At 43.0% G+C, this 244884-nt stretch overlaps 11 protein-coding genes, 3 long non-coding RNA genes and 7 other non-coding genes across 38 annotated transcripts; 8 read left to right on the top strand and 13 right to left on the bottom strand.

Moving 5' to 3' along the window:
• Positions 1–10347: 10347 nt before the first annotated feature.
• zc3h4 (zinc finger CCCH-type containing 4) lies at positions 10348–24543 on the bottom strand. Of its 3 annotated transcripts, none has more exons than XM_037120467.1 (14): positions 24208–24543; positions 19118–19421; positions 18867–18974; positions 18517–18718; positions 18201–18352; positions 17844–17940; positions 17585–17721; positions 17251–17367; positions 16495–16606; positions 16187–16296; positions 15482–15957; positions 15009–15328; positions 14638–14886; positions 10348–14259 (listed from the first exon to the last, which is right to left on the bottom strand). In XM_037120467.1, exons 1-14 carry the CDS (start codon positions 24285–24287, stop codon positions 12563–12565), a joined length of 4161 nt encoding a protein of 1386 aa, XP_036976362.1. In that variant the 5' UTR covers positions 24288–24543; the 3' UTR covers positions 10348–12562. The 3 variants fall into 3 exon arrangements, with proteins under 3 accessions (XP_036976362.1, XP_036976382.1, XP_036976371.1); XM_037120487.1 differs by having other exon boundaries at positions 18619–18718; XM_037120476.1 differs by lacking the exon at positions 24208–24543 and adding an exon at positions 22921–24175.
• A 1137-nt stretch (positions 24544–25680) lies between these two features.
• sae1 (SUMO1 activating enzyme subunit 1) lies at positions 25681–40240 on the top strand. The gene is made up of 9 exons (XM_037120499.1): positions 25681–25896; positions 26362–26473; positions 27069–27242; positions 32052–32197; positions 32515–32614; positions 32852–32957; positions 36891–37035; positions 37859–37928; positions 39959–40240. The coding sequence occupies exons 1-9, from the start codon at positions 25796–25798 to the stop codon at positions 40049–40051; spliced, it is 1047 nt and encodes a 348-aa protein (XP_036976394.1). The 5' UTR covers positions 25681–25795; the 3' UTR covers positions 40052–40240.
• Positions 40241–46136: 5896 nt separating this feature from the next.
• LOC119030811 lies at positions 46137–58390 on the bottom strand. Its single transcript, XM_037118696.1, has 4 exons — positions 58035–58390; positions 56130–56517; positions 52080–52285; positions 46137–49380 (listed from the first exon to the last, which is right to left on the bottom strand). Exons 2-4 carry the CDS (start codon positions 56503–56505, stop codon positions 49285–49287), a joined length of 678 nt encoding a protein of 225 aa, XP_036974591.1. The 5' UTR covers positions 56506–56517; positions 58035–58390; the 3' UTR covers positions 46137–49284.
• Positions 58391–60858: 2468 nt separating this feature from the next.
• Positions 60859–71142, bottom strand: LOC119030825. Its single transcript, XR_005078427.1, has 3 exons — positions 71003–71142; positions 63616–63705; positions 60859–61374 (listed from the first exon to the last, which is right to left on the bottom strand). It is a non-coding gene; the product is annotated as an uncharacterized LOC119030825 (long non-coding RNA).
• A 192-nt stretch (positions 71143–71334) lies between these two features.
• ccdc9 (coiled-coil domain containing 9) lies at positions 71335–92337 on the top strand. 3 transcript variants are annotated; one of them, XM_037118675.1, is made up of 16 exons: positions 71335–71424; positions 72376–72427; positions 72669–72773; positions 73241–73390; positions 75760–76173; positions 76768–76851; positions 77193–77357; positions 77498–77679; positions 78188–78249; positions 79688–79732; positions 82746–82893; positions 83045–83177; positions 83552–84185; positions 84405–84548; positions 84938–85078; positions 89555–92337. In XM_037118675.1, exons 2-16 carry the CDS (start codon positions 72425–72427, stop codon positions 89557–89559), a joined length of 2415 nt encoding a protein of 804 aa, XP_036974570.1. In that variant the 5' UTR covers positions 71335–71424; positions 72376–72424; the 3' UTR covers positions 89560–92337. The 3 variants fall into 3 exon arrangements, with proteins under 3 accessions (XP_036974570.1, XP_036974561.1, XP_036974579.1); XM_037118666.1 differs by having other exon boundaries at positions 84381–84548; XM_037118684.1 differs by lacking the exon at positions 79688–79732 and having other exon boundaries at positions 84381–84548.
• Positions 92338–101343: 9006 nt separating this feature from the next.
• On the top strand, positions 101344–107758 carry LOC119030818. The gene is made up of 3 exons (XR_005078426.1): positions 101344–102011; positions 103313–103404; positions 104905–107758. It is a non-coding gene; the product is annotated as an uncharacterized LOC119030818 (long non-coding RNA).
• Positions 107759–110336: 2578 nt separating this feature from the next.
• LOC119006363 lies at positions 110337–112427 on the top strand. Its single transcript, XR_005070757.1, has 3 exons — positions 110337–110529; positions 111533–111577; positions 111777–112427. It is a non-coding gene; the product is annotated as an uncharacterized LOC119006363 (long non-coding RNA).
• Positions 112428–114734: 2307 nt separating this feature from the next.
• Positions 114735–145996, top strand: pak4 (p21 protein (Cdc42/Rac)-activated kinase 4). Of its 2 annotated transcripts, none has more exons than XM_037072809.1 (11): positions 114735–114959; positions 131389–131625; positions 131953–132155; positions 132246–132450; positions 132716–132949; positions 133378–133836; positions 134163–134296; positions 134660–134786; positions 138550–138675; positions 138777–138911; positions 140268–145996. In XM_037072809.1, exons 2-11 carry the CDS (start codon positions 131425–131427, stop codon positions 140421–140423), a joined length of 1980 nt encoding a protein of 659 aa, XP_036928704.1. In that variant the 5' UTR covers positions 114735–114959; positions 131389–131424; the 3' UTR covers positions 140424–145996. The 2 variants fall into 2 exon arrangements, with proteins under 2 accessions (XP_036928704.1, XP_036928710.1); XM_037072815.1 differs by lacking the exon at positions 114735–114959 and adding an exon at positions 122159–122456.
• A 2994-nt stretch (positions 145997–148990) lies between these two features.
• zgc:152863 (uncharacterized protein LOC562658 homolog) lies at positions 148991–161523 on the top strand. 3 transcript variants are annotated; one of them, XM_037084249.1, is made up of 5 exons: positions 148991–149215; positions 155290–155396; positions 157128–157331; positions 159074–159212; positions 159359–161523. In XM_037084249.1, the coding sequence occupies exons 2-5, from the start codon at positions 155303–155305 to the stop codon at positions 159690–159692; spliced, it is 771 nt and encodes a 256-aa protein (XP_036940144.1). In that variant the 5' UTR covers positions 148991–149215; positions 155290–155302; the 3' UTR covers positions 159693–161523. The 3 variants fall into 3 exon arrangements, with proteins under 3 accessions (XP_036940144.1, XP_036940163.1, XP_036940151.1); XM_037084268.1 differs by having other exon boundaries at positions 149004–149215; positions 159362–161523; XM_037084256.1 differs by lacking the exon at positions 148991–149215 and adding an exon at positions 153080–153422.
• A 2760-nt stretch (positions 161524–164283) lies between these two features.
• hif1al (hypoxia inducible factor 1 subunit alpha, like) lies at positions 164284–177587 on the bottom strand. Of its 4 annotated transcripts, none has more exons than XM_037073002.1 (15): positions 177446–177587; positions 171671–171855; positions 170898–171049; positions 170211–170295; positions 169738–169853; positions 168678–168862; positions 168380–168486; positions 167854–168001; positions 167587–167762; positions 167308–167474; positions 167116–167208; positions 166809–166972; positions 166082–166193; positions 165730–165853; positions 164284–165569 (listed from the first exon to the last, which is right to left on the bottom strand). In XM_037073002.1, the coding sequence occupies exons 1-15, from the start codon at positions 177475–177477 to the stop codon at positions 165502–165504; spliced, it is 1914 nt and encodes a 637-aa protein (XP_036928897.1). In that variant the 5' UTR covers positions 177478–177587; the 3' UTR covers positions 164284–165501. The 4 variants fall into 4 exon arrangements, with proteins under 4 accessions (XP_036928897.1, XP_036928923.1, XP_036928914.1 ...); XM_037073028.1 differs by lacking the exon at positions 177446–177587 and adding an exon at positions 172053–172076; XM_037073019.1 differs by lacking the exon at positions 177446–177587 and adding an exon at positions 172004–172027.
• Positions 177588–182790: 5203 nt separating this feature from the next.
• zmp:0000000529 (WD repeat-containing protein 20) lies at positions 182791–193908 on the bottom strand. Of its 3 annotated transcripts, XR_005070249.1 has the most exons (5): positions 191887–193908; positions 187532–187714; positions 185366–186775; positions 184727–184905; positions 182791–183778 (listed from the first exon to the last, which is right to left on the bottom strand). XR_005070249.1 is itself a non-coding variant. In XM_037071602.1 (4 exons), the coding sequence occupies exons 1-4, from the start codon at positions 192298–192300 to the stop codon at positions 184858–184860; spliced, it is 2055 nt and encodes a 684-aa protein (XP_036927497.1). In that variant the 5' UTR covers positions 192301–193908; the 3' UTR covers positions 182791–184857. The 3 variants fall into 3 exon arrangements, 2 of the variants coding, with proteins under 2 accessions (XP_036927497.1, XP_036927507.1); XM_037071602.1 differs by having other exon boundaries at positions 182791–184905; XM_037071612.1 differs by having other exon boundaries at positions 182791–184905; positions 185369–186775.
• A 155-nt stretch (positions 193909–194063) lies between these two features.
• On the bottom strand, positions 194064–218391 carry LOC119004546 (mitogen-activated protein kinase kinase kinase kinase 5-like). 5 transcript variants are annotated; one of them, XM_037071552.1, is made up of 32 exons: positions 218109–218391; positions 206129–206186; positions 204969–205059; positions 204812–204876; positions 203945–204000; positions 203652–203699; positions 203411–203453; positions 202893–202965; positions 202325–202456; positions 201886–201948; positions 201599–201680; positions 201309–201425; positions 201124–201205; positions 200439–200491; positions 199970–200016; positions 199844–199885; positions 199667–199687; positions 199520–199565; positions 199142–199295; positions 198641–198741; positions 198477–198518; positions 197421–197499; positions 197248–197324; positions 196939–196999; positions 196742–196844; positions 196568–196626; positions 196225–196328; positions 195264–195441; positions 195103–195171; positions 194937–195023; positions 194726–194852; positions 194064–194631 (listed from the first exon to the last, which is right to left on the bottom strand). In XM_037071552.1, the coding sequence occupies exons 1-32, from the start codon at positions 218214–218216 to the stop codon at positions 194535–194537; spliced, it is 2565 nt and encodes an 854-aa protein (XP_036927447.1). In that variant the 5' UTR covers positions 218217–218391; the 3' UTR covers positions 194064–194534. The 5 variants fall into 5 exon arrangements, with proteins under 5 accessions (XP_036927447.1, XP_036927475.1, XP_036927466.1 ...); XM_037071580.1 differs by having other exon boundaries at positions 195270–195441; XM_037071571.1 differs by having other exon boundaries at positions 196225–196325.
• A 4036-nt stretch (positions 218392–222427) lies between these two features.
• eif3k (eukaryotic translation initiation factor 3, subunit K) lies at positions 222428–226605 on the top strand. Of its 2 annotated transcripts, none has more exons than XM_037082589.1 (8): positions 222428–222626; positions 223506–223604; positions 223865–223985; positions 224156–224230; positions 224671–224737; positions 224902–224979; positions 225203–225328; positions 226447–226605. In XM_037082589.1, exons 1-8 carry the CDS (start codon positions 222565–222567, stop codon positions 226476–226478), a joined length of 660 nt encoding a protein of 219 aa, XP_036938484.1. In that variant the 5' UTR covers positions 222428–222564; the 3' UTR covers positions 226479–226605. The 2 variants fall into 2 exon arrangements, with proteins under 2 accessions (XP_036938484.1, XP_036938475.1); XM_037082580.1 differs by having other exon boundaries at positions 224153–224230.
• A 1062-nt stretch (positions 226606–227667) lies between these two features.
• Positions 227668–243174, top strand: zgc:85932 (uncharacterized protein LOC405875 homolog). Its single transcript, XM_037082568.1, has 20 exons — positions 227668–227916; positions 230700–230769; positions 230929–231047; positions 231191–231324; positions 231995–232166; positions 232333–232404; positions 232809–232900; positions 232988–233062; positions 233239–233399; positions 234474–234625; positions 234710–234918; positions 235232–235277; positions 236581–236655; positions 236845–236905; positions 237642–237706; positions 240921–240989; positions 241069–241147; positions 241912–242028; positions 242326–242384; positions 242574–243174. Exons 1-20 carry the CDS (start codon positions 227668–227670, stop codon positions 242598–242600), a joined length of 2103 nt encoding a protein of 700 aa, XP_036938463.1. The 3' UTR covers positions 242601–243174.
• trnak-uuu lies at positions 235592–235664 on the bottom strand. The gene has a single exon. It is a non-coding gene; the product is annotated as a tRNA-Lys (tRNA).
• trnak-uuu lies at positions 236268–236340 on the bottom strand. The gene has a single exon. It is a non-coding gene; the product is annotated as a tRNA-Lys (tRNA).
• trnak-uuu lies at positions 237901–237973 on the bottom strand. Its single transcript has one exon. It is a non-coding gene; the product is annotated as a tRNA-Lys (tRNA).
• trnak-uuu lies at positions 238849–238921 on the bottom strand. Its single transcript has one exon. It is a non-coding gene; the product is annotated as a tRNA-Lys (tRNA).
• On the bottom strand, positions 239236–239308 carry trnak-uuu. The gene has a single exon. It is a non-coding gene; the product is annotated as a tRNA-Lys (tRNA).
• trnak-uuu lies at positions 240052–240124 on the bottom strand. The gene has a single exon. It is a non-coding gene; the product is annotated as a tRNA-Lys (tRNA).
• Positions 240383–240455, bottom strand: trnak-uuu. Its single transcript has one exon. It is a non-coding gene; the product is annotated as a tRNA-Lys (tRNA).
• Positions 243175–244884: the final 1710 nt, after the last annotated feature.

The following is a 244884-nucleotide window of genomic DNA, read 5'->3' as shown; positions in this document are numbered from 1 at the left end:
AGTTTGGGAATGTTATTCAACCCTCGCAAAAAGTTCTGTTCATGGAGCAGAATCTCTAGTTGCATTTTGCTCATTTTGCCTTGACAGAAATGGACCGTGTGGTTATGTGCAAGAATGATGTATAAAAATAGCTTTAACTTTTAAATATGTCAGCAGACTAATCTGCTTAATCTTCGTGGGTCTTTAGACCGCGGTGGAAACAGACAATATGGCTGAGGGAAACTTTCAGCTAAGTGAAAAGTGGTTTGTAGGAACAAATGTCCCAGGTACTCTGGTTTGAAAACACTGCCGTGTGCTAATACTGCAGTATGTGTGAACAAAAGGTTTGAAAAGCTTCAGCAGATAATAAAGAAATAACACCCCAAAAAAACTGATGTAGCTTTATATTTACTGCACAAGCATGAGAGTGGTCTCCTCTCATCTAAATCTTAGAGAGAAAGCAAATAAGTGTCTAAAAATGTGAAACTGTTCCTGGTAGACTTGGTTCAAGGGTTAAGGTCAGTGAGAGTCAGAGTTAGTGGCTGTGTGGAGGGTCGGGGAGCTTAAACTACAAACATATATGTTTATGTGTGCGTGTGACTGACAGACAGAACAGACCTGGGAACTTAAATGGCTAAACTGCAAGACAAACTAACATCCGACTCGAGCCTTGTTGTTACTGGAAAGCTTCCAACAGGGTTAAGGTGCAATTTGTGTGTGTGTGTGTGCTTGTGTGTGTGTGTGTGTGAGAGAGAGAGAGAGAGAGAGAGTTTGTGTGTATGTGTGTGCAAAAGCGACAAGATTTGAGGCAACAGTGGGAAACTTGGCAGATGGAAGACTTAAAACTCTGACGGATGTTTATCTCAGTAAAACATCAGGACTGAGGAGTGGGCGGTGTGTGTGTGTGTGTGTGTGTGTGTGTGTGTGTGTGTGTGTGTGTGTGTGTGTGTGTGTGAGACAGTGAGAATAAGAAGTGTGTATCTCCATTCTTATACAACACCCAAGAGATGTGAGTCCGAAACCCAGTGCCAGTGTTGGCTGCAGTGTGTTTTGGAACAAACCAGCCGTGTCCACTTTTAAATCTGCCCTGTGGATTGGTTCAGTCCGCTCCACAACAGGAAGTTGAGATGTTGATGTTGGAGTCTCTGGGAACAGAGGATGACGAGGCGCGACACACCCCCCCACAAGTCAAACCGACGTCATTCGAAATTGTTCCCGTGAGTTTAACAAAAATGATTGCTCCTGCGGGTGAACTCAGCCTCAGCTGGACACGGCTGGAAGCGCTCAAGTTCGGCTTAGAAGATTCAAGATTCAAGATTCAAGAAAACTTTATTTATCCCGAGGGAAATTGTCATGCAACAGTAGTAAAACAAAGTGAGAATGGAATACAAAAGTAATAAATAATGGTAAAGTAATAAATAAACAAGTTACTAAGTACACAGAATGCAATCCAACAGGGATGAGACGGCTCACATCTCATCGGAGTTTCCCACTAGGTTTGTTTGTTTTTTTTAAATTTTTAACAGCTCCCATTGCTTCAAGAACAGCAAAGGTTTCAATAAACTGGTGGCAAAATAATCCCCTCCAAGATAACTGACATGACTGACAGTCTGCAGCCGAGCGAGCAGCTCTGTGAGACGCTGATGTCGCCTCGTCTACATGACGTCAGCGATAGTTTTCTAAAGAGCCATTGTGAAGCTCAGCGTGGTGGCTCCAGCCGTCGACATCCTGATGGTGCCTGACTCCAATTAACTGCCAAGCTAATCTACAAACGAACAAAGAGATGAGGCGTGGGTGGAGCTAAAGTGGGTGGAGCTAAAGTGGGTGGAGCCTAACTGGGTGGAGTCTAAGTGACAGTTAGCTTGAAAGCTAAGCTAGCTGTTGCTCAAAGCAGCCACGCCCTTATCCATACATTCATCTTTAAGACTTGAAGGTTTGTTGTGGAGGATTCAGGAGGATATATTGGCAGAGATTTTTATTATTATGTTTTAGGTTGTCTCAAATGAAGAATTATACATTTATTGCTTTAGAATGAGTCTTTTACTGTTTATCTACAGATGAGAGTTGATGTTCCCACACTCGCCCACAATGAACAAACCAAACACTGGATCCAGATTCCTCTTTATAAAGATTCGCAGCCACCGTCTCACCGGGTGAGATGAGGGATGATCAGTGTTTCATAATCAGGGAAATTTACCACTGACACCAAAACCAGCTTATGCACCAGGCTGTAAACATGTTTATTTCTATTTCACGTTGTCTCCAGCATGACTTGGAGTGATTTGAGGAACTGTTTTTGTCACTTTCACGTTAGCTTCATTTCTCAGCCAGAGAGTTGTCACTTGACCTGACTGGAAAGGGGGAGTTCATGTTTTCAGGTTGACAGATTTCACTAAAAACAAATAATTTCAACCTCACAGTGACACCAGAGTAAAAGTCATGGAATCACCAGCGAGCTGTGGATTCTCAAACAAACCTTTAGAGACATGTGACACAGCTGATTTGGATTTTAACTCTATTTAGCTCAGATTCCTGTTAAATCATGATCTTAAAAAGCCTTAGAAAGAAATATAAATCAATAAAAATCAAAGTTACTGCATAGTATATATGTAACCACCATCTTTGACTCTCAACATCTTCACAGTTTTTATAGATTAGAGGTTAAATTTGGTGAATAATGTTCTCTAGAATTAGTTAATAGCATGTGGGATTACTGAAACATGTCTCAGGACATCAGCGTTGCACTGAGCATGCTTCACGGCTGCTGCTGTGCAAATAAACGTTAACAAAACAGCATGGACACCAGCGCGGCGGCCTGATATACCCTCTCAGATTACTCTCACCAGATGTTTAATAAACTGACTTCATGCAGCCAAAGAGCAACATCAGAATAAAAACAAGTTATGTAAGTTTGATTATTATTGGACCATCAAATCCAAGCGGTGCACCAGCAGAAGCAGAACTAGAGAGAGAATGTGACATGCAGATTTTTACAAGATCTGTGAAAGCATATCTCATGATTTGTGCAGGTGTTCCTGGTTCACGGCGCCGAGAAACTCTCAGACGACTTTAACTTTCAATTCAAGGATGATAATAAAAAGGAAAACGTTGGAGGGACAGTGTTGCTCAGCGGACAGACAGACGGTCTGTCTGGCCGGAGCCTGTCATGAGGATGTAATGTTCCTTTTGCTTTTGACAGGAAGGCACAACAATGTTTAGTTTGTCAGAGAAGTGATCCATCATGGAGGAGAGAAGGGCTCGTCCCACTCCGACCAATATGGAGCGCGAAGAGGAAAACAGGAGGAGATATGGAAAGAATTTGTTTTGATGAGAGCGAGAACACTGACCATCAAACCGCCAGTGGAACGTATGCACACGGACCTGACCTGCAGTAAACTCAGCACTGACGGAGGGAAAGGAAAGGAAACGAGGCGATAGGACAAGGAAAGGACAGGAGAGGAAACTAAAGAAAGGAAAAGAGGAGTGTTCCCAGGATGAGAGCAGTGACGGCTGGAATTCTTTCAACAGGGACAGGAAGCAGGGTGTGTGTGTGTGTGTGTGTGTGTGTGTGTGTGTGTGTGTGTGTGTGTGTGTGTCAAGGCCACATGGGAACTGCAGACTTGACAATCCCAGACTCTGATATGATATAACACACGCACACACACACACACAAACATAGGGACATAACTGGCCACTTAGCATTCCCGAGCACTCGTCCGTCGCCATGTCCCTGCTAATCCAGATAACATGTTCCTGTCCTCCACGCCTAAATCCAGACATCCCCTGGATGTTGATTCATAGCACACTTCACATCACCCAGTCGTCTAACTGCCTAGCTGACATTTTTGGCTGCCTCCAAGACTGCAGACTGAAATATCAAGCACGTTCATAATGATCAGGATGTCCCAGACGAGATCAGGGGCATAAAAGAGCAACTACATGGGTGCTGACTGATAGCAGGAGAGTGACGAGGCGAACACGCTCTAATATTTGCACATTATCTTCCTCTGAGTTGATATGGTGAGCACTTCTCTATTTACTTATCTCATGGACACGGAGCAGCAACATAACTGATCTTTAGTTGTAAATGCGTTGTTCGCTCTCCTGTTAGCTCTGATTTTGTCTCCACCGTCTCTTGCAGGACATTTTTAGTGCTGAGCTTGTAGCTTATGTGGATTTAGAGGAGTTTTGTTTCTGGAAACATCTGTCTGCTGCAGGTGAAAAATGATGCAGTAATATAAACAGACAATGTAAAAAGTGACATATGGAAGATAAAAAATAAGCAGAAACAGAATGAGACCGTGCAGCTACAGTTCAGCGTGAGATATAAAAGAAGAGTCACTCTCCTCAGACTCCACACTGATATCATGAGTCTGTGAACGTGCACGCTCACCAAAGCAAAAGCGGTGATTTCAGCGTGAAATTGCATGATTGGAAACGACCGATCAGAGACGCACATTTACAAGAAATGAGATGAGGGCGAGGAGCGTCACAAACACCCACACATGCAGTCAGACATCCAGACACAAGCACTGAATTGTGCGAGGACTCGGCACAGCAGGACTACACTCATGCACTCTCACACAGGCACCACAAACATGTGGCTACCACAAAGGCCCCTGTCACATGTTGAGCAGATACATACCAACACAGTGATGTCAGTTTGTTCATCTCAACCTCAGGCTGCTGATCTATTCATCAGAAACTCTGCAGCTGAAGGACAAAGTGAACTCAGTCCAGTCTTTTTTTTTTTTCGTGGTCGATAAACTCAGATTTCACTCCAACAGCCAGAACTCATTTGTTCTCTGGATCCTCTGATGAAATGTGTGAAAGTGCAGCAACGGCAAACACTGCTGGGTGGTTCCAAAGTATTCTTGCATGATTTATCTAACATTGTTTATACACTAACAAATGAGAGAACAAGAAGGAGACAGTTGAATCCTGTCATTTGCACAAATAAACTGTGTTTTACAAAGTCTGTCTGAGCTCATGTAGTAATGTAAAGACTTTCACAAAGTGTTGAACCTCGAACACGTCCTGAACCTGTCGATGATGCTCCGTCATACCGCGTCATGAGTGGTTACATCACCTGTTTCCAATAAAGATGTTTACCTGAGGAATTTTCTAAACAGGTTTTTTTTTTTTTTTGCAGCATTCCACAACTTTCACACTCTTAAGGTGCTCCTGTCCCAACTTGTTTAAACGAGCTGCTGGTACCAGATTCAAGAGTTGAAGTTGATGACGTGAAGCACTGAATATATTGTTTTTGTACTGTTTTGAATTCAAGCACATGTCAGAAAAATCCTTGGCAAATTATGTTTTACACAGTGTGCCGAGTTTCTGGCGTCGGGGTTGTAAGAATCTTATCTTTATCAGACAATGTCAGCTCAGTAACAGCTGAAGTGTTTGTGCAGACCATTCTGTGGTCATATCTACACTGCTATCATACAGGCACATGGACTGAAAAATAAAAATAAATCAAGCTGGAAACAGTTTGCTAATGCATTTGCCATAAACCACCAAGGAAGTTTGCTGAAACACCTTCAATTTTTCATATCGTATCGTATCATATTGTTGACCTTCTCCAATGCTCAGTCCATATTTCTCATGACACAAAAATTAGTGCTTGGTTGAAATATAAAGTATAACAGAAAAAAATCTGCGTTATAGATGGAAAGACTTTGTATATTTCTCAGCTTCACTTCACTGAACGTATAACTCAGCATGTAACTCTTGATATGGCTTGTTTCTGTCAACTCAAACCATAAATCATGTCCTGTCTGATAGAAATTTAACCACGGTGGGTCCCATGGTTGGTGAAGATTGGAGTAATTGATTCATCAGATTCCTTCACACAGTTTTGTCCCCAGTTTTTTGCCTCACCAGCCTGGTGTTTTCTTTTCAGACGGGATAAAGGTTTTCTGTAATGTCATTTAAGAGTCTAATCTGGTTAGATGACACAGCACACAGACGACATTTTTGAGGTCATCCTCAGTGACAACATGTCCTCCTGATATAACACAATGCTGGAGTATGCGGTATTTTATCAGCTGGGATGTTAACTCCAGAACATACAGTTCCTTCTGGTCCGGTAAACAGCATCATGAAGCAGTTCAAAGAAACAATTCACCCAAAGATGGAAACTCATTCAGTATCTGCTCAACTCCACGCTGATGGAAAGCTTCATAGTCCACAAAACGTTTCTTTATCCACCGTGATCCTTGTTTGTGGAAGCCCTGAGACGCCGGCTGGATCTGAGAAGTCACTATTACTTCAGATGAGGTGTGCACTAACGCTACTGTGACGATTTCAGGTGGAATAACAACATAAACGATATCTTATTAGATCAATTTGGGGTCTCAGAGATGTTGATTATGCTGGAGGAGCTGCATCGAGTCATTTTATGTTTGTTTCAGTTGTTTCTTTACATTTTAAACCAAATCTGCAGCTACTTCAGTCGCTGCACCGTCGTTTTGCTGTTGCTGCAGTTTCACAGACATTTGGAAAACAAGTCTGGAGGGAGTTTTCAAGTGAATTCACAGATTTTCAACTTGATTCTCTCCAAATATAATGAGACAAAGACAGAGAGAGAATCAGTGGCGGGAATGTTCATTCTTATCTGGAGCAGTTTATAACAAGCAGCTCAGACAGACAGAGAGACTCCCAGACTGGACAGCGTGGGCGTCAAACTATCACAGGAAAACAACGGCTTCACTCTTTTTTTTTTTACTGTTTGACGCAGATAATGACTCGAGCTAAGCTGTTATTAAATGCTGTAAAATTGTTGTTGGGAAAAGAAGGTCTTTAATTCTAATTGTCTGTCCTCTGTGTGGAATAAATATCCATTATTCCTTTTAACCTCAGTGTCCTGCTTTCTGTTAAGTACTTTTTGCAGTATTTTAACAACAATGACACAGTGATTCAAGGGATAACGAGACAGACACAAACAAGCAGAGCGAGACACAACACATCTTTCGAATGGAGCCCGAAGGTTCACACACGACGCCCCCACAACTGCAGGAGCAGCGCTGCAGCTGACAGGCCGTCAAGCTCCAAATCCCAGCCCAAGTCATCCTGTAAGAGGATCAGATCTTCTATATATACACTCACCGCAGGTAGCTTCCCTGAACAGGGAGCTAAGCAGATTAACGATAAAAGATACAGTGAACTCACGACTCATCGGTGTCTCAGGGATCTCTGGGAAAACACAAGTGAACATAGTGAAGGAAAATACAAAGAATGAGTTGAGTGACGTTTGTAAATCAGTGCAGCCTGTTGGCATCATTTTAGAAATATGATGTTTGCTGTTTGGTGATTGTATTACTTTATTAGACAGACGACATGAGGGAGGAGACAGATGGACTGAGAGGAGAAAGGACAAGCAAAGAATTTCACAATCGCTCTGTTTTAATGATGCGAATTGTCTTACAGGCCTGATTCTAAGAAGCTGTGCTCCTTTTTGACCTGTTGCAATACCTTACAAAGACAGAAAGTTTTGCTAGGTGCTATTTGTATGAAAAGTTGATTTAAGTCTCATTTATAACAAAAAACTGACGCGTGGTTGTACTTTTGTTTACTTGCTTAGCTTCATTTGATTGATGGATGTCTCTGGAATAATGATAATCTAATTTGAGATCAGATTCATGTGTTTCCCAGATTCATTCTATGTGATTTCTTTTGAATATCTGCCGTAATGTGTTTGCACTTCCAGTCACTGAGACTCCCCTGATGCTGTGGATTCTCCGATTCTACTCCGGCAAACATCTGCTGTATGGTTCTGGTTTTGAAAAGCGCATCATAGATTTTAGTTTTACTGACTTTATATACTATCAAGTAAATTTGTCCTGATGATCTTACGAGGACTCTTAACAGAATAATTGGGTTAAAAAGAGCTCCAAACAAACCAACACATTATAATCTGAAGACGAATCCACCAAGTCACAGACCAAACGTCTTCGCAACTTCTTCATTCCCTACAGTTACAATGTCTGCTTGCATAATTTACACATGACAAAACCTTCAGGCATTGTTACACAGCGACTGTCTACAGTGATGCTGTGCTGTCAAAATTTCCCAGTCAAATCATAACTTTTTCTCATGTGAATCACTTCCTCGGAGCTGATTGTTACAAAGAACAGGAATCCACCCGGCGGGATCATGAATGTCTGCAGGATTTTTTATCTGTAGTAGTGTATGTGTGTGTGTGTGTCAGGGAACAAGTGGGAGCGACGATGAATCACTCAGCAGGTACAGTGTGTCATAAGACCCGCCCACTCCGCTGTGACCTCAGCTTGCATCACATTGTGTTCCGCTTGTAGGTGAGTTTTCAGGTATAACTTTGAGCAAATTCTATGAATACCACAAGTCGTAATGTACGTCACATTACTGTGGTATCCAGAGCAGCAGCTCCAGCAGCAGTTCAGGTTCAGTCGAGGTTTGAAACAGGCGCGATGTGTGATATTTGTACTGTGTGTGGTATCATTAAAGGTCGGTACGCTGTGTGTGAGCTGCTTTGAGCATCTCCAACGTCTTTAGCTGTTTATCTTATATAATAAAACACATGACGATTCCTCATGTCTCAAGGCGCATTTCATCACAGAAGACTCTCAGGATTGTGTCACCGAGCTGACTTCTCATCAACAGTCTGCAGTCTCCAAGTTTTAACCCCATTAAGAACCTTTGATTTGGAAACGACTGCTCAGTTTGTAGCAACACAATAACAACCAACAGTTTGTATATTCATGATGAACAACAGCTGCTCGTCAGATCAAAAGAAGTGCAACAAGCTGCTAGATAGCTGTAAAAAAAAGCTGCAGCTCAGTGTGTGTGTGTGTGTGTGTGTGTGTGTGTGTGTGTGTGTGTGTGATAGGAAGCCTTTGAGGTACTTGATGAATAGTGAGTCTTCCTGGTGCCAGTGTGTTGCAGGATGGGAGGGGAGCAGGAAGTGAGTCAGTAGAGGATCGTAGCTAACCAGGAAACAGGCTGCGTGCTGCTGGGGTGCTGATCCAAATCCACAGCGTCCGAGTCAAGAGACGCACAGCTTGAATCACTGGAAACCTAAAGATAGCAGCGACGCGCCTGCTTGTTTTAAATGAACAGATTAACTGGGAGGATCACTTCTCCTGCCTTACTCACCAGATGCCTAATTTTATTTGAATGAAAGAAATGAAATAAAACGGCTCCAAACAGCTCGTCCAGCATAATAAATAATAATAATAATAAAGGTCCCTCAAAACTAGGAGATCACAAACTGATTTTAAAAAGATGTTATTTGCAATGCTGCAACACCGTTTTGCTGTGAAGCTCCAGAAATGTTTAGTGCACTATGAAAGTCCACTTGACTTGGAGGTGAGGAGATAATGACTGATTTTTCACACGTTGCCAGAAAAATAACTTTCAAACATCACCACCTTTTAGTCACTCAACACCTCATACAGTATTGTACAACTTGTCAAAAACCCTGATGAACAATATCAGAAAATAAGAAAATGAGGGGACTTTCTTCTTCTTCTGGGTCAAACGTCATTTCCACATAAATCATGATTTTACTGGAGACAGACAGGATGACAGATTAACAACAGAACAAGGGAAAGAAAGTTTAAATAGTCACAGGAAACAAAGGTCAGCTCAGTGACCACAGTCTCACCCCGCCTGAAACGTCCTGATCTACCAAAACTCCACCCGTCTGGTTCTCTGAGTGGCTTAAAATAAGTATAAGAGTTTCCTTGCTAGATGTGTTTTCAGAAAACAAAGAAAAATACACAGAATCCTGCTATGATGACAGTTTCACATCCCTGGTTGCCTCCCCTGCCAACAGACTGAAACAACATTACCAGATTATGAGTTTACAGCCACACTACCGCCATCGTCAGGCCGAGACACTCATCACACACCACAAAAGAATAATGACAATATTCTATATTTAAAGAGCACTTTCCATGTTACAAAGTGCTTCATAAAGGCAGAAAATTAAAATGGATAAGTCATAAAAGGAGTAGGTTTAAAACTGTTAAAAGAAAACCTTAAATATCAAGAAGACAGTTAATGAAAACAAACAAGGGAAGTCAAGTAAAATCAGGAAAGGCTCTCTTGGAAAACTTTGTTCTGGAGAAATCACTGAATCAGTCGAGCTGATTTGGGGTTGATTGTTTTCTGAGCGAAGAGAAAAGAAAACTGTTGAAAGGTTAAAAGATGGACTCGTCGTTCTAACTGCAAGTAGGTCAAAAATGAGATGTTTGGTCTGAGATGACGCCAGAGGATCGGTCGTGTTTATTGTGATTCAGCTTATAAAAACATCCTCACAACAGCGGCTGATGGGAAACTGTTCGAGCGAATCAACTGCGGTGATAAAAAAAATACAGGACACAGTTTTAACTGGTTGATCATGTATCAACTTTATTTAAATACTTTGACAACCTCACCTACAGTGTACAGTTAGAAAACTCCTCCAAAGACAGGATACTGGTCAAATTTACAGAGCAAGAAAAAAAAAACTAACTTATAAAACAACAAAGCCATGAAGGAAAGAACAAATCAACAATAAGTTTCACACTTCCTATAAGCTGGAACTCGGCCTCCTAACAGGCTTTCTCACAACCTGGCAGGAGCGAGTTAAGGTGATTTTTTTTTTGTTAGTTTGAATCTTTATACACAAAACCAAATAAAAATACGTCTTTCTCCTCTTTTCACACTGTCACAGGCTGCCAATGTCCCGCTAATCTTGTAGCAAGTGAGCGATAATCACATATTCCTGGCATATAAAATGATTCAGTTCAAAAAATGTAAAGTGAGGAAGTATATTTACCCAAGTATAAAAAAATAAATTAAAATGATCAACATTTATACACAAGACGGTCAACAATCCTGACAGCTGTTGTACAATCTTAACCTTCCGGAAGTGAAAAACTCATATATGCTCCTCTGCAGTGACCCCACGTTCAAAGATTTTCAAACAAGCCGAGCAGTGACATCACTTGCTTATCCTCACCCTGATTCAGACGCCGTACAAAACTCTGACTTCAACTGTTTAATCTGAGGGGAAGAAACTAAGAAGGGAGGTCATGAAGACAATATTTAAACATCTGACACAACTGTTAATCCATCCTCCTTTTCCACCATGAAGTGTGCACTTCTTAAATTTGAATCTGTGCAGTGGAGTGAACCCCTCTAATGCACAGAACAATGCAAGATTCATGCATTAACTGAATTTTAGGTCCAAGTCTAGTTTATGATTGTCACACTGTCACCAGCCACTGGAGTCAAAAGCTGATACGTTTACACTGTAAGGCTGCAAAACATGTCGTTCTATCTGCAGTGATGTCCTGTCGGTTCTCTTCTGATTCTGAACTAACACACTTAATAAAACAACCAAACTAAAAGCTCAATGCATGATGAACTCTTAACTCAGTGTGTCCCCATCTGATCGAGGTGAAATCAACTTTTCAGCAGATGCTATGGCTAACCACCATCCAGCTAAAATCTGCCCGTTGAGAGGGACGTCGGGGTGTGTTCTGTCAACCAGCGAGGTCTGTTTTACATCTCTTCTACCTTAAAGAAGCTGTCATTTATGAATCAACAACTCTCCATTTTCACAAACCGATTACACAAAGTGTTCAGGTGAAAGTTGACAAATGGGGTGTATAGTGGATTAGTGGTTAGAGAGGCAGTACAAAGAGGTCACAGGTCATAAAGTTACCTGCTGTGGGTAAGAGCTCAACACATGAAATGAAACAGTATATGAACAGGTGGAGGAGCTACAGACATTAAAAACATTAATACAGCCCTCAGAGGACAAACTGACAGTGCAAAGAAGTAGAAAAATAAATACTAAAAAAAACAGAATATAGATTTATGTTCAGGTATTTGTTTCTGCAGACATGGTGACTCATAATGACAAAAATGAATGCTATGGTTTGACAAAAATAAACAGTTTGTTAAAGCAGGTTATAGAGGACAGTGTCACAAAGGCAGTGATAAAGAGGGTGATTTGTTTCTGATGGGCAACAGTGTTGAAGGAGTTTCCTCATTTGATTACAAAAACACCACAAATAAGCAATATCTGGAGATGTGTCCCATCTTTTCATGTGTTGCCAAGAGAGTTGCCCAAAAAAACAAACACGTCAAACGGTTTACAGATGAGGAGAAACTGTAGAGAAAAAAAATGGGCAGAGGAGCTGAAATGGAAAAAGATGAAGCTAAAATGTTCATAGAAATGTGTTCTTGCTGCTGTCTGAATAACTGTTTTCATTAAGCATTGAGATGAAGAGAATACATTTATTTATACATCAATACATCTGTTTAAAATAGAGCTTTAGAGATTTAACTTTAAACCCTTCCCATAACCCAAGAGTCTTTTATAGAATATTAATCTGCAACAATGCGGTAAAGTGTGTGTTTGTGTGTGTGAGTGTGAGAAACATGTCCTGTGACAGTTTGTTCACAAAAGTTTGTCTTCTTCACCAGTCTTGCAAGCAGTTGCCTCAGTGCGCTTCACTTTCTCCTCACTGATCTGCTCAGCGTCCAAAAATGCTATAACAAGCCAACGGCTGACCACATGATGAGCTTTTGGTTCATGTTCGGGGGGTCACTGGCAGAAGGGGGAGGCTGTGGGGTCAAAGCCTTTGAAAACCTCCTTCAGCGAGGCGTTGTCCTGCTCTGTGGTCGTCTGCTCGGACTGCACCGGGCTGTTGCCTCCAAAAGGGCTACCTGTCCCACCTGGTTTGCCCGCCTGCTTCACAACGCCAAACAGGGAGGAAACTGGTAGGTTGTGGACTCCAGCGGGCCCCTGATCCCCAACAGCTCCAGGAGCACCCTGACCTCCAGCTGCGGCGGCCCCGGCTGCAGCGGGCCCTCCCTGAGCTGTTGAGTTAGGCGAGGGTGCGGGCTTGGGCCTGGGCCTGTTATAGCTGTTGTACCGATCAGTCCCTTGCTCTGAACTTTTCTCTGGCTCTGGTTGGTCCAACGCAGACTTCCGAACAAACAGGGGCTCTTTTGACTTGGGTTTAGTCGTTGTGGGCTCACTGGGCTTGGACTCTGTGCTGGCTGAGTTGGGGGAGTTGTTAGAACCACTGCTGGTACCAGGGCTGCCTGGTTTGTTAGTCCGAGGGTCATACAGACTAATGCTGCTTAGGACGCTGGCTCCCCCTGGTGCCCCAGCTCCCACACCACGCCCTGCCCCACCTGAGGAGAGCAGCCTGGGGTCGTAGGGTGCAATTGTAGGAGGAGAGGAGCTGGATGTTGTTGCTGGAGAGGTAGAGGAGGCAGGAGGAGGAGTGGGATCGGATGGTTGCTTCAATGCAGACTTCTGAGGCTGGAGACGGGGGTCTGTGGGGACTTTACGGGCAACACGGGGGTCTACTGGCTTTTCTGCCGGTGCAGGAGGCACTGGGGGAGGTGCGCTCAGTAGAGCCACAGGGGCAGAAGGGGTGGGTACGAGAGGAGGGGAGGGCGTCTGGGACGGACTGGAGTTGACAGTCTTCAAGATACGAGACAGCAGCTCAAAGTCTGGGAGGGAGGACGTGGATGATGAGGGAGCAGGGGGGTCCGAGGAGGGAGGAGGCTGTACAGGGGGAGGCTGTGAGTGAGAAAGTGATGTGTGGTGCTGCTGCTGAGCACGAGACAGACGGGGGTCTATGGAGGAGACAGATGGGATGCCCGGTGGGAGTGGAAGGAGGTCCTGTTTGGGGATAGGAAGGGGAAGGAGATCTTCAGGTGACCAGGTGATGGCTTTAGAGAAGGCCGGCATGTGAAGTAGGATGTCTTTCTTGATGTGGCTGAACTGCTGCAGCTGTGAGCGAGGGTCTCTCAGAGCCATACCCATGAGCGGGTCCAGAGGAATCGGCACCGGCTTGTCACGCAGAACTCGCTCTGTCTCCTCCTCCTCCGCTGCTGGAGCTGTGAGGGGCGGGGGCTTGTAGACCAGAGGAGGCTCTGGTTTAGCAGCAGGGGGTGAGAGGGACGTCGATCCAGCTGATGCAGCAGCTGTTAGCCGGGCTAACCTGGGGTCTGCAGGCGGTCCAGAGGAAGATAAAGCAGGCATAGAGTGGGTGGAGTCGGAGAGTTGAGAGTCTGTAGCACGCGCCAGGCGCGGGTCCCGGGCCAGGCGGGGGTCTGCTGGCCGAGCCAGAGCACTGGCCGGTGAGGCTTTCTGGAGGCGAGGGTCACTTGGAGGGCCGTCAGATTTTTGAGGCACCTGGGTCTGTTGACGGAGGGTCTTCAAGATGGAGGTCACACTACCACCGCCATCTTCATCCTCACTGGAGTACCAGTTCCCTGAGTCACCTATGAAAGAACAACAGTCATGATTGGGTGTTAACTCCAGAATTCCTATTTTGTTGATCACTTTTACACTAGATATTTATTTGATTAACCTTGAATTATTTTTTTAGGAGTCGTGTGCTTTATATGAATGTGTACAAATAACCATCACGTCCGTTTATGTGAAAGTTGCATACAGTCTTTATTTTTCGTTGCATCTTTATTGTTATTTTGAGGTCTTGCTTTATGTCGTTTCTTCTTTATCTTTCACTCTTTTTTCCCCCTCTGCTTGTGACTATTGAACTCTGGTAACAATTACATTAAATCAGTGAGGGATCAATTAAGCCTTGTCTTATTACCAAAGAATTTCTGTTTAGACGCAAACTGTTGCAGATGCTTTACCTTCAGTGTCTCTACTCTTCTCTGCTCCTCCCTCGGCCATCCTGCGAGCTCTTTCTTCTTCTTCCTGCTGCTTCTGTTGGATCCTCATGAACAGGACACGCTGTGCTGGAGGCAGAAAGTCAGGCACAGAAATCCCTCCCTGATTGGCTGATGCTCCATTAGCAGAGCCATCTTGGCCACCTGACTGGTTACCAAAATTCCCTGCTCCTCCTCTCTCATCCATGCCAGAAAATCCCTGGTAGTTGTCACCTGAGAGGGAACAGCAAGTGTACTCAGTACAGAAACTCTAACTTTGCAACAATCACCTACGACCCACAGCTCATTCTTTCACTTCTTAATTATTCTGATAAATCATTTAATCTCACGCTCACCTTCTTGCACCACTCCCTCCATCGCCATACCGTCCTGCTGATTGAAGAAGTTGTTGAAGAAGTTTCCTCCACCCTGAGGACATGGAGGCATAGCACCCCCATGTGGAGGGCCATCACCTGGTGAAAATCCTCCCATCATGGGCGGTCCACCAGGGCCCATGTTGGGGGGCCCCTGGTTCATCCCAAGGTTGGGGCCCATGTTCTGCATGTCAGGGGGCATCATGCCTGGCGGGGCAGGGAACCGGGTGGGAGGGGCACCAGGGGCCCCTGGGGGTCCAGGAGATGAAGCCCCACCCGGGGTAGCACTGGGAGTCTGGCTCCTGATAGAAGAAGAAGAGCAGGAGTTAACATTTTGTGGATCTTAAAAGGTTGAAATCAGGAAGCGATGAAAAGTAACTTAGGAGTAACTATTATTTGAGTTCCTAATTTTCTACAGATGTGAATACGAAACGATTCTTTTATCCTTCTCTTACCTGACGGCCAGTTTCTGAGCGAGCTGTCCTGTCGGCTGAACTTTAATCTCAAACAATGAGGGGATCTTCTTCCCTGCGCCACCTCCCCCTCCACCACAAGGGGGTGGGGGGCCCATATGGGGAGGAGGAGGGAGGTTGGGATTTGGGGGCCCACCTTGGAAGGGAATTCCTTCAGGGCCCAGCACAGGGGGACCAGCACAGGGGTTGGGCACAGGAACAGGCCCTGGTCCTGGTCCTGGGGGACCTTTGCTGGGCATTGGCCCCTGGTTAGGTCCAGGAAGTCCCCCAAAGTCACCCGGTGGAGGTCCACCAAAATCCCCAGCCCCCGTGTTTGCATCTATAGGAACAGGTCGAGGAGGGGTGGGGAGGAGGCCAACTCCAGGAGGAGGTTTCGGGAGCGGATTGATGCCCTGCTTCTTCAGCTCCTCAACCTCCTTCTCATCCTCCGCTCCAGCTTCTGCATCCTCTGCCAGCATCTAAAACACATATCACAAAAATGTCCACTGTAAGTTCATCTGAAACATTTTCTCAAGACATTTCCATAATCAAACATCAAAAATCTGTCTGATAACTAACAATTTAAACAACAAGATATGTAATTTAAAAAGCACTTCACTGTATATTAGATATTTAAAACCCTGAATGTATATACAACACTTCTAAAAAACTATTTTCAGAACTGATTACAGTGTTTGAGAACCCTACCTTGTTGAGCAGCTCCTGCGTGTCATCATTGAGTGCTTCATGGGAGAACATGCACTCATCGTTATTGACACAGTTCCCTGTGGTGTGGAACAGCTTACAGGGGAATTCGCGTAGGATGGGAGTCAAGGAGAAACACTCACAAAGACGCTGGACAGAAAAATCCTCATTTGAAGATTAATACAAACTCATCACATTTTCAGTTAGGTGCAATAGCATAACTGAATTTGAAAAGACACAGGAAGAGGTGCACATCACTAAACGCTTGTACTTATAAAGAGTCTCTTTGTGTGCTCACTAGTGAAGGATATCATGCATGTAGGGACAGTGGTCGGCTCGGGCACAAAATCCAGTGATGTAGAACTTGCACAGCTCCTTCTTCTTGGGCAGCTCAATGTCATGGCTGAAGTTACAGTGGTCACCCTGGAGGGGAACAAGGTCATAATGAAATGTCTCATCCTGACAGCTCATGACTGACAAATGTGAGAGAGCTGCCTAAAAGAAGTGATACATCAGATCAACATAATATCACATACTTTCCTTTTGAGTTTGTTTTTGTATTCTGTTGCCTATTACTACATGTAGAATGGTGCGTTCAGGATTTTTTTGGCAGCTTAGACACACAATTTTTCCATCTTGTTCCAGTTCACTAGGGCCAAAATGTCTTCAAAGTTTACTCTGAGTCATGTCTGTCCAGTTTAACCACATATTAGGCCACAGTGGTCCCTGAGGTCACTGGACCTTGCAGCTGTTGTAGGATGCCGACCCAAACTGGTTTGCAAACAACTTCAAATCCCAGGCTTTTTAGGGGAATCTGTCTCGCATTTGAGTTTCCAAAAACATTTCAAATCATTGAAATGTTGCCCAACTTTTGCAACAAAACTATACAAATCTAAAATTACAGTGAATTTTTAATGAGCATGGACAGCTCAGAAAAGCAACTGAACTGTTTATAGGAAAAAAGATCGTTTCAAACATGAAGCATTTAAAGATCTTGTGACACAGTAGAAATACTCTGTCAACATAAAAACTTAAAGCCAAAGTAATGAACATTACTGCCATCTTACCCAGGTGCACCTCCCCTCGATATAGTACTTGCAGATGGCCTTCCCTTTTTTATCCTGGTGCTTTTCATTAAGATTCCTTCTACCGAGTCCTCCTCCATCGCCTCCTCCACCTCCATCCTTAAATATATACACACAAACAAACACACAAACAAAAGGAGAGAGGAGAGTGTCAAGCAAAAAAAATAACGAGAGGATTCATATAATTTCATTCCTCAAATCTAACGCATATAAAGTAATTTGTCCACCTGACTGAGTGAAGCAGTCTTTTCCTATTTGCATTGATTATTTGCATGAATATACGTTGGATTATCAGACTGTTTCACATTAGCCTTACCCCGTTGTCCATGTCGCCGTTGTTGTCGTCATCCATCCCCATGTCACCTCTTCCTCTGCCGCGGTTTCGGCCTCGTCCTCCTCTTATCATACCACGGCCACCTTTACCCCTCCCTCGCCCGCGGCCACCTTTACCTCCTGGTGCAGATACAGAAAATGAAGACAGGGTGACATGGAGTTGAATTTGGAGCAACAAAGAGTCAATACTGCCAGATACTGTTATCAAAGTAAATGTTAAGTAGTACAAAGTCCAAACTCACCTCTGCCTCTATCTTTGCACTTCTTGTACTGGTTGAGTTCTTTTGAGTAGTCATCGTAGTCATCTTCCCCCATGTTGTCGTAGTCATCTTCTCCATACTGTAATGACAGATTCAGTGAGCGTCACTGACTTGAGGATTCACAAGTACTGTGTCATGACAGATATTCCATGTTTCTCTAACCCAGAATAAACACAGAAAAATGAGGAAATGACAGCTCAGAGACTTTTTGGTTCACTGATTTTTTTCCATCTGAAACATGTTCGAAAAACTGTGAAAATACAGAAAATAGAGCAGGAGAATAACAACTTGTTTCATGTACTTTGACCAGTCAATGGGCAGTGAATTCTAAACCCTCACCTCCATCTCTTCTCCATAGCCGTCTCCATCGTCGTTGTCTCCTCCCATCTTTCCTCCTCCCCGACCTCCTCTTCCTCTGCTTCCCCCTCTTCCTCTCCTCCCTCCCCTCATTCCTCCTCGACCTCTCTGGTTCTTCATACGACCTTTACCGCCTGCAGGGACACAAAGATCAAGTTGGTTATTCTATCTGTGGAATTTGGATTGATAAGAAACATTTGCAAATGTCCACAACTATGCAAACTATTCAGTAAAACAGCAAGATTAAGGTAACCAGTCTATTTTTCTACTTCAACAGCTTCAGCCTGACTGTACCCACCTCTTCCCCGGCCACCTCCTCCCTCCTTAGCCTTGCGATACTGGTTGAGCTCCTTAGTGAAGTCGTCATATTCTTCATCCCCCATCTCCTCTTCTTCCTCACCTTCGTAATTGTCCTCTTCATAGTCATCATAGCCTCCATAGCTCTGCTTTTCCATCTTCATATAGCTGCCTTTCTTCGAGCCGCCGTAACCCCCATGAGACTAGAGACAGGTAAACATATAATGTGATTTTACTTTCCACAAAAATGAACAATAAAATGTTGTTTAAATTCAACCTGATGTGTCAGGAATGATGATATATAGCACTTGAAATAATCTAATTAAGATGTCAAGATTCTTGCAGGCTTACCGGAGGGGGGTACTGTGGACTGTACTCTCTATACTTCCTCTTCTCACTGGGACTGTAGTCAGAGTCATCACTGAAGTCCGAGTGGTCGTCATCAGAGGATGCATGACGCTGAGGGAGCGCAAGACAGAGAGATATATTCAGAAAAGAGTTGGTAGAGAAAGACTGACACACGGTCAATTTATAGATTAAGACAGATGGCTGCACATAACTAGATACATCTAAGTCTGTTGCAGAGTTGTCAATGTTCTTACTTTATGTTTGGATTTGCGTTTCTTCTTGGACCTCCTCTTCTCCCGCTCTCGCTCCTTCTCTTTCTTCCTCTTCCTCTTGCGACGGTGGGCTCTCTCATCGTCCGAATTGCTGCTGGCGTGGGCCTCCCTGCTTCGCCGTCGCCGATCCTCGGCTCCTTCCCCTGCTGCTTCACCTCCTCCGCCTGCTTCATCGCCCCCGTCTCCACCTCCTAAAACTGCGGAAATACCTCCACCTGTTTCTCCCTGCTCCACATCTCCCCCATCATCTTCCAACTCTCCCTCCTCCAGCTCTCCATCCTCTGGCCTGTATATGTAAAGAAAGCACATGTAGAGAAGTTACATATCTCTTCTTTTCATGGGCTGTGGGTCTGACAACCGCAAGTTTTAGGATACAGATCTATAAATGATGAGTATATAATAATTAAAAAAAAAAAAAAAAAAACTTTTGGTGGGTTTTTTTCAGCTGTCGCAAATGAATCTCATGGAAAACAAGTACAGAGTCTTTGTAAAACTGATTTAAATCTAACATCACACATCACTGTAAACAACACGCTATTTGCATTTGTGAGTCAAAGTGTTTACGAATGTAATATACTAAAAAAGATTCAACAAATATTTTGCCAAATCTATCAAATCAATAAACACAATAGATGTGGTCTGATGGTGTTGTGAGGTAGCATGGGACCGTGGGAGTTGTTGTCTTCAGTGTAGAACAACCACCCCTGCTGATGAAAATCTGTTTGCTGTGACCTGATCAGAAATGTTCAAGGACGAGGTAATGTAAGAAAGTTTAGCCACATTTGTAGATTTCCCTGCCTACTCTTTGACACTGCACCCATTTCCCTAATCATTAAACTGACAGACAACCTTTATCTTGAATAAAATTATGGATTTCTCTGTTTGTTGGAAACATTTGCAATAGACACTCAACAAAATATATAGCAAAGGTCAAGTCAGTTTGAGAAATAATGATGCAGACATGTTACATATTTTATCTTTAACAGAACTGAGCCATAACTTGGGCTAAATATTAGAATACTGTACGAGCTGATGTGAGAAAATAGCTTTGAACTTTTATTGCTAAGAGAGAAAATCAAAGTAGGTAAAAATGTGTGGCCTTGGGCCCACTGACAATGCTTCGATTGTTAGCCCCTATTAATTTCTGCCATGAAGATTTCTGACACTAAACAGCAGTATCAGGCAGTGTATTTCATGTTTAAAGAGAACACTGGTTTAATTAACAAAAACACTGTAATACAGTGATAATCAGGGGACATAACAAACACATTTGTGTTTTTTTAATATGTGCCTGTGACTCTGCCAGGTGTATTCACAGAGCTCCTCTTTCTCACAGATGTTAGCCTGTTTAATCTATTGGTGAATACGTTTGGACAAATGCCTCTACTTCACAGATGAATCATCTTCAAAAAGTGAACATGAAAATTAAACATGGAATCACTTCGAACTGACCACTTAAGACAATAAGCAACTCTGCAAATGTCATCAGGAAAATAAGTCAACATATCTAATGGAGAGTACTACACAGCAAGCACACGTCACGCACATAGTAAACTAATCAAGACACATCATTATAAAACGCCTTTCTAGCCAGATTTAACCAAACCATGTGGAACTCTGCAAAAGTGTATATGGATTGTATTTTTTTTTTGTGCTCCAATTTTAATGGTGAGAAGCAAAACTCCTCTGGCACAAAAAGTCCTATCTTGGTTTTAGAGTGCAAACCTCTGAATTCCCTAAAATGCCCATGACTTGGGGGGGGAAGACAGAATTATTCATGTGCTGTTCCTGTTGTAAAACTGCCAGGGAGGACCCTCACATGAGCCAACATGAGCAAAACCATGAGATCCTAATTGACATGGATCACATGAAGGCCTCCTCCTGCAGCGACTAATAGCTGTGGGGAGGGTCAGAGTGCAGGCAACACACAGTGAGGACAAGTGGAAAGGAGGACATGGTTTTGAAAAGCTCAACAGCAATGGAGAGAAAGGTAACACATCCTCTCCAGGGAAATCTTTTAAGCTGCCATTAATCTAAATTTCAAAAACACTGATGGATTTGACACAAGTGATAATATTAGCATGTCATCTGTTTTCCTTCCTTAACCGACACCAGTCTCAGAACTCCAGTTTTATCCAAGCACAAGATCCCAACCAACCATCTATTGACCATACACATTCCTGACATAGTTTGACTGGTCATTGTTTGTCTGCCATTTCCACTGGCAAGTATGTGATATGACTTAAGGAAAGGGCAAGAAGGAGCGTGAAACTGTAGTCAAGAAATGTATCTGAAGAGATGCAATATTTAACACTTCCTATTTGAATAATTGGATCCTGGCTCTCCCACAAAGGCCCAAACCCAAAGTAGGCTGACAAGTACCGTCTGCAGGATCCTGGGAGTGAGGCCAGAGGCCACTCCACTTTTCCACTGCCTTACAATATTTGATTACTCAAAGGCTGGTTTTGTCCTACGAAGCACGTACAGTATGAACTGAGACATGGCAGGTGGGGAGTTTAGTCGACCTGCTGTGAAGCAAAATGTCAGCTGTGCTCTGTGTGCACCCAAACCCGACCACATCCCCAGCATGTCAGCCTCATGTGGGGAGAGCAGATAACCGGCCTTGATAATCTGAGCTGTGTCACGAACAAAATGTTCCTCAGATTGAGAAACTAGATTCCATCAAAACAAAGCTACCAGTGAATTCTAGAACCACACAACTTTGTCAAAAACATTATTTCTGAACATAGTATCACAACTTGTGAGGTTAAAGTCACTACAGAGAAAGAATCTTTATCATTATCAGCATAATTCTTTTACCATTTGTCCTCAATCAGCAGCCTCAAAATATATTAATATATACAGATTATGCACTGTTTGGCAAATATTGGCTTGATGCAAAGGTTCAGTATTAGATGCCAACAACTCTTGTCTTTTTCACACAAAAACAGCCTCGAATACTTCACTAACCTCTAACAGGTCCTTGTTCCTGCACCAGCTACTGGCTTTCATACAACACCACAAACAGGGGTATCATCTCAGCAGCCAAGTCACTCCTCTACCTCACTACTGGCATGTGCTATGAAGCTGGCCCATTGGGCACACAGGCCCACAACAAGGAAGACTCCCCTAACAGTGCAGGGCTCTATCATCGTACAGGGATTTGGCTGTATTATGGAGGCAGGTTGCTGTGGAAAGGGAGTGGCGGGGATTCACCATGAGCAGAAGCTGATGGCCTCTCTGGCCTGTCCATGTTATACAAACATCACCTGCTGCCAACAATGTGCCAGTTAGGAAAACAACTTTCAGTACAAACTTCTCTCTGCTCAGCTTAGAAAACAACAGGTCTGGTCAGAGTTAACTCAAGAGGTAATGTATTTCAAGTCAACCAAAACAAACATATGTTTACTTATCTGTGAAGAGGACAGACAGTCACAAACTTAAAAAGTTACTGATTAAACTCTACCAAAGTATCAATTTACTGCTGACAACTAAAACAGTAAAATCCTGGTCTGTGGACCATCTGTCATCCATGTCAACTATGCCAATCAATTTTCCACAAATTTCCATGAAGACTTTTCTCAGCTGATGCTCAAATCTGTCAACACACCTACTTTAGCAAACAACTGTAAAAAGTTCAACAGAGAACAAAATTATTCTGGTCTATTAAAGATGGCTGAATTAAAGGATTTACCATGCATTATGGTACATTATTAGCTCAGCTGAGTCCAAAACTTCACTAATTCTATAAGCAAAGGGCCATGATTAAAATGGGGAATACTTACTGTGACAGGTTTTCTTCACATTTTGCACTCAAAACCATTGAAAAAGGTTTGTCGCTAACCTTTTAGGGACACTAGTGGGGTCTGTGAGTTTTGGAATTGGGGCCAACTGAGTAACATACAGCAATTTTGCCAACTGGGGACTGTGGATAAAGGGAGCTTTGTGTTTGACTTTAAACACTTCTGGGATGCTTTGCAGACGTTTTGCACATTTTTGGGGGGACTTCTGTGGATGTTTGGGACGAGTCAGTGTGGGCACGACTGTGAATAATAAGTGATATGTTAGACACAAATATTCATGATCGACAAGCAGCATAAATGCGTTTAAAACGCTAGCAAATGTAACGGGCTACAACACGGATTAGTCGCAAAGTTTCAAAAAACAACATTTTGAACACAGTTATCATTAAGGAAATTTGTGGAAGAAAATGTAATAATTTAAGGATGTTCGGGGGTCAAAATAAACTTTCTTCCCAGTGCTATTTAGATAGAAAGACGATGACTTGAGTAAAACCGAAAAGTGCGTAGAGCACAAATTGCTTCACGTTGGCAACACGATTAGCGTTAGCTACACTGGATTAAACGGATGATAAAATTATTTAAAAGCCCATAATGATCAAATAGCATTCATCAATCTGGTCTGACGGTGTTAGTTAACGCTACATATAATTCGATAATGTAGCGATGGTGATTGATAAAGAATAGCAAATTACCATCAACAAAACCATTAGCCATTAGCCTAGCCTTCCTCTTGCCAACTGTGCTAGTTAATCACATTAGCCAACAAGCTAACACTGCTAAATTAGCCTGAAGGTAGGCCCATCGTTAGCAAAAGACAATTGCTTGAACTTTTCGCATCAGCTGCATTGCAATAATTATCACACCCACACAATTAATTGAATTAACGTAAATTAGTAAACTGCTCTTCACAATGGGAAAATAATTATCCGAGGCTTTATAACCGTTGAATTTGCTAGAATGGCGGTGAAAGTATGATTGATCAGCTGTTTCGACCTCGTCTTTTCTTCAGACAAAGTTGGCTTGAGTCGATTGATCGTTGATTGTGATAACGTAACAAAAATTGAGGGAATAACGTTATCCCAGGTGATATTTGGCCTCCCAGTTGGCGTTGTCGTGTCAACATGGCGTTCTTTACCTCTGTACTCGTTTTCCAGAAAAGGCGAGTTTAATCCCACTGACAGAAAAAGAAAAAGAAACCCCGGGCTTTTTGTGTAAAAGCACAGGACAAATAAATAATTTCATTTAAATATGACTGTAGAATTACTCGACCTTTCGTCAGTCAGGAGACTGTTGTGTTCGTGGTTGGTAGTTGGGGAGTTTGGATGGACAGTCATGCTTTCCACAGCCATTTCCTCTAGCTAACGTTACGTTACATTGAGGTGCAAAAAAGTACAACTCGACACTGGAATCTACTGGCTTATGCGTCACTTCACTAGGATCTACTTGTTTTGATATTAGGAAGAGTTTCTGTTCATAGTAGGCAATTCTCCACTACAGTTGTAAGAGAAATATGATGAAAGTGAGTCCTGACGTTCTCCGTCCTACTGTAGCGATGTGAAATGACGACTGGTGAACTTAAAATGGCGGACAGTCTTCTCCTAGGAGAAAAGGGGCGGGTTTCTCCGAGAATGACGTCATGACGAATAACGTTCTTGTACGCTTCTCACGGAAATTACCGAATGAGGAGACCTACGGGTGAAATGAGCCCCTGAGTTTGACTCGCAGGTGCACCTGCACACCAACTAATGATAACAGAGTATTCGAATAATTACTGCTTAATAAAATGATTATTGTGTAAAATAAGTTATTTTAATGTGAGACGCACTTGCAGAGCATTTTATCCACCACAAATGAGATCGCAATAAAATGTGGTTATTGCTTGTGTGGTATTTGCAATCAAAATAGGTAGATTGGGTAATTTAAACCGGACTCGCAAATGTCAGGATCCCAGGCCAAATATTGTAGAAGGCTATGAAGAAATACAATGTGTAAAGATTATTTGTCTGCAGAATAATTGTTATCTAAACCCAAAGTTCTTTTGGAATATGCACGGTATGTGTGCAAATGTAATTGAAAACATTTAATATCTAAGTGCTAGATGTTTACACAAGCCCCCTCAACAAAACACACCCCCAAAATGCAAAACATGACTCTCGAGATGTTCTTTTCAGTCCACTTCCATTATTCATTCAGCTAACCAATTAATCATTTTGCATTCACTCTAATTTGCACAAACTCAGTTTAGGGCATTCATTTTTTCCCTAATGCATAAATTGCTCGTTCGGTTGTCCAGACTGGATGCATCATCTGAAGGCACACAACAAGCGGAGTTTTTTTTAAATGGCAGTGAAAATTGGTCATAAAAGACCAAACTCAGGGATAAATTAACCCACGTCTCTAACTGGACCCTTGTTGATGCCCAAAGCTACGTGATAAAGAAAACACTTACTAACAAAAGCTATGGGTTTACAGCTGGATTTTAACATTGTATTGAAGGGCTTAGTGCCCGATGCATCAATTATAATACAAAATAGCCACACATTATTTGGGCTTCTATCGTTAATATTTAAATGAACACTGCAAACAATTAGCTAAATTTAAAAAATAACACGTTGATTAATACATGTATGATTTAAAAACTTCAATAAACAAATACGGAAATAAAAACGAAAGCATCCCAAAAGACACAAAAAAGATTAAATAAAATTGCGTGAAAAGACGTCCATTGTTTCTTTATCTGACGTCATCACCCTGCGCCCATTCAGCGGGACCGTCGCGGCATTTGAAACATTTTACATCTGTAGCACCCTAAAAAAAACACTTTACGCCGCTTATACCGCCTGTACAGTGATCTGAAATGATCGATATGATTGAGAAAGAGGACCCGATCATCAGTGAGGAGGAGGCGGCACAGTATGACCGCCAGATCCGATTGTGGGGGCTGGATGCCCAAAAGAGGTCAGTTAGCTTAGTTAGCCTGGCAGGCTAATCGGTGCAGCGGAAGAAATGAGTTGTCGCACTCTTGCTGCACCGGTTTGACCAAACTGTTTCATTTAACACGGTTTTTTAAGATTTGCGAACAGTTGGGATTTGGTTTTTATAAGAGTATGTCATGTGGGGAGTTTTCACTTAGAATACTGAGATTCATACTTGTGTAGGTCGACATCTTTTCATTATCTACACTTGTGAAATACACAAATCCTCTAATTGGACTTTCATTTCAGTCAAAGTCTGTTTAATCTTACAATTCAGACCTTATTGTTGCATGACGTCGTGTATTATTTTGGTTTACCTGTATATTGTTGCTGATCACATTTCAGTGTTTACCCTGTATAAGTATCTCTACAGCAAAGTCTTTTTTCATTGAGGTCTGTAGTTCAAACAAAGGCTAATAAGATAATTAGTCTGCATTTTGTTTTACAGGTTGCGAGGGTCCCGTGTGCTCCTGGCAGGTTTAGGGGGTCTTGGGGCAGAGGTGGCCAAGAACCTCATCCTGGCTGGAGTTAAAGGACTCACTTTGCTGGATCATGAACAGGTACACACACTAAAACTGTGCACACAACCATGATCAGAGCCTCCAGTTCCTCTCCTCATCAGTGCACACTGTCACCTACAGAGTGAGCTTTGGCTTCAGTTGAAGTCTAAAAGTCTTTGTTCTTAGTTACCAACTGAACATCTGCTTGATTCATTCATAACCTATCTATATATTGGTATATGGTTGATAGCTTCATGAGGCAACTTCAGTCTTTGCAGTACTGTGTATGTCCACTAGATGGTACCTTTGGCAAAGTAATAGTCTTCAATGTTTTTTACTACATGTCAATCGTGAGGAAACAAACCAGCTGTTTTGTATTGATGTGCATCATGATAGCATTACAGCAGTGTGTTTCTCATTTAATTATCAAGTGAAATGTTGATGTTTTGCCTTCTGTGGCTTTGTGTGATTGCATAATTGATATCGGAACACATAATTTGGGGAGAAAAGTCCCCTGGATACACTGTGTGAATTATGTTTGGTTTTATCTGCATGTTCTGTGTAAGGAACTCTGAAAAAAACCCTAAAGAAAACCTTGTTACATGTGAAGCTCAATCCTCCCCCTGCTTTACATTCCCTCTCTGTCTCGTGCCAGGTGTCAGAGGAGTCATGTCGAGCTCAGTTCCTGGTTCCGGTGACAGCTCAGGGTCAGAATCGAGCCCAGGCGTCTCTGGAGCGAGCGCAGAACCTCAACCCAATGGTGGAGGTCCACGCTGACTCAACGAGAGTCGAAGACAAACCAGATGACTTCTTCCTGCAATTTGATGCGGTGAGTGATTTAAAAGTTTATTCAAGACAAACTTATTCAAACACAGCATGAATAAATAAGCATTTTGAGAGGGAAGCTGAATGATTTGACCTGAATGTACAGCAAATGTAGCTGTTATTGCAGTCAGATGTTGAAACTTATTTAAGGAAGTGAAAATGTTTGGCAGTGATGTACTTTCTCACGTTCCTGCATTCATGTTTGACACTGTTGGGATGTTTTTAAAATTCTTGTTGACTGCTGTCCAAATGTAGGTCACGTGATGTCATTTGGAGGTTTAATCTGGTTACTTTACAGTGTTTCCTTTCTGAGTGAAACAAGATTGAGCGCTGACATTACCAGTCTGACCACTAGATGTCGCTTGTAACCTGTATCATGAATCCAAAGTTCTTGTTTTATCTCTGTGGGGACCAAAGCACCTGCTTTAAGTTGAAGTCCTGCAGTGATGGTATGAGCTTAGATTTAAAGTTCAGTCAGTAGTAAGGGATGTTTTTTTTTTTCATGTCTCTTCTGACTGGTTTTGTGATGTGACTTTCCTGTTAATTCTATAACAAGGACATGTCTGTTTTTGCCTCATATGGTTGTGTATGGTTCTCAGCAGTGTGGAGCGGGTGGAGGATGGTACTGTTTGTACATTCATTTGACCATGTTCTTGTTCCAGCTTCTTAGATGTGAGGATTTGCTGCTTTTCTTTGTCATCTATGACAGTAAATGAATAGTTCTTGGGTTTGGGTCTGTTGGTTGGATGAAAGAAGCTTTTGGAAGATGTCACTTTGGACTCTGGGAAAATATGATACACATGGTTTGGCGTTCTTTAAGATTTTATAGACTAAATAATTGATTGATTGATTAGGCATGAGAATAAGGGTCAGAGCAATTAATGATGAAAATGATTGTTGTGGTCCTCCTACAAAGATTAGCATTTAGACATTGATTTGTTTTCTTGTGCTCTTCTGTATTTTAGGACATTAACTCTGACACTGATTAAGGAAGGTTAAAGTGACGTCTTTCATCTTTGATTAATTATAAACTGACATCTAGGGCCGGGCTATTTGACCTAAAAATTATATATCTCAGTATTTTGAGATCTCCTGTATAGCACTAAATGCATGGACTGGGTGACAAAATCAAATATGACAATATTTTCGACCAATATTCTAGGGAGACTGTTACTACTCTGTCAAGATATTAACAAATGAGACTTTTGTTAATCATAGGTAATGTGGATATAATGACTATGGGGGTATTAGAACAAGTACAACGGTCTGGTTTATATCACTTTACAGCCACATCATGATATAACGATGTCCATCATCTAAGACTATATATAGTGATGTATAATGATAAATATTTAATGGAAATGTATTTCCCAGCCCTCCTTATATCTATACTGGCTGAACATTGGGATATATAGCAGTTACATTGTCCTCCTGCACTGTTCAAAAACTGAGGGATCGTACAGACGAAAGACTGTGTTCTCTACACTGTTCACCCTTAAACACTGTTAAAGTTAAAGATTAACTTTAAGGGTGTCATTATTGTATTTCAAATTCAGTGTGCTTCAGTATCCCGTGCTGTGTAAATGAGATTTTATTGCATCATAACTCAGACTCTGGTTGCAAGACCTTCATGGATTTTCTGATTGTTTGACCTGATCCAGGTGAAATTTCAAGTTCACAAAGTTATTTTCCTCACATATTAGATAGTTTAAAGAAAAGATGAGAGTTTTGACTTCCTGTTGTGGAGGGTAAATCCCTGTGGCAATGTCAGCAAGTGAAATTCTATTCATATAGAGGCTTTAACAGTCTGAATGACATTACAGGAAAAAAGTTGAAGACACCTCACACACACAGGATTTGTGCCTACATTTTAAAGTTCGAATGGTGTTCCTAGGTCAATGTATGCCAGAGCAGGAGATGTTTGAAAAACGTTGAAGATAGTCTGTACTTAATTAGTACAATACACTATAACAAATATTCTGATTGTGTTTTTGTTTTAAAGACAGTAGATATGGTTACTGTAGTTTAAGCATTAAAAGGATGATCATTTAATTTCTTTTAGGAAAGATGATGTAAGTTCCTTCAGCATGTAGTGTTAATTTCCGCAGGCAGCTATACACACGGGCTGAAACTCATTTCTGCTCACTGCTGAAGGCAGGAATGTATTTGAACGCCATCACAGGAAAAACAGATTTCTTTTCCTCCCGTTGTGTCTGAATATACGGCAGTCTTCCTCCCTCTGGGGGAGCCAAGTGAGGGTCAGGAGGAGGGAGAGTGACATGGGAGGAAGACGGAGGAGGATGGAAGTAGGACAGAGTGAAGTGAGGACGGGATGAGCTAGATGTTAGTAGGACAGAGGGAGGGAGGGTGAGAGGCGGGACAATTTAAAAAGCCTGAGATAAATTTGAAAAAAAAAAATGGGAAAACAGAAGGGGGTCTCTTTATCTTCTCACTGTGTCTGCTGTAAACCACTCGTCGCTTTCATCTGCTTCCACCAACGTATGTGTGTGTGGCTCAGCGGGAAGATGGAGGGTGATTAAAGTGGAGCGGCTACAGCGTGGTCACAGTTTTCATATGAAAGGCCTAATTACTGAGAGCTGGATACAATAGAAAAACACAGACTGTCCATCTGGGTGCCTGCAGAGTACAGCTAACTGGCTACTGATACTCTCACTCACTCTCTTTGTATAACACAGTAGTTTTTCTTTTTTTTCTGCAATAGTTAATTTTAGATTCATGCAAGAAGGAAGAAAAAAACCCCACATAGTAATAACATCATGACCAGCCAGCAAATGTGCAACTTTGTCTGTTTCTCACAGAGTCAAAGCTCCTGAAAACTTCTCCTCTGTCCTTAGTATTCCTCCATGGTGTTTGTTTTTTGTGACTGCATTTGCAACTTTAAATCTGAGTCAAAACACTATCTTTATCATCATATTTATTACTGTCTTTAGATTGAGAAACTATGACTGGAAGATTGGTATACGCCTGCACGGTATGAGGAGGGTGGTGATGAAACTGACGATATCACTTACGGTAAATAAACAAATATTTAGGTGCCCATATCAGCTCCTCTCTCTCATGCAAGCTAACCTTGCAGTCAGCACCAAACTGATATCAATTAATCTGATGGCAGCTGCAGCTGACATTCAGCTGCAGCTTCATCTGATTATCCACCTGTTGTGAATACATGACCTGTGTATCCAGGGCTCCATCTGATAGGTCAGGCGTTCGCATGCAGTGTGTAAATACAAGTAAAATTAGTTATTTTCCTTCACACATTTCATCATCACACACTGATGACAGATGACCAGCGTTGTTCTTTTTTTAAATATATGTTTATATGTTTCTGATACTCTAATTACTCTGTGGGTCAGTTAATGCTTGTTAATCGTTGCCAGGAAGGAAAAAGATGAAGGTTTTGGACTGATGTCTCCACCAGCCTGTAAAAGTAGCTCCCTGTTGGTACATTTTTTTTAGGTTGTTGCACTTTGTGTAAGATATAAAATAAGAATATTTTGTTATAGTTCCACATGTGGAGGTCCAACGCTGCAGCCTGTTGTAGGTCCATACATGTATCCTCTCTGGTATGACTGGTCCTTGTCTCTGGTCCGTGTGCTGCTGTGTGGGACTGTGATGCCTGAGATGCAGCGTCGGTCTTATCAGTGAGCTGAGGGTGTTTTGGGTGTGCTGGACTGGGTCAGCAGGATAAGGTGGACCCAGCCCACAGCACAGTTGTTTACAGTCAGGCATCAGTCCACCCTGGTTTGATCATGGTACACTGTGTACAAACTCATGGTACAGAGTGGTTCTCTGTCGCTGTGTCGGCTGTATCCATGTTTGGTCTTTTACTCAGGGAGGTGAACTTTCCCCAGTTGCTGCTGTGTTTTTGCTGCTACAGTAGGTGTGTCTCAGTCTGTTTGGCAGATGACCAGATACTGATCACAGCTTCTTTGTTGTTCTTAGCATTGAGAGGGTGGAAACTCACTGATGATTTTCTTTTGCAAGGGATTGAAGCCAGTTTTCAGAAGTGAGCTATGTCTGTCTGTCCCTTAGGGAGTTAACATAAGTGAACAGCAATATCATTTGTTATTTTCTGTTACTGTGAGCAGTTTTAGGGTTATGCTAATAGAAATGGAAATGAGCAAATAAATAACCACACAACAACAAAATGTCATGTGTATTAGAGGATGTGAAGGTGATCAACAGAGAAACACAGTGGGAGTTCAGTTTCATACATTTAGATTTCAGAGATAAACGGTGCTGAGAAGTGGAGAAAATGCTCTTGCAGTGAAGAAGCAACAGGACACGTTAACAGGAAGTTACTCATCTCTTCACAAACCCTGATGCCGCTGTAAAATATTTGCAGAAACAAACACGACAAGATTTTCGCCAAACACGATGTCCTTCCCTTTTCTAAAACAAATGCGGCGCTTGAGTCGTTCTGTTGGAGCTGTTTGACTCACAACTGTTAAGTTTTGAACTTATATTAAATCCAAACGTTTTTAGCAATACATAGATGATATGTGGACAGAGAAACGTAAATGTTTAAACTGCAAATACTTACATGTGTGATGGAGTAAATGCTACGTTTACTTCCGAAACAGGCAGCAAATTTGGAAGGAATGTTTACCCTCTTGAGTCTGATTAAATGTAACAACATGGTCAATAAGCACTGATGAATAATTTCTTTGTCGTCATTAACTGCTGTTAACTTTTCGCCCCTAACGTCCAGGCTCTAGTCCTTGAAGCGTTGGCGGCTGATCAGGACGACGCTCTGACCAGCCTCTCACTGGGCGTGTTTCTTCTCCCTCAGGTGTGTCTGACCGGCTGCTCCAGAGACCTGATGGTGCGGGTGGACCAGCTCTGTTCTCAGCGCAACATCAAAGTCTTCTGCGGGGATATCTACGGTTACTATGGTTACATGTTCTCCAACCTCGGGAAGGAGCACAACTACGTTGAGTGAGTGTGGGCAGAAGTTTGAAGTGTGTGTGTTTGTGTGTGTGTGAAGCTTCAACGTTTTTGACTTTCACAATAAAATGTCAGATATCACAGTTATGTTTTCAGAAAATGTAAGTATCAGTTCTCATTTTCTGCAGTATTGACACGTCGGTGTGATATTTAATGCTTCATCTTTCATTTCTAGTAGGCAGTTAATGTACAGTATGTTCTGTACACAGCAGCACAAAACTTTTGTTTGTGAGCTTGATTTCTAATGTAATATTGACTGCTCAGTTTCCTGATGATGTAGGAAATCTTTCTCTTCACTCTCATTTCAGGGAGAAACCTAAACTGGTTAAACCAACTGAAAATTCTACTGACGGTCCTGAAGCGAAGAAAGCCAAAGTGGACCCCAACGAGACCACCATGGTGAAGAAGGTACGTGGATTCTGCTGGTCAACCTGACGTGAAGAACCGTCACATAAGAGCCACATAGATGAAAATTAACAGTTTGAATGGTGAATAACATTTTCTAAAAGGTACCTCCAGTCTAAGTTTTAAGTCCAAAGGAGTGGATCATTTTAAGAAGATTATACAAAACAGAAAAACACTTTAAATCATCTTTGATTTCGACGGTTCACCACTTGTTGACATTAGTGTGTCTTTTTTAATCAGACGGCCAGTTTCTGCACTCTGAAGGAGGCTCTGGAGGTCGACTGGACGACTGAGAAGGCAAAAGCCGCAATGAAGCGAACTCCAGTGGACTACTTCCTGCTTCACGGTACTTCAGAGTCGTTTCACTGCACATTGTTTCTAAAGTAGAAAAGCTTTCCGGGCATCAGGTTCAAGATGTGAAATTAGTTTTTTTCTTCTGTGTTTTATGTCACTGCAAATTTAAAACCTGTGGTGTTTTTTTGTTTGCATTTTCAGCACCGGCAACTGCTGATAGGCAGGGTCCTATTTGCATTTTAACCAATACATTGATTATGTGAAAATAATAGATAATGATGATGATGAGAAGATTTCAACAGCTGTAGCCACAGAATGTTGATTTTCTAGATTGTTAATTGTTTAAAATTGTTTGGGTCTTTAGGGTTGATATTATTGCACTTGAGGTGAAATTGTCTTAAATCTGACCATTATATGCATTTATTAGTAAAACTGATTTTGCTTTTCAAACGACGATCCGTTAAACAGCTGGCAGAGTGTGCGAGGGCTCTTCTGACATTTCTGTGTGGGAGGCGAGACAGACACAAAATTTTCCGTTCGATCAAATACGACAAAGAATCCTGAAAGGTCTAAAAACGTTTAGAAATTTGAAACTGAAAATGCGTAGGATCGCTGCAGCGAGACTGAAACATTTGCCATGAACATGCAAAGTCACCGCTTCTGATTTAGCTGGTGAAATATCACTGCACGTGCACGGAAAATAATTTCCTTGAAGTTCGTTAAAATTAATTGCAGAGCAGTTGTTTCATCCGCTTGTGAATGGATGACGGCGGGATCTGAAAAGAAGAGAAACTACAAAAACAAATCAAATTTAGCTTCTTCTCAGTTCAGCCTGCACTTTGATTAAAAAACATTGTTACACTGAGTTGCACCTGAGTAATCTCAAATGACCTGTGACCTGCTGAGGAACCAGCAACCCAAAGGAACTTTTTGAGCTTTTGGTTAAATGTGAAATACGCCTTCCTGTTTTTCTAGGTTATTTACAGTGTCTGATGACCCCCCTTGAAGAGTTGTTATTGTCCCTCCTGTCACCTGCCCTGCACCACACTGCATGCTAGTTTCCATCACAGGCTGTCCATGGCCAGTCATGTGCACTGAGCGTAGAATAGAGAACAGCCCGACACCTACTCTGCATGACAACAAGCATAAGAACAGGAAATCACCACAAAACAGTTGCACACTGTTTTCTGTATGTAAATTTAATAATAATGAAAATTACATTTCGCAGGATGCAAAGGTCATAAACAGGAAACAATGCAGTTCTACCGGATTATATCACATTTAAAAGTGGATCTAACAAAAACAACAGTACTTGACTACACCTTGTTAGAAGTTACGAGGATCTTCCCATGAAATTAGAGTAAACACACTACAAGTAGATGTTTTTAAGCTCCGAGGCAGTTTACTGTACATCCAAAAACAGACATGAGAGCAGATTGAAAAGTCATATTTTGCAGCTTTATTCATCCCGTCTGAGGTCTTGGGAGGCATGTTGCAAGCTGCAGGCTTTAACTCTCCGCTGACCCTCCCTGCCAATAGAGAAGCCATTATATTTTACAAATTTAGAGATGGCTAGTCAGGAAATCATGCGTATTTTCTGTCAAATATACGGACAATCGCAACCAGACCTTCATCAACCGTGTTCGTTCATCATGTGGTAAACAGTTTGTTATTGAGTCGAGGAGGGAGATCACAAACCTGGTTGTTGTTGATGACGGTGTTTAATGTTTGAAGAGCTTTAAAATAGATTTATTTTTAGAGAAAAGGTCAATGGCCAAAAAAAACCAAAGAACAGAGGTGTCAGAAACTGAGCTGATGTCTGGCAGGTCACCCACACATCCAGGTGTTGTCATGTGACATAAATTTGTTTACTAAACAGCAAACCTGCGTCTTGTCGCTCATCATATGAACATTTCGGAACATCTCGTTTATTTTATTTTAGGTTCATGGTTCACACCCTCTGTGACCTTTAGTCTAATATCCCTCCACTCTGAAACCCACGAGTCCTCTGCAGCCTCGCCCTGTTTGCTGCATTTCAGCCCATTTCTGTGTGGAAACACCGCCTAGTTGTTTTTTTGATATAATACATTTGAGACAGGAGGCAGTGTTATTATCCTGCGTTGTTTCTATAATTGGAGCCAGCGGTTGTTGTTTTGGGCGACCGATGAGGAAGTGGCTCTTCCTCTGTTACGACTGCTTCCTGTCTCACTAGGAACAGTCAGCTAATCTGAACCGCATGTGGATGTTTTTGTCATTGTTTAGATTATTTTCTTTATTCTGTTGGCAGACTGACAAGATGATCAGCAAAAGAAAATATGACCATGTGCGTAAATATTTGGACAAAGCAGAAACTGAGGACAGTTCTTGTGAATCACAGAATATAGTAAGAATAACATTATCTGAAGAGGAAGCACTACAAGTGAAAACACGTCTCTGTGGAAAGAAAACATCATTCATTTTAAACATTTAACTCTAATATGTCAACATGTCATCAAAATATATGTGTCTTTTTTTTTAGATGAGATAATAGGCCATATTTAAACATACATTTTATGAAAACATGCTTTACAGAAAATAATCTCTTGACGTAATAATCAATTTAAGAAGTTTCGTGTGCTGTAATTCAGCCTACAACCCTCCATCACTCCGCCGGCTGAGGAAAAACAATTCGTAGCCAGCTGCTCTCATTGAATCAAACTCAAACACTGGTTGACTGTATACTGCTGCTAGCTGGCAAACATCAGCTAGCTGCGAGCTAACATAAAGAGTGACCTGTAGTCATGTTATACTGCGTTTGTGTTTCATTGCATTAAAGAAATATCCTGCGCCTGAACTTCTCACAAGACGTCAGACACAAACGATGCAGGGTTTCACAATTTAGATTTAAATCGAAAATCGATCCAGCTTCGACACTTGAAATCAGATCCAGTATGGAGGATTTACACTCTCAGAGGGACGTCACGGTCTGTCCACCAGGAGATTTACATCTACGCTTTGCTGTGAAATAAAACAGTGAAATATTCTCCTGCCAGCTCTGCCAGATGAACTCTAACTGTGCAGATGTTGCATTAATATATGGAAAACAAAATGTCTGTTGACCTTCACACGCAGGTTTTGACTTAAAGGGCCATCTGAACTATTTCCCCTCCACTTTAATCTATTACGCATCACTACTAAATGTGTAGGTTGAGAGATGCTATCATTGTTCCATCCATGAGCACATTATTATATTCTGTTATGTAATTTCTGTTTCAGTTTTCCTGCCGTGCTGGTGCAGCGTGATGCCATTTCTCTTTAACTTTGTTTTAACAGAAGTTTGGCTGATAAAGGGCAGAGCTGAGGTGTGAGAATGATTCATCGGCTCGACGTACGAGTGTGTGTTTGCTGTGCCACGCTGGTGGAAATGGCCGTGGGAGGATTTGACTTCCTCATGTGGTTTTAAGTTAATGGACGAACAGGAAACACGGGGGCGACGTGTTGATGTGTGCGTCTGTGTAGTTGTCAGTTGCTGTCAGAGATATCGCTCATGACCAAATAAAGAGCGATCTTCAGATTTCTAATCCTCAGTGAGTCCTCGAGCCAACTCGTAGACACAGGAAGGAGGTTTTTTTTTTTCTCACTCTAATGTTTCCTCACTGAACATGTGCAGATGTTTGTGAGAGTCTTTGCATGCATGAGTCTGTGTGTGCACGCTGTTAATTTGATGTGGGGAAGCGTAGGCCAAATCGGATGAAATGGTGCAACCACATACCGACTTCATCCTGTTTCAAAGGCGCGGCAGTCAAACTGAGATGTTGTCTTTCCATGAGATGATAACTCGCCGTGGAAGTCTCTAGAAAGCGTGATGAAATTATAAATGGCAATAGTGCAATAGATTATACGGAAAAACTTGTTCCAGCTTTATAACCGCCATTCATTTCCTTCCCTTTATGTCTCTCCTGCTCTCCTTCCTTCTCTCTTCTCTGCCTTCCCTCCGTCTCCACAGTTCTGTTGAAGTTTCGTACAGACAAAGGCCGTGACCCCGACCCACAATCCTTTGCTGAAGACAGTCAGCTCCTGAAACAGATCCGTGATGACGTCCTGGATGCCTTGGCAGTGAGCAGTGACCTCCTGAGCGATGACTTCACGAGGTATAAAGCATCTTCACCTGTCAGGGGACTTTAATCTATACACATTAGATATTTAATGGACACTTCACTCAATTAAAACTTTACTGAGATGTGTTGGTAGCAAGACGCCCACGACCGACCCACACATATAGTTCTGATGATGGAGATGTAGACGACTCTAGCAGCTGCAGTGATGCTGCCTGCTGACAGCAGCATGTGTAGTTGGATTGATGAGGTTGGTCAGTGGTCCCCAGTACTGTGAATGGATGGAGATCTGAACATTATTCTTATTTTGCATCAGGCATTGGTTACAACAATAACAGAACAGATGATGGAGAAATGGATCCAAAAAAAAACCTATTGTGTAGTTCAGCTGCTGCAACAATAAACATCATTCGAGTTCCAGATGAAAAGCTTGCCTGCAGATCTTGTTGTCTGTCTGCTTGCCACTTTTTTCCTGATCTAAATGCAAATTTTCCATTCTCATATTTTAGATTGTTATGAAATTATGAACCTTATTCTCTCCCCCTAAAACAGCCTGAATTCACATCCGCACTGTGCAGCTCGAACAGCAAGAAACAGAGAAAGAATGGTGGTAATGAAGTCTGTGGAAGGGGGCGATGTGACTTTAATTAACCCAAACATCTGTGAATCCACCGTCAGTGAAAAGTTCAAGTCTGCCGCGGCAGAAACGGCGGCGTCACCCGACAGCACAACACATAAATCAGCTGGCAAACTAACAAAGCGCCAGACGGACATTTTTTGCTTTAGTGACTCTGGACTGTCACTTTCTCAGTTTCTCAGTTACTTCACATCACACTTTCCTTGTACTGTTTGTCCTCAGCTACTGCTTCTCTGAGATGTCTCCGGTGTGCGCCGTCGTGGGAGGCGTTCTGGGACAGGAAGTCGTCAAGGTGAGCATGTACACAAAACGGAGAAAGAAAGCATTTTAGACAACAAACTGTAAATGTAAACACTAAAATATGAACATCATTACTTGAGATACATCAGCTGTGATGTACGTTACAGTGTTCACTGAGCTGTAGTAAACGATGAAGACGGGAGGGAGTCAGTCAGCTGACAGGTGGCGGCTCAGCTGGTTTCTGGGTCGGCGTCAGAAACACGGCAGCGTCTTCTCTGTGCAGAAGTGATTTTCACTGTGACCACAGAGAAAGTCAGTGTGACGCTCTGGCAGCAAAAGGAGAAATGATTCATGGTCCTCCGGCTCAACAACATAATAAACTCATTGATATTACAACATAAAAGAACATAATGGGACCATTGGAGGGAAATCCAACGGAAGACATATGACTGAAACCGTTCCACTGACACACACAGTGTTCCCACAGATTCATGTCGAGTCTGACGGAGGCTGGATTTTTGGTGATATTGGAGAATTACAGTGGCAGATAATCCGTTCGTACACTTCGTCAAGTTTTGTCAATGATCCAAGAATAATTAATGTGACAGGATGTTTTACGGTTGAGCAATAAACGTTGCTGTCAAACATCGAGGGCTGAAAAATGTAATTCACATTTTCTCAAAGAGCAAGATGACGTCATCAATGTCTTGTTCTGTCCACAAATCCAGAAAAATTCAGTTCACTGTCATGGAGGAAGAAAGAAACCAGAAAATATTCACATTTAACAAGCTGGAATCAGAAAATCAGAGTTTGACACAGCCACGTTTTTCTGTAACTGAGCCGGACCGGAGGCGTTCTGTGTTGGGTCCGATCCCGACACAGTTAATGTGAAGCTGAAGCTGCGAGTTTGTGTTACCCTGTCCTGTCTTTGTTACCATGGTTACAGCCTGCCTGTTTACCCTGATGACAGACGTGTTGCGTAGTGTAGATATCTGTTAAAAAAAGGCCACTGACTGAAGAAATCGATTTAATTGTTGCAACCTTACAGAGATCAAAGTTGAGTTAGATAAATTGGTAAGTAAATTCAGAAATATGAACATCAGATAAGCTAAGTATGAATAATTAGCAAGTAATTGGATGCATCTCTCTTTAAAGTTTGGTGAAAATCAGGTCACTCAGAGACAGAACAACCACCCGTAACAGTTTTATTTTTAGTTTCATGCCTTTTGTTTTTTGTCAATTTCAGCAAAAAGACTTTATGATTATTTTGAAATATAAGTACTGAAGTCTTTCAGTTCAGTTTTGATGTCAAGCTCGATGTTTTATTTCCTCTGATAGGATTCACAGACGCAGTGCGTTATCTATGGTCCATTAAGACTCATCTCACATATAAAAACAGTCTCATTTTTTTAATGCAGACTGTCTCACACACACACACACACACACACACACACACACACACGCAATGTTTTCGCACTGCTGACCTGAATAAGACTTCAGTTACATCACTGAGCAGATCTGAGCTGTGTGACCTCAGGCTGAGGGAAACAAGAGTTCACATCGGGATAGGTTTGTGTCTGCGAGGGAGTGTGTGTGTCTGTTAGTGTGTGTGTCTGTTAGTGTGTGTGTGTGTGTGTGTGTGTGTGTGTGTGTGTGTGTGTGTATAGAGAGGGGTCTGACAGTTCAGGATCAGTCTGCATTATATTGGAACAAGGCCAACCTGCTGTCTCCATGAAGATGATGAAACCTTCTGCAACTGGCCGACTGAAGCCTCTCCGGGTGAATCTGACTGATTTCACTCACCTGATGGACAGAACCACTCAGAACTTTGGAGTGTGACAGAAGAGGCTGAATGAGTGTTTGTGTGGGTCTGTGTGTTGGATGTAAAATACAAAACTGGAGTTGAAATAGTTCATTCAGGTCATCCTGGTTGATTCTTTGAAACTTGGTCCTTTACAATTTTACCTTTCTAGAATGTTTTCGTGGTGTTAAATGATTTTCCTTGTTGACAGGTTACGTGAACATTTTCATTTTGTCGCATTATATTTTGTAGATTAACTTTCCTCTTGTGTTTCCCTTCAGGCTCTCTCCCAAAGAGACCCTCCACATCGGAACTTCTTCTTCTTCGATGGTCGTAAAGGCAACGGCGTGGTCGACTACTTTGGACCAAACTAAACACGACAGTTTTACACACAAAACAAGTCCAACAAACTTCTGTCTCTCTGTGAGTTTGTGTGATTATTTATATCAGTGTTTGCGTCACAATTCATAAAATTAATCTGTTGTTCCACTTCTGACCTGATCTCAAGAACATTGTCTGGGGTTTTTTTTACATTTCCTAATAAAACATTGTTTGATAAAAGATTCTGCTTCAGGTTTTGATTTATGTCGTCTGAAGTTTGTGTATCCGATGTCATCCAATCACATCCTAAACTTTCAAACTCTTAACAACAAACATGAGTCAAAATCATAACAATCAAATGCTTTAATTCAGTCAAGATGTTTAGCAGACACTTTGGACAACAAGGAAGTCTGTAAACATGAAAAGAAGTTCTGGGGAGTGCTGCACTTTTTCAAGAGCAACAGTGAAGTGTTGAAGTAAACAAGCAGATATCGCTCAAGGTCAGAGCCAACATGTCTCACTGTTCCTCTGATGTGAAGATGCTGAGAGGATCCTGGATTCAATGGGTTTGTTATTCACGTATTTTATTTATTTATTATTCATTCCTTCTTTTGTACCATGTAAACAAAGACACCATTATAAAAAAATACCTGAACTGTCATAAAAGTCAATCATTAATTCATCACACAGCTGTGAACACACACACTCAGTCACACACGTTTATGAAACAACAGTTTTTACAACCTTCGTTCACATGAAAAAGCATCTTTCTTTTTCTTATAGTAACTTTCAAAAGCTTCTTTGAACCTGCAACACAACCACCTTCTCAATCATGAGAATTTCAGAGAACAAACTGATGGCAGGGACTCCACGAGCCAGCAGCCGATCGATGTGCCAAAATAAAAATGAATGTGTACCACAGATAAACTCCGGCCGCTGCTGCTGCTGAATATAATCTTATTTGCCAAGAGCAGATGATAAGGAGAGTATAACTTAAAAGTTAATCAACAGGTGCCTCCCTAAAATTATGTAATGTAGAAAAATCTTCTGGAGGGGAACTTTAAAAGCCTTACTGGGAATATTTATGTTAAGATTCATTCTCAGCTGTGAACAACAAATCAGTGTTGTGTTATTTCCGTACAGTCAGAGTTTAAAGGAGGGAAAGGCAGCAGATCATGGTGCTCAGCACAGTGTTTGAATGCATTGTGACTGTATTTGGTAACAACTTCTCTCAGCCTGGCAGTGACTCATCAAACCAAACATGGCTGTAGGGTGTGAATGACACCGCCGGCAGAATAATAAGGGCGGGGACGCACATTCAAATTAAACCTCGGGACAAACTCAAAGCGTTTCCTATCTTCTCCATCCCAAATAAGGCAACAACAACAACAACAACAAAGCATCAGAGTCTCGTGGCTGACCTCAGCCCCTGCTGCGGTGGCTGGGTGAACCTGTTTTCAACCTGTCAGACCTGAGAAACCTGAGCAGCAGAGACGTTTCTGACTGTGGATGGAAAAAATGACACTCATTTTGGTTCAGTTTAACGTCTGCAAGGTGCCTAAAGCTGGCTGTCGCCTGCTGCAGAAGGAGATACTGAGAAATCATCCTGCTGCTCACCAGAAAGTTCAATTCACATCAAAATACACTGACTCGCCTTACTTTTTGTTTAGTTTTACCATCTAAGTAATCAGTTATTCAGTTACACTTAAAAATAAGCACATTTTACCTTTTGTTGCTGCTAATTGCTTGTTTATGATAAATGTTGAACCATGATGGACTGTCGGTTTAACGAGCTGGTGTTTAATTGTTTTAATTGACTGAACTGTTTGTATGAGGAAAATACTCAGATTACATTTATATGTGAGTTTATTCTGTGGACTACTATCTAAAGGTATCAGTTGACACAAAGGGGCATTTTGTAGTTTTGGAGAAGAAAACTGAAACTCAGAATATCATTATTTACAGTGTTAATGATGTAATAATACAAACTCAGAAATATTATTTTTTTTCCACGAGTGAATAAACAAGCTGGTCTCCAGAACACTGTTTAAAGCTAGAAGGGTGGCAGGGTCCGCCACATGTAAACAAAGTAGAACAGTATGACATTGTGTTGTTCATTAAGGTCACTTTGTTTATTCAGTTCAGAAAACGAAGACAGTTTGATTATTTTGTTTGATTGGGCAGAAGAAAAGGAAGTCAGCGAAGATCTTTACCTGCACCTTTAAACACTTCTCCCAGCTGTATTTATAATCGCTAAGGTGTCACTAATCATTTTCAGTAACACAACAGTAATTAAACAAGTTGCTCTGTAAGAATTGTCTCTAAGGATGCTTTTACACCTCCCTCATTTGGTCCTGACATTCAGACATTTCAGTTTGTGGTCTCTGTCCGGATCAAACTGAATCATGGTGCGGTGATCTATATATGATGTTAAGATAAGTAAAGATAATCCTTTATGAGTCCAAACAACTGGGAAATCTACAGTATTACAGCAGCAGCTACATGAATCTGTTCTATTTATTAATGGAAGCTGAAGGTTCAACGTTAACACGCTGTCATACATCGACAAACCAACTGATGTGAGGCAGCACAGGCAGGAGACGACGACAGAACGTATGTTTGTCATGTAAAGATGTGTAACTACAGCGTGAAACCAAAACTAACCAGACAACTAGAGACATGATACTTGGTTTTCGGCTTTCAAGAGAGAAAGCACTCAAGTTTCACTGGAATCAAACATGTCAGTATGATGATAACCTTCATTTCACCACGACAGCCTTCAAAATCCTCCCAGCACTGGCTGTATTATAAGAGTCTTCACTGATATGGATGTAAACTGGAGCTCGACTGGTGCAATGATGCATTCAACCACCAGGCAGTGATTCTAGTTTGAATTAATGAAGGATTGCGTCGATTCGCTCACTGGGTTCATTGTAAGTTCAACACAGAGAGCGATGGGGAAAAAGAAAGAGTTTATAAAAGAATGAGTGACATGTCTGGTTGGAAATTAATACCCATAACCGCGTACAGTATGAAGTAACAGGGTGAGTGTTTGTTGTGTGTGTGTTTGTTGTGTTTGTTGTGAGTGTTTGTTGTGTTTACTGCCGAGCACCAAAACAAGTCCTGAAATGAAACTGGAGGAGTGATTAGGCAGCGCAGGGTGCCACTGCTCTTTTCCCGGGATTAAGAAAAGAGATTAATTATGGAACGTCCCTTTAAGCTCATTCTGCCCCTTTAATTAAACCTCAACTCTTATCTGCCGACACACACACACACACACACACACACACACACACACACACACACACTCTACATGCTGACTCTGCTGTACTTCATTTCTGTCTCTCCATCTTCTCTGTCCTCCCTCGTTTTTCTCTCTTTCTTTCATGCTCTCATCGTATACTCAAATTCTCTCTCTCTCACACACACACACACACACACACACACACACACACACACACACATGCACACACACACACACAGTTAAATCCCAGCCCGCTGCCCCTGCTGTGTGGTCACTCTCTCTTGTTCGCCTCCACTTAGCAGCAAAGACCAAGTGCCTGCTGTTGCAGCCAATCAGATCGCTGATTTTACTCTGCATGCTGCATGATTGGCTCATCCTGCAGAGGAGTTTAAGTGAGGATATTTGGTGCCAATGCTGCCTGTTGACTCAGTAACAGACAAGTGTGTGTGTGTGTGTGTGTGTGTGTGTGTGTGTGTGTGTGTGTGTGTGTGGGCTCGACAGGAGGTCCTTCTCATTCCTGATAAAGTAATGAAATTGTTTATTATGTAAAGATTAGTCCGACTGTAACTAACAATATTTATTATCAGTTAATCTGCCAGTTTTCCTCGATTCATTCGTTTATCATTTTGTCTTTAACATGGACCAAAATAGTGAAACATGTGTGCAGTCATTCTCCATAGTAAAATGTAGCATCCTTAATTAGCTGGTTTAGTTGATTGACAGTGTGAAAACACAAAGATATCCAGTTTATTGTGTCTTAAGTTTCTGGAATTTTGTCTTAAGACAGACTGAAGCGATTAATCAACCATCAAAAATGTATTTTATATCAATCGTGTAATCGATTGGTTGGCTAAATGTTTGATTAACAGCTCTAAAGATTAAAAGGTGCAATAATGATTCATGGTAGTTTTCCAGAGAGATAACAGCTCATAATAACTACTTGTGATCAGAAGCAGAAATCTTGACTTAACGGAGGTTTCAGTGGTCGTTATCTCGTCACCCTCATGCTGGTGGACGGTCAGTCGAACTTCCTTAGTCCACAAAACATTTCTGGAGCTTCACAGCAAAACAGCATTACACCAAAACACTCTCGTAAACAACTGAAGTAGCTTGAGACTTTTAAAATGTGAAAAAATAACCAAAAAGATTTTTTTTTTAAATGGGTCCATACAGCTCGTCCAGCATAATTCAAGTCTGGAGAAACTCTGAGGTGCCAAATTAATTTGAAAAGATGTTATTTACACATCAGCACATTTTGCTGAGCAGCAACAGTGAAGATTTCTACTTTTAAAAGTGTTGGAATAACATATTTTCCAATCAATTTGGGATCTCTGGGCTTCCAGAGACTCTATTGAGTCATTCTGTGTTTTGTATTTAACAGGTTTTGTTTTATTTTTTACATTGTATATTAAGTTTTCTTCTTCTTCAGTTCTTCTTCAAGAGGAGCTGCACAGTGTTTTACTGTGAAGCTCCACAAATGTTTATATGGACAATAAAAAGTCTGATTTTCCATCAGATAATGACTGAATATTCATTTTGGGGTGAACTGTTCCTTTAAGGTTTCTGACACTCATTTTTGGTTTTAGTTCTGTTTTCCATTTGAAGCATTTGTCTTCTGTTTCACTACATTTCACAAGAACTGGCTCTTTTTAGGCACTTTGAATGTTAACTGTAAGACTACTGGTCTCTTGACACATTCCTGCTGATTCACCCTCATGAGAACAACATGATGTGTGTCAGATTTTTAAAAAAATTACTGTGTTTTAATCTGTTGTCAAGAATGTCATGATGATATAAGGAGACTGTATCCACGGTGCAGCTCAGGGTTATTCAAGGCATCTTTAAAGCATCAAAACATGCTCTGCTGTATTTTGCTGCGGGTCTTGAAGCAGATTGTCATGTTGACCATCATCGTAAACACTTGCGGTTTGTGTGTGTGTGTGTGTGTGTGCGTGTGTGTGTGTGTGTGTGTGTGTGTGTGCGTGTGTGTGTGTGTGTGTGTGTGTGTGTGTGTGTGTGTGTGTGTGTGTTTGAGCAGCGAGGGTCTTGACCTTGTGTCTGTGTGTCTGTTAATCCGTGTGGCGTTCTCCAGATGTGATAGAGACCACAGCGTTGTCTGTCCGTCCACTGTCACGCCAGAGGGCTGCTGCTCCACCACCCCCACCTCCATCCCCCACTGAGCCAACAACATCTGTAAACATCTGCTGCAACACATTCCCATAGAAGTCTGCTGTCTTCACCCGTCCTGCCACGGTAACGTCATCCCAAAATGACATTTCCACGGTGTGAAGTGGTGGCGGAAAACACACAAGCTCATAACTCAGTGGTGGAGTGAAATACCTGTTCCTTCATGCAGCTGCAGCCATGTGGCTTGTAAAACACGATGTTGAGTCACATTGATGGAGGAAGTATTTATATTTCTTACCTAAGAATTGTAAATTTAAATTCACACATTCAATCACTGAGAGGAGGCTGCCATGCAGGGTGCTGATCGTCAGAAGAGATACAGCGCTGAATATGTTTGTTTTGTTTTAGGGGATTAGAGTCGGGTTAGGATTGGGGTTAATGAGAGGTTTGACTTTGGTTGATTGGCAGGATTACAACAAGCAAATGTTTTATTTGATCTGTTTTATCCTGAGATTTCAAAGACACATTGAACAAGTGTCCGTGTGAACCTCTCAGCCCCTGAAGTTTACATCTCTCCATTTGACAAAGACATGTGAGCAAAATACAAACCGGACAATCAATCTACCGGTGACTTGTAAACAGACAACAAAGTACTGATTAAACTAAAATAAGATATTTGTTCTTGTTATAATATTATTTATCTAGTTTTACACTCATACAGTACACACAGTATCTCCTGTTGGACATGAAACACCAGACAAAGTGAGTATAGTTCTCCTTATCTTTATTGTATAAAAAAGAAAAAAAGTACAAAAATTCATGTAGAAAGTTAACAATTGAAAAAAGTTGAAAAAACAGCAAATACACACTGCATGTGAGGACACTGGGCGAGGAGGGAGGTGAGCCCTGAACCAGGAAGTGCACTCTCACAAGAAAGAACAACCAGGAAGTGAGTGAGTGCACGCGCCTCGAGGCGATCACCTGCAGGCTGAACGACTGACGTACTTTAACCTGTTGGCAATCCTATGTGATGACAGCAAACATGGCTAACAGCACTGCCAGCAAACAGATCTAAATATAGTAATGTACAAGCAGTAAACGAGTTCTAGCGCAGTTTGCTCTCTGCTTAGCGTCACGTCAGCTGAACATCTGCAGGCTCTGGTATCAACGTGACTTTTATACATCAAGGCTTCAAAATGTTAAAAACGAAGGTCCTACGCTAAGAAACATAGAAAACAGTGAAGCTAAGGCCAACTGAGAGTGGTTCAAAGTGTATGGCCAAACAAAACCGCCACAGCCAATCACTTCCCTCCTGATACCTTTGAGTCATTTTAATGTGAGACAGATCAATAAGGGCCATGTGTCAGTCAATGCTTCCTGACGTCAAAGTTGAAAGATTTTCAAATAGGCCGACACAGTTTGGGAGTTAGATCAGAAAAACCACCAGCTGATTTTCAGTTCAGTCAGTCTGAGCCGTACTGCTAACAGTTTGAGATGCTTGATTTCATCTTTTTTGTGCTTTAAAGGGTGTAAAAGGGAGAATTTTGGTACTTTTCATTTCATCTTATATACACACTGAAAACTAATAGACCACTTTGAGTTTCTGGAGACATTTGGACATCCTGTAATCCACAATTAAGTCTTTTTGTTTGATGAACAAAAGACACGTAATGCCATGTGTGTTGACGATCATAATTAAACAATCATCTTAAAGTATTGTACCGTTTCAAATGATCCATCAAGATTTGAAGGTTCCTAAAGCTGATAACATCTGAACTGAAGTGATGTATCGTCCTTCAGTGTGTATACTGACAGCTTCATATCATCTGTTTTAACAGTTACAACTCAAGAACAACTTAATTCATAGATTTGATCAGGAATGTGAAAAAAAATAAATAATACATTACATAAAAAAAAAAACTGAAACCAAAGAACAAGCTACAGACAGGCTACATTTCAAAATAAATTATACTCTTAATATGACAAATTAACAGTTTCTCCCAAACTACAAAGAAAATAATATTTGCACAACCAATGGGGTTTTTTCTTCTTTTTTTTCTCTCTCTTTTTTTAACAAAAATGTTCAAATACTTTTCAATCAAAAGATCCAAATCATATATTTTTTCTTTAACTCAAATCCACTGGATTTAAATTCAAACTCCGCTCAGAAATACACAAACAATCTCCCAAACACAGTGAACCTTCCTCGCTTTGATAAGTACTTCTTTAAAGTCCATCAAACTGTCTCATATTAGTTAAATTCATCTTCGGAAATATATTTACAATTAATCAAGTAACTATAAACACTGTCGACACAGGCGGGTGAGACCCTCCAGCTCCCAACACTTCTGTATGGAGGAATGTACAGTGGCTGAGTGTGTGTGTGCTTGTCGAGGATTAAGCTGTTTGTGTCCTTAAATGACCTTAAACCACAGCTGAAGCTGAACCATTTGAATGTGATGCAAATGATACTTGAGTTTAGAGACTGCAAACAAAGCACTTAAAGAGCATGGGTGTGTATCTCTGAATGTGTGTGTGTAGCTGATTGTCCTGATGTCAAAGATTAGGCCTCAACAGAGCGCCGAGCAGAAAGGCACATATATCGTCTGATGAACTGAAGCAGATTGGGAGAGAGGTTCACTCTAGTGGAATAACACCTGACTTTTCCCTGCCATGCAAATACAACGTCCAGTTTCACAGTTTATAATCAAGAATAGGGGGCGTGGGAAGCAAAATAAAGAGACAACAGTAAGACGCACACATCAGACGAGGGTCAAATCGTGTCTGTTATGATTCTCTGAATTAGTTTTAAAGGCCCTGACACACCAGGACGATGGTCGGACAAAACTAAGGTCTGAGCCCTTGTTTTCAGCCGACTGTACCTGTTATCGCTGGCGGAACTGTGGGTGAGAGAAATCTCCCTGACTGGCGTCTCAGCTAAGCCAATCAGCGCCTACATTCCCTTTAGCCTGTTGCTGTATAATCCATTATTTCACCCATTTAGCACAGTTCCTATCTTTCTTTTGTCTCTTGGCCAGAAAACGCAGCTTGTGCATAACAACAGTTTGTAAATCTTCCTCAGTTTCCCCTTTTTTAATGACGCTTGCAGACTACTGCCACCTGGTGGTAAGGTTGGTTGTTTCCTTTCATGCAGGCGCGCAATGCACAAGCTAGTTAGCCGTCGGCGGTAGTCTTTTGCGGTGTGTTTAAGTGCAGCTTTTTGGCTGAGACACAGGTGATGTGAGGCGACACAACAGTCTGTTTGGTGTGTCTGGGCCGTTAGCAACTCAGAGGGTGTCAGAAATGTAGGAAAAAAAAGATATGATAACCAGATAATCTCCTATAATAGAAGGGAAGATCTGATGAGATGTCATCCATTTTGAGAAAAGACACATTTTAAAGTGAAATGAATGGCATGAAAGCCTTGTGCCCCCCCAAAACAATTAACAAAAATGTTTTTGCAATGAGATCAGTAAACACAACCTGTCGGTTTGACCCCGGTCTGCCATGTGCACACAGACACACTGACTCACACACACGTGAGTCACCTCTGCTACATCGAGCCCCCGAGATGTTGACAAAGACAGAGAATGAAAGTGGATTTTACAAAATATACAGGTAGGAAAGTGACCATCAGCCCATCAGCTGCAGTCTGTACCAGCAGACTGACAGACAGACAGGCCGTCAGGCAGACAGACAGACAGGCAGGTCCCGGTTTCCACAGGTGACACCACCCTGATCCAGCCCACAGGTGGCGCCACCACCTCCAGCTGCTGGTCTCATAAACTCTTTGTTCAAGCAAACGTTTGATTTCTGGCCACATTAATCCATCAGTGCATCAACCAGTCGCTGTGCTTTCTGTTTGCTCAGTGGCCAAGTCCTGAAGTCGCCATGGTAACCAGGTGCGACGGCACTCTACGTGAGCCGGTACAGAGTGCTGAGAGTCTGGGTGATGAAGTTCAGGAGTCCTCGGCAGGCGTCTCTCCAGTCCTGCCAGTGGGGGGCGCCGTGCTGTGAGACAGAGAGAGAGAGGTACTTTTACTCCACTACATTTACTATGTACATTTATTGCCAGAAAATGACTGTTGATACTAAAGTAAATACATTTAATATCAGATACTTGAAGACTTTTACTCAAGTTCTATTTGTGTGGGTGACTTACACTTCTCCCAGAGTAATATTTTAACACTTTATCTTGACTTTTACTCAAGTATGACTTTGGAGTACATTTTGCAACACTGATGTTAATCTATAAAACACAGACACACTGGATTATTCAACATCTGACCTTTTTAGACGAGCCTAGATGCTAAATAATGCGCATTTATTGACGGGGTGACCTACAAACAGCTTGTACGAAATAACAGACTTAATCTGTAACTTCATGCAAGTCAATGCTGTTCACCATTGTTCCTGTTTAGTTCTAAAAATGCACTGAAGTGAACCTAGATATCTGATATCAAATCTCGTAAATGTGTGATTGTTTGGGCTGCTGCAGCGCCTCTGAACAAAAATCAAAATGTGCCAAATATTTTAAAAAGACCACCAGATAACTAAATAATAAAAACCTGAAGCTGATCATTCAGAGTCTCTTAAAGACAGACGATTCATCGAGCAAGAAATAAAATGTAGTATGATGTCACATTTGGGGAGAGAAAGAGAGACTACATGACAGAATGGAATTATGAAGGACAATCAGCACAACTCATACAAGAGGATAAACGTGTGTGTGTGTGTGTGTGTGTGTGTGTGTGTGTGTGTGTGTGTGTGTTCAGGATGCTGCTCTGAACTGCCTGAACCTCACGTGCCTGCGGTTAACCCTCCCTCCGTCCTTCCTTTACAATCTCCATCCCTCCTTCCCTCCTTTCCCTGTTCCTTTTGTTCCAAACTGCCCGCTTAGAAAAAGTCCGACTGTGCTTTTGGGTCGTAAACAACGCACACACACACACACACATACACACACACCATTCACACACACAATTTCCTCAATTTCCCCTGGAGAATAAAGTATCTGTCTGTTTTTCTGTGCACACACACACACACACAGCAGACAGACAGTTCAATGAGGGCAGCAACCCCAGAAACCTGCTGCACATGTCTACAGAGGGGATGTTACACCCTCAGAAAGAGTGTGTGTGCGTGTGTGTGTGTGAGTGTGTGTGTGCAATCCACGTCTGAGTCAGAGCTATGGGTGGGTGACGTCATCTTTGTTTGTGTGCAAGAGAGAGAGAGAGAAAGAGAAGCAGGGAGGTGTGTGTGTGTGTGTGTGTGTGTGTGTGTGGAGCTGCTGCCAACTCCTCACGCGATCTAGAGTGCAGAGGGAGGGAGGGGAGGGAGATAAAGAAATAACAATACAGTGAAACAGACTGACAGCAGTGGAGAAAAATATGTCTGTGTGTGTTTAAAACCAACCGGACACTGTTTGTGTCTGAACACGGCCGTCCTAATAAAGTTTATTGAATCTAATTTATATAAAGATCAACAATAAAAAGAAAGAGAAATGTAAAAAGAAGAAGAAAAAGTGAAATGAGAGGAGGAGAGGAAGGGGAAGAGAAAATCTGGCTCACACAGCTGAGATCGATTCACTCTCTCCAAAACACACACACACACAAGTATTGATCTGCCTCCACACACACACACACACACGCACACACACACACGTGCAATAACACTTGCATGCAAACTCACATGCTCATTCATGTGCGAACACAGTGGACTGATAGGAATCAATGTGACTCTGCTGTATTCAAGGACACAGAAACCACAGAACACACACAACTTCGGCTCGACTCAGGTGGACAGAACAAATGTCTCCACAACAACACCATCGTTCGCCCACATCTGTCCCGTCAGCAGTTTGTTGTTTTTAATCAGCTTTCTGACAGTCAACATCTCATTCACAACTGTCTTAACTGATAAATATTTAAAATATCATTTAGACTAGAGAGGCAATGATGTAGTATGATGTCATATTTGGGGAGAGAGTTCCAGCTTCTTCCATGTGAGGATGTGCTGCTTTTGCTTTTCTTTGTCATTAATGAATAAATAATCAGTCTGTGGGTTTTGAAGATGTGACTTTGGGCTCTGGGAGCATTTTTCACTTATTTACTAAACATTTTAAAGACTGATCAATCAATGTATCATAAAGATAAACATCGGTGCCGGATCTTTCACTCGTGCCTGTTTGTAAATGAGGAAGCAGAGATAACATCTAATGTTGTGACGAGGTGTAAAGATTGTAGCTGTGGCGAATCTGTCTGCTTCTGCTCACGCAAACTAAACGCGGCTCACAGCCACTGGCGAAAACAACACATTCAAAGTGCAACAAAGCTAAACATGCTGCAGATGACCGAAACGAAATATGCTGATATTATCTGCTATTATCTGCTATCTTCTTAAATTTGAATATTTTCTGGTTTCTTTGCTCTGTGACAGTAAACTGAATATCTTTGTGTTGAGGACAAAACAAGACATTTGAGGACGTCACCTTCAGTTTTGGGAAATGCTGAATTACATTTTCTGACATTTTATAAACCAAACAGCAAAACAAACAACTTGAAAATAATCAGCAGATAGTCGCAGCTCAAATCAACATCATTCTCTCTCATTCTCTCTTCTCCCTTTGAAACTTAAACACTTCGAACTAACTAACTTAAGCCATTTTTAAACAAATCAACAACTATACATCTAAGCCCCGCCCCTCATCTTACCACTCTGTGGAGAACTGTGGCGTTGAAGTCATCTCCGATGGCCCTCAGCTGGTTGGCCACTCTCCTGACCTCCAGCTCCTGCACCACCGCTTCCCTGGCGGCTCTGTGATGTGGTGAAGCCCAGGATGGGTGCTCATTCTGGGGCAGCAGGTCAGGCAGAGGTCCCTGCCGGCTGCAGGCGTCCTGGAGGTCCTCTCTGTCAGAGTCTGCAGCAGGAAAAACAAAATAAATTCAACAATTAGGATATTAAAGGAAAAATGTATTTCTACTTCTCTATCATCTAATTTTCACCTTTCCTCATCCTCATGTCTCTGTGTTTCTCGTGAGAACAAACATCCATGTATGAAGAGACAGAAGCGAGGAGCCTCTGGTTATGATTAATTGATTCTTAACGAGCAGCGTACATTAATATCCTTGTTACACACTCTGTAGAGGGTTCAAGTCAGGGGAGTCTCATACGCACACATACTAACACATGGACAGGCTGTACAGGCCCAGCTGCCAAGCAACAGAGACCAGTGAGCAAACACACCAGAACACACACGACATCACACACAGACCCCCAAGAAATCCCCCGTGAGACGTCACTGACTGTCAGTGTGACGTTACAGGTATTTTGCAGTAATATATAGATCATTATATCCACGAAGGTTCAATATTTTTCTTTCATATGTGTGTAAATGCGTGTTTTTACCTGCATAAAGTGGAAGAAAATCACGCAGAAAGGAGGTAAAGAGATGAAGTGAGTTTTCTTGAGATACAACATTTTGTATTTATGTTCAAACTTCTGTCTTCACCGTTGACCTTAAAAATACATTAAAAATATATTTACTGCACTTCCCAATGGGCTTGTTCAGTCCCAAGGCTTAACTCACAAAACAAATATTTCTTAAGGAGCCTGACGGTCTGACTTATTTTCCTCTTCATGGAACTTGGGAGAATAATCTCTTAATCTGCTTAATAAGTCTGGTATGGAGAGGTGCTGTATGTGTGTGTATGTGTGTGTGTGTGTGTTTGTGTTTACAGGCTTTGTGTTTGTTGTTTCACACAGACAGATACCTGCGACGTCTGTCTGGTCTCATTAATGTGACAAACAGACCCAAACTTCTAGAGATTATGATTTTTTGGAAGCTCTGATTCTACTGATGGAGCGTTTTATGTCTGTGTTTGTTTGTTAATTGTTTATTTATGCTTTCTAACTTGCTTATTAAGTTATTTTTCATGTTTGAATTTGTTTCATCGATGCAATAAATCGTATTTAACAATGTAGAAGAGTCATAACTGCATGAAATCCTGACACAAATTGAAAAGTACAACCAAAATCTAATTGACTGGCACAGAGATCGTGTTATTTCTCTTGTTTGTTTATCCTAAATTACACTGTATTAAATCTCAATTCCTGTCTCCCATCACATAGAAACAAGCGCCCCTGGCAACCACAGCATCCGCTTTGCTCAGAGGATTACAACTGATCCTTTTAAAGATGCAGGTGACCAGACAGAGACGGAGAGAGAGAGAGAGAGAGAGAGAGAGAGACGGAGAAAGAAAGAAAGAAAGAAAAGGAGAGAGCGCAAGAAAAAAAACAAGTGGAAAACCCTGGCTTGTTGCCAAGGTAACTCTATGGCAGCGCTCCTGGAGAGGTTTAAGTGTGATTGGCTGACAGAGTGCGGGGCTGAGCTGTGATAGGGTGGACGGGAGGGAGGGGGGCGGGGCCGGGGATGAACCTGTCTGTGTGATACGCTGGCAGCCTGACAAGGTGACAGAGAGATGCACTGACCAGTCACATGAGGGAGGCAGGAGAGACGGTAAAGATCACAACAGACTAAAGCAAATGCACGAACACGATGGGACTGAAATCCCCCAAACTTCTGTCGTTCCTCCGCCAACAGCACAACAGACAGACTGTGCACTGTGAAGTGCCTTAGACAGGATTTCACAACTCTGAGCGGTAAATCAGGTGCTGGGATGTAGCTTTAAATACAGCCTGATATTATCTTACGGCCCTCATTACAACTGACTGCGTGAGATGCCAGCAGGTTAAAAGATAATCTCGATTAAGTGACAACTTTACACCCGTTACCCACAACTTGTGACTCACTAACAAACTAAATGGCAAATTACAGTATCTCACTGACTGTTTATTCTTCCACCTGAGCTTCCACAAAGTGTTTGCTCGACCTTAGGCTTCAACTAAAGGTTATTTTTAGTGTTGATGAATCTGCCATTTGTTTTTTTGACTAATCAATTAGTTGTTTGATCAATGAAATGTCAGAAAATGGTGCAAAATGTTGATCAATGTTTTCCTAACCCCAAGATGACGCCCTCAAATGTATTGTTTTGTCCAGATATTCAGTTGAGGAGAGCAAAGAAACCTTAAAATATCCATATTTAAGAAGCATTATTTTAATCACTCAAACCAATTTATCGATCGTCAAAATATTTGGTGTATTTGTTAGTGTGATTGACTTTTTGTTGCACACTTTAGTTTCACTCTCTTTAATGTTCCTGTGGCCAGAACAGTGAAACTGTTTCTCAGCCTAACTGGTTAATTGACTTGTGGATTAGTGTCTGACTAATTGATTAACCAGGCTGCTGAGTAGATAACTGAATAATTAACCCTTACTGATTAGAAAACAAAGAGACCGATAAGCCTGATTAAAAAACTTTCAGTCGAACAAACTGGCTTTACCCGATCTGACCATTTAACTAACAAACTTAACGACCTGATAAATAAACGGCTTAAAATGAGATTTCTGAATGGACACAGTTGTGTCCAGTTGTTGTGACAAACTGAGGAGGACTTCTGACTGGCTGACTTGACTTTGTGCTGCCTGTCTGAGCCGCTCAGAGCTGCAGGAAATGCTGCACACTGTTTCTTATTGCAGCCAGCAGGCAGAGGACAAGTCTGAACATGTCTGATGCACAGCTGACCTACAGCTGAGCTGAGAGGAGGAGGAGGAGGAGGAGGAGGAGGGGAACTTATCTGTTTACATTGCTTCAAATCTGTCACAACACATTGGATCAGTGCCAGCATTTAAACCTTCCTTTCCTGGAGCCCGCTGGGCTGCTGCTGCCACCTGAATTTCCCTTTCCATCCCTCCAGGATACTGAATGTTTAGACTGACTCAACATGGTCCATCCCAGGATAATAGACGATGCACTCAATGCTCTCCTGTTTTGACTAAACACCAGAGCCCAAATAAAACAAGCTGTGAAATCACTGACTCACTGATAGTGGACTGCTTGACACAAAAATCAACAATTTATAGACATTTTTACTAACCAGATAGACGGCTTATTTCCCTCAAGATACAAACATAAATAGTACCTGTTATTTTCAAGGTTTCTACTTTGAAGTCCATGAACATTTGCCCAAATTTGATAAATAACAAGCAGAGAGTTTGTTTTCCTGTAGTAATATCTATGATTGCTACCTCGTGAACAAACAGACATTATACTTCGTCTGGAGAGCAAAACCGGTTTGGCCTGTTTTACTGTCTGAGTCTAGTGCAGCTTCCTGATACACCAGCTGGATACAAGGCCAGTCTGCAGCAGGAGAGTCTGGTGTTATTATCCCTGTGACAGCTGTAACACATCTCCTCCTCCTCCTCATCTCCTCATACTGTACTCCCCCCTTCAACTGCCCTCCATCAACACCGCCCAAACAGTCTCCTGTCATGGAGATACAGCCGCGGGGGCACGCAACTCTCCTGCTAACTGATAACTTTCGATGTTTATTTAAGGGTGGAGGTCCGAAAGACAAACTGAGCTGACATTTAGCACTGTTTTGTCAGAAGCTGCACCCACCGCTGCTCGTCTGTTATATCTACAGCTGGTGAACGTGCCAGCATCGGCCATAAATCAACGCTGGCCCTGTTGCTGCTCGTTCTGGCAGAGTAAATGATTACTGACATGCACTGATGCAGATCTGAGTGTTACATTTGCCCTTTCCCTGTCAGTCATAACAAAGGAAGACGTAACCCTCCATGCTTGTTTTTAGGCTTCTTCAGCACAGTTTTTTTAAGCTATAAGTGAACACCATTATCTTACCTGTGTGCTCTCCTGAGTAGCCTCCACCTCTGTCTTCCCTCTGATTGCAGGGTGGCGAAGACGGAGGCGTCGGTGATGGCGATAACGCAGGTAACTGCTGGTGAGACTGGGGCTCATCTTGGCCCTCTGGGTGGGGGTAAGGCAGCGGGTATGACAGATAGATGGCCTGCAGAGGGTGCAGATGGTGGTGATTATGCTGGAGGTTCATAGGACCAGTGCCAGTCCCAGAGCCGGTGGTGATGGTGGTGGTGAGCAGGCCCGGCCAGCTGTGGAAGGACCGAGGCAGCTCCATGCGGCAGGTGTTGTGGCGAGGAAGAGGGCCGTTTCCTCCTCCTCCGGTCTCCCCGGCGCTCTCGATGGTCTCTGCACGGGCCATCTCAGTAGAAGTCTGAATCACATAAGGTAAACAAATAATCGATTTATCGTCAAGTATTACGTTAATTACCCACAAATTTCATAATTGAGTAATCAGCTTCTTCCATGTCCATATGTTCTGTTTTTTTCCCTCCTCTATGAACATAAACTGAATATATTTGGGATGTTGATTAAAACAACCCAATTCAGGATGTCATCTTGGGCTTACAGAAGACATGAATCGCCATTTTTTGGACCAAATAACTTGTTGATAACCAATAAAATACTGGACAGATTAATTGAACAATGAAAATAACCCCTGGCTGCAGTCCTGGAGCACATGCATGCACAAATACACATATACACCCATGAATGAGTGATAGACAGCCATTAAGTGCACGTTTAAACAGGTGGACATCTGGGAAATACGTTCAACTTCATTCAAATCAACACATGATATGACAGCAATACAAATCAAAAATGCTGATTTAAAGATATGAAACAATTTAATTAAATCCAAAAATAATTATGCACAATTGTAATTTTATTCGCAAAACTTCACACAGAATGATTTTACTTCTGAGACAAATGTACATAAAACGAGTATTTTTCGGTGTAAAACATAAATCCAGTTCTAATTTTAGCACCATTGTTGTTTTTTTCTCTCCGCCCTGCTCGTCACCACTTTGACCCACCAACCTAAATCTCCTGCCGGCCGCTAGGGGGCAGCCCGCCGGCCTCCCTCTGACAGCACGAGACTCGTGTTTGTAAACAAATCCGTGCCGCCCGAGCACGAGGAAACGCACTCGCGCGCGCATACACACACACACACACACACACACACACACGCGCTGGTCTCGAGCGCATCGGCGAGTTGTAACGACTTTTAACGGCCGTTGAAGGAGACAAGAGGCGAAATATTAACGTTTCGTGTTTTATAAAGAGGAATGCAGTTCGAACAAACACATAACGTGAAGATGAGCTGCTACAGATGGTCAAAAACACGTAAAATCGCGCGTTTATGAGGAAAAGATCGAGTTTTACGTTTCAGAATGACGTAAAACATAGAAAACGAGCAACGAAATAAAATAATTTCCTTTATTAGGAGCAATGGCGGTAATTTAGTGTGAAAAAAATAAGAAATTAATGTTAATAACTACTTTATGACCATATATAACCGCGAAACAAGATTTTAATTAGCCATATTTCTAAAATGTAGACAAGTTTTTAACTCTGTTATGAGTTTTTCTCTGTTTATGAGCTCGTCGTTCATCTTTCTGTATCTTTCTGACCGGTCGGAGAAGTAAAATAAACCCAAAAACAGTCGAAGGCAGATCAGCTCACTGGTTCATAACAACATAAAACCTAAAAGTTAAGTTTAATAACTTCCTGTAAATGTGTTATAATTGTAAACTAGCGGTTTACAGAGCCGGAGACACTCAGCGTGCTTTTTCCTGACAGCTGGGCAGATGATGCAACGTCGAGCTGTCAGATCCGACCCGAACTCTGCAGCAACAAAACGGCCCAATTCAATAACTTCACGGCACTTACTGGGTTTATGTGACGATCCGTGGTTGAGGCTGTCTGCAGGTAGGAGCCAGCCGGTAACAGGTGGACATCAGAGGGGATAAAAATGAGCCCGAACCAGCAGCTGATGCGAAGATCACAAGACGAGGTTCAAGAAAAAGTCCACTCGGGGAAATGTGTCATTCCATTTCAAGTTTTCTGGATCCGATTGTCTCGATTTGTGCTCAGCTAGTGTGTCCGTCGCAGATTAACCCATCAAGACAGAAATATCGACGACATGAGACGAATAACGGAGCAGCTTCGTGGTGGTGATGTTCTCTGTCGGAGCTTCTTTTACGGTCTGAGCGGTTTTCTCCGTTTTTAGCGCTGATGTATTTATCAACGGAGAAGAAGAAGTGGAGGTGGCATCCGGTGGGGTTTTTCAAAAATAAAACTTACATCAGCTTCATCGTGTTTGTTTTGCAGCACAACAGAGATATAAACACCATCTTAACACGATTGTGGTTCCTGCATGACAAATCACGTGTACACACGAATTCAAAGGATAATAATGGTCATCCAACATCATCTTAATATTATTATGTCCATATGGTATTTGTTTTGTTGAGTGAAAATGCACTGCACAATCAAAACAGAGATAATCGACTCATTAAGCCAACTAGAAAATAATTAATACATTTACCAGCTGTCTTTTTTATACCAGTTTAATCTTCATTTAAATTTCTGGCAGTCCACTTAAGGAGTATGCTTCTTTTCAACTCTGCATGACATGCTCTTATTTTGACAACAGTGTTGTTTGGTTAATTCTACTTCCGTCACCACGCCCCTCTCCTCCTCAACAAGTGCTGACATGCTCCCCGACATGACAGGATGCTGCTGTTTCCCTTTCTACCCCCCACTCACCTCTCACACACACACACACACACACACACACACACACACACACACACACACACACACACACACTTCATTTCTCTCTTATTTTTTATTGTATCAAACCTAAGACTTCCTGCAGCACTAAAAAACATTGTTTTTATCAACTGTGTGTCTGTACATTAGCAGATGAACTCCTCACATCCTGTACTTCCCCTCCTCTCACACTCTAAAATCTTATCTCCCATCTCAGGACAAACAACACTTCCTCATCAACATCACACCCCCCCATCCACCTCTGGCGGCTTCCCCCCCAGTTTCCTTCTCAGCTTGACACATGTGCAGCAGCTGTAAACAAACACAATGTGCTCCTGTGTGGAGAGTAGCTGAGTCAGCCTTTAGTGTGAGGCATTTCTGTTTATTGTGACACACTAGTGTAAGTGAACTGAGGGTGTCGAAACTATTAGAACCTGAAATCAACTCTGACAGTTGTGATTCAGAGAGATAAACCTCTGATGGGTCAGCGGTCATCTGTGTGACGTCAGGGCGTAAACAACCCTGTGGAGGTTTAGGATTCCTGGGATTTCCATGAAGAAGAGTGGCTAATGTCCTCTGGTGCTTAACTTCAGTCCAGTGGTTTATTTATTATGTCTTGAAGATTAGATGTTGAAGTATATAGATTTATAAAATGACAGATTTTTAACCTTTTCATCCCTTTAGATTATTCGGTAAATCCAAAGGTTTCCAGTTGATGCATGAAGAAGCTATAAGATGGCTATAAGTGACATGTAACTACGACTCTGGATCGTAGCCTTGTACAAACACTACTTACTCTTGGCCATGGGTGCGAAAACCTTTTCCTTTGGAGGAATAACACTCAGAGTTAACACCAGTTAACACTGGTCAAATGTTTATTGTATTGTTAAGATGCAAGAACATCTGAATCTGAACTTTATCGAGGGTCAACTTTGGCGATTCGATGGTGATTAGATTAAACATTTTATGTGTTTTACATGGGCTGCAAATAGTGATGAACATAATTATCATTTTGAGTCACTGTTTTTCATTGTGGTTCTCTGTCATTGTTACAGTCGCTTGTGTTGGCTGCTAGTCTGTTTTATTGTTTTTGTTTATGTCGTATTATTTCATTGAACTGACACAAAAAATAAATGAAGGATGCTGATTTGCCTGTTGTGTATTTTGATCGTGAGTAGATCATATTCAGTGATTTACATCATTTCTAAAGGAGGTTAATGTATACATTAAGGAGTTAAAATTCATCATTAAGGTGTTCACAAATATGATGCTTTAAAATAAGTCTATAAACACATCAAATTTTAATCTAGTCCAGTGAAGACGTGTTGTAGCTGCACAGATGTTGGAGCTGTCCAACAGATTGTCTTGCATTATTAAGTAGTTGGAAAAAAAAACAAACAATTTTAATGAGAAAGCTTCTGACATCAGATTTACAATGAATATTCAACATTCTCTTACCTCCCTTTTATATACGCGTGCATCAGTTATAAAGATTCCAACTTTGCAGATATTAATGAGAACATATGGCTCAATCTGCCCTTCAAAATAAAATGTTTCTGTCATATTTTTCATTGCTTTTGATCTTGTTACCTGGTGAATATTGTGTTGAAGGTTTTTTTCTCCGTAGATGTCATCATGTCATCAAAAAAAAAAACGATTAGCATTGCAGATTTGATTCCACTTTCAGAGAAAAACCAAACAGATCGGTGTGTTTATCAGCTTCCCTCTGAAGTGACGGCATCAGCAGCACGAGCAGAGATCCTTTGAAATGCAAACTGACTCTCTGAATTTGCAGATTCAATAGAAATCCTTTTGATGGCATTCAGGATTAATTTCCTAAACCAAAACATTAGAGACTATAATCTGGGATTAGTGAATGTTTTGTTAACACTGGAATCCATTTATGATAAATCGTTTAATCCCAATATGAGGACAGTCGTCAAACACATATGGATTTATTGGGTAGTTCACAGGCACATTTTAAAAGACATCTGTTTGTGCTTGTGTGCGTCTCTTTTTACTCATATTTGCCTTCAATCTCACCTCACTTGTAGGCTGCAACATTCACACTTATTACAGTGATTATTCATGAGAGAAACCTGCAGTAAAGTCACAACAGCAGCCTAATTGTTCAGGCTTTTACACCCTATAGCGTGGAAACCCTGCATATCATTAGCATCCCAAATGACTTCAGACACCCCCGCCATCTCGACCCCTGACCCTCAGATCATTGTCTCCTGAACAGACCCCTCAGCTGCAGGGCATGAGACTGTGGAGGCTGAGCCGAGCTGCAGGGTCGGAGGCTGTTCAATCGGCTGGAAATGGCAGCTTGTCTCAGGACCCCCTCCTCCCAACCTCCTCCCCCTGCAGCAGATTGGTGCACACCCCTTTGTTTGGGCAGGACGGGGGCGGGTCTCCTCTCAGGTACATGCCCGGGCGAACATCCTCTGCCAGCCTTCAAACAGACAGACAGACTCTGCATGACATTTGGTCAACAGTTTTCTTATATTGATGAGATTATGACGGCTAATGAAGGTTCAAATCTAGTCAGAGTGCTTTTGTTCTCCCGTTGCAGCTGTTTTATTGTGAAACCAATGCACGTTACTTTTAGATGACTAGCTGTCAAAAGGTTCGGAGAACTTTTTACTCCATTCAAGAGGCAAAACCTGCACACAAGTCAAAACAAAACCTCCATTTCAAAAATCAACCTTCAGCTTTGGTTGAAAATTCTGATGATCGCTGCAGAAATATATTCTTCCAGAATATAATCGTGATGTAATATTTTTTGTTTTCTTCTCAATATCATCAAATAATTTTTGCAAATCCCAGTTTAACCACCTGTCTCTTCATTCAGCATGCATCTTCAGCATGTATTTTCCAGTTTTCTACGAATATAACTACTGTGAAGTTTTATTATCACCTTCTAGTGATAATAATAAATATTAAAGACAAATGTATTAGAGAATTAATAAGTTGCCATTATCTCCTCCTCCCTTGTTGATGGAAACTTGGATTAACTTTGCAGTGTAATTTTTTTAACGCTGTCGACAGGCGGTCAAGCTCAGCACTCTCTTCAGACGGGGTTAGTTTTAAACTGCCAAACTGAATATCATTATTACAGCAGGCAAACTCTTCGCAGCCTTGTGTTCTCGTGTTTATCTGAACACATGAACTGTTCTGGATCTCTGATTGTTCTTACTATGCAGATTCATGCAGCAGGAGAACAAGTGTCGTCTAAACGGTCAGACACACATCAGCATAACACTCAAAACACCTGCTGATGCCACGACTGATGCCACCTGTGCTGATGTCACCTGCCAGGTTTTCAGTTCCATCAACATTGTTTTCTGCCTGTCCTGCAGAGTGTTTGTGTGTGTGTGTGTGTGTGTGTGTGTGTGTGTGTGTGTGTGTGTGTGTGTGTGTTGGAGGAGTTACACACACTGTAACATGAGTTCAGCCATGCAACTAGAGAGACATGACGGCACCAGATAAGGTGAACACACAGCTCTGAGCCTGTTTCACCTGCATCTCTCACACAAACAGACAAACACACACACACACACACACACACACACACACACACACACACACACACACACACACACACACACACACACACACACACACACACACTCCATGCTTCGACAGGTCACAGCTGTGAATGTAAATGAGATCTGCTGCCTTGTGTCTCATTTACTCTTAACCAGGTCGCTCCTCTCGTCTCTCTGCCCTTCAGTCAAGTTCATAATTCCCTCCAGTGTATGAAATATTCAAATTTAGAATATCCATCATCAAATGTCTCCCAAAGCCCCTCTTCATGTTCTGTGTTAAAGCACCTTTCGAACCACCTGGACGATCACTGACCTGGTTTATTGTCACTGTTTTGTACACAAAGCTGACCTCTGACCTCTGACCTCTGACCTGACACCGACTCTACGTGTCCCATGGTTTAACCGATCATACATGTGTCTATGAACTCTCTTCACACTCTGCTCATGTGATTTTAACAGAAGAACCACAAGAGTTGTGTAATTAAAATCCAGAGTTGTGAGGAAATGACTTACACACTGAAGCTTTCTCACTGCTAAATGTGTAATGTTTGTTATGATTGAGAGATTCTGATCATATGTCGTACTTTCGTTTTTATTGTCATTGCATCAAAACTTAAAGTATGTCAGAGCTTGGATGTGTTTGATTTTATGATCTTGTTTTAAACAAACTGTATTTCCTGGCGAACATGTTGTGGCTGCTCTCTGTTACTTAATCCTTCTAGTTTTCGGATCATGCCTGCACCTCCATCACTCTCACATGAAAGCCTTGTGACCGGTGTCCGACTTTAAATGCAGAGTTGTATAACCTCCTCTGTGGTTTGTGGAAAAACTTTTAAAAAAAACCTTCAGGCTGCTGGAACCTTCTCAAAACTAATAAAAGAAACTGAAACATGTGTGGTTGTTAGATTTAAAACTGGGTCAATTTGTTTTTCTTAGTTCCTTAAAAGTTGACATTTCAGGGATGAGACCTTCTCGCCCACTGACGGTGGAAATCAGAGGGTGGTGCTTGCTGACATGGATCCTCACACACATTTCAGTCATGTGACAGCAGCTCCTACAGGTGCACAGCACATGGATGTGATCAGTGTGGTGTGTTTTTAATCCCAGCAGTGTATTTATTCTACCGTATATTAGCGTAACTATACCTCTCGCCCGATCTTCTTCTTCAGATCTCCCAGACTTCAGCCTCACACTCGGCCTCTTTCCTTTTCTTTCCTCTCTCACCACAGTTGGATCTGGTAGCAGGTGGAAGACATGGACATGATGAGAACCTCTGACAGGGAGGAGAAATCCCCGTCAAGCGTGTGTGTGTGTGTGTTATTTGTCCTGTCGTAACCACAACAGAAGGCCTCAGCGTGTGTCCCCACAACTGAAAGGCGAGCCAGTGTTTGGGTCGTTACGATGACATCATTCGGTTCACCTTCACCTCCTCCACACACCGACCCTCTGCCTCCACCCGGGGGGTTGGAGACCTCTGAGCAGACGGGTCAGACGGGAGCAAAATTCAACTCAAAGTACAACCGCATTGTTTTAAGTCCTCTAAGGTCTATTTTCAGTTGTTTTTACATCCGATTTTAGTCATTTTGTGTGAGCTGTTATTAATTTAAATTCCTGTCAGTAGCTTCAAACCTATTTTTAGTTATTCTGCATCTCACTATTCGTTAAATTCTCTTCGTAGTCGTTTCATCTCTTCTAACTTCTTATTGCAGCCATCTCACATTTCTTTTAAACCGTTTTGCGTCTCTTCTTGTGAGTTTCCTCTTGTCCTCTTTGTTTGTTGGCAGGTTTGTTGGTTGTTTGGTTTGACAGCAGGAGTACACAAAAACTAATGAAAGGATTTTTATGGCAGCTTGGATTGAAGATGGGTCTCTGCCCAGAATAGAAAAGATAACTTTTGGTGTGGGTCCAGATAAAGTGTATCTCTTTCTCCAATGTTGTGAGACAGGATGTTATTTCACCACTTTCGTTATTTTCTCAGGGAGTAATGCAGGATCCTGACGACATTTAGATGGCTGGTACATACGAGGAAGAACACTTTGATCCAGATCCTGGTAAAAAATCCTGGTGTAGTGGATTTAATTATGTTGTATTTAAAATTGAATAGGCTTGATTGAATTATGTGAGTGTCATTCTGTGTTTGACATCTTTTTATGTGTTCTCTGTCTTGTTTTTAGTCAGTTAACTGCTCATTTTGGGATTGTTTGTTGTCAGTATTACTTTGCTGCTCTGAGAGCTGTGAGAGTGAATCAGATCTAATCTAAACCGTGAGCTGAAACTCACCTCAAAGCTCTGCAAAGTTGAGCAGATTCAGTCCATAATTCTCTGCAGGTTTATTGTTACGACTATGAGCAACAACGTATTTCAATACATTGATATGACAATATAAGTAGCAGCCATTTTAAAGAACAAGAGATCAATTAACAGGTTGCATTGCATGTGCAGGTGGCTTCATTTCTGGTTGCATTTCCTGCATCTGTACTTGTGGCTCTATGAGGCTTCACTCTGGAACAGTGATGCTCTGGACAAGTGAAAGATGGATCTGATGATTGTGTGGGATGAAAAGTCAGAGGATCACCACAGATACTGACTGATTTATTGACTTTAATCTCAGCTTTAGTCACCCATCCGTCTTTCCTTCCTATTAACTTTGAACACTAATCTTAATACACACTCAGCTGCCTGTTTGGTTCCATTATATTTCTTCTATCTTATTGTTTAATTCTTTGTGTTTTAAATTATTTCAACTCTGCCTTAATCTTCCATTTCTCTGGTGTCCTCATTTGTTTATCATCCTCTCCTCTCTTTTCTCACCTGCATTTCATGAAGCAGCTCCCGCTGCTGTTGTGATAATTATCTGCTAAAGAGACGCCACGTGAAGCAGGAGAGGTGGAGGGCGAACCTGTCTCTGTCTTCAGGTGACCTGGCAGCAGGCATGAAGCTACCTGTTGTCAAGTAAAGGTAAAGCAATCTGAGCCTGAAGCTCACTGCTGCCTTATCAGATGTACGCTGAAATGTTAGCAGGGTGCTGATGGGACGATAAAGATGCTTTGTGTCGGGTGTTAGCAACTAGAGATAAAACAGCCAACAGCAAACAACTCTACACTTTATCTCGTCTTAAGGTCAATCCGCATGATCGGAAAAAAAAAGAAAAGACTTATTTATGGGTCATTAACATTGTGGCTGCTAAGCTTTAAAGATGTGTTGTTAAAATTTGTGCAGGAACATTTTTAAATTAGGTTACATAAAGTCTGAGGGATGAATATGCACATGTACTGTCTTTGTGAGCGCAGGCTACGAATCACAAGCAGGAATTTCAACCCTGTTTTATGCCTGAGTTGACGAGCCAATCAACACGTTGCCATATTGCTCACGGACAAACTAATCATGAAAGAAGAGGATGTTGAGATGAAAAAGATATTAATTCAGAAAATAAACCCACTGTTGTGATGAAGAAATGTTAGCTGTCCGTGAGGAGGGAGAGAAGATTCTGAGGAGTAACACCATTACCTCATCCATTTCAGCTCAAACAGAGTTGGACAGATGGACCTGGTGTGTGTGTGTGTGTGTGTGTGTGTGTGTGTGTGTGCCCTGCTCCATCTCTGACAGCCCACCAAATCCCTGTTATGATAAGTCGAGTCAACACAGTGTGGAGGAATGTGCATCTGCAGCACATCATGTCTGTTCAGAGAGACGGTGTGAACATTTCAGTCGTTTCGATGGAGATCACAGGTATCTGCTTCTGTTCTACTGATGTGATATCAGTAAAATCAGTACTCTTGGGAGCTGTATATGATATTTGAGTGGTCTGAATTCAGCACGGACCAGACGGTGAGCTCATATTAAAGAAAAGTTGGCCGCACAATAAGCTGCCATGATTTTATTTTAATCTACTTCCTGTACCAGGTCAGGAAGTTCCATCTGCTTCAGCAGCTGCTCATGCAGTTCTACTCTGTTCTCCGTTCATCCGTCTCTGTCGGGTTTGGATTGGTCACCAATTAGGACAGAAACAGACCGCACAACTCCACATTGAATGTTAGATAAGTAGGTTTCTGCAAAAACCACAGATGAGTTAAAACTGAACATTTCGTTGTTTCTTTACGTTTGTTTAAATTGGATTTTCTATTTCTCTTGTCTACATGTGGCTTTATAAAAACAGAAATGCTAACACTATAACCTGCTGATTGGGCTGGACTCCATCAAACAGTAATTTTATTATCATAACTTTAAGTATTTTAATCTCTCTCGCTAGTTCTATTAGTTTGTCCATTAAAAACTAGCTTACAAATTCATTACTTTTATGTACTTTTAACAAACAAATATTTCTTAACAAAATATTCATTGACCTAAAGTCACAGAACAAATTGCATTGAAATATGAAACCTTACACTGAACTTATGTGATACAATTAGATGGAAAATCTATGTGATTAAAATACTTTTAACTTTTTATTTAAGGCAAATAATTTTTGTTGCATGCAGTCAGGACCCCAGAGAAAATCACTGGTGCTAACCTGCCCTCCATTCAGGACAGGAAACATCCCATCACACCCTGAACACAACCTGTTCCAGCCTCTCCCCTCCAGGAGGCGCTGCAGAGCTCTGTGAGTTCAACAACCAGGCAAAAGAACAATTAATCGTCACAGGCGTCACTTACATGTTTTTGTTCGCCGCTGTCTTTCATGGAAGCAATTTAGATTTTTTGTCTTGTCTCTAAAATTTGATTTTAGCTTATTTTCCTGTGTCTTAACTTTCTTTAAAGTTTTGTTACATGCTGATCTTTGTACTTGTTTTTAATGTCTTTAAATATAATTCTATGCACCTGTTAAGCACTAAGAGTTGCCTTGTGTCTGAATCGTGCTTTGCAAATAAACTTGCCTTGCTTGCATCACATACTTTTTGCATCCTGGTGTTGTTTAATAAAGAAATTAACTTTTTAACCTTGTAATTATTTATTTGCACTATTTCTATTTTAATTTGAAAACACAAGTTAACTATGAAAGTGTAAAACATCTCTAAATGTCTTGTTTTCATCTTCTTCTGTGTTCCTGTAAAGCTCCCATGATGCTCCTGCTTGAGATTTTAAAGAATTCTTATGTCATCTTTGGATCCTTGTTTTTAGGAAATGGTCACAACAATGATTTTCCTTTGTCTGTTGAGCAGTTATGTATGACACATAAGTGCTTCATACATTTACAAAGGCAGAATAATGACTTGATGGAATAAAATCTGTTTTTTCCCATTATTTCTCAGAGGAAAGTTAGAAAGTTGCCCCTGAATAAGTTCAGCTGTAAACTCTGCCCAGAGACACTCCGTGCAGTCACTGCTGTGTAAACCCCCGAGTGCTGGTTGTTGATATCAACAAGAGAAACCGTCGTCACTTTCCTCTGTCCGTGATCAGAGCCTCAGGGGGTTCTCATGTTATCCCCGGGGAGGCTGCTGTTGTTTGGCTTTCACAACAATGAGCTCATCGCCGAGTTCCCCTCTGTATCAGATCAGGCTCCAGCTGAAAGGGGATCCACAACCCTGCAGCGGGCTGCCATTTCAAACCAGTGTGTAGAGCTCCGAGATAATTACACTATGATTAATCCAGTGTAGGTAGGTTCTGCTGACCTGAATCACAGGCTGACATAATGAATCAATTAATAAATCAGGAGCTCAACAGCATGAATGCTTTAGTCAAAGAGTTTAGAAGGAGCTGATCGGATTAACTGAGACACTCATTTGAAATTTGGCCTCTGGAGAACGTGTGAGCGTGTTGATATAATTTGATATGAATTTAATTGATGAAATATACAGGAATGATTGAGTTATTACATGTTATTGATTGTGGTGGTCTATTCTCCAGACGTTCTGCTTTGGTGAGTCACATAAGCATATCATGAATGTCCTGTTTTCTCACATATTATTCTGTGCAGATATAACATCATAATGTGATGTAACCTGCGACGGCTAGACCTCATGTGACCTTACATGGCAGTAGGTATATCATGCAATACACTATGCAGTGTCATGTGGGATCACACAATGCAATGTCATGTGAGGTCACATAACCCACTGTGATATAACATGTTGTGCTGTAACTAATGACAGGAGCTGGTATGATGCAACATGACATGTCCCTGACCCTGAACCATCACACAGCCTGGTCAGAGGAAGTCAGTTAATTAATGCAACTTTGGATCTTAATATCATTTTTGTGTAATAACAAAACAATAAACAGGAGTTTGCTTTTGGCCCTTGAGAGTAAAAAGTCTGAGCACTCCTTGTCTTGTGTGCAGGACGCAGTGACATCCAGCGGTGTGATTGCAGATACCAACCAGTGAAATACTCCTGATCTCACCCTCAACTACAGTGGCAGATAAAACGGTAAGAAACAGGAGAGTCCCTCTCAAGAGCCCGTGTTTGTTTTGTCCATTCTGGGCTCCTGTAGAAACAAGGCTGACTCTGTGTGCTCCCGCTGTAGATATAAAAGCTCATTCTAAGACAACACAAAGATTCTTCAGCATCTAATTTGACCATACACTCATGAATATCATATTAATGTCCATATCCGCCAAGTGATCCTGCACACGGGACCTTTATAAAGTTCAAATCACTGATTTTAAAATAACTGCAGGTGGTTCTTTCACCACACGTGTTAAATAGGACAATCCCGTGTGACCCAAATGAGCAGAAAAATAAGTCAGGAGACACGTCTGATGTGAACACGAGCACTTCGGCTTCTGTGGTTGTTTTTGCAGCAGCTTGGTGTTGGTTGCATTCTGGGTAATGTTATATAAGTTATGTACAATTGTGGTGTGTTGAATTTCATGATGATTAAATGTATGATCAGAGGAACCCTGAGTCTCCACCACCTTCACTCTGGCAGCAGGTCCGTTCTGTCTGTCTGCCTGTGATATGACGGCACGGCCTCCCGGCTCACGTTGCACGATCCTATCAAGTGATTAACAAATCCTGCGTGGTCATTGCTCAGTGTGTGCTGCCTGACAACAGTGGAGCTGTTTGTTTTGACTGTGTCCACTGAAACTGGACCACAGGATAGTCTGTCATGTGTGTGTGTGTGTGTGTGTGTGTGTGTGTGTGTGTGTGTGTGTGTGTGTGTGTGTGTGTGTGTGTGTGTGTTTGTGTGATAGAGAGAGTTAAAAGGAAAGGTAGGTAGTGTTTTAAAACTACAGTTGCTTCAAATTCAATGCATTTTATTCTGTTCCCTTCAGCTCTGATCAATATTTTACCGCCCACATGACATCATCTTTACTCAAGATCCTGCAAAAAACAAAAGAAAAAAGAAAAAAGAAAAGACCAGCTGATCATAATTAACCGTCTCAGTTGTGTCTGTTGCTACTGTGTGACAATCAGCTTTATGGCACCTCAGTGTTATTCTGTCCAGGCTAATTAAATTCACCTTTGCAAAACAGGTGTGTCATCCGACTGAAAGGTGAGAGAGGTTACTGAAATAGTGACGTGGCTGAGCCCATTATCTTGTGTGTTATAATCCAGTCTCTGTGTCTGTGTGTATTGAAAGGAAGTTACAGCATGTGGAAAAAGGAAATGTCCTGATTTCAAAATTAAGCGATGTATTCAGCTATCATGTGAAGAATAATCAGCAAAATATTTAATAATATCTTTCATATAAGATCAAACTGTTCCCTCAACTTTCAGATACCAAATAGAAAACATGAAAAGCTGCAGCTCACTATATTTAAAACCAATACCAAACATTGAAATTAAAATGCTATGTTCACTTATTGCTCACCTGCCAAGGGAAGTGCAGATCTAACTCTGGTACAATGAATTAAATCCATACACCTTTTTAACAAGGGATATGTTGACCTTTCCAAGTAGCAATAGCTCAGGTGTAATCAATAACATTAACGATGGGAGTCATACATTTTTTTTATTTACAACTATTCTTTTGAAGGTATTTTTGAGGAGTTGGGAAAGAGAATCTAAACTTTCTTACGAAACAGGACCTTAAGTACATTCTTATATCAAAATGTCTTCTGTGAAAACGACCTATTGTAAGAGGTTCCTTACAATAAACCAATTAAATCAAATTCATATGATGTTTTTAAAGTTCCCCTTAGCCTATGTAATTTATGTTTTGCATGTTAAATCTTACTTTACCAAAGTAATTAGTAATAGTAGTGTGAAACAAGTATTCAGACCCGTTACCTTAGCAAATACAGTACTATTACAAAGTGTAAATAATCATGAACAAGTAAAAAGTTGAAGCAAACTCCTACATAACTAGTACCAGAGAGCTAAAGGCACCTTTTCATTTGTAGTCGCTAACAGTACAATTACTCATTACACTGAATTAGCCATATCAAAGTCAATCATATATATCATAAAACTAGATTATAATAACTGATGCATCTATATAATCAGTTTATAAACATTGGTTAACTTTACTGCTGGGGAGGTTAACCTATAATAAAACAGGGAATGATTCCAGCTGAATGTGACTGTGTGATTATGTGTATTTATATAGTTTTTGTGGTAAATTGTACATTTTGTTTAGCGCTGTGTTTACCTTTAAGAGTTTGGGCGGCAGGATTTGGCCTCATCACAGCTCCGTTATCAGGTCACATTCGTTCGCTATCCGCTGGCGCCCTCTCGCGGATGTCTCCGGGACTATTTTTTCTTTTAAAATTTAACTTTAACCTCATTTGGTTTCGATTATCAACGTCGCTTTTTTTTAACCAAATCTTTTAAAATAATAACTACAGATCAACTTTGAGTTAGTAAAATGGCGGCCACACGAAACGTTACCGTTTCGGTTAAAGACGGGACGCTGTCTCTTTAAGAGAACCGAGAGGAGGTCTTTATTTGGCAGGAAGTTAGCCGCAGCTAACAGGAAGCCGAATAAGGAGGGCGCACTGAGGAGCAGGAATTGGCAAAGAACTCCCGAGTCTCAACATTGCTGTTCAGCCGTTACGAGCCCCCCTGAAACAGGTATCAAAACACAAACTGTGAGTTAAACGCGTGTAAATGTTTAACTCGCTGTTTTAGTTGTACGTGGTCCGTGTGTGTGCGGTGTGTTTCCACCGTTAAGGTTTCGGCGCCTTGTGTCAGACATGGCTCAGTGTGCTTACATTACTGTGTCCAGCACACCAGAGTACAACAAACGGATCAATGTGGCTGCTAACTGTGAGACTACAGTGGTGTTAATGCATTAAATGTGGTCAGATTCACCTCCACAGTGTTGTGTAGTGTTATATATCGTGTGTGTTGTGGCTCAGGTAATTTATATGTACTCCTGACTGCAGTTCTAAGACGCTTACAGAAGCTTTGGAAACACATGAAGGATTTATTCATTTGGGTTCTTGTGTTCCACATACTCACACCTGGCTGTAACCTCACCTGTGATTAGCTGTGACCTTGATCAGGACACGTCTGACCCTCAGACAGCAGCATCAATCATTGATCAGCTGAATTATTGTCATCATAATTGGTCAGCAATAGAAAATGGAGGAAAGCCGTTTTTCTTATGATGTGCCCTCCAAATAAGAGGTAATAACTAGAATTAATAATGAGATTTAAAGGTTATCTCCAGACATGATTTAAGACATATAAGAGATTCAAGAAATGTCAAAATGCCCTGATTCCAGCTCTGATTTCTGTCCTCCTCTGTGACAGTAAACTAAATATTTGGGATCAAAAAGCCAAGAAAATAATCAGTATAATATCAGTGTCAACCTTTCCTGCTTCAGCAGGTTAATGTAAAAAATAGCTGTCTACTCTGCACATACAAGTTTGCACAGTGGAGCTGAAGTGAAACAGCAATAAGAAAAACATTTTTTTTGACTGGAGGGGGATGTAAAAAAAAAAAAAAAAATACACTTGTTAATCAACTATAAAGCCACAAACAAACTAATCTTTGAGTCTTCATCTTTCTCACTAAAGGAGGAAGAAACAGTCGACCACCGGTGTATGAAGACAGTCAGAGGCAACTATGGTGAGTAAGAATGAGAGAAATGATGATTCTTCAGTACATATACTGACAAGTCTGCACCAAAAACAAACAATTTCCAAAGATTGTTGTCCATCTGACCAGTGAAGTCATTAAACACAGCAAGCAAAGAGTATTATCTATATTTTCACACCACTCCATGTGGTCCGGTGTTCTCTTTAAGTCATTTAGGACAGACTCACTTTCTCCTCATCACTCTCCTAACCCTCCTCCTTCTCTGTACCAGTCTTCAGCGGTGGATCTCAAGACCAAGGAGGAGAAGGATGCAGAGCTGGACAAACGAATCGAAGCTCTGAGGAAGAAAAATGAAGCTCTTGTCAAGAGATACCAGGTACGGACTGCTACATTTAACACACAAACACACACACACACACTCAAAATGTCTGTTTGTATGTGCCCTTCAACTTAAGTCATCAGTAGCATTTCCTTCCATACTTATTTGATACCTTTAGTTACTTATTGTGAACCAGATATTAAAAACAAAATGCTGATTTGGATGATCAGAAAAATGCTGAATATATGATTTGATTGGTCGACCCATAGTGTATATAGTATATACGTACATGTAAATATATGTATAATCTACCTTAACTTGTACTTTTACTCTCAGATTTATTGCCAGAAAATTACTCTTTATACAATCAATATCAGACCCCTTAAGCATTTTACGCAAGTATTATTTGTATGGGTGGGTTTCAGTTTAACCAATATTGAAACATGATATCAACAATATACATATATTTGGTGACACCGCTGCGTTAGTGTCAACACGCTCAGTCAGTCTCTCAATCCCAACAGGAAATAGAAGAAGACAAGAAGAAGGCCGAGCAGGAAGGCATTGCTGTGACAACGCCTAGGAAGCCCCGCCCCCACGAGCCGGAGACGGACAGAAGGAAGACGGAGAAGGAAAACTTCACCGTCACAGTCGACCTTTCTAAACCGATGGGGGTAAGACATGATGTGGATCCTAAACCTTTTTAAAATCAAGACGGCTCACTACAATCTCACGGTTTGATCCCCATAAATCATCTGTTTGTTGTTGATCTGTTGGCTGTCGAAAACTTAACCTCGTTATCTGTTTGATGATGATGCTGCTGATCGATGATGCAGCTTATGAACTCTGACAGATTCTCATTACTGTGATCAGTTTACCAATCACACACCTGCCAGTCTTCCCATCATGCCCTGCATCACTTCTCTGCATCCTCTCTGGTGTCACATGTGTAGGCTGGCAGTTGCATGCGGGATAATCTGTAATTTATTTAATCAACAGTTTATGTTTTAAATCCTTCACGTCACACATTTTTTTTTTAAAAAGTCATTAACGTCAGGGTGCTTCGTCATGTTCATGTAAAATAAGACCTGTAAATTCAGATTTGCTATCAGGCAGTCCTGCTGGATAATTAAAATCACAACACCTTTTTCTATACTGTAGTTGGAAGACATACCTTTTGAAAAGACGGCATTAAAAACAATCAAGATTTAGCTTTAAATCCAAACATAATAAAGTTAGAATATGAGTTTAGGGGACGAAGTTCTCATCTGTTTTTCTCTTTAGTGTTTGTTCCTGTATGAGTTGGCTGTGTGCATACTGTGCCTCTGCTTCTGCTTTGCAATGATTTAATTTGGCAAACATTTCTGGCAGATGTCTTAAAACAGAGCTGAGATGATTGTACCTGTTATAGAAACAGACCCGGGCACAGAGTGAACAGTACAGTACAGACCTACTAAAACGTCCTGGAAATCGAGCTTCGGCAATCTGTTTATCCAACTCTTTATGTTCAGTGTACAATTCAGTTTGTTACATCTGTTATTGTGTACTGCAGAGTGCAGAACAGTGCGGTCTACCAGCGCCATGAGAACACATGCTGAACAAACAGGTCATTTTGTGAGCTGCATGTTGTCGGTTTTCTCTAAAGCTGGAGTGTTTTTGATGTTTGCTTACTGAGCTTCAAGCTTCATTGCACAGAGAAACTTTGTCAAAAATCCATGCAGATTTAACAAAGTATAAGAAAACCAATCAGCAACAGTACTCATGCAATTTACATAACTGAAATAGTAAATTAAAGGTGATGGACTATATGTTTGTATTCATAGGTTTCTGTATGGTAGCTTTTTTTTTTTTCAGTTCATGTGATGAACTTGTTGGCACAGTTGCCTTTTTACACATCAAGCGGTTCTGGAGCAACATTATAATTTATAATCGACTTGTCTTTTTCCCCACCGGATGAATACAAGTTTGATATTCTCTCTTTTTAGCTTTGATTTTTGTCTCTGACATCCTCTGAGGGAAATGCTTCACTGTTCACCAGCTAGTCTCTAACTGTGTCTGTCTGCTGTTGAGCCGGGAGTGTTCAGTGGGACTTTGGAGTTTAAAACAGTTACATGCCTGAACCAAAAACTACACTTAGAGAGCAGTGAGGATGAATCAAACAGTAAAGTGTAAGTAGAGATAATTTGAAATCCGTAGTATGTTTCTAATCAGCCTCCTGTGGACTGCAGCAGGTCGGCTGACGTTGGTGTTAATCAGGTCCAAGAGACGGCAGTCGTCTCCTGCTGAGGTCCAGATTGCCTCAGAATGACCACTGATGAGTTCAGACCCCTGATGTTCAACCTGGTGGCTTCTACTCCACATGTGTACCTGTCTGTCTGAATTGATATTGATTCAAATCAAAAGGTCAAATTTGGTTAATTAGTCTGTTAAACCTTCTCTGAAGCTTAACAGCAGACATCTGGTCCCTGTGCTTAAAGAGCTCCTTGAGAACCTGGAGAACAGTCGCTGCCTCTCTGTTCTGTTCACCTCGCAGCCTCTCAGAGTTCATCAGGTTGTAGTTTTGCATAATCCACAGCCCAGATTAGTCTTTTGTACTTTTTATATGGCATCAATTCTGCAGATTCAAGAGATTGAGCCCGTTTTAAATGAAAAGTACAGGAGTTAAATTCAAGACAGGAAGTTAATTTTCCCCCACTGACCAACCCACAACTTTTTTTTATTACCAAGCAGGTATTAGAATATGATAGTAGATGTGTGCAAATCCATAAAAAGACATTGTGATAGGTGCTGGATATTCATAGTACTCCTTTGTAATTGTAGAAGAGAACATGAAAGGATGATAAAAAGGTTTAATTTAATGTAATTTTTTGAGAGCGTTTCCTGATCATCTTCTGTCCATGTGATTATTTAATGACCCCTGAAGTTCCTGACCCTCATGTTGAGACCCTCTCCTATGTCAGCTGAATGAAAGAAAACACAGTGCTCAGTAACTGTGATTTAAATGTTCTGATCAGTCTCTAACTACTGTTTGTGTTTCCTGCAGGAGAAGAGAGTCGTGAACGACTGGAAACCCAACACGCCTCGAGGCCGGAAGACCTCAGAGGAGAGCGACGGCCACGGAGGGCCGAGCGACAGCCACAGCCCCCCCAGGAGGACGGGGTCTGGACGGGTGGGCCGGGGAGGTCAGAGAGGAGGAGGAGCAGGAGGAGGCGGCCGTCCAGAGAGGAGAGAATGGGAACCCAGGACACCCAGAGATGGAGAACACGGGGAGTCAGGAGGTCCTGGACGTAGAGGAGGAAGGAGGAGAAGAGGAGGAGGAGGAGGAGGAGGAGGAGGTGGTGAAGGAGAAGGTGGAGGAGGCGGGAGAGGAGAAGGTAGAGGAGGCGGAGGAGAAGGTGGAGGAGGCAGAGGTGGCGGAGGAGACGGGACGCCAGGTGGCACAGACAGGAAATCAAAGGTGAGTACGGATGAATTTCTGTAGTAAGCTACTAAAGATTTATTTCCGAATATTCAGATTGTTTTGCAAAAGTGTCAAATATTTTCTAGTTCTAGCTTCTAAAACCTTCAATGTTTTCATCTCGTCTTTGTCATTTATGACCGTAAATAAAGAGTCTTTGGGCTTTTGAAGTGTTGGTTTGACGAGAGAAACAACTTGAAGACGTCACAACGGAAATTGTGATGAGGATTTTTCCCAATTTTCCGACATTTTATAGAAAAAAAACAGTGACTCAGATACTGGTGCAGATAATCTACAGATCAGTTGCGGCTCTAAAAGAAATGATTGAACGTGGAAGATGAAGAAAATAAAAGGCAGTCAAAGTGAGAAATGCAACAGATGAGCAGCCGATGGAGGAATCAAGGAAGGTCAGGAAGGGGGAGTTGCAAAGGCGTTAGTTGCGGCTGTAAAGAAATATTCCCCGCCGTGAGCTCCTGAGGTGTTAAATCCTGTGAGGCTGTTTGCAGTCTGAATGCCAATGTTACCGTCCGGTATGTGTAAAGTAATAAATTGTAATATGTCACCATGTTTTTTTTGTTGTTTTTTTTGGGACAGGAGTGGGAGGAGAAGAGGCGACAGAACATTGAGAAGATGAATGAAGAAATGGAGAGAATAGCAGAGTATGAGAGAGGACAGCGGGTAAGAGAGTCTCTGTTTTCATGGATTATTTTTATCAAGTTTCCTCAGACGCTCATGTTTGTTGATCCGTTCATCACTTGTCTGATATTATTGACTGAACACCGCAACTCAGTTCTCCCTTCATTTGTCAGCTTGTAATTATATCTGTCCCAGTTTTGGTTCTGCTGCCCATCTATGCCCTCTTTTCTTCAACAAAAGTACATATTATCAATGTTGTAAATTGTGATTTGAGGAGAAACTAACCACACTTAAATCAAGCATCAACACTTTAATCGAAGTATACTTTGGGCCAAATGAGAGTGGAGGATACTTGCTGTTACATGACGATCTGTTCTCTGTAGACGGATGGAGACAAACCGATCCGTAACTTCCTGGACGACCCGAGACGTTCAGGGCCGGCACCAGACATAGACCGCAAAGAGGGCAGCAGGAGACATGTGCGAAACTGGGGAGGGCTGGACTTCGACAACGTGAAGACGGGCCCAGAACTGGAGAGAGAGTGGACTGTGAGTAATATCTTTTAAATAGGCTTGTCAGTGCTTTTAACAAGCTAATCATTCTTGGCTCATTTTCATCCTTCCTACTGTGGAATTAATAATGTCCCTCACACTGGATTTGACACTGTGACCCCTTCTTGTCCCTGCAGAGTCGAAGGCCTGGTCCTAAAGGCTCTGTGGACATGACCATGTCCATGACCGGCCGGGAGAGAGCAGAGTACCTGCGCTGGAAGAAGGAGCGCGAGCAGATTGATGAGGAGAGACTAGCACGCCATCGCAATGCTACGGGCCAGTGGAGACGAGAGTGGGACGCACAGAAGACGGAGAACATGTGAGAGAACATTTATTTTTCAGGAGACGCTGAACCCTGTTGACTAGATTTCTGCGATGCTGCCGGAGGAACGGTGCCAAGCTTGAACTGTGTCACAACCCAGAGTAGCTGCTGTTTGTGCACACATTCATGATCAGCATCTTAAATTCTCTTCACATTTGAGAAACATTCACCAGCAAATGTTTGGACTAAAATCATTCAAAATAACTCCTGATTAATTTTCTGTCAGTCGACTCAGCGTGGCAGCGTCGCTTTGATCGCATTGAAAATAAAAATCCGTGTACGAATCTCAAAGGGAGATCTAGCACACCGAGGATAGCAAACAGCATAGCAAGCACATGAAGTCTCCTCCGAGGTCTTCATCAAAGACGTGAAGACAGGAAGAGTTTGTCGTCATCTTTATTCAAACTGACAGGTGCTCAGAGTTTCGTGACAAGAAGGACACACTGATGCTTGGTGTGTGTCGGCGTGTGTGCGTGTTTGTCTGACCCTACGGCTTATTTCTCAGGTTCAAGGAGGACCCATATGTGGCTGCAGAGGGCAACACACCCGAGCAAGGCAGCAGGAGAGGCAAGTACACACACACACACACACACACACACACACACACACACACACACACACACACACACACACACACCCCAGTACTGTGCTGTTGCCCTGGTTACACAGCAGCTGGCAGGACTAGGACAGCAGCAGATCGTTGATCCTCCTCCATCCCATGTCACTCCGACATGTCGTCACACACACACATCATAGGACACAACACCGTCTCTCTCTCCTCCAGCTAATTAAGTTGATTAAGCTCGTTATGTAAATGCTCGCTGTATTTCCCCGGAGTCTAAATCAACCTCTTAAGCAGCGGTCGTTCTGATGTAAGAGGAGCTTTCAGACGGACCCCAGCGTTTGTTTCTGGGCGCTAACTGATTCTCCTTCAGTCGAGTTGAAAACAAGTAGATAAACAGCGCTGAGCACCAAAAACAGCCACCTGGAGCCAAAACTCAACCGAAGAATGAGTCATTCTTAACATTTTAGCAAAACATATTATACAATTTGTTGTTGTTTTCGTTCTCTGTGCGTTTTACTTGAGATATTTGTGCATGTGCTCAGTCGGATATACTATTTTAAATTGTTCTCCTGGGGGTAAATTAAGTTATTAATTTGAATGCTCCAACTAAAAAGATTTAGTGTTTTCACTTTGAAAATTGAGTTGATCAAGTATAATTCAAGTATAGTCTTTCTATGTAAAATCAACATTTAACCCTGACAGCCAGAGACTGACTGAGTTTAACGTCTCCTCACAGTGTCAGCAGAGGAGCTTTATGGCTTGATTTTGTGCATGTATGTTGTTTTTAGTTTCAGGCAGTCATCCGGATAATAAAATGATTTACTGTGGGACGGTGGTGATCCCAGGACATGGCTGTTGACTAAATCCTCAACATCAGTCACACAGAGCAGCAAACCAAGTGTAACTCATTTAAGTGGCTTTGCATCTTTAATGCTGCTCCTTTTTCTAATTGGTTTGCTTGGTGTTTTTTTTTGTTTGTTTGTTTTAGTTCAAATTTAAGGAGCCCAACTACATATTTTAATTAAACACCAGTCGTCAGTCTTCTGCACACCTTAGGCTCGACAGGTGCGCAGGTGAAGACTGACACACTGTCCACTTCACCTGCAATTACGTTCGTACCTTTTAGACCTTTCTCAGGTTATCTGTAAGTGAAGTGTGCTAGTTTTGATTCAAATCCAGAAGATTATAACAAAGGCACTGCTGCGACTACGTGCTAAAATAAGGTTATTTCGAAATAGGAACAACACCACACAACACAGTTACCTCTCTAGTGATAATACGTTTCATTTTAGTAGCTAGATTATTAATGTTTGCATTGTTTTTTGATGCCTTTGATTTGTTTGTCTTATGGACGAGGTCTGTGTGTGTGTGTGTGTGTGTGTGTGTGTGTTTGTTTGTGCTAGACGTGCTGTAATGTGTTTGTGTGTGTCCTCTCTGCAGCCCGGGGCCGTGACTCTCGTGCAGAGCCTCGGGGCAGAGCCTCAGGTTAGACCACAGCATGGGACTGAGACTGAACTGTGTGTTTTTGTTCCACTTGTGTTTGTCTGAAACACAACAGCCCAAAACCAAACTCAGCCCTGACGCACAAAGCTGGACTCCACCTGTTGCCTCAGCTTAGTCCACAGTTAAACATAGGCGTTAATTGTAGGTAGCACTGATAACTTGCCTCCAGTGATGTCACTCAGTGGCCAAGTTGCATTGTGGGTAATGCTGACAGGTCTTTGAAGGGAAGTTGTGGAATAAAACAGCTGATTTCTGGTTTAATTGTATCTTTTTAAAATGATGAGTCCAACAGTGTTTTTGGGGTGTAGTACTAGACCAGTGGACTGCATCTCAAAACCTGTTGCCTGCATTACCCACAATGCAGTGAGTCGTGACATCACAAGAGGCAATTTATCCGATTACATGCAGCTTCCTCTGGAGCCACAGAAGACTTGCCCTTTAACCTACACAGTTCTTGTCTTAATAGAATGTAATTTATATCAATAAAATCAGCCGTACTGATGCACACACAGTAAAAGTGGAGGTCAAACGGAGTCCAGTCGTTCTCAGGGATTTCTTTGGAATTGGGTGAGCATCTGTAAGGATTTGCTAATCTTTCCCCGAGGCTGGCAGCACATTAAAAGCTTCTGCCTGCGCACACCAATCTGTCCGACAGTGTTTGTAAATAGTTCCCAGTGATTGTGTCGCCTTCTCTAAGTACCGTGTGGGTGATCTGTGCCGTCTTTGTGGCCGGAGATCTACTGAACAGTCATCAGAATTGTTCTGTGAGAAGGTTCCAACACAAGCTGAGAATAATTTCCAACTGCTGGTTTTATCTTTTCTTTGTGTCTGACTGTAACCGCAGAGTATATTACAGATCATGGCATTACACCTGCCCCACATTAAAGCCTGCACTCACTGTGTGTGTGTGTGTGTGTGTGTGTGTGTGTGTGTGTGTGTGTGTGTGATCTCTGGAATGACTCGAGTGTCCTCCTCACAGCCCCGAGCTGCTCTGTTCAATCTCTTCGTTATCACCCTCTCCTCACTGATCCCTTCATTTCTTTTGTACTTGTATCTTTTTCTTTCTGACCTTTTTTATCACATCCTCTCTTCCTCTCTCCCACTTCATGCTCTTATCCCCCCGTCTGCTTTTAGTCTCTGACCTTCTCTCTCTCTCTCTTTACTTCCTTCATCCTCCACTCTCCCTCCCCTCCCTTCAGTACTTTCATCATCTGACTGTTCTCATATCTCCAGCCCTCAATACTTTACTCTTACATATATAATATAAATACTCTGTCCATCTTTCTGGCTCTCCATCATCCCTCCATCATCTGCTCGTCTGTTCTACGTCTGTCTCTGCCTTTTATTTTCCTCACCTTCCACTCTGACACATTTCCTTAAGTACCGTAGCTACTGATAATTTTCATCATGGATTCATCTCTCTGTTATTTTGGCCGTTCATCTTTTTCATCTGTAAAATGTCAGAAAAATGTGAAAAATGTGAAAAATGCTCATCGCAATCTCACAGAGGCAAAAATCACGTCTTCAGAGTGCTGCTTTGGTTAAGAAAAAAAAAAAAAAACACTCCGAAACTCAAAGACTCTTCATTTTCTGTCATAAATGACAAAGAAAAGCAGCAAATCCTCACATTTGGGAAGCTGGAACCAACCGGCGTTTGACATTTTTGTCTGAAACAAAATTATTAATCGACTGCTTTGTGTCACGTCTCCTCCACACGACCATCATTTCTTTCCTCCAATATTGTTCCCATTATTTCTGTCTCCTTTCATCCGCTCTCTTTTTTTTTTTTTGATAAATTAGGACTGGGAGTGAGTGGCCCACAGCTTGTAACTGAAATAGAAAATCATGAATTATATTCATTACTTAAAGGTTTGTTAGAATATAAAACCCACGAAGTGTTTTCACAGCTTCTTTAGAGGAAATGTTCCTGCCCAAGGGTTGCCCGATGTTTTTTTCTAATTAATTCCTAATCGTGATGTTTCTATTAAACACAATTATTCACCTTGTCTGAAAAGGAACAAGGTCGTCAGTGAACGTCTCTGACTCTAGCTGGTGCGGTGTTTCCCTCGCTGTTGGCACTGGACAGACTTTGTCGGTGGCTTTTTGGTCAATGACGTGTAAAATCGTCTCGTCAGTGAGAGAAATCACTCCTGATTGTCTGTTCGGGATTATTTCCCTTCACCTCTTGCTGCCATCTGCAACTTTTTATCAGACCTTTTCTTGATAAATAGCAGCTATATTAGTGAGAGTGATATCAAATGACGCTGCTTAATCATGGCAACGGTTTCTGTATCGGCGGAGAGGTTTTTCCTTTCACACAGGCGCAGAACATACAAGCTTGTTGGCCCTCGGCTGTTAACTTTGCGGTGCGTTCAAGAGCCACGTTTGAGCTGAGAATCGGGAGACGTAAGGCAACACAACAGCCGACCTTTGACACGGCTAGTTCTTGGATGCCAGGGTCTGTAAACCGCTTGAACTCTGTTGAACCAAGTTGTCGAAATGACAGCCTTGTACGGTTTGCTGCTATCGGACAGCACAGTTTCAGCATTTCTACAAAGGCAGGGATCTTTAGCAGGGTTTTCTCACTGTTGCGCACAGTATTTACAGCCAGTCCATAGCTCAGTTTATCCTCTTTAAGATGTGTGAGACGTCCTTTCCTTCCCTCCCACTCGGAGTCATCCATCACCAAGCTAATAGACGTTTGACCTTGTCCCAGAGTACAGATGGACTCTGCAGCAGTTTGACTCTGCAGGACTGCCACTGTCACTCGAGTCTCGACTCTGATGTTACAGTGTTTTTACTAAATACTCATTTAACTGTCTTATCTAGAGGACTCCACTCTTACATTATTACAGAATGGGGTTTGTACGACATTGAACATCCATCATCTCTTTTGTCATCTGTCAGTCCCTCCCCTGTCTGATTCACTCCACCTCTTTTAGATGTAATATTTCAAAACGACTTGATTTACTTTCACCGTTAATTTTTCCTCCAGATGACAGCAAGCGGCCTCCTAGAGCTCCCACATTTGGCGACTTCCTGTCTCAGGGCAGGACTCAGGGGCCCCGAGGGGACCGAGGTGATCGAGGGGACCGGGGGGACCGGGGCAGAGGACGGGGCCGGGGACAGAAACCAAGCTACAGGTGAATCTGAGCGTCACAACTTCTCCTTCGTCTGTGTGTTTGTGAGGAGACTATAATACGTTTCTTGAGGGTTATTTGGGACTCTGGTGTTTTGCTGCTGCTAATTGTTGATGTGCTCTTATTTCTGACACATCTGGATTATTTTTAACAGCATGCATGACAACCGCTGGGAAGGAGAGAAGGAAGAGGAGGACAAGGAAAAAGAGGACAAGACAAAGAGAGAGGAGAAGCCTAAAAAGAAGGAGAAACGGGAGGAGAAGTCCAAACCTGCTGCACCACAGAAGGTAGAGCGCCGTCATCTGGATTAACAACACAGACGACGACAAATCTTTTTAGGATAGAAAGACAAATTTATAATCAATAAGTTTATGTTAACAATTGGTCTCTAGTAGTGACAGCGTTCATCTTTCAAAATCTGCCTGATCAGAGACAAAGTCAGTGACTGGAAGATGAACACTGCCGACCATCGGGTCACTACAGAGACAGATTTATCTCTCACGAGTTTGTAGAGACCAAATCGTAAAACTTTCGACGGTCATTTTTCTGGAAACCGAATGTACAGGATGTGTATATGGGTCACTCCAGTCACTGCAGGTTTTTAAGTGCAAACTCTTTTCAGTTACTTAACCAGTAATCCTCTTTTACCATCTTTTCTCAGGCGGAGGAGAAAAATGGAGACGAGGAGGAGGATGAGGACGAATGGGAGGATGCCAGTGATTTTGAAGACGAGGCCGTGGAGGAAGGGAGCGACTCAGAGCACGACTCCAGGGGCGACGAGAAGAAAGACAAGGGGAGCGAGAAACCATCCAAGAGCAAAGACAGCTCCTCTGTATCTCCCGCTCATCGATCCCGATCGGCAGGAAGCCCCAAAGAGCAGCGGACTCCCAGGCCAAAGGTCCACATCCCGCCGCCGGCAGCCGTTCAGGAGTCCCCCGAGGGAGGGAAGCCCCTCAGCCCGTTCTCCCCGCTGGACAGCCACCAGCCTGTCACGGACTGGGGAGAGGAGATGGAGATGCAGTCTCCACGGAGCAGCATGGGGGAGAGCCCGCTGAAACCTCCCAGCGTGGAGGCCAGCCCGCCCCAGAAGAAGGAGCAGGAGCAGCAACAGGAGCAGGAACAGGAGCAGGAACAGGACCAGGAGGAGGAGCAGGACCAGGAGCAGGAGCAGGAGGAGGAGCAGGAACAGGAGCAGGAGCAGGAGGAGGAACAGGAGCAGGAGACGGAGCAGGAGACGGAGAGCCAAGCTGCCAGCTCAAGTGAACCAGCTGAACCACAGAAACAAGAGGATACAGGTACAGAAATCCAGCTCTCTTCTTCTTCTGTCTCTTTGATTTTGTTTCTCATTTTCTCTGCTCGACTTTCCTCGTGTCTTGTTTCATCTCTGTTTTCTTCTTTTCTCTCCCTCCTCTCGCTCTCGTCTTTTCTCTTTTCCTCCCTGAATCCTCACCTCCTCTCTCTTTCCCCGTCTCTTTGCCTCCTATACTCAGCCATAGATGTTTCCTCTCCTTCAGAGAAGACTAAACCCCAGCAGACTGTGATCGTGTCAGAACCAGAGTCGGACCCCCCGGCTGCGCCGCCCTCTGACCCCGCCCCCTCTGAGGTCAGTGAGGCTGCTGTTACGACGGACCAGGAAACACCTGCTGCTCCGTCACAAGGTAAAGAAAATCTCAGAAAGCTGTTTCTCTTAGGAGACCAAGATCACCATATTAATGTAAATGTGATGACGCTGCCCCCATCGTGACCTTCTCTTGGTACTTCTCACAACCTGCCGTTACCATGCTGGTACTCTATTCTGCCCTCTTTGTATGAGCGAATCATAATGGGCATTAAAAAAACATGTTCCTGTGACGCACTCTAAGTAGAGAGACTGTGTCCGTGATCAGTCCGGACAGTCCTGACGGCAGCTCCGTGGGTCACTTGTACCGCTGTGAACACCTCCGGCCCAAAACTCCCTTTGAACATTTTTTTTTTAGTCAAACGTGTTCTTGGATGGTGATACATACTGAACAGATCAGTCACTCTGCTTTTTTTCCCCTCTGACTAGACAAACCGGACTCTCCTCCCCCTCCGGCCACTCTGGAGGCCGACCAGAGCTCCTCTGAACCAGCAGGAGGGGAAGATGAAGACACGGCGCCCGCTGAGACCGACACTGCTCCGGCAGCAGAGACGGAGCCGACGTCCTCAGGTGCGGTCCATATCACTGACTTTGAGACTGTGGCTTACTGTAAGAAACCCTCAGCGCTCGCCTAACGCCCACTCACGCTTCACTCTTCTTTTAATTTCTGTGCTTGTGTCTGTTTGATTTCCTCATCTTTGTTTTTCCTTGTTGTGGTTCTCCCGCTCACCCTCCCCCCTCCCTCCCTCCCTCCCATGTCTAAATAAATGATGGGAGGAGATGTTTGATGGCGAATTCAAAGAGATATTTATACTCTCACACACAAGCACAGCGTTTCGCCTGTTTCTTGGATCTGTCACGACCCTGTCGCAGCATCACTTCCTCCTCCAACCAATCAGGACCCCACTTCCTGTTTTGATTCCTCTCCTGGCTGTTTTCCTGCTCCTCCTGTAATGGACTGAATGTACTGACTTTACCTCCTGTAATGGTGTTCTGTATTTACTCCCTGTGTGGTGCACACTGCCCCCGTCCTCCCTCCTCCTGTGTGCATCTCCTGTGCCATGTGAATTATTTTCTCCTTTTTGTTTTTTACCCTTTTCTGGCTGTGATGAAAATGCTCACACATCATTGCATGGCATGCTACCTGCTGTTACCAAACTGTGGCGTATCACTTCCTTTTCTCGCTCTGTCAGTTGTCCTGGTGTTAATGCCAGTTCTTAAATCCAATATTTTTTTATCTACCACTGCAGAGCGAGAAGAAGTAGGAATGGAAAGTAAACTGTGAGCCTTTGCAGTGTGTCATCTGTTTTCTCTGCCTTCACGGCATCTTGGGAACCTTGTTTTTATCAGTCAGACGTGCTCTCCTGCATCGTTGCCTATCAAAAGTATTACGCTCGTAAATCACTCTATGTAACAACGATCCCGGCAGATAAACCTGTTGTGTTCAGCGCTCAAAGAATGTGTTCGCTGGCATAATAATCTCTGAATGTCCTGAACGAATCTGGATTTAAGATGGTGCACAGATTGAGAGGGCGATGCGTCAGCCAACAGGGATGACAACATGCATCTGAGCAGAGCCAAATAAGAGCTCGGGGATCGACTCGTATAATCAGGGCCTGTATTCATGAAGCACCTCAGAGTAGAAATCAGTCCAAACAGTCAACGATTGTGGTCCAACTTTTAGCTGGAAAGTAAAATGATAACTTCACTTTTAGTGCCTCGACACGGGAACGTTTCTGAACACGACTGTGTTTTATCTCCTCTGATGAAATAATGGATGTGAAGTTGTGTTTATTGATGCCAAGCCATAAAAAAAAAGCTTTTATTTTTCATTTATTGCGCTTCCTGAACATTATATACCACATGACATTTCCACTCAGCGAACACTTGTAACCAAAGCACTTCATGGTACCATGATTCATTAGGGTGTTCGATTTCAGGGTGGGAACCACCATCGGGAATCAGTGTTTTCTCCTCGTTGAGCTCCACATGATGCGTATATTTGTGTTTTTGCACATAGTGGTTCAAAAATGAGACTAAACCACAGTCCGGTCCAGTCATTAGTCGCTCCCTCACAAACACTTAGCTGTGGTTGTGGTATGATGACTTTGGAGAATGGATACGTTTTGAAAATGGCCTCAGTGATCTTCCACGGTTTTCTGAAACATTGAAGTCTAGAATTGGAGACTTTCAGCCACATGTCTTCTTTAAGTCATTTAAAAATACTAAACTACTGCGACCACACAGGATGCAGATAAAAGAAGGATGTGCACGATTAGACGACAAGTCTATGAAATGTTTCTGCTCGTGTGCAGCAGAAACACCTGTCAGATTAATTTATCTTACTTTATTAAGATAATCATTACTCATGTTAACAACACTGTTCCTTGTAGCCTCTTTCTTTAACCTTTAAAAAATAATCTGTGCTCAGTTTTCACTGTTCAGAGTTTTATTACTTTTAGACTTCTCAACTAGTCTTGAGTTGAAACGAAAAGAGAAATTCATCAGTAGGAACATCTTCCATTTAAAAAAAAAAAGGTCAACGGATGTCATTAGTCAATTAATCGATTAGTTAAGTGACAGGATTTTATAATTTTAAGATCATCTGATGATTGATTTATTGATTTGGTCCCTTGTCGTGTATAAAATTGGGGCTACATCTTACAGTTATTCTCATTAATGACTAATCTGCTCGTTTAAGGAACTGGAACCAGCAAATATTTGACATTTTTGCCTGAAAATTGACTGAGTTTGATTAATTTATATTTTCAGTGAGTGAAAAAAACACTTAATCTTTGCTGCTCTATACAAATAGTAAACTGAATACATTTGACGTTTGGAGACAAAATAACATACCTGCGGTCTCTGGGAAACGATGGTCGGCCATTTTAACTCTTCTCAGTTCATTGATTTAATCAGGAAAATGTGGCCACACCATTAATGTTATCAGAATCACAGTACGGCCCATTTTTTGTAAAAAAAAAAAAAAAAAAAGTAAAATATGTGACAAACATCATTGTAGTAAAGAGCTGCAGAGATGAACTGCTCCTCAACTACAGGCGAAAAAACACGTTTGTCCAATAAATTAATAGTTAATTGAATAGTTTTTAAGTGAAATTGAAAATTGTGATGCAAAACTGATCATTCCCACTAAACGTGAATCATATGACATCATAATATTTACCAGAATAATTTCAAAATGTCTGTTTTATTAAACCACGTCATGCTGCGCTTCAAGCAAAAGATGGTTAATGAAAATCTCTCTGTTGTTTAATGAAGACCTGCGGCAGAAACGTCTTCAATTCTTCTCTTGTAATTAATTTTTAAAGTTCAACAGAACTTGACGAAAACGCCAGATGAAAAAAATGTTCACTGTTAAGAGAAGATTTCCGCCGTCGTCTTCTGTTCTGTGGTGTAAATGACACACTGATTGCTTTTACACTTCGCCTGGTGACTCATTTGTGATAAACAGCAGATGAGCTCATGTGGGCATTGTGTGTGTGTGTGTGTGTGTGTGTGTGTGTGTGTGTGTGTGTGTGTGTGTGTGTGTGTACTAGCAGGCACGCACACACATCTATTGATGTAAGTGTGCGGCAGTATTAGTGTGTGTGTGTGTGTGATGGTGTCAGGGTGGAGATCAGGAAACCAGGGAAATTAGAGGCACAATTAGGTTTTTTAAAAGGCTTTTGAGAGGAAATGAGCGTCAGCCTGCCGGACAGATGATGGCGCAGACAGAACGGAGACCTTTTGAAGTCTGATCCAATTAAATCTTGTGAGACTCCACAGTCGAGTATCTGACCCTGGATGGAGATGAATGACGTGGATCACTCGAGTGCCGGCGTACACCCCTGTTCAGATGACACTAACACAGTTCTGGTGATCCTGCAGTCAGTTTGTTTTTCAAGAGAAACAAACAACTTTAACTTGATCCACAAGCGTAAAATGTTGTAAATGTAAAATGTTGATCAGTGTCTGAGATGACGTCCTCAAATTGTTTTGTCCACAACCCAAAGATATTCAGTTTTCTGTCATGGCGGAGGAAAGAAACGAGAAGATTTTCATATAAAGCAAGCTGGAATCAGAGAAGCTTGACTTACCCAAAGCAGTTAATGATTATTATGATATTTGGTGATAAATCTAATGTGCTGTAATGGTGGCAGCTCTGATAAACGGCCTATAAAGACTTTAAAAGGATAATTAGCATCACCCGGAAACATTTCTGACAACATGACAGGCTGATAAGACGGAACTTGAATTATGCATCGCAGATCTTTGACCAAGTACTTTTCTTATTTTGTCCACTGAGCAACGTTGTATGTCTGCGTCTGGCCTTCACTATAATAATCTGTTAATTTCAGTAGTGTCATACAAATGTCATATAGACTATATTCGTTATTGATCTAGTGATAAGTGCTTTATTGCTTAACCTTTATTTTATCCGTGTGAAATAAACATTCACTTTCTTGTAACGTCTTGGATGAGATGATGGATGTTAACATGACAAATATGTAGCTACAGCTAGCAGGCAGCTCAATTAGCTTAGCATAAAAAAACTGTAAACACAAATTAACAGGTTACATAACTTAAATCACCTGTTCAGACACCAAATGTATTATTAACAATCTGAAAACGTTTTGGCCCCAAGAGAATAATATTTAAAAGACGTCACATTTTGAATTTGATCCTCACCAACTTAAACATGTTCTGTTGTGAGGATGTAAAGTAAAAGTGCTGGTTGTGACGTACAGACGTGTGCGTACTCGTGTGGAACAGCTGATTATTAGAGGCTCCGCATGTGATGATTTGTCCCATTCAGCAGCCGACGAGCCGAATGTGCAGAGTGACGGAAATAATGCTGCTATAGTCGCAGTCAGGATCCTTCCCCCGGGGCGGCTCGCTCTGTGATTGTACACGCTTATGGTACCGTGATGTGCTTTGGATAAAAGCATTGAGCAAAATGACACACACTCAAACACACACACACTCAAACACGTACATGTTCTTGGCCGCTGCACCACCACTTCCTCCCTTTGTTTGTATCAACAGGCTGAACCTGCTGGGAAGAAACAGACCCACCTCTCAGGATGGAAACATGAGAGGGATGAAGAGCATCACACTACTCATCACTGCAGTGACGTCACACATCGAAACAAAAAGAAGAAAAGACTTAAACCATCATGAGGAGGAGGAGGAGGAGGAGGAGGAGGAGGAGGAGGAGGACTGAGCACTGCCACCATGGACCAGCCTCTCCTCGGCTCTCTGAGCTGTTCTAAAGTCTCTTGGATCACCTGTGAGCCCGGTTCTGTCTCACTCTGTTCAGTGTAAAGCTATGAAAATAATTCAGTCACTGGTTTTTAATATGGGGAAGCTTTAATCTGTCGTTCTCACGAGGGGGGGAGATGAACTGAGCCTGATCCAATTTGTCCGAAAAGGCCACATCTGTAGAAATGTCATTTAGCTAAATATCTCTGGCTCCACACCTGGCCGGCCTCATTTACCTGTCACCACCTGTAGTGGACGTGTCTTTGTCATTACGTTAGCGGTGGCGTTTCTACTCTTCTGTAAAGAAAAGTATTTCATTGCGTTGAACCATACAGGACACGTCAGACAAGACTGTTATTGTAAACTAGAATTGGAATAATTTTCCTGCAGAGCAAAATTAGATTAACCTTCTCACACCTTCACTACGGACTCATCACGGCTCAAGTCTTGAAACTTCAAACATCTGATGTGAGCGACTGTGGCGGCTGATCATCACCTCCATCAGTCTCCAGCCTGTCCTGCTCTTTGCTTTTATTTTGTGGTTTTTAATTACTTTGTTAGATTTTACAGGGAAATATTGTCGTGTTCATATCAGAGCCCACTGAGCGAGAATACGTCTACAGACACGTGAACGGAGAGTTCTTCAGCTTGTTTACAGGAGCGTCACTGCAGGTAGAGCGAGACGTTTTTAATGTCATTGACTTTATGTTTTACATCACAGCCAGCTGGGCAGGCCTGGTGTGTGTGTGTGTGTGTGTGTGTGTGTGTTACAGAATGATCATGTGGGTCAGATGTGAGCGTCTGGCTGTGAGCAACGTGCCGTCGTTCGGCTGACGCTCTCACCCAGATTAACTTTAGGATCAGGTGTCTTGCTCAAAGGCACTTTGACAGAACACAATGTGACTTCTTCTCATCTCCTCCTCGGCTCAAAAATCTATCAGTCGGTCCGTTTTTGCTTTTTATCAAATTATGTAATTCTGCTTCATAATCAGAAAAAAGGTTTTTTATTCTCAGTGATTCAGACGGAGCTGTCGTGATCCTGACAGGCTGTGAATCATCGCTTCTTAAGAGAAAACTGTCATATCCGTCTGATACGAGTGCTCCTCTCCCCTTAGATGGAAACAATTATTAAAATTATGTGTCAAAAAGGCTTAAAGGAACAGATCAAGCAAAGATTAAATTTCAGTCAGCGTCTCCTCATCGCTATGCTGATTGAAAAGTTTCGTAGCCCACTAAACATTTCTGGAGCTTCACGGCAAAACAGCGCTGCAGCGTTTTTCACTGGAGACTCAACATAAAAATAAAAATGTTTCCTCTCAGCTCGTTCAGCGTAAACAAAGTCTCCAGAAGCCCTGAGATCCCAGATTTATTTGAATAGATATTATTTACTCCCTTTGTTTAAGTATGAACCAATATCTGACTTTCCGTTGAAATGGGGATGAGTCGTTACTGACTGTGGCCGTGTTAACGTGACAACAGGTTTGCTAAAAAACGTTAGAAATTTCCTTTGAGTTTCAAAGAAGTTCTGCGTTTATATGAAATCACTGTGATCCACAAAACTATGAAAACGCTGTTGTGAGTTCCAGGCTAGTTGTTGTAGAAGTTAAACAACAATGAAGTAAATTCAGACAAAAAAAGATGCTCAGAAGTTTGACGTTTGTGGGCAAAAACCATCACCGTGTAAGCAGCGGGTTAATTGAATTTAAATTCTTTGGGTGAAATGTTCCTTTTTAAATGAAGAAAACAGTCATTCAACATGACCGTTTACAGCCAGGAATTGAAGATATAATTGTCTAATATCACGAGATACTGAAACATGACTCGCTCCTGCAGTAATGAACCTTTTTATTGTGTTTGAACGGACAGTTTGTTTCGGAGTGAAACCGTCACTCGTACCTCAGCAGACCAAAGGGCTTCAGTTTGGTTTGTTTTCGAGTTTTGTTCTCTGCAAACGGCTCTTTGAATCATGTTAGTTGTAGCCTCGCTGACTCACCTGTGGTCGTTTGGTGACAAGCAGATAAATGAGATGCTTTATTGTTTTTGTGTTCTGCATCAGAGGAATAAAAATGATGCATTTGGGTTGAAAGGAACCGCAATATGTACAGTTTTTAAATGGAGAAGAACATTCCAGAGTCGGGGTTTGTGCAGAATGTAGCCTGTGGGCTATGGAAACAATATTTTGTTTTATGTTTTCCTCTTTTTGCATTTGGATGTTTTTTGTTTTTCTGAGCTTCGATGACTGATTGTATTTAAGGCAGTTAGATGTTTCACTGTACATCTGTTTCTACAATGTCTTCCTGTTTGATACATGAACTCGCTCTGAGAACTAACAAGGTTTGCCTTTCTGGATTGGTGTGTGCAGCTGTTTTCATAAAGTTATCAGGACTAGCATGAATCCAAAATTGTAGCTTTTTAATGTCATCAAAGCCATGAATGAAATCAATATTCCCATCAGAGAGAGGAGCCCTGATGTTTGTACAGCTTTCCAAAACGTGTTCCCACATGAGATGTAAAGCACACGTCGGTTTTTTGTTTCTCTCATTTAGCCAATAAATGTATTCCTCTGAGGTCTGTTTCATTTCTCCTCTGTGCTGAAGTCTCGTTACAAGTGTTGTTTTACACCTAATAAAGCTCTTGTATGTCGTTATAAGATGCTAAGTAGCAGTAATACGACTATATCAATGTTAATAACAGCATAATTCACACTACCCCACACTGCATGACATCATCCATAGGGGGAAAAAAATACAGTGAATATTATCATCTAGGACGGAAAAAGAAAAAGCTAGCACCTTTATGAAAAAAGTAACGATATTCATGCAAAAAAAGGGCAAAGCACTCCAAGATACTGAGGCGGCAGCATAACCGCTTACTGCTACTCATCATGACGCAACTACCTGCTGTTAGCAATTAGCTCGGTTAGCAATGGAGCTAAGTGGCCCTGTTAGCGGACGCGAGTCTGGGCTGGCAATGGAACCAACAACCAACCTCCCAGTGACCATGGGACTGGGACTGAACGCAGCCCCTGACACCGACGGTGGTCAGTTTGAAGATGGAGGATTCAGTACAGAGGCGATTTACAGCGGCTGGGGCTAGCTGGTTAGCACGTTAGCTGCAGTAGAGAATACGCAGACATCATTAACATTCTGGCCAAATCTTACATATTGATCCTTTAAATGTCTCATAATCTTACAATAAACATTTATTATTCTTCTGTTAACGCTCACATAGTGTCATTATTAAACATCATTACAAGAAACTTCTTATATAAATTTTCTTCTGGAGGTTTGAGACAGAAAATAACAATAATGTTCAGAGGCAGGTCGCTGGTTTTTCTGCATCCATGTTGGATTAAACCCGTCTGTCCTGTAATATGTTGGTGCTAACACACACACACATGCATGTAGGTCCTGCTCAGGTGTCAGTCTGAGCCGGTTCTGCCAGGTGAACACTGTGAGGTTCCTGTGGTTCTGTTGGACTCTCGTCTTGTGACCTTCAGCTGCAGGACAGGAAGAAGAATGTCCTGCAGCTCTTCTGTTCAGCCTGTTACAGTGAGGCTCAGAAATCCCTCCTCAACGCACAGCCTGGTTTCATGGCTGCAGCCTGTGAGTCATCTGGAGGTAAAGCTTATTTATTTATTTATTTCTAATGGTTGCGATGTGTCTTTAATGTGAGACCAGCCGCGGTGCGGATTTTCTCAGGCTGGAGGAGAAAAACCCGCGGCGGTGATAATTTGTGGGTGAAGCCGCATCTCGTCTTCTGCTGCGGGACGTTTCTCTCAAACTATGACCCAATCGTTGGGTGTTGCGTACTTTCAGCCCCTCCTCGTCCGGAGCTGCGTCAAGGCGGACGGAGACACGAGGAGCGGCGCCGGAAACGCGGAGGAATTTATTTCAAAATAAGAGAGTAGACTTTTGTTTTCTTTCCCTTCTCAAAATAATGGTCAAGCCAGTGTTTTCATCCAAGTGGTAGATAAAAAAAATGCCCCTATATAAATATAAACTCTTTCAATCCACGGGTCATTATTACAATTTACATAAGCTTTGCTAGGTGGAGACAGACTCCTTATAATTTAGGAAATCTATTAGTTTATTTCGCAGACTGCTGTCACAGTATTTGGCATCAGTGCGCTTTGCTGATGAATCCATTAACTTCTGCTTTGTCTCTAGCACAGCATTAAAAATGACGACAATCGTTACAATCCAGAGTTGGGAAAACGCCCAGAAGTAAACACACCTGAGTTGTGATAAAATATTAATTTTGTAAATGTGAAAGTCACATCTGAATAAAATGGTGCATGAATTGACAGTCAAGTATCAAATATAAATAACATTATACATGTATGAATTTACTGACTACTTCCAGGAAAATGATTCAGTTTTAATCGAGCTAAAGACAAACGGTTAAATGTTTCCATCTTTACCTTTAACGACACTGTTTGTGTTCAGATACTCTGCAGTTGTTTGCCGGGTGATATTTGCACATTTTGAATGTGCACAAACATGAATTCCTACAATATTCTGTGGAATTTTAAATCTGTAAAACACGCCGTTGATGTCTTAAGTCAAACACATCTTTGTGTCAAAACAAGAATTGAATAGAAAATAAATTGATTATTTTATATTGCAGAGAACATCGAGAATCCTGACGGTGCATCTCATAAACAAATCAACCAAAGATAGAAGATAAGTCTTGAGTCTCGCAGTGATTTAACACTGACAAAGATCTTCTTTGTTTAAAATAATAAGTCTGATTTACCTCAAACATGTTTTCACATTTCCAGGTTTACGGGACAATATCAGAGATGGTCAGTGTGGTTTCTATATACCTGCATCCAGATTAATACAGATGTATATCTGATTTGTGTCAGCCAATATGATATTAATATGACAGCATGATGGCAGCTAATGTTCAGTACTAATTGATACTGTACTGCAATATATAATATACAAAAAGTGAAGGTACAACAACTAAAACTAGACCACTGATAAAACTATAACTTCTCATTTGTGCTGCAGTTGAAGTCAGTTTTATTTTGAAAAGTCTCACCGGAAGCGCGGTGTTTCACCGTGGCCAGCCTGACAGCGGTCCCATCCAGCTGATGCCAGGCTCAGCCTCCCTGAGTTCAGTTTGCCCGGTGCGCACCGCGGACTCACAGGGGTCACGGAGCTCCAGCGTCCCGCGGACTCGGCACCGGAGGAGGCGGCGGGACCCGAGCAGCTGCCCTGCGGCTCAGACTGCAGCCTTCACCCGCACCTGAGCAGAGAGGAGCCGCGGAGGGCAGGAGGTGGGGGGGGACAGCTGGTTCTGCTGTCCGGACTCAGATGAACACACAACACTCAGCGGAGGAGAAATCTCTGGATACGGTTTTGGCGCTGATCCCGAGATGAAAGCGGCCGGGAGGCAAGTGACTGTGACCGGGGAGAAGCTGAACGGGGACATGAAGCGGAGGCCGAGCTACCCCGGAGAGCTGCGGGCCAAACACGCCAACATGTCAACTAAGATTTGGGTGAAAGTCGCGATGGCGATCGTGTATTTCCTGTGCGTGTCCGTGGCCGCGTTCATCCTGGTCATCTACTATGTGTTTTTCTGGACACCCGACCAGCCGCACAACATCACCAGCACCGAGGCGCCCAACCGCACCGAGTGCGCACCGATGTTGGGATGACTATATAGCACGCACGCACGCACGCACGCACGCACGCACACATCTACACACATTATGTAGGTGACTGCACACACCTGACATGCGGCTGCAGCGGGGACGGATGGATGCGAGAGACATGACCGCATCCAGAGTTTGGGATGCTGACTGAGGACGGAGAGGGCACGTGCTGCCGGGATGCATCAGTGTTCCGCATGCAGGATGATGCAGGTGGAGGTGGGTGGGTGGGGGGGGGGGCTTCACCCAAACACCCTGTCCTGAGGGGGGTCATAGGTTCTAGCGTTTTATCTCACAGACCAGCAGGACCTGGATGATTGATTGTCTTTGTGGTTGATTTAGTGTTATGTGGAGGATGAGATGGTGGTTCTACTGGAAGTCACACACACACACACACACACACACACACACACACACACACACACACACACACACACACACACACACCCTGTAACTCATGGATGGATGATGAGGGGGGCAGGAGGCCTTCAGGGGGGCTGCAGGTGAACCAGGACTCTCTAACTGCTGCTGGACTTCAGCTCAGGGCTCCTGCCACACAGATCCATCTACTGAACACTGCAGGACGACATACAGAATAACACCTCCCACAGAGGCTTTCTTAAATCTGTTCTATGTTCCTGCAGCAGTCGATTATTTTCTCCATTAATCATTTTGCCGTGTCGGTCTATGAAATGTCAGGAAATGGTGAAAACGTGTGGATCAGTGTGTTTCTCCAGAACCAAAACTGACGTCTTCAAATGTCTAGTTCAGTCAACAACTCAAAGAGGAAGGAAAGAAACCAGAAGATGTTCACGTTAAAGCAGCCAGAATCAGAGAATCTTAATTTGTTTCTTTAAAAGATTTACACTGATTGTTTAATTAATCAGCAGCTACTTTGGTAATCGAACAAAGTGATTAATCTTTGCAGCGCTGAGATCGATAACAACGACTCATCTGGATACGTAACTTTGGGTTCCGGAGACACATTTTTCATGATTGTCTGACGTGTTTTTTGTGAAGCGAGTTGAATAAATAAATTGCTTCTAATTAATCGATAAAGACAGTAATCGTCAGCTGCAGCCCTGAGCTTCTGTCTGTGGTGGAGCTGTAACATCAGCTAAACAAATATTATTGGATTTGTTTGTTAGATTCTTATTATTAACATATTTAACGCGGCCCTTCGATTACATCCTCACGTCAGACAGTTTTTTTTTTAAAAAAAGCCAAACTCCAGATTTATAGTCTTTTTATTGCACAGAGAGATTCATGTGAGGTATGGTAGTAGTGGCTGAACCCCTTGAATAGAAATTACTTATATAAATGAGTAAAAGTCCTGTTCTGGTCCTGTTCTGGTCCTGTTCTGGTCCTGTGCCCAGTTGTCCTGCTCAGTAATCCATCCATGCGTTCACTCTTTACTCTGTGGGGATTTTAAAGGAGACGTATTCTGCTCATTTTCAGTTTCATCAGTTCATTTTGTTTTAATGCTAAAAACAACACATCAGTTTGTTCAGACTCTGCAGCAGCTCTGTCAGAAACGCTCTGATTTAGCTCCTGTCTCTTTAAGACCCCGCCCCCTCCTGAACACCCAGTCTGCTCTGATTGGTCAGCTGACACAGGCCTGAGCCAGCACCACTCACCGTGACTGTTGCTGGCCCTGTCGTGTTTTCAGCTTCCAGTGAGCGTCACTTTAAGCATGAATGTAGGTGTAAATTATGCAAATGTGTGACGTGGTGACGTGGTGTGATGTCACAAAGTCGCAAAATTAAAGGCGGGACTACCGATGAGGTGTTCAGGAGCAGTGTTGTCTGTGGGAGAGAGGAGCTTCCGTTGGCGTGGACTTTTAATGACCTTCTACATGCACAAGAAACCTGTTTAACACACTGAAGGAAAGGAAACACTGAAAAAGCAAAGTAGGTCTCCTTTAAAACATCATTTCTGCCTCGTCTAGAACCTTTTTAAACCCACAACAGACCCCTTGGAACTCTTTAGACCCCCCTCCAGGACACTGAGACCCCCTGATGACGACCCAAAGTTTCCCTGGAACCCCCTTAAATACATTAGAGAACCATTAAGAACACCACCATGCAACCACTCGAGAACTCTTGAGCCCCTGAATGCACCATGTAAAGAACCTCTTTGAACCCCAAAGATTCTGCACCTCCCTCTGTAGACCCCCTTCAAGAACTGCTGATCTCACCTGAAGAAGCTCGGAGACCCTCCCGGACGTCACTGAGATCCACCGCTCTGCACTAACGGAGACTTCTTTTTTCAGATATGCCTAAAGAGGATTCATGGACTCTCTTTTTCTTTCTTTTTCTTTCTTTCTTTCTTTCTTTCTCTCCACAGCAGGATGCTGTTTGTATTCAGGTATCTAGAGGAACTTAAAGCGATACTGTACTGTAGCAGAAGTAGCCTAAATTGTGATCTCCGGTAGATCGTAGCTGTATGAAACGCGAGGCGATCACTCTATACTCTCAGTAGTTGCAGCAATTTTACCTTTTTAGAGCAACTTTTTTGTCTTGCGTCACCTCACAGAATGAGCTTAGATATTAAACGTACCTCTTCTCGATGACACGGTTTGTTCACCTCACTTCCTGTTCATAATTTAGGCTACGATCCTTAAATCTACTAGACTGTTTTATTTACGATGTAGCCTTGAGAAGTTATTGTTATGATATGATAAACTATGCATTTATTCCAGTGTGGGTGTCGTCTGGTTTCATTCTGCGCTCGGATAACAGAAGGACGTTTCACTGCAAAGGCCAAGCTGACGTCAGCTGAAGAGCTATTTTCATTTTTACGGCTGAAACATTTCAGCTTTTATAACAAAACCCTCCGTGACATTTCCAACATCCACTTCCTGTTCAGATCTGCGCAGCTGAGTTCAGAGATTGCAGCAGGAAGTATTGCTTGTGTGTAATAAAATATAATACTTGTGTAAAAGTACGCTCAGCCTCTTCAGCAGGACAGACGCTTGGCCTTCTCCTCGCTGACCTTTATCGTGTTTATCTAATTATCGTGCTTTAGTAACTCGGAGAGTGTTTGTCAAGTCTCCTCTGATGGTGAGGAAACATCCTCAGGCCGAGGCTGCACTTAAATCCTGGATACAGTCTTCTGGGCTCCAGAGCTTTGGTAGTAATCAACAACGAATATTTAAAAAAATGATCCAGTAATTTAATGATTCTTAATTTTTGCTTCTCCTTCAGCTCTTTTTGGCACCTCTGGTCTCTTTGTTGCACAGTTTGCCTTCACTGATTTGTTTATTCAATAACAAAAACAAATATCCAACTCCCAAAATGATCCACCCAACAAATGAATAGTTTAATATTTGCCTCCTCAGTTCCACGTTCAATAATTCAGTATCATCATTTATTGATGACGACATCAGATTTTAACAACATGATTTTTTTGTGGCCAAACAAACGTGTGATAGTGATTTTATCTGGATATCTACACACACTTGAAAAAGAGAGTGAGCAAATCTATCTTGAACTTTATTTACTGTGCATTTTTTTTCTCATGTTTTTTCAGAATAAATCACCCTTAATAGACGAGTGTACAGAGGTGAGAACAGTTTCACTCATAAACACCAGATACACAAGGATCAAATATCAGTATTACATGTTTTAATATCACTGCTATTGTGAATATGCGGATATTGTTACACCTCTAAATAAAATATTTTGATGCACTGCTCACGTCCCCTCCGGTGGATCAACATGGGATCTCACTCCAGGAAAACATGTTTGGTAATCAATCGTACGAGACAAATATGTTTTCAATATTGTTTGAATTGTGCCATGAGTCACACATATGATGTTTATGATTTTAAAAGATACGTTTTCAATCAAAGAAAGTTGCAGTTTGTCATTAAACGAATTAAATATAAGACCGTGAATACAGATTATTAGACAAACTTCACACCCGACAGTCCACCAGACAAGTGACGGTGTTTCGTTTAAAGGGGCACTGAATAAACAAGCTGCACTCAGAGGCTCACAACACTGTTTGAAACTAGAAAGGTGGCAGGGTCCGCCACATATAAACAAGGTAAAACCGTATGTGTTGTTCTTTAAGGTCTGTTTGTTTGTTCACTAATATTAGCTCGCTCACTAATCCTCCGTTTACTGTGCCGAGGTGACGGCCATGTTGGCGTTGGTGACGTATACTGAGATGTGTTTAATGTACATCTTAAAATATTTGAACTCTAAAAGAATTTCCACTCTGAAACTTTATTTCAGTGTTTATGAATGTATTTATGAATTGTTGGTGATTGGGTTGGATACCTACAGTTCTCGCTCTGTGCAAAAAATAGGTAAAAAGACGAACTCAAGGAGATTTAAGAAAGTAATTAGTAGCTAAGTTCATTTCTGCAGAACCACTGATAAGTATTCTTCAATTTTCTGTTTCTCTCTTGTGATGATGTTGTGTTAATGCTTTGTTTAGGTTCAGGCACAAAAAACTCTTAGTTAGGATTATAAAAACATCATGCTTTGGTGTAAAATACATATTCCAGTTGCCACAATCACGGATGTCGATGGTCCAACTTCCTGTGAAAATTAGCCGGTATTTGGTCCGCAGGAAAAACACTGGAAATGTTCCCAGGTGATGTGATTCCACCTGTGGTCGGCTGATTGGCAGTGATAACGCCGGCACCATCCAAAGTGTCGACCCTGGACGTATCTGTGGTTTGTAACAACATTAACTGCTAACATTGTGTCCTGGTCACTGGGCTGAACTTCACTGTTAGAAATACAATGAATTAAACAAATGCAGCAGCAGTGATTTATTATTTCATCTTAAATTAATCGGCAAGTATCACCTGGTTTCTTTCCTCCTCTATGACAATAAAAGAGGGAACATCTTCGGGTCGTGGATAAAAACAAGAAGCTTGAGGACGTCATCTGAGACTCCATCAATAATCAGAAAATTATCAGAAAATACGACAGGTAAAACTGTGATGGACAAAATGTTGCTGCACACACACACACCTCCTCTGTGTGCTCAGGGGAGTTGACCATGTATTATTTGTAATAACACAGACAGTGTATGTTTGTGTCTGAGACAGAGAGTCACTGTGCCTCCTTCAATCAATTATTAAGTTAGCAGCTGAAGTTGTCGGCAGTCGCTCTTCCTCGCAGGCTGCACGTATGACTCAGCAGAGCTCGCCGTCCAGTCCGGACCGCAGCAACAACAAACAGCAACACTCTGCTGCAGTTTGTTAACACGTCTGTCAGTCGCTCACAGCTTCCTCCTCTCCTCTTCCTCTCTCCTCTCTCTCAGGCCAGAGGGAAATCTGAAGTGGAAATTCTCATCATTATTCATTTATGAAACCTAGGAGCAGTGTTCTGCATGATATTCTGTGGACTCATCTGAGAGCGTCGGGAGGTGAATCAACACAAACTGTCATGTGACAGGACTGTGATTCAGGTGCAGGAACAGGTAACAGCCCATTACCAGGACCTGACAGGTGAAGACAGAGGCTGGATTAATTTGGATAATTTGGGGGCCCTCTGGAGTCCCCTGGCCACACCCACACCCAAATATATAATATCTAATATTTTGAATATTTTGATAATTCCGGTATCTCTCCCTCTTGTTCTGCAGCGGACTCTTCCATGGTGGTGAGACTGCAGTTTGTTTTGGGAACGACAGAAATAACGAGGTCGCTGTGAGAAAATGTGACATCATGAAGGACTGTCCCTTCAAAACACACATCCAATGAGATATATTCAGATCCTTTATTTAAGTATTGCATTTCAGCTCTGTGTATTCAAAGTATGAAAAGCAAAAGTGCTCATTGATCACTTAAGACAATTATGTAAGACTGAAATCTGAGCTTTGGATAAATCCAGGTTCAAAATCTTCATTTCATTTGTTGACATATTACAGTCAAAGTTTCTGTGCAGGTTCACTCAAAAACTGACATTTCTCAGGTGTCATCCCAGCTCACAGTCACTCAGGTGCCGTAAAGAGACATCACCCCATTAAGTCATCATTCACATTTAATTTCATTAATGTTTAGCTAAAAGCACAGAACAGAAATCAATAACACTTGAGCTGAGGTGTCCAGATTACCTGAATTCACCCAATTACTATATCAAAATTCCATTAGTTTTAGATTGATAACAATATATAAAGAGAATAAAAAAGCAACCTTTGCTAATACTATCAACATTGTTTTTTTCTGTATTTGTTCTTTAACAAGAGATATTTGTTTGATCACTTTTGACAAGACTGAGAAATCCCAGGAAAGAGGAATCAGTAAAGAAGCCCAGGCTGAGACTCAAACCCAAGACACAGGTGAACCACCTGTTGACGGGACACCTGCTCCACCTACTGAGCTAAACAGCTTTCAACAGTTCTGTATTTCTCTGGTTGGATCCAAGTAAACAAAGCAAAATAAGTCCCGCCCACAGATGTTCTGACGAATGCAGGTGGTGCGTGCCAAAAGGGGCGGTCCGCTCATTTTCCCGCGTGAAATTACTGCATTTCCCTCCAAAACTAAAGATGCCTATAATAATGGCTGCGGGAGCTTCACTCTGGTCGGAGCGGCTCTTCTCTGAGGACACGAACACGGTCAGTAAACTGTTCTGTACTAATCTGCTTAATGTGTCCAGCTACCTGCTCAGTACAGGTGTATTCATGTCTGTGTGGGAGTTGTACAGATCAGTTATTGCTTACAGATCTCAGGTAATAAGCCCAGGTGATGTTCCTTCATATATCAGTGAGCTCTGCATAGTAACTACCTTCATGTTGTATAAGTCCAGTCAGTTCAGCTGTGGGTTAAAATGGAGCCAGCCTCCCTCTCATGTCTGTGAGATTTGTTTTAGCCTCAGATGTTTCTGAAATAACTGAACAGAAGCTGAAGACTTCTCATTTAACTGTTCAGTGTTGAGGTAAATTGGGCTGGAACATAATCCTTTAACTACATCCAATTAAATCCGCGATGGACGTTATGTTTTGCTCTGTGCACCAAAGTCCATTGTGATTCTGGTCGTTTTATCTCTGCCGTGTTTATGACATGAATAATGCGCAGTTAATTAAATGTAGGTCATTTTGTCAAAACAAGTCGGTAGTTTCGGTAAAATCGGCATGAAGTTTTTTAAAAAAAAATGTATTTATTATTTTGAACAGCATGAGAGCAGGTTAGCTAATGTTAGCTGGTCAGTTTAAGTGAGTGCTATGTTAGCTAGCTTGCTTTAAGGTTGTTGCAGATGCACTGCACGGTTTGGAAACACGTTAGCAGCGGCTCAGCTGCCTTTATTAACGGGTAAGGACACATTAATGAGCTCATAAAGACGACTGAGTCATTTCATCGTGTTTTACAGACAGGTTTGTATGTTAGCTAACATGTGTGTCTGTTGGAGAGTGTTAGCATGACGCCATTATCGTGCTGTGTAATGTTAACTTGTTAATACTCACATTGTTACAGCTGAATATCTGAGTACAGCACAGTTAGCTAACAGGCTCCATGTGTTAATAATGTCTCAGTATGTCAACATCTAGCTACACAACATGCAGCCTCATTGTAATCTGCACAGAATGTGGTCAGTGTGTTTGTCTCAGTTCTGGTTTAGTGTGTTATTAAAATCACTGCACTGACTCCCTCTGTGCCAAAAGATAGATTTTAAAATCATATTATTCATCAATAAAGCTCAAAATGTTCTCAGGACTTAGTACATTTGGTTTACTTTTTGGTTTACCTCCTGTAAGAAATCCCCTTTTTGCAGAATGTGTCTGTGATCTGATTACATCTTCTTTTTTCCTGTTACAATCCGAATATATGTGTGTGTGTGTGTGTGTGTGTGTATATTAATTCACACACATGCATGCATGTAGTCATCAAGTTATACTAAAGTACTTCCTCCTCTCTCCAGGTGAACAGTGGACTTGTCTTCAGCTTCAGGTGGAACAGCTCTGACCTGTATGGTGATCAGACCCGGAGAGGAGAGACACCTGGTCCAACAAGGTCAGTGCAATATAGGTGCAAAAATTAAAGGCAGAAAGTGTGAGATTTGTCAGTTGCCGTTCATTAATACTCTGGGATCAGTAAATGATTCTACAGGATAGTCGAGTCTCATTCACAGGTTGCTGAGTACCGACAGTTTGGGTTGGCAGAAGCCACGACAGTGTCACTGTCAGGACACGAGTCTCTCTCCCTCTTTTTCTTTTGTCTTTTAAAAAAACTAATTAAAAAGGCACACAAATTTGGAAACAAGCGATGTACAAGTAATTTCAGTGGGAAATGAAAGAAGGAGATAGTAGTATTTTAAATGGGTTCACTAAGTGCTATATTGTAGGCAACTGAACTTGTTTCAGTTCAACATGTTAAATGGGTTTTGTTTGCTCAGCGGAAATATAAACAGTATGTATGTTTAGAAATCCTGCATTTATTCAATCTCATTTATAACATAAATGATTTAATTCTATTTTATTTGACATGTATATCTTCACTGTTCCGCCACAATATTAAAACAAATGACAAGTGAAGTGAGCATTGATCATCTTGTTACAATCAAATGTTCTGCTGGGAAACTTTGACTTCTGTCATTTCTGTTGATTCTCTTTGACAAACACCAGCCACCCAAACACCGTTCAGACCAACTGCACCCCCTCATGGCAAAGAACCCAAGGTGTCAAACTGGCCTCCTCATTCTGCAGATCCCAATCCAGTTGAGCATCTGCTGGATGCATCAGAACCAACTCCTATCCATGTTGGGGCCCCCATGGATGGTTCTTGGCTCTGACTGCATCCAGTGGAAGCTCAGTTGGATTGAGATCTGGGGAATCTGGAGGTCAGGTTGACACCTTGAGCTCTTTCCCACGTTCCTCGGGTCGTTCCTGAGCAGTTTTTGCAGCGTTGCAGGCGCGTTGTCCTGCAGGGGGCGCACTGCCACCGAGGAGTGCTGCTGCCATGAGGGGGTGTACTTGGTCTGCAGCTGTGTTTGGGTGACTGGTGTCTGTCAAAGAGACATCCACATGAATGCCAGGACTCATGGCTTCACAACCGAACATGACATTGGAACACAATGATCCATGTTACTTATTTCACCTCTCACTGGTTCTAATGTTGTGGCTCTCAGTGTGTACACATGTTTAATGCGTTTTACAGATACACTAGGAACCTCCCACAAAGACTAAAAATCTTCACAATGACACACAAAATAACCACAAATTCACAAACAATTTCTACAAATATACACAAAACGTCCACAGACTGAAAACCTCCACAATGACACAAAAAATTCCTGCAACCCTCTACAAATTCACTAAAAACTTCCACAAATACGCAAAAACATCCTCAGTGACAAACAAAACCTCCACAAAGACACTCAAAACCTCAACAAATACACACAAAATCTCTGCAGAGACTCAAAACCTCAATAACGACACACAAATTCACTAAAAACTTCAACAAATTCACACAAAATATCTGCAGAGTGCTGATGGTCACTGTTGGTTTCTCCAGAACGAGAGCAGCCAGGAGCAGAAAGTGTGGGCAGAGGAACAGGCTGCTGAGGACGAGCTGGACGACAGTTTCCTGAACTGAATCCTGATTTCCTGTAATCAAGTTTTGTGGACTGACGTGTTGTCTGGTTGGTGCTCGGCCCAGGACAGGAAGGCTCTGCAGCAGGTGATCCATCCATCCACAGAGCATCAGTGACGGAGGAGAAGTGAGCTGCCTGAGTTGACAAAGTTGACGCTCTCCTCAATGTCTTTTCTAAACAAGTCTGACAGGTTTTTAGAGCAGAAAAAATGACCATAACATCATCAAAATTCTGAGTAACAAAGTCCAAAGTCCATGTACCACTCCTGCACTTGAAGCTCTGCATGGCCCTTAAGAAAGTCCAACATTTCTTTAGATGCGGATGTTTTGATGTCAGCCAGCATAATCCTCGTGGTCTCATCGGGGGATCCAGACTTCCACATTTTCCACCTTCCTGCCTTCATCCTTTGAAGAAAGCCTTCAACCTGTTTTTTCGAACAGCATCGTTGGTAAACGGCTTCTGTGTCTGAGTTGCGTCCTGTGTTTTTGTTGCAGCCACGGTGACCGTTGCTGTATTCCGATCGATCATCATGTTGTCTTCTGTGAATTCCTTGGCAAAGTTTCCACGTACTGAGATGAGTTTTAACACTTGCAGCAATCAATTCCTCAACTGGATGGATGTGTGTTTATGTTGGCTCCAGGCACTTATACACTGACTGCACAATGGAACAGTCATACATCAAAACCATAAAAAACTTTGGTCGGATATCAAAGACTTTCTGTTTACGCTCTGTCCCAGCGACAGTACATTGGAATTTTTGATTGATTATTAAACATTTTACACATAAAAGTATTAAAGAAAATGAGTTTCCCCCTAAACTGGCAATTATTAATTATGTAATGACGTTAAAATGAGTGTTTATGGGTGGAACTTCAACATGTTGGCGTGCGTGTTGTGGCTGGTGTGATCCCATCAGACTACAGTTAATTATTCTCATAATATCAGAACTAGAGTCATTATTTAGTGGTGTAAGAGGGGATTTGATGGATGCTGCTGCTGCTGCTGCTGCTGCGTCCCCTACAGGCAGGTTGGTTCAGAGCCAAAAACTCAGTCACCTTCAGGCACAAAGCTGCAGAATGACAGATTTTCTATGTAAACACACATTTTATCAGCAAAAGGTTACAGGAGTGACATGAATTTCATCAGCTAAAAATGAGATGCTGCAGAATCACTCTGGATTCAGTGAAGGACTACCAGATCTGAAGCAGGATCAATGCCTTATTATTTATTAGATGAATAAATCCTTTATGCACAAATTAAAAGATAACTATGCTTTTGTGGTGAGAACTGTTAATGAGTAATAAGTCCTTTAAAATATCTTATTATCTAACAATAAACATGTTGAATACTCTATTATTGAAGCTTGTATAGTCTGATAAATGTTGATGAGCATCTCATAAGGTCTTACATGACATCTTATTTAAAGAGTAAGTACTGTTTGGGGACTTTTAAAGGAGGATAATACAAATTGGGGAAGTTTCTGAACTTACAGCCTCCAAATACACGTGACTGCTTCACCTTTGACCTTTAATATGACTTTATTCCTCCAGGCAGGCCACAGCCAGACAGTTTCACATTCACTATAACAGTCATGGAAATAGAGAAACTATGTTCAGCCACACAAATACAACTTTGTCCATTATGAATAAACAAGAAACCAAACAGGAAGTCGGTAAGTGAAAAGGACAGACATGGTTTACAGGTCAAAAGGGCATCAAAGAGTAAATATATAAATATATACAGGAAACGCGCTGGATGCAGCAAAGTAAACACGACAGGAGAGGAAAGCTGGAAAAGAGCAAGTGTGCTCAGCAGAACATCTCCCAGGATAAATAAAGACTGGAAATAAACCTGGAGAATGTACACAAGGAAACAGCCACTTCAGCACATTCACAGAATATTGATCTGAGTTTGCAGCGTGACGAGAAAAGGACGCTGATACAAAGAGAGTCTACAGATTTGCTTCAACAGCAGGATGAAATGAGACCGCTCACACACACACACACACACACAGAAACATTTTCATCACGACGTCTTCATTCAAAGAGCCCAATATCAATGTGTTTTGTATCATTTTGAAGAAATGCTTGATTTGTGGGGAAAAAAACACATTTTTGTCCTCTTAAAGTTGAACTGATTTAACAATATATGCCAAAGGGCAGCAGACATAATATAGGTGTATCTTCAAACTTATTTCTCTATTATAAACTTTGATCGCTATTAATTTTGATTAACCTGTTGTTATATATCAGTAAAGACACTGATCCACTCTAAGTATTTTGGAGCTGTTATCAGTTTTTTATCCTCGAATCTTTAGCAGCTCATTACGTTCTTTGTTTTCTGAATACTTACTATCCACATATATAAAATGTGGTTAAATTCTGCCAATGAGGAGAGAAAAACTCAGAAGCACATGTGGATGTAGAAGAATTCAAATACCATGAAAATTTGTAAGAAATCTGTGCAGAATGTCAGATTTAGTTTTTACCCTTTGCCATTTCTTGAATTCTAAAGCCCGGTACAGGAGGACTAAAATAACCTCTGTCATGTGGATTACAGCTGATTTATTCTTGAGCAGGATCAGAACTGTGTGTGTGACATTAACTGGACCATTAATGTAGATCTTTATATTTCAGTTATGTTTGTTATTGGTATATTAATTGTGTATTTATGTAATGCTGTGCTGTGTATGGTGTGAACATGTAATTATTCCATTTCTGTTGTTTGATCTCCTTTTGATATAAAATAAATGCTGGTGTTAGTTTTATGCTGTTAGATGCTGGTTGTTGTTAATTAATGTGTCCAGGACTCACCACACACACACAAACACTGAGCTTCTGGATGATTGTCTGCATGTCAGGAAACTGACGCAGTAACACTGAGCAGTGTGAGTGTTTGTTCACTAGAGGCCAGTGTTGCACAGATTGAACCGTGCATGCTGCCATTACAGTGATGAGGATATTTTATTAAACACATCAGGTCACATGACCCAGCAGCAGCAGGAAGGTAGAGACTCATAATGTGTTACATTAGATTCATCTTCTCAAATATCTCACAAATTAACCAAAACACTGGTTACAAACTGATGTGTTTTATGTTAAATTGTGTTCCTTCAAGAATTAAAAGTCATTATCTTCTTGCTGCCATGCTGATGAGAAAGTCAGGTTAAGTTTCTTAGTCTACAAAACATTTCTGGAGCTTCACAGAAAAACAGCGAAGCGGCGTTCTCCTTAACAACTGAAGAGGTTTGATTTAAATAGAGAAAAAAAACAACTGGAGGAAAAATATATAAGGCAGCGTTATTTAACACTGACCATCACTGTATTGATTCAGTTAACCAGGAAACAGTCAATAATACGACAGCTGTCCTGCTGACCTACAAAGGCAAACAAAGCACAGAAGGGGGGCGACATCGAGTTGTTTTTAACTATTAACATGAGATCTCCCATGTGGTGTTAACAACAATACTCACCTGATAAATTATGGCTTCTTTCAAAGATTCCTAGATTCTATTCCTTTGAATTTGTTCTTTCTACAGACTTTATAAAACAGTCACTCCAGTTTCCTCATCACACTGATGCTCAGTCTGCGTCATCATCGTCAACTTCATCCTCAGGCAGCAGCTCCTCCGTGTCAGAGTCTGATTCCTCCCTGAAGTCCAGTCTCAGCTCAGGAGAGGTGTAACGATGAAACACTCTGAACATCGTACCGGAGCCCGCTGCCCTGACTCGCTTATGTTCAACAGGGCTTCGTCCGGTCTCTAAGAACAGTCCCCCAGCTGCTCTGTCCTCATGTGACAACACACCAAGCTCTGCATCCTCCAGGAAACATTTGTTCCTGAGCACCAAGGGGCTGGACATGAAGCACAGCTGCAGAGATTCAGCTACAGACTGACAAATGTGCAGCTTCTCACTGACCACAAGGTAAGGATGTTCTGATCTGGACTGGAGCAGCAGGTGTCTGACGGACAGCCATCTCCAGAAACCCTTGAGAGGTTTGTTTGTTTGGGATTGGTTTGGAGAAGATTTAGAGGTGTTTTTCCTCTGCAGCCAAACGGAGAGCCCCTTTCTGTGTGGCTGTGTGGCATCAGAGCTTCCTGTCGAACACTTTTCCTTCAGGATGGTGAGCATGCTGTTGCAGTTCTTGTCCTTATCCCAAGCCCAAACCTTAGCAGAGCCGCAGCGGGTTGGGATGATTTGAAAGTGATAGTGAACTGTTCCTCTCTTGTCCACAGCTTCAGAGGGCTCGTTGCATCTTTGTCTGATCAACCCATCTCACGGACTGAGAAGCCGCTGCCTCTGCTCATCCTCACTGGGCTACTCTCTATGCATGACAGTCGCTCATGGTGCTCTGCTATTCTGTAGGTTGCTGGTATATAGCGCAGCACTTGACACTATACAGATTGGCTGTGTGACTGTGTGTGGTGTGTGCAGGGGGTCAATCTATCATGGGACCTAAAAACTAATTGATTTAATGGAAAATGTCCCCAGGCAGATTCTGACCTCTGATCCTCTTTAATTTTGTTACCCTGAACCCTGAGTATTAAAGCCTGAAGGCCGCACTCTGAATGAAGGATTTTGTATGAAATATTCAACATGAGATAACATTTTAAATGAGCAGTTTTTAATTCAGTCAGTCATCAGCACACTATATTAACATATGATGTAATGCAACAAGATGTGGAGTTGTACAGCAACTGGATGCAAGGCGCCAGAATGCAATCAGCCCTGAAAGTTTCCAGTACTGTGGCACAACATTTACACATGTGTGAAGCAAAATATAAACACTTCAGACTTCACAGTTCAATCCATGAAAAACAGCATTAAATTCACAGAGTGCTCAAATATTGTGTTCAACCATACACAGTACTTACAAATATATTTTGTTGCTTGACTGAAATTTTCACAAGCCTGCGAAATTCACATTTTAAAGACAAATATGAAGATAAATTTGAATTTCCTCCGGGATCAATAAAGTATCTATCTATCTAAAAAAAAAAAAAAAAAGAAAGAAAGAAAAAAAAAAAGAAAAGAAAAAAAAAATCTATCTAAATATCTAGGTTTCCATTTGGATGCATGACATATTTTCCATCTCTACTTTTGTTTTATTCCCTTTCTTCAGTTAGTCTTCCGGGTTCTGGACATTAAATAAATTCCAAAAGCTAAAATCGAAAATACCCATAAAAACCTGAAAGATTTCTAATAAAACATTGATGGAAAACTTCCTGCCTGACTCGACGCTGCTCATTGGCTGTGCTTTACATAAGTCCCGCCCACTTTAGGTGCTATTTTTCTGATTGGACAACCTCGTCGGAGCGTCACTACAGCGTCCTCTCTGATAGGCTGTGATAAAATGGCGGGTTCAAGTACAGCAACACACCGACTTCCTGGTTAGTCAAGCGTACAGCAGCCGCCAGTGTGTGTCTCTGCTTCTGACCGAGAAAACACGTCTACAGACCCGGCTGTGTTTGCGTCGTCGTGCGACGTCAAGATGGATGTATCTCCGCAAAATGGCGAAGTTGCGGCGATTTCTGTGAAGCTGGAAAAGTGAGTAAAGTCAACGGTTGCCAGTGTCGAGACTCGCTAGCAGTTAGCATCTATGCTAAACATCCCGCAGGTGCACTTTAGTAGCAGGTGACATTGGTTTTATATTTGACATTCGCTAGTTTTTTTTTTCTGATTGTTACTTTAATAGCATCATGAAAACCGCACTAATTCCAGCCAGCTTGGTATTATTTATATATTTTGTACAGATAAGTACGACAGACATTTCAACTGTGCCACAAAATCAAATGTCATCATTTAACCAGATATGTCCTATTTTAAAATCAACATTGCAACAATAATGTATTGATGAAAGTTGCTACTGTCACAAAATCTGAACACAATGAGATTTCTAATCAGTAATCACCAGCAATGTGGATATAATGACTAAGAGGGTAAAGACAAGTTCAGAAAATGACAACAGTTCATTGTAATGAGCCTTTAGAACCAGGGAAAGACATCACTTATGACCTATCACCTTTAAACATACAAAATTGGAGAAGGTTTATAATCTCATACCATGATATTGATATATATTGTATATGTTGCTCAGCCACACATGAAACTCACAATCTTTGTGTTTCTGTTACTTTAGAATGAGCCTTTTATATCTACAGCGGATCTTAAATGAAGGACTTGATGTATAAATACTTTTATTTTGGACTGGGATCTGAGTATTTTTCCACCACCGTCTTGTTGTCTTAGAGTCTGTTATTACATCATGATGTGCTGACATTATGGGAAGTTTAATTATCCTCCTTTGGCCACCAAAGTTTGATTAATTATGGAAAATAAGATCTGGCCCTAACAACCAGGTGTGTTGATATTCTCGACACATCCAGCTCCAGTTTGTGCCTTTCATGTGTTCTTATTATATTTCAGTCACAGAGTGACTGTATTTGATCTTGTTTGTATTAAACTTGTTGAGTCTGTGTTGCTGCACCTTGTGTGTTGGATGACTGTCACTGTGAGAGGCATCAGTTTAACCCTAACTTTGTCTTGGCAGGTCTTTGTCCATGGATACAGATGACAAGATGGAGCAATACCAAAGGTAATTCTCACAAATAAATTGATGGTATCCAAGGATAATTACACCCCCAAAATTCCTTTTATGGTGGTGCATCGCATTTGGTCTCTTCCAAACAAATGCATAAGTATTAAGTAGATCTCTGTTGTGGTAGACAGTTGCTGCCAGTTATTGATAAGCATAGTGTGATGATGACGCCACTTCTCCTCTCCACTTTCTCCAGATTCCTGGTCCTCTCTCATTTGCTGGTACCGTGAAACTTCTTGACTCTCATGCCAGGGGTCTAATTGACAAACTCCTTGGTCCATTTTGTGATGAGGGACGTTGGCATGACCAGCAGTGTGTGTTTAACCAGCTCGTTATCATACATACCAGAGAGAAACGAGATCATCTGGATGGTTTTACCAAGCCCCATGTCATCTGCCAAGATCCCTCCTTTCAGACGGACTCTGTGGAGACTGTACATGATGGCCACTCTGTTTCTCTGGTAGTCATAAAGCTTGTCATATAAGTCTTTGAAAAGTATCAAACTGCTGCCTTTTACATTGACAAACTCTTCATCATAATCTTCATAGTCATCCTGAGAAATGAGTTCCTCAATTTTCTTTATCCTGCTTTAATGTTTTTGACCTGAAGAACTTAAGAGCTCACTGTTTGTATTTTTCACTCATTTTATAATTCATGTAATTGGATCACAACATACCGAGTAATCAATCAAATATCAGGGCTGCTGATACGAAGGTGTACTGCACAAAATTTTTGTTTATTTTGTATCAGTCTTCCAAATGTACTGCAAAACCATGGAATGTACAGATATTTGTATTATTGTACATGATATTATATTTTTTCAATAAAACAAAGAAATGCACATGTATTAAGTGGATCTCTGTTGTGGTAGAAGTAATCAAAGGTTGACAAGAACTAAATTACCTCGATCCAAACTTAAAGTGAAACTTTACCAAAATGCAATCTAGGGTCTTTTTGTTAATATAACGAGCCAAATGTTCATTTAAAAGCATAATTATGACGAAAGTGCCACTTTTAAGATTCACCGTATTTTCGTTTTCGGGTCTGAATCATTTTCAATGGGAGTGCTACGGGCACTTTTACGATGGCATGAAAATCTCTATTTTTAAAACACTAAGAGGGCTCGACACAACATGAAATTTTGCTCGTAGTATCACCAGGGTCTCTACACATGAACACCAGCATTGAGATCATTGTTTGTGTACACAGAGTTTACTAAAAAGGTAGTTAAGGTGGAACGCTCTTAAAGCTTAGTTCCATATAAATGCAGGATAATTTGTTTTGTCTTTAGCGAAAAACAATATTGACCTTAAAGTTGAAAAATGAGCCTCATATAAGAAGCAATACTAAAATCAAAAGCCGGTATTTCTCGCACTATAATTTAAGATCTATATTTTTTTTTACTCCCTCAGTCAAACATCAGACTCTCCCTCTGTCCATCACCTCAACACCTTACACCTTAGACGACTTCTAAGCCAACCAGAGCTCCCCCTGCATCCCCTCAGCTCAGTGAAACAGAAAGAAGTGATGAGACTGTTGGTCGGACCTGAGCCCGATAACCCGGGAGGAAAGGGACGAAGTGGAGAGTCGTAGTGCGTTTAGGGTTGTCTGAGTATCGTATGTTGTTCCAGTTTTACACTCATGAACCATTCAGCGTCCAGCTTTTCAAAGTTTGAGAGAGAAACTGGAGTTCTTCACATTCACTTCAATTCAGTTCAAGTTTGATGACAGCAGCATCTAGTGGACACCAGAGGAACTGCAGCTGAACATAATAAGTGTCGACGTTGTCAGCCTCTCTCCTCTGATTTGCTGTGGGACAAAAGCCCCTCTCTTCTGATGTGGGATCAGTCGATGTCAGATCAGCAGCTGCCTTTAGCTCCATAGACTGTGATTTGTGATTTGAAGTTGAAGTAAACAGAATCTGTGACTCGTGAGGAAGAGTCGAGCAGTTGTACTTATTGATTTGTGTTTTAAAAAAACAAATATTTTCGAGAGAAATTATATTACATACATTGAACATTTATTGCACAAGTTCATATTCAGATCTGCACATATTAAAATTTTTTCCACAACTTCACATTGTTTGATACAGGTACGCAAATATGTTTTGCACCAAATGTACTACAACAATGGGAGCAAAAATGTGAGTGTGTCAGTTTTTTTCATCTGTGACTTGTAAAATAGGATTTGTGCACCTGTAATTAAGAATTTGTGAATGTGTAAGTGTCCTTGTGGAGAGAAAAACAATCTACAAGTACACAACTGCCACAACAACAAATTCCACTGTTACAGGTGCTCAAACCTTTTGCACCAATAATACCTTCATAGATTGCTTTTTGTTTTCATAGTTTTACCTACAGACAGGGCCATGGACAGTAATACTCAATCCAAGGACAAGATGATTTCCAAAGGACCCCACAGCAGATTATTTTAGCGTATTTGGGGCCTTCCATGACCCAGGGCCTGGGACTGTTGACCTGCCTACAGCACTCTGATAAAAACACAGTTATTAAATATGAATGAAAAAATATATAATTTAAGAAATGATTAAAACTCAACTCACAAAATGTTATTTCATCCTTTATTTTGATAATCTTTTACAACAGACATCTGCTTGTACTCAGACTAAAACTAGTCTTTGTGCTTTTGTCTGTCATATTTACAATAGAGTTCCTTGAAATCCACTGTCCTAGAGAAATAAACTCAGTAGAATAAAATACAAGGGGGCATTTTCCCCCCCAATAACACTTTAATTTCATCACACCTTTCACCTTAAGCCCAGTCGCACATCCCCTGCCTCTTAACATAGCAAGCTCAACAATTGCCATGACAGTTTACCTGCAACAACAATGTTAAAGTAATTCAGCCATGTAATTATTCCTGTAAATAAACACACAAGTCAGGCAGGAATTAACTGTTATATATTTTAAGCAATTTATTTATTTGATCAGGCTAGTCAGGCTAATTCATAATATCTTTTCATTTATTCAGTAGTACAATGCAAGAGTAATTACACTGTTCTGTAACCAGTGTTTTATATTATAAAGCATATCGTTTCTATGCTTGAACATAGTCATAAAGCACATGTAGAGCAGATTTAGTTGTTGTGCTTTGCAAGCTAATGCTAACTTATTATATAAATGCTAACTCTCCTCTCTGTCTGTCCGGGGACCCGTCGCTGACTCGGTTGCCATGGTGCTGTGCTGCAGTTTCCCGGATGTACTATTTCCCCCCGTTCAACATGGCGTCGGGAAAGTGAGACTTCGGCTAATGTTACACAGTTTGCCCAAAGTTAGTTCGCGTCTGGTCTTTCAAAAATAGGAAAGTTTATTTCCATACCACAGTGGCAGCAGAGAAGCGTTTCCCTGGGAGTTTCTGGGTGAGTAAGCACATTCAGTCACGATAATTGTAGTTAAAGCTTGATGTGCGCTAGCTTGTGGCGCGTCTCGGCTGCCCGTTTAGTTGCTAACAGTGGCTAACATAAGCTAGCTGCTTTCAAGTCTGGCCAGTCTGGATTTAAGGGGACCAGAGTTGCATCGTTCGGTCTGGTGTCTGTGTGTTATGTGAAGAATGCCTTACAGTGGGGTGTAAAGCGTGGAGTCTTCAAGGTATGACCTAGTTACAAGTTGATGAGTCACTTGTGAAAGTCGACCAACAATTAAAAGCCGCGGCTGTGGATGTCTAACCAAGCTAAGTTTACGTTAGGGCTGTGTTTCTTTGCTAAGACCCTAAGATCAGTGCATGGCTTAATGGTAAATCCACGAGACAAGCTAGTTCTGGTAACAATGGCTTTTCTTACTGTCTACAAGCGGAGACCAACCTGTCTTTACTCCCATTTCTCTGTTAGTGATATTACAATGCTGCAGTACGGGAAAGCTTAGCCAGTTCCTGTTAGTCACGACCAAGTTAAACTTTCATCTTCGCAGTGGAAACCGCATTGGGGCTGTCTCAGCCTGTTTGGTGAGACTGAAGCATAAAAGGATATTGTCTGTCTTGAAGTTTGATTAAGTTGCTCTGTCCCCTCCTTGACCCCACTTTTGCACGTCATTTCTCCTCTGGTCTTTAATGCCACCACCTCTTTCTTTCCTGTCAGCTGGCAGATATGTGTATGTGTGTGTGTGCATGAGAGAGTGAATAAAGAGATGTTGCGTGCAGTTAGTTAGTCAGCAAGGTTGTGTGATTAGTGCTGGGCACACCACGCATTCCTGGGATGCCAGACCTGTATGGAGGGGTCACTCTTCTCTCGCCCATTGACACCAAACCCCAGCAGTGAGCGCTCTTATCAGAATCAACCTCCAGCTCTTCATCATGCCCTGGGAGTTATTCAGCAGAAAAACTAAATGAGGCACACAGGAAGAACAGCCTAGCAGGTTTTCTTTATCACTAATGTAGGTTATATGAAACAAATGTTTCATAAACCAAATCTTTATCTGTTACATAAGCACTCGGTCTCTGGCTGCTTACTGTGAAACAGATGGAAAAAATACTAACTCTGCTAATAATGCATTTAAGGCATATAGAGTCTGGATGAATGAGTACTAGGCTGCATGCTACTCTTTATTTTTTTGTGTTGCCACACATTGCACATGAATCAGGGCAATATTCTCCTTTTCTGCTCCCCTCCCTGCTTTCTAGCACCACTAACAGTGAGAGGATCTGTGGTACTCTGCAGGCTGCAGAATGGACCTGAATGTTTAACTGGCTGAAATGACACCTGTTGCTAGCAGTTGTAGCCAATCGCCAGAAAATAGGGCTGTTACTTTTTTATTAACAATTTTTAAGTTACATTTATACATTAAATAACTTGCTGTATACCACCCTATTTTCTTTATAATTTGTCTGCAAGATTTACTGTGTTCACATTCAGGGTGCAGGCACATAATACTACTGCAAAACAGCAAGATCTGAAATCCACTCAGGTTAAAGAGACCCATCGCAGCAGGTTTTGCTCTTTAAAGTCAGCTAGTTTTGGAACCCTGTGTCTGGATCACAGTAGGAAAGAGGAGTCCTGTAGGGAGAGACAATCAGGAACTGCTGATGACAGTTGACAGACGTGTCCAGCAGGGGGTGGAGCTAATGATGTGATGGATGTTGTTGTAAGTCTGATGCAAGCTGACCTGAAGGGTCCCTCAATAAGTGAGAGAGACAAACACAGCTGCTGTTTGGGCATCTTCCATGAACGCAAAACAGCTCCCACATCGACATACAAGGTGACAGAAGCTGAAGCTGTGAATGATCATGTTGGCCATAATCATTGTAAGATAGCTGCATCATACTGCACATGTGGTTGCCTGTTACGTCTGTAGCCCACTGTGGTAATTTATTATCAAGCATGAAATTGTAAGTCTCATTTCTGTGTTGACTTGGTTGTTATTAAGCGACTCTGCTGAAAGAGAAAAGTCACCTTTGGTTGTGGTCTGAGTGATGGGAGAGTAGAGGAGATGTTTCTTGCTATGAGCATATCCTGAGGTTTAGATTTTGTAATTTTTTTTTTCCAAATCAGCTACATCAAAACACTAATAGGACACACAATGAAGTATCTTCTAATAGAGGTAGAGCTGTAATGACAAGTCGATGAATGGATTAGTCAAAAGAAAATTAATTGCCAACTGTTCTCAATCAGTTGTTTATGTCAGTCTCTTAAATGTAAGGAGTTTCTGCTTTTCTGTGTCACTTGTGGCTGTAAATGGAGATTTGGGTTTTTGACTGGTTGGAAAAAGGTAACGATTTGAAGACTCTGCAAAATTATTTGATTTATTGCAAAAATAATTGCTGGATTATTCTGTAGTTCAAATAATCTTTAGTTGTAACCCTAAATAGAAGACATCCAATTGTTAGTAGTGGTTCAGTTGTTGGACTGCCTGATATTCTAACTACATTTATAAAATGTGATGACATGAGGAGCATTAAAGAAACTAGAAAATCTGTTGCAGTTGGTTAATTTAAAGCAAGCTGTTCATTTTGTATCTATCAGTCATATTTACTTAGTCACAGCTTCAAAATGCCAAGAGCTGCTTGTCTGCCAGTCAGACTAGCCATTTATAATAATTATTCTTACTCTACACTGACTTTTTATCAAGTGAATGATCCATTTTTATGTGTGAATAAATTGTTAATGAAAATCATCTGTAGTTTTAACTGGTTTGCTGTGATTTATACCCTCCCATTTATTTTATTCTGCTTTGTTCTATCTTCTTTGTGTCCTTTCTGGTCGAGTTTATGCTGTAGTGGGTGAGAAAGCATGCAAACATTAAAAGTCTCATCTTTCTGCTGCTATCAGGTGTCTCAGAAAAAGATGGCATTGGGTTTGAAAAGATGGGGGATGGACTGTGAGTGAGAGAGAGTGATGAGTCAAGTGATATGAGAGCAAAGATAAAAGAGGATAGGTCTTTTTTTTTTTGCAGCCAGGTAGGTCTGGGTGTTTGTGGACAGTCCAGAGACAGTGTGTGTGAAGGGGGGAGGCGAGGCGAAGTGCAGAGCCCACAAACCAAACAACCAGATCTGCAGAGAAAACACAGCAGTGAATTACTGCTGTGGACTGATGGAGGGAGGAAAAACTGGAAGAGAGAACAAGAAGAACTTGGAGTAGATGAACCTTTATTCTGGGTTTTTGTTTGATATTTTGGGGCTATTATCTCATTAAGTCCTTGATTTCTTTCTACTTCTCCTCATCTCTTGACAGAACAGTTTATCAAACAATACATAAGATTCTGTCTGCAGAAGCAAGAGGAATTAATGAAAAACAGCTACAGATGCTTATTGACTGAAAATTATCCACAGACTGTAGCATTCAACCCCTCAAAAAAAAAAAAAAGCTTAAAAGTGTCTGGAGACAGAAGATCAAGCTAAGCTGTCTGGATTAAATAAACCCTGGGTGGGGAAGAGAAGGAGAAGGAAAAAAAGAAAAACATGCTGAGGGTCATATCAGAGCCTACATTATGATTCTCCCCTGTAACAGGCAGAAAGGGCCAGGCTTATTGCCTTAGAGGAAAGAAAATCCTCTCTGGAATGACTGCGGCAGCCAACATCAACACAGCCCTCTAGGTGCTCGAGAACACAGACAAGAACACCGTATGAATAAAAGAAATATTCAATTTCATAACAATAGCCTATTTTTGAGACTGAGTTCCAACCATTTAGTCTGGGTCTCAGACCAGCTTTGTGTGTAGTGTAAAGAGAAGTGGTTCTCAAACTGGGGACTGCCGGGAGGGCGTGGGTGCCCAGGGGAAGGATAAAGACTGAAACTAAGTTGAATTAATTTATGCAGGGAAAATAAACAAATCAGAGTTCGCTGATGCTATTGTGCTGACCTTAAATTAGAAATCTAGTATCGGTCTGGCTCTGGTAGTTTTTATCAAGGTCAAAGAATGACCAGAATAACAACTAACGTTTTTCCAAGTTTTTCTCCGGAACATTTTGGTTCAGAGTCTTAGACTTTTCCTTTTCTTCTCATTTTTGTTTCTGTCATCATACTTTGATGTTCATAGTTCATTATATCCTTGCTTTTAGATAAATTAATCCACATACAAAAAAAATCCATAATTCCATTTTTTACCATGTAAATTGTGAAGGGCATCTGGCTTTATTTTCTGACCTTTTACTGACTAAAAGTTGAATTGTTTAATGACTGAAATGATCATCAGATTAATCATTCCAATTAATCTCTGCACTGTTCTTTCCCGTGTGTGTCTCTCTCTCTTTTTCACACAGCAACAGTGTGATTAGTTTTTTTCTTGTGTTTGCACATACAGTTGATCTATTCACAGCTGAAAAATCAAGCTTGGGCCTGCATGTTCGCAGAGATATGGAGGTTTCACACACACACTCACACACACAATACAAAGATGGTTCTGGATGGTAGCGCCGCGTCACCTCAGTAGCTCTCTGGTGTTGCAGTGCTAGTGATTGGCAGTTTGTCAGAGGGAGCTAAAACAAGAGGAGAAAAGCTACAATTTTATTGGTGATTTTTGCTTGTCCTTGAAACTGGAATAGTCCAGGTGACACAGGTAGGACTGTTCTCTAACTAAGTACAGATGCAGTTATAGTCTCTGATCCTGACCCTTCATGAAGTTATATATAACTTGTAGTCAAAGTTATTATTTCTTAGCGGCCCAGTGGATCAAACTGGAATGTTTTTTGGGTGAAAAGTCCAAATTTTGATTATAAGCCTTCAGTAGTAATGGGTACATGGGTGTTAACCAGCAATCCATCTGATCACAATTTCTTATCTCCACTAAGTTTCTAGCCTGAGTAACAGTCAATAATCTGCTGTATTTGGCCGAACTGTCGTGCAGACGGTAAATCTCTGAGCAGTTGATGGAGAGATGATGACTGGCCTCACTGATTACAGGGCACATTGATGTGATGTTTGACCTGTTCACAACAACATCACCTCACCGTCTGTGTTTAGGACAACATGCCATCACCATGTAATGATGGTGCCGCAGCTGAATCATGTTTTACAGTCCGCTTTGATGTTTGAAGTAACACTAACATTGAGCGGGAGCACCAACAAGTTGTCATGGGAGTAGTTGGGTTAAAAGTACAACTCAAACTGACAGAGCACAAGATCTCTCATTAGATCTGTGTTGTGTTTTTGTGTCTGCTGACCTTTGACATTATCCTTGAACTTGTGGGTAGCTTGTGAACTCCTCGCAGTAAACATGATGTGATGTGTGTGTGTGTGTGTGTCAGTCAGCGCAGGGGAAGCAAAGGTCTGAAGGTCCCGTGCTCAGACGAACGAGCTGCTACTATGTGAGCTCAAATGTGTGTGCGCTCTACGTCGTGCTCTCTTCTTTATCATTGACCTTTCCACATTCCACAACCTGCTCCTGGAAGTGAGCCCTCATTGGCTGCAACACTGCATGCTTTGTTTGAACTCGGCCTCGGCATTGGCAGGTTTGTGTGTATCTGGCTGGGATACGTTGAGCGGACCTGTTCCTGTTGTATTTTTACTCTCACAGGAATGTCAGCGGGCCTTTTCCTTTATTGACTCATAACACCTTGAAGTCTTTTACATAGTACACAGATAAGGAAACAAAGACTAACGCAGACTGCTGTTATAAACTGATCAGATATTTTGTGTGAAATAACTATTTTCTGTAGTTATGCAGGATTTGATTTAGGGAGCACTCACAGTACAAAACAGGGAAGATAAGTCTGTGTTATCAGTTGCAGGCAGCTTTTGTTCACAACAATAATTGTCTGAAATAAGCATTTATTCTGTTTTCAATTTGATGTGTTTTGAAACTGAAACTATATCTGTTGTGTTGGTTGGCACAGCAGCATGCAGGTGTATGGCTAAAACAACATTGCTGATACAATTCATCGCCTTTTGTTGGTCAAAGTTACGTTGCCTTTTGTCAATTAGCCTTGACTCAGTCGTCTGTAACGACTCTGCTGATGGACATGTTTATATTAGCATGCAGACGTAGTATTTCACAGTAGCTGCTATGAATAGCAATAATTTGAGGCATGCTGTTGGAGACTGTTAAAGTGAGTCACACACACGAGTCATGTGCCAACAGTTGACGATTACTTTCATTCATCTGATGATCATTATCACAATTAATCGCTCAGTCCATTTATTGGCAAAAAATTGTAAACAAGATAAAAATGCTCATCACAAGACTCCTCATTAACTGACAGAAATGACAAAGAAAACAGGAAATCTTCATCTTTATTTAGCAGGCGGCTGTGGTTCAGGGGTAGAGTCAGTGGAGGGTTGCTGGTTTTATTCCCCTGGTCTGCATGTCGAAGTGTCCATGAGCAAGATACTGAACCCTAAACTGCTCCTGATGTGCTGGTCAGCACCTTGCATGGCAGCCACCACCATCAGTTTTTGAATGTATGTAAGAATTACTGTGAGCATCTGATAAATGCCGTAAATGTAAAATTTAAGCAACTGATTATAAAAGTAGTTGGTGTTTTCATTTTCTCTTGATTGATGGATTGATAATCAAGACGTAACAAATCAGCAAATATTTTGATTTTCAATTAATCTGTTAAGTTTTTCTATTTTCTAGAAAATGATAAATTAACAAGTGCTACATATTATATATTTAAGCCAGATATTATCATTATGCGACTTGTGCAGTATAATACACAATATAATGCAGAGAAAGATGTTTTTATATAATTTATTATGATTAAATTCCCGCTGCAGTACTGCTGACATTTCTCACTACTTCCTGACATGTCATATTAATATTTATCGACTATTTGAGAGTAAAAAAAAGTTATCGATGGATTAATTGAAAATGAAAGTACTTACAGCCCTGAAATCATCCCAGGAGAATAAAAGGAAGCGGCAGCAGTCAGAGAAACATCACCTGACAGGTGACACCGTGCACACCTGTGACGTCACGTGTATTGCGCGACAGGGAAGGACGAGCCGCGAGGAAAAAAAAAAAAAAAAAAGACTCGAGTGTCTTTGGTGTCGAGATTTTATTTGACAGGACGTGATGATGCGAACAGATCCGTGCTGATCTCTCTCTCTCTCTCTCTCTCTCCCTCCCTCCCTCCCTCCCTCTCGGTGACGTCATGATACTGGGCCGCGTTTTGCTGAAACCATAGGAATGCGACACACTTTGTATTTACAGCCCAAAGCTACAACACTTTGATTTCTTCCCGTGTTCTGTGTCGTCTGCTCCTCCGTCTCCGTGTCCCGTGTTCTCAGGAGGACGTAACGACGCTTCCGACGGTTTGAACTCCGCTGAATTTGTTCGCGGAAACAACTTTGTGGCTGCAGGAGTCGGTTGGGTTTTTTTTTTCTTCTTCCTCGTCCTCAGCTGCGTTTCCGACATGAGATCAGGTGGATAGTGTGTGTGTGTGTGTGTTTTTGCTGCTGGCTCGGAGGGGAAACCTGGGACGTGAAGTGAGTACTCCCGACATGGTTTTAATTCGCCGTGTTGTGTGTGTGTGTTTTGTTTTTTAAAACTCGTGAGGAAAGTTAACACAACTTGTGGTGTGGCTGCTGCGTTGCTGGGACCGAGCGAGAGTTAATCTGGGCCACCACAATAAAAGTCTGTTAAAAATCTCACAGCAGGGATTGACTGTGAGTCAGAAAAAAATGCATAATAACTTTATTGTTGGTGTTGTGTGAATGCAGGCGGCCACAGAGTGAGGGGTGATTCTGTGTTTAACAGACGGACTGTATGACTCTTTATCTCTGCGCCCTCCTCCCTGACTGTTTCCATTCAAACCTGTTACTGACTGCTCATATTTGTGACTGTCAGGACAGCTGTTACCCTCAGATACCCCGGTCGTCTGTCTCTCTGTGCACAAGTGTGGGTGACACATGCAGACGAGGGGGAGATGGTGATTTATTATCATCCTGTGACTGTGGAGGAAGTTGGCTGCTTGTGCTCTCATGTGCAAGAAGTTAGTTTCATGCTTTTAATGTCGTTTAACAACAAGTAGTTAGAAGTTGTGTAGAGAGAGTGTTCACTGTCGGTGTGTGTTGTTCTGTTTGAGAGAAGAAGACTTTGGTTTAGATATTCCTGCATGTTTTGTTATTTTAGGACAGAGGATTTGGTTCTTGTGCATCTACTACTAAAAAGTGTCTCAAAGCAAAAATCCAAACCGTCTTGCCAAACTTTCATAATTGCTTATTCAGTTTTAATCTCTATTTTAGTTATATTTATGTCATTTATGTAACTTTTTAAAACTTGAATTGATCTGATGAATGGGATTCAATAAATCAAATTTAAACACCACGAGTTTCAGTCATGGTTGTTACAATATAGAGTGGGATCTCAGCGACAGACTATGGTGTGAAAAGTGACAGCTGTACACTTGCATATCTATTAACTTACTATAATAAAGCATTTGTTCAGCCAAAGGGCTTGTGCCTGAAACATCACACATGAAAGAAATAAACCTTCACTGGAGCTGTGTGTGTGTGTGCAGACTCTACTTTAGTTTTTTTTTTTTTTGACATTCTTTGAAGTGCCGGCCTCTGTACTCCCTGCAAGTGATAATAATAATATTGTATGATCTGAATCTTTGACATTTTCCGAGATGATTTAGAACCTTGAAAATCTCACACGATTGCAAGTTTACTGTAGAAGAACTGCCTTCAAGTTTATGCCAGAGTTGTTCACCTGTGTCAGTTACCTCAGGTGTTTTGATTTCAAGCTGCTCTCAGCTGAGACTGTAGAGATTTAATCACAACCTCACTCTCTTTTTCTGTCATAAAGGAAGTTTTGTATATGCACTGCGACGATGATCATGAGCGTAATCCATCTTAACAGTATGACATTTTGTTTTGACCTGATTGAATCTGCTGTTGAGATCTCATGATACAAACATCAGCTTGTTGTCCTGTCAACCAGCGGTGTATCAAAAGCAAAAGAATCCTGCATTGACATGTTCCTCACTAGTTACGACGGTATCAGATTGTTTGTTTGTGAAGCAGCTTTTAGTTTCGTACTCCGTACCTGTGGAACGAGCTTCCCGAATACCTGCGGTCTCAGGGCTTCAAACACAACTGCTTAATGTGGTTGGACAATTAGTTAGATGCGTTATTTCTTTATAGTCTGTAATTATGTTTTTGCACACGTTTGTTATTGTTGCTTTAAAGGCAAACTGTAAATTTTTCCTCCCTTTAGGAATGTGTTTTAATTCGAATATAATCCTCAAACAATGCTTGATTTTTCGACATGATCGAGTTAAACTCTCTGACTATTCTCGACAACCAAAAATAGTTACAGTTAAATAATCCTAGTTTGCCGGAATAATTGAAGAATCATGGTCTAACAGCTGAATGAACCCTGAATTTGTGCAGCGGTTAAGTGAATGCACAAACCTACAGGCTGCTAGTCGTTACAGCAGTCAGTAGCTCCAAGGTCACACAGTGTTCAGCTGAATGTTTGCACAGATCTGGGAAACGCTGGGAGAGAGGTGCTGTCCTGAATGTCTGTGTGAGTGTGTGTTTGTGACAGTGTGTTTGTGTGTGCGGGGTTGTCTGTGTTTGCAGTCGTGAAAGAACAGGCTATTAATTATCACCGATGATTCAGCAGCAGCAGCAGGCTAATGTAAGAGCACCCTAACAACAACAGTGACCTGAATACAGGTCGGTCCGCATCTCACTTTTTAAATCAGAGGCTCTGTGGTCTCTGTCACTGAAGAGCTACTACACAAGTATCCATCTGTTAGCCTCAGTGAACGCCACCTAAAGGACCATGAGGTAAAACTACTGTATATTAAATCTAATGTAAGAAATTACTGCCACGCTGGTAATGAGATTATTTTTTTTAAATCACTGGCCATATGTTCACATGACAGTTTCTATGCATTAGTTACTTATTCCAGTTGTACGAAAACATCCTTTATGCATTAGACACGAAGGTTGGGCGGTGTCTGTTGAATTGCCATATGATGACGTCGTGATGGACGATGACATTGTTGTTTATGTCCAACTCTCCCACCCAGCCAAGACAACTGTCCTCCGATCGACTCCCACGTCACTGCCGGGCAGGTGACAGACACACACCCCACATACCGCTGCACACTTGTCAGATACTAAAGCTGCGTTACACACAACTTGGATATCAAACATTTCTGATCTCGTATTACAAAAAGATGAAGTTGAAGTGTCAGTATTCAGTCCATGTTACATTTTGAAACGTCTGAACTGTATAAAAGGTATTTTTGTAAATATTTGTGCTCATGTAGAAGAGATAGTTTGCTCAGCGAGAGCTTGACTAGATGACCATGGCGGAAAATATTCTATTTATTTATTTATTTTACGTTTATTTGACCTTCTCAACCCCTCAGTGTTGTTAGTGTCTTCTTAGGGAGATAGTTATGCAAGGTATGCCTCAGTGGAGCCGCAGACAGAAAATCATCATAGTGAAGAGAGGAAATATGTAACACATGCTCTCTTTGTAGTGTGTAGTTTTCAGAGTAATGGTTTCTTTTAGGGCTGAACAGTATGCAGAGAAAAAAAACTGTGGAATTGGTAATATTTGCATTTAATTTTAACTCTAAAAAAACACAAAGATATAAAGAAATGTCATTTGTTTTCTCTATCGAACAAGCACGATTTGACGGCTGGGTCGTTTCTGTAGCACCACAAAGCTTCATTCATAATATTATGTAATGACAATATTTTACAGTTTATCAGTAAATTGCAGCTGCTGTTATTTGGATACTGCACCTGGCCACTCTGCAATCTTTTGGTAATATTTGTTAATTTTTCCGAATGCGTGCACAGCCCTTATAAATTTGGATCTGGCCCCAATTCAGAAGTGTTTCATACTCGACTGTATCATCGCAGCTAAGTAATGCTGTTGTGACTGCCGGCGTCTTTCAGAGAGCGGACCACCCATGTACAATACTTGAATCAGGCCAGGGACAGCCGCTTCATCCAGAGCTCATCAGCCTGGCTCTGGCCCACTAACCGGACAGGCTTTCTCACTGTTCAGCCAGGCATGCATGGGCGGCAATGGAGCAATGTGAAGGGGAGAGAGTCGGGGAGAGAGAGGGTGAGCTGAGGAGAGAGAGAAAGGAAAAGTTTGGGGGATGGTGGGAGACTGATTAGGGAGGAAGGAGAGCAGAGGGAGTTTGAGAGTAATGGTGGGGCGGCGGGAGGGGGGACAGTGATGAGATAGTGATGGACTTTTAGTGGGAGGGAGGGGAAAGAACAGAAGAGCTATAACCACAGTGATTGTTGTGTTCAGGGAGGGACCTGCTTGTTTTACTCCGAGAGAGGAGGGGCGCTTTTATAGCTTCTGGTGTTTCTGTATGTGTGTGTGAGAAAGAGAGAGAGCACTGACGCAGTTATAGTAGGTGATGGCGGGTGCAGCAGTGTAGTTCTTCTCCTCAAACTAAAAGCCTGCGATTAGATTTCTCTGTCTAAACTCAAGTTCCATCTGCAAGACAAACTTTATACCTTGACGCGAGGTGGGCGCACCTTCATCTTCGAGTGTTGCGGTGTGACAGTAATATTCAAAAATAACTTTTACTTGATAATGTGACTTTTTTTTGGAAGCATGTAAGGTTTATTATGAACTCAGTGTCAAGTGTCAGCAGTAGGTGAAACGGTGTCTCTACATCTTTTGAGTCTCATAGGGCTCCTGAGGAACTTTTTCCACAAGCATCACTGGAAACTTTTGGAGCACTGGCACAAAATGTAGGATTTATTCCCATATCAACTGTATTACTGATACATTTTTTTGTTAATAAATAGACATTTTACGTAAATAACAATCTGCTGTTCCTTTTTTTGGATAGTGCTTTGAGAGAAGCTCATTTTTCACGACCTTTTTTAAAGCGAAGCTGCAGCACCTCCTAAAAATAGTGTTTACATAAACCATCAACTGATTACAAAAAGTTTCAACTGCTTTTGTTTGATAGTTAACCATTCTAGCTCTTAAATCTAACAGGTTGCGTTGTCACACACTTCCCACTGTTTTATTTGTGGGTGACTTTTCTTTAGCGGTTTTACTTGCATGTTAAAGATCTTCACGGGTCTTTAAAGTCGTAAATTGAACATGCAGATGGATTCAACCCTGAGGAAAAAGCTCATTGATGAGTGCAGTTCTACCTGCCAGTTGATTTAATGAAATGGTTCATATTTCATAAAAGCTTTACATAAGACACATCATCCAGTGTGGTGAAGAGGAGCAGACACCTGTTGCCCTCACCCCCCCTGTCCTGTTTTATAGCAGTGGGATGTGGAGGGTGTGTTCTCGGTGGAGGCCCGGGGCTGTCGGGGTCGAGGAGGAGTGAACATACACCTGCTGCAGCTGTTAATCACTCTCCTTTCACTGTATGCTCGCCTGCAGCTCACCTGTTCCTCCAAACACCTGTCTGCTTCTCTGTCTGTCAGTACTGTCTGGTAATAATCTCCAATCTGCACTTATTCAGATTCTTATTTTAAATTATGTGTTAGGGTGGGTTGTTTGTTTGACCCACTTGTTACCTGCTGGTTTAATTTTCTTCACATCTCTTTATTATTTCCCAACACTGCATTTATCATCCACTGAGTTGTAGACCCAGGCTCACATTGTCAGGCAAAACCCTGCATTTGCACCCACACATTTTTATTTATTCATGCTACAAACAGTCAACGATATCATGCCACCTAGTGAATGAAGTTCTCTCAGATCAAACAGGATTTTTGAGTTCAGAGTAATCTCTCTGCTGTTTGCCTTACTGCCTCTGTTGCATTTAAACCTTATCGTGTCTTGGCTCTTAACAGCAGCAGTAAAATATTGTTTTTCACTCAGAGCCCTTGAGCTAAGAGTCCCAGATATCTCCAGATGAAGGAAAAGGCTCAGGATTTGAAAGCCACAATCCTCCATGATTCACAGCCAGACCGCTGTCTGGGAAAGTAAGACACTCAGTGTCATTCTTAATCCCCACATGATGATTTTTGTCCTGATTTACAGCCTGTTGAAAGTCTTTATGCTTTCAGTAAGTTTATTACGACCCAGGTCATAAAGTACCAGCTCTAGCCGTGCCCATCAGTAGATCTACCCAGAGGAAGCATGTACATATTGGTTTATATTACTGTGTAGGTGAGACTATAATGTCTCCAGCCACCTCCTCCAGTCTTCATTAATCTCCCCTTCCTTAAGGCAGTGGTTACTGTCTGTGGCTCAGATGCATTGATTGACCGTATTGCTGTTTCAGCCAAACACTAATGATGGGCCTCCACAGTGATTTATCTGCCTCTTCTCTGTTGTCACCAGACTCATTAGGACTGGAAAGAGGCATTTATCACCAGTGTTGCAACCTCTACTAATGGTTATAAGATCCAGAGCTGGTAGCTGGGTGGAGTCGAACCCTGACGTTTTATTTTTTGTTTTGTAACTGAACATGTATCTCACTATAAGACCGACTTCTCTGCTCTGTGGTAGCATCTTTTACTGCTGATGTCACTTTCAAGTATATCCAAGCCCAAAAGACCTGGGGCCAAGTCGAAAATTAGCATAACATGAAACAAACAGACGGCTCAAACACTGCAGAGCCCAAATATCAGAAATGTTTAATTCACCAAGGTACCAGAGTTAATGTGGTGAATTAAATAATTTGGATATTGGAGCCCTGCAGTGTGTGTCTGTGTCGTCTATTTGTTTCATGGTGATTATATTTTTGTCCTTTGCTCTCATTAAAATGCTGTGACATCAGATATAAAAGTATAAATAAAGCTATTAGGTTACACAATAAACACACTGTGCCTCAGGATAAGATGTGCTGTTTTCTTCCATCCTAACCAGTTTGATTTGCTTGAAAAAGCATTTGTATGTGACTGCAGGGCTGGTAAAACAATGTTATGTTAAAGTTATCATTTTTTCTATCAAATGTATACTGAAGAAAACCTATTCAATCGATGATTATGTGATATTTGAGGGGATCTATTCCAAACAGACATGTGTTCTTACATCTAGAGGACAGTATTTGTCTGTCAGGACATCACTGCAGCTCTACAGTATCACATTATTATCTTGTGTTGTCAAAAATTGCAGCCTCCTGAGTTTTGGTTACTGCAATTATCAGTGTTTTTACTGTCCTGCTGACTTTGCACCATGTAGTAATGTACATATAGATATCCATTTTGGCATTTTATCCTGCTGTCCTTGCACTGTTGGTAGGAGAGAGTTGTGTTGTGTTGAAGTTGTGTGTCGGTGCAGAGGCTGTGTGTGAACTTGGCTCTTCTTGGTGTGTTCCTGGGCGGGTCCTGCTCCACTTCAAACACTCCTGCTGTGAAAGACTTTATTAATACTGCAGATCGTGAGCTCGGCAGCGTGACTCATGTCCTCTAACTTATGACCCGCCCAGATCGCCCTCTCGCTCAGCACACCCACCCGCCGTCCCCTTCTGGTCTTCACATTCCCTGCATCTTCTTACTGCTTTGTTCGTAACTTCCCTCGGTGTTTTTGTTTTTGTTCTTTTCTTTTCGACAGTAACTGGGCCGAGCCGGGTGCAGTGTTTTGTAGAAAAACAAGAAGAGAAGGCTATGGCAGACTTTTAACAGGCCAAATGCCCCACCGCTCCTGTTGCCCCCCGTGGTCAGCTGCCCAGCAGGGCCTGGACTGCTTATAGCGCACTGATCAGTAGCAGACGAGCTTCTGTTTGACAACTGGGAGTGTCTCCTTTGATTCCCACCGACAAAGCAGCAATGTCGAGAGCGAGACTGTTCAGACCCGCGTTAAAGTAGTGAGCTGTGTTTCAGATAGTTTGGAAATCTGTGTTGTTCCTGGTTTCTGCAAGTTTTTTTGTCTGTCAGCCACATTAGCATCGTTGACAGGAAATTGCCAGTTATTATGATAATTGATTAATGGCTTCTGTCATTTTGCTGGTTCCAGCTTCTTGAATACGAGGATTTGGTGCTTTTCTTTGTCATTTATGACAGTACATGAAGAGTCTTTGTGTTTTGGACTGTTGTTTGGACAGGAAGGAATTTGAAGACTTGAAAAAGTTGTACGAATGTACCTAAAAATCTTAAAGGTGGTTCAATCTGTTTTATTCAAATGTCCCAGAATACCCAGAAAAAGAAATTTGCCATCATTTCATTTAATCACTTTTATTTGTCCTTTTCCTCTTTGTTCAGTCTGATACATGTCCAGTATTTTGTCTCCCTTGTTAACATTCAGGGAAAAGAGTAAAAGGAAATATTTTTCATGCTGCTGCTTTGGTTGGGACCACCATGGATCCCAGTCCTGTTGCTGTCATCACATATCAAGTTCTCCTTGAAAAAAAAAATGTCACCAGGAAGCCTGAGAAAAGTTCTCAGATGCGTCCTCTCTGTGTCCCACTCTGATATTTATTATTTAAATTAAACAGTCCAGAACATGCATCAGTTTTATGGCAGTAGGTGAGCTGTCAGCAGCTGTATTCAGTATTTTGTATACGACGCAGAGTGATACCTGAGCTGTGACAGTTACCGTGTGGTCGAGACGGCGACAGAAGACAGATTTAAGATGCTACTCTCATGTTGTCCCCTCGGCTGATCGTGTTGTGTCCATTAGTCAGTGTTGGAGCAGGAGCACTTGTCCTGTCATTTATAACAGGAGACCAGCAGTGAGCCTATTGTTGAGCCCTCTGATGACCTTCAGCTAAAGGTCACTGCTGCTTTAATTCCAGTACGTCGCCAAATGCTCAGTGGGCTGAAATAAGCCAGCTGGGCGTGATTTATTTGCTGAATTAAACACACACACAACCAGAAAGTATTTTTATCGTGCTCGTGTGAGTTTTGGAAACAAGGACTCGATAGTTGAGTTTGGTTGCTGCTTTACAAGCTCAGTTGGGTTTAAATAGTTTTATTCTTTCTCAGTTGGTGTTTGCATTTCATAGGAAACCACACCCAGCCTCCCCGCCAGGCTTATTATTAATGATATTTTTAAATTCTGTTTGGGCCAAGTGTATTTTTACATGCAGATATTTGTCATTTAGAGTTGCAACGTCACCGTAATCATACAGTGTACATTTGCTAATCCATAGTATTGAATACTGCTATATTAGTGATTATTTAGTGTTTATATCAATTTTCATGTCTGTCAGGACACATTTTGTACGATTTATGATGAAAAATACTTCTGTTTTCGATTCTTTAAGGCTCCCTATTTGTTCTTGATAAATGTGTAATGCTGTGAGGTTTTCTGAGATCGTGCCATGGAAATCAAAAATGGAGACAGTAATTTGTCATTTTCGGAAGTTGCTGTCTCTGCCTGTCTGCATGCTTGTGTGCAAACACGTGCGCTATGTTTTACATACGCCACTTGCAAGTTTCACATTTGCATTTTTTTCCCGCAGTCTTTCCTGCTAACTCTCACCTCTGTCCTGCTTCCTCCCTGCAGGTCTGATGCTAGGCTGCAGCTGCCTCAGCCGCCATCATGTTCACCAAAAAGAAGAAGTCTCGCATCCAGATCTCCGCTCCGTCTAACTTTGAGCATCGTGTACACACTGACTTTGACGAGCAGGAGCAGAAGTTTGTCGGGTTGCCACGGCAATGGCAGTCGCTCATCGAAGACACGGCGAAAAGGCCCAAACCCTTCATCGATGTGACTGTCATCACTACTGTAGAGCCGCGCAAGGTGTGATAAGCTCAAATGACAAGCAAGCTGTTGGCTGAGGAAAATGATCTTAAACTTGAGTTGAATTGACTAAATTTTAACCTTAGATACTGATGTTGAAAGAAACTTAGGAATTTTAAAGCCACATGTTGGCCAGTGCTGTGATTCTGTCTCTGGGTACAATTAAACTGACATTGAATAGATATTTTGAGGTAAGACCGAACCAATTAAATAGCATAAAAGTACCCATATATTCACAAACACATGGTGATTAATTCTCACCAGCTTTGAATGTTTGGGCCCCTTTTTCAGCTGTCCATTAATTTTATTTTCTTTCCAAATTTCCAGACAATCGTACGTGGCAGCAAGCTTGGAGCGGACGGCTCTCTGACATGGCTGCTGGATGAGTTCGACACTATGTCTGTGACTCGCTCCAACTCCCTGCGACGAGGCAGCCCTCCCACCCAGCCTCGCAAGGACTCTACCTCTTCACTTGGAGGAGGGCAGGAGAACGGAGATCCTCACCACAGACACTACTCGCATTCAGACCGGTAAGGATTGAAACTGCGGCGCCAGGTAGAATGATAGCACAGATTTTGTCTCCATCTCTGCTGATGTTAGCAACTCTCTCCCCCTTTCAGAGACCGGCCCAGACCAGACCACCAGGGTGGAGGTGACCCCCGCCAGAGTCAGCGTACGGTCCGTCCTCAGTGGGACGAGGGAGGCCACGCTCGGCCGCAACAGCAGCCCCGAGGCCAGGAGCCCAGTAGGGCCCACAGAGACAGGCCTGGCTCCGGCCCTCCTCCTCCCCCCCACAGAGACAGAGAGCATCGTGACCGGGACCAGGTAAGGACTGAAATGAACGCTGGACCCAGAACGTAATCTTCATATTATGAATACATTTGAATAGGAAATAATAGGTCTTAAAAACATGCATTTTGGCACATCAGATATCTTCAAATGGATATTTTAATTTGACACTGCAGCCGGAACTACACCGTGTAGTGTTTCTTCTCTGGCCAGCTTGATTTTATCCAGATTTCCTCTATCCGTTTTCCTTGCATGCTTCTCAATAATCCCTCTATCTGACCTAAATCCTGCTTTTCTTCAGGAGCAGGGCGTTCACAGGGATCAACACAGTGACCACAGGCCAAAGTCCAGTTACATGGTGCGGGACGGCAGCCCTCAGTCTCCCAGGGACAAGAGGCCTCTCTCTGGGCCCAACATCCGCACCCCAAACCTGCCAGTTTCGGAGGGGGTGATGAAGACCGCCCAGCAGACAACACGGCCATTTAACACCTACCCAAGGACGGACAGTGAGGGCGGACGCAGTCCCACAGGACAGGTAGGAACCACAGGCAGCTGTTTGCAGCCAGGACAAGCACAAGGAGAGACGGCAGCCCTGAGGGAAGTTATTGACTGAGAGAAAAGGGCAGGCAGGTGCATATTGAGCCACTGGCTGATGGATGATGGCTCCCAACACCTCGCTGTTTCTTTCTCCAAGTCAGATTTAGCAGCTTCTGTCCTGCTTGACTCTCCTGAAAGTAGTTAGTGATGCTTCTGTGATAACAGCAAGCTCAAGTTCAGACTGAACAACTTTGATCCAAGTGCTTACAGAATTATGTAATAACTTAAATACTCTTAATACTCTCAATGTATTTTTTTGCATTAATTTGATGAGGTACTAGTTTTACCATCTTATTTAATTTGTACGAGAAGTCATACTTGGTGTATGTTGAGTTTATGGACTTTCTCCTCTCTTTTTTCTTCAAGCCGGTTCGACACCATGAATCGTCCCCTCAAAACGGCCCCTCTGGCGGCTCTGCCCGAGGTTCCTCTGGCTCCAAGCCCCCTATAAGCCACCCGCACCCTCATCACACTTCCCACCCGAGCCTGACCCCTGAGGCCTCCCAGCACCCACACACGCCTCACCCCAGCGTTCCAGCCCCCCGGCCCCCAGTGCCCTCCGGGCCCCCAGCATCAGGTGCTCCACCTCAGGGCCGCTCACCGCAGAGAGAACCACAGAGAGTTTCCCATGAGCAGTTCAGAGCGGCGCTACAGATGGTGGTGGATCCTGGTGACCCACGGACCTACCTGGACCACTACATTAAGATCGGGGAAGGGTCCACCGGGATCGTGTGTATCGCTACAGTGAAGACCACGGGGAAACTGGTCGCTGTGAAGAAAATGGACCTGAGGAAACAACAGCGCAGAGAACTCCTCTTCAACGAGGTCAGAGGTCATGATGTGGTGAACGATGTGATTGAACATAAGAATCTTATAGAGCAAGTCAGAACTGCTGTTCAGGAATGAGAGGTTCAACTGTCATGTAGGTGGCAGAGCACACAGCTCCGTTTCACACTTTAGTTGCTAACAACCACTTAAACTCTTGTTATGAGTAATCATGCAACACTTCATTGTGTCTGACAGTGTTAATGGTGGTTGATCGCTGTAGTGTCGACCTCACAGATACACAACAGTCTCTCTTTCTCCTCGACTTTCTTTTCAGTCTAATGAGTAAAGTAACTATAGCCTGTTTGTGTCCGTTGTGACTGTAGGTGGTGATCATGCGAGACTATCACCATGAGAACGTGGTGGAGATGTACAACAGCTACCTGGTGGGAGACGAGCTGTGGGTCGTCATGGAGTTCCTGGAGGGAGGAGCTCTCACTGACATCGTGACGCACACCAGGTGAGGAATTAATATTTTCATGTGATTTCAGCCTTTTTTTTTCTTATCTAATTGTTTTTATGACTCTGAATCCTGCTTTAAATGTCCCATCATGACTCTTTTCTTCCACAAGAGGGCAGTGTTTCCCATGTCCTCTGCACATGTATACCACCATGGCCTATACCGTTTCAAGGTTCTTCACAACATCGCATCATTAACTGATTCTTATGATAGCTTTACAGTTTATTCTGGCCTGTTTGTGGGAGCTACACATCGTCAGCAGGGCTTAAGAAATAATAACCAGAATAACACATCACTAATATAACTGCAACACCAGAGGAGGTGAAGCCTGAACTGACATGTCATGTCCGCTTCTCTCTCCAGGATGAACGAAGAGCAGATTGCCACCGTGTGTCTGTCTGTCCTGAAGGCGCTGTCTGTCCTCCACACGCAGGGTGTGATCCACAGAGACATCAAGAGCGACTCCATCCTCCTCACTCATGATGGACGGGTATGTCCCAAATACATCGCACTGCTTTTTTCACCATAGCCATCACAAAAAACATGTACTGTTGTCAGTGGCGAGAGACAAATAATGTTTTAATCCTGTGTGAATTGTGCTATGAATTACACATATGATGTTTGTTGTTTTAAAAAGAAAGAAATGGACCTGAACAGTGTTTTTCATCATTAACTCTCCTTTCACATCACTGAAGCTGTCATTACAGCCAGACTTGTGATTTTCATCTTTTATGATGTCTGCTGTGCTGAGGTGACGGTAGTGTTGGTGCTGGTGACATTTATTGCTGGAGACAATTTAGTTCACTGAGCTGTTTTACACAAAACTAAATGGAACTTTACTATCTGTACAACAAACTGGGACTTTCTTGACTTGCATGATAATCTTTTAAACTGACAAACACTATATGTGTAATTCATGGCATGAGATAAAAAAGTATTTATCTCTGTTCTTTATCTCTCTGAGTGGGATTTCACCTCAGTGTAACACCAGAAAAGACAGCTGCATCATTCTCTCTGACAGAGAGTGCAGTGTGTTAGGGAGTGGCATTAAACAAACTATTTTTCCTTCCTCTTTAAAATATCGAAGGAGTGCAGAAAATGTCTTTGTGCGCCGGCCGCTCACACGACAGAAGAGACGAGTGCTCGTGATTAATGCAGTTGGCTTTTCAAATTAGTAGCAGCACACATCTGCCTTTATATGTCAAACCACAACACTGTGACCGCTGCAGCATTTTATCAGCATTGAACTTAATGGGCCGTTTTCACAACAGACAGCTCAACCAGTCATGGCAGAGCTGACACACATGTTGCAGATTATATGAATCATTGATATGTTCCAGTGGGTCTGTGATGGCTCATTAGCAGTCATTGATGTTACGTCTGCTGTGCTAAGACCTCTGGTTTGCACGTGACGGACGGAGAGGTTTGTCTCACAGGATGCACAAACTCAGCACGGCGCTGCAGCCACTGGCAGAACTTGACCTAATTATACAGGAATAAAGGAACAGGATCGTCAGAAAGAGGAACTAAAAGTTAACCTCTACTGTAGCGCTGAGGCTGCTGCCATATCACTTCCTGCTTGTTGCCAAGTTTCTGCCTTCTACAGAAAATGAAACCAAGAGGGTTTTAAAGCAAGATCATGGAAAAATGAAAAAATGAATAGTCACCACAATGTCCCCGACAGATGAGTCTACGTCTCTGTGTAGTCATGCGGTTCTGCTGTGCTGATGTTTCAGTTGCACATAAACCATGCATTTCACAAGTCTGAGAAGTTATGCAAGCTTTCTGCTGAACCTCACCGGTGCTCTGATGTAGCTTGTGAGTTTGTCCACATTGTGCAGATAATTTAGATGCATATTTTGTGAACAATTGGGTAAAATCAGAGAATCAAATTGTGGACATTTCAGCCCCCATCCTGCTACTGATTCACTCAGATTCTGTTAATCAGTAAGTGCAGACCGAGATCACAGACGTGATGTTGAGCCATAACATTTAATAGTTGTTTGGTAGTAACCGTTGTCACCCAGTTGGTGTTGTGCTGGAAGCCGGCTGGCCATTTCTAAGCTAACATTAGATACTGTTGCCTCTCACTGAGGCGCTTCAGAACGTGCATTAAGTCACATAACTGTTGTAGAAAATCTGTCACAAAAAGGTCCTTTACAAAAAATCCACAGTCCAGCAGCTTTAAACAACTTAACAAATCATGCACAGGCTTGTGTGGGCGACAGTGAGAGACGTATGGCCAATAAAAAAGTGATTAATATAGAACTTGTTACATAAATGACATCAGGCTCTAGTTTGTTTGTTATTTCACTCACTTTTCTCTTTAATCATCGAGTTAAACTCTGGGCCTGTTTTTTGTTTTTTGTTTTTTTTGCTGAGTCTCTCATTCTGATGTCAACATAGACTTTATATGCAAGTCATAACGTCTTGCTAACAATCAAACCGCAGCGTAGATGATGACAGCTGAGGAGTGTTTGTGGTCTGATCGCTTTATGAGCTGTGGTTTCACCCATCGCCTCGCCTCGGCCTCCAGCAGCAGCAGCATGCATGACCAGGCAGGTCTCGACAGCGGCGCTGAGGTGCTGCTTCTGCATTGTTATTCTCTGCAGGGACTGCATCATATAGGTCATTACTCCTGCTAATGAGTTATCAGAGGACGCGTGTGTGTGATCTGTGTCAAATAATCAAAAATGGGATAAAAGTGTCATCTGTGTGCACAAAGCGGTTGGGGTTTCTTAGCATGTCCTTTTGTGTGCATAACAGAGATGCATTTACTTAGAAACACGACATCTCTAATTTTAAGTTGTGAAATTGCGGACTAATTTTATCAGAAGTGTTGGTGTCATTTCAGGAAGACCTCTGATCTCTGGTCACACACACTCACAGAAAGCTTCCTGCTGTGGTGTGTTAGCGCTGGGTTGGGTTGTGTTGGTGCGTGTGACTCTGGCTTGGCAGGGGAAGCAGACTTAACCAAGCCTGAAGTGTTTACCGTCAGTGGGGTGGGTGTGTTTGGTGTGTCTGACTGCACCTGTGTGCAGAGTGATAAATGTGCGAGAGTCTCACTTCTTATAATGTAGGTCAGAGCAGTTCATCTCTGTTCTGGTTGACTTCTGCATCATTGTCATTGCTCCTTTTTATAATAAGACTCTGTATGTAAAGCTCAGTCAGTTAGTGGCAGCCATCATGTTGGAGTCTGTGTATGTGAGTGTTCATACATGTGTGCACCAGTTTTCATAGCTTTGCTTGTTTCGTTTCTCTTTTCCGATCCATCTGAGGCCAACAGTCGGCCTTGTGGGCAACATTAAAGCAGCCTCTCTGTCGAGATACCCAGCCATGCACACACATTCTCAGAAAGAGGGGTGGATGTTAGCCAGGACCCCGACACACATTTCACAGACTCGACCATTGAAGCATAAGATGCAAACTGTGCCTTAGACATTTCCATCCCACTGAACTGAAATATTTCTGATTTAACTTTGCTACATCTGCCTGTAATCAAAAGTGAAATGTGCTGTGTTGAAAAACATTGTGAGTAAACCACTGTACTTCACTGCATCAGGATCAGTTCACAGTTGCCTTGCTAAGCTGTGTAATGTATTTTTATTTCCAGGTTTATTTTCTCACATGTGGTTTGAGATTCTGCTGCAATCATCTTTGAGTTAATGGGTTTCCAGCTGCTACTGAACCCTCCACTCCGTGTGTGTTTGTAGAGTCTTCATGGGGCTCTGAGTGGATCATGGACTCACTACTGTTGAGTTTAATCTGACTTGGCTGCCGTCATGTTTCATACAGTCTCACTTGAGTTATTTTTTTACCTGCTATAGCTGTTGTCGTCCAGTATTTTTGGGATATCGTCTTGCTGTCATCATCATATTCTTCCTTACTAACCGAACACACTGCAGCACATATGTTTTGTTTTTGTTTTGTGTTGTATTTGTTCAGTTTGGGGGGTTTAACCAACCCAACCTTCCACTATTTCTGGTTTCTGCTGTATTTTCGATGTGATTTGTTTGCCATCTCCACCAGCCTTTTGTCCTCTAGGTAATGGATTACAGTCTTGTACCACATGTTACTCAGCATGTCAAGATTAACCACCTCCTGCTTCTCTGTTATGAAATCTGTAACCAGTCATTTCATCACAGCAAAACACAAAGAAACATGATGTAAAAGAGTTCATGATCACTATGTCGTGCACTTTCTGTGATCTTGACATTGATGTTTCATCTTTTCATCTCTCTGTCTGTCTCCAGGTGAAGCTGTCAGACTTTGGTTTCTGTGCTCAGGTGTCTAAGGAAGTGCAAAGAAGGAAGTCTCTGGTTGGAACGCCGTACTGGATGGCACCAGAGCTCATATCCAGACTGCCTTACGGACCAGAGGTGACACTCACACTCTTCCTTCAGGATTTCACTGTTGTTTGATATTTGAACATCTATGCTAGCTCTTCTACCTGTTGACTGTCTCTTCTCACGTCGTCCAGGTGGATATCTGGTCTCTGGGTATCATGGTCATAGAGATGGTGGATGGGGAGCCGCCGTACTTCAACGAGCCGCCGCTCAAAGCCATGAAAATGATCCGAGACAACCTGCCTCCCAAACTGAAGAACCTGCACAAGGTACAACGACAGAGCAGCTTGTCTGAAGCACCATTAGCAGCTGTGGTTACCTTGCGATTAAACATTTAAATCACTCCAACCGCTACACCCATCAACATGTTGACACGCCAGCCGGTGATGACTAAATTATTACATCCGTGCTTATCGTCCAACTCAGTCTTCGTTTAGATCACAGCTACACACCTGTGAAGTCTCACGTGGTTGAGATGCTATCGCAGTGACAAAGTCTGTCCACAGACATCCACACATGGCAAAACACTTAAAACCACGTCTGCGGTCCTTCCGCAACAATAAGTGTCATCGGAACCACATTCTACCGCAACGATACCTACTCACAACCTGAAAACATGACGAGCCGACGCCGTCACGGCTGGTTATCATTAATCGTTTGGTGTAATAATGTGAAACCTTTGTGTCAGCTAGCGGTCGGTCTTGTTTGTAACCACACTGGCTGCGAGGAAAGGTTTGATTATAACATGTGTCATTTTTACTGCAGCAGGTATTTAGACGCCTCGAGGTTTAGAGATATTAAAGCCGCGTCGAGCAGTATGATGAGAAATGTGTGGCATAGAGAGGAGCAGTAACACTCCTGACTCACTGTGACTGGTGGAAGTATTCTCGTCGGACCATTAAACAGTCAGAAGGTAGTTTGAGTGGATTGTCTGAGTTTAAATGTCCTGAAATTCAGTTCGGTGTAGAGTTGCAAAACAAACAGCAAAGAAATGAAAAGAAACACGTTCTCACGAGTCTTTAAAGTTTGGAAAGTGCAAATATTTAACTGTTTAAAAAGTTTACATGTGAAATAAAATGTTTTCATATTTGGAATGAAATGGTCCAACATGAGCACAGTTAAGAAACAGCTGGTAAAAACAGGAAGTGACAACAAACATTGATTGGGTATGAAGGAATTCTGTAACCTTATTTTTTTTAAATAGTTTAGATGTAATAAAATAGGCAATTTTTGGTTTAGGTACCTTGAAAGTGCTTGAATTGAGCCCTGAAAAAAACTGATTACCATTACGAATCCATTTATATCTGATGTGGCATATAAACATTACTGATTACAATTCTGAAGTCAAACCTGAAGTGATACTGAAATGAACAGTTACAGTCGGTGTTTCTGTTTCTGCCTCCAAGTTATTTTCAGTCTGATTCACTGAGCAGGTCCTGATATTGAGTTTATGTTGACGGCAGGGGAGACACTTTATTACTGATGTCTTTATTTCACTGTCAACTCTGGTTCAAAACCACCTGGTTTTCCATTTTCCATGTTGTGCCAAAGAGAATAAAAATGTATTATCTCTTTACAAATCTACAGAGTGGTGACATTAACACCTGACTGACTTTCTCTCCCAGGTCTCCCCTCTGCTCAAGGGCTTCCTGGACAGGATGTTGGTGCGAGACCCGAATCAGAGGGCCACGGCCAGCGAGATCCTCAAACACCCCTTCCTGACGAAGGCGGGTCCGCCGTCCTGCATCGTCCCTCTGATGAGGCAGAACAGGATGAGATGAGACATGTGACAGCGAGGCCTCCGGACAGTCGGAGGGCAGCGTGTGCAGGTTCAGATGGAACAGAATACTCCTGCACACAGAGGAGGGGCCGTCAGAGGTCAGAGGTCACAGACGAGAGGTCGGGGAAAACTCTGACAGCTGTGAGCTGCAGAGTGGAAGCGGGTGTGCAGGAGTATTCTAGTTTTCTTATGTGAATCACTGAACTGTGGGGAGTGTTTCCCCTCAAAGAGGCAATAAGACGGCGTGTGTGTGTGTGTGTACGTGTTTGTCTGCCAACATATGTTGCTGGCACTGTTAATGTCGGTGTTTGATGGCTCATACGTGTGTGTGTGTGTGTGTGTGTGTGAGTGTGTGTGAGTGTGAGAGCTCTCTCTTGAGGAGAGGCGAGCAGAGAAGCCACATCCTGCCCGTCGAGTGATACTTGCCGGTGTGTTTTGATTGAAGGGGCTGACCTGGAAGAAGCTGAAGGAATGTGGCTGTTTTTTTATTTTTCCGTTTGGATCTTACCTGGATTTTAAGAGTGACGGTGGGGTTTTGCACACCAGTCGGATGCTTTGAAGGAGCCGTGAGCCCGTTGGCTGATTTTAGAGACGTTTTAATCTCACTACTCGACATCCTGGAAGCCGAATTTTCTCACTACGAGGACGTCTGATCACAGACGTGGACGGTTTTTCCTCACCACGCCCAGAACTTAACTACTGAGGGAGGAAATCTTTTGACTCTCAAATGAGTCAAACAGACTTTTATTTTGTAGCCATATAAATACTAGCTTCCTGTTGTAAACAAGCAAACATACACTAAGTCAAGAGGTAAACACTGGAGTTGTGTGTTTTTTTTTTTTTTAAACAGATGAATTTTTCTCTTATTTCATTCCTTTTTCCTGTGTAAGTACAATGAACATAGAGAGATATATCAGTTTTGATGTTTTACTATCTCTTATTTTGTGATTGTTTTTATTATTATTATTATTATTATTATGATTTGTTTCCTGGTTTATTTTAGAGAGAGATGTGATGATTTTCAAAGCACTGTCGATGAGAGATAGAAGCTGCACTCCCGGTTGATTCCTGCACGCAGATCACAGACACTAGACATTTTATTTTATTGTTTGTTTGTTTGTTTTTGTTTTTTTTAAAGACCGGACCAGACGGGACCTTTAAATCACTAAACCTCAGTGGTCGAGATGTCAGTCAGGACGAGCAGGAAAGATTTTACAGAAAAGAGAACAAGAGTACCCCGAAAACAGATGAACATCATAAAATCAAACACCAGTTTCTTGTTTTTAGAAGAATCTGCTTTTCCACACCCTCTTTTTAACGTATATCTGCTGATTGAGTTGAACTGATGATTCTTCTGAGGTAGAAAACTAACATTAGCTGCTTTCCAGGCAATCAGAGGTTGTTGTTACTCGGTGGTACACGTCCGCTTCCTTCCTACCGTCATCACTCTGCTTCAACAAACACTCAGCGGCCGCTGCTGACGTGGAGGAGCGCTCGTCGCGTTCTGCTACTGACCCAGTTCTCTGATTGAATCGATTAATGTTTGATTGCCCGGTTAATGCATCCGGCAGAGCGCTCCTGAATCCACTTCATAGTGTGAGGGCGATAAAGGAAAAACTCTCTGCAAGAAAAGTGGCTTTGTTTAGATTTATACCTTCGATGAAAAGTGTTGGTCATGTTCCTAGTGTGTGTGTGTGTGTGTGTGTGTGTGTGTGTGTAAAGATATGGGCTCTGTTATTATTTTAGTGTTTGCGTTTTAGTGGGCGTGAATGTGAAAATGGACCATTAGGTACAAAGATAACAGAAGTACTTAGAGGGCAGGAAACACTCAAATGAAAATCCATTCTGCTCACGATGTCCAAACACACGGGCTTAAGAAAATATCAGACCTGTGTCAGATTGTTCAGCTGAGTTCTCTGAAGTGGCTGAAAGCTGCCGTTAATCACTTTATTGTATCTTGTTTGGAGCACGAGGTGAACGACAGATCGCTCGCTGTAAATAACTTTACATTCACTTTCAAGAAATCACCCACAGAGCGCCTCAACCGTCTAAATGAACCCACGGAGAATTAATTACAGTTCAGTTTGGCCCAGGTCTTGTTATTATCCGCCCACTGGTGCCCTGATGTTCCTCAGGCTGGAACAGGAGGCGTCTTTATCAGCACACATCTGTAGTTTCATGCTGTACCTCGTGGCATTGAACACTCATTTATACAGCAGATGAGATTAAAGATAAAGCCGTTACAAATTTGTCCCTGTGGAGGTGACGCCACACGCAGATGCACACAAACAAAACCTGCAGACACATTCCTCCCTCTGTTTCCAGTCCTTCTATGTCGTCCGGTTCAGCCGCTGCAGAGATCCTCCTCCCATCAGACCAGACCGCTGTCAAGTAGCATTTATTACAGTGAGTCTGGTCGATGGCGTCTTCAGTCAGGGACACAAACTGTAACTGTGCAGACGGAGGAACACACTACGTACATGTACTCTATATACTGCAGCTGCAGGTGTGTGTGTGTTAGAGCTGCAGCCATCAGTTAGTGGCAAATTTTATTTGTAAACTATTTTTAAAAATTTAAAAATTCTGTTCAGTGAAACTGTCAAACGTTTTCTGGTTCCAGCTTCTTAAATGTGAGCATTTGCTGCTCTACTTTTTCTTTTATGACAGTAAGATTCTTCACTTTTAAGCTCTGGGAAATTGTGATGAGCATTTTTCACATTTCTTTGGCTCTTTATTGAAAAACAGTTCAGTTAATGACAAAACCGTCATCGAAGTTGAGGTATAGGTATCGATACTGGTTGCCTGTTATTACCAAGACGTTTGTAAGTTACCCAGCCCTAACTGATGGTGGAAATAATCAATTGATAATCAAAATAATGGTGAGTTGCAGAGCTACGCTGTGCTCCAGCTCTCCTGCTGACAGTGAATGTTCACTTTATGGCTTCTTCATGAGAAAGAGAGTGAACGTTTGTTTTCTATCAGTGTTGATAATTCCTGAGAAGCTCAGCTATCTACAGGTTAGGGTGGCGTTTAATGCTCGTCAGCTGACTCTTTTGATAATCAATCAGTTGGTTGGAGGGAACGTCATCTGATTCCAGCTTCTTAAATGTGAACATGTTGTAGTTTCTCTCTGTGACACTAATCTCAGACATTCATCTGTGACCATTCTAACATTTTAGAAACCGAGCAACTAATCGAGAAAACGATTTACAGTTTAATCGAGCGTGACAGTAATCGTTAGTTTTAACAGCTGCCGTGGTTTGAAGAGGGTGTTCGGGGGGCGTTTGTCGCCATGGTTACCGAGACGATGCTGAGTCTGTTTTGCTGCATTTTTTTTGAACCGCAGTGATGAAACACTTCCTCCTCGGCGACACTCTCTGTAGCCTCACGCCAGAGTCTTGTTTTTTTACAAAGTTGAGCTGCGTAGATTTTTATAAAACACTAGTAACGACGCCGGCGTGCAGAAAATGTAGTTTCCACCTCCGACAAACACGTACGATCAGGTGAACGCTCCCCGGCTGGGCGAAGGTTAATGGTAAACTTTGTCTCTGCCGCTTCTCTTCCTTGACAAACACTCTGGTAGGCGTTTGTACTTTGTCTCTTGGCAGCTCAGCAGATAGTAACATTCTCAGCGGTGTCAGTTTGTGGATCTGTTTGGCGTCAAGAAGTGGGACAAGCCGATAAATGACTCACTGGTTATGAAACGAGTTGTGACGCTTCGTGTTTGTAGCCATTCGCTTATAATCAGAGAAGGAAAAGATCGACTGAAAGACTGAAAGACAATCAGGTAGTTCGAGTAATTTTAGTTTGTGATATTTTAAGATGAGACACTTTGAATTTCCCCTCTTTTTTTTTTTTGTTTTTGTTTTTTCCTTCCTCACAGTCAGAATCTCACATTATGAATATTGATCACACTCGTTCCAGACTGCACATATTGATTCATCACGTACTGCTGTGTTTCTGGTGGTACTTTTTGAGAGGCCCGGCTGGTGGAAATGACCAGCAAACACTTGGATTTGTACATTTGACAGTCTTTGTGCTTCTGATGGGAAGAAAGTAACGTCTGTTGAGTCTTCATCAGAGTTAAAGGCACCTTTACTCAACTGCCGTGAAAAAGTTAGGACCTTTTTTCTGAAGGCTTTCTTGACATTTAGAGAGTCAAATAATAGAATGAGAAGTACTTTTTTGTTAAATACAGAAAGGTTAAGAGTTTCCCAACAGGTCCTGTACGGTTTTTATTTTTACTTGTGCCCGGCTGTCTCTGTGTTGACTCATCCACCCGCTGGTTTCATTTTCTTTTCAGTATCTGAGATAAGAGGTTGATTCTGGGCAAACCCACGTCAGGTTCTTGGAAATCTTCAACTTTTATCTCCAAATCTTTTGACTTCCTAACCGACTTAAATCCTCCACAGACGACGTCTGCTGTCTCTCGTTCTACCCGCCGTCAGGCCGAGAGACACCGAGCGCTCTCTGTGGTTTTATTGTTACGGATCAGCCCACATTTGCATTTCATTATCAATGTGAAAATCCCAAATCTGATCACATGCAGGTGGACTGAGGTTTCTCTTTAGGTCGACTGTAATGGACCAGATTCAACTGCTGTGTGTATGTGTGTGTGTGTGTGTGTGTGTGTGTGTGTGTGTGTGTGTGTGTGTGTGTGTGTGTGTGTGTGTGTGTGCGTCCTGTGTGTGTGTGTGTGTGTGTGTCCTGTGAGGGTGTGTTTGAGTGACTTCATGCCTTAACATTTAAAATCACTACTTGACAGATGATTCTGACTCGACACTACGACTGTTGGAGAAGGTGAAAGGAGTCGGCGCCGCTTCTCATCTCACATGTTTTTAAAAGATTATGTATGTATGTAGTTTTTAATGCCGCGGGCTGTTTGCATCTTCTGGCTGATGAGTTTAAAAGCTCAATAACATTCCTGACAGTTTAGATATCTGAGACCACTTCAGACTTGAGGGGGTTTTTCAGGGGTTTTTTTTATTTTAAAAAATACGGTTCGAGCTCCTCGACGTCTCCTTTCTGAAGGAGGTCCAGGCCCCCGAGGGCATTTTTCAAGAAGCAGGACCGCTGGGATTCATGTCTGTCAGCGCCGCAGAGCTTCCAGAATATTTCTTCATTAGTAGCCAACGAGCAGCTCCGGCGCTGCTCTCCTGGGTTTAGTGCCTTGCTTTAGCGGCATCTTGTCAGACGTTTTTAAAGATTGTCCTGTTTTGTGAGTCGTCTTGCTTCTTTGGGGGAAAAAAACCAAACAAACAAAAATCCCTGCAGGACTCGACAGTGAACGTGTGGTGACGCTGGACCACTACTGACCAACCAGCAGCCTGCTCGATGAAATCTGTGACAGACGAGTTCCTGATGGATCGTTAATGACGTCACTGACGCGCCTCCTCGTGTAAAAGCTCATTCTGTTGACGTGTTTGTGTCAAACGTCAGATTCCAGCGAGCGTTCCTGCACCCTCTTGTTTTTGTAAACTTCACTGTATTGTATTGTAAAAACATAGACTTCACTTTGCAAATTTTACTTTTTTGTTTTTGTTTTTTTTGCAAATACAGATTTTGTAAAAGTCACTCGTGGTGTCTGTTTTCTGTTCTGCTTCTGTTTCAGACGTTCTCACAAAAACATTAAGTAGCAAAACTCATGAATTATCTGATGAATTCATAGGAAAGAGTTTGTTCTCTGTACGGTGGCCTTGTTGGGACATCTCAGCATCTTGACTTGCATCAGTCTGAGCTGCTGCTTCATCTGGAGTGTTTCCTTCACAGTCTGCTGGTGAAGTTGTAAACACAAGCAGCTAATATTGGGATTTATTACTTTAATGATATTCGGGCCACTGATCTGAGATTCAAAGAATAAAGTTATAATATCACAAGAAAAAGACAAATATTTAAAAAAGAGGGAACGTTTGAAGATGATTCATGGATCATATGATGCCACTGTAAGTATGTCAACATGTCACATTTACACTCAGTGTGTTAGAGTTAAACTAACTCATTACAAAACCTGTGACGGCAGCATCGACGCAAAAACCCCCCACAATATCTGACTCAGCTGACGTGTTTCTCTGTCGATGTTTCAGATCAGATTTAAAACAGTCAATTTAAACATGTTATTCTGTTCTTTCCCTGCCTTGTATTCGCTCGGCACCAAAGCAACGATGAAAACTGATCTCTACACCAGAGCTGTTTGGTTCTCGTTTCATCTATACAGCCTTCAAAAACCACCTCTTCCCTCAGCGTACAGTAGATTATCAGAGATTATTTACTCTGTGGCTGCGGAGACGTTCATGAACAAACTTGAAACAGAAAACCGCTTCATCTGTCTGCACTGACGAACACTGTCACATCCTGTCTTGAATGTTGCTTAAAGAAAAGGAAAAAAAAAACCCTCAGTGCTGTTTATCATCACAGGATTATATAAACAGGGTTTAAAGTGCATGCTGCCGAACCTGCAGCTCAGAAACAGGCCAAGAATTACAAACCAACAGTCGCAGCTCAACTGTTGATGGTGCGTCTTGACTCGGTTGTCATTACAGGACGAGGAAATGAAGCGCCGACATCCAATAAACCGGGCTCCGCTCTGTCTGATGTCGTCACGATGAGGTCTAAATTAAAAGTCGCCCTTGGGTCACCACCTAACTGTCTAATTACAGGCCTGATAACGTTCCCACGTGCTTCCTGATGAGCTGATGCTGTGGACCAGCCATCAGTGGAAACCGTGAAGGAAAAACCCTCCATGCAACGTATGACGGCACGAGTCAGCGCGGGTGTATTTTTAGCACTTCCGTCAAGTCAGTGGAAGCGCCTGAGCGGCAGACTGCAGCTCCTCGGCTTTTACTGTAAACACACCGACTGGAGGGTGCGACCCCAAAAACACTGAGAGCTGATACAGATCACAGCTGTGTGTGTTTGTGGTCCACAAGAAGAAGAAGAAGAAGAAGAAGTTCTGCTTCTTCATTTCTTTAACTGCTAATTTAAGACTTTATTGTTGAATGATTTGTTTTTGTGCACAGAGGTCGGTCACTGCAGGAGCACAAACACAGGACAGAGAGTTTTACTGTTTGTAGTTTTTTATGTCAAAGTGAAAATGATTTAGTTTGGTGACATTACACATGAAAGTAGGTCATCACACACCGATGAGGCCACAGAGACGCGGTCCAGAACAAAGTGACCAACAGCACCGGCAGGAAACCTGCTGGTTGTTTAACTCATAAATACTGAAATGTGAAAGTTAAGCTGAGGAGAGTAACAACTGGATGTGATCTGTGTCGTAATGACTCTCAGAGTTCTGTGACATAACAAACCGCTATCTCAGAAACTCGCTGCGCTGACATTCATAATTATCAGCGAACAGAAAACTCCAGCTGTAGCGTCTCTTTCCTGAGCCGATGACCCCGAGTGCCGAGGACAAACCACAGACTCTGTTGTGAGAAGTTTCATGCAGGAACTGTTTTCTTTCTGTGTCACCGCTCAGGAAGAAGCGGGCATCAACAGGAGCTAACTGAGCTAACTGAGCTAACTGAGCTAACTGAGCTAGCTAATGTTACCACTTTACAAATTACATCGGGCTCAAATTATGAAGGTGAAACGAGTCATTTCACAGGTTTGTGACGCTCAAAATGAATCTGTCCACCTTTACAGACACTTCTCTCACTATATGAGCTTATGGGAAAAAGGTCACGTGATGATGTAATGACACAGTTTGGCCACTTGGTCGACTTCAGAGCTCTGTGCTTTGAATCCAGCTCGACTTGGTGCGATCACATCGTCAGCGGCTGTAAAAACTGTGGGAACATTGTCAGAACCACAGCAGCCAGAATTTTATCCCTTCTGGTCTTTAAAGCTGCATCATTAAACTGATTTGTGACCCGGTCGAGAAGTTATCCGGCCCGGCGCTGCCCGATGCAGAAGATCTGAGTAATCTCACACCCAGGAAGCTGAATTATTTTTGGCCCCCCAGATTATCAGATCTGCCGTGAAGATCTTTAACTCAACGTCTTCTTAGAAACCAGATAGTTCCTGCATCACAACGAGCTCTGTGGATGATCTGGCACCAAAACACAACACATGCTGGTCTGTGCTGGTTTTTCCAGCAGGGCCGTCATGCATCTCCAAACGTGTTATTATTTATTTCTTGTGCTGCTTCGGGCTCCACAAGCCGAGTCACATCCGGAGTCGTTATAATAAAGAGAAGTGAGAGATTTCTACAGCTGATACCTGCAGAACTCTGCAGCCCACAACAGAACCACACACACACACACAGGGACACAAAGTGTGTTAGCATGCTGCTGTTAGCATGTAGCTCCTGTGCTACCTGTCAGCTATAAGTTACAACACTGAAACACCTGCTGACGTCATCACGAACTCCTCCAGTTTGTGTCTTTCATCAGAAACAAACAAAAAACTGATTCCAGGAATATTCAGTTATTTATTTACAGTCTATTTTTATTCATGGCCACAGTTTCCTGCTTCTCACTGAGGAGTGTGTGTGTCTGTGTGTGTGTTTCCAGAACATGACGGAGCTGCGCAGGTGGGCGGGGCTTGGCTCCCCTCGGCGGCCAATGGGAAGGCAGCGTGTCGCTGTCAAACACAGCTGATCGATGAGTCAGGGCAGCGCAGCCGAGAAGGTCCCACTTGTTGCTGAGCAGGAGTCGCGGTCGGAGTTCGGATCCAGCTTCACTCCTCATCGCCCTCACGTCTGTCCGCCGGAACCACCCGAACCTCCGCTGCAGCCCGGGCAGCCTCCCCCGCTCAGGATCTCACCGCTGCTGCCTCCCTCGCGGCTCTCAGGTGAGACGTTTTCACCGTTTTTCACCGCCTCGCGCGCTCCTGTCACCGGGAGGAGCCGTCGGTGTTCGAACTTCAGCCGCTGATCGATCCAGGTGATTAGAACCAATAACAGATCGATGTGACTGAGTGTGCGGAGGGACGGGAGCGGGTCTGTCTGCTGCTCTGAGGAGGCAGCTGGTTCTGTTGGACACGAGCTGCGATTCTGACCCATAAACATGAAGTCGGTGCCGATTAGTTATTGATCCGGTATTGATAAAGACTCGGCCTGAAAGTTAATGATCCCGCTTCGTTCATTCAGCCTCTTACATGATGAACTGTGAGGATATAATCAGCTCAAGGAGTTTCCAGGAGTCCTTGAGAGCCATCCAGGTTCTCCAAGGAATGATTCAAGGAGGAGTTCAAGGCTATTGATTAATCAGTAAATCAGTCTGCAGGATAATAATCTGACAGTAACATTTGATTGTTTCAGTCTTTGTCCGTTCAGCTGAACTGTTGAAGGTTGAACTGTCAGATTGATCCATGATAGTGTGCGTGTGTGTGTGTGCGTGTGTGTGTGTGTGTGTGTGCGTGTGGCTTTTAGTGTAATTCGATCCAACACAACTTTATTGATGTTTGTCATTAATAGTAAACAAAAAAAAAAACAGTTCATAACAGAACTAAACACATTTAACATCACTTGTAATAAAAACATTAACGATGAGAAATGACCCGTTTCACCGTCGTGTTCGGTCCAGTAACGTGGGACGATGCTTCAGAACCAGAACCAGTCGGGGGCTAACTGGTTAGCATGCCAGCTTCAGTCAGTACGTCACAGTAACTGTTATCAGACTTTCTGTTGATACTCGTTGTTGATTTTCCAACTTAAATTCCTGCATAATGCGTCTTTAAAGCAGCTTTACACAGGGCTTGTTGATGCTGGCGCCCCCTGTGGACAAAAGGTGGTAGTGTTTGTTTTCACCTGCAGTAACGATCTCGGTCCGTTAAAGAAAGACGTTTGTTTTAAACCTCCTTTACTTTCCTGAGGAAGTTTGCAGGATGTTGTTGTTGAACTGTGTGAGATTGATAACTTTAATATCTGTTCCAGCCTCAGTTCATCGTCAGTAATCTGCCATAAAAATAAAAAAAAAGATGTTTTTTCATTTTATGACTCATCCGACCCACTGATAAATAAAAAAAAAAAATAAAAGCTATAATAATCCTGCAGAAACAAACAAGTCGTGCCTGGTTTGTTGACGACGGTCACTCGGAGACATCGGAGTGAAACTATTGATCAGGTCATGAGGGTGTTTAGACCTTTGTGTCATCACATTAAAACAACACACACACACACACACACACACACACAGACACACAATGTAACCTGTAGTGCAACATCAGCACTTCCACTGTGTGTTGGCTGTGTATTGTGTTCAGAGCATCACAACCTGCTGCCTCACCTCCAGTTTTACGCTCTCTGTTTAGTGTAAGAGGAAGTTTGGAAGGTGTGGCTCGTGGGAAATGCTGGTGTTGCGTTGAAATGTGGTTAACTTCCTCACTGCTGAGTGTTTTTTTTAAGACGAGCAGGTTCCCGAGGTGCGAGAGGTGATTCACAGGGATCCACTCATTTATGGGGGGCTTGAAGTCTCTAATCAGTGATGTAAACAATTAATTTTTGAGTAATCAACAGTTGGAGAAACTCTCTGATTCCAGCTTCTTTACGTGTGAATATTTCCTGGTTTTCGACAGCAGACTGAACATGTTTGGACTGTGGATGAAAACAAGACATCTGAGGACGTCGTGTTGCTCTTTGGGAAACACAGATCGACACGTGTCACCGTAATCTCACACTAAGACTAAGACTAAGATTAATAAATGGAAATAAATGTTTGTTGCAGCCAACATTTAAAGCCCCTGATTGTAGAAAGACGTGGTGATCCTTCACCTGTGATTGGTCAGAATCAGACGCCGATGAAGAAGTTGTGCTTGTTTGTTCTCTGAGCGGTTGAAGATGGACTCTAAACGTCGAGGTTAATTCAGTCACTGAGTGTCATAACGAGACGTTTTCCCTCAGTAAAGAGAAAACTAACACCCCGGCATCTTATTTCACACCTTCAACAATCAGTAGCAGCAGAGCAGAAAGACCAAAGTTCAACATGTCGGATCAGAAGTCACTGATCAACCCGACTGACTCAGATGTGGTTCAGTGGGTGAGGACGCTCCCTGCTACTACGTGACTGAGTCACAGCAGACTGCCAGCGGTCATCGTGTCTTATCTTCCCGCCAGCGTCTCTTATTGTTCAGAGGCGACGATGACGCTTCCTGCAGCGTGTTTTTCTGGGATTTTGGAAGTTAGTGGAAGTTTCTCCTGTTTGGCAGCGAACAAACGTCTGGAATAAAATTAAAAAAATGCATCGCTTCCTGTGTGCCAGAAAATATTTCCAAAAAAGAGCTTCCAGGCAGCAGCGAGCGATTCTGAGCGTGATGGATCCGTGGTTTGACTCTCTGATCTGAGTCACAGCTACGAGTGTGCACACATGAGCCTCCATCAGATCTAGAATCAGTTTAACATCAGTGACCTTTCATACGGAAGAAACAGCTTTGTGACCGTTGGGTGTTAAATCCAGCTCAGTCGTGAGATGGAGACGTACGTGACAACCTGAGCAGGAGTCTGAGATCCACAGACCAGGCCTGAGTTATTCCAGAGAAAATGGAAGATTGAATCATGGCGCAAGTGAAGCAAGCGACGCAACCGAAAAGACACCGTGCTGATGGACGAGGTTGTGATAGAATCTGAGGTAAAACGAGAGTGAACAGACGGTGTTGTGTCAAAGTCTGTTCCCCCGTCAACACGTGTTTCCTCGGACCGCCGAGGCTCGTTAACCCCAACCCTCAGGCATCTGTGTGAATCTCAAACACATTTCATTCATTCATTCATTCATTCATTCATTCATTCATTCACGCCGTCTTCCTGCATCTTATTACAAAATGCATCCTTTAAAACATTACATAAGAAACTTGGAATCCCTCTTGCCAGGGCGTCTGAAATCTGCTGAAGTGTTTTGTTTCTCTTCTCCATTTCTTCGTCTGTGTCTCTCACCGAGGACGCATCGGAAGAAATAAAGGAGAACTGTGACTCTGGGAGGAAACTGGGAGAGGAGAGGTGTGGATGATGGAGAGGAGGCGAGATTACAAAAGCTCCGAGACGCAGATGGTGTTAAAAAAAAAAAAAAAAAAAAAACTGCTCCTGGGATTATTCCCGTTGTCAGATGTTTGTCGGCTGCGACAGAGGAGGACGTCCTCCAGCCGTCACCTGTAGTCAAGCTGTCAGTCAGACTCGCCTTCACAGCCCTCCAACAAAACACAGCCAGATTGTGCCAGCTGACGCTAAAAGCTGTGGGAACGCTGACATTTAAGTCTTGCCAGAATGATGTTTTGTAGTGATTCTGACGGTGGCGGAGTCGATGCGTCACATCATCTCACCACAACTTTTTAAAAACATTTTTTTATCCATACACTCACGATGCTGCCGCGCGATTGAAGCCGAGCAGTTATTCCACCGGCTTGTCGCGTCACGTCGGCGAGACAAAGGAAACAAAAAACAAAACAGCCAAAATCCTCCGTCAGAGCGTCGCGACCTGCAGCTGAACGCATCTAGAAATAATCTCTCTGTCTTCACTTTAATTCTGCAGCCGCAGAACTTGACAAACATTTCAGCAGAAGTTCTAATATCGCAGAGGGCCACGATGACTAAGATCCAGATCACCCACGCAGACTGTGGTCACGCAAGAAGGAGCTGTGTGTGTGTGTGTGTGTGTGTGTGTGTGTGTGTGTGTGTGTGTGTGTGTGTAAGTTGTGCTTTAAAGCAGCTTTGTGTGCACATTTTTCCTCACAACTCCAGTGACGTGCGAAAATCAATCAATAAGATGTCAGCTGTTACAGTAATCGCCAACTGTGTTCATTATTTATTCATTGGTTCAGCTGAACGAGTCTGAATTCTCTGATTCCAGCATCTCACATGTGTTTCTTCCAGATAAATTCATCTTTGGGTCGAGGATATTTTTAGGACGTCGTCTCATTTCATTTGACTTTGATCGCAGATCTACACGCATCATGCAGCCGGATCAACATCCCCTGACTGATTATGAGACGTGTGACAGACCAAACAACTGATCAGCTACTGCGAAACATCAACAATCTCTATTTTCAGCCCGTTTTCAAAGATTAAAAGGTGAATCAATGAATCATTTAATGTATAAAATATCAAAAAAATGTGAAAAATGCTCATCACATTTTCCCAAAAACCTCCAAGTGACGTCTTGACGTTTGCTTCTTTTGTCCATCCAGCGGTGGTAAACCCAAAGACTCCTCATTTACTGTCATTAATGAGAGAGAAAAAGCAGCAAATCCTCACGTTTAAGAATCCGGAACCAGAAAACGTAGGCGATGATAATGATCAACAGACGAGCCTCGCTAACAGCATTTAGCCCTGATGGTTCGAGTTCGGAGCGAGGGAATGCATCATGTCAACGACGGCCCTCACAACTATAGAAGGGGTATCGAGTGTGTGTGTTTGTGTGTTTGTGTGTGTGTGTGTGTGGGTGGCAGCCATGTTGAGGTACGGGGGCCCTCCCTCGCCGCTCCAGAGATGACTGGCGTCTCTCCTGACATGAAAGCACCAAACACACACTAAAGGCAGCAGAGCAACACCTACACACACACTCTCACACGCGGTGGCATTTAGACGGGCCCTGGCAGAACTTCTGGCTCCGCTGGCACTTGCCTCTGACAGGAAGTGCGTGCCTGGGACGAACCAGAGCGAGTCATCTGGAGAAAGAGTCTGGGGTTCTTGTGGTTTCAGAGCAAAGAAAGTTTTGGCGCTGCTCAGATGATGTGATGATTTTGGTCAGTATGGTCAGCGCTGACACAAACACGAGAGTGAGGTGACAGTTTCACTATCGCTCGACTGAAAGGTTGAAGTCAGGACGCGTTTACAGTCGAGCTGTAAAGAAGCCGAGCGCAGGAGCAGCGAGCAGCGGTGTGTTTACTGCCAGACCACCACAGTACGGGCTGATCCTTATTACATGTCCAACGTTTTATTCTCCATATTTGTACTTGTATCTATAGTCAGGTTATTTTACTAGAATTCATTTGGTTGTTTTACAGATTGAGAAGCTGTGGTGACACCTGAGTCATAGTTTGACTTCAGTCCAGTTCCAGAGAAACTCACTGATCCTTCCAGGTGTTTAAATGTGACAAAGGTCTGGTTGTTTTTCAGACCTTCATTGTGCCGTGACACGTCTTTAACTGAGGAGCTCAGATTTGTTGGTTGTGGATACTCAGAGCTCTGTTATAACGTGTCTGTTGTCTTTGGTAAAGTGGAAAAGTAACGTGAGATGAAAACTACGCGTCTCTGTGTCAGATGCTGCTGACAGAGTTCATCCTTGAGGTTTCGGGGGGCACAGACAGGAAGTCAGCGGCTCAGATGTCGAGTGTCGTTTGTAAAAAAAATCAAAACCGAAGAGCTTCATCAGTGCAGCTGCTCAGTGACCAATGTGTGTGTGTGTGTGTGTGTGTGTGTGTGTGCAGCTGACAGGTGTGAATAAACACAACAGCAGGTCGGCTTTGTCAGTCTGCTCTGGATTACGGCGAACAGCAGGCAGCTTCAACCCTTTTTCTCTCACAGCTGTGATGTCACTTGTATTTTCAGAAATGTACCGCGGATGAAATGTTTAAAACGAGAGAGATGTGTCACTTCTGCTTCCTGCTCTGAGACACTGACAGGACATTAGCTCAGTGTGAAGTTAACCATTCAACACGCGAGAAATTAGTGGTTATTTAATGGTGCGTTCAAGACCAGCGAAGACAAATGAGCACCGGTCAGCATCACAGAACAGAGACACCTCCGCGGATCTCTGCTGCAGTCGGGCTGATAAACCGGAGTGAAGATAAATAGAATTTAATCCTCCAGTAAATGAAACTCTGGGTGTTTGTTCCTCCACATGTTTCTGGATCTACAGGCAGAATTCACACATCGGTGCTTTTATTGTTGGTGTTGAAGTTGATTCATCAACTCTTTGTCTCTGTCGTGTTTTCAGGAACTCTGGTTTGATGTCTGGCTCGGTCTCGTATCCATGGCTGTGTGGACACATCAGTCTGGTCTGTGGACTCCTCCTCCTGGCCTCCTCGCCGCTGCTGGCCGCAGGTACGACCTCTGACCCCACCTGTCCCCCCCCCTCACCCCTCACACCTCCAGGTAGCTGGTTTCACCTTCATTTTATAAGCAAACAGGCTCATATTTGGCAAAATTAACAGGTCCATGTCGACCAAGCTGCAGGAGAAACGGCCTCCACGTCATCGTCCAAACAGAACTTGATCCTGCAGAACCTTCCGGTGCTGCTCGCCAGCGGTTTGGACTGAAGCACGCAGCGTTACGCCCTCATTAATGATGACTGATTGCGAAACACTAAATGAACTTTCTGCAGCCTGTTGCAGGATGCAGCCGCCGTACGTGTTTCTCTCGGCTTCTTCCTCTTTTTATCAGAAGTGTCAACTTCACACTTTTAGAGTTTATATTGTGTTAAAATGACTTCTCTGGAGCTTCAACTCTTTTTCCCTCTCCTTCCTGTTTCTAACTGTCTGAATACCAAACTGAGCTGATCTAAAATATCTTGTTCTTGTGAAACCCTCAGATTGAGATAAGCTTCTAGTTGAAAGTTGATACTTTTCTCGTTGTGGCTTCTCGGGCAGATTTTTGTTAGTTTCCACTCTCACACTTGACCTACTCTTCACGTGTGTTTGTGATGTTTGGGGTTTTGGAGCTTGCGGAGGTGGAAACCAGAATTGTGCAGACGCAGACTTTTTAAAAGGTGGCAGGCGAAGAAAAGGAGGAAGTGGGTAACTGTGTCGGCTGCTCCAGCAAAGCTGCCCATCAGGTGAAGCTGAAGTGGGTGCGGGCGCTCGTCACTAAATGAGAAGTGAGTTGCTGGAAAAGCTCGTCGGCAGGCACGCATTGAAAATCAGCATGTATGTGAGCAGCACGGTCGCTGCCGCTGCCATCTGGCAAAGCAACATACAACCATCTGCTGCTGCTGCACCACCAGACGACACCGCAGCCTCCGTCCTGCTGGAAATAACTCGTTATTCATTTCTAAGATTTATTACTAAGTCATCCAGGTTAAAGTTTGTTGTCCAGGTTGTGTCTTGAAAAGCGCTCCTGACCCTCCATCGAGCTTTTTCTCATGTTTGTTGACAGAATCAATATCACACTCACTCGTCATCGTCACGCTGCTCTTCTCAAACAACAACATCAGTTTCTGGTCATGAGTTCTGAAGACTGTTGTTTCAGATTTACTGTGTAGAGGCTCGAGCACACCTTCAGTTCCTCGAGGGCAGCTGTGCAGTCAATACTCACGAACAAGAGAAGAGATCACTTGTCACACTTTAAGATTATCGGTGACACAAATTTTCCACCGTTAGATCTTCACCAGCTCAAACCCAGTGATGTTTTTGCAATTAAACAGGAAGTGTGCAGGAGCTGCCGAGTAAATAACCAACATCTCCAGCAGAGCAGAACCCTCTTTTTTTAATTTCCCTAAAATATTACCGACATGTGCTGATTGTGACATTTTAAAATCCAGGAATTATGTATGGTGATACAATTACAGCACAAAATGAGAGGAAATCTGTGCTCTAGCAATGCAAACTGAGCTGAAGCTCTGAGAGCTGCTGGAGGTGGCAGCATGTGGAAGGAAGGAGTGTGAATATCACCGCCGCAGTGTTTAAAGACAACAAACGCGTGTGAAGCAGCGCTGCAGAGACGAGAGGCTGCAAATATAGACCTTCACCAACAAGAACAGTGCGACTCAGACTTGACTCGACTAATAATCTCCATCGTGGCCTTTTCTCATCTCTGTGTTCTTGTTGTTCTCTGCAGGCCGGTTCGGTAACTGTTCCCACCCGCTGGTGCCCGAACACGGAGGCTTCCGCTGTGATCCGTCTCCGTGTCGAGGGTTCCCCCACAAGAGCTCCATCCACTTCTTCTGCGAGCCCGGGTACCACTTCAACACCAAGGCCCGCATCTCCAGGTGCCGCCATGGCAAGTGGCAGACCCCGATACCGGCCTGCGTCCCCAACAAACGTAAGGATTTAGATCTAGTTTCATGCATTTTATGTTTGAGTGAGTATTTACACGATATTCAGGTGCAGCAAGTGAATTTTTCTGCAAGTATTAAACATGTTCGGTATCATCACAATGAGAAAAACATCTTCCAGGTTTCGGACAAAATAAGTCGCTCTTGGCTCCGGAGGATCGTGATGGACATTCTTCATTGTTGTCAGACATTTTGTAGGAGAGATAATTAAGACAAACAGTTTGATCTACGATGGCAGAGATTGTTAGTCGCAGCCTCACAGTGACTCAAACGCTCCTCGCGGCCGAACAACTCTGTGAGGAAATGAACCGTAGCTGCAGCATGAACTCAGTCGGATGCACGACTTTGTTTCTTCCTTGTGTGGATTGAGGATTGAATTCTGCAGAATGCTGATGTTTATTTATCGGGACATCCTAAATCTTTTCCCGGCACACTGAATATACGGCGATGTGGGTTATCAGATAGTAGCTGAGTTGGTGTTTGTTCCAGGAGCATCAGGACTCTCATGACATCAGTTCACTTGTTATTAATCTTTTAAGCTGAAGGAACAAATATAGTTGGGTACGTTTTGGATAAGATGGTTGGAAAGTCCGACTTCACCCTCGTGCATGTTTTTCTAGTTTTATGTGCATCAGTCATCGTTTTGCTGCGGCGCTCGTCTCATCAACAAACATTAAACAAAGTCAAGTTTTTAATTCAATATTTACCAGAACAAAATGCTCCGGGTGATTTGTAGAGGAGAGAATGTTTCAGTCTTGTCTGGAGTCACGTGACGTTAAAACTCCCGCCGTCGTTATTAAGCCGACGTTTCTTTAAACAACTCCAAACATCGTGTGACATTTCCCAGCAGCCCCGGGGCGTCACAGCGTTCCTCAGTTTATAAAGTGTTACTGACTCATGATGGTTCCTGCATGTTTGGAGCGTGCAGCAGCGTCAGGTGTCTCCTCGCCATCACACGTTAACGCCAAACCAGCAGCGGCAGCTCGCGTTTATCTTTGACCTACTTAACAGAGACGCGGCTGCAGACGCTGTAGAATCTTGTCTTTCCTCAGACCAGTTCCGACTTCCTCTGTCGCCATTCACTGACACCCGCTGTGACAGGAAGTCAGAGCGCAGAGCGAGGAAGCGGTCGAAGCCACCATAATAACCAATAAACATTTCCTCTGCGTCGTCGCTGTCGGAGCCTCATGGAAAGCTACTGCTGCCACGGGCACAGAGAAGCCACATGAGTCGATGAAGAGCTTCCTCTCGTAGATCTTTTTATTTGATTTGATTTGTTTCTGTTCAGACGGTGGAACGCTGGGATTTTCCACAGAGGTGCAGCGCATAAAGATTTTATCTCACGGCTTCAGATCGTGTCTCAAAGTGAATGCAAACACCAGGCTGCCAGATTTTAGATTTTAGAAGAAAAGAAGTTTCAGTCCAAGCTGACAAACCCCCCAAAATATTCTATTTATCTTCACGTCCGTAAAAAGGAAAAAAGGCCAGAAATATCAAACGTGTGACGCTGGAGCTACAAAGTGTTTTTTGCTTTGCTTGAGCTGCAAACTTCCTGTGTACTTCCTGTTTGATGTTTCCTCCAATTTTAATTATAAAAGCATTAAAGTTTATGCTAACGTTGGTTACTTCAGTGTCTCAGAGAACCGTCAGCTACGTTAGCTCGTCACTCAGCAGCACCAACGTTGAGAAAGTTGTTTCTGTTCTCATCGTCTTTCTTTCTCCTCCTCAGAGAACTTAAACTCTGACGACATGGGCAACGACTCGATGCCCAGCATGGCGACGACCGCGGTGGGCGTGTCCATCTTCCTGCTCACCACCACCGCCTGCCTGGTCGTCAAGTCCCGCCTCTACCCCTGCCAATCACACGGGTGAGGAGATTATTTACTGCTGTGCTTCCCAACGAGGGGAAATATAGCAGAAGAGCTCAACTAATTATATGAAAAATTAGGGTTGAGCGTGTACACAAAGCAAATAAACTGACTCACGAAATAACCGTCTCTCTCTCTCGTCCCAGCAGCCGTCGCTCCTCAGACCAGCTCGACCTGATGGTGGACGGACTTCCTGTCTCCCTCCCGTCCTACGAGGAGGCGGTGTACGGCAGCTGGGGGCAGCGCCTCCCCCCCTGCTCGGTGCCGGGCCCCACCCAGCTCCTGTTAGCTCAGGAGGCTCCCGGCTGTCACCAGACATCTCAGTCGGACGGCAGCCATCGCCCCCTGCTGTCCAATCAGAGCCCCGACAACCCCCCGCCCCCTTACGAGGAGGTCCAATCAGCACATCCCAGAGACAGGATGAGTGACGGGGGCGTCCGGCAGCTACATGTTGCGCTCTCAGACGATAAGGACACTTGATTGACAGACTGTGGCGTTCATGTGTGGCACATGTGTGGTGTTTAGCGACGACGGCTCGATTTTGATTGACAGCTGTTTGCTGCAGCACAGTGATCAATCTGCAGGCCGACGACAGCTGACAAACACACACAACACGACTGACGGCAGATTCCTGTGCTGAATGCACTTTTCCTGGTTGGCTGCAGCTCACCAGCACCGGGACGCTCTGTCCTATCACATGCTCTTTAGACTAAGCTGATAAGCTCTGATTGGCCAGTTGTTACGTCACAAAGACCCGAATGAAGAGGACTAAAGTTCATTAATTGATGAAATGTTGATCGTATCGTGTGTTGAATGAATGTTTTGAGTTTATGTGCTGTCAGGTGAAAACCTCGTGTCCAGAACGTCTTCAGGGAAAGAAAACTGCCTTTTTAAATTTGATTGGTTAAACAGATTGATTGAAAATCTTCAGTTTAAAGCAGCTTCAAGGAACTTTTTAGTTGTGTTGATTCTGGCGCCCCCTGTGGATAGAAGCGGTATGAGCGCCATCTTAATCTGGCTAGTGAGTGAATTTGTTGAAGGACGAGGTGAAAGAAAAACTTTTCCTCTTTTTTTAAAACCCATTTACAAGAAGTGCTATTTGTAACATTAAAGGAACAGTTCAACTCCTTCATAGTTTCATATTCCACAAAACATTTCCGGAGTTTCACGGTAAAATCAGCAGCTGGAGAATTGTTTTAAAACGGCTCCTTCAGCTCATCGAGCTCCTGGAATGATTTGAAAAAACTTTATTTACACCAGGCGGAAATCTTCTCTGTAGCCGCTAAGCTAAAAGCGTTAGCATCTGGAGTGGGTACACATGCTTGACTGCATGTCAAGTGTGTAAATAACATCTTTTTTTAAAAATCAATTTGGGATCTCGGGCTTCTGTAGACTTGAGTTATGCAGAGCAAACAGTTTGGGATCATTTGATAATAATGTTTTTTAGTCCCCAGCTGCAACTCTGTTTTTCTGCGAAGCTCCAGAAATATTTTTTTTTCGGGTGAACTGTCCCTTTTAAATTTAGACTGTTTCACAACCAGTTGAAAAGTTCCTTGCAGTAATTAAAGAATATCACGAGGTTTTCACATGAGAGCGGTCACTTAAAGTGTAAGTGCCTGTGTGTGTGTGTGTGTGTGTGTGTGTGTGTGTGTGTGTGTGTGTGTGTGTGTGTGTGTGTGTGTTTTCAGTGTAGTTCTGGAGACGTGGTCCATCCTTCCCGTCAGTGACGGGCCCGATCGAGGCTTCTGTGTGAAGTCAGTTCCGTGCTGTTGACTTGTGTGCAGCGACGTCGACGGCATGTTGTGTGTTAATTTAAACAGATGTTAATTTAGTGTCTGGAAACCAAACACACAGTCTGTAAAGTGTTTCTCCTGTGTTCATTCAGTGCTGAGTGAAGTCAAGATTAGATTCAGTTCGATGTGCAGTAACGAGAATCTCTCTGTTTACTGACACCAGATCAGTTTATAGCCCCGGTGGCATCGCTGCAGACACGAAGGTGCTTTAATCTGAACGACAACTTTCATTTCACAGCCTGCAAAAATACTCACAGTCGGACCAAATTCCCTCAAATCAGCTGAACGTGATCAGCGATCAATGAGCGATCTGATCCTGCCTCCACCTGCTGCTTCCCTCTCCGTCACTCTTTGACCTCTGCAGAGCAACTGACGCCTTCACAGACCTTGAATGTATTCTCTGTTTTATTTTGTGCCAACAAATTTAAATATATGGATTGTAATACTTAAAGATTATTTGTACATTGTATTATTGCACAGAATTATATGATGAATAAATGTTGAAACGTTTCTTTGTCCGACTTCTCGTTTGTGTCTTGATTGAAGTTCACCTGCGTCACCTGAGTTTGTCAGCGTGGCAGCAGGAGGAAGATGAGTTGAGAGTTCAGCATGAAAAATGATTTAAAGATCTTTTTTTAGTTCTAGTTCATGTGGGAGCTCGGGGCTTCTGGGAAGTTGGATTATTCTGGATAAACTGTGTGTTCAGTTGTTTAGCAGAAAACTGCAACACTGTTTTTGCTGTGAAGCTCCAGAAATGTTTTGCAGACGACAAACTTCACCTGACTCTCATCAACATGAAGGTGAGGAGATGCTGCATGAATACTGTGAAGTTAATCATCATGAATGAAACATTTATCTGTTTTCTCAGCTCAAAAACTGCAGGAATCTAGATTGAGTCTGATAATCCAGCATGTCTTTAAAACACGTTTCATTCTTCTTCAGATCCGGCTGATAAACCAGTTTTCCCACCTGATGATTTCCTGATCTGCTTTGAGAAGAAGTTCTGAAGAAACACCGAGAGTTTCTCAATTTGTGAAATGCGTCAGCTCCGTTCACCTTCCCTCGATGAAGGAAGACGGCAGCTGAAATGAAACTGAGGAGCTTTATTGTTTCAGCACACGACAGTTTTTCTCCAACGATGATTTTAAAAATGAGGCCTCACATTTTCTTCCTGCCGTCTCGTTATCACTCCAAATAAGCCGCTCGCTTCCCGTGAGTTCGAGGATTTTCCATGGAAAACAAGACGGTGACTCAAATGAAAACTCACAGGACGACGATGTGAATCATTTGTTTTAGAAATATGACTAAACGTTGGTTAACACAGCTGTTTCCTGCGCTGCGGTGGTGGTGACATGATCGTGTGACGGAGGTTATTAAGGGTTAAAACTCTGTGACACACCCCTTTATTCTGAATCCTGTTTCCAGTTTGACCGAAATGAGAAGCTGGTTTGAGGTTCTGTTGTGAGGAAATAAAAAGCAGAAGAGGAGGAGCTGCTTACTGTAAACACTCCGCTGTGCTCGGACGTGTGGACGATGAAGAGTCATTGATAAAGACAAACCGCTGTGTGCAAATACTACTGCAGGAAAACACCCCAACAGCACATGTACTGAAACACTGTGCTGCAGCACGTTCATCACCTGCTTTTGTACTCCAACTTCACTTTTAGTTCTGAGTTTCCAACATCAGATGATGGACCGACATTAACAGAATGTCAAAGGTCAAAGACGTCTACTGATGTTAGCGTGCTAACCAGTTAGCCCCGGACTTTGTACCTGGAGAGGTGATTCTGTGAAAGCCTGCGTAGTTTCAGCTGAGAGACACTGAACATGTGAGCAGTGAGTTTACAGAGTCTTGATCAGAGCTGTCATGTGTAATCTGCAGTGATGTGACGGGGGAATGTCCTGACGTCTCCTTTTTAAAGATATCTAATGGTTTCATGTTTGAAATGTTTGAAATGCCGCGTTGTTCTGTGGTCCTGCCTGGTTCTGTTGGCACAAACGGCTTGAAATGTTCAGCTGCAAACTGTCCCAGCAGCTCGTCACAAATACCAGAACTTGTGGCCACAGACACGGGTGGAAAATTTCCAGCCGTGTTGAACACAAATGTTGAAATGCCGCCTCGAGCAATGACGTCACTCGGCATCCGTTCAGCCATCTTTTGGCTCGTTGTGTTGCCAGAAACACGACTAAAAAAACTGGGCAGGATGCCTATGTTCCCACATTTCTAAGATTTCCTTTTTCATACATTTGTAGTAGATTTTTATCCCACTTTCTCCCAGTTTGGTAGCCAGTTACACCCAACCTATTATCCAGTAGAAATGGACTAAAGTGCAGCTTTTAGCTAAATCTGGTGCGCCCACCTCTTCACGGAGTTAAGCCTAAAATATCCTGATGTCTCCTCAGAATGATCTGTTTTTGTGGCATCCTGACTTAGGATCTTAGAAATATCCAGTGGTTTCACTCTCGCGGCCTCCTCGTTCTGCCATGACAGTCAGTTCACGTACACATGATGTGATATAAGATGTATTGTAGACATGCTGATATGGTTTTATTCAGATGTTCATGTTCGTAGGAGCTCAGGGTCATTTTTCAGTCATTTCCAGTTGAGAAACTCTGAGCAGCTCCTGAGTCACTGATCAGCCAGCGTTATGTCAGCACCTGACTCCACTGCCCCGGAGTTTCAGGACATCACATCACAGACAGGAAACGCTGAGCACAAGAAGTGACTGAATTACAAAATCCTAAGAAGAGAGGAAACACGGCGTGACGCTTTGAAACCCTCAGAACAAAATGTCTCACTCTTTCGTTGTGGGTCGTGTTGCAGAGGGAGGGGCTGGAGGATTCCCCTCCTCGAGTCCTCGAGTCCTCGCGCTGGATTTGTCACAGAGACGTTCAGTGATTTTCCCTCAGGTGACCTGCGAGTGACTCCACAGTGAGGTTGTGCAAACGGAGTTACTCAGACGGGGTCGTGTTTCATTAAAAGTGGCTGTTCAGGACGATGATCCGTAAATGCTGGGTGTGTTTTTAGGAGTTTGACCAAAATGAGAAGTTGGTTTGAGGTTCTGTTAGGAAATGAAAAGGAGAAGAGGTGGTTCTGTTTACTGAAGGCAGTCAGCTGTGGTCGGACGATGAAGATGAAGACACGATAAACACGCTGAGAGCTGAAAATATAAACAGAACGATTAACTCAGCACAATGATTTTGTCCAAATGTTTCTCTCACACTCTCACACACACACACACACACACACACACACACACACACACACACAACTCTGATTTTGTTTCAACTTTTTTTTATTTATTTAAGAATACAAACAAGATGAACATTTAAAAATTACATTTTTCTCTCTAATCTAAAATGACCTGGGAGTCTAAGAGCAGATTCTGAATGTAGGTAACAGAAAAGGCACAAGAGCTGCAACGATTGATTAGCTGTCAACTGTTGATGATCGATTAATTCATGTTCATGATTGATTCATTTCTTTTTCCTTTTTAAAAAGGTCAAGTTTCTTGATTCCAACTTCCTCAGTGTGAATATTTCTGGTTTCTTTTCTCCTGACATACAGTTTTTACTAACAAGACATTTGGGAAAAACACTGATTTTTATTTGATTTTATTTTATTTTCCAGACCAAACAACTAATAAACCGATCGAGAAAATAATCGACAGTGAAAATAATCATTAGTCGCAGCCCTGCAGAGAACTTTAGAAGAGTAAACATGCTTGAAATAAACAATAAATTCAGTCAGTTTTATGGTTTAAATGTAGAAATGAAACGATCCTCCACATCTCAGTTTAGTAGCATCACAACATTTCAAACATGGCGACTGAATAATACAAGTCAACTTCTACTCACGAGCTGAGGCACATTCTTACACTCATAAATGTAATGAACACTAGCATTTAATTACATTTCTGATAAGTACACAAGTCAACTCTACTGTTTGTCTCATCGTCTAATGAATTCAGCAAGTTAATCAGAAACCCACCAGGCACCACAGGAACAGTTCAACACAGTTACAACATTTCAGAAAACGTCTTTCAGATCATTTTAAAAAGGTCTGACAGAAGCGTATAAAAAGAATTAAAGATATGTCACTGAATCAGATGATGCCACTGATATTTCACTAGAAACGGATTAAAAGTTGATGAAAGCTGCTCAGAGAAATACGTTTCCAGATTTGTCTCACTGATGTAGGATTTGTATCTTTCACAGCTTGAGAAACAGACTGATTGTTTCTCACATGAATTAATGCTGAAATGTAAAATGTAGAAGGAAAACGGGTGACGAGGAGAACGAACAGCTCCTCGATCCAACATGTCACACAACATCCTGACATGAGGGAGCGTCCTGGTTCAGCTACAGGCGGCGAGGTCACGTCCGACCTCACGTCACGGTTACGCAGCATTAGTGAGTTTATATTCGTGTGCATACATGCTTGTGGTGTGATGCATTGTCTTTCCTTTTCTTCTTTCTTCCTGTGAGGGCTCCGTTCAGGTCATAGGCGAGAGAGGCGGCGACAGTTCCGGTGGGCGGTGAGTGAAAATGTCCCTCATCAGCGCTGCAAGACAGAAACGAGCTCCGTGAGACTGAAGGACAGTACGACCAGCAGGGGGCGACATGTCACCAGAAACCCGGAGAGCATCACTGAGCTGATCACAACGATTTACCACCAACTGTTAATGGTTTTAATGTCAACTCTGACTGTGTGTTCATCTTACCTGCAGTGTCACAGAGTCCCTGAACGCCTCCTAAAAGAGGGTCTTTGTCTGTGAGCAGTCTGCTCGGCCCTGCAGGTCCAGGACCAAGGAACAAATCTGATTGGTCGGTTTCGTCCAGGCAGCCCTGAAGGTGGAGTCGGAAAAAAACAAAAAACGTTCAGAATAATCAAGTCACGTGTCGTCTTGTCACCTTTCTTTATGGTTTCAGTTGAGAATACGGGACATGCTGAATCAGTGGAATGTTCTGGAGGCAGACTGATGATCTGTCTTTGGTTCATTTCTTTCACTACAGTGTTTTTTTTTAAAAATGTGCTGGATAAACAGATTTCTCCTCCTCTCCTCCTCCTCTCACCAGTAATCTGTGGCTGAGGAGAAGTTCCTCTTCTATCGAGGAAGCTTCTTGTTTCTGTCTCTTGTCCTGAACCATCAGCTCGGACGACAGCTCATCATCTGGGTGATGAGTCCTGCACATGACGGACACAGAGAGATAAAGGAACAGAACGTTTAGACTGGCATGAGAAACTTTTACATGTTTCAGGTTGTTGGTTGTTGATGAAGTGATATTCTTGTGTACATTTTGCTCTTTGCACACTTCATCACTACTGAAAACCTCCCAGCTATCTCCCTCTCTATTTTGTTCTATTGTTTTTATTTAACACTCTTTTTCTGCACTAGAATTCACAGCTTGTCAAACACTGACACTTTGGGTTGGTGGCCGACCCGACCTACAATCTCAAAGTGTCCGTATGTGACATGACCGCTCCTCTGGCGCCACCCTCAGGAAAAAAAACTAGATGCAAGCTGAGCAGAGTTTACAGCCACAACACTGTCTGTTGGTGTGTAAATAACTTCACATTAATTACTCTAAACTAAAATACTTTACATTAAAAACTGTGAATTTATGTGAGAAATAACTATTTAAAATAGTTCTAAAAGTTTAGCTAATGTTTTATATTTTCATTTTGGAGTGAAATGCTTAAATGGTAGCATTTCTCAAAATCAATGTCGTAATCGTGAACTCTAAATTAACGTGACTCATTAAACTGATCCTCCTGAGTGAAGGACCTGGCCTATCGTACCGTTTTCTCCTCTCTTTGACAGCCGGGGTCGCAGACGAGGGTTCAGACAGAGGGGACGACCATTTCTCGCCTTCCTCCGGCAAACTGCTGAGGAATGTCAGCTGGAAGTCATCGTCCATCGAGATGTAAGGAGCCAACAACTCCAGATCCATCGACTCGGTTTCCTGAGAGAAGACGGACAGGAAGTTAAAGCAGAGAGAAAAGCATGTGGTGTTACACTGCTCAGTGATATGGGTGGATGTATCGTGAGCATCTCCCAGTAATTTTGAGCAGTGGATTATAATTACTGTTCTCGTGCTGCTCTTACCTCCCGTCCCTTCTTCTGACTGTCTTCTGTCCAGACAGCAAAGAACTTCTCCACCTCGCTCGTGTCCATCACCACCTCGTCCTCACAGGAGCTCTGAGGGAGGGAAAGTAAAGATGGAGTAAAACTGTCAAATCTGAAAAACATTATTATACTTTTTAAAAATGTTTTTAAAAATGTAAGGCTCTTATTTACCGGCTCAAGATCAGCTGAGGAGGCTGGTGATGATGAAGATGAAGATGATGATGGAGGTGGAGTGATGGGGTCGAAGATGGGTGTGAGGAGCTGTCGCAGCTGCGGAGTGCAGAAGTCCTGAGGGTTCTTCTCTGCTGACTCACTGAGGAACGAGAGCTCAACGAAGTCTGACAGACAGAAACACAGAAAGAGTTCAGAAATCAAACCAACACGTATTTATTTATACAGGCGATGAAGAAAGTTTCTGTAAAGGGATTTAACATCTTTGGTCTGTCTCACCTTTCAGTGGCACGTCAGCGCTGCTGCGATTTGAAGCTGCGTCCTCAGTCTGACTGGAGCTGGAGAGACTCTCACGTTCAGGATCACAAACCTCAGACTTCTCTGGTGAGCAGAGTTCAGCCTGACCACTGCGGATCTGCTCCACGGAGAAAACTACGTCCGGCTGCTCCACAGCACTGCAGCAGAAGAAGACGATGATGATTTTTTTTTTTTTTATCTACCACATCTTCACGAGTCATGTGATTCGACCTGGCTGTTTTAAAGTACCTGAGTATGAAGTTGAGGCAGACGACGGCCTCGGGCTGCGACGTCTTGCTGCTGTACAGGATGGTCGCCTGCGTCTCGGCCCAGACGAAGCCGCCGCTGTTCGTCAGGAAGCGGTAGTGTCTGGTGTTCACCTGACCTTTGGACAGCACTACAGACAGACGGGGACAGAAAACCATCTGGTTTGCTTACAGACTTACATGTGCAACACCAAAACCCTGATGTTCAACTGCTAATCAAGATTTTCAGCACGCCACAATGTGACGGAAACATCTACAGTCTTTCAGACAGAAGAAATAAAAACAGACTAACAGACGATGAAAAATCTAAATACTTTTTTCTCATCCTTTAAATGTGAAGACACAATTTAGAACCTCAGTGATTTTAAAGTCGTTCCACATGTATATAAATACTGTTCACGTAGTGTATTTATGGACGGGTCGCTTCAGGTTTAGGTAAGAAAAGAAAAGAACTGTTCATGAATCACTGAGGTACTGATACGTCGTTCTTCTTGTTACCAAACACTCACGTGTGTGCAGGCTCTTGTTGACGTGATCAGAGTCGAGCGCGTGATGAAACTCGTAGGCCGAGCGGCCAATCAGATCCTCAGGTTTGTATCCAACCAACTCTGTCACCCTGGAAACAGACAGATGGAAGAAAAACAGAAGAATTAAAATGTAAACCACACATCTCCATCCCTTCTTATGTTCTGTTTCTTTTTGCCTACCAAAGAGACCAAGCCCCCTGTTTCCTCCTGCCTCCCATCCACAGAGAGGCCAAAGGTCAGGGTCAGTTACAGCCCTGCAGCAGGTGATGAGTCGTCGTACCTGCCCTTGCAGTGTGTGAAGCGCAGGTCCATGCTGTGGCGGGTGAGGAAGGTGAAGCTGTCCAGAGGGAACTCCACGCTGGACGGGTGAGGGATGGGCTCGCACAGCAGAGTCGTCACTCTGGCAGCAGGAGGCGACGAAGAGCTGCCGCCAAACGGACGCATGTGACCAGTACAGTGGAGAACCTGGAGGAACAGAGGAGGGATTTTAAGTTTTCATACTGTCATTTCCAGCAAAATGCACACAGGAAATATCTGATCCGAGTCTTCGTAGTCCAAAGTTTCAGGTTTCTGCGTGCGTCAAATAGTGGCTCTGATCGCCAACTAGGTCAAGTCTTCTTTAATTACTTGATGATACTTGAGTCTGAACAGTTCTGCTGCCAACAAATCTCTCTGCAGGAGGTGGATCCTTCCAGAACTTTGGATCATCACAGAGAAAATGTTCCTGTCGGTTATTACTACAGACGTTAGGAAACACAAAGTGGACATCTGTTGCTCTGCAGTATGTGCAGAAGTGTTCATGTACTGTAATAAGTGTGTGACCCAAGTACACTGAAGAGACCCGGGACGACTGCCAGACTCATCACTCAGGCTGGACTTCAGTCCGTGGTGGAGCTGCTCTGTGTGTGTGTGTGTGTGTGTGTGTGTGTGTGTGTGTGTGTGTGTGTGTGTGTGTGTGTGTGTGGTCATAAACACTGGCAGATCAGACTTCAGGGTGAAACACCGTTCACAGCGTGTTCTCTTTGACTCAACATTGAGGATTTCACACATTTAATTTTCTTCCAGGCTCAGCAGGTCCAAAATCTGTTCTAACAAATAATGCATCCGCCTATTAAGTTTTTCCTTTTCAGACTGTTTATCTTGAAACACTTTTAAAGAAACTGGTGAGCTCCCGTTTCAACATCACTGAGGGATTAAATCAGAGGGTTCAGTAAACTCTCAACTCTGTGTCAGTTCTTCGCTGTGGCATCAAAAACAGTATGAAATATATTTTCCGTAGTTAGAACTGCCAGTATGGTGACAACGCCACTCTTTATACAGCGGTCTCTGTTGATCTGTACCTTCCAGGCAGCAGACTTGATGTTGACAGTGCGCCCCCTGCTGGTCAGAGTGCTCTTCATTCGCAGGAAGAAGTTCCTCTCGCTCGGCTGCTCTGTCTGCAGTTTCTTACTCAGACCTGAAAGAAACCAGACAAAGTTACACATTGAGCTCATGGAAATGTTTCACCCTGACATGTATTCATATACTGATCAAAAGCACAAAAACAGGTCCAGCTTGTAACTCGTTAAACTTCACAATGCGGATTTCAACAAATTTGTGCTCAGAATCAGAGAAATAATAATTTTTTGTTCATAAAAAGAAGATGTTGTGTTTAGATTTCTTTCTTGGCCAAACACGTGGTGTGTGTGTGTGTGTGTGTGTGTGTGTGTGTGTGTGTGTGTGTGTGTGTGTGTGTGTGTGTGTGTGTGGTGAACATTAACACAGGTCTGGGCTTCATGTTTGGTTTATATTGTAATAATAAACAGAGTCTGACCTGGACGTGGGGACAGCAGGTCTCTGAGCTCCTCCTGATCACAGGGATGAACAAAGTCATAAATACTGTGACCCAGCAGCTCCAACTGTCGGAAACAAAGACAAACCTAAAGTCATTTTTCAGAACTGAATCATTCTATTTGTATTGTAGAGCTGGTCAGTGGCTGGGAGTTAGGAAATCACAGCAGGGCAGCACATTTCAGCCTGCGGTTCAGCATGCAGTTATTGTAACCATGTACTTCAGTGATAAACTTGATCTCAAACAGAGCTCAGAATAGATTTAAGGGACGGCTTCTCTCTCTGCTCGAGTTTCTCAGGACGGTCACGTACGGTCCCAGAGGCTTACAGTAAAAACTGTGGTGCTATTAAAAGAAACAGAAACATCTCTTTGAATGCCTCTACGATGATGAAACTGACTATACTTCTTTACTTAACCTCCCCCTAAAAGTTTCCCAACTTAAATGAAATCAAATCTCTCTCACTCGTTAATAAGAAGTTGTTCTCCACAGCTGCACAACAGGTGATCTGAGTCTACTCCAATTAACTCAGAGGGATTTTGACATTCAGCTAAAAGGAAAAAACAGCAAGCACCTAATGATGGGCCTGCCACAGCAGAACTGCTGATCCTGACTTTCACCAGAGGGGTTAAACTGATTCTTCTTCTCTGCTTCTTAAAACTCTGATGTACCTGTGTGATGCCGATGTGTTTGCTGACGTTTTCCGTCAGGTAGATCATGTCTCCCTCCTCTGTCATCACCATGACGAAGCCGGCCAGAGCCTCAGGGTAGAAAGTATCCATTGGATCTTCCTCCTCCTCTTCTTCCTCTTTCTGTTTCTCACCTGAAGTAAAACACAAGCAGGTGATGTTTACAGCAGACATTTCTGGACGACAGTTTACTTGTGACACCTTTGAACTACGCCACTGACTGGACATGTGGACATGTTGACTCCATATTTTCTGAATAATAACTTAAATCAACAATGGAGTAAAATAAACCTCTTAACCTTGTGAATGAATCATTTAGCTGTCAGCAGAAAAACACTTCAACATCCTAATGCAATTTTCATTTTTGCTGCCTGAGTAGCAAAAATGCTGGTTTGTTCCTTATTATTGGTGAGTTCGTTACTTTGCTCTCACATCTGAGGGTGTTGTTTGTCCCATTAAGCATCCTGTGATGCCTGATTGATTTCACTATAGAAACTCTGTCACTCATGACGGAGAGATGCAGATGAAGGACAAAAGAGACATGTAAGACTTTCACTATGTACTACAGAGACGTGTCTGCCAGGTCTGTGCTCATTTTAAAACATCTGGAATAAAAAACAAAACAAAAAAAAAAATCCATGAGTTTTCTTCGAGGCCTACATCTGAAATTTGCATTAACAAAACAAAAAGAAAAACGAAATAATTCCTCAGTAAGTGAGAAAACTGTGGGCCCTTCAGGTCAGACGGTTTCTTACCGGGTCTGAGGAGGCGCTGCATCTGCAGGAAGCTGAGGGAGACTCTCATGATGGCAGATTTGTCCAGGTGGGTGGACACTCGGCGGGGGAGCGGCAGAGTGCGAGCGAGCTCATAAAACACCTCCGTCTCCTGGCTCCGCCGACATCTGGCCGCATCACGAGAACGCAGCTTCCTCTGCTCCGAACTGGACCGACAGGAGGAAGAAAATGGACACAGGACAGGATTAACAGGGATATATATGATTATGTACTTACAGCAAAAACACCCTAAATAATTGCCTTTTAAGAGTCTCGAAGTCTAGGATCTTTTTCTGGAAACTAAACATCTCTAACCTCGACTCCCCTTCAGGAACCGCAGCAGTCAAACATAACGACCTCTTACTGTTTCAGAGTTCAGCTCAGAACAAATTCCTCCATGTTCGTTTTTTTTTCCCTTTGTGGGAACAGAGGTGATGTCCAAAATGTCCAAAAGTAAAGAGAACAGAATGTTATTTATTTCCTCTACTGGGAAACTGTCCAGATCCTCCCTCCCTCCTCCCTCGCTGTCTTTTCTTCCCTCTCTCTCTCTCTTCAGCTCTGCTTTGGCCCAAGTCTATAAACGTGCTGACGAGGCAAAAGCAGAGTTTATATGCATCACATCAGATTGGAAACAGAGACTGAACAGCTTGAGTACAGTGTGAAGTTACACATGAAGTTATCTAGGAAAAAAAGCTGCTGCTGATCATAAAATCACCAGTAGATCTCCATAGTTATACATCAAACTGGACTCCAGGTAAATGAATAAACATCACAGAACAAGATGAAAAAAACAAAAACAGCAGCTGAACGTCTGATCAACAAGGACGTCTCAGCTGTGACTTTAAAGCAGCAGCTGCCAGACAGCCTGACGCAGCACATGACACAAGACAAACTGGTGCTGTCCAGTATGTCACATACCGACATATACAACATGCCCAGAGAGTACTGGACTCTGGACTGGACTGGAAGGACGGGAGGGGAGTTATCTGCTATCTGGAGATGCAGAGTCATTCTAATGTTGTTAAACCTCAAGACTAAAGATTATACTGGTGCAACATGTAAATTACCTCGAGGCCCCATCAGAAAAAATTACAACAACGCATATCTACGTTTCTTGTTAGGTTGCGAGAGCAAAGGAGGACGTCAGGTGAAGATAAGATAAGAATCTTTCTCATCCCGTCACGGGGAAATTCACATTATCACAGCCGCAAAGGGAGTCGCAAAAAAAAGACAGCATCAATTAAAAACAGAAATAATAAGTAAAACAATTTAAGTAGAAAAGCAGTGAGAAAACCAACACTGAATTAGTATAAAGAGCAAGAGAGCCTGTGAGGACGAGTACAAACACATGACCTCTACCCAGAATACCGCCATTTCTTTTGGTTCATTTTACATAAGTAATGTACATGATATAAGTTAAGTTACATGGTTAAACAGTTATTTTAACACAAACAAACTTCTCTTAAACAGTTGAGTTGTTGACTTGTCTAAACCTGAAGATGTGTACGCGTATTAATCAGGTTTATATTGGCCATACGGGAGCAGATCGAAACATAACGTTAAAAATGCGACCTTCACGTCTCTCGTGTCATCGTCTATACAAGCCTGTGGCGGCTTGTTGAAATGGATTCTTTGTGATGATCAGATTTTTCTGTGACAGTCAAAAAGATGTGTGTGCCTCGTCTCGGCGATATGCTAACGTTAACGCAGAAACCCCGCTAACATAAACAAACGATCCGGCTTGCAGCCCAACACAGAAGATCCACAGAGCCTCTTTAAGTCAACGCTGCATGAATGGAACAATATAGAAATGAAAAGGATTATCGAGACTGCTACTATCAGATCATGTAACATTATCACCTGATGAATCTGTGAAACAACAAATAGTGTAATCAAACACCATTGAGCGGTGCCACTGTGTGCCCTCTATCCTTCAGCAGTCAGACAGGAGGACACAATGTTCCTGCCAACACTGAGACACTCCCCAACTGAAGCCTCCCATTCAGTAAGACAGACTGCAGAGTGAACAGTTAATCCACCTGGGAGGCTCAAGATCGCCGCAGGGATGTTTGTGGTGGGATTAGTGAAGTTTGTGAACAGAAACATGTTTTCAGTGACGAGGAGAGAAAACAGTAAATCTCTCACAGCACAAAGAGGCAGCAAAGAGTGTTTCACTGTGGACATAAACACAGAGGGAACAGATTTATTACAACTCTCCCACAGTATGGCTTTGACTCAAACACACACACACAGCTGACAGAGTCACTACAGCCAAGACATTTCTGGAAGGAACAAAAAACGTCACCTGTTTTTGTCAGAGTCACTTTATCGGCTATGTTTCAGATACACATGTAGAAATATGTACAAGCGTTCAAGCCAGAGGGATTTGGTTTGATACCAGTATATATTTTGGATTAAATTTGCCAGGAGCTTTTTGGGGGGAAACATATGTGTCTTTAAACTTCATGTATCTGGCTGTTGGATTATTCAAATATAAATAATACAATTTTTAATAATAATAATAATAATAATAATAATAATAATAATAATAAATTACCATTTAGATTACTGATTGTTGGTCACCTCAAAGCACGAACATGATGCTGCCTGTTCACTGTGCAGGTTTGGTTATGTGAAATATATTTGGACCGTTAATGAGAAGTTGCTTTTAAATAGAAATGGTGGGCAATGCAAACAAAGCTTCTGCTACTGCTCATGCTCACAGTGTTACTACTACTGCTGCTGCTAATAATACTACAGGTCTGTCACTCAGTCACAACACTGTGTGTCTGCAGGCTGGGAGGAGCTTCAGAGGACACACTGTTCTGTGACCATTTCTAATCAGCCAACGTGAGTGTGTCCTGCTCTGTAGCAAACACAAAGGGGTGTGTGTGTGTGTGTGTGTGTGTGTGTGTGTGTGTGTGTGTGTGTGTGTGTGTGTGTGTGTTTGTTTGAGAGAGACAGAACAAACTATGGTTACTAAATGTAAGCAGCAGTTTTTGAGCAGAGGCATTCCTGTGAGAAGGCAAACACACTCAGGCATTCAGATAAACACACGCCTTCAGCTAAATAACGCACTGCAATCTGCACAGGAAGTGTGTGTGTGTGTGTGTGAGTGTGTGTGTGTGTGTGCGTGACCTGCACGTTTGAGGATAATGAGCAGTGCAGAACACGATGTCCTCAAGTGTCCTCAACCACAGAGAGACAGTGTCAGTGTGTCAAGAGTGAGTGGAAATAAAAGCAGAGAGGAAAACTAAATGTACAGTAGAAGAAGGAAGGAAAACCAGACTACACACACACACACACACACTGTCTCATATCCCTGTTGACATGTATAATAAACTGTGAGTAGCTCGGCCTGTTTGGGTTGGAACAAAGTGTTCACTGAAACAAAGAGTGTCGAAACAGAGACGATTTACTGGATCGACACGTGACTGTACACACTGCACTGCTGCTTTTACACGCACAATAAAACACACACATATCCTCACATCTGGTTATTTCTCACTGATATCAACTTTCACACCACGGTGACACCAATATATATGAACTGAATTTGCTATGAGCTGATATTTTGTTATATTCCGATTTTTGACGTAATGAGTTTTGCTCATAGTTGGCTCCTATGTAATGTCTGACAAACTATTACAGAGCTGGGGTTTTTATTTATGACGGTGGTGCTGCACTCAGAAACTGTGGGAGGCGCCAATTAGGACAAAATGCCAATTTCTACATATTAATGCTTTAAGAAATTAATAATACTGGAAAAAACCAAGCCCTCCTTTTTGCTGGGGATGACACTGAACCCCTGGCGGTCCCTGAACTGGACTTTAAGAACCACTGCTCCTAAATAATCAATAGTTCTGCATGTAGTGAGCTGGAAATTGAGATTCTGGATGTCATTTGAACCCTGACTGAGTACACTGACTCTGGCATAATTTTCAGGTATTGGTACTTGAGTGTTTTGATTTTAAAGGCATATTCTGGTGTAAGTTTAATCCATGGTCTAACACAATGTGACACCAAATAAGACCCATCCTCGAGAAATCAAGTTGTCCAACCGCTAGCATATGTAGTTTAAGCAACCTCAGAAAAGACAGCACAATAACAATACCCCAACCAAGAAACCGCCATCAAAAAGCTATCATTGCCACAAATTATGCTCAGAACAGCACCAAACTTCAGCAACAGTACAAATAAGGTCCCAGCACATAGTTTGAGGCATCAAACATCTGCTAGCTTTGCCGTATTTCTACTGAAAAGAGAACACAGCTCACCACTCTCCTGCAGCAGCTAGCTTGTTGTGGGGAAGCCCTGCAAGTCGATTACTGAGTGCAGTAGAGTTCCGCAGCTCAAGCATGAAAATGTATGATTATTACTCAATGGAAATGCAATCAAAGTTCATATGTGTCTTGCCTACCAGTTTATAAAAGGTTATTATGGAGAGCTGACAGGGAAAAGAACGGAATTGAGCATTTCTAACTGCATTCGGTAATCGCCACATTGGGCCTCCCCGATTTGTACTGTTGCTGAAGTTTGGTGCTGTTCTGAGCAGTATTTGCGGCTTTTTGCTGGAAGGATAGACAGCAGTGTATTGTTATTGTACTGTCTTTTCTGGGGTTGCTAAAACTACATAAGTTAGCGGTCGGAAAACTTGATCTCTTGGGGGGAGGGTCTTCCTCGTTGTCCCGGTGTGTTAGACCATGGATTCAATTTACACTGAAATATCCCTTTAAGCTACTTAACTTCATTACATTTTGGGGGAAAGATACTGTACTTTTTTTGGGACCCACTCCAGCTATGATACCTTTTTTCCACTGGTCAAAAACCCAATTAAACCCATTAGGATCTATATAATGGGAATGCGTAACTTACCAACTATGACTAACTCAACAACCGACCCCGGGTTTTTATCACCACGGCTCGGCTTTGATTTAAACGTCAGACCCGGGTGAACCATGGATCTATAACTGTAGAAACAGGTTACGAAGCAGAGCCACGTTCATTGCTAAGAAAACTGCTCAGTGGACTTCCGGCCGGGGCTCTTCCACAATGCGCATGCGCAGTAAAACTTCGGCAGGACGAATTGACCAACGGCTAATATTTCCAAATGTTCTTGGACTGAATGACGGTGAAACGAGTCATTTATCGGGGGTTACGATGCTAAAAATTGCATCCTCCATTTTACAGACGCGAATTTCTCAATGTTAGCTTACGGGAAAAGGGTATTTTTGGGCCTATAACTAGCACAAATAGGAGAATTGAAGATGGCCTGCAAGATGGCGGACAGAGACGACTTCCGGTTCAAGCGAGGAAACGGCTAATAACTGACATGAAGTACCGACAGACGGCTGACGGGCTGTCATGGCGGAGGGGGCGATTGTTAGCATGTTGACCAGCGTTTGTAAACCCCTTGTAGGCCCGCTGTCTGTGGCTGCGGGACTTTATGAATCATACGACATGAAATATGAAGCAGAGCACCATCACAAACAAAGGCTGAGCAGCTTTAATAACAACACTGCTGCTGAATCACTGTGCTAACAAAAGAAACCCCGTGTGATTATCTGACAGGCTGCAGACATCAGACCCTTACAGACAGAACGGATGCTAGAGCCGTAAATCTAAATCAAACACGAACAATATGTTGTAGAAAGTTACCGAGAACAATCAACGCGACTGAGCAGACATCTCGGATTAAAAAAAACAAAACACAAACACACACACATTATCTGTATATGTGAATTAAACCAGTCTCACCGTTTGGGCGACTCTTTCTCTTCCTTCTCCATGTTCAGTCTGCGGACACACAGCAGCGACTCTGCTTTTAATGGTTGTTTATGCTGGCAGCGTGTCAACACACACTCAGCCCAGTCAAGCTGACGCTGCTTCCGTTCGTTTTCAAAATAAAGGTCTCCTTTCAGCTGACGCGTAGAAGGGTATTTTACATACTTCATTAATACTTCTGTACTTTTAATCAAGTACAGATTAGATTAATATTGTTAAGAAAACTGTTTTCCCTCTTGTGTGGATTTAAATTTGAATTGTTAAATTTGTCCGCTCCTTTTTATCAGGAGTAATCCTGTTGTTGTTGTTGTTTGGGTTTTTTTATGGTGTGTCATTGTGTTTTAATCACTGTTGTCAAGTAAAAAGTTAAATTAATCTTCACCTTTAACTGTCTGTACACTGTTGTTACATACATAGATTTGATAGACAGTACTTCTCTTTTTGTGTGTTGTTAACATTAGCTTATGACCAGTAATCCAACAATAAGAATTGATTACTTGTCAACTGTTAAAGCAATTTATCAAGACAAATTACCAGTATTCCTTTAATGTGACAGAGGACTTGACTTGAGAAACATTTAAAGTTATGTGTCACTTGTGAAACAAGTCTGTTCAAACTTTTCATACAATAAAAAATTGACTGATTATAATTAATATCAGTGTTAGAAAATAAAAATATGAAGTGGCTGTAGTATTAATGATCACATTAGGTGTAAAACCTTAAAACCTTTTTTTCTTTTTCTTTTCCTTTATTTTCTACCTGATCAAGAAAACAGACCATGATAGTGCTTTTATTTTATGACATCTACCGATTTCCGGTGTTTGTGACTGTCTCTGACGTGCGCAGTTGGACTCGCCCACGGTGAGCGTTCGGAGGACACGCCCCTCGTCACGTCGACAACCTTCGTGTTTTTTGGGTACAGGATCATTTTCTTCCTCCTCAGCTGAAACCCGGCAGAGAAACTGACAGTGTTGGTGTGTGGCGCCCTCTGTCGGCCGGCATGAGAGCCTGCAGCCTCTCTGTCTCTGAGGAGAAGTTCTGATTTCTTATCTAAAACCTGAAATAAAACAGCAACTCTGATTTTTATTATTCTAAACAACAGACAGCTCCTTGTACTGGCTCCACAGAAAATCACCAGCAGCCAGTGGAGTTTTATATTTGTTCTCCTGTTCCTGGGATCCACCAGTTAGCAACATAACTTTGATTTAAATTAATTTAAACCTGATGTTCAACAAATCAAACAATTGTTCAAGAGCCTATTGATTAATTTTACACCACGTGGAAAGTAATGGAGACCTGGTGACAGCAGAAAAATAAATAAAAAGTTTCAGCATGGTTTCCAAAATTGTCTAATATTACATTTATATGACCTAAAACATGTGAAACAACTGATATGTTGCATTTTAAATACCAGGATAGAAGTGAGAGACGTTCAGTTATACTAATACTCAATAACCTTTTATTTGAACATTTCTACACTGATCAGTTCTAAATAAATTCTAATTAATGAGGTTCAAAATAATCTAGAGTTAGTTTACTGTGACATCACACTAAACACTGTATGTTGTTTACATTTTTTATTTTTAAAACAGTAAAACTTTATAATCTTTTATCCTTAGAATGAGCTGCTTCCTTTATAAATAACAATCAAAGCACTAACTCATAACAGAAACTCTGGATGTTAACGGATCATAAACATAAAGTCAGTACGACGTAAATAATCGTCATCAACACAGGACACAGGACAGTTTCAGGTTTAACGTTTTAATAACAGGTCTCCATATACAAACTGGATACAGTGACGTCATTCTGCCGTTATAACTTCCACCAGAACAGGCATAAAGTGTGTGAAAGCGTGTGTGACGCTGTGTGTGTGTGTGTGTGTGTGTGTGTGTGTCGGGTAGCTGTATGGTGATATAGATAATGCATATTTTATACACGCAGAGATAGAAAAAAAACAATCTGAAACAAAAAGTGCTGCTTGATTCAGTCAGAAATGTGAAAATAAACATGAATGAGATGTTTGTTCCCGTCAGACTGAGTGTTTTCAGGATTTAAGAGGAAAACTTTCAGTGAACTGCGGCATCCCAACTTGTGTTTTAATCTTTATCAGCTCACGTTTTTGTCTCATTTGACTCAACGCTGTTTGTTTCTGAGGCGAGAGGTGAATTATCACATGTTCTCAGCAGGAAACCGAGTGGAGCTGCAGATAAAGTCGGTCCTGAATCTTGATTAAAGAGTGTTCAAGTAGGATGTTTGTTTTTAAGCAGGATGGTGTTTAATGAACATTTGTCAAGCAGATTCTTGTTTGTTAGACTTTGAAAACTTTCAGACCATCTTCAGCACCGACAGCAACATTTGTTTATCAGACGTGAAAACATCTGAGGTGAGGAGTGTTATGAGGAGACGACGTGGTCCAGAAACAAAACAAATTCATAATGTATCCTGACTTTTCTTCACTTCAGGAGCAGAGTCATCATTATTCTCCTCTTTTGTTTTTCTAGTGCCTGAATACACAAATCAATAAGAGAAATATTGAAATAGTATCCAGTCGTCCTGACAGCTCGAGCAGCTCGATTCAAGTGTTTTGAGTCTCGACAAACCAAAACACACAGAAGAGAAACACAGTTAGTTAGTTATAGTTCAGTTTTTTACATTTCTAATTTAATTCTTAACTTTATTTTATGGAGTGGATTTTAATTGTTTAAATACGTTCATATGTTTTAGTTGATTTTTTATTGATTTTAATAGCAGTCTTAGTTTTTTAAAATTATTCTAATGTGGTTATATTTGTAAGGGGCAAGATTTAGGAAGTTGAGAACATCTATTACAATAAATCACAACAGTTTGTGAAGGCAACTGTCAGAATATATCAATAAACACTCATAACCCAAATTCAAGACTCAAACTACAAACATTTCTTGTATTTTAGTTCATTTTGGAATTATATAATATTTTTAAAGTTAGTTTCTATGTCAGTTAACTACTATATATTTTTTTCACACCTAGTTTTAGTTTTAGTAACAACTATAATAACCTCTGAGACGGTGTGAGACCTTTTGGACACCGACATTAGAACATGTCTAAGACCTCTGGTGATTTGATTTCTGATTCTAAACTCACATTTCATTTAAATTTTAAGACCTGAGCTCACTGATGAACAGAGGAAACACAAACGCAGTCACGTGTACTGATGAGGACTGTGATCACAGAGAAAAAAAAAATAATTTGGTAAAAACAAGACAAAGAAAGAAAGAGAGGCATAATAATGAGCATGTAAAGAGAAGATAAGTCACTTGGAGCTCACACTGAGTTTTCAGGCTTTGCATGCTGTGTGAATACTAATAACGTGCAGTCAGAAACACATTTGCATTCACACGACACAGATGTGGACAAAAACACTTCTGACCACCAGGATGTGGCCTGAGACATCAAACCAGGTGGATTCACACCTGTTGTTACCATGTCAACTAATGAGCAAATGAATTTTAACGTGACAGTGTGGACAGGACCTGTGAGATCAACATCGACATCAGACTGAACTCAAACACGAGACTTATCAATACTTAGTTTATAGCTGCACAGCCAGTCTGGAGAAATTAAAGCGTCTGTCTCAGGAGAGAGTTGATCTGCGATTCAGCTGATTTTCATATCAGACTGAATTATAATCCATCCAAAGAGAGCAGATCTAGTTTGTTCTCTCGCCTCAGACCTCATGATGAAGCTTTAATTTAGCCTCAGAGCTGAGATCGACCCCAGAGCTCAGCTGACACGCTGTTGCCACGGCAACGCGGACGTGTACACGGGCCGCGACATGAAGCCAGGAACCTGCTGGTCTGACTGGTGCTCCAAGGGCACAACCTTGGCTCCTGCAGTCCTGAAGTTGTTCTGCTATTTATAGGACGAAACGTCAGACAGGTAACTCGAGAACTCACTAAAAAGAAAAAGGTAAAAAAAAAAAACCCCAAAAAACAAATACTGCCAGCTTCCTCCCGCACTGTGAGCTTTCAACCCAAACAAGAGCCGTGTTAAAACAAGAGATCTGTTCAGTAACACCTCACCAACATCTCTCTGGTTGAATGTTTAGAAAGTGATAGTTTGGCATTGACGAGTTGGGCATCAAGAAATTGTTCTGAATTCAAATCAGTTTGAGAGCTTTGCAGGCGGGAAAGCTTCAGCTTCCTGTTTCAGATTCGAGATAGAAACATGTCCACAAATATGGAGATCAGACGGGTGACATCATCACAGCTGCACGCTAACATGCTAACTTCAATAGAAAACTGCAACACGACACAGAAATGTCTCACACATAATGTCAAAACTGTTCATTCTTCACATTCTGTTGAAAATTTCAGCTAATTTTTGAGTGAATTTTTAGAGTTCTTGCATACTGGAAAATTAACGTTGATCCTGTGCATCATTTTAACTTAGCATGATGCTAACATTTGCTTAGTAGCAGTAAACAGTCAGAAATTCAATAATTTTTGCAGGTCATGAACCAAAGTACAGGTAAGAATTATAATCTGACCGCTGGATTAAAAGTCAGTATGTGTCCTCTGGTAACCAACAACACTTCCATCCAAAAGTTATTTGTTTTCAGTTTAAGCCATCTGTTCTAACAACTCATTAACTGGTACAGACATGAGAAACATGAACTGCTCTAACCGTCACTGAAGCTTCGGTGCTGAGAGCAAAATAACAAACAGAAAGCAGATGAATGAACATAATGTCAGAATGAATAATGCAGCGGAAGTCAGACGGGACATTCAGTCTGATTATCAGGAAGTCTGTCGAAGATGAGACACATCATGCAGCAAACGTCCCCTTTCATGTTTACGACGCCTCAGAATCTGTTCATCTCTGCATGTGAAACATTAAACTGAAAAAATAAGAATAAAAAAAATAATAAATAACAAGAAACATTTTGGCAGGAAGCCCGAATCTGCAAAAACAAAGGTGGTTTCTGTCTGCAACGTGTTTTGTTTTTTGTTAGATGTGACCAGAATCTGAACAAAGATCCAACGAGCACCAGAATCAGTGAGCAGAATCAAAATCACAAGGGAGAAAATGCAATTCATGACATAAACTCATTTTCTGATGAGCACCTGTTAAATCCTCTGTACCAAAAACATCAAGTGAACAGTGGAGTTATAGGAGAGCTGCAACATCTAATGGATCCACTGTCACCGATGATAGAATCATAAATTGCTGATTAATTAATCTTAAATATGGACATTTTCTGCCTTCTTTCCCCTGTTTTGACAGTAAACTGAATATCTTTGGGTTGTGGACAAAACAAAACATCTGTGGACGCCATCTTGGACTTGTGGAAACACTGATTGGCATTTATTTTGTTGCAGTTTCAGACATTTTAAAGCCCAAACAGCTCATCGATTAATCATGAATAATAACCGTTAGTTGCAGCTCAAGCTGTGAGTTCAGATGAAACAAGACAAAAACACCTCTCGTCTCTCACGGCAGCTCAGGATGGACTGTGGGTTCATTATGTGCAAATTCTTGCAAGAGGCAATTCAGGTGCAACAGGAATGGAGTCCAAGACACAGTAAATATGATGCTACACCATCGTGTGTGTGTGTGTGTGTGTGTGTGTATAAGAGAGAGCAGTTGTACGTTCGGAATGTGCAAGAGTGTGTGTTTGTTCACGAGCAAGTTATTCATTAAGACGCTGTTTGTCCACGTATGATGTTCGGGAGGATTCGGATGATTCAGAACCGTTTCATTTCCGGACAGTCGGCTGAGGTTTTCAGCCGAGCAGCCGCTCTGAATATTTGCTCTCTGTGCTCGACTCGGGTCGGTCTCTCTAAAAAGTCACACTGGACCCAAAATGTTTGCGTTTGCAAGATTAAACGCAGCTCGCTCTTGGGGACAAACTGGAGAAACTCTATCACACAAAATAAAAACACATTGACATCTTCAAGTTCCCTAAAACAGCAGACATTCATTTTTTAACTGTGGTTGCTATGTACAATAGAAGGATCTTCATATATTAATATTCTTCATCTTTCCTGTTTTTTCTTCACTTCCTTGCTGTCAAGTCATTATTTCCATACATGTTTGTCCTTTTTGTATTTATAGAGTATTTTCAGTATTTACATTATAAATAACTACACAGTCTTGTGATAAAATAAATAACTTAAATACAATGGCCGTGGCTTTTGCAGTGTCTTTTGCATGAAGGGGAAAGAGGAGCAGGGATCGGGTGAAGGACGAATGAAGTGTGGCCTGCTGTTCGCTCCCTCAGGGCTGCAGAATGAAGGGATAAACGATCTGTTCGACGCAGTCTTTCTGCAGAGAATCACAGACGAGTAACGTGAAGGCAGAGGGCCGAAGAACTGGGAGGAAACTTTCATTCCCACAGTGGCAGAAGGTGGGAAACTCTCCCTGAAGACAGCGTGGTGAAAACATCAGGGATCAGACACTGAGCGTTTCAGATTTCTTACTCATGTTACGACTTCATCTTTGTACTTGATGTGCAAAAAATAGCATAGTAACAGTAAAATCAGTTGATCTGAAGACTGAGAACGAACAACTGAGTCATGAAATTTTGAATTTTAACAAAACACTAAAATAGTAGCATCTCAGAACCAAAGCTCAAGTTTAAATACATAACAGGCCAAAGGTGTGTGTACACATTAACATCATTGTTGTTATTCCAGAACCAAAGAAGTCCTCTGCTAGTTTGGAAAGGTGATAACAGGACAATAGATTCAGCGTGCTGGGCTGAAAATGGCGCACCACGTTACGCAGCGCCGCTTGCGACCAGTTAAAACTCTCAGTCGGTGTTAAGTTCCTCCACCCGAACTGGGACAACCATTTCTTTACGAGCCTTTGTGCACGGTGGCATCGCTATCTTGAAACAGGAAAGGCTGAGTTGAAGAATGCTACTATCTAAAATATGTTACGTATGCTGTGGTATTAAAACTTCTCTTCACAGGAACAAACTGGTCTCACCTAAACAAAACAAGTCCAGATAAATGTCCACATACTTTTGGCCACATCATGTATATTGGAAACAAGAACCCAGCCTGTGCTGAGCGACAGGCTCACTGCCTGATATGGAAGCAAGCACTTGTGATCCACCAGCTAAGTCTGTCTGAAGACTTTGTGTTAGTTTCATACTGTCAAAGATTCAGGAAGTGTTTCCCACCAGACTGGCAGCTGTGGGAGTGAAATCATTAAGGAATAGGGTTTGGATCATGGCAAGTACAGAGAGTAATACTGAGGGTTTAATACTGCAGTGGTAGATGGGGTACGGTCTCTGGTTATCGGCCCCTAATGTGACGTTTGAAGATCAGTAGAAACGGTGACAGAGGGAAGACAAGGAGGAGATGGAGGGAGGGATGAGTGCAAAGCTTCTCCTCCAGCTATACCACTGTGCCACTCGGAGAGTTCCCGTTCTGTGCTGTCAAGTTCTGGACAGGAAGACAAAACATGAAAGAAAGTTTAGACACTAAAGACATTGAGACCAAGAAGATCTACACTCCACTTTAAAGTGCAGGAAGATAAAAACAGCCAACTGTTGCCCAGGAGAAAACAGGTGAAATCATCTCCAACTGTTGAGTCATAGTCTTTGAAGAGTGCAGCATGAAATATCCACCAGGTAAAAAAAAAAAATCTACTCAACAAACTGTTGACTGACCTGTGAGGAAAACAAACTTGTTCTCTGAGCATCACAGTGAACTTACAAAAGTTCATAGCTTCACTGACAAAACAGACACAAATTGGCTAAAACTTAATGAACTATCATGACAGTGAACTATAATGAATCATCTTGGGACTTTCGTCCACATGAAAGAAAACAGTTGTAAGTTGTAGTAAAATTATTGACTGTAATCCAACATAGTTCTCATAAAGAGTTAATATAAGACGTACCACCTTCCCCGGCCGTGCCCAGGTGCAGATGAGACCCTCCTGGCAGGCCGTGATGATGCAGTCGTCCATGAACACCAGCACCGTCAGCCTCTCGTGGGCAATCTTCTTGCACACCAGCGGCTCCAGCAGCGGCACCTCGTGCATGCGCGGGCACAGCGTGGTGCCCAGGACCTTGGCGGCGTCCAGCCGGTTGCTCCTTGGCGCTACGTTGATCTTGTCGTTGCTCTTGCTGATGTTGCCCAGGCTGTGGTACCTCTTGTGCTCCTTCTCCACCCCGCTGCTACAACCGGACTTGTCCGACTTGCGCTCCTGGAGTGACAACGTGGCAAAGCGACCGATGCTGAAAGGGGTGCTGTTTCCTGCGTTGCTGCTCCCTCCCCCTCCTGTTCCTCCCCCGCCGCCCTCCGAGGCACCCGGGCCCTTGGAGGCGTTTGCCACAGCGGGGTGGGGCAGAGAGTTGGAGCGAGAGAGGGAGCGAGGAAGCGGTAAGGGAAGCGTTGGCGGGTTGGAGGTGCCGGTGTTAGTGTTAGGCGGGTGATGGTGCCCCTCAACCCCTCCACTTCCTCCCCCAACTGAAGTGCTGTTGACCCCGCCACTGCCAGAGTTGGACAGCGAGGGTCCAAAAGTGTTAGTAAAGGCACGGGACAGCGGCAGGCGCGGGTACAACACGTCATCCGTCAGGTCCCACAGACAGAACTGAGTGTCCTGCCCCACTGAGCCGAACCGGTATGTGACTGCTGCCGAGCCGCCACCTTTGGAGCTGTGGCGAGAGAGACGCGACAACGTGCTGCTTGTTCGGACCCGGCCGAAATGCATGGAGTTATTTGGTGCCCCCTGGTGGAGGTCCTCCTCGCTGCCGCTCAGCTCCATAGGCTCTTCATCTTCCAGGGAAGTCGTGAAGGGGTCGAATGCCACCACATTGACCCAGGACTTGTGGCCGTGACCTCTCGCAACCACGCGGCTTTCTGCAAATGACCAGACAGTAACCAGATCATCCTCTCCACCCGTGGCGAGATATTTCCCATCAGGGCTCCATGACACGCACAGCAGTCCACCAAAGTAGCTCTTCATCACCCCCTGCAGCTCCATCGAGTCAAAGTGGAAGACACGCAGGCAGCCGTCCTGGCCCACACATGCGACATGCACACCATCCGGTGAAAACGCAAACTCGTTGAGGCCGCCCTCACCCACGGCCCATCGTAACAAGGGGTTGCGGGGGGTCTTGGTTTTGCAGGCGTAGACGGCGAAGCCTTCACCCTGCCGCAGGAGAGAGTACTGTGGGGCCGTGGTGCCACAAGGGTGGTCCACGTTGTAGAGGTAGAGGTGTCCGCTGGCGTGGGAGGCCAGGAACAGGTTCTCCGACTTGGGAAGCCATTTTAGGCACGTCACCTTGGATTTGTCTATCAACCTCTGGAAAACAGGGAGGAGGAAGTGAACCGAAGGAGAAGGAAAAAGAGAGATTTTGATGAAAATAGGGAAGAAGAAATGGTGGAAGAGGTCAAAAGAACGGATCAGAGAAAAAGCAGAGATACAGATCTACCAGTAGTTTGATTTTTAGATTTTTCTGTGCTTTCGTGTGGACACTATATAAGATCACCTGACTGTTAGCAAAGTGGGTGATCTAAAAACACTCAATATAAACTACTGATAGAGGAGCACACATGAAGGAAGCTTGGGAAAAGAGAGAGGGTCTGTAGAGATTAAGAGCCAGGCTGCAGCAGACACAGTTTGGCGGCGGTAGAGGCAACAGAGGGAGAAAACCAGGCGGTGGAAGACGAGGAAAGAAAACGACTTAGAGAGGCAAATCCCAGTGAGGTGAACAGATTTGGGAGACACACAAACACAAAGTCAGCATGCAGCAGTGCACACATGCACCCCCCCAATCTCCTAAATTCAATTGGGAATCCCATTAAAGAGAATCCCATTAAACAGCGAGAGGCAGTTCAGAAGACGCATCGAAGGAATGTGAGAACAACAAAGCAGAACGGCGAGGACAAGGTCTGAATTTCGCGGCTGCATCGCAGCATCCAAACTGGGGCATAGAAATCGATGCAAGAATGACAAATCACTTGTGATGTATTATAAGAGGGTTTAATCACAGCAACACAAAGCTGCAACCCCAAAACACAGAGGAAAACAAAAGACAAACAGAGCGAAGTGTGATACCTCCTCGTTGAAGAGTTTACTGGTTTCCTTCTTGATGGGGTCGAGATACTGGACCTGTCCGGCGGAGAAACCCACGATGAGAGCGACACTCTCGGCTGTGGCGGAGTACTGGTTGAAGTCGTGACACGTCGGCTGAGTCCCTTTGTAGATTCTCTTGTCTATCGGCTTGCTGAGGTCTACAGCCTGCAGACAGAGAACCACGACACAACAACAAATCATCAGCCAGGGACAGCCAAGTTTCAGGGACGTTCAGAGGTTCTTTGGGGGGGTCATCTGAAAGCAGGACTCGCTAAAACTATTCATGGTATCTCAAACATCTGCTGACAATATATCTCACATTTCTGGGCCCATTTATTATTCGGTGATGTGTTTTTATTCTTTTGACAAATGATCAGCAAGCTTGGGTTGACAAAAAAGTCACATTGAGATATTTCCACGGCAGCAGTATCAGAGTCTGCTGGGAAAAAAAACAACATTTTTCATCCGTACAAAAGATAAATGGTGAGCATCAGCTTCTGGTTTCAGAATAAAGGAGAATGGGTTTCCTTGAGAGCTGACATTCAACAGTCATTCAGGGAGAAATCCATCAAACAAGACGGTCCCCTCTTTTCATTTCTCAGTTTGTACTTCCTTGATTCCTTCCTCCTCTCCTCACATCTTAGGAGAGAAGAGTCGAGGCAACAGGCATCAGAATGAGACGGCGTCAGGACAACTTAATATTCACTTTTAATCTAAAACTATTACTTAAAACTAAAAGGTGACATCGAGGTGAGATGGCTCTGCATATTCAAGCCGTCTGTCACGCCTCTTATAGGTCACAGGGGTAAAAAAGACATTTGCACCTGTGCACCTGGCTCACCTCCAGCGAGCCTCCTCTCACATTTTAGGAATTGAGACATCCTTCAATACGACACACTGAGATCTATTTCCAGGGCAGGAGACCAGAGGAGAGAGGACGTGAAGACGCACCAGCAGCCGCCACAAAAGACCAGAAAGCATCATGGCTGCAGCAGCATTTCCAGACTGGAAACAGACTCGCTCATGTTTTTGTTCTATGGTGCAAACTGAAAGGTCACACCTGATCTCTGCTGGATTTCACTGTAGTCCTTCCTGTGCAGATCTAAATATACAATGAAGGGGAGCCACAAACGATGATGCTTATAAAACACAAAGAATATATTCATCGTGACAAATAAAAAACACAATTTACCGACAAATTACTGGCAAATTACTGAGATCAAAACAGGACCAGTTCACAAGATTTCATGTCCCTTTGAACACTGAAGAAGAGTTTTGTTCTGCATGTAGAAACACATTCGATAGTTTAGATGAAGCTACTATGAGCTTCCAGCAGTCTGTCACATCAAGCATGGACACACTGTTGAGGAGAAATACAAAGATTTCATCAGCCGCAGATAAACAACGTTGATGCATGCAGATTTTGTCTCCATCCCTTTAAAAAGCGTGTGGTTTCGAGCTGGTGTGTGCAGGCTGTGGTCTCTGCAGGGACGTTTCACGAGAGGAAAGCATTCCAGGAAATGTTGGAAGTCAACGGGTGAAGGAGAAGTAGACGAGGCAACACAGATAGCGATGATTAACGATTTGCATATGAAAAGATGCCTCGACCTCTGGGTGTAAAAGCAAACTGTGCTGGAGAGGAAAAGGGGCAAAAATCCAAGGGCACCATGTTGGATTTAAAAGAAATGTAAATGCCTTCACAACACAAGTCGTCTACTGAGACCATGTCACACCTGCACCATCCAAACATCACCTGTATGCACTCATCAGTCACTGCAATACTGCTGTTACACGTCACGCCCAAAAAACCAAAACACTTTCAAACATGTTAACATGTTTTACTTTTTGCAAAATGTATACAAGCTTACTGGGAGTTTTAGTGAGAAGGAACCACTAAATATCTATTTTACGATCTACGTCTGGGAGGCATTAAAGGTGGGATTTGTAAAATGTGGTCGGAATTCAAAAGGTAAAACTCGGCTCAGCGAGCCAGAAGACACAGCAGGAGGCAGAAGGAGACAGAGGTGGACATCAGCAGGAGGCGAAAACCGTCAGAAGATTTTCACTTCGCAGACGTGATCGTGGAAAAAACAAACCAAGACTGTTTCTGTGAGTTTTATTCAGTTTCTATTTGTTTTACGATGAGTTAACGAGGCCGTTCAGCTCGTCTGAGTCCAGGAGAAGACAGAAACTTAAATTCAGACGGTGTGTGGTTGTATTTTTCTGTACAGAGTATTTCCTTTCTTGACATGTTGTGAGTTTATTATATTAATTTATTGCAGTAAAAGCTAACAGATGGGATGTAAAGCTGCTTGAACACCTCTCAGGTGACACGTCTTCAGGAGGCTGCGCGGGACGGAGCTAGCTGGTTAGCATGCTAGTATCTTACAAACTGCTCGTTAAGATCAATAATCAGCTCCACTGCAGAACTTATTAAACAGATCGTGTTTCTACCAGACGTGACGATGAACATTTCTTTAGCAGTTGCATTATAAGATCCAGCGTTTCCATCATAAATGTTTTCATTCATTGCTGCTCTTTCTTTTTAGTTTTCCTTGTATTGATCTTCTGTCTGTTCACCGACCTGCTGCCTCTGACACGTTCCCATCCCGCCTGTGAGTTCTGGAGTTGTGTGCGTGTTCTGGGAAAACCGTTAATGGATCAATGACGTCAACAGTTTTTAGCTGATACACAACGTCTTACAAATCACCGTGGCAGGACATCAGATCTCTGCTAACCTGCTGCTGGCAAATATCTTAAGTTTTGGTGTGAAGAGAGGAAGAATCGCATCAGCGCATCAGAATCAGAACCACTTTCCTACAGTAAATGTACCGCAGGATGATTTCTACCTACATCTCCCTCTGTGTTGGCAGCAGGCAGCTTTAAGGTGCAGACAGCTTCCCTCCCTGAGTGTCTCTAGGTGCCATTATCGTCTGAATTCACCCGGGCTGCTTTCTGTTCTCCTGTGAGAAGCAGCTACCGACAACACAGGACAAAAACACGAGTGCATTCATTCACTCCGTCTGTAATAACAGAGACAGAAATGGCAGCAGGCTGGATCAGCAGTCAGCCTACGTTTTCCCCAGGAGAGTTGGTGGCAGACGCAACAGCACAGCGAGAGACGGTTTCATCGTGACACTGTTGGATCATCTCCTCCTGAGGGTCCCCGACAGAAAGAAGGATGTAAAGTCGTATAAATCACTTGACGTTCTGCTGCCTGAGCTCACACCTGGACCGACTGCTGACTGCTCTGATGGTGATTTGTATCACTTGCATGTGAACATTTCCTGCAGAAATCACGCGACTCCGTGAAAACTGCACCAGATGAGCCGCCGACATCATTCCTGGCAAACTGACCACATTTACTGTACTCATGGATTCAACTTATTATGACTCAGACAATAGAAAACAAATTCATCTGAAGGTCCGTCTGTGACTCAGTTTCCCTCATTGATCTGTGGATGTTAGAGGAGGAGAGGCTCCTTACATTTGTCCTCCAGCTCCTCCTAAATGGGTTATTAGCATTCCTCATTAAGAAGCGAGCGGTGCAGCCCTCTAAGTATTCAGTGGTGCATGCTAGCAATGCTAAAAACAAGCTCAGGGAGGAGAAGCTGGAGGACAAACAGACACAGCTCCTTCTGTTGTGCACAAATCCAAATGTTGGATTTGTGAAGTGAGCAGCGGCACTTTTCACAGTGTTTTCTAACTGTTCGCAGAGAGACACAGAGACGTGTGGTGATGCACTCTGACTGATGAACTGCTGGGAACTGATTCACCTTGCTGACACACAGCAGCTCCAGACAGACAGACAGACTGATCTGAGGTCTGCTGAACACACATACTAACAGTGTAGCAGCTCTCAGTTCACATGGTGCCAGTGAAACATGCAGCGAATGGAGAGCTGTCAGCTGTTTGCAGCTGGAGTAGTAACACTGGTGATGCTCCACCAGTGGATGCAGCTCCATCAGCTCCATCAGAGGATGCAGCTCCATCAGAGGATGCAGCTCCATCAGTGGATGCAGCTCCATCAGTGGATGCAGCTCCATCAGCTCCATCAGCTCCATCTTTACACCACAGAGCTCCATGTATCAGATGTGAGGCTGTTCTGTGCAGCACTCGACACCCAGAGCGGCTCAGGTGGAGAGGATGACGAAACGCGAGATAACGGCATCACATTTAGCTGTGCAGCTAGCATGCTAAGCTAGGCTAAGCTAGGCTAGGCTAGGCTAAGCTAGGCTAGGCTAAACCCTGACAGTCCGATCTGTCACTCCGGCCGGCAGCAGCAGCAGCAGGAGGAGCAGCAGGAGGAGCAGGAGGAGCAGGAGGAGCAGGCTCACCTTCTTGATGTTGGTGTACGTGTAGAAATACAGCTCCCGGCCGATGTTGAAGCAGACCCGCTCCGACTCCTCGCTCGGGTCTTCGGGCTGCAGTTTGACCATGGAGACCCGGACCGGCGGCAGGAAGCCCGCCGGAGAGGAGTTGGCTGCGGCATTGGAGGAGGAGGAGGCGGCGGCGGCTGCAGCGGCGGCGGCGGCGGCAGCTCCGGGCCCCTGCAGCAGCCCGACCCCTCCGCCGGGTATCGGACCGGGTCCGGCCCCTGGGCCCAGCGTGGCTCCGGCGGACGGACCCCGCGGCAGCCCGCCCCGCTGCTGCGAGTCCGAGAGGGTGAGCAGCTTGTAGAAGCCCTCTCTGGTCCGGAACTGGGATTTAATCTCATTGATATCCTTCAGAGCGCCGCCATCTCCGGCCATTTTTAGTACAAACAAGCCGCACAGGAAACTGAGATTCTGACCTGGAAATAATAAAGATACAAGAAAAAAAAGGAAAAAAAAGTCCTAGAAGAGAAATGGGAGAGGCGACGGCGAGCAGCGCAGCAGCCGAGCTCAGCTAGGCCGGACCAGCACACCCGGTCCGATCCAGTGCATTTTACACCAGTACCGGCGACCGAACCACCGCGACCTGATGGATGAAGCCCGACAGAAAGCCCTCCTGAGCCGGTGTGAGCATCATCTTCCACCGGGGCTCTGCCTCCGTTCATCCACTGTGCGTAAAATACGTGCGATGATGATGCGTCGACGGCTGCTGCTGCTGCCCGGCACTGCGCACTCTCCACCGGGGGGAGTCGGGGGGTAAAGAGAGGGCATCCGGTCCGGACGACCAACTGAGCATACCCCACATTTAAAGGGGCACATCTCATTTCTATTGCAAACAGATTGAATTGTCTTCTTCAACGCTGCACAGCCTTGAAGAAGACAATTCAATCTGTTCGCAATACAAACGAGACAATTACACAAACCCCATATTTATATTTATTTATTCCATGAGTGAATAAACAAGCTGTCCCAGAACACTGTGTGAGGAAAAGGTGGCAGGGTCCGCCACCTGTACACAACAAGCAAAACAGTGTGAAACTGTGTTTGGCCTTTAAGGTCAGTTTGTTTATTCAGTTTGTTCAGTCGTGACAACAGAGAAATCTTTAAATTCTCCCCTTAAATCTACAGAATGACCCTTTATAGCTCCGCCCTCATGAGAAAACAACACCATGATTGATCTATTTGTGTAGTTTTGCCTCTTTTTTTAAAAAAAACAAAAAAACAACACAGAATAACTTCACATGGAGGGAGATTAGTGCCACAGGCTGCTTAATTTTAATGAACATTAAATATTAAAATGGAAAACTGCTTTCCCTAATAAAATTAACTCATGTTGGATATTTGTAATGCACAATTTTAAAAACAGGGAATGATGTGGCTGTAATTTGCTCTCAGTTAAAACACATTCCTGCCTCTTTATTTGCCTTCAGACGTCTGAAATGTTTTGTTTTTGCATTTCAAATAAATCTGTGCAGACGCTAATCTCCTTCTGTGCTTCTCATGAGGCAGTCAGGACTTTCGAGTGAGCTGAAATATTAAATATCATCTTCTCATGGTGGTACGTAAGGGCCTCGACACAGCTCGCTCCATCTAAACACAGTAACGGAGGGAGATTCTTAAAGGAGGTGAAGTTTGATAATCCACAAAACATTTCTGGAGCTTCACAGCAGAACAGTGGTGCAGCATTCTCCTGAAACGCTGACGTGGTCGGGGATTTGTTTTAAAACATAAAACAAAAGTGAAAACAAACATAAAATGGCTCCATAAAACTCTCTGGAGTCTCTGGAAGCTCCGAGATCCCAAATTAATTTGAAAAAAAGATGTTATTTACCGCACAGAGCTAAAAACTTGGGTGGGTGTCAATAACGTCTTTTCAGATCACTTTGGATTTCACCGGAGGATCTGTACGGACCCGCGTCATGTTTGTCTTTACGTTTGTTTTTTAACGTATTAAAAATAACTCCCAGCTGCTTCAGCTGCTGTAACGCTGTTTTACCGTGAAGCTCCAAAAATGTTCTGCGGACTATGAAACTCGATGATTTCACTTTTGGGGTGAAAACTTTTCCTTTAATTAACTTCCAGCTTTCATTAACAGCAACTCAATTAGTCCGGTGATCTCTCAGTCATTACAGTTAACCTCATCTTGTGGTAATTAACTTTATTACAGTGTAACGGCAGTAAAAAAGTGTGTATTTAAGATCCAACACTGATATTAAACAACTCAGGTTACATGACACACACTGAGCGGCAGCGGTGCTGCTCGGCTCCTTCATGCTTGTTTGTGGCATCGTCGTATATTTTCGGTCCCTGCAGAAGAACAGATGCTCCCCTTTAGTGTCAGAGGAGGACCTTCCTTCACCATCCAGTGAGGGTTTTCTCAGCTGCCTGGATTCTGGAGATTGTTCTGGATCTCACAAACCAAGTCCAGATTAACATAAATAAGACTTTCCCAGAGACTGAGGAACAAACGCTAGAACACACGGAGACACACACGTCTCTTCTCCTCCCGTCAGAAAATGAAATACTGTGGCAGTGACACTTCCATGCCAGTCAAAGTTAATAATCATGGAGGTTTCTTCCCATGATGCCTTGTGCCAGCAGACAGGGGGGAGTCACGGTAGCATGACGTAGTTCTCAGCAATTTCCAGGACGTAGAGGTTGGACGTCCCCAACTGGTCCTCGGTCTGACGCGTCTCCAGGACAACCATCCTGCAGTGAGAAGAGGAGGATGTCACGCTGACGAGGAAAAGATCGACCCCGACCAGACGTGAATACTACAGCGGTGAGTGAACACCTGTCCTACCTGTCTGACTGCACCAGTCTGTAGATCTTCCTGTGGTCTGTGACCTCCTCCAGCACCTCAGTGAAGTCTTGTCTTCTTCTCTGCCAGCCGTGACGCCACACGGCCAACAGCGTGTCCTCAAAATACACTGGACAGAAACACGAAGACAGAGTCAGTGCTGAGCTGTAAACATCTGCAGTATCAACCTTCACCTGTCAGCGGATGTTCTCACCCAAAGACTCAACATCATGAGAGAAGGTGTTGTCATGAAGCCACTTGCTCTTCAGCTCCCCGTCCAGACCGACTATATGAACCGACTCTGTGGAGGAGAGACCGTCAGTGTGAGGATACCGCCATCTTTCACCTTCACAGGAACACATGACACTTGGGTTACTTACTCTCTATGAGGACGAGCAGCGAGTTACTGTCCAGCTGGTTTACTTGAACCACATCTGGACAAGGTTTCTCTGTAAGAACACACACGACAACAACAACAACATCATCAACAACCGAAACAATAACCTTTTATAATGGCCGTCATGATGCAGTATGAACCTACCCAGACCAGAGTTGGTGAACCAGGACGTGTTGGAGTTCAGGTTGATGTATTCTACAGCGACGGGCAGGTTGGGGCTCGTCCCCCGCGACACGCCGATGCACACCAGCGGATACTCCTGCTGCGGCACCACCACCATCTCAAACACCCGCACAGGGTTGGGCAGCGGGAAGTCAAAATGCTGCGGGCGAGAGAGCGAGACGGCGTCAGTCAGGAGCGTAATCTCATTTTAAATGTTTTGAACTGTGGAGTTTTTTTCATCTCACACAGGTTAAATGTTTCATTCAAGGACAGTTAAACCTGCAACTCTTCAGCCACCAGGGCCACCAGAGAGTCTATTTTCAAAAACCATAACGACTTTATGGTTCAAAGCTAACTCGTAAATTTAATAGAGGCCATAAAATGCTTCATTTCCCAGCCAGGAGTCTTTTTATTAGCTGCTGTCCGTGTTAACAGTCCAATAAAAGTGGTGATAAAGTTACAGAGATAAGCATCAAACTATAGGTCATCTGTACCTGAACATGTCGCTGCTGTATTTCTTTAATATCCTGTTCAACATTTGTTTTCTTTATCACAGTACGGTTTAGAGTTACGACTGTTATCTATGAAGATTACATTCAACAGGTAATTTAAGATGTCACATGCATTTTAATTAATTGTCTGTCCAAACAATCTGCAGCTGTAATGACGGATCAATCGTAGCACCTGGTTAGAAGAGAAAAAAAGGTGGTATTCTGATTTTAAAATGCACCGAAATTGACTTTAATTTGTATGAAATTTGAAGCAGGATTTGATTTAAAGTGTCAGAACATGAAGGAACTGTTGGACCGGTTTGATCCCCTGATGTCGACACTGACAGTGATACTAATAAATACTCAGCAAGAGCAACTCCACATCTCCTCACACTAAAGGAGAACTGAATCAGTCGCGTACAGAACGTTTTATCGGCTTCACACACTCTCACCTTGATGAGCATGAACTTGTGCATGGGCTCGTACCACTGCAGCAGCACGACGCTGGCCTCCAGACCGCAGCACAGGAACACGCAGCCTCGGTGTGGGTTACCTGCTGATAACAGATTTAGTTCGATCAGCACCGACAGATCTGAAATCTGCCTGCTTTGGTCTTCACAAGGTTTTTTTTTTTAAAAAAATCCTAAATCCAGCGTGCAGATGATTTGGTTTCAAACAGGAAGCAGAGACAGCTCACACACACTGCTGCAGTGTCGGGAGTGAATTCACAAAACACAACAACTATATGTGTAATAAATACTTCAACATTATTTATTGATTGCTCTCTTGTCTCACCAACTGAGCAGGTCTTGCAGCCTTTGGTATCAGGTATCTTACACGTCACTGCACATTTCCTGAGGACAGAAATGAATAATAAAGTTTTTTTAATTGGCACGAGCACATGTGGAGTTCTGAGATGAAATAATCAAACCAAACGAGAGAGAGAGAGAGAGAAGAGTCCGGTGTTACCGTGGTAACAGCCGGTGAGTCGGCAAGGCAACCATCCTCTGGTCCTTCCGAGCCTGTTCGTACAACTCCTTCAGCAAATGGGAGTGAAGCTGCGACGATTTACCTTCGAACAGAATTAGACGCGGTCAGAAAGTTACATTTTATTACTCAACGCCACTTTAACCACTCAGCTAAATGAGCTTCTGCTTTTAACTTACCTGATACAGACATGAGGACGTTATTAATGGTGTAGACCCAGGTGCACTTCCCCGGATACAACTGAAAGAGAAAGAGAAGAAATTAATTTATCAACTGCTTGTTTACCTCTTCAGCTTCTCTTTCAAAAGCTCTTCTTCTTCTTCTTCTTCTTCTTCTTCTTCTTTTCAAGCTTTTTGTACCAACAGAGATCTTTGTGACTGTTGGGAAAAGCCTCACATCCAACAATAAGCCTCTAAAACATCTTTAATCTTCTGCTCTGGGATTTTCTGCTGTTCACAAAACACCGAAGTATTAATCGGAGGTCGTACCAGCTCCATGGTGGCCTCGGGGCCGTTCAGGTTCAGGGTGTAGATCCCCTCCTCGGCCGCCAGGATCAGATGCTGGTCTGAGGAGAGAGAGAGGAAACACGAGCTGGTCAGACAGACGAAACAGCCGCCTGATCAGACGGACTTCACTGCGAGCTTTACTCAGCGACACAAACCTTTGGTCGCTGGGTTTTCCCAGGTTGTGGCGGAGTTCACTTTAAGAGGACAGCCGTGGAAGATCTTTTTAAAGTAGACCTGGAGAGACAGAAGTAGTTCATATCAAAACCTCTGCGTGACGTCTTACAGCTTTTATCTTCTTAAACTCCTACAGCTGTAACGTTGGTTACCATAAAACCACAGGGTCGACATTCAGACGTCTGATCTATGAATTATGTGAATTATTTATTTCTATAGAAGCAACATGTTTATACGTCTTCCTCAAGAAAATAAGTTGTTAGAAATTAGAAATAAAACAAAACATAAACGTGCAGAAGAACTATGTGAAAAATGTTTTCAAGAATATCTTGCAAAATATAATGAACGTACATTTCTTAAAACACATTGCTGATATATACTGATACATATTTAAAAATCTATAACATTGCAACATTAAATTATTAATATTTTCAAACATAAGTTTGTGTCAGCGCCTCATAAATGTGTAATTACAAAGTAAAAACAAAGTTTAATCGCTATAAATGACGACAGAACACCTGGGACGTCAAGTTATTAGATCTGCATCTATAGAAAATATATCTAAATATAACAACGTGTGTGTGTATCGATCATCTGTGTGTTAACAACACATAAATATTAGACTGTATGTGAAAGTGCTTTCCTCTGTGTGAATGTTTTTACAGGCACATGTGTCTGAACTCATCTCATACATTAGTCATCAATATGGTTTTAAAAAAATAATAAGTATGAAAGCGTCTCTTCAAAATCAACATCATAAAAACGTTTCATAAAAAGAAACATTTCGCAGTAAATATTTAAAAAGTTTGAGTTACACAACCGTTCTGTCTGCTGGGGCTCCGAGAATCTTTGATGGCGATCTCAGAAACACATCCAGCCTCATTATTTTAAACATTAAACTGAATACAGATCCTGCTGAGTTAAACTCTGCACATACGTGAAGCATCAAACACAACACGCCACCTCAGACACTCAGCGGGAGAGTCGGCATGAAGGCAGGACAAGTTCTGGTGGAAGAAGAATTAAAAAAAACTCACGGGAGGTTTCTTCATGATGGGGCTCGGACAGTCCGCAGGGTCCTGAGAACAAAACAGAAAAGCTCGTGATCACTGTGACGAGGGAGGATGTGGACAGTCGAAGAGGAAATGGAAAGACGAGTGACTCCTTTTGCTTCACTATAAATTTCTCGTCCTATACGAACCTTTACGGCAGGTTGTCGTCTGCGTAAGCCTTTAGGAGGGAGCTCGGGAGGAAGGAGGTCTGCCGGGTTCTCATTGAACTGGACCGGGAGCGACGCAGGATCTGGGTCACAAAACACAACGAGAACGTGAATCAGAAACTGTGTGATATCATTTGCATAGTATTCATATAAAAAGGCCCCTTTTTTCGTGTTATTGATGCTAAAAACACAAGTCCCTGGATTGATTATTGGTCTCTCTATTGGATGAAATCTGACAAACTAACAGCTGAAGTGTTTCCTGTTTACCCACTTTAGTATATGACACTTTATCACTGCACAGTGTTCAAACTAAACTGATTCATAAAAGACTTTTCCAGGGCTGCTGGAGTTCAGATCAGTTATCCTTCAATTTGTTTTCTATCAAAATGTCCTATAAAAGCAAAAACACGCTCATGTTTACTGCTGACATTGGCAGTTTGTTCCTTCAGCTGTGACGACGCGCCGTGACCCTGAACGTCTCACCTGAGTGTCGTGAGGTTCTCGGCCGTGGCGTCGGTCTGACGTGCGTCCCGCTGGAGGTCCTGATGAGAGGCGAGGGGGCGTACAGAGTGTAGGGTTTCCTCGCCCGCTCGTCCTCCCCGGCCATGCTCTCCTCCGAGCTGGTCCGCGCTTTGGGCTGCACTCACAGAAAACACACAAAAAACACACAAAAAACACACAGACACGGTGATGCTCTCATGTCAAACACTCAAAAATGTCACCATCGACATCTTTCACCAGATTCTGACCACTAAATAACACAAAGCAAATCAAACTTGTTGTTGAATGTGGTACAAAATACACAGATATAAAACCACGTGTCGTGTATAGAGTTTAGTTTTCTGTCCTGTTAATAATCACCTTCGGAGGAAGTGGAGGTGGAGTTTCATAATCTGGCAGGATGAGACTGTAGGCAGAGAGAGTGTCGGTCAGTCTGGTGTGTGTGTGTGTTTAATCATGACAAATACACATCAGTGCAGATGTGAGCTCTGCGGTCGCTCGGCTCACCTGGTGGACTGCATGGTAGGACTGAGGTGGACCGACGGCAGAGAGAAAGAGTCAGTGCAAACATAGAAAATGACAAAACACTCCGAGCCTCTGAACTTACTCTGAACGTGACGTATTAGCTGTAGTACGTAATCATTAATATTCTGTATTTATATGTACTGTGTGAGGTTTTCTTACATGTCCACGTCATCGTAGTCGTCGTCTGAGTCCGTGTCCCTGCTGGAGAGAAAACAGAGGTTAGAAACTTCACCAGGATATTAAATGTGACTCCACGTCTGTGCTGCTGCTTCGTGACCCGGTTACCTCACTGGACTCTTGCTGCTGCCGGTCGACCCTGGTGACGGCCTCAACTGTGAAACAACAGCAATATTTATTAAAAGAGGCAACAGTCAATATGTTTAAACTAACATCTGTGCAGCAGAGGACCCAGCAGTCACATGTTACCGCCCGCGCTCTATTTGTGGTGTTAAATTACTGTTTCTGCTTGATAATTATAAGCTGTGTGCTCAGATTGATGCACAGACGTCCTGAACACAGAGTTCACCGCTCGCTCGCGCTGTTACAGGACGTCACACCATCAGTCCTGTTGACTTTTCACAGATTGTGATGTGAGAATAAAAACAACATTGACTTTGCGGTCCTGACAGAGAGAGAGAGGCTGCACACGCCTCTGCGTACTCTGATACACCGCAAACACTGCAACACACACATTGTGGCATCGATCAGCATGTGTGTTTGTGCTGGCGTCACATTAAATGTGTCCTCGGCTTACCGTCGTGTTGGGCGAGTCTGTGTTGACGGGCCTCCGAGTGTAGATCTGTTCCACTGAGCAAACACAAGCAAAAAAACATTTAACACAGTGACACTTTTCACATTAAACCTCTGAGATATTTTCCAAATCGTCCTCTCCAGAGACACTTCATCAGGAGCGACGGCAGAATACACGTCTATTATTTCACCAGTGTGATTATCATCCAATAAACACAGAGCAGCGGGGGGTGAAACCAATGTGCCAACACATCAGGATGAGTGAAACGATGCGATGGCTGCGATATTAAAACATCTTCAATTATACTGACAGCTCAGATGAAGATGAAGCGCCCGGAACAAAAGTAATGGCCAAGAAAATGATTCATTAAGTTGAGAGAGCTGAGGTGAATAGAAATATCCGTCCGTGTTACAGTTTGACAAACAGGAAGCAGGACGGGGGAACAAAAGGTGACAGACACAGAAAACACAAGAATCCAGGTAAATGGAAACTGAGTCAAAGAGGCGGAGTAGCAACAAAAGAGCTTAAAACTAAGTGCAAAGTACAAATCCATGAAAACACAAGGGACAAAAAACTGAGGATGAGGTGCAGGTGGAGTGAGGCTGGAAAAGGACAGGAAACTGACCATCTTAACAAAAACCTGATGTGGTGAATCTGAAAACAAGTGCAGGAGTGTTTGTTTTCTTACAGCTTATGTCAGAGCTCGTCCGCTCCGCCCGGTTGTGTTTGTTGACAGACTGGATCCTCTTTAAAGATCCCGGCAGCGCCACCTCGAATCAGAAAGACAAACAGGAGTCATTCAGAGTCTACGATCCTGGGACCGAGATGGAGGTGACGTAAGACAACATGGAACGTTTCTGAATCGTGACCGACCTCCATCTCCTCGTCCTCCGTCATCAGGCAGCTCTTCAGTTTCTCAGGGTTTCGAAACTTTTCCAGCAGGTCCAGGGTCAGCTCCTGGTTCAGGCACTGCTGGGTCAGAAACATGTGCTGCACAGAGGAAGAGCGGAGACACGGGAAGCAAAGGAATAAAACAAAGAGAGACAATCAGGACAGATTAGTCCAGTTCAAATGTGTTCTTAAACCTGCAATAACTGATTTTCTGGCAACAGAAACAGAAACAAAGCTCTGATACGGAGTAGAAGTACGTGAGCAGTTCTGACCGAGAGCATCTTGGAGGCGCTGGGTCTCTTCTTTGGGTTCCTCACCAACATGGCCTTCACAAAGTTATAAAACATGGAGGACCTGCAGACAGGAAGCAGCGTAATAAAACACACAGCTGAAGAAGAAATAATCCACACACATAATGAATGATTGTGTTTTATCTTGTCACAGTTAAACACCAGGGGGAACACTTCTCCTCTCTTCTCCACTTGATAAATGTAAATATACACAAATAAAACACATTTGAACAATGTTTAATAGTGTTGTTATGATGTTTTTTAGTTACCATTTCGACTTGTCCTTCAGTTTGGGAGGCTGGTAGCCGCTCTTGGACATGAGAAACAAAACCCTGCAGGAAACAACGCAGCAGATCGCAGCCGGTGAGAATCTCAGGCTCAATCTGTCGCACACCAGATTCAGTCTGCAGGCTGAAGTATAACCGCAGTGTGTGTTGTGCTGTGTTCAGCAGAATAAGGAGTGTGTGTGTGTGTGTGTGTGCATAGGAAACCAGTAATTACATGCATGACCATACAGACGGTTTGCTGCAGGCGTGGGTGGTGGAAACAAGAGACCTGTTGTTGTTTCGGTGGGAGTTTGTATGTCAAGACAAAAATCAGATGACTTCACTTTGTTTCTGCTCCATAAATACATCTCTGCTCGTGTGTGTGTGTGTGTGTGTGTGTGTGTGTACACACTCAGATATGTGTGCTTCACTGTGTATTTACCGCAGCGGGTGGACATCGAACAGCGGTGGCTGCAGCTCTGCCAGCTCGATGGCCGTGATGCCCACAGACCAGATGTCACAAAGTTCGTTGTAGCCGCCTTTAATCTCCACGGCTGCCACCTCTGGTGCCATCCTGAGGACAGGAGGGGAACAACAACGGGTCTTAATGTCACAGATACTGCAGCATGGAGAACCAGTCAGAGCTGCTCTGAAGAGAAAAACTCTCATCGGACGAGTTGAGGCATAAAGTGTCATCAGATAAAAACAGAGACAGAAAGAAAATTAATCTTACTGTAAAATCTTCTCTGAATCCTTTGGGTTACTTTCAAACCAAATACTTCTTGAATGCTGCTCACATGTAACTACAGTAAACATTTTAACTTGTCGTAAGATGAAAACAAACGATGGACAAATCTTGTTCTCAGGCTCCAACAACAACAGCAAAATGTATTTATGAAAAATGATCACACACAGGAAAATGAATCAGAGACACAGAGAGAGAGATAAACAGGTTAACATTAATTAAAAGGAGTATAAAATGAACATAAACATCTGGGTTTTAATCTCACCAATATGGCGTCCCGATGAAGGACATCCGCCGGGCCAGCGTGGCCGTGATCTGAGCTGAGATCCCGAAATCAGCTGCAGGACAGAAGAAACAAAAAATATAAACGATCTCATTCACGTTTAAACAGAGAAACGACACTGAACCGTCTTGATGTCGCTGACGTCGGCGTGTAAGTTGACTGGAGCGACACAGTTTTTAAACCCTTGACTGCAAATTAAAATAGTTTTTTCTACGTTTGCCTTCAGAGCTCCTGCAGCAAAAACACCAAGCGTGTCTCCGGAGCAGAAACCCACTTTGTGAATGAATAAATCACAGTCTCCCCTCAGTGTTCCTCAGTTTTAAACTGTGCGTTCCCCTGATCAGACCTTTGCTTTTAAATGAACAAATATCCTGCAGCTGATTAGTAAGAACTGGCTTCAGACACGTTCAGTTAACGTACAAAACAACCAGACACCAGAGACGTGTTGACGGTGACTCATGTTAACCACACGCTGCAGCGCGGAGCAAACATCCACCTACCCAGCTTGACCTCGCCCTGGTCGTTGAGGAGGATGTTGGCACCCTGGAGGCAAAAAGAGGGCGAGACAAACATCAGCACAGACACGACCACCGAGACGTCTCAAGATGCTTTACCCACTCGGTGATCTTTAACTGAACCCACACAGGATGGAAATCAAACACACGTTCACCCTCAAAGTCTCATTTGAAGTTGATTATAAATCCCTGTTGTGTTTCCTCTGAGGAGTCTGCTCATGCTCACCTTTATATCTCTATGGATTTTCTTCTGTGCATGCAGGTAGTCCAGACCCTGTTCACACACACACACACACACACACACACACACACACACACACAGTGAATATCATAAAACTGACTGCTGGGTTTTTCTTTGCATCGACTAAACCCACTTCAGCCATCGACAGGAGGAACAAAGTATCTGGTGAAGTGGGTGTTTGTCCTCTGATCATCATTACGTCAGCAGCGGCGTGTTTTCAGATGATCAATAATGAAACTTCAGTTACAAACGTGTCGGTCGTCAGTGAGCGGTCGTACCTGGAGCATCTCCCTGCAGATGTAGGCGATCTGCGGCTCGGACAGCGGGCCGGTCACTGTGGGGCACACGTCAGAGTCACAACACTTGGATGGAGAAGCAGCATTAAGAAACTGAAGGTGTAATAAAGAGAACGACAGTAACAAGCTCCAAACATCGTCATCGTCAACTGGCGCTGATCCAGTCTGACTCACACAAAGAAGGTTTACGGGATGATTGCAGGTTTTTACAACCTCAGTCCGACTTTTCTTAATTTGAATATGAAAACATTTGACTGACCAGCTTTAATGGAGAGACACACTAACATGAGGTCCACAAATAACTAAATGATTTAAAACCGCTATCATCATTTTAAAACAAATCCAACTGTGTCTGCGGTTCCCTTAAACAAACTGTTTGACTGAAACATCTTATCTGTTCATTAACATAAAAGAAAACATTGATGATATTGATCTCTGCAAAAATGTTAACAAGTTACTGATTGTTTTATCTGGTTGCTGATTTAAAAATGTTTGGCTCTGTAATCTGCAAAGTAACTAGTAACTTAAGTTATAAACTGCACAGTGGAAATATAAAGTAGGAGAACATGGAAATACTCTCTGAAGTACAAGTACCTCAAAATATTAGTCAACTTTTTTGGTCCTGATTCGTAAAAACACCAAATCTCAGCGTGGCAAAAATAAAAACTGGCTCACTGGTTTTGATCGAAGTGATTATAAATCTCTGTAGATACATTGCGGTTCAGTTTAAGAGGGTCAGTCAGGTCGTAAAAATATGATGTAATGCCACTTTAATCCTTTATCGAGTGCTTAAATTAAGTTTCCTCGCGGTCGGTTCTTCAGATCTCAGCCATACGAACACTGACTCACCGTGGTAGATGTCCTGGAGGGATCCTCCGCCACAGAACTCCATACAGATCCACAGTTTATTAGCTCTGCAGATGGAGGAGGAAGCCTGGAAGTTAACGAGCGCCTCTGTGATTAACAACAGACAGAGAGAGAGGAAACACAGAAGCAGACAGCTCACCGGATGTAGCTGCCGTAATACGCCACGATGTTGGGATGTTTGCAGCTCTTCACTATGACGATTTCCTGCTGGATGATAGAAAAATCGTCCTCTGTGGAGACAAAGAGACACAAAACACACGTGTTAGTGATATCTCATCAGGTGCAGGTGCAGCAGGAGGTAAGATGGCGTCCTGAGATCATCACCTCCTACTGCTGGATGTCCTCCACCGTAAACATCACCATGTTTTTAGGCCACATTGCAAATTCACAATTTATATCTTAGACATTCCTAAATCCCCTCAAAAGCTTTTAAAACCAGAAAAAGAGAATGAACTATCATGATGTTACGATACAATACTGATATATTTCTCTCCGCCCTTCAGTTCTTCATGACAGTGGGCAGTGTGAAGCATCATGACCTGCTGGTTTGTTCCTCCTTAACTAACCCAGAGGTTGTTGCTGTAAAGCTCAGCCCGACACGTCTGAGCTCTTTGAGTCGACCTTGTGTGATGTGTTGTTTGTCTCCACAGTTCGCTGCTGACGTGTCTGCAGACGGGTCAGTGTGGTTTGTAAGGTTAAATTAAAGGCTCGAGCGAAGTTTCCATCACCGACACCTCAGTTTTACAGCAGATGAACAGAGTCGGTTTGCTGCAGCAGAAACATTTTACCTCCATTCGGTGCAGATTTAATAATAAGCTGAAAACACTGAACGAGTCAGTGGGGCCTCTTACTAATTACAGAGAGCTGGTAACACGAACATGATCAGTGTAATCAAAGCGTTGGAGGGATAATTGAACGCAGTCGCAGCCTCTTTTCTTTGTTTATCGCTGGAGTCTGACGGTTTGCAGCTCTGAATTGTTTGATTTATGTCACTGGGGGAAATAATGAGCCTCTCTCTTTGTTTCTCAGTGTGCACGGACCGAGCTCTGCCCTCGAGCAGCGAGAGCACCGTGGTGTTTTGTTAAAAGCTCCCGTAATGGAATCATAATGAGTTTGGGAGCGAGTAATTGTGTTGCATTAAAAGACATTTGGGGAAGCTGGGGCCGCTGTAAAGTTTATTACGCTTGTCTCGGGGCAGAGAGAGGTGCAGGTAGATCTGTAGTCAGACGTGTAGAAGAACATTTTACTATCTTACATTGTAAATGTTAAATGTTATAAAATAAACATTGCAACTCCCACCTGGTTCCATCTTGATGACCTTGATGGCTGCCAGCTCTCCATTCTGCTTGTTACGTGCCTGAAAACACAGAAACAAACACACAGGTTCATTATTTTAACTCTGTAACCGTCACAGGATGTTGTAAGTGTGTTATGTGTAAGTTGCGTCTTCTTGCGTGCCAGCAGGGAGACGTTTGCATGTTTGCTGTCCAGCTCAGTGGAGTGTGAAAAACCCAAAAAAAAAAACCAAAAACCCAGCTCACTCTGTGACATTAAAGATCCAGAAATACATCCACGCACACAGTGACCTTTAGAGGTGTGACGCCATGTGAGGAAAGTGTCACTTCTCTTTGCTTGTTCACACAGTTTCTAGACAGAAACCAGAACTTCCTTCATGCCTGAGTATTTATTAAACTGGTCCAGGTTAATTTTCTCTTAAAGCAGTTTGGACACACTGACAGGAAACAGAGCAAACAAACACAAAGTTCATCCGATCAGTGACGACTGTGACACGAGCATGAAAAGCTGCAGACGATAACACATCTTCTGGTATCCCTGCCCACTTCGTCCAATCGGGACAGAGAACCAGATAAAGAGGCGGTCCCGTCTGAGAAGCGACAACAATTCTTACAGCAGCTTTAAAGTTCCGGTTGTAAAGACTCAGTAACGCTGGAGGCCTCGATGGTTTTACCTTTCAGATTGATACCATAACATCCTCATTTCTAATAAGAATGAAATATGTATTAAAACATTCTTTAATTCCAGTATCAAGTTAATGTTACATTAGAAAACTGTTTTTTTAAGTAGGGTTAGGTGATTTTGGTGACACTACACTGAATATTAATGAAGTTATTGACTATTTCTCTTAATAGAAATTCCCAAAAATTATAGAAAAGCACAGTTTTTTCCGAACAAACAGTTGCAGAATAACCAGCAGGAGATCATTGATGTGTGGAGTGATTTTGGTGGCACGACACTGATTAAAAGTGAAGTTATTGAATATTTTTTGTAGTGTCTCTTTTCGGTGTTGCACTTTGCGCCCTCGTCTCACAGCCGACCACAGAGACTGATGTTAATGTCCAGCCCAGGAGCCAGTGCTGGTTCTGGACCGGTTCTTATAGGGGGGCCAGGTTGGGGCCGGTTTTTCTGTTAGGAGGCTCATTCAGCTCAGGAGAAAAAGACATTCAGAGAAGAGATACACAAGACTTCAAACTGACTGGACAGTAAACTGCTGAGACACTTTATTTCCGCCTGTCATTGTATTACTGATGCAGACGCCACAGGGGGGTCCGGTCCAGTTATGGGGGCACTGGCCCCTGTTGGCCCCCCTCAGAACCACCGCTGCCCGGAGGAGCGCTCGTTTGGATGTTAATACGGTTGTAGCTCGTTGTCTAACTCTCGTCGTTTGTGTTTTAACAATGTTTCGCTTATGAGTTATTGATTCAGGAGGTTCGAACAAAGGCCACCGGGGCCGTACGATGATTTATGTTTTTCACGGGGCATCAAGGCCAACGTGGTTCAAAACCTTGCTAACATGTTGGGTTTTTTTTAACTTGACTTAAATGTATTTATTCGTGTCACAAAGCGTTCAGCGGAAAAATAACTTCATACGTAGATCGACAGTGAGAGCAACTTATTAAGACTCATTTCATCTGATTACGGCAGCAAAAAAGTCGCTGTTACGCTGATGATGACGACATGTCCTTCTGGAAACACTGAAATATGTCACTCTGGGAGTTTTGACTCCAAGATAACCTTTTGTGATACTGATTAATCTGACCATCTTAGCTGAGTGACACATCATCTGGTAGCTGTCAGACTTTATCAAGAGGAAATCAAAGGAGACAGAGGAGGAAACATCACGGCACTGAGCGACAAACGAGGCACATATGGAGAATAAACTCTCTACGCTGGGCTCAGAGGCTCAGCAGTGAGGGGAGACAGTGACTTCACACACGTCAGGCTTCCAGTCCACCCACTGCATCAGAGAGGAAATACCCTGAAACAGAACGCAGTCATAAGGGAACTCGGTCAGCGAGAACAGGTAGTACAGTTACAACGGAAACGCCGCCTCTCAGAGAGGGAGTTTTAAAAAGCACACATGACACAACCATGTCAGAAGGTTTTGTCCAAAGCACCAAAAAAAAGAAAGGAGTGCAAAAATACTTTCAGGTGGAGCTGAAACAGCAGATCCAGGACCAGAGGACAGCTGCTGATATTGACAGTAACACGTCTCTCCCTGTCATCAAGAAACTGTTATTTCAAAACAAGTTCCTCGTCATTTGTATTTTAAGATCGAGGAGCATCAGGATGCAACTGTGACCGTTTTCAGAGACACGACGTGAAGGCAGGCGTCGGCCTCCTCCGCTGTCAGAGCTCTAGTTTCGCTCGGTCGGAAAAGTAAAACCCACCAACAAATGATAAAGACCATAACGAGAGGTGACGCTTCGCGGATTAACGTTAGCCGCTGTGATCTTCTGAGAGTCTGCCTTTGAGTTCGACGTTGAAATGGCACAGTGGAAAGTGGAGGGGTTGTGGTCGCAGAGGAGGACGACCGTCACAAACGACCGTCTCCTGTGTTTATTTATGGATGACATTTTTATTTACAGCAGAGTTTATCTGCATTCAACCACGACCAAACCAAAAAAACAACCTGATATTAAAGTGTTACTTCACCACCATCACAAATACACCTCTCGCTTTCCTGCAGCGGCATCAGGTTTCATGTGCCGAGGCCTTCAGACGTCCATCTCTGAGATTTCATCCGCTGCCAAAATATAACGGAGGTGAATCGGTGGATTAACGGTGGAAGGAGATTCTTCTCACAGATTTTGAGATTCAAGCGCTGAGTCAGATAATTTGACTTCAGTGGCACATACCATAACGATTCTGTGATAATCGATTCATTGCGTCTAAAACACATCATGATATTTGTCCAAATGAAGACTAAAAATACCCCCGATGATGAGAAATGAGGCTGAAAACATCCCTCAGCGCTCACGGAAAAAAAGGTTTTCTGTCTGACTTCATCTGTAAAAAGTGTTTCTGAGAAAGTTTAGTCACGTTTATCGTTAGTGAGCAGATCAAGTTCACCTGCACGGGACAGATCGGCTGCCAGAACGCAGCGTTTCTCGTTAAAACTGAGGCACAAAGGACTCTGAGACGGCGTGAACATAACTTCTGGTAACAGTCAGTCATCCCGTGTGTGTGTGTGTGTGTGTGTGTGTGTGTGTGTGTGTGTGTGTGTGTGTGTGTGTGTGTGTACACACATGTGAAGTACAGAAACAGAATAATGAAAGCAACAATGACAGTGGAAAACTCCACTCAGTCTATAGAGTGTATGTGTGTGTGTGTGTGTGTGTGTGACATCAGAGAGGTCACTGAGGGGAAACACACCTGAGATGTGATCAGTAAACAACCAAACACACACACACACACACACACACACACACACACACCCACATAGACTTAGATATAAGAGTTGGACGTCACAGTGGAAGCCGCCGACCTTCTACAACAGCGTCTCCGTCTTTGCGTCTCCGCTGTGATCACCAGCGAGGAGACACACACACACACACACACACACACACACACACACACACACACACACACACACACACACACAGGTATCGATGAATCCAGTAGGTGTGATGCCAACGATGCACCTCAACAGAAGAAAGTAAATGACAAAGATGATACTGAAGCTCAGAGGGAAAAACAAGTTACAGTTAAAGTTAAAAAAAGATAATATAAGATGATATTTCACACAGGAAACTCTGTGAGCAGCAACTTTTATCTATAATCTCCAAAATGAACCCTCATCAGACCCGACCTGAGGCTCCTCCTGGTCACCAGAACAGAAACACGCTCACATTTATGTTTTTCTACTTCTTATCACGTACGTCTCACACGAGTCCTCACTGTCGTCCGTGGAGACGAAGAGGAGAACAGATATGAGATTAGAACAGAGTTGATTTTAAAGATGTATTTATAGTGTGAATCAGGAAGTTACACAGCTTTCAGTCATTCATCCGATTTTTCACGTCTGTATATTTCCTTGTAAACAGACGTGATAACGTGTCTCACTTGTTCCCGTTTTCATCGTCTGTTTATTTGCTTTTGATTTCTGTCATGTTGACACATTAAACACAAATATGTGTCAATATTTGAGACGCATCGACAGGAAGACGGCTGACTCACACCTGTACACACAGAACTGGGTGAAGTGTTAAGATAACTGTTTAAAACTCTCTTCATGGACGTCCAGAGCGACAGAAACCTTCAGCGATCTCACAAAACGTGATGCTGAACGTGAAGACGAGATCTTCTTTTCTCAAGAATCTTCAGAAGAGAAGATATTCTAATAATGTTTGTTATTCTCCTTTTCATGTGTCTCAAACACCCATCTTCTGTTCTTCTGTACTATAATTACACCGTGGAAAAACTCGAGAGATGAACTCTGGAACATTTTCTAACCAAAGTCGTGCACACAAACAAAACACAGCTGACTCTTGGTCGCAGTGCTGACCAGCTTTTTTTTTTTTTCTGTGTTAGGAGATAAAGCAGAGAAAGTTTCATCCTGTTTACATTCCGCCTGCTCAGATACGCAGGACCAGTTATTTCACACACGGAGGACAAAAGCAGCTCGTTCTCTTTTCACTAAAAGCAACAAATATGAAAATATAATACGTAACAGCGAAACACAAACAGGGAGGACAGAAACCTTTTAAGAGAGAAGAGATAAGAGCAAAGGAAGGTCACAGGATGATAACGAGAAGTGCTGAAGGTTCGATAAAGCCGAAGAGAACATTATTCTTGGGTTTAAAGGAAGTCGAATTCAGAGAAGTTTAAATCTTCTGGAAGTTCCAGCACATGATGACTAAACTCTTCTTCTGTGTGTTCAGGCTGGACATTAAAAATAAAAACTTGCCATTTGAAGTTTCTGCAAACCACAAATTAGGTCAGAGTGGCTAATGTAAAATTTATGATCAACATTTCTATAATAGGTTTCATATAAATGTCATATATGTGCCGAGCTTCACGAGGACGGTGACCAACACAGAGACCGCGGCTCAACATAGCTGCTGCACAGCTCGAGGTGTTAACCGCTGGATGTTTTTAACAGGACGTGTTCAAAGTGGCAAAACAGGTATTTTAAGCCAAAACATGATCTTTATCTTTATCCAACCACACTGTGAGCGCAGCGTTATCAACAGAAAACTGAAAGAAATGTGCAGAAATGTACACGATTAGGAATCGATGAGTTCGCAGGATTTATCATCAGGTGGTCGTTACTTTATCAGCGCTCGGACGCTGAAGAACGAGCAGCGACGAAGGCCGACTGTGTTGCCTCACGTGTCCTGCGTGTCCGACAGGACGCTGCACTCGAACACACCACAGAGACGGACGACAGCGAACTAGCTCGTACGTTCTGCACCTGCATGTGAGGAGAAAACTCTCCAGAGGTTGCAATCGATTTCATGTGGACATTTAAGGTTTCAGCTCTGAGATTCCTGACTTGGTTTTTAGTCAGACGAGCACCGAGTCTCACTGTTTTCTCATTTGTGTCTGTATTTCACTAAAGAGCGTCCAGTTATTGATGCAGTTATAGACGACAGCGAGGCGACACACAGCAGAGAACTGACACACGATAAACTGATGAATCTGTCTGAGAGTCAAATAAACACAACAACCTCTCGAGCACTGGATTTATTCCTTTAAGATGTCTGATATCATGAAGTATTAAGCACACACACACACACACACACACACACACACACACACACACACACACACACTAGTTACGGGCTGGTGACCGCGATATGTTTGATGCTCTTGGCACCATAAATGATCTCTCTTCCTCTTTTTGGTGTTAATAATAAATCAAGAACCCAAAAAATTCAAGTGCATTTCATCGTAAAACACAAGTGTGCTTCCACACACACACACACACAGACTCACTCTCTCTCTCACCCACACACACACACACACACACACACACAGTAAACCACACCGTTTCAGCAGAAACCTGACACAGTTAGCTCGGCGCTGCAGGCAGCTCCTGTGTGCAGTCCGCTGCTCACTTCTTCATTTTGCGCCTGAGGTTGCACACACACCAGGTGCAGCCCGCAGCTTCTGAGAGGCTACAGGTCTGAAACTAAGATCTGCACCATATCGAACAGCAAAACCCCTGAAGTGCACTTCAGTAGCCAAGCCACATCTGATAAGGAGAGTCGGGCTCTGACTGTAGAGGAAGGGAGATCCTGTCAAGTGTAGATGCAACGCTGCAGTCACCCGGAGTAAATCCGGCCCTGATGTTACACATATCTGCACAGGTGGAGCTCATTAAACTGTCAGTTTGGCTGTGAGGGAAACATCAGTATGACAAGAAAAATGTCTGATTCAAAATAAGGCAAAATAAGTCTTTGTTAAACATGTCAGGAAGGTGAGCGAGGAGTCACGGTGTTGCCCTCCGACCATGATGGCTCAGAGGAAGTGACCTTCTCATGGAAACCAGCGCAGCCGTGTGTGTGTGTGTGTGTGTGTGTGTGTGTGTGCTCACACCGAGCTGCATGTCTGTGCTTCTATCGGCTGACGTAGAGGAGCAGCCACATCTGGGTGTGGTCCATCAGGACGAGGCAGACTCGTCTTCTGCCTCACACATCTGACGCTCAGTCGATGTTTTTATCTCAGAAATGTTACGGTGAGGTAAAAAAAAAAAAAAACTGCTTCTGTAGGTTGTGAACTTTTGCACTCAATGATTCATCGTAGAAGAAAAGGTGAGGGGATAAAACACACGGAAAAAAAATCCCTAAAATGACTTTGAGACGGTTCATTTGTGTCCAAACAAAACAGAAAGCAAATAGATTCATGAGGTACGTGACAATAATTAATGTGAGATATAAAAGTGAGCACATTTAGCTGCGGGAACGCTCTCAGAAGTCAGTTTTTCTGACTGCCACAGTTTCTGAAGCTACACAAGTGCTGCTGAAGAGCAGGCAGGAGGTCGATCAGGGTCGGAGGAGTTCCCTGAGAGGAAAGACGGCCTCTTTTATATTCAGAGAAACACGAGCAGCTTCTGTGTGTCTCTGTCATCAGGCCAACATTTTAATTTGTCTGATACTTTGAATTATGATGAAATACCTGCAAATATAATGTCATTCTCATCAGCCTCACCTGGACTTTGTGTTTACTGGCAGTCAGAAAACTTTAGCTGAATGAAGACACCCATGAAACATCAGCATCCGAACACGTTGCCCTGCTGGTTGCAGACACACAGAGCAGGTAGCCTGGCTGCGGGATCATGTTCGGTCAGACTAAAGAACATATGACCTTCTGTAAACGCTGGACTGGGGGAAGATGCTAATATCACCCAGCAGCAGTGAGCTGATAACAGATCTATGCTGTGTTATCGATGACGTGATCGACACCTTTATAAACTATCACGTCCCATTCAGAAGTTGAATCTTAATTGATGATTTTGACACTGAGACGATTCATTTTTTTATGAATTTGGGCTGATTTTGTAAAAATAACAACAATGAAGTAAACGTTCGTCATGTCGAGCCACGGGGAAGTCTTTCTCTTTCTGTACGTATTCATGTCGTTAATTGCTCGTCTGGACGTGATAAACCGGTTCTGATCAGAAACCGTCGGTTGACACTCAGAGCGGCACTTGGCTGCGTGTTGCTGTCCGACAGGTGAATCCAGCTGCTATTTTCAGCACAATGTCGAATGTCGGACGGTTAAAGAAAGGAAGTTTGACGTTTGACAGCTCAGAAGGCAGAAATGTTGTCTGGGGACATGCCACGAGTCGATGATGATGATGATGATGATGATGATGATGATGATGACTTCTGTTTTTCAGTGTCAAATAAAAATGCAACCATGAACGACTTGATGCTGTGGGTCCGATTTATTCTACAATCACTCAGTTCCTCTTTTAATCTAACTTTTGGGCGACACTGAAGGAGAGTAACACACACGCTGTCTGGCGTCCTCCGGTCGGACGCCATCGTGACGCCGGAGTCAGTTTGACGTAAGACATTCTGGATCAGTCTGAGCGGATGTAACGGGCCTGTGATGTGGCTGTTGGCAGATCTGTGCGTATTGATCTCATATCAAGTCAAGCAGGAACAAGTGAGGCTTGTTTTCTTGTCCTTATCAAAGCGAAGGTCGACATGAAGAACCTGTCTCCACATCAGAGGATGACGAGTACTACACAGATCTGACTCATCCAGCGCCGCCGCCACATCCTTCTCTGTGACCGTCTTGATGTTGGTGTTCACTCTTCTTTTACTCTTATCTCCTTCTAACGGAGGTGTTTTAATATTGTGGCTTTATTTCAGTTCCTCCGCCGCTCCATCCATCCGACCGCCGGGAAAAAAAACACAGAAAGAAGAAGAAGAAAAAAAAAAAACCGGCCTCCTGCTGCTGCAACATCCGAAGCTGACACGTTGGTTTCTCTATCACGATCATCATCTCACACACACACACACACACACACACACACACACACACACACACACACACACAAATATAAGGCCTACTTTCTCACTGCTGAAGATTGTGCAAAAGCGCTGCATTTGCAGGCTGACCTCCGTTTTACAGTGAGTGCAGCAACACGTGTGTGTGTGTGTGTGTGTGTGTGTGTGTGTGTGTGTGTGTGATTACATCTGTGTGTGGGTGTATGTGTGTGTGTGTGTGTGTGTCCATTTGTGAAGGAAGGACATCTATGCAAATCTCTCCCCGTGTTAAACAGAACCGCAGGGTCGACTGACCTGTTTAGAGGAAGTGTGCTCGCTCGTTTGCATCAGTTACACTTCACTGTTTTTAGAACGGTTGGAGCAGATCAGAGATCAGCTCGACTACACGACGGATCAGCTCCACTCTGTAGAGCCTGATGTTACAAAAAGGTCGTCAAAATCCACAGACGTGCAGCAGCTCTGCAGTAAAAACACAATGTAATGTTCTGTTCTTGAAATCAGGCTCAACCCATTTTATGAATTATAACAAATTTATAGCGTCTGGAGATTTTTTAGCACCGAAGCGCAAAACCTCCTAAAGAAGACGTCATGTTTAGGAATATAAGATTATCATGGATACCAGACACCTGATCCAAAGTGTAATATACTGAATGAATACTGAGAGACATGTTAGCATGTTAGCATCATCAGCCGACGACTGTAAGACTCAGTGACTCTAACGCTGATGGGAATTCAAGCGTTAGTTTTTTGGGTATTTCATCACAATCTAGTGGTGAGGCTGCAAATTGCGACCAACTGAACACCCCTCCTTCAGCCAAAGACCCTCTGTGGTTTGTCTGTTCTGGGCTAGAAGCATGTCAGACTCCCAGGAGGAGGATCTGCTCCACGTGTAGATACACAAGCCTCGTTCTAACATCATACACTAATGAACATGTAATTATGAGTATTATATTCATTTGCAGCCAACAGATCCTCTGAAATCCTACAGACTGGACCTTTAACCCAATTCTTTTTTTAATCGAAGTTGTCAAGTGTAACATCGAGCCACAAATACGATCAGATAGTCAGAGAGTCTCGTTTGTGACGGTTCATCACAGGAGGATTCACCTCGTTAACGTCAGATGCTCCTCCAGCACCATCAAAGTGTTTCTGCTAAATAAAACTACGTGAGTGTGACGGTCGAGGAGGACGAAGGTGTGTCGAGCGAGATGTCCGCCCACACTCTGTCAGTCTCTCATCACTTGTATTGGCACCGAGCCGGCCCGCCATGTTTCTGAAGATGATAAAGACTTTTACTTTTACTTCATGAAATGGGAAGTGCTGGAGGAGCCAGCTCGACTCGGCCAGTAAAGGAAAGGGAAACAATCGATTCTGAAGAATTTTCACAACTTACTTCACTTTTCCACACATCAGTGTTTCAGGTGTGACTGGTTCTGTGGAAAGTACCAGACAATCCTAAGAATACTGTCCACCTACACCAGGGGCCACATGTTCCCTCCGCCGTGCTCGCTCGCTAACTGCTGCTCACATCCACTCACACCATCACTTCACTTCTGTCTTCACACCTGACGATGAAGCGGATCAGAGCCGTGTGTGTGGAGACGTCTCGACCGGATCAGAGATGTAAAACCTTTCAGACGCAGCGTTCCTTCTTCGACATGTTCGCCGCGCTCACTTTACGCTTTTTATTTACCGCAATCAACCTTATAACCGCCTCACTGCCGAGGTTCTGATCATCGTTTAGCTTCACTTTTGTCCACCGTGTGCTCAAACTACAAGTGTGTTTTAAATGTGACACATCAGATCCAGTGGATTTATGATGATACACAGAGTTATTAAAGGATCTCAGTCATCTCTGGTGGTATCAACACGCTTTTGGTTCCTCACCAAGTCTTCCTCTGTCAGAAGGAATAGCTGAGACGTCGGCTGTTGTCTGTGAGGTTCCAGAGTTACACGTGAATAAGTCGAGTCGTGTCGTCGTTCTGAGCGCCACAAATAAAAACCTGCTCCCTTCTGTTGTGTCGGGCAGCGAAAGGCAAAAAGTTTCAGAGGCAGAACCTCAAAACCTAAGAATATTAAACCAGAGCGATCTGAAAGATAGAACTGATGGTGACAGTCTGCACCTGTGTGATCATTCATTCATCTGGATTAGTGATATTGTTTTTGTGGGTAATCATGTTGCTGTAAATGTGTCTTCAATGATTTCAAAGGTTTGCGGTCCATCTGTGAAGCTTCAGAATAGACGATGACTCGTTTTACATTATTCAGACACTCGACACGTGACTTGTTCTTGTTTCAGCACATTTATAGATCAACAGCTGCAGGAAGATTCAACTTTAACAGGGTCAGTAACGTCTTCTCAACTCAGTTTGGGCCTCTGGAGACTTGGATCATGCCGGACGAGCTGTATGGATCCATTTTATGTTTCTCGTGGTCACTTTTGTTTGACATTTTAAATCAACTCATCGGCTCCAGAAAAGTTTTGTGGGTGACAAAACTTCACCTGACTTTCCATCAACATGGAGGAGATGATGACCGAATTCTCTATTTTTGGGTGAACTGCTCCTTTAATGTTTACAGTCACATCCGGACACATTAACACAGAGAACTATTTGTGTGTCTGCATAGAAAATAACCTCACCGACCCGTCATCATTCATCCTGCAGACGTCGAGGTCTCATTATAAACCTGATCAACATCTTTCAGTCTTCATCGTGTCAGAAATAACAATCTGTCAGGACCCAAACTGTGATCAACAGGACTGAACATCAACAGGTGAAATCACATGAAGAGGATCCGGTCGGGGTCAAAGGTCAGATCACATCTGAACACTGAACTGGACTGAAGCCGAATCATTTCAGAACCTCTTAAATCTCGTGTTTAACTTTTTTTTTCTTTTTTCTTTTTTTTTTTTACTGAAAACATGAAACAAGCAGAAGAAGATGAAGCTCCTCCACTCAGTACTCTGAGGTAATCAGATTACACTTCTCTCTCAGGTGGAGTAAACTTCTCAAAAAAAAAAAAGAAAAGAAAAGACAAGAAAAAAGAAGCTAGCAGCTATTTACGAGAATACTTTCACTTCTTGTGAAACCACTTCCTCCAGCAGGGCTGAAGGCTGCACTGAAGCTGTGACTGCAATCAACCAGTGAAACTAAAATCAATCACACCTTTATTTCCTTCCTAACTCAGCGAGACATTCCCAGTGAGCGCAACGCCATTTATTAACCAGCCCAGAGAGAACGATCGATTCAGTATCGCGTTTATTGCGAAGGGACGCAGGCGAAGCAGCAGAAGTTCGACACGCTTCACTTGAGATGCTCGCAGCCAAAATCCCCCTCAGACCGAGAAGTTCACAGCTTTACCGCCTTAAAAATGCATTTCATCTTCTATTTCAAAGACTCTTCAAATGTCCAAAGACAAGTAATGATTCTAAGTGAGTCACAAAGTCAAATCACATGAAGTTAAGCCGTGTTAGCGACACTGAGCAGCTCTGAGATCAGTTCTGAGGCTCTGACCTTGTAGACTTCTCCGTACGTTCCTCCTCCGACTCTCAGCAAGATCTCGAAGTCATCCTGAGGGTTCCTGGTGGAGATATCCAGAGCCGCCCGGTGCTGGAAATCCATGTTGTTACTAAAATCCCCCCTCAGTCATGTCACACACACTCACACACTCACACACACACACACACACTTGCACACATCTACATCTACCAGCTACAAAACCAATCAACTCTCAGCAGAAGTGAGCTGCTGAGAAAACACACTCGCTTTGTCTCTCTGACTCGTGTCGTTCAGCTGCTGCCTCTCTCTCTCTCTCTCTCTCTCTCTCTCTCTCTCTCTATCAATCTATCTCCACACACACACACACACACACACCTTCCTGTTTCTGTTTCTCAGCCTACCATCGATCCTCCCTCCCTCTCTCACACCTTCCTCTCATGCATGTTTTTTTCTCAGCTCATTTGTTTAATCCAGTGCTGTTTCCTGTTGGGTGTGTGTGTGTGTGTGTGTGTGTGTGTGTGTGTGTGTGTGTGTGAGACACACTGAGGGGTTTTCTTTTATGTTAATGTATTACAGAATTGTGTGTCTTTGTATGTGTGTGTGTTGAGCACATGCTTTGGGACACATGGGTTGACATGTGAGGCTCGTAGCTGGTTCATGACAGTTGTGCTGTTTGGGGTTTTTAAGCGTAAGTTTCAGTCTCAGCTTCACGCCCACTGCCATGAGCCTGTTTCTGTGTGTGTGTGTGTGTGTGTGTGTGTGTGTGTGTGTGTGTGTGTGTGTGTGTGTTGCAGCTCTGCAGCAACCCTCACTCGTGCTTGGAGCTCCCTCCTGTCAGCTTCCTGTTCAGAAGCATTAGTGTGCTGATAAAAATGGGGCACCTTTGCTTCCTGTCAGCAGGTTCATATCTGCGTACCTGCTCTGAAAACTCTGTTACTGTTAAATCTCAGTTATTTCTTTACCTGCAGGTCAAAAAATGTTCATTATATTCCTGATTTTGATGTCTTGATATGTCCGGCCAGATGTTGAGAGACACCGTAAATCCAAATATTTAGAGAGAGGGGTATAAAAAAAATCTGTCAGACTGTGAAAAAAGGAAATAAAGATGGAATTATAAGAGCTGTTACAGATCCTGAGTCTGCAGCCTGAACGACCGCATCACAAGTGATTAGAATTAGTGAGAAAACGCTCCAGACACGCAGCGGCGGACGTGACATCATCAAGCGTTGAACGTTTCCCCTGGAAGACGTTTGTGGTGGGGCAGAAACACGCGGTTGTGTGTGGCCGTCCAATCACAGCTCAGCTGCAGGCGAGCGTGGATCGAACAGTGGACAGGTTCACTGTGACGTCGCCAAGCTAATGCTAACAAGCTAGCTAATGCTAACAAGCTACCTGTGTCGGCAGGTGAAGGAATGTCCAGCACAGACCAGCACCAACACACAACATATGCCGGTCTTGCTGGTGAGCAGCATATGTTGTGTGTTGGTGCTGCATAGCATAAAGCTAACATGCCCACAGTGTCAATGCTAACATGCTAATGCTAAGCAGGTGTAATTACCAACAAAGTCAGACAGCTGATGTTGAGGTTGGGGCGACAGGTGAAGCACATTTCATGTTTAATCCATCCAGCAGTCGTCAGGTCGTGTCGCTCAGCCGGTCTGAGGGCGGAGTCACGATTCATCCTCTGAGGATCACGACTGTTTGTACCGAGTGTGATGTAAATCAGTCGTGCAGTTGACTTCCTGTATTTGTTTTGTCTGGCTGGCTGTTTCTCTTGCAGCAGGTTGCTCTGCAGGATGTTTGCAGATTCATCTCGTTCCATTAACAGACACACGAAAAACACACTCGCAGCGTCTTTTAACACTTTGCTGGTTGTGTTGATGGAGCAGCTGATCTCAGAACAGTCTCTGTGACACTGTGAAAGGCAGCTGGGTGTGAGTTATTATTTAAAGGGTTAATTCAGAGAACTGCTTGGCATCTTATCACGACATCATCTTCAGCCTTTGACATTTATCCTTCCTCTTCCCTCGGCGCTGTCTGAGGCCAGCCGGCCCACACTGTCTGTTCTGGCTGGTGGTTCTGAAACCCACACATGACAGACGACCACAAATAACTGCCTCATTCCCCCCTCGGCCGGAGAGAAAAGACTGATGAGCTCGCTGATGACGGTTTGGCACAAACCGTCTCTTATAACCGGGCGGCTAAAGTGTGAAACACTGGTATGGAGATTGAGCGTCAGCTGCTCCTTCCGCTGACCTCAGACCTGCAGCTCAGGTGTTCTGTCTGCAGGTGTGACTGTGACAGATGGTGACCAACGCGCTGGTGTCAGACTCTGAGCTGCAGCATCACAGCGACTGAACACGAGCCCCAAAATACTTTGAATCACCGCGGAAGAAGAAGCAGTAAAATGGCAACATTTTCTTTCAGAACATCAGTTCAGTGGAGCCGTTTCCACGTCACTGATGTGTGCCAGGAGTCAGCAGGAAGTCGGCTGACTCAGACAGAAGAAGGTTCAAACATGCACGCCACCGAACATCTTCCATAGAAAATGAACAGGGCGCCATTTTGGAGTCAGTATTGTTTTAAGATACGTATGTACACTGGCTCCTGCCCAGTGCATGCTGGGATAGCCCTCCATGTTATATAAGATTATGTAAAGTCATCTCATATTATGTGATACTGGAACTACCGTTTGTTTTCATGATTGATCAGTTCATATTTTTTGGGGTCTGGTTTTCCCAAAGATGATGCCTTTAGATGATTTATGTTGTAAGTCAGCTGTATATATATATATATATATATATATATATATATATATATATATATATATATATCAACTTAAGATTTCCCAAACGAATGCAACTTGAGGAAAAGTCTTAGAGTGATGACAAGGAACTTTATCGTGATGAAGTCGTGTCAATGCATGTGAAGCTTTATTGATCTGTATTACATTATGTTACATTACATAATGTTACATTACGTTAATTATATGAATTTAGGTTTTCATTGCATAACAGTTTGCAGTTCAGAGGTTATATAATATTAATAACAAGACCCTGATGGCTGATCTGCAGCGGGTCCTGACCTCTGACCTCCCCAGATGATAAATGTCATGATATCATGTTGAACTTTCAGAGGACTCAAAGCACCGGGTGGAGGATGGTATTGGTTTTATTAATGTGGTTACACAGGCCAGTGTGTGTGTGTGTGTGTGTGTGTGTGTGTGTGTGTGTGTGTTTGTGGTTATTGGATGACTAAAAACAAGTGTGGCAACCTGAGTTCACCTGACCGCATGTCAGCATGTACAAAGGTTATAAACCTGATAAAGTTTCATATTAAACAACTGTTTTAACTGCTAACAACTGCTAACATCTCTAAAGCAAAGACAGACATCTGGACGCTTGATTTAACCAATGATTTAAAGCAAACTTACAGTGAGATAACATCATATATTCTGTTTATTGTACCTGTATCACTGTCATGGACTCATACTGACAGATTCAGCTTGACTGTCTAACACCTGGAGAGAAATGGAGGCTTGCTAACGATGCTAATGTTGCTACTGTATCAGGAGATCGATGCTAATGAAGTGGAGAGTTCAGTGCCCCCCCAGTGGTGACTGTGAGGAACTGCAACACATAAAATGCATAAGCATGTTTGATAATACAGTGACCAAAATGACACAACAGTAAAGTTCAGAGTTATCATTTAACTATGGATGTTTTGAACTAGTCAGAGTTCAAATTTAGACTGGAAGTAAGCAACCAAGTCCACTAATGCCAAGTGAGGATAACGATATGGTGAGAATGATCCTGTATGTAAATACTCTTTAATACTTTGGAAGTTTGGAGGAAAAAAAAAAAATTGTATGGTTTAGTTGTTTGTTTTAATTTGATAGTAGTGACCGGAAGTGTATATTTAGCTGCCGGTATTGACGCCAACTTTATTAATTGAATAGGCTGCAGTTCCGCACTCTGGCCACAGGGAGGCAGTAACACTCCCGTTTAACACGTCAGGAAGACGTCAGTTCACTATTAACGTGTGATTGGTGCGTGTCGCCCTCCAGCGGCCACAATATAGAACTACTCCGATTTGACAGCATACTATTACTTCCGGTAAACATTTTCAAAATAAACCGACACCATCGTAAAAAAGGAAGTGATAAAAGCAACAGTCGTGAAAGTATTGATTGTTAGGAAGTGTTGTAAGATAGCTACGTGACCGAGGAGGATATTTGACCTTCTGCATTAGCACTTATTTACGTTTTTGGCGTAAAACAACATAGTATGGCGCTAAACCTCAGTTGGTCCGTCGGTTTTCTGTGTCCGTCCATTTTCCGGTCGGCGTGTGCGTCGTTTCTTCCGCTCCGGCCCTTTTCTCCCTCCGCCCCGCTGCCTCCTCTCCTCGGCGGCCCACGTGTGGATTTAATTCGGTTTTTCACCTCAAAAGATTCCCTCAAAGTTTGGACCAAATGTCGTCGTCTATCGAGCAGATGAGGGCGAACGTGGGGAAGCTCCTGCGAGGAATCGACAGGTTCGGATGATGATTCTAACGAACTGATGAGCTAACGGTAGCTTAGCCTGTTTGCTAATATTTCAAGCTAAGCTAACGTTTGCTGAGTTCACTTAGTGGCGGTTGGCTTGTTCACAGAGGCTTTCTGTGGGATTTAACAAGTTCTGTCTCTTCATGTCCGATCTGTTGCCAGTGTGAGCAGTTTATTAACTATCACGAAGTAAATAAACATCCAAATTAAACTCCTGCCAGATGTTCCGAGCAGCTAACGTTAGCTAGGACTGCTCGAATTAGCTGTGTTTCCTCTTTCAGGATCACAGAATGAGAATTTCATGCTGCTGTGCCTAAAAACATCAACCTAACAAAGATCTTATGGTCTGATGTTTATTTAAATGACTGAACTCAGTGAAATGTTGTGTTGAGATCTGTTGAATGACAAAAGCTCGATCAAGTCAGTCCTGGTTATTAAAATAACAAAAGAAAACATTAGTTACTCAGGAATCTGCTCCATCACCTCACATTTATGATCCAGTGTTCATTTACTGAGCAGCTTTCAGATCAAGTGTAGCTCAGTGTCAGTTTCCTGTTCACAGCTGCTCTAACACAGATGTTGACAGATGTTACCTGCTCAGGACTAGTGACATGAAGACTCACCTGGTCGACCTGAACAGTGAGCCTACCTTTAATAATGCAGTAATGACGAGTTTTGTTCAGACTGCTTAATAATGGATTTTAATAAGTCTGATAATGTCTTCAACAGTAACATTTAATATTATATTCACTCCTCACTTTAAGCCTGAAATCTTCTGAATTGCAGGATAGCATCAGTACGTATCCATGAACCTGACGCTCTGTAGCCGCCTACATTTGATTCACGAGTTGTGATTTCCTGTCTCACAGGTACAACCCAGAAAACCTTGCGACGTTGGAGCGCTACGTGGAGACGCAGGCCAGAGAGAACGCCTACGACCTGGAGGCCAACCTGGCCGTCCTGAAGCTGTGAGTTACCTCGTCTCTGTGGGGGAAGTTGTTCAGGCGCGCACACAGAACCGTCTGGTGGTTCTGTTAAAATCTCTGTGTGGACGGTTAAAGGAGCCAACATGGTGCCGGAATCTTGTCTGTGATTTATTCTGTTGGTCTTTTTAACCTCCCCGTGTGTTTTTAGTGTATTTTACATTTAATGATCAGAAGTCAGTGTCACCTCAGACCAGGAGGAGAACTCTCTGTACTGAATCTGTCTCTGGTTCTGGTCTCTGTAGGTACCAGTTCAACCCGGCCTACTTCCAGACTCAGGTGACGTCACAGATTCTGCTGAAGGCTCTGACCAACCTGCCGCACACCGACTTCACTCTGTGCAAGTGCATGATCGACCAGACTCACGTATCCTTTTGGTGCCGTCGCAGTAAACACGTCCTCTTCGTCATGGGGTAGTCAGTGTGTGTGTGTGTGTGTGTGTGTGTGTGTGTGTTATTAGCTCCGGGCGGGTGGGGGTGGGGGGGATGTGGGGTCTTGTCTTTGGATCGGCCATTTCCTTGATTACAGTGTCGCAGCAAGAGGAGCGCCCCATCAGGCAGATCCTGTACCTGGGGAACCTGCTGGAGACCTGCCACTTCCAGAGCTTCTGGGTATGAAACATTTGTTCATTTACAACAAGGTCATGAATGTTTATGAACTTAGTTGTGGGTCATTCAGAGCGTTTGTAGACTGTGGTTATTTTATTCAAACATCAGTAAACACATTAACGCCTCTCTCTATTATTGTCTAATGTTTCTCAGTGTGTTTGTTATCTTCATCTGTGTCTTTGTGTTGTTTGAGCTTAAAAAGTCCTTAAACTATATTTTTAATTAGGCGTCTGGAACCTGATCAGTGAGAAATGTAAATCTTAGAGAAGTAAACGGCAGAGTTGTATTTCATCACCGTCCTCTCCATCAGTTATCTTTTACTGTCTTCTTCTTTTCTAAACAAACATGTTCATCATCTGATCCTTTCTTCTTCTTCTTCTTCTTCTTCTTCTTCTTCTTCTTCTTCTTCCTCTTCTTCCTCTTCTTCCTTGTCTTCTCGACAGACGAGTCTGGAGGAGAACAGAGAGCTGATAGACGGCATCTCTGGTTTCGAGGACTCTGTTCGCAAGTGTGAGTATCGTCCTGAGGGCGACTCAGCGAGCTTCTGACAGGAAACACGAACAGACGACGAGTTTAAGATTACAGGAAACAGTAACAGATGCAGACGGATAACAGAATGAGTCGGTTTAAACATGATGAACGTTGTGTTTTGTTTTTGTCCTCCTCCTCTTCAGTCATCTGTCACGTCGTGGGAATCACCTACCAGAACATCGAGCACCGGTTACTGGCTGAGATGCTGGGAGACCCGCTGGGTAAGAACTCTGACCCGCATCTGATGAACCTGCCGGATCACTCTGTGATGCTTCCAGACAGTAAAATATCTCCATGATGTTCATGAAAACGCAGCCTGTCAGCAGCGATAGAAACTCTCGAGCTTCCTCCTCTAGAAAAGATCAACATTTGCAATATAATTGATTTAATCCCTGACTGAAGCTGTTTATGTAAATGAAGCTTCGTCTGTCTGTGTTGTTGCAGACACGCAGGTGAAAGTCTGGATGAACAAGTACGGCTGGACAGAGAACGACGAAGGACAGATCTTCATCTTCAACCAGGAGGAGAGCGTGAAGCCCAAGAACATCGTGGAGAAGATCGACTTTGAGAGTGAGTTCTGCTGCTGACTGATGAATAAGAGACAAGAGAGGAAACACTGAAACACTGAAACACTGAGCCGAGACGAGACGAGCAGAGTTTTCATACTGAGCGTTTAATATGTAAAGATCGTCGCTCGTCGTCATGTAAACTGTCTCCATCTGATCTCTGTCGGTAGATAAACAACCTCATTTGCATTCTGACCTGCAGCAGGTTTGTGTTCAGCTCACGATGGGACAGTTTGACTGATGGCGTCAGAAACGTGTGCAGAAAAGTTTGAGATTGTGAAACAGTGTGTGTGTGTGTGTGTGTGTGTGTGTGTGTGTGTGTGTGTGTGTGTTAATGTGACAGTGATGACATCATCAAACGTATAACAAAACAAGCTGTAACCTGACGAAACACAGCAGGTGTCTCACAGGTAGAACATGAGTCAGCAGGAAAATAAAAACCACTGAGGGAAACTTAACAGCCGCTGACGAGAAGGAAACACTAGTTATTTTTCTGTAAAACGTTTTTCTTCCTTTGATGTTCAGGACGAGTTTCTCAATCCAGTAAAGGTCCAACAGTTTCCTTTAACTCAGTCAAACCAAATCTAATATCAAATAAAACATTTATATCCACAAAACCAGATTTTTATTTGGATCCACGTTAAACTGCTCGATCATAAATACCAGCCTGATCTCTCCCAACGATCGATGCATCGTTCCCTGAGACGTTAACAAACTGTTAAAGAACGAGAGGAAGATGTTTTTATCCGGATCCACACTAAAGTTAGTGGGTTCTGTTCTGTTCTGTTCTGTTCTGTTCTTCCTCTTCCCGGGTCTGGTGGAGATCCGTTAAATAGTTTTTGTTTAATCCTGCTGACAAACATAGAAACTAACAGACAAATAGATACAACGGATCTCGTGATTCATTCATGAGGACCAGGAAATATTTACAAAGATTAACAACGATAATTATTAAATCCACGTCTGCTCAGTGTGGCTGAAGTGGACTAAAGAGATCAAACTCAGCTGGTTCTGATCCGATCGTCTGTCTCAGTCGTGTTTCACATCATCTGTTTGTTTCCGTGTTGATAAGAGACGTGAAGTTTAATCTTTCTGTTTCTCTTCTTGTGTTTTTCCTCTCAGGTGTTTCCAGCATCATGGCAACATCTCAGTGATCACACACACACACACACACACACACACACACACACACACACACACACTTCAGTCGACGCAGGTTCAAGCAGCTCATTTGTTGGTTTCATCATCACTTTTCTCAATAAAAGTAATTTATCATTTCCAGCCTGTTTGTTTTTCTTTCTGCTCCACGAACATTTTTTTAAAATCTTGTTTCCAGAGAGTTTTATCAGAACCGTTCTGCTTCCTCCCACAAATCATTATTGGACTTCCTTGTTTTTTTTTTCCCGGTGCATTCAGGGTGTGTCGGACATTAATTATTTAGCTCAACATCAGATCGACATGAATCAGCGCTGAGTCATCGCGTCAGGTTGCAAAATGTTTGCTCTGTGTTTTCCTGTGTTTCATTAATGATTCCAGCGGTGATGTGAGGGAAGTTTCACAGGTTTCACATTTAATCACATTGTTATTAAATGTGGATGAAAAAGGTCTCCAGTTAACCCTGAGATCCCAAACTGATCAGAGGAAACGTTATTTACACCTTTTTAAAACTAAAATCTGCAGCTGTTGTGTAACAGTGAGTGTGCACCTGGTCTGATGTGGGTTCACGATCTCGACCGAGTTTCAAGGCTGTAAATATCGTTATTTATATTTTATCTCAGCATTTTGTCCTATTTAAAAACAGAATAATAATAATAACAGTCTCCATGTCGGTACTGAACGATGTCATGATGCTGTAACTACACGTGTGCTACCTGTTGTCCAGGTGATCAATCATCCTCATCAGCCTCTCACAGGGTTTCCTGTTAATAATCTGGTGAAATGTTCCTTTAAAGCCTGAAGCTTAAAGGACACTTTTAGTTTTGTTGCTGTGTGCGACTGATGGACGAGGAGATGACGTCACTCTGATACTTATTAATGAACTTGTGTTGATATTGATCAACTCTCAGGAGTCTGTGTGTGACGTCACCCGGACGCTGTGTGGGTGCTGATCTCAGTCTGAGAGACTTCAGGTGTGTTTGTGGTCGGAACCGTCCGGAGCCTCTGACCTTCACTCCTCCTCCATCCTCAGGCAGCAGGAGGCGGAGCTGCTCCACCCACACACCCACGTCCTCCGCCCAGGTGAGCGTGTGTTTACCTCTCCCAGAGGGCGTGGCCTGTGTGTACCTGCTCGGTAAAGTCGGGCGGCTCGGTGCAGCCGGTGCAGAAGCTGCAGCGCAGCCCGACATGATCAAGTCTCTGAGCGTGTCCTCTGAGAGCTCCCTGCCTCCGCTGGAGGACGATGTGGACTCGGTGTGTTCCGACGAGCTGCTGGGCTCTCAGTCCCGCCGCTGGCTGGCCGAACTGATGACCGCCGACATGCCTCCGGAGAGCGGGGACGTGAACACGGTGGGTCGGGACGGACTGTTCGTGGACCATCACTTCCCTCTGGGGGAGCTGGAGATGAAGGCCGACGTCAAGTGGAAGAGACCGAAGGTAACGACGGAGCCTCTGAAAAGTAACGAGATTACATTTTAATACCAATAACAGCCTCACCTGATGATGCGTTCAGGTGCACACAGGGTTTTCATGTTCACCTGAGCTGCTGTTGCGTGTTTACTTCAGGTTCAGGTTATATTAATATTAATATTCACAATATTAATGAAGCGAAAACACAAACTAACAACAGAGAATAAACAAACTGTTCTCAGAGGACAATAAGGTCCAGAACGCTGTGAGAGGCTGGACAGGTGGCAGGGTCCGCCACAGGTAAACTGAGTAAAACACCTGTGTGTTTGTCCTCTGAGGTCAGTTTGTTTATTCAGTCATGACACAGAGAGAGAGAGTTTGTTTATTTAGGTTTTTTTTTTTTTACTGTACTGTTATAATGTGTCAGTAATATAATAACACCTGAGAATACATTATTGATCATCACATTGTGAGTGTGTGAGATAAAATAAAAAACATCTCCTGACTCCTGCTGGACGGATTGTTTTTATCTCAGCTGATCCTGAGTCAGTCTCAGTTTCTGTCATTATGATTGATTGAAATCTTTATTTCGAACATCTACATTCTTTTTTAGACCATAAACCAACAAAAGAGTGTGTAAGAAAACATGTAATTCTGGTCACATGTTGGAAACAGAGCAGGAAGAAGAGTGAATACATGTAATCTCACCTGCTCTCCATTGATCTTTATCAATCAATCAATCAATCAAATGTTATTAACAAGGCACCTTTCAGACAAATCAAAAATCAGTTCAAGGTGCTTTACAAGTGAATGGAAAAAGAAAATAATAAAGATAAAGATTGAAAGATCAAAACAAGACATGAAATTAAATGTGATTTAAAAGTTTATAACATATAAAATGATCATTAAAATAATAAGAACAACAGTAATAATAAAAAGTGCTGATACATGTGATCGCTCGACAGATTCGTGTGGCCGAGACATTTCAGGTCAGGCGACGCTATAAAAGAGTTATTAGTTGCTATGACGACCCTGAAATACCTGTAACGATGATGTCACAGGTTCGACACCGATGATCATTAAATCAGAGGTGCTGTCACTTCACAATAGATGACAGAAGAGCTGCAGCAGACAGGTGAGTTAGAGGAAATCACCTGGTCCAGTCCAGTCCAGTCCAGTCCAGGCCAGGCCAGTCCAGTCCAGTCCAGTCCAGTCCAGGCCAGTCCAGCAGGATCAGATAAGATAAAACCTGCGGCTGTAAACTGGACCTTTGTTGAGTCATCAGACGAGGCAATAAAATTCAACTTTACGAGCTCAAACAGTCAAACTGAAACTTTACTTTCACTTTCCGCTGAGAGCAGACGGAGAGACGTGAAGCCCGCGTGGACCCGTCGTCAGTGATCGGACCTGATAAGTTTATCACACAAAGTATTTCATCGATAAACTGTTTTGAAGATCACATAGTTCCTGATCAGGGTCACAACTCTCCCACGTCTCTCACAGTTCATGAAAAAAGTCACTTCATGCCGCGGAGTGAAATATTCTGCATTTGCTTATTGAAATTTAAGATTATTTGACCTGTTTTTGTTATTTTCCTTGATTCAAACTGATTTTTCAGAACCTCTCTCCTGATTTTTGAGGTCTCACAGTTGCACGTGAGTCCAGGTGTTGTCAGAGGAGGCATGTAGGTAGTTTTCTCTCACAGGTGGACGGTTATAATCTTCCTGGTATTTGCTTCTTGTTGAGACAGCAGGATGGCCGAAGGCGCTGAAGAGCAGCCGTGTGCTCGGTCAGAGTTACACAGACAACAGAACTTATCGTTGGTTTCTGTATGTTTGTGTTTAGTTCTGTTCGCTGCTCGTACTTCGGATCACTTTCTTTCTGTGCTGGTCGCTCATGAAGCAGTTTTTTTTTTCCCTCTCCTGGTGACGTCAAACCAGGACACACACATCGATCAGCAGGCGGTCCGGCCCGACGACACACACTGATCCTGACAGACCCGTTGAACCTAATATCACAAACACACAGCGTCCTCTGCAGCTCTCTGTCTCCATAATGAAATATTATCTGCTCTCTGCTGTTTCGTGTCGTCTTGACAAACTGTGTAATGACCTCGTTCGTCCTCAGTTTCTCCCTCACAGACAAGAACTTTTGTTTCCGCCTCACCGTGTCGACACATTCTGTAATAAGATCCGGTGCGTGTCAGAGGAATCGTGCATCGAAGCCCCTGAAGTAGGTCGGCCATGATCTGATCTGCAGTGAGTGTGATGCATCGCCAGCGTTCCGTCTGTCGTCCAGAGAACCAGAAGAACACGTTTCAGATGTTTAGCAGAGACTCTGTAACGGAACATGAAGCTATAAAGTTTTGAACGCTGACACACACTCACACTCAGCTGTGTGTTTATTAGTCGACACAGTTTAATACAACAACCCTGCAATAAATCTGAAGGTTATAATGTTCACTTCCTGTGTGTTGAGAGGAGGAGGAGGTGCTGAGGGAGGATTTTATAGCTGATATTAGAGGTATTTTAGAACTATTAATTATACAGCCACCAAAAAGAAATGATGGTTATGACAGAGATGATTTATGGTTTATGGTTTTTTTTGGCCTGGGTGGAGGAGAACTCCCTCATCAGACCAGACGTCTGCCAAGTTTCTGCCACGTCGCTCTGATAGCTGATCATTAATAATAAGCAGCCGCTCCCTCCTGCACGCTGCTGTTCAAACACACCGTTCTGTTTGACTCGTCGTCTCTCTCCCTCCTTTTCATTTTACTTTTGTTAACCCGATCCTCACCTCTCTGTCTCCAGGAGCTCTGCCAGTCACCTCAGTTCATAGTAAATGGAGCAACGCGCCTGGACGTCCGCCAGGGAAAACTCAGTGAGTAGACGACGACTGTGGTTTCACACAACACAAAACACAAGAGACACAAATGCACCACGGCAGAATAAGAGGGAGCCTGTAAAATGAAACCAGGGCGTTATTGCTGTAATGGTTTATGACGGTCAGTTGCTTCTTGAACTGTGCGTGTGTCCGCAGACGACTGCTGGTTGCTCTCCGCCATCGCGTCTCTCTCGCTGCATCGCTCGCTGCTGATGAGGGTCGTGCCTCAGGATCAGAGCTTCCAGGACGGATACAACGGCTGCTTCGTCTTCAGGGTGAATACCTGAGCGATCCCCGACGTGTTGCAGTCTGACAGCCCGCACATGTCATTATCCTTCACCATCACAGTCACGAGAGGCTGATGTTTAAGTGTTTTAAACTCTCTGCTGAGTATCTGTTGATCTGCTCCTGTCTGTAGTTCTGGCAGTACGGTCAGTGGGAGGAGGTGAGGATAGACGACTTGTTGCCGACTCAGAACAACGAGCTGATCTACCTCAGCTCCCCGGAGCGATACGAGTTCTGGAGCTCCCTGCTGGAGAAGGCCTACGCCAAGTGAGTGGATCCTGTCAGCAGCGCAGACTTCAGGCCTTTACACACAGAGGCCGAACTACACAACCACAACATCCACCCTCCTGCACACAGGCTTGCTTTTATCTGTGTGTGTGTGCTTTTTACACTGAGCAGTGTGTGATTGTAATTAGCATGCTGGGTTTAGGGACAGATTTAACCTGAGCGGCAGGCTGTGATTTCTAAACAACAGCATCACACGGCAGCAACAATCGTTTATAATCCCTGTTACACGCCAGTTAATCTCGTGTTGTAACGAGCTCCAGGACCTCGTCGTCTCCACAGTTTACAGACATTTTGTGTTGCTCTTCGTCCTCTTCTGGTCTCTTTTTCACACAGATGTAGATTTAGGTCTGTTCGAGTCTGTCTTCACTCCTTTTACACAAAACGCTGAAGCAGAATCACATCACAACACGCTCACCGTGAACAGTCTGTAGTCTCACCTCCTTTTAGACGATCCACAGATTATTAAAGTTCCAGGTGACACTACAGGAACGTGTTTAACCAGAAATGACACATTCTTGTCGAAAGGTTTTTCCAGGACGTTTATAGAGAAATTTGAAAAATGTACAAATGTGCTGATTTCTGAAGTCTCCCTGCTCTTTTTACCTTTCCTACCTGATTCGAGTCTGTTCCCTGTGTGTGTCTGTCGCAGGCTGAAAGGAGGCTACAGAGCTCTGGACATGGGCCTCCCTCACGAGGCCATGGTGGACATGACGGGAGGCGTGGCCGAGGTTCTGAACATCAGTTTACTGCCCAGAGACCTGCCGGCCTTCCTCAAGGACCTGCTGTCTAAAGGAGCGCTCATCAACTGTGCCAACTGTCAGGTGCAGCCAGCAGATCGACTTGTTGGGTCTAGTTTTTTAATCTCTGAACCTGGTGGGAAACACAAAGCAGAGCGTGTTCCCGGTGTTTACATGTCAGTGTTTGATGAGTCACATGAGAGTAATTTGCCTCCTGTCCTGACTGTGGGTGGATGATTTCTCCCTGCAGGGTCCGCTGGAACAAAGGAATGAACTTGGGATCATGTACAGACACGCTTACTCTCTGACTGCAGTGGAGAAGGTAAACGTCCCTCGAAAAGACGCCTCAGCATTTATGTTTTTGTGTAGGAGAACTCAGTGTGGTACCACCACGTGGACCCGGGTCTGAAATAAAACCCGGGTCTTGAGTGTAAGACTTCTGAAAAGTTCAGGAACCTTTGGTGCTCGTAGCTGAACATTACTGATTGAATTGACCTAACCAGCTGTGTGCTGGTCATTTATAAGTCCATACTGGACTTATAAAAACAAACTTAGTAGCAGTGTGTTTGATATAAAAGTGTTATCCGGTCCGGACCTGTTCACCATCCTCTGAGTGTTGGACTTCAGCACGAAGCTGCAATAAAAGACGCACATAACCGAGTTAAAATGGAGGATCTGCTCGCCGTCCTCACCTGTGTCCTGTCTGTCTGCTTCTTCCTCCTGCAGGTGAAGACGCATTACGGCACCGAGGATTTGGTGCGACTCCTCAACCCCTGGGGCGGCACGGAGTGGGAGGGTCCCTGGAGCGACCGGACCGGGTCAGTACTCACACACAGGAGACGATTTAAACCAATGATTATACAGATTAAGTGCATAAACTTTTGTCTCTGTCTCTGTGTGATCAGTAAAGAGTGGAACGCTGTGAGCGCTGAGGAGCAGAGAAGACTGGACCGGGTCAGACGGGAGGACGGGGAGTTCTGGTGAGTTACTGCTGACTGACTCTTAATGTTCAAACACGAGCCAGAAACTCTCTGAGGACGTGAGTTTGAACCACAACAGGAACCACAAGGTGACAAGACTGCCACACATTTCCTCCAGTGATTTAAAAGAAATATTTAAACGAGCCCGTCGGCTGACCGGCGTCTCTCTCCGTCAGGATGTCGGTGTCAGACTTCCGGCAGAACTTTGAGACGATGGAGGTTTGTCACCTGACCAACGCTCTGAGCGAACCGGGCTCCACTATGAGGCCGTGGTCCTGCAAGATGCATCATGGGAACTGGGTGCCGTTTGTCACAGCAGGAGGCGCTCCCCAAGGAGGTAACATGCTGAAAAATGTTAATTGCTTGATGACTGTTTTAAATTCAGCCGATCCAATCTGCTTCCACCGCAACAATCCTCTTTGTTTGAGAGGCTTTTAATGTGAAAGATCTGCAGGAAGTTTCAGAGAAGAAGGTTTGATGAACAGCAGCTCTGACTGAACTCAGCACACAGACTCTGGTTCTGTCTCTTCTTCTTCTTCTTCTTCTTCTTCTGCTCTCTGTAACGTGACGTTAAGCACATTTCCCCTCCAGCTGCCGTCAGCAGTCGACACCACAGAACAGACACACCCGACAGTCACAACACACGGCAGCTCCGGCCGTGTGCTGCACAACCGGTTTTATTTGAATATGTCTGCTTGTGTTTGCCTTGCAGATCAAGGTGAAAGTACTGGAGTTAAAATCATCCTCTCCAGTTTTTAACAACCTGCCTGCTGACGTGTTGTCTGTTTGCTCAGTGTCAGAGATCCGTTTATCAGGATAAAGTCTGTCTGTCTGTCTGAGTCACACCAGCAAACCACACATGATGATTCTGGTGACTCACTTGGCCCAGAACCATCGCACAACACACACGCTTCACAACACAATTCGAGCTCCGAACAGATCGTGACGGTGGTGATTTGGTTGCAGCCGATGCCACAAAGAGTTCAGTTTTTATTGGAATCCTGGTTAAAGGCTTTCAAACTGTTCTGAGTTCAGTACTGACAGAGAGAAGAGATTTTAAAAAGAGGTTTATCTGCTCACATGATGAGCTGCCCTGTAGGTGGAGCTCTGTCAGCTGACAGGTCGAGGGAGCTTCACCACATTTGGTCCAATTAATGTGAAGTTAATGGATAAATATTGAATAGCTCCCTCTGTGTTTAATTACAGAGGTGCAGTAATTATAATGACAAACTTTAAATGTGTAATCTGAACCAGCTTTTGTTACTTAGTCACTAAATATATATTTTGACTTTCTCTTTTTTTGAACCTGCACCTCAAAGTCCACCAGTACATGTTTACGCTGACCAGATAGTAAAAGATGAGGGGGTGTGTGTGTCTGACTGTGTGTGTGTGTGTGTGTGTGTGTGTCCAGGTCTGTTCTGGCAGAACCCTCAGTTCTACTTCGTCCTGTCGGAGGCGGACAGCAGCAAGGACGAGAGGAGCTGCTCCTTCGTTCTGGCTCTGATGCAGAAACACCAGAGACGCAGAGGCACCAACCTGTCTATAGCTCTTTATATATACCAGGTACACACACACGCACACACACACACACACACACACACACTGAGACACCTGTTGAGGTGCTATAATGTTGTTCTGTGTCTCCAGGCTTCTCAACAGAATACTTACCTGTCACCTGAGGACCTGAGCAGGCGCCACCCGGTCTGCTGCAGCCCCCAGTACTCGCCACGCCGGGAGGTCGTCCTGCGCAGCTCGCTGCCACCGGGTCGTTACATCATCATCCCCTCCACCTACAAGGCCAACGAGCAGGGGGAGTTCCTCCTCCGGGTGCTGACGGAGCAGGGCAGCACCATCATGTGAGTCACGGATCAGCCAGACGTGGGACAGAGTTCATGATTGTGTTGTTTTCACACCACTGAACAACATCAGAGTGTGTTTCAAGTGCAGCAAGATGAAGTAAAGAGGCAAAAAACAAACTCTGAATCTGCATGTGATCTCAATCTCTCAACCAGCCGAGGATGAATGTTTAGCGCCCTCGTGTGTCCCTGAAGAATAACTTGTTTCTTGGTCATTTCCACCATGAAGATGAATCTTTAGCTTCTTTAGATGAGAAGCTTTTGTGAAAATAAATATAATGATTTGAATTTGTTTTCATGCTTTTTCTTCCAGTCCAGCCGACAAACCAGCGCCACAAGACATCTCCTCATCAGCAGAGGTAGGAGAAGAAATCAGCCAAACAACTAAATGATTAACAGGCGCAAACTGAATCAGTCGGTATTTGAAATAAAGTTGGGCGGTGACCTCGTCTGGACAGCTCAGTTCAGGCTTCAAGCTGTGATTGGAAGCAGAGTTCAGTGACCTGAAACAGGTTTACGTGTCTTCACTGTAAGAAACAGCTGTGATGTGCAGACAGCTCCAGAAGTTTTTCTGCCTCAGCAGCTCATTATAAAGCTTTGCTAATGAGGGAATGACACATCACACCAAGAAACATGTTGTTGCTGTTTGCTTGAAGCATTGTAAAACTTCTCTCGCCTGAACAGGGACTTGAACCCTGGACCCTCAGATTAAAAGTCTGATGCTCTACCAACTGAGCGATCCAGGCTCTGAGGAGAGAAATATCTCCTGCAGATTGTTGGTTTTATATATTTCTTTACAGTAATTTGATCATGTAAATGAACTGCAAAGAGAGTGAAGACAGAAACTCTGCTGCTGTGTCTCAGTTCAGGTCTTTGAAGGACCCGGACTTTGAGGTCTTTGAAGGCGAGTCCTTCAGAGAGACAGACTTGTTAACCTCGTCAGCCGTTGTTAAATGGGACGGTCTGTCCTTTGGAGCATTTCCTGGTTGTGTCACCAGATGTTTTACCCTTACGTCACGATTTCTGCTGCCCAGGCCCGTGAAAGTGACTCTGAAGGAGGTACATCCCAAAGAATCTTGGGATATGTGAGGCCACGGCGGGTGGTAGCTGTTCATCCTCCAAAAAGAGGTGAGGGAAGGAGCATTTGGACCGGGACAGTCTTCTGATGCTCCTCTGAAGGATGCAGACCCTGAACTGAGACACGACAACTGTGAATCAACTGCAAAGAGATGCAGTTTGTGATCTGTGCGCACTTTGTATCATTCAGTAGTCTCTGGGATCAGGACACAACAGGTACTGATGTTGTTGTTGGTTTTAGATTTGTGCTTGAACTGTTTTAAAATTTCTCTCGCCTGAACAGGGACTTGAACCCTGGACCCTCAGATTAAAAGTCTGATGCTCTACCGACTGAGCTATCCAGGCTCTGAGGAGGGAAATATCTCCTGCAGATTCAGTTCCAGGCAACATCTCTGGCTCAACAGAGTCCATGTTTGATTTCGTGTCTCTCGACTAATGAGAGTGCGTTTGTGTTTTGGGTCACCGGAAACAAATTAGTGTGTTAGCTTCCTTTGCTGCCCCACTTTGCTCTGAAGTCTCCTGAGTGTGAATATGTTGATGAAACGCTGTACAGCCGTCACTCGTCTGTGTCTTTTCCTCCTGCAGCTCTCTTTTCCTCACCAGGCCGCCCTCCCTTCTCCCAAAGCCACCAAAGAACTGTTCAAGAAGCACTGCAACAAGGTGAGACTGGAGCCTGCACACAGACTGCTGCATGAACTAACATCTGCCAGATGGGTGTGAACTGTGTAACCTACTGTGGGAAACACCCTGCACACACTGACACAATCACAAGAACACAGTTAAACTGAGCTCGATGGCACCCGACCAAGTAACCGAGCCGGACCTTTTTTCTCTGCCTCGTGTCATCAGGATGGGTTCTGCAGACCGGTTCACCTCCACAGCCTGCTGACTGAGGCCATCCAGGCAGGAGGTCAGTGCCGTCCGTCTGCTCTTTAATCGACTTGTTCGGTCTTGTTTTCTTTCAACAGAACATCGTCTCCAGTTAACTCCTCTAGTGATTACAAAACAAGTCACAACAGACTCAAAGCCAAACAAAATAATGTGTGGATTTAACGTTGGTGGTTTTCTTTGTGTGGTTGTTGTTTTACGACAGAGAGATTCATGTGGAATCATGTTATTCACGTCTGTAGCTTCTCCAAACTGAAGCTGAGAATCTGTGTTGCTGCCACGTAAGAAAAGGCTCAAACTTTACCAGTTAGTAAATCAGTGAATCAGCCAAACGTCAGTTCTGCAGGAGGTGTTGATGGGTCGATGAGCAGAGGAGCAGCAGGAAGGAGGATGTGAAGTGTAGCGTCCCTGTAGACAAGACAAAGAGAGGACGACCAGGACGACAGGAAGACGCCCAAAACAAGCGTCCTGGTTCTGTTACAACAGGCGAGGCCATCTTTCACTCTGCATACAAGAGTTTGGCTTCACCCTCGTAGTCTGGTCGCAGGGATCCACACCCTCCTCTGCTGACAGCGGCTGTTTGCAGTGCATTAACACAACAATGTCAGCCGTCCGGACTCTGGTCACACCCCTGTCTTCACATCCAGTCGTCAGCTATTCAAACAGAAAGAGTCTCCAGGTGTCAGCACAGGTTCACAGCTGCTGTGGTGCATGTTAAAGAAAAAATGTCCGCTGATGATTTGACTTGTTGTTTTCAGTGTTGGCCGGCAGTGAGCGGTACCTGGTTCTGGAGCACTGCAAGAGCATGGTGGTCCTCATGGACGTATCCTTGACAAGTAGAACAGAGAGACGACTCAACAGTGAATGAACTGAAGGAGCTGAGCTGGAAATGTGTTCGTCTTAAACTGTGTTTCTGAATATCTTCACCTTGGAAGGAGGTGAGGAGATACCTGTGTAGGAGCAGACTGGGAACCAATTTGTCGTCTCTGTGGGCTCGATGTTCTCTAAAACTTCTCTCGCCTGAACAGGGACTTGAACCCTGGACCCTCAGATTAAAAGTCTGATGCTCTACCGACTGAGCTATCCAGGCTCTGAGGAGAGAAATATCTCCTTCAGATTGAATTCCAAGTCTTTTTTGCATACTTTCCGTCACCGCTGCTCACACCACAGTGAGGTGGTGGTTCAAGGAGAGGACTCTGTATATCATTTAGTAGCTAAGCAGGTTTCTTGTATGTAGTGTGTTCACATCTGGTACATCTGTGCAAAACATGAACCAGTCATTTAACAGCTTCTCCCCAGTGCTGAAGGTGATATTATTAACATTAAACTCATTTCAAACGCCATTGCATAGCGGACTGAAGTGGAGCTAACTAGTTAGCCGATTTCCAGCTGACTTCACCAGACTTGTAGGCAACTATAATTACTATCAAACCGCAGCGACACTTACCTGTGGCTCAGGTGCAGCTGCTGAAGCAGTCTGACGTGAAGTGGTTAGCACACACACGCACACAAGCTAACACGAACCTCAGCTGGCATGTTGTCCTTAAAAAATTAAATGCAACCACTGTCTCGTCTGTTGTTCTGTATTTGGGACAGAATATAGGCACTGATGTTGACTTTTAAAACCAACAACAGAGTGATTTGTGTGTCTAGCTCTGAACGACGACATTGTGAAACAGTAACCTCTTACCGCTGGACACTCTGAACGTCACCTCAGGGATGGACGCCCCCCGATCAGATATCTCCTATCATCACACAGAGGAGGTCGAACTATGATAATGACACCTTTCATTATGACCTTCAAATGCTCCTCTGAAGGATGCAGACCCTGAACTGTGAATCAACTGCATAGACAGGCAGTTTGTGATCTCTCTCTGTGTATCATTCAGTAGTTTCTGTGATCAGGACACAGCAGGTAATGATGTAGTTGTTGGTTTTAACCTTAAAGCATTGTAAAACTTCTCTCGCCTGAACAGGGACTTGAACCCTGGACCCTCAGATTAAAAGTCTGATGCTCTACCGACTGAGCTATCCAGGCTCTGACAGAAGGTGTATTTCCTTCAGAATCGCGGTGCATCCTCCAAAAACAGGGAAAACAAGGAGCATTTGGAGGAGGCTTTGAATTGGGACAGCTTTCATGTGGCATAATTGGCCTTCAAATGCTCCTGTGAAGGATGCAGACCCTGAACTGAGACACAGCAACTGTGAATCAACTGCAAATAGAGCAAAGACAGGCAATTTGTGATCTGAGCGCTCTGTGCATCATTCAGTAGTCTCTGGGATCAGAACACAGAAAGTACTGATGTTGTTATTAGTTTTAGATTTGTGCTTGAACTATTTTAAAACTTCTCTCACCTGAACAGGGACTTGAACCCTGGACCCTCAGATTAAAAGTCTGATGCTCTACCGACTGAGCTATCCAGGCTCTGAGGAGAGAAATATCTCCTGCAGATTCAGTTCCAAGCAAGAAGACTGTTGGTTCTGTTCCGGTTCTGAGCAGGTTTCTTGTGTGCAGTGTGTTCACATCTGAACAAAACATGAACCAGTCTGCTCTACTGCTTCGCAGTGGAGGGTCAAACCTTGCCAGAGTGTGAGTTAGGTTTATATATTTCTTTACAGTAATTTTTTTATGTAAATGAACTGCAAAGAGAGTGAAGACAGAAACTCTGCTGCTGTGTCTCAGTTCAGGTCTTTGAAGGACCCGGACTTTGAGGTCTTTGAAGGCGAGTCCTTCAGAGAGACAGACTTGTTAACCTCGTCAGCCGTTGTTAAATGGGACGGTCTGTCCTTTGGAGCATTTCCTGGTTGTGTCACCAGATGTTTTACCCTTACGTCACGATTTCTGCTGCCCAGGCCCGTGAAAGTGACTCTGAAGGAGGTACATCCCAAAGAATCTTGGGATATGTGAGGCCACGACGGGTGGTAGCTGTTCATCCTCCAAAAAGAGGTGAAGGAAGGAGCATTTGGACCGGGACAGTCTTCTGATGCTCCTCTGAAGGATGCAGACCCTGAACTGAGACACGACAACTGTGAATCAACTGCAAAGAGACGCAGTTTGTGATCTGTGCGCACTTTGTATCATTCAGTAGTCTCTGGGATCAGGACACAACAGGTACTGATGTTGTTGTTGGTTTTAGATTTGTGCTTGAACTGTTTTAAAACTTCTCTCGCCTGAACAGGGACTTGAACCCTGGACCCTCAGATTAAAAGTCTGATGCTCTACCGACTGAGCTATCCAGGCTCTGACAGAAGACGTATTTCCTTCAGAATCGCGGTGCATCCTCCAAAAACAGGGAAAACAAGGAGCATTTGGAGGAGGCTTTGAATTGGGACAGCTTTCATGTGGCATAATTGGCCTTCAAATGCTCCTGTGAAGGATGCAGACCCTGAACTGAGAATCAACTTTAAAGACAGGTCTGATCTGTGCAGCATTCAGTAGTCTCTGGCAGGTAATGATGTAGTTGTTGGTTTTAATTTGAATCCATTTTAAAACTTCTCTCGCCTGAACAGGGACTTGAACCCTGGACCCTCAGATTAAAAGTCTGATGCTCTACCGACTGAGCTATCCAGGCTCTGAGGAGAGAAATATCTCCTGCAGATTCAGTTCCAGGCCTTTCTGTGTGTTTACATCACTGTTGGTTCTGTTCTGCGTTCTGATTTTCAGCAGGTTTCTTGTGTGTAGTATGTTCACATCACACACATCTGAACAAAACATGAACCAGCTGCTCCCCAGTGACGAGGGTCAAAAGGTCAAAACTTGTGAGTCAGGTTCATTGATTCTTTTATCTCCTTCAGGTTGTATTCCAGGTAACATCTCCGGCTGCTATCAGTTATCTGTGTGTTTGACGTGTGTCAGGCGTCTCATCCTGTCCGACCCTTTAACATCAGCACGGTGTCTGAATGAAGCTTCATGAAGGAGGGTTTATCACAGCGCTGTTGTATCTGATCACTGAATTTGCCTTTATTGATCCTCTGCATGTTCGTCAGCTGACTCTTTTGCTTGAGTTTAATTTCTTTGACCTCAGTGTTTCGTCCAGACTCAAGGCAAAGCTCAGCTGAACCGGCTGGAGTTCCAGAGTCTGTGGGACAAGATCAGGAGGTGGACGGTGAGACAGCTTCAGCCACACGACTCCTCTGTGACTCTGACACCTCGTGCTCATTGTGTTTTGGTTCACTTCCCCTCAGGATATCTTCCTGGTGTTTGACAAGAACAAAACTCATCACCTGGAGTATGAAGAAGTGGCGCCCGCTCTGAAGGCAGCAGGTAGGATCCAACATTTACCACCAGGACCAGCAGGGGGAGCCAGAGCGCCTCTGCTGTTCAGTCACAGGCGCAGAAGTAACTTGTTAGATGTACTCATGACATTAAATCAACTATATATACTTACAATTATAATTATAATTATAATCCCTTCAGTCAGTTTAGAGGCTCAACATGCTTGTTTAGATTCATATTGTGTATGAAGAGAGTAAATGTGTAGTAAAGTAAGATTAAAAAATCTTATTACAATAGCATTAAACATGATGTGCACTTTATTTTGAAAGGCTGGACGCTTTAATCAGAGCTGCACAAACACACACATGTTAAACATGTGAGATCCCTAAGTGTTGAGGATTTTTCATGGAAGCGCGACACTTTGAGAAGGAAGTAAGTTAGGGAACTTTGGATCCTGATATTTTATTATTACTTGATAAAACAACACGGTAGTTGCTTGTGTTTTAGTTTTTTAGTTTGGACATCTGAGTGTTGAATCGTGTTAACTTTGTCCTCTCAGGCCATAAAAATCACGGCTGTCATTTGGTTCACCTCTAATAAGTCACTTAATAACGACACATTTTGAATGAGTGACGTTTTACTTTTAATCAAGTTAATTTTTAAACTGCTTCTTTGAACGTTTACTGCAGTGAAACAACAGTATGTCAGGAAAATGTTCGTCAGGAGAGTTGGTGTTGGTCTCACAGGAGAAATCTTTGAATCTGCCGAATGAAGCGATTTTGTTCTGATCGCCTCCTGTGTCTCTGCTTCAGGCATCAGTGTGGACGATCTGGTGATGCAGCTGGTTGGACTGAGATACACGGAGCCCGACCTGACCATCAGTTATCCGGGCTTCCTGTACCTGCTGATGAAACTGGACAGCATGATCCGTAAGGGAGGGAGACGGGGAAGGAGGGAGGGGGAAGGGAGAGTTACCACAACAAGAGGGTTTGTATGAAGAGAAGGGGTGAGAAGAAGAGAGGAAGTGAGGTGATGGAGGTTCAAATATGGGTGGAGACAGGAGAGGAAGAAGAAGAAGAAGAAGAAGAAGAAGAAGAGAGGTGGAGGAGATGTTTTAGGGTGAAGACAACGTTTGTGATTTAACTTCCCTGGATATTACAAACACAGGCCGGACAACATAAGAGCCATTATCTGTCATTTCACTTTGTTTTTGTCCTCTTTCGCAGACAAATTTCAAGCGTACGACATGGTGGGAAGTGGAGCCATAACTATGAGCTACAGACAGGTGAGAACAGTTTATATAGATCTGCAACAACTTCCACGTCTTCCTCTTTATCTGCTCCAGGAAAAAATGATCTATCTGCCGTAACAGGTGTTGTACGTGACACATCGTAGTTCGGCTGGCAAACGTGACACTGACGTATATTTATGTTGATGTTCCACTGAATGTTTTCTGTCCTCTGATTGGTTCCAGTGGCTCCGTATGACCATGTACAACTGAGCTGACCTGATCCACCGACACTGATTCATCAGGATCTGCTCCTCCGATTTTCATGTGTAGCGTTTATTTCATGTTTATTTTGTTTTTAGTTAAAAACCTTCAGATTTCACACCATATATTTCTTCATCTTGTGGCCAAATAGTAACAGTGGAAACATCTTTAAGATCTTTCCTCAGTAGTGGAAACATCCGGGGTCAAAGGTCAAAGTCCTTCGGGTTAAAGTGAAGTTTATGAGTCACTCTGTTGGCGACACACCTGTGACATCACCTGTGACATCACCTGTCAGCCAAACTCTGACTTTCCTCAGCGTTAAACTTTTTCTCAAAGATCCCACAGTTAGTTTGGAAGATTTATAAAGCATGAAATAAATCAAATCAAACAAAGAAAATAATGCGAAACACAATAAACTGACACAGCAAATGAATCTATAATGTATAAATGTGTTTTAAGGTCTATTAGTTGATGTATGTTCAGTTACAGTCATCATTTGATCAGTGATCCCTGTATCCTGCAGGACTGAGGCTGAAGATGGACACGAGTGTATCAAAGTGTATATAAAGTTGTTTTGAGCAGATTTCTGCAGTTTGTTTCTTCATTTAGATTTTTAATATGAAAAAGAAAAACTGGATATAAAGAAAGAAAGAAAAAAACAAACCCCACATAATCAAGTAAAATAAGACAAAAAAACAACATTTCTGCTTTAAAGTGTCTGAAACGGACACTGACTCTGTTGTGTATTTTGTTGAGTTGTGTATTTACATAATCACAGATATTTCCAACAAAGTTCAAAGCAGAAAATCTGTTAATTTAAAGTAACCGTCACTATAACTTCCAGGGGAGAGTCAGAGAGGAAGGACGGAAGGAAGGAAGGAAGGAAGGAAGGAAGGAAGTCAGCGAACGTGACGGAACATCATGAGCTTAAATCTTCAACGTTATTTCTAACCAAAGAGAGATTTTGATCTGTAACTGTGGGTGTTTAAAGACGACGACGACGACTCCCATGAGTCTCTGAGTGAGACCGACTCCTCTGACCTCTGACCTCTGACCTCTGACACATCTCAGACACTCAGCCTTCAGATGAACGTCACAAACATGTCCGGAGCTCTTCAGTGTTTGTGTCTCTTTGGTCCTGTCCGTTTCCGTCTGATCACGATCTAACAGCTGTTTACAGTGTGAGTGTGTTTCTGTAGATGCGGTTCTATAGATCCGGTTCTATAGATCCGGTTCTATAGATCCGGTTCTATAGATCCTCTCTGCGTCGGTCCTTCAGGCTCGTCTCGACCACAGGGGATATTCTGAGAAATGACCCTCTGTTCTTTGCTGATGTCTGGTATGTGTAAATATCCGTCTTCAAGTGAGAGCAGTCAGAGATACAAATACCAGGGAGGGTGTGTGTGTGTGTGTGTGTGTGTGTGTGTGTGTTTCCTGTCGAGCTGCTCCTCCGTTGCTTCAGACCAACTTTAAAGATGGTGTGTGATATTCTTACATCAGACACGCCCTCACGCTGTCTGACTTCCTGTTCCTGTCTCTCTCCTTTCACCTCTCAGGAGCATCAAAGTGTTAATAAACTCTGTTTGAGTTGCATTTTATCTTTTCTTTATTTTTCCGTCCGCTCACTCAAATTACAAACAACGAGAAAACTAAACGAGCCCTCATACTAAGATTGACTAGTTTGTCTGTTTGTCTGTCTTTATCTGCTGGGTGGATGAGATTAAATCTGGTCGCAGCCGTGGCTGCAGCTTCTTTTTTCTGGATATCGCGTCCTCGTTACAGACGACAGTCAACAGAACTCGCTGCAGACGGGCGATTTCCTCAGTGGAGCAAATAAAACCAGGAAAAAACAAAACAGAAACACATTTTCAAAAGCAAAAGACCAAAACTTTCTTCATTTTATCTTTAGTTTCTGCAGTTTGGATGAACCAGCTCCTTGGATTTCTGTGTTGTCTGCTCGGAACAATAACAATAAATACCTCACTGCATCGCTTGTGTTTGCTGACCAGGATTCTGCACAAATATCCCTCATCTGCAGGACCAGGAAGGGAAACACGTTCTTGACTGAAGGGAGACTGTAACTCTTTAACAAATGTAAAATATTGTTGTCACTTGTCACACATTAAATCATCATCAGCACCGCCTGTGGAAGAACCACCAGCTCCAATCAGGACTGTTTGTTCAGTCCCTCTGTGCAGAAAAAACAAAACAAAAAACGGTCCATTCATAAGTGGCTCGGTTCTGCTAATGAGCCCAGACTCACGGTGTAATTATGAGTCAGGGCTGCAGCGAC

The sequence above is a fragment of the Acanthopagrus latus genome, chromosome 2, assembly GCF_904848185.1.
Source record: "Acanthopagrus latus isolate v.2019 chromosome 2, fAcaLat1.1, whole genome shotgun sequence".
NCBI classification, from domain to species: domain Eukaryota; kingdom Metazoa; phylum Chordata; class Actinopteri; order Spariformes; family Sparidae; genus Acanthopagrus; species Acanthopagrus latus.
The sequence above is the reverse complement of the archived record's forward strand: the minus strand, read 5'-3'. Positions and strand labels throughout refer to the sequence as shown.

What these genes read in the sequence shown, in the direction of transcription:
- sae1 (XM_037120499.1), top strand. Translation starts at nt 25,796, where the DNA reads ATGATCGATATGATTGAGAAAGAGGACCCGATCATCAGTGAGGAGGAG. An exon ending in GGGCTGGATGCCCAAAAGAG is followed by an intron (nt 25,897 to 26,361) that starts GTCAGTTAGCTT and finishes TTTGTTTTACAG; the next exon opens with GTTGCGAGGGTCCCGTGTGC. An exon ending in CTGAGCGATGACTTCACGAG is followed by an intron (nt 37,036 to 37,858) that starts GTATAAAGCATC and finishes GTTTGTCCTCAG; the next exon opens with CTACTGCTTCTCTGAGATGT.
- pak4 (XM_037072809.1), top strand. Translation starts at nt 131,425, where the DNA reads ATGTTCACCAAAAAGAAGAAGTCTCGCATCCAGATCTCCGCTCCGTCT. An exon ending in GAGAACTCCTCTTCAACGAG is followed by an intron (nt 133,837 to 134,162) that starts GTCAGAGGTCAT and finishes TTGTGACTGTAG; the next exon opens with GTGGTGATCATGCGAGACTA. An exon ending in AACTGAAGAACCTGCACAAG is followed by an intron (nt 138,912 to 140,267) that starts GTACAACGACAG and finishes TTTCTCTCCCAG; the next exon opens with GTCTCCCCTCTGCTCAAGGG.
- zmp:0000000529 (XM_037071602.1), bottom strand. Translation starts at nt 192,300, where the DNA reads ATGGCCGGAGATGGCGGCGCTCTGAAGGATATCAATGAGATTAAATCC. An exon ending in CGTACACCAACATCAAGAAG is followed by an intron (nt 187,715 to 191,886) that starts GTGAGCCTGCTC and finishes CTCTGTCTGCAG; the next exon opens with GCTGTAGACCTCAGCAAGCC. An exon ending in GTAAACTCTTCAACGAGGAG is followed by an intron (nt 186,776 to 187,531) that starts GTATCACACTTC and finishes CCTGTTTTCCAG; the next exon opens with AGGTTGATAGACAAATCCAA.
- LOC119004546 (XM_037071552.1), bottom strand. Translation starts at nt 218,216, where the DNA reads ATGGATTTCCAGCACCGGGCGGCTCTGGATATCTCCACCAGGAACCCT. An exon ending in CCTCCAGGACATCTACCACG is followed by an intron (nt 204,001 to 204,811) that starts GTGAGTCAGTGT and finishes TGTGCCCCACAG; the next exon opens with TGACCGGCCCGCTGTCCGAG. An exon ending in CGGAGGACGAGGAGATGGAG is followed by an intron (nt 201,206 to 201,308) that starts GTCGGTCACGAT and finishes TTCTGATTCGAG; the next exon opens with GTGGCGCTGCCGGGATCTTT.
- LOC119030811 (XM_037118696.1), bottom strand. Translation starts at nt 56,505, where the DNA reads ATGGCCCGTGCAGAGACCATCGAGAGCGCCGGGGAGACCGGAGGAGGA. An exon ending in CTACTCAGGAGAGCACACAG is followed by an intron (nt 52,286 to 56,129) that starts GTAAGATAATGG and finishes TTCCTGCTGCAG; the next exon opens with ACTCTGACAGAGAGGACCTC. An exon ending in CCACAGTTCTCCACAGAGTG is followed by an intron (nt 49,381 to 52,079) that starts GTAAGATGAGGG and finishes TCTGTCTCACAG; the next exon opens with CACGGCGCCCCCCACTGGCA.
- zgc:152863 (XM_037084249.1), top strand. Translation starts at nt 155,303, where the DNA reads ATGTCTGGCTCGGTCTCGTATCCATGGCTGTGTGGACACATCAGTCTG. An exon ending in CTCGCCGCTGCTGGCCGCAG is followed by an intron (nt 155,397 to 157,127) that starts GTACGACCTCTG and finishes TGTTCTCTGCAG; the next exon opens with GCCGGTTCGGTAACTGTTCC. An exon ending in TACCCCTGCCAATCACACGG is followed by an intron (nt 159,213 to 159,358) that starts GTGAGGAGATTA and finishes CTCTCGTCCCAG; the next exon opens with CAGCCGTCGCTCCTCAGACC.
- eif3k (XM_037082580.1), top strand. Translation starts at nt 222,565, where the DNA reads ATGTCGTCGTCTATCGAGCAGATGAGGGCGAACGTGGGGAAGCTCCTG. An exon ending in GCATGATCGACCAGACTCAC is followed by an intron (nt 223,986 to 224,152) that starts GTATCCTTTTGG and finishes ATTACAGTGTCG; the next exon opens with CAGCAAGAGGAGCGCCCCAT. An exon ending in CGAGGACTCTGTTCGCAAGT is followed by an intron (nt 224,738 to 224,901) that starts GTGAGTATCGTC and finishes CCTCCTCTTCAG; the next exon opens with TCATCTGTCACGTCGTGGGA.
- zc3h4 (XM_037120467.1), bottom strand. Translation starts at nt 24,287, where the DNA reads ATGGCTGTGGAAAGCATGACTGTCCATCCAAACTCCCCAACTACCAAC. An exon ending in AACGCAAATCCAAACATAAA is followed by an intron (nt 18,975 to 19,117) that starts GTAAGAACATTG and finishes GCGCTCCCTCAG; the next exon opens with CGTCATGCATCCTCTGATGA. An exon ending in GGAGGGAGTGGTGCAAGAAG is followed by an intron (nt 14,887 to 15,008) that starts GTGAGCGTGAGA and finishes GTTCCCTCTCAG; the next exon opens with GTGACAACTACCAGGGATTT.
- zgc:85932 (XM_037082568.1), top strand. Translation starts at nt 227,668, where the DNA reads ATGATCAAGTCTCTGAGCGTGTCCTCTGAGAGCTCCCTGCCTCCGCTG. An exon ending in ACATCTCCTCATCAGCAGAG is followed by an intron (nt 235,278 to 236,580) that starts GTAGGAGAAGAA and finishes TTCCTCCTGCAG; the next exon opens with CTCTCTTTTCCTCACCAGGC. An exon ending in GAAACTGGACAGCATGATCC is followed by an intron (nt 242,029 to 242,325) that starts GTAAGGGAGGGA and finishes CCTCTTTCGCAG; the next exon opens with ACAAATTTCAAGCGTACGAC.
- ccdc9 (XM_037118666.1), top strand. An exon ending in ACCTTTCTAAACCGATGGGG is followed by an intron (nt 73,391 to 75,759) that starts GTAAGACATGAT and finishes TGTTTCCTGCAG; the next exon opens with GAGAAGAGAGTCGTGAACGA. An exon ending in GGACAGAAACCAAGCTACAG is followed by an intron (nt 82,894 to 83,044) that starts GTGAATCTGAGC and finishes TATTTTTAACAG; the next exon opens with CATGCATGACAACCGCTGGG.
- hif1al (XM_037073002.1), bottom strand. Translation starts at nt 177,477, where the DNA reads ATGGAGAAGGAAGAGAAAGAGTCGCCCAAACG. An exon ending in CCTGCTGTCCCCACGTCCAG is followed by an intron (nt 169,854 to 170,210) that starts GTCAGACTCTGT and finishes GGTTTCTTTCAG; the next exon opens with GTCTGAGTAAGAAACTGCAG. An exon ending in TCAAGTCTGCTGCCTGGAAG is followed by an intron (nt 168,863 to 169,737) that starts GTACAGATCAAC and finishes CTGTTCCTCCAG; the next exon opens with GTTCTCCACTGTACTGGTCA.